We start from the raw sequence: 288,358 nt of genomic DNA on the forward strand, positions 1-288,358 counted from the left end.
AATGTAAAGTTGGCAAGTGAGAGAGAAGCAATATTGTTTGAAAAGGTTAGCTTTTTACTTTTTTGCAGATTTATGCCCTGTGGCTTCTATGCCCAGCATTTGTCTTGAGGTATCTTTACCACTTGGAAGAATTATGATACTCAGTAATTTCGATATGAGGTACGAATTCTACTTAGGGGTTGTAATTATGAAGGAAGAAGAGAAGCTATAGCAGTAGCAGATGGAAGAAAACATGGGAAGATTGATTATTTCTTTGACATATCTTCTTGTAGTGTAACATAAGCGTGTATAGGTTTTAAATTACTAATTAAATTGCATGCACACATTAACATAATAGGAATACAGCTACATAACCAAAGCAGACCTACAATTACTAGCCATATCCAGTGAAACCAAGAAAACCAGTTAGGCACCCTAAGCATTTGTGAAAACTTATCAATGATATGATGGATATTATCTAACTGAATCTGAATATTTTGAGAAAAATCAGACAAATTAAAACAACACATTCCTGGGAACTGTTCACATCCCATATGTTCTTTTAACAGTAGATAGTCTATATTCGCAAGATTTTGGAGTGCTGCAACTTGCACTTCTCCTAATTCTTGGTTGAGTTCCGACAGTACAGATCCAGTCAAATTTGTTGTTTTACTGTATGCACAGGCCAGCTTAGATATCTCCTTCTTCATTCCAATGGCAAGTCCAGGAACTGGTGGGATGAATGCAGCTACAACGGCAGCAGCGCCTGGATCTTTGTTGAAGTTTTTTGATGATCATCTTCTGGAATGACTCTTCCAGAGAATGTTGATGTTGGAAGTTCTTCTTCATATCGTATCTTAATTCGTTTTTCTGGGTAGCCAAATTAGGCTTTGATCCTCTGTGTAAACACAAACTAACCCTTTGCCCACACTTTGATATGCCCTTTATACCATTGTGAAGAACTTAGTGGAGAAGATCACACATTATTTTTGATTGTTATGTTTTCTTAAAATGCATTTAACCTACAAGAGTACAGTTGACACTTGATGAACACTGGTTCGAACTGTGAATGTCCACCTACACATGAATTTATTTCAATAAACATAGGGGAAAATTTTTTGGAGATTTGCAATAACTTGGAAAAATATTTTCTTTTCCGTAGCTTTAAGAATACAGTTTATAATACATATAACATACAAAACATGTTAATAAGACTGTTTATGTTAGTGGTAAGGCTTCTAGTCAGCTGTAGACAAGTTTGGAGAGAATCACACAAGTTATATACAGATTTTTCAACTGCATGGAGAAGGAGGGGGGTTTGGGGAGAGGTCAGTGCCCCCAAGCCTGGCATTGTTGAAGGGTCAATGCAGGGTTTTTTTCATGTTTTTTCTGGGATGGTAGGTTTTTTTGGTGGAGGGCATGTCTATCAAGTAAGTAACGCTTAAAAAAATTGTAGGCCAGTTGTCTTGTATACGTCCCACCATCTCGATTTGTCAGATTCAGGAATGGCTAGATAATTTGTGAGGCCCAGTCAAAGTGAAAATGAAGGGGCCTTTGTTCAGAAATTAGTCAGAATTCAAGACAGAGGCAGCAGAGCATCAAAACCAAGCATGGTCCCTTCTAAGGCTGGGACGTGTTTGCACAAGCCCTGGGCTCCTGCAGCTGGGCTGGGCCACGTTTTATCCTGATTTGGTCAAGGTTCAACACTGTTCCAAAACTACCTCATAGGTGATGTTGTGCACATCCCACCACCTCATTCATCAGGAGGAACACTCAGATTTGTTTATTCAATTCAGAAGAGGTTTTTTGATGGTGTTTTGATCAGTGCTCCTATTCTAACTGGTTTGATCTCATCTTCAGGAATACCTATCATTCTTAGGTTGAATTCTGAGGTCTTTTGTGTCAGTCATTTTTATCTTTCTTCTCATTTTAATCTTTCCCCCTTTATATTTGGAGGGCCTTATCAATTCATCCTGCAAGTTACTGACTCAGTTTTCAGCAGTGTTGATTTCCACTCTTTACTATTAGCTTCCAAAGGACAGGTCGATTCTACTATTATATTTTTAGTTTTCTATCAACCCTTTCTTACTGTTTCACTTCATTCATTTTTTTCTCAACCTGTTTTTCTTTACAAACTTTTTTCTTAGCAAATTGAGCCCTTTTTAAAAAATTATTTTTAGAGCCTCTATAAGATGTTAAAACATTTTGTAAATTTTTCTTTTGGTTTTAAAAATTGGTAGTTTTTAGAAATTAGAGATTTCAGAATGATGTCCCCTTTCCCTTATTCTGCAATATTTTTCAAAGACTCCATGTTGTCGTTGGGGAGGAAAAATTTTCCTTCTAACCTTCTAGGTTCTTTGCCTGATAATTAAATTGACATAAGACAGATGAACAAAAGAAAACCAAATATAATTTTATATGTGCAGAAGCCCCATAAAAATATGAGTCCTAAGCATCTTACTGCCCTGATAGACAGTGACTGCAATGGGGTATGGGGGGGCACTCGATAATATGGCTGAATGTAGTAACCACATTGTTTTCCATGTGAAACCTTCAAAAGAGTGTATAACAATAATACCTGAATAAAATAATTAATTAACTTAAATATATATATATACATACGAGTCTTAAGGGTCAGTAGGACAGCTGACAAATTATGTCCTTTGAAATAGGACAGGAGCCTGGGGTTCCAAAGGGAAGCTGGGTCATTAGATGTTTGTTCTGCTATATATATATATATGTCTTTCAGATAAAAGTTATCTTTGGTAATAGCTCTCTCTCTCTCTGAGTTAGGTCCCTATCTAAATTCTTTTAGACAGTTAAGGGAGAGTTTATAACTCAGTTACTAGTTTACTCAAGTAGACTGAAATAAGATCTTTGCCTAGTAACATTTCCTGGAGTTTTGACCCTAGATTATATCTAAATGTGAGTTTCTAGCCACTTTCCAAGAATTAACGGCCTAAGATTTGTCTTCTTATTGTCTTAATTTAAAAATATCTGTAGCAGCCAGATTCATTAAATATTTATCAAGTACTTTTCATTTATTCATTGTTATGTACCATTCAGGCATAATTCCTTTCTTACAACCTGAAAGAAAAGCAGGGACATTTCATACAGGATTATTTTGCATTTACAGTCAAGGTTAAAACAACACTTAAGGAAGAGCTGTGCTTTGCAAGTTTTTATTTCGCATTTCTACTTCTGTCTATCAAACGTATAGAAGATACTAAAATATTAACAGTGGAAGAAGAAAAGTAGATAGAGGAAGTTGGGGGTAGCTACTCCAGGATGTAGTCACTCACTACATTTAGGAAAAAGGTAGGAAAAGAGGTTTAGGGAAATTATGGGAAAAGAAGCACCACATCCCTTAAAAAAGGTAGAAAATGCTCCTGGCCCTAAGAGGACTCAAGAGTGCCTTTTTCAGCCTCTTTGGAGGGAAACATGGGGACAATAATGATGCCTGTCAGCAGGGTACAAGTTCATGTTTGTCATCTGTAGGAAATTAATAATAATAAACCACTTGATCAGCATTCAACTTGTAAAAGAGAACCTTCTCTCCTCATCTCTACCTCTCCTGCTGCAGTCAAGCCATTCCTGAATCGTGTGTCACTCTTAAACCACGGCCCTAATGCCAAGATGTGCCAGCAGCCTTACAGTCACTGACCAGTGGCAGCCCCTCTTTTGGACCCAATTTACAAACATGTGCAGTCTGGAAATTAGAATGGGCAGCAGCTTATACAGAGGGGGGGCAAGTGGAACAGAGGCTAGCAGAGGTACACAACTGTGTTATAAGCGATCCAACAAGCCCCACAGGCATCAAGCCCAAGCCCAGGGTTTCTGAGAAATGTCCATCCTTTCTCTGTCCTGCCGGAATTTGAACTCAATATGCTGATACCTATGGAACAAATGGTAAGTTGAACTACTGAAACAAGCTATGCACAATAATGGAGGAAAACACCACCTACACACTGTAGGGGCCAAGGGCAGGCTGCCCCGAAAAGTGTCACATTTTTGGCATATTGATTATTCTGAATTGAAAGTTACTTAGTTATTGAAAGAATACTCTGGACATCCTGTGCCCACAGTTACTCTGAAATCAGGAAATAAATTTCCCACGTGGAAGGTACCTCCCTGTACTAGGAGGTAAAGAGATATCCTTATCACCAGAGAGGGAATTCGGAGCTGAGAAGCCTACATAAAACTTGTTATTTTTATTAATTTACTGTTTATAATTCCTTACTAATTAAAGCTCCTGAACATACGTTTTCTGTGTCTTGTCAATTCTTCACAGATTTATTGTCTCTTTTTCTAAAAATTATAAAAACTGTTTCCCTTAGTTATTTCTTTGGGTCTCATTTTCATTGTTGGGCCTCTGTGCACATGTCCTTAAGCTCTGTTTTTTTCCTGCTGTTAATCTGTCTGTCAGTTTAATTCTTAAACCGGTTAGAAGAACCTTGAAAGGTAGAGGAATATTTTTCCTCCCCAACAGGACAATGATAGAAGAAAAAACAGAAAAGGAAAATGATTTACAGCAGTAACTATACAGAAGGGTAGTTGAATTGTAGTCTAAAATATTACCCTACACATTTTTCTTCCGTTAAATTCTTGTTTAATCTAGTAAATCTTCCCTGACTAATTTTATGCCAAGGGTCTAGAGTTTATTACTCAAGGAGAGAGAAAACAAAAATATTAAAAGGTGAAAGAGTAAAATTTGTGGCTTTTTGAACTTTTGAGTGGACAGAGACCATGGTCTTCAAAGCCTTTAAAATGTCAGATCTGGGAGAGCAAAATATTTTGAAATATTCAAAAGCTTGGCTTGGAAAATGGAAAGACACAGGTTGAAATAAAAGTGCACAAGATATATTCAAGAACAATTAGAATGAAGGTGTATAATAATGTTGAATTAGTTCTCACCTGAAGTACTAAAAAGTTTGAAGGGTTGATAAAAGAAGTACATGGTGGATTGGAACAAAGGCCAACATCATCTTCCTTTAGGCGATGAGTTGCCTCTTGATGGATGGGGCAGGGTGGGGTGGTTGGTAACAGAAATTCAACAGAGGTCTAGAATTATCAGAGCAGATAAGATTATTTTTAAACTGTCCAGAATACAGCCCATAAATTTGCAAGCCTTAAAAAGGAGTTACATGTCTCAGAGGCACCAAGTTGTAGAGTAGCCGCGACCGAGGGAGGTGTTTGGGAGATGAACTGAGGACAGGCTCTCTGATTGACACACATTCAATCAGAGGACCTCTGAGGCCCTACAGCCACATCCCAGGGCTCAGAGGGGTCTGAGGGTGAGCCAAGGACCCAACAGAACCCAAATCTGGATGAAATAGTCACCAAGAGTATCAGAAACTGCTGGCTGCCTACCAAAAATCTTATTTCTATGCTAACAGGTGACTTCCCAGCTGACAGCTGCATTTCCCAGGTTCCTTAACATATAATATAGGTATGGCAATATGTCCAGTTATTGTCAATGGAATGTGAGCAGAAGTGATTTAAAAGCAAGAGTGGTTCCCCCACACTCTATCCCCTTCTTCTGGCTGGAAGAAAAGCCTCCAAGGCCCTAGGTTCATGGCTCCTGCATACAGTTTGACAACCACCAGGAAGGAATTCACAAGGGGCACCTAGGATATATTCAACATGCACAGAAAATAGTACTATCAGCACACCATAGTGAACCGAAGAAGGTATTTAGGATACTACACAATTTTTAGGAAAACTTAGTAACATCCAGGACACTAGGCAATTACTATTACATTGTTTGGCCCTAACTACTTAATCAACAAAACTGTTAGATATTTCTTTCCATCTACAGACCCAAGAATATATAACTGGGACTGTAAGGGCACTACCAACCAAGAGATTTGGGGAACCTCTGCCTCAGGGAATGGTGGAACCACAAGATGAAAGGAAGCTGGGCTCCTAAATTTCCACTTGAAGGAAAGCCACCCAACCAATTAAGGACTCCCACACTGAACTGGTATATGAGCCATAAAGTTCGGTTGCATTAACTCTTTGAATGTTTGGAATTTATTTGTCAAGTAGCCAGCATTACCCTAATTAATACACAAAGTATATAAGAATCTAGATCCAAGACCAAAAGCCACAGATAAAGGACCAGAGAGAGAAACTACATCTCAGTAGAGGCCGCGCAAGCCAACAGGATGACTGTCAGAGTAGATGATGCCCCGTATCCAATATCAGGTCAATACCTAAGCCCCCTGAGACTAAGACCAACCTCAACGAAAGGGGGACAGATACCCAGCAGGTGAGGGTGCTAAGGATTTAGCCCAAATGACACTAACCTTAAATCTGGCTTTGTAAAATTTCTACCATCAGTGGATAAGTGAGTGCTAAGTTAATTATACCTTTTGGCAAAGGAACATTTTTACACTCCATTCATTTCATTCAGGAACTGCACAGTTTTGAAACCACCACATATATGTCACAGCAAGGATAAAGACAGAGGCCCCTGTATCTGTTTCTACAACTGAGTATTTAACTCTAGATTTGGGCCTGCATCCCAGCTGGCTGGAGTTCCTTGCCCACTGAGATGGGGGCCGGGGCCCCTGACAGGGCTGCCTAGGAGAGGTGACAGCACTTTCTCAATCCAGGCAGCAGGCACTCCCTGTGCTCCGCAGCCTGCTAATCCACTGGAGAGGCAGGCTCCTCACTCTAACCCACACTATCATCTAATTCTTGCCCATTTTTTTTTCAGATAAGCCCAATAAGGAGCAGGCAGCTATTTCAAATTCCAATTCAATGAAACTATTATTGTGGGTCTTCGTGGAAACATAGCCTCTCCCTTGCTCCCTGAAAAGTCTGAACCAGGAAAGTCTGGATTCATAAAAGACTAGTACGAGGAATAGGGTAATGGGGGTAAGTGCCCCAAACCACCACATGTCTACTCCAGAAGCAATAAAAGCATTTCAGTCAACATCTTCTTTGGTCCCCCACCCCTCAAGCTTAAAAATAGGGTTTTACTGCTCATTTCCCTCCCAGATACATAACCCTGTACAATTTTAAAAAGGCAAGAGTTACCATCATTGAATTTAGTGATTCTCAACTCAGGGCAATCTTTCCCCTTAGGAAATATCTGAAGATATTTTTGATAATCACACTTGGGTGGCTGGTTGGGGTGGTGGGGGATGATACCCAGCATCTAAGATAAAAGGCCAGGAGATGCATAGGACAACACCCTACGGCAAAGATTTATATGGTCCCGAATGTTCCAGTGCTGAGGTTACAGAACCCTGAGCCAAAGACTGTGTTTCTATGTAGAATTTGTTTCCCCCACTAGCAGGCCAACTCTGTGAGGGCAGGGACCTTGTCCATCCCGTTTCTGCTCTATGCCTGGAACATGGAAGTCAACAAACATTTGGTGACTAAATAAGAGGTGAATGAGTGCCTGGGAGTTCACACTAGGCATTCCTACATACATGATGGTGTCCCAATGCTTGGCTGCCTGGACTGAAAGCGTTAGTAAGGTGAAGCAGGGTGGTAGAGCATAGCATGACCGAAATATTTGGGGGATACCCTTCCTTGAATGTCCTAATGTAGTTCTCTTCCCCACATGGCACAATCAAAATGCTCATCATTTTCCTTCACTTTAATTTTTTAACTTGAAGACACATATGTAGTTTTTACAACGTCCTCAATTCCTCTGTTCATTAAAAGGTATCATCCAGGCGCTAGGATAGGTGCTGTCACCAAATGAAATTATGACATAGGATTATGTTTGACAGTTTGCAGAGATCTGATGTAATTGTTCTGTCTTCCTTGACAATTACAAATGTATTTCCCTTCTAGGAAAAGTGCCTCTTGCCTTCTCTTCCCATCTCCCCTTGACACCTCCGTTAAGCTTTGAAGAAAGACCAAGAGAGAGTGGGGTGCCTGCGCCCCCAGCTGTGTGGTGGCTTGTCCCTGTCCGGGGCTTGCTTACCGTACCTTCATAAGCATGGCTCCACTACACAATCATGACAACTTCTAAGTACCTGTTTCTGTGGCTTTGTCCCTTGTCGCCTGTGGTAGGGCTGCTCTTCACTGTCTTTACATCACTGGTACCTGGCACACAAGAGGGGTTCAGTAAATGCTTAATGAGCGAATAAAATGCCTACTTCACCTAGGGCACCCTTCGCCAACTTCACAATGTCCCCCGAGGCACAGTTTTGCCTACTTCACAACGGCGACTGACCCTGCACAGAAACGGGGACTGCCCAGGCGCTCAGGGGTGTATCTAGTTTCAGTCGCGTCTGAATCAGCCTCCCGCGGTGGCTCCAGCCAATGAAGAGAAAAGCGAAGGTCAGACGTCTCGGGCGATTCAAGTCCAACAGCCCGGGATGGCGGGGCGCCGGTTACTGAGGGTGAAGGCCGCCGCCAAGGCCTCTCCGGAGGGGCGCAGCGGCTGGGCGGCGTGAGGCAGGGCGTCCAGCGCACCGGCGCCCAGGGCGCCTCCTCCCCGGGGCCGTCCCTGGAGGCAGCTGGGGACCTTCCCGGCCCGGCCCGCGCGGCGCCGGAGGGCCAGGCAGGACCCGCCCAGCCCGCGGCCACGTGAGGCTCCCTCGCCCCTAAAAGCTGCGAGCCGGCCGGGCTCAGGAGAGCGGGAAGTTCGGGACTCCCCAGCCCGAGACGCGGCGCCCCGCTGCCGGCCCGGAGCTGCTCCCTCGGCCGCTGCCCCCGCCGGCGCGCCGCCCCGTCCAGCCGGGGAGGTCGCGGCCGCGCAGCCATGTCTCTCCGCCGGGCCGGACGCCCCGGGCCGCCCGCGTCGCTCCTGCCGCCGCTCCTGCTGCTTCTGGCCGCCGCCGCGCCGCCGAGCCGCGCAGGTGAGCCGTGCGCCCCGCCGCAGGTCCCCGGGGCCGCGCGCCGCCGCTCCCGCCCAGCGCGCTCGCCGCCGTCCGGCGCGCGGGGCGCTTCTGTAACTTAGAAAGTGTTGGCCGGAGTTCCCAGCCGACTCCGTTCGCTCCTGCACCGCCCTTGGCTGGCTGAGCCTCGGCTGGTCCTCGAAGCGCCTGCCAAAGGGCATCTAAATATATTCATTCTCATCATAGGGAGGAAGGACTCCAGGCTGCCGCTTCTTTTTTCTTAATTGATAATGACTTTGGTTTCGAATGATAAATGCAGCCAGGTTACTGTCCATTTTATGCCCGCTCGGCGGTGCGCTACGGGCTTTAGGTTTCTTCATACAGTGCCCACAATAATCCGAAATACGATTATTATCCCCATTCTACAGGTGAGCGAATTTGAAATTGAGAGATATTCGGTAATTTGCATAAAGATAATTTTGCAAATGAGGGCAGGGAGAAAAATTTGCAAGTAAAGGCAGAGCTGAAATGCCAAAGGGCATTTACCTAACTACCCCCCTCTCCGTAAGCAGGTTTTATGCCTATGAGAATTGATACTTATCTGCACCCCTCTGCCTCAAAAAAAAAAAAAAGCTTTGGGTTTGTCACTTTCATTCCCAATGAGTAAGAGCAAGATTAACTATGAAACTAAAAAATTTTCAAAAGTCGTAGTAAGAAGGATTAGGTTTATTTCGTAATACATTTTCTGTGATGATCTTGTGTAAGAAGAGGGTGGGGTCCAGGACAGCTTACCCCTTTCCAAGGAGGGACCAGATGCCAGGGTCTTAGCCTTCTCAGCTTGCCCACTGGCCACCCTGAAATACTTACAGTCTTTTAACCTGCCTGGGCTTCTAGGGTCAGAAGTAAATCAAGTCAGTACTTGATTTACTCCTAACTCCTGATTTACCTGCACATTCAGTTCCTTGCCTGGACTGTGGTGCTTAGTGCCACCTTTTAGCCCAAGGAGACTGTTCACTCAGACACACCTGGGGCCGGCTAGCGAGTGCTCCTGAAGGTGTTGGGAATGTTGGCCGAAACCTTTCTTGCTTATCTGGGCTTGTTCTCCCCTCTCCTCCCCTCCCCTCCGTTCTGGATTGTTGGGATTGTTTTAAATATGTCTGTGGATAGAGTGGGCAACCTGATTAGGAGGTGGAGGCATTGCTTTTCTGAAGATAGAGCACGGTTTATCCAAGAAGATACCGCCTGGCAAGAAACTGCTGCTTAAACTGAGTTCCCCTAGTAGTACGCCGCCAGCTGGGTGGGGGAGTCAAGGCGAGACTGAAGGCATTTTTGCTGGGAGTGGTCTTGACAGTACGATGCCCAGCCATCTAGAAAAGACTTACGGCAATGAAGAATGGCTGACTATGTCCAACACATACGATCTCTATCCCCTTAGTTCCGTCCCTTCTAACCTGTTTTCCAGCGTGGCTTTTTGGCTCTTTGTTTTACCCTTCTACGAAACTGCCGACAACCTGTGGGCAGAGAACATGGCCTTTGCTACCTCTCACTTTTCATGTTTTCTCTGAAGTGCCCAGCTCAGGACTCTTGAGCAAGTTCCCAATAAACACAACACTGGGCAATGCTCGCCAGTATTTAGCAAGTACCCAATGAATACTAAAAGGATTCCATTTTCATTCTCCTAGAGTGAAGTTTTATGTGCCCACTTGCACCTATTAATCCAAAAACAATTTAATTTTTAAAGGTTACTTTGTAGCTTCGTTTTTCCAGGAATTGGCAAACAAGTACACACACATCCTAGCCATAGCTTTCAAACTATGGACTTCAGACATATAACAGTGTTGCTATATTTTTCCAGACTGAAAAACCCTCTATTTTTAGGAAGTCTCGTGAAAGTTTCCTAAGCCGTGTGTATAGTGAAGACACATCATTAGGGAAGGAGATGAGTTGGCTGCCAAGAGACTTACCAGGTGGTATGTGCCTTGGTAAAACTGGTTCCAAATCTGGCCCTCATATTTGCAGGGCTAGATTCCAGAAATTTGTTCTTTCCAGTGTTCGAGAGTTGATCAGATACAATGAAGCTGATTCACCCCATATACACACAAGTCTATTCACCAAAATACTAATTATTAATTTTTAGCAACTAGATATTCAAGTTGCCTGCTCTTAGGCACACTCTTGAAATCAAATTCCAGGAGATAGATAATATCAGGCATTTTCAGGCTGGAAGCCTGTCTCATCTGTTTCCCGGGTAGGGCTGGACACGTCAGCCAGCCTGTGGGTCCCCTCCACTGGACAGTGCTTGCCAGGCATGTCTGGCCCCGGCTCTGAAACACTGCCTTTTCCGTGCCACCTGAGACTGACGGACTGGCTCTATAAACAGGCTAAGACCTTTATGGGGTTGTCGAGGTGCTTACTTTCCTGGCCCCTTAAGGTAACTTGGCAAACCTTCAGCTGAGGCCCATCTTAGTTGATACTTTAACTCTGAGAGCATTCTCATTTCCAAACGCGCTGGAGTGGCTGCCCTACATGCTCATTCTTTCTGTTCCATCCTACAATTTTTGAAAGTATTAGTATTAGGTAGTATATTTCCAAAATAAAAACCACGGAGCCAGATTGCCTGTGTTGGAATTGTGGCCAAATACTTAACTGTGTGACCTTTAGTCAGTTGTCTCTCTATGCCTCAGTCACCTCCCCTGTAAAGTAAGTATTAAAATGATGTCTGTCTCATAAGGTGGCTGTGAGGCACAGTGACTGGCATACAGTAGGGGCTGTAATTGAGTGGCCATTATTATTGGCTACTGGAGTTGCTTTTCTCTGGAAAGCCATCATGGATGTCTTGATAAGGCAACCAGGATGGCAGATGATCATCTCTGTGCCATGAAGTAATAACTTGTTATAAATTTTTCCTCAATCATGGCCCAACATTTCAGAGATTTACGGTGCACATGAGCACGTTAAAGCAGGTGTTTCAGAACAGTGTCCTAGGTCACTTTCCAGAAGTGATTCACATTTCCAGAAGGACCAGAAAATGAGGCCCATCTTAGTTGATACTTTAACTCTGAGAGCATTGTCCTAGGTCATTTTCCTGGGTTATAACTGATTGACTGAAATTACCTTGATTGTTTTTTTCCTAAATGGAATTTTATTAACCATGCCTGCTTTAGAATTTCCCAACTCTTTTCCATCTTTTTGAGCCTCACTAAGCCTTCCTACAGCTGATTCACATTGTCTTGGTGTTTCAGACCCAAAAGAATTCAGTGCACTCTCTGTATTAGTTTGCTTATAAAAATGTATACAAAATAAGTTCCAGAATAATTTTAGGAGAACACCCATTCATCTTTATTATTAAACTTCATTTCCTGGTCCTTCTGGAAATGTGAATCTGATAACAAAGATCAAAATCTTTCTCCAGAAGAAAATTAAAACAGATCCGCCTTCAGTCTTTCAATTGAAGTAGAACATTTGTTAAAACTTTTTCATAATGATTTACTTGTCATAATATGTAAGCAATGAATCATATGACCTCCACCTTGGAACTTTGCTCTGACATGCAGAACAGAAATTGTTTTCACACTACTTTAGGCTTTATCTTTACTTTTGTCACCTATTATCTTTTGGTGTGTTGGATTCTAAATTATAAAGCATTAGCTATTGCGAAGACAAAGGACTTAGCATCAAGAATGGAATGAATCTTAGAGGATTTTCAATATTTTAAGTTTTTTAAATGCATCTAAACTTCGTCTTTATTTTTTTTTTAGTGGAGTAGGTTCCAGTTGCTCCTACAACTTATATTGCAGTCTTTTGAAAATTTAGCTCTAACATGTAGCCAGGAAATTTATTAGTAATGTTATTATGTAGTTTCTTTGTACTACTGCAAAACAGGAATTTACTCAATGTGCTAAAAAATGAAACTAATAGAGGTAGTGAAATTATGAGGGAACTTTAGTCTGAAACTTGAAACTCTGTCTGTATAAATAATAGATATCATGTTATAATCTTCCAATGGGAAATTGTGAAAATCTCTTGATTGAAAGAGACAGGCTTGCTCTAAAATTTATCAGTTGGCCTTGCAAATGCAATTCTAGCCCAACATAACATAGTGCTGAGGTACTCAAACCAACCTTTGCAAATCTAAGATACCAAAATTCTAATTCACAATTAGGAATCAAGAATTAATACACTATAGACTTAATACAAATCTGTCTTCAAGTGTAACCTTCCCAGCTGGTGTGAAAGTTTGGGAGCCACATAATCAATTAAGCATTGTGGTAAGCCCAAGGAGTCCATACAATGAAATATGAGATGCCATCCCTGATTCTCCAGGAGCTTGTAGTTAAATCAGTAGACCAAACACAGAGTGGGCTAGATGAGGAGTGAGCTGAGAGTGCTAAGTCAGCACATGGCAAAGTTGACTTTCTGTTGCTAGGACTTTTGGCAACTCTGAAGAATAGGTACATTTCTTGGGAATGAAGAAAGGGATCATTCCAGATTCAAGAAACTCTGCAGCAGTTCTCTGCATTCGTGTTTCATTGCTTTGAAGCTGTTTTGTTTTTTTTTAAGTGATATCCCTTGCTACTTACCTGGTGTACCAGGCACATTATGCATCTCCCCTCACAGCCTCCCATCTGCCTTTTAGTCCAGCTTCCTGCAGGTGTAATCTGAGGAATCCCTTGCTTTCTACTTCAGAGTGTCTCTGAAACCGTAACTGTTAACACAGGGTGCATGCCCACCTGGGACAGGGATCGAACACTTCATAGGGAAACCTGTGTGGAGCGGGAGCAGGTGGGCACTTTCTTCCTCCTCCATCCCTCCTTGGAGAGCCCAGAAGGCACCCTTGAACTAGCTTTTCTTCCCTGTTTTACTCCACTTTTCCATCCCTGGTCCCTGGAAGCACTCCCTAAAATAATAATCCTTCAGCAAGAGTCCTGGACTCTGATTTCTATTGGGAATAAGAGCTGAACCATTCACCTACTTATGATTTTCTTGCCCAGAGATTGTTAATTTTTGAATCAGTTATTTTCTCAGTGACAGATGAGTCAGAGCAAGTTGAAAAATGATTTAAGAAAATTAGAGGTCAATTCATTGAGAGCCCTTCAATAAATGGAAGTGCAAAATGCCAAATGAACATTCAGGGGGCTTAGAGGGGAAAAACAATTCAAGGGTCAGATCAGCGAACCATCAGCTAAACTCAATATGACTAGATTAAGTTGCTGTCTTAATTTTTAACTGTTCACATTTTCACTCATTCTGTCTTTATTCTCGTTTCTTTCTTTTACTGTAACTTACTGAATATATTAGGCAAAATTTTATTGCTCAGGTTTGAAAACCACTTACTCTATCATAACAAGTCATTGTGTCTTCAGGTTCGGGGAAGGGGCCTACAGGATGGTTCGGTGGCCCAAGTGCTCCATGTGGTCTATCATAAATAAGGTGCTAGGAAAATTAGGTTCCAAATATGGGACAGAATGATTTAAACCATTTCTGATTATTTTACCATTTCTAAGACAGGGTTAGGACTTTTTTTTTCAACAGAAAACAATAAACTCAGAAAATATTCATCAGACTACACAAATAAAAGATATTTAATTTGAGTGTTTGGGTTTTTACATAGAAATAGAAAAATGATAGAGCTTTCTCTGTCTTTACTTATGGGAGAAAAACACTGTCTTTATTAAGTAACATTCCCTTTCCTTCAACAAATATTTATCAAGTGATTTTGATTTTGAGGATGTTGCTACTAAAAATGTTTAAATCTCATTTTTCTTTTCACAATGCCAGAGAAAATACCCACATGGAGCACTTGGGCCACCGAACCATCCTGTAGGCCCCTTCCCCGAACCTGAAGACACAATGACTTGTTATTTTAGACTAGCTTCTGTGAATGTTCTGATAAACACCACTTGCTTCTCAAACACAATTCACCTAGATGCATCACAAACATGTGCTAGATAGAGTGCTGCCCAGGTAGTGGTGAGCGGAAGGGGGCCCTGCCTTTGCAGAGCTAGTATAAAGGTAGGTTAGGGTCAGAATCACATACTGTTTTTCTATCTTTTCACTAGTATACTTTTCACACCATCCACCACCCAACACGGAAGTGTTTTTCAAAAATTAGAAAAATATAATGGTTAAAGTATTAAAGGATTTACGAAAATCAGAAACTAACATGGTACTGGGACAACCAGAGAGAGTTGATCCATGGCAAAAGCAATGAGGCATGGAGGACATCAGTTAGGGGTGGAGTGAGAAGCTCAGCTTCGGCTTATTTCTCAAAGCTCTTGCTAAATCAGTCCGCTTGTTAGCACACTTCAATGGTCAAATTCCCTCGAGAACTGGGTAAAGGTGTTTTTTTTTTTTTTCATGCATGGGGGCACACTAGTGTCAAAAAAAAGCACAGATTTGCAGAAGTTTATTATTTGTGGTCTGGAAACAAGATAGCAACAGCAGCCATGGAAACACAGCCCGGGCAGCTTAGATTGAGAGGAAGGCACAGCTTCTAGCAAACGGGCTGCTGAAATGGAAGGTGAGGGGAAGGAAGGCTAGGGGGCAAGATGAGAAATGCTAAATTTTCGAAAAGGAAACAGATAAAGTCGTGCCATATGGGTGGGGCTAGAAGGGAAGAGACTGACAAGGCTTACCCAGCTTCCTCCTTAGATGTTTTACAGTTCCTGTTTATGAGCCAGCCCCTGCTGCAGCGATTTGTGGCTACTTTTTTCCAGTCAGCCATCCCCTCTCATTTGCTACGAGACTCATTGGATGTGAAGGTAGAAAAAGAATGTGTGAGAAAAGCAGGGGAAGGGCCGAGGCCATGGCATGTGTGATTCCAAGTCAATGGAAAACATGTTGATTATATTTGGGAAGAGAAGTTTCTGGGAATGCTGCCCACAATTGTCAAATTATGGCAAACCAGCTTTATTAATAATTAGGCTATTGTTTGTCACCGGGAGTCTGTTGACAGTGTATTCTACACCTACCTATGTTTATTGACGTCATTACTCCCATTTAAACGTTTTTAAAGAAGGCACCATTATCGTCATGATTTTACGCAGAAGTAAACTAACTTTCTTGCCCAGGAGCATTCTTTAAGGGTCATAATCAGTATCAGCTTCTAAACCCTACCACGTCCCCGCCAATCAGCCAGCCCCCTAGGGCCAAGGTGCCATGATGCTCTAGTATTAAGATTATAGTCTTAGTACTATTCAATAGGCAATCTTTGTGTCAGAACAATAAAATGTTGAGTCAGTTTTGAATGCTGACATCAGATAACCCTACATAAATATTTAATCTAAACTTTCTAGTATCTTAACCACTAAAACTCAGTATGTCCACAACTAAACTTGTTATTGCCTCCCAGAGCTATTCCCCATCTGTTCACTCTCTTAGCAAATGATCTAACACCCACCCACTGAGTCTTAACCTAGAACCTGAGTCAGGCTGGCCTCCTCCCACCTCTTTGATGACCTGAATGTTAAGTTTGTCTTTAACCTGAGCAGCTGTGCAATGTTTCTTAGGCAGAGAAACAAATGCAATACATATCATTCCTTTCTCCATTTCTTTCTCCCCCCCCTTTTTTTTTCTCTTCCTAAGTCTCCCTTCCTTTTTTCACAAATATTTATTGCTTCTCTGTGTGGGTCAGGCACATGGTGCTGAATCTTTGGCCTCAAGGGGTTCATAGGCTAGGAGCAGGGGCAGACTGTATAAGGTGATACGAGCTAAAGAAGATATACGTACAAGTTACATTGAGCTTGTAGAGCAGCTCAGCCCCTGCAAACAGGGTCCTCCTTCCTGAGTCTTAAATAGCAATTTTGAGATTGCTAGGTGGTTACCAAGAGAAAAACTCTCAGGCAGAGGAAACAGCATATGTAGTCAGAAGGGTTGGGCCCAGTGATGGCAGGTGGGAAACTGATGTGTAATTGTTTCCAATCACAAATTGCATGATGGAGTGGTGGATGAAGCTGGATGGGTAGGTGGAAGCCAGATTATAAAGGCCAAGAGTATAAACTGAAGAATTTTATCGCAAGGAAACAAGCCATTGAAAGTTTTTGGTAGTCAGATAAACAAAGTAAGTTTTGCATTTTAGAAAGGTCACTCTGGCACAGTATGAAAAATGGATTAAAAGTCAGAGTGAGACAGGGACCATGGATGTAGTCAGAGTAGGGTGAGGGCCTCTGGAGGGGGCAGGGCGAGATATTTGCAGTCAGAACAATGTAACTACATGCAAGGAAACACCCCCTGCTAAAACTCTATATTAAACATTGAGCTCTAGAATTATTTTTCAGTGAAATCAGTTAATGTTCCCCAGATAAGGAAGAGTAGCACATGTTTTATTATGCTAACCATTTATAATCATGTGTAAGGTTCTCTTTAGCATACTAAAAGGCCCAGGCCTTTGTGTTACTATGTGCTATCTTTCTTCTTCAGATCTGATAAGTGATTTTGCATGCTGGGCAACTAATTTAGCAAGTAAGCCCAGGCATAAACAACACAGTAAAAGGCAGGAAGGATTCCACCTTAAAGATAAGATTGCATTTTAATACCCAAGAAGTTGTTAAGAAGTTAGAAATTCTTAACTTACTCTTTAGCAAACAATACCTCAGCCCACCTTGGGGGCTGAGCAGGTGGCCTTGTTTCCTGTGCCCCCAAGACCAAGATGCTGGTATCTCAGGGAGAAATCATCAGAGGAAGTTGCTTGTGTTAAGTTAATTCTAAATATTCAGAGACCACTTAACAAGTTCACACCCGTAAGTTTTTTCATGTTCTGAAAAATCGTCAGCTGCCTATAAAACCCCCTAGACAAGGCTCCACTACAGGCTCTCTTGTCCCCTCCTGGTGTGAGCCCAGAGCTTTATTCTCTCACTTTATTTCTAAATAAAAGCCTGTACCTTGCTCTCCTACCTTGACTTTGTGAAGCTCATTCTTCGGCTCCGCAAACAAGAACCCCGGCATCAAGAAGGACCTTGAAAAAAGCTTCCTTTTTAGTTAAGGCTGGTCGTGATACCTGAAGTAGCATAGAAATGTAGAGCTACAGTGAAATAAGCCAGGCGGAGATAGACAGGTACCAAATGATTTCCCTCATTTGTGGAGTGTAACAATGAAGCAAAACTGAAAGAATAAAACAGCATCAGACTCAGACTCCCAAGAAGGGACTAGCGGTTTACCAAAGGGGAAGGGTGGGGGAGGGAGGGAGGGGAGGGAGGGAGAAGGGGATTGAGGGGTATTATGATTAGTACATATGGGATAAGGGGGGATCATGGGGAAGACAGTGTGGCACAGAGAAGACAAGTAGTGACTCTGTGGCTCTTACTATGCAGATGGATGGACAGTGACTTCAATGGGGTGTGGGAGGGACCTGATAATACGGGTGAATGTAGTAACCAAATTGTTTTTCATGTGAAACCTTCATAAGATTGTATATCAATACTACCTTAATAAAAAAAATATAGAAACCAAAAAAAAAAAAAGAAATGTAGAGCTCAAGGGATGGTGATGGGGGAAAGATATTTAGGAGGTTTTGATTAAACATGAGCTATGTGAGGCGGGGAGGAAGTCTGAATGGCCTGGGGTTTCAGGCTGGAAGATCACAGAGAAAGCAGAAGGGGGAGGATGGGGTCGGGAGAGCATATGAGCTTTATTTTGGATATTTTGAATTTCTAGTACTTATGGAATCATCCAGAGGCGGTTAAGTGTGCTGTTGTGAATACAAGATAAAGAGAAGCCCATGGGAAGAATGAGGAAAAAGGCAGGCACGGGAGGAGCAGGTTCCGGAGAGAGCGTTGTCCCAGATGCACGGGAGGAAGGGGATTGAAGCATAACTGATCACCAGGGCCAAATGCTTTTGAAAGTTCATGTGACATTAGGATTCAAGGATTTCATTCGTGGCCCAAGCCAGAGAGGTGTGGGTGGCATGGGGGGAATGGGTGCCGGACTGCAGCAGGCCCAGGTGAGGAAGGTGGGGCGAAAAGCGTGTAGGAGCACCCCTCGTCCCAGTGGGAGAGGCCCGGGACTGCGCCAGGCCCAGCTGGCTTCCCAGCCCGGAGCATGGCCTCAGTGCGGATGCGCCGTAATGTCTGTAATGATTTCATGAAGGGAGGGGAGAGTCTGGCCAAAGCCAAATCCGGTCACAAGATGCAGACAGAGCTCCCGGGATGGGTTGACTGTTAGCTGTGGGACAGCAGGGCCTGTTAATACACTGAAGGTGGGCGAGCACTGCCGAGAGAGAGCGGTGGGATTCAGCAGTCAGAGAGACAGGAGGAGCCAGAGCTCCTGAAGAAAGTAGGGGCGCGGGGAACAGGACTGAGGTGGCCAGGAGAGGCGGGCCCAGGGCATGTGAGGGCGGGGCCCGGAATCATCAAGTGCTTCAGAGGGATTTTATGATTAGTGATGGTTTATATTTTTTCTGCAAAATAGGAAACAAATGTCAGGTGTGAAGCGTTAGGCAGGAGGGATGGGATAAGGAACCGCAGAAAATGGGAGCTTTAGCCCAGCTGCTGAGGGGAACGGAAGACAATGCTGACAGGGGCAAGAGCCCAGCCCTGGCTGAGTTCCGAGGTGGGTGAGACGCCCAGCTCTGGCCTTGCCTAGAATGCCGTCCCTCAGGAGGAAGCCCTGAGACCCACAACTTTGATGCTCCAACTACGCCCCCTGCCTTTGACCTAGTTTTGGTCTCTGGGCTCCTCCCCTTTGATTGGGACTCTAGTTACTCCTTGTAAGGACGACACATTAGAGTGGCAGATTTCCCAATTCTAATAGAATGAAACGCTTTAAAAACAAATTGTTGTTTCCTTGGGAAAACAATGAATGCATCAGCAAATCAGTTAAATGGCATCCAGTCATTATTCCCTTTTCTTTTCTTGCAGAAATGTATTATGCAACTGCATACTGGATGCCTGCTGAAAAGGCAGTACAAGTCAAAAACGTCCTGGACAGAAGTGGGGATGCCTATGGCTTTTATAATGACTCTGTGAAAACTACAGGCTGGGGCATCCTGGAGATCAGGGCGGGGTACGGGTCTCAGGAGCTGAGCAATAACATCATCATGTTTGTGGCCGGCTTTTTGGAGGGTTACCTCACTGCCCCGTAAGTACCTCAGTCATGATGGAGAACTACCAGCAACCCTTGTCCCTTTCTTTGTCCACCAGTGGCTCTTGACTTCCTGGATTTGTACACTAGAACCGAAAAATAGCCAGGGTCCTTCTCATGTGAGAGAAACATCATCAGAATTATATTTGTACCTATAATCAGTGCCCGCCTAGAAGGAACAAAGACCTTGATTGTGGCATTCTTCAGTTCTCATGACACTTTTTAAATCTGTCCTTCTCATGAAACTATTTTGACCGACAGATAAGCTATTTCGTCCTCCTAGGCATTTATTATCTGCTAGAAAGAAAAGGGGAGGTTGGAAGAACCACAGAACACAAAGTAATTAAACATAAAATGTAACAGCATTTCAGTAGTCTTAAAACAATGCTTCCGAGTGAGCAAAGATTTTAAATTGAAATTTTAATGTCTAATATTAATGTTCCTTCCAGTTCTATTGTTACTTGATTCTTGTGTCCTTGTCTTATAAAAATAGCAAGGCTGTAGTTAATAATAATGCCATCAGAACAGATCCTTTTCAGAGAAAAGCTCTTTAAGGAAGAGATAGTCTCAACTCATTTAATCAAGCCTCATCCTTTCTTTGATATAAAAAGTGTCTTGATGACTTGCCTTCTTTTATTCTGTGTGACCTCGATCGTCGAGTGCTCTTCAACCAAACCCTTTTGTGCACGGTTGCCGCCTTAGTCACAGTAAGAGCAATGCTGGTCTTAGCCTGTGTCCCCGGTGTTGGAGATTATACCAAATGTTAAATGGTTAGTTACTGGGCTCTGGCCGCCCAGCTTTATTTAAACTAGAAATTCTTGTTTTTGTTATACCAAGTTTTGTTACCCTACCATTTAAGTCCCCTAAAGAGTATACTAGATGGAGATGAATAAAGCTTTATAAGCTGTTTAAGATTCTAAAAATATGTTTAAAACTGTATTTATACATGTAAACTCTGAACTTTTCATCTACATCTTTGTCTGCTTATATATCCACTGGTTCTGACTGCATGATTTAAATGGAGTTGAAAGCGTGGAGAAGTAATTTGGACTTAAGTTGTGTGAATATAAACAGATGAACTTATAAGTGCTTATACATTAATGGGCTCTTCAGGGAAGCTCTTGATAGAAGAGAACAGATCTAATCTGAGACTGGTGAGGATAAGCAGGCCGTCCTTGGACACTGGCATCGTGCCAGAGAGTTTGACAGTCAGGGCTTCTAACGAGGGTAGCACTTCCAATATTCCTGTGTCTCATAACAGCATAAATTTTAACACCTCACTTTTGGGGGTGACTTTATCATTTCATCTTACTCTTAATATAAAGCATTGACCTGTCCTTGAGTACCTTTAACGATTTGACTGAGATAATCCATAGAAATATGGATTAATATGCATTCTATTATGAACTTTTACAATACTTCTGTATTAGAATAAAAATTAACTTTATTTCTTAAATCCACTTTCCTATAATTCACTAACTACTTTGTTTGCCTTTTCACTGCGTCCTTTCAAAGAAAATCCAACATGTATAAGTCTTCTAAGATTAAAACAAACAACTTCCTGCATATTGTGACTCATTTTGAGGATCTGGCAACTGAATCTTCCTTCCCTTGAGACCAGTAGTGGCAAGTGCTTGAGTGAGGGACAGGCGGCTTGGTAACCTCAGTCAGTACTGGATCCTTACAGAAAAGTCAGGAAACCCTTGACAGCAGAGAAAAGGGTGCTTTAATCATCAGTACTAGGGAAGTCCTGGAGGAAGCCATCGTAGTGGGCCAGAGCAGTCAAAGGAGGCTTGGTGGAAGGAGTGAGTTGTAGGTCTGGGGCCTGATAGATGAGAACCATTTGGCTTGGCTGGGGAGAGGGGGAAAACTTCTGGGTGGCAGGAAACAGAACAGAGTACGGAAAAAAAGCACTGAGTCTGAAATTCACATTGCATTTACAATGAGCAAGGAGTAGAGGCTCCACTGAACAAGCAGAGGACAAAAGGTTTAAAAAAAAGCCTGTATTGCAGAAGGCCTTGGATGGAGGCCCATTCAGGCAGTCGTTTTGTATTCCTAACTGTGACAGTTCTGCTCACGTGCTCAAGAATGGGCTTCCTGTCTTGGGCCTCAGTCCTGCAGACTTGGATTATCCCACTGGACAGGAGAAGATACTGGTGAACAGGAAGAGGCATGATAAAGACCTGAGGGGGCTGGTGGAAGAGAGGGGTCAGTATTTACATAAGAGGAATGAGAAGGAGAAAGAGAAAAAGCAGAGGGAAGGAGAGAAGGGGGGAGGGAGGGAGGGAAGGAGGGAGAGAGGGAGGGAGAGAAGGAAAGGAAAGGAAAGGAAGGAAGAAAGGAGAAGAATTACAGTGCAACTGTTTTCAGAAGGACACTTTAGAAGCTTCTTTTCAGGGGCTATCACTAATTGCATTACTGAAAAAAATCAAATAAGTAGGGGACTTTCTAAATCAGCATGCATTTAAAGGACTTGCTTTGCACCTACCTCTAAGCTCAGAATAGAGGGATGTGACCCATCATGCTTAAAGCAGCCCCCTGGCAAGGGGTTGGTGACCAGGGGGAGAGGGAAGAGGCTATGGCTGCCCCCTTCCTCTTCTGATCAGCCCAGGAGATGTAGGTTTGTTACACATTCTGATGCCCAGGAGCTAGTTTTGAAGGAAGGAGATCTGCCAAGTGGAGTAGGGAAGCTTGGCTCACAGTGAGAGTTCTGGCAAAGAGACAGAACAGAGGGGATTCTGGAAGGACTCATGGGATTGCGACTCCCAGACCAAAGGCCACTGTCGTAGGCATCAGTGCAGCTGCCCAGCCCATCGTAAGCTGTCCCATCTGAGCAGTGACAGGCAGTGTGGATCCCTCTGAGGAAAGGTACTTGGCATTCCCTGGAGTACAGCAGAAGGCTTAAAATGTCAACCATCTGGAAGCTGTGACTGTAGCCACAAACCAACAGAGGAGAAGGACTACACATCCCAGCCTAGGTTTTGTTTGTTTGTTTTCAGCTACACACAGGCAGTTGTCTGAGATGCAATCATGTCTTCATACATAAAACATCATTTTATCAACTTAAAACATACACTGCTGGGGACTGTTGCTTGTGTATACTTGCAAGGTGTGATCCCACATTCCAAGACACAGCCTTGGAACAAGGGCGTCTGAGCCTGGCTGAGGAGGTGAGTTTATGCCAGAGACTGAAAGAAAGAGCTGCCTTTTCTCATTTTCTCCTCAGCTTGCAAAGTCGCTCAGGCAGCTGCCAAGAACAGCGGGAAGTTCAGGGTGGCCACTTTTCCCTGCATTACCACCTTTAAAAATGGAGTGGTCTTCCTTATATTCTCCTTAACATTGCGGGGAGCAGGTGTGTGAGGCAATTGATATTATGGGATGCACAACTGAGATAATCAGATAAAGAGATGGTTTAACCACCTCAGAAGATATGATTTGTTCTTCCCAACCTATGAAATACTTGAGAGATCAAATGAAAACACCTGAAGAAGAAACCTCCAATCCACCATCATTTCTTTTGACATGTTCAGTAATTTGTTGTTACCTTGAACTTCTACATCACTTCCCAGATAACAACTGGGTCCTGGGCCCAGGCCTTTGTCCTTTATCATGAAGCTCCTGGCCATCTACCTGTGTGGTTCCTGTAGAGTTACTAATCATTTGCAGCCAGCAGCACATCCAGTGGGCCACTGCGGGGAGCAGGTGTTCCTAAAGATCCTCTAGATCTTTCCAGGAACTTCTCTCACTGTCTTTCTCTTCCTCGCACTCCCTTTCTCCCTCACTTTCCACTGTTCCTGCCCCTGCTCATCTCCTGAGGAGTCATTCGCTGCAGGATATTGACATTACCACACAAACATTCATTCCAGGTGGGCTCCCGAGCTATACTGATGCCCCCTCAGACTCTGATATCTGCTTCCTAGCAACTCCTGGAGCTGTGATTCCTGAGAACCAGTCTCTGCCTTTCCCATGTCCTCCTGTTGAGCTACTGTTCAACCTTCAAGTTCCACCTCAGATGCTATCTGCTTGATGGAGCTTTTTCTGATGTCATTCCTATTGAATTGGAGCTCCCTATCTTCTCATTCATCTTTATATTCCTCAGACGCCTGGCACAGTTCTTCTGCCCCCATCAATTACTTAGTTACATACTTCTTAGGCTTAATTGAATCCTCCTGTTGTTCCAGTTCTGTTAGAGATGAATCAGAAGTATGAGGTACACATTTCCATGTAATATGGTGTCTGGCAGCCTTAGCCAAAGGGTTCCTTCCTTCATTTTTTAACTCTATAAGTGACTTCCTAAGAGCTGCAAACTCAGACTGTCTGATGTCACTAATGATGTATAAGCTGATAGTCATAGATAGATTTTTAATAAAACGAATCATGATGCCTTTCTGGAAAGCATGGTGATGAGGCTGTGGAGACCCGGTCTGCTCTAGTATTGAATAAAGTGGCTGACCTCTTGGGTTGCAGAGGCAGCTAAGGAGATGACCTCCTCTGTTACCCAGTTTGAGTGAGTGAATTCAGTGTAATGGCCACTTATTACACTACTTTGTGCCAGGCTGTGTGGATGGAGAGGGAGGGAGGGGGGAAGCTACCTTCCTAGTACCTTCCTCAAAAAGGACTCCTTTTCAGTTAGTATGTTGACACAGTCACTAAAACTGTGATGAAAAGAGGCTCTAGCAAGATCATGACACCAGCAGAGAAAGGGGTCAAGGCGGTACAATGTTTGCCTTTGGCCTGCTGCCAAGGACACCTCAAGGATCTCCTCCATACTCCCAACCTGCTCCTTTTGATGTTAGAGACTAAAAATGCTTCTGGGTCAAGGCTGTGGGCAAAGCAAAGACACAGTCCCACCCTCAAAAGTATCAGATGACCTATAAATTGGTAATTATTTGAAACTTAACACAAACCACAAAATAGTTATAGAGATGGTGACGATGAAAATGACGATGATGACTAGCACTCATACAGCATTTTAAATGCGCAAGACACTGTTCAAAGCATTATATATGTTAAACTATTTAATTCACAACAATGCTATGAGGCATATATCATTATTATCCCCATATTACTGATGTGAAATGTGGGCACAGAGGTTAAGCAACAAGCTGAAAGTAATGGAGCTAGTAGGCAGGAACCAGGATTAGACACCAGGTTGTCTAGCTAGAGTTAGTGCGTGTGTGCACACATGCATACACAGGTGGATTAATCACTGGGAAGTATTGAAGGAGGCTGATCCAGTCTCAGTCCCAGGTAGTCAGAATGATTAGGAAAGAGTAGGAGACAGCACATGGCAAGTGCTAAATGATGTGATATTAACATAATGCAAAAAGGTTCAGGAAAAGTGGGTGTACATGTACCTTCATGATTCTTACATATGAATGCATGTGAGGGATGGAAACATGAGCAAAGTCTCAGCCAAGTTGGGGGACAACTTGCTGACTTTACATACCAGAGGAGCTGAAACTAAACCTAACATATCCATGATGTGAATACTAGTGTTAGCTCTGTTTGATAAGAATTTGGAAGCATGGAGAAGTTGGGAATCTCACTTATGGTCATATAGCTTAGAAGCAGTGGAGTCAAGCTTTGAACTCAGAATTCAAAGCCTCTACCCTTAACTGCTGTACTGTATTGCTCCACTGCACAAAACTGTGGGGTCCCAGGCCCAGGGATCAAAGAAGGGCCTCATCTGGACAAAACTGCACACGGACTGCATTCCTCAGAGACTGTGAACAGGGCAGGATCAGTCGAGGCCTCCACTTCTGATCTCAATAATCTCAACATGGAGGTTTCTCTTCCCCTGCTCTGAATGTCAGAATTGAAAAATCTGGCCCCTCTTTTCAAAACAAGGGAAAACTTTCAGTAATCTAACTCAGTTGTCTTCCTGTATCTCCATTGTTTTGTCTGCCATTGGGTAAACATCCTCAGCGGCTACTTCCAAGTCAAGATTAATGTCCCTATGTTTCAGGGCTTCTCAACCTAGGCACTGTTGGCATTTTGGGTTGCATTATTCTTTGTTGTGGGGGCTCCCTTGTGCATGCAGTATGTTTAGCAGCATCCTTGGCCTCTACTCACTGGATGCCAATTATAACTCCCCCCAGTTCCCTACAGCATGACAACCAAAATGTCTCCAGCCATTGCCAAATGCTTCCTGGAGGGGAAAATCACTCCAATTGAGAAACACAGCCCTATTCTGTAATAGACTGAAAAACTGAGGGGATCTGGAACTCGGTACAGGAGTGTCTGAGGATTTCTGCCCTGGGAAGATTCACTCTGGATTCAGTGAGGCTGAATAACAATAATGGAACATGGTGGGGTAAGAGGGTTTATACCAAGCTTATTCTCATGGTGGCAGGTTGAGTGCTGGAATCACATCTGCCTCCAAAAAGTCTGCAGTCCATCTCTGTCTCTGCCTCCAGAAAGAGTGTTGGGAGGAGCTCTTTATATAGTAACACTGACAATACTGGCTCATTACCGTCAGGTGTGTAGGCATTAGCCAACACAGTAAGCCAATTGCATCATCAAGTAGATTAGGGTCAGGTGTGGATCCTGGCCATGGTAACTTCCATTTTCCCTACAAGGAGCTAGGCAGGGTACAGTGATGGAGACTTTGGGTAAAAATATGACTTTTTTGTTTCCTCACCTAAGTGAGAATTGTAGGTCATTAGTCTACAAATAATTTATTGCAAAAAATAGAACATTTTTTAAATATAAATCATCTAAATGTTAAGAGCCCTTTCCTCCTGATTGCAGAAAATGCTACCTACTCATTTCTGTATAAACAAAATAATTTATCATTTAAACTGAGTCAATTCTGAATGTTCCACTCCTCTTCCAAACATTTTTTTCCCATAATTTTTGGCGTTACTGAGGCATCTTAGGGGGAAGGGAGATATTTATCAGTGGTGTGTCCCTCTCTGGCATCCAGCAAGTTGGAACAATCTCATTTACACTTTAGCTTGAGTAAGTCCCCATCTGACATCTGATGAAGTTCCATGTCTCCATGGTCTCCAGATGCATAATCAGTGCCACCTGAGGCTGTAGTATTTCCCACAAGTGTAAGTTCTCTTCCCGCAGCAGGTCCATCAGCTCCCAATGTCCACTTAACCCACCCTAGGCCATAAAAGAAAATGTTGACTGCTCCACAAAACTCACTAAGGTGTGCAGGGCTACTGCATTTGGCTCATGAACCGAGGAAGACCAGGCAGCCATCCCTACCTCCCTATACAATAATGGGATTGGAAACTATGGTGTGGCTGCCTCCTTGGGCAACTAAACCCAGTGCTCCAACTCACCTGGGGTTTCTGCATTCCATCCACCTGATGTATGAGGCCAGGGCAGAGGGTCTCTTCCTGTCACCCATATACCTATCTAGCTATATTGCTGTGTTCTCCCTCAGTTTTAGAAGTGGTGGAAAGGGGAAAGCAATCAACCCGATAGAATAGATGTGGCAACATAAAAGATACATTTAAAAAAGTTAAATGTGCTAATTCAATTTTTAAAATGTATTTACAAATAATTTGAAGGAAAAGTTCTCATGAAGTTGATGCCATTTAAGGACCGTAAAAAAAAAAGACTTTAAAGGATCTTAATGTTGCTTATCTCTCAGTAAAACTCTATTTCCATTTTATTGGTTTCAGTTCTGAAAACTACTAGATAAAGGATATCTGAAGTTCCAGAGTACAGGAAGCCAAATTCCCATTCTTGAAGTCTGTGTCACCTCGTGTTTACAGTGCTGACTTCCCGAGGTCAATTAAAATTATCCATAAAAATACAGAACTAGGACTTTAGCTAAACTTTCAATATAGAGGGTAAAGAGGCCAGAGGTTCAAAGTCTGACCCGCTTTGCAGTGCTGACTTCCCTAGGTCAACTTAATCATCAATAAAAAACCAGAACTAGGACTTTAGCTAAACTTTCAGTCCAGAGGGTACAACAGGCCCATGGTTTGACCCACTTTGCTCCAGACTTAAAGCAAATGATAAAATATATAGAAAGAGAGCATTGTAGTGATAGAGCTGGGCTCCAAAACAAGATTAAACATGTCCTGAAACAGAAATGGAAGAGAAAACAATGTGATGAAGTATGAATCTGCAGGTGTCTTAGCACAAAGCAGCCAGAGACAGACACCCCTGGCTGATGCGTGAAGGCCTCGGTGCTCTCAGTGAGCTAAGTCAAGGCTGGGAAGCTGAAATAACCTTGCTGTTTTGGGCTGTTCATAAAATAGGAAGCCACAGAGTAACTTCTGTTGATGTACATTGCAGTGTACAGATTAGTAAGAAACCATGAGCTTGAGGGAGGCTGGGTGGGGGAACAAGGATCAAATCATCCACATACTGGTTCAATTACAGATATATCTGGAATATTCCATAGGAAAGATGTCTCAGAAAGCCACCATACAAGACCTGATTTTCAGGGTGCACATGGAGGGGAAAAATGAGAGGAGAGAGAGAGCAATATGAGAATTTAAACAAGCAAATAAATAAAATGTCTGCACACTAAAGTTCCAGAATATACAAGAAAATTGAGTGCTAAGAAAATCAACATTAATATTGTGAACACACTCTAGTTTAGTTTTACAGAATGGTTTAATAAAGACTTTAAATGTGAAAGACACTCTAAGGTATAAAGGAAGTAAAACTTGAAGAATTTAGGAAACAAGGAGAAATAAGTCAGTTTAAAAGAACCTGCCTGAAATATTATAAATAGAAATTAGGGAAAATTTGAAAAATATATAAATAAATTGGGCAAACCCTGGACTGGACACAATCAGAAAAAAAATTCTGAATCAGAAATTAGTATTGAGGAATTTATATAATACATTGCCCAAAGAGATAAAGAACAAAAATAATGAGAAAGCTGTTAGTAGATAGAGCAGTTTGATTGAGAAACTCTGAAATGTCTATTAGCAATCCCAGTAAGCGACAGGAGGGAACTGCAGATAAACAGTAGTTGACAGGGTAATAGTTGAGAATTTATCAAAATCGAAAAAGACACGAGTCCTTAGTTTGAAAACATAGCTATTAAATTACTACAACACAGTGGGTGAAACTACAGACCAATGAAGATTAAAAAGAATAATCTTAAAAGTGATCAGAAACAAAAGACATTGACTACAAAGGGATATCGCTAGGCTGACAGCATACTTCTCAGCAGCAATAATGGAACCAGAAAATCTAAGGATAATAGCTTAAAATTCTCAAGAGAAAATAATTAGGACTTTATAACTATTTAAATCATCCAAGAGCAAGGACAAAATAAGGATATTTTCAGATATGCAAGTTAAATATTTTGCCACCCATGACATCTGTTGAACTATTATAGGATATATGCTAACAAGAATAGCAGGAAAAGTTTGGGATCCAAGGAGCAATAGTTAATACAAGAAACAGAGATTAATAGAATGTGATTGTAAAGTTAAAAAAAATAGAAAATTTTAAAATACAGATAATTTTTAAATTAAAAAGGTAAAACAATCTGAACAATAACAATAGGGGATGTCAACAGGAAGGTAAAACTTGCAAAAATATGTATCATGTTTGGTAGACAAAAGAAATACAAAATTCATTTAGACTTTATAAGAAAATACACAGTTAAGAATGCTTAAAGTTTTTAATGATGATTACTAAAAGAATAGAAATATTTTACATATTTGTCTTACATATTAAAAATTTTACATACTAAAAATCTTACAGCACTTAAATCAGCAGAAGGAAAAATGGATAATGTCAATGTTATCTAAACAAGGAGACAAAGGAATGGCAGATGGAAAACAGAAAAGATTATAGAAATAAATCCAAGCACATAAAAATCACAATAAATGTTAATGGATTATTTTTATCAATTAAAAATGTTTAATTGGGATTGAGGCCTGCACAGGTCCCAACCTGCCCAGAGCTCGGGGGTTGTTGTCTGCTTTACTAAGCAAAGGAGAGGGTCTGTCTGCTGGGAGGACAATGTTGTCTTCTCCTCTGAAAAACCCCCATACACAGTTGGCTTGACTATCTTCCAGAAATAAGAAGACAAGGATAGAGCACTCCCGAGCCTGGGCTTTCAGTTAATACAAATATAGAGAGAGTGGTTATAACCAGAAAGTCCAAACTGAGGTGTGGTTACCTCCAGAATTCATCACTCTAACCCCAGCCTGGGATTCCTCACAATCATAGAAGTGGATTTGTTAACAACAAAATAATAATAATACAGTTTAAAACATGTTTAATTGGTGAGATCTTGTTTAAGGGTTCAGACTTGCAAGTACATGACAGACAAGGAGGTCCTGGAGAGCTCACACACAATGGAGTGATAGTCAACAATACTGGAGTATAAACTTCAAAGTCACCGAGAGACTAGATCTTAATTGTTCCCACCACAAAAAAGAAATGGTAATTATGTGACAAGATAGAGGTGTTAGCTAAGGCTACAGTGGCAGTTATACTGCAGTACATAAATGTGTTGAATTATACATCCTTACATGTACATTATATACTGTAATTCACACAATGTTCTATGTCAATTATATCTCAATAAAAAAGTTTACTGTAGAGCATGAGACATATTTAATTTTTTTTAAGGAACCTGTAAAATAAAGAATCCCAAATAGCCAATAATCCTGAAGGGAATGGAAATGAAAACAATGAGAAACCATTTATAACTTCAAATTTTCACAAATTAAAAAGTCTGACCATGCCAAGTGTTGGTGAGGCCGTGGAGCAAGAAGTCTAATATGTAGCTGGTGGGAATATAAATTGGTACAGTCACCATGGAGAGCAATTTGGCAATATTTAGTAACTACAGATAATACAGAATATTCCCTCCAGCAATTCTACTTTTATGTATTATATATATATCCTAGATGAAGATGCAAATGTGTAAAAACAGTCATTTACAACAGTGTTTCAAGTTACATTGTAATAGTAAAAGTTAAAAAACCATTAAGTGCCTCTCATGGGAATTCATCCATGAATTCTTATATAGTCATATCATGGAATCAGTAGATGAAAGGAATAAAGCTGCAGATGGTAACAGATGTTTCTTTGAAAACTGTCATGTTGAGAGAAATAAAGTTAGAGTGGTAATATCTTATATTTTTTTCTGAAACAGAAATAATACATTATTTATAGTTAAATATACATAATAGTGATGGTATAAGAACATGCATAAGGGTAAAAAAATCACTAATTCAAGATTGTAGTTACCTCAGGAGAAGGGTGGGTAATTAGTATCAGGAAGGTGAACCCAGGGCTTCAACTCTGTGTAATGTTTCATTTCTTTTTAAAAATGAGTGGACATAGAAAAATATAATAACTTAATAAAGTGAGGTAGGGGGTGTTTGGGTATTTGCTATATTCTATGCTTCTCTAATATGTTGGAAATAGTTCCCAATCTTAAATTATGTGTTTGATTTATTAAAAAAATAGTAGGAAAGGTTTGCAGTAGGGGACATATTAGGCAAAAGATTGGGTGATTTACTGGGATGGAGAAATCCAAGAAGAAAAAGGAATGTAACAATTTTCATCTGTTGTTGCAGACACATGAATGACCACTTCGTTAACCTCTACCCACAGCTGATTACAAAATCGTCCATCATGGATAAAGTGCAGAAGTTTATGGAGTACGTATAATAATAGCCTTCCTCTTGTTATTGAGACTGCAGGGCCTGAATCTGTCATTTCCAACAGTGTTCGTTTGGCAATTTCTGTTTCTATCTCTTAGGACGCTGGGGTTGGCCTTAGGACACTGGGGTTGGCCTCGTAAGTAATGCTGAGCCTTTTGGGGTATAACATGAAAACTGGTTGCAGACAACATGTCCTCTAACTTAGCTCTTTCAAACATTAGGTTGAATAGCATATTATCAATTGCTTGACATCTAGAAAGAGACACCACCAGTGTAAGATAGACAGGGTTAGATCTCCAGATCGCTTCTACCTGGAAACGCCTCTCCTTGCAGGGACCCCTCCTTCTGTCTTTTCATGGACCTGGTGACTAATCTTAGCTGGAGTGTTACCTAATATCTAAAGCCAATTCTCAACAATCCCTGGGAATATTTCCATTTTAATAAAATTTTCTGAAGACTAATAATTCTCAATATTCAGAAAATTTGATTTGTGTTTGCGGGATTGCAGACTATGAGATTAATCTGGGGACAGAAGGACCCTAGGCTTGGCCCTCCAAATCTCACACTAAGCAACTTCTTCATCAAATAAGTCCTCCAAGTCATCAGTTCAAGATCTCTGGGCTAGGTCCTGTGAAGCAACGACATTGTATTCCAAGATTGATCTAGAGATAGCCTGAACACGTCAGAAAGAGCTTTCAGTATACCAAGTTACGTCATATTATTCCCTGTAAAATGCAGAGAACTGAAAGGAGAGGCAGGATGCAAGAACTGTATAAATATAAACAGGATGTGTTTGCTAAGCCTGCTCCAACAGAGGCATTGAGGCACTTAGCTAGCAACAGACTGAGACGGAAAAGCCAAAAACTACAGAAATGATCTGGCAGAACAGAAACATAAAACCACCCCATCCTTAGGAGTTTTTATTTGCTCCTATTTAACTTCACCACTTGTACATACAAAAATACAGTTTATCAATTTATCCTTACTGATTTAGTGAGACAATATTATTTTATATGACATGTATCTGAACAGTCCATCCTTGATTTTCTTAGGCCTCAGTGGCGCAGGTAGGTAAATATTGCACTTGTGTTTGAATTTGAGATAGAGCAAGGCGGAAGCTGTAAAGGAAGAGCCATCATCCTAAGAAATGTAAAATTTAGGATTTTCAAAGTGATTTGAATGTTACAGGATCCAGAATTTAAATTATACCAGCATAAGTATCTGAACATACAGTCTCTAAATGCCTGGGTTCAGTTTAGCTTTGCATGAGCAAGCATGGAGACTTCCACTGCTGATCTAATTTCTCTTTTAGGAAGCAAGACCAGTGGACCCGGAGTAACGTCAAATATCACAAAGATGATCCATTTTGGAGACATACAGGCTATGTTATGGCACAAATGGATGGGCTGTATGTAGGAGCAATGAAAAGGGCTACAGTAGAAAAGACAAAGGTAAGACTTTTAAGAAGCTACTCAGAATTGATACGGTGTGCCAACGATATTGAAAAGTATCCTTAACATTCCAGTTCAGCAGCGCATCAGATTAGGACTAGAGTATAAATTCTTTACACACAAACACATGTCTTATCTATCATATTGCTACCACCTGACTCATTGTCTGACACACAATTCAAGTTTAACATATGAGTAAACCAACTTGTTGGTATTTTCTCCATCTCTTTCATAATGCTGCACTCTGGAGTAGATTAAAGAGCTTGGTGAAAATGCACTGAGTGTTTCACCTAATAAAGCTAGCATTGTAGATGATACAGTTGTTAAGGCAAAATGTCTCAGTGTACAAGTGCTATGCTTCCCATTCTCCACAAAGTACACATGTACATACGCATATACATCATAATATTTTTTAGAAAGCATTACTGAATCATTGAAGATTCGAAGGTATTGTGTACTATACTTTCAAAAATTACAGAGATTTTGCTTCCTGATGGTATATACATACACACACACACACACTGGACATACATATATACATGTACACTGGGCAAAATACATGGGCAGTTCATATAACAGTGATATACAAAATTTTAATCACATAAGTTCAGCGTTGTTCATTAGAAATACAAATGAAAACCACACTGAGAAATACTTTCTCATTTGTCGATTTGGTAAAAATTCCAAAGTGTGGAAGCATACTCTGTTGGCAAGGCTGTGGGGGAAAAAGGCACTTTCCTAACATACCGGTGGGAATACAAAAGGCTATGGACAGATTGGAATTTGGTACCAAAATCATGTATACATTTACCCTTTGATCCAGCAATCCCACTTCTAGGATCCTCACAAAGGTTTACTGGCAAAAATACAATGTGGCATATGTGTAGGCCTATTCATTGCAGCTAATTTGTGATAGCAAAAGACTGAAAACAGCCAACTGTATAGAAGCCTGGCTGCATAAATGATGTAGGTATAGACAGGAATGAGCTAGACCTCATACACTTATAGAGTGACCTTCAGGATCTGTTAGTAAGTGTAAAAAAGTAAAGTGAAAACCAGTGTCTTGTTTGCTACTTTTTATCTAACATGGAAACAGGTAGATAGACAGATGATAGGTAAGGAAGTAGGTAGGTGGATTTTCTTATCTTTCCAAGAAGAAACAGTAATGAAGAATAAACCATAAACTTAAAAAAAAAAAAGCTTAAGAAATTAATTATGAGAAAGGAAGAAATAAGAGTGGAGGGGACGGGAATGAAAACTATATTTCTCCAAATGTACCTTTATACAATTTGACTTTGGAACCCTATAAATGCTGCTTCTAATTATGAAACAAAATTTAGTCACATAAAAGCACAACAATCCCTAAAATCTGAAAAACAGATTGACATAAAGCTATCTAATTGTATGTCAAGTTCATGGCATAACCACACAGAAAGCAGTTATTTCAAGTGACCTTAAGAGACAGTTACTACTGTGTATCCTTAGTGGGATAGTCCCAAGGACAAGAAGAACCACCAAAAAAGCAAAAATGAAAACAAAACAACCTTAAGCTGTATTTAGTAATCACTCTTTAGTAATGCTATTGATATTGTTATTTTGAAATTTGATAGATTTCGATAGATAAATATAGCAAGGTAAAATGAGTAAGTAGATATGTTGGATATCAAGATTTTCAGCTTAAGAAAAATCAGTGAAGTAAAGACCCTGTATTTTTTAAAGTTGTTATATAGGTAGGAAATAATTACTTCTGGCTTCTTTAAAAAAACTACTTATTTCTTTCCATTGTTCCCTGAAAAGGCCTAGAAGTAATGGCAATAATAGCAATGACCCAGTAGCACTGAGCCTTCCCTAAGACACTATGACTCAGGGTAGGCCACAGTGTCTTAAGCAAGACCCAAAAGTACTAGCCATGAATAAATAATAGATAAATTCAGCTAATTAAAATGAATTCCTTTTATCAGAAGACACTATATAGAGAGTAAAAAGATAAGCTATAAACCAAGAGAAAAAAATTGCAATACATTTAACTGACAAAGAATTTGCATCTAAAATACATAAAGAACATCAACAAATAAATTTTAAAAAAAGAATCAATGAACAAAATACATCAACAGGAGCAATGAGTGAAATACATCAACAAGAATTTCACATAAGAGGAAATACAAGTGACTCATAAATGTGAAAAGTGGTCAGTTTCAAGGAAATACATATTAAAATCTTAATGAGATGGTATTACACACCAGACTTGGGAAATCTCAACAATTGCTGGAGTTACTAAATTATTACAACCACTCTAGGGAAGATTGGGCATTACTTGAGGCATTTGAAGGTAATGCATATTCTACACCTTAGGAAATCAATCCAGAGATTAGAGCCACTCTTGCACATGGGTTCCATGTACATAAAAATTCACAGTATAATTATTTTGCTGTGGACTGGAAATATCCCAGATGTTCATATAAGTATATTGTGATACTATAAATTCATGGAATGGGATAACATATAGCAATGAAAATGAACTATTTCCACCCTATTAACATCAGTGTCAAAAAGTAATATTGAGCAAAAGAACGCATTTGTATGCATTCCATTTGTATACATTCCATTTGTATGAGTTCCATTTTTATGAATTCATAAGCAGGCGAATATAAAAATACATATTGTTTAGGGATTCATACATAGAGGTAAAATAATGGAAAAGTAGATAATGAACAACATCAAATTTAGCAAAGTGGTTGCTACAGGAGGGAAGGAGGTAGATGAGTTTAGAGACTTGCAAACTTAAATTGTGCATATACAGCTTTATTGTTTCATATGTATATACTTCTTAATTAAAAAAATAAAGGCAAATTACAAACTGAAAAAATGTTTACAATTCATATCAGAGACAATGAAATAATCTACTAAACTTAAAGAACTCTTAAATGTCATTAAGAAAAAGAATAAACTGAGCCACTCTGTCGTATACTTGAAACTAACATAAGATTGTATATCAATGATACTTCAATTTTTAAAAATTTTAATAAAAGAATAATCTGGAAGAAAAATAAAGCATATGAACAGTTCATACACACACACACACATAAAGCCAACCATTTTTAAACATACATTCAGTCATTTTCATAACAAAACAAAATGCCAATGTAAACTATAAGACTCATATTGGAAATAAAAATGTTCAATATGTTGTTGAGGCTCTAAGAGTATAATTTAAAGAAGCTCACTGAAGATAATTTGGCAATTACCTATTAAAATCAAAATCACTTCTAGGAATCTACCGTGTATAAAGACTCACACACATACAAAATGATGCGTCCAAGACTGATTGTAAAACTGGTATAATAGCAATAAAAGACTAGAAGCCACCTCAAAGTCCATCAGTAAAGTACAGCTGAGCAAAAAAGCTATGGTATAGAGGCCTTCAGATATGATCTGAGGGTCAGAAGGGAGCCATTTATCTCTGGCTAGAAAAAAGAGAAGTTAACAATGCAACTTTCTATTTATTGCTCACTGCAAAATAAATACCTTAAGTAACCTCTGTCTTTTAGGTATGTGGTTATTATCTCTGCTGAAACTACCTTAGATTTAATAAACTGTCCAGAAACATGAATTCCACCTTCATATAGATTCTTTTAGTGGAAGAAACACTGTTACAAAGATACAAACTGACTTTACATTGATGAAAATAAATTTAAAAAATATAATATAATGCATCCAGCCATTGGAATACAGTTTTAAAGAATGAGGATGAGTTTTATATCCAAGGTCTCCAAGATATTAAATTATAAGCAAAAAGAGAAAAAAATTAAGGTGAAGCATAGTGCACATAATACATTATCATTTGTGTAAAAAAATAAAGACACTTTAAAAGATTCAGAGAGAGACACAAGACACCAATAAAAGTGGTTAAACAGGAGATAGGGTGGGACCCGGGAAAATGGAGGATAGGAACAGGAGAATTTCCACTAGGCATCTGACTGTAATTTTTAAAATCTTGAATAATAAATATAAAACTTATTTGGAAAGCAAAACAATATTTCTGTACATGAATAATTGAGTTGTGTTTTTTGCTTTTGTTTTTGTGTTTTTGGTTAAAGTGTCATTTGTGTTTGTCTTCTCACCACCTCTGACCGAAAACCAGCTTGTCTGTAGATGCCTGGGCTCCTCTGGCTGCCTGAATCTTGCTGGAGCCTTGCTCTCCAGTTAGTGTGGAGTTCATTTCCAAGTCTGATCATGGCCTCGGGGTTAATACTGCAAAGTCACTTTGCCCCACAGTAAACACACAATCAAAATCAAAAGCACCTTTAGTTGTATATTTTGCTTGGAAAGTAGCGATTCTCAACTATGGGTGATTTCCCTCCAGAGGATATTTGGCAGTGCTTAGAGAGTTTTTGGTCATTAGAACTGGGAGAATGTCATTGCTGTCTAAAGGGGAGGGGCCAGGGATGCTGCTAAACACCCTACAGTCTGCCCCCAACTCCCCCTGAAAGAAGTATTTGGCTCAACATGTCACTAGTGCTGAGACTGAGAAAACCTGCTGTGGAGGAATGCAGACAGAATGTTCCGCTTTACTCTGAGCAAAAGCTGTAAAATTTTACTTTTACAAGAGTAAAATCCCAAATCTCTGGTTATCAGAACCTGCTGAAACATCTCTTTAAACTATAATGCAGTAACAATTATGTTGTAAGCTACCATAAAATACAGCACAGCTGTTAACATTAGGGCCCCTTCACAGAGGAATGAGTTCATGGAGCCCCGACAATAAGAAAAACAGAAAATGACGTCTGATTGTCGCCAATCAATTTTACAAGTGCAATCTGTCTTGTCCCAGCCCATGACCCTGTTCCAGATTCAGTTCCTGAATGCCGTGGGAGATCTGTTAGATCTGATTCCCTCATTTTCTCCTGCAAAACACACCAGCCTGAAGTTTTTGAAGAAATGGGATATGGGACATTGCTCCGCTCTTATCAAGGTGAGACACACACACAGCTGCGTGTTCTGGTCCACACAGACTTTTTCTGTATCACCCAAGTATGACAACATCTAATCCCTCCTGGTCATAGCTCCACATCAGCTCATAGTTCCTCTATCATAGTTAAGGATCTGAAGGACCTGAAGGAGGGAACTGGAAGTACATGATGTTACTGATGTTTCTTCCACCATTCCTCCCATGCTGTATGCACCTACCACTCCCACCTTCCAGAATCTTCCATGTTGGATATTTGAAGAACAGAGTCTGTTTTGTGTACATTGACCATTAATGTTGGACTCCTTGGCTGTGTTTTCCAGTAATGAATATAGCAATAAACACCCACATTGGCACAATCTCTGTTCACTTCCTGCACTTGTAGTCAGTTATCTGTATACCTGTGTGTCACTCACTACGATTCTGGCTATAGGTTCTTCCTGGATTTGAGAACATCTTTTTTGCTCACTCAAGCTGGTACACTTATGCAGCCATGCTCAGGATTTATAAACACTGGGACTTCAATATCACTGATAAAGACACCATCAGTCATCGCCTCTCTTTCAGCAGTTACCCAGGTAAATACATTTAAGGGACCTCTGAGTACTCTGAGTACTACTTCAGGCTGAAAGCTTGGAGATTCAGAGTAACTGGAATGGGAGAAGAAATGTTGAGTGGTTATTGTACGTTAATGAAAATTTATTTTCAGAATGCTTTTTGAAGAAATATAACTAAGAATGGCATAAACAAAGTTAATATAGATGCCAAAAATTGACTTCAAAAAATGCCAACTGAGTATTAAGCACAAAGCACTTTCTTCGGCTCTGCGGTGGAAGCAAAGAGGAGCGAGACAGATCCTGCTCTCGGTACCTCATTGAGGGCCTGTCCCTGTTTCTCTTATCCATCTCAGTATCCACAGCGCTTAACATGGTGTGGTGGGTGGCCCCTAATAGTTAATACATTTTTGCTGAATAAATGGATGAATGAATGTGTAAAGCTTACAAATCATAGCAAGATACATACAGTACAGGTAAGAATAATACTGTTACTGGGTACAGTGCATGCTGCAGAAGAAGTTTAAGAAACATCACATTTCAAGAGGGAGAAGTCACATCAGTGTTTTGGAGAAAAGAGGGGTTGACATTTGAGATGAACTGAATGATGACTGGAATTTGAACAGGTAGAGACAGATGGGAAGGACAGCCTCTGCAGAAGAGGGGTTGCAAACTCCTATGCCTAAAAAGATAGGCAGATGATGTAAATGAATAGGGGCGGGTGGTATAAGGAAATCAAAGTGGAAACAACTGTAGCAAACACATGGCCCCCTGAAGGGGGGCGGGCAGCTCATCTCCCACTGACTGTTGCCACTCAGCAAGGTGGAGATCAGTGTTGCCAGATCCTCCAACTTCTCTGACAGAAATAAGGATAGAAAAAAACAAAACCCACTGGGTAGACACTTTGGGCCACTTACCATATACCTGTAACTTCAGGAGGGTCATACCGACCATCTGTCATGGCTATCAACCTAGGTCAGAGTGTAACACCCTTCTGGTGCTACAGCGAGGGGCAATACTGACAGCGCCCCATCAAGAATGCTGACTGGGGGTAAAACTCAGTATTTTCTTTTATTGTGACCTGATCCTTCCTTGAGACCACTTTGATTTCATGTTTATTGTAGTTTGCTTAATTGTTTTTAGAATTGAGGAGGACTAGGAACCCCACTCTCTGAATTAGACTGTGCCTTCATTCTTGTGTACTCCTTTAGACTGAAATTTAAGGATGGTAAGACACAGACTGGTCAAATATTCATACTCTTCCTCTTATTTGTGCTGAAATGCAGCGCTCAGATGTTACCCACTGCTTTGAAGTCGCTGCAGAATGGGGTTTTGCACAGCCCTAACAATCCTGGATCCAAAGGTAGTGAGGGGGAAGGACTTGGAGGGGTTTCCTCTGAAATTTATAAATCTTTCCAGAATAGATACATAGATAATAGAGATTTTTAGAACAATTAAGCTGAGAGAAAACAAAGGACTTTTTTTTTTTACCCCAAGGTATTTTTACAAGAGCCAGTGAAACAATGTGATACATGTAAAACTGAAAGAATCTTATGTATATTACAAAGGATTGTTTGATTAAGGGATCAGTCACATGAATCTATTGGATATATCCAATAGATAGGGAGCTAGGCTTTGCCACGAACTTCATGTGTGCATTGTTGATCCCAGAACGAAGCTGAATGGCTTGATTTTCTCTGATGGAAGAGTGCCAAGGTAGATTGAGTGGATTAGGACTGTGGTGTTACTTTTGTATTTGAGAGGGCAGGACCTGAAGCGTCTGCATGATATGGAGGGTATTAAGAATTGCTGAGTCAGACTAGACAGATAAAGCCTGAAATACTCAGAATTTGTCTAAGGTACATGTGAAAGATCACAGTGACTGGGATGGTACAGATCCCATTATACTAAAGATGCAAATAACTAAAGATTTCATATGCACCTACCCGTATGTTTACATTGTGGCCTTCTGCCAAGCTCTGTAGAAGTTACCACCAAGAGGATTGTGATGGAAAACACTAAAATATGATGAAAAACACTAAAACTTCAAGACACGGTGACATTCTTTTGAGATTTCCGAAAAGGAAAACGGTAGGGCTTGGACAGCTGCTAAACTGTTCCTCAGCAATGAAATCCAGCTATTTTACTTTGGTGAGCCTCACTTTTATGATCTGTTAAAATGAGGCTAATGCTTCCTTCATAAAGTTATAAACATTGTGATTTATGTACGCATCTACAATTTCCTGTTAGATTGTTTTGCTAGGTGAAGTATGATGAAAAACCAGACTGTAACAAAATTTGCATTCCGGTGAAAAACAGAGACAAATAAAAAGTAATAATTAAAGTATGATTTCTGTAATAATAGGGAAGAGTAATTTGGGGATGTTGAGGCAGCTTCTAGGAGACAGTAAAATTGAAGTTGAGGCATGGACAAGAATAAACTAGCCGGGCCAGTGGGCGTAATGGGGTAGTCGAGTGTTGCCATGGAACAGACTGTGCGAAGACCTGTAGGAAAGAGAAAGTGAGGAGAAGGCCAGAGAGAGGGAGTCAAGGGTAATGCTAGACCATTAAAGTGACAGTTGGAAGTGACATTAATAGATTTGTATTTTAGAATTAGCTGGTCCATGAGAGGAGAAGAAGGCTACTGCCAGCACATGTAGAAGCCTGAGGCAATAATCCAGATGACTCAAAGCACATGACTTTTGCAGACGGTCAGTCAAAATATGGATGAAAGAATGATATCCACCCTCAAGAAGAAAACAAAAGATCAAAAATGGCTGCTGCATTACTGTGGCAAATATTGACTGTGCATTCCTCCTGTCCTAGCCAGAATCTTTGAGGGATAAGAACCTATTAAGAACTGTCAGAAGGGCACTCCCAAAATTGTAGTGCACTGCATCATAAGAGAATAGAAGGAATACTAGTAATTGTTGACAGTGCATTTGTCAGTATTACAAAAGGATTTGCTGCATCCGGCACACCCAGATTTATCTAAGCCAGTGCCGCACTCTGTTCATCAGAGCCTCAACTGACTCCATAAAAATGGAGGTGGTTATATCAAGGAAACAAATTAGTGTAATAATCCCATCCTAATCTAGAAAGGAGTTAAGGTGACTTGGTAGCTTAATAGGTTCAGTCTTTTGCAGACTGTTTTTAAAAACCAGAATAGGAATTTCTTCCACTCCTGTGGAAATTATTTTCCCTGAAGATGCCGGCATGAAGTGTCCTAGAGTCAGAAATGCACCACAAGTATGCCTGGTGCTGACGACCTCAGTGCCGCCCGTAGGCCCAGGCAAGTGGGCTTCTGGCTTTGAAGTGCTGTCCTCAGAATATCTTAAGTCCCCCTCCAGCACCAAGACCGCCAGGTTAGCAGTCCTGGGGCATCCTGTGTCCCTTGTGTGTCTGATTTAGGAAGCACCTTCCTAGAAATTTTAAAAATATCCTTCCAGTACCCAAGAGCTGCCAGGGTGGTAGAGCCATACAGGTGGGACCAAGCTCAGACATGGGTCCTGGTTCCTGTGTCTCTTCCCTTCTACCCCACATGGGTTCAGCAAGATGCCATGAGGAGCCTGGGACTGAAGCCTGTGGGGTGGTCCTGCTGAGCAGATGCTCTCTGAGAGAATTCACAGTGTATTTTTTGCATGATTGAGCTGACAGAATGTAGGTAATGTGATGTTTGGGGGTGACCCTCATGTTGCACACAGCAGGTGTTGAGGGCTTTAGGCTTCCAAAGGCCACACTTACCCCTGGGCTTACGCATGTACATTGGCATCTGCTTTCACCTCTGTTCTCATGGGTGTGCTCCATCCCTTCTGCAGTAGGGGAGGTGACAAGGGAACTTCACCCCATGCGCTCCACTGCCGGCCCTTGAGGCAGTTCCTTCACCCCTGCAGGCTCTGTACCAGGTGTCAGCAGGTGTTTGGGGAGAGCTGGGTCTGGCCCCTTTAAGGGCTTTTGAGAACCTTGCTTCCCAACACAGACAGGCCTTTGCAACAGATCTCGTGCCTCCAGTTGATGAGGTTCGTGCTCTCACGGGTCAGTCTTACACTGGATGGATAATCCTTGTGTGTTAGGACTGCTTTTGTGGCTCTGCCCACAGGCTTCTCAGCTATCCTGCCCTCAGGTGGGGGTGTATGGAAGGTAGGGCAGTAGTCATCATGGAGAGAGATTGCATTCTGCAATGGTTATAGCATAAGGAGTCCAAGGAAAGACAGACCCAGTTGTAAAATACATTGATACATATTTACACTATAAAATTCTGCGTGTAACTTAAATGACCTGAAAATGAAATATCATTCACTTTTTCCTTAACACCCTGGGTAAGACCTGCATTTGTGGCCAACACTAACATATCACAGTAACAATCTTTGAGAGAATCAGTAGAGGCCGATATTCACAGGTGGCCTGGTGGAAGTTGTAGTGAAGTAAATATGTTGGGAACTGCAGAGAAAAAGAAACACGTGTTGTTTCACTATGAGCAGGTAACAACGAGTTGTGGCTTTGTGAATAATAATAGTATTTACCTTTTCCTCCTGGGAGAGATAAAAAATCATTCAGGAACAGTGCATTTGTTAATAATACTAAGGTGGTACCTGGACACTAAACAATCTTCACAAGCACTGATTGGACAATAGACAAATACATTAGTATTTTTCTCTACCCGGTATTCTAAATCTGCATTGATAAATCACTATACCTCTCATGGGTCTGCGAATTTTGTAGAATACTTCTTAATCAAATTGTTTATATAGGCAGGGGCTCTACAAAAAATTAATTGCTTGAGGCTCTGGGAACTCTAAGGAAGGTGGCCTTGGATAACCTTGTTCTAGACCATTCCTTCCTGCACAAGGAGGATATTGAATAGCTATGATCTGATAAGATTAAGGAAGATAAAAGCCTTATACTAGCCCTACCCCAAGATACTCTATACAAAACCGACTATTGATTTTGACTATGCAGCCAGAACCAGGGAAGTAAGATACAGAGAGAAATCCTACAGGGAATGACAGCACTGGGCAGCCAGCCAGGACTACAGCAGGAAGACCTCAGGGGAAAGGTCTAGTGATTTCAATTGCATTGAATCTTAATCAATTCTGAGAAAACATGTCAATGATACAGTCTTCCAGTCAATGAATATTGTATATTTATTTAGGTCCTCTTCAATTTGAGCTATATTTTGTAGTTTTCCATATATATGGGTATTGAATATTCAGTTAGCATTGAATAAAATATTAATGTGTATTATAAATATATAATACATTTAATTAATTTGACTCTTTAAGTCTGGGGAAAGGAAATCCCAGGGCAAAATACATCTAAAAACTAAAATCCATCAAAGGGAGAAATAAAGCTTAAAATCCATTTATTGCTCATAAACAGCAGTCCTGGGCTATCTCTCTTTCCTGCTCCAGCAGAAGCAAAACCATCCCTCCCCTCCCCTCTCAGGTACAGATAAGCCCTTCTAACCCAGGTAATTACCCATTGATGTGGAGATGAACTTCTCTCCACCCCTGAGGAATGATGCAAATACACTAAAGCCATACTTCTTTCCACCTCTGAATGCCTATTGCTATGCAGATGTACTAAAGCCAGGCGAGATATTCTGGAAATACTGCAGTTTTACCCCCAGACTCTTAAATAATTTTTGATGTTGCTATAATCAGTACTGACTTTTCGTTCTTTTTTCCAGTTCTTCATTGCTTGTATATATACATTAATTCTACATAACGAATCACCGTGGTTTCTGTAGGTCAGGAATTTAGGTAGGGCACATGGAGATGGCTTGTCTCTACTGATTAGCTGAAGACCCAAAGACAGGCGGGCTGGAATCTCCAGTAGTGTAACTGAAGCTGGAAGATACACGTCCAAAGTGACTCACTTACGTAATAGCTGACAAGTGCTGGCATATTGGTTCCTCTCCACTTGAGCCTCTCCCAGGACTTCTCATATATCCATGACAGGGTGCTTGGCTTTCCCCAGAGCAAGTGATCCAAAAGAACCAGGCAGAAGCGACAATGCCCCTTACGACCTAGTCTCAGGAGTCATACAACAGTCACTTCCACCACATTCTATTCATTAGAAGTGTGTTAGGATCAGCCCACATTCAAGGAAAGAAAATTAGAATCTATCTTTTACAGGAAGAGTGTCAAAGAATTTGGGGAAACTTTAAAACCACCACAATATAAAAATATGGTTTTTTTTGTGTGTGTTTTTTAGTTTGTGTGTTTTTTAGTTTTTATCCTGAGAACTTTCTGACTTCATTTACCAGTTTTAGTAGCCTTTTTGCAGTTTCCTTGGGATTTTCCTTGGGATGACTAAGAGAGGAATGTTTATAATTTGTCCTTTTCTCATGTCCTTTCTAGAAATTTTGCATTATGTATTTTGATCCTATTATTAGGCATTTATATATTTGTAATTGTTATATATTCCTATTATATTGACTCACTTATCCTTATTAAAAGTCCCTCTGTGTCTCTAGTAAAACTCCTTGTCTTAAATCTGTAATGTCTTATACTAATAAAGTCACTGTAGTTTTCTTATGCTTACTGTTTGTATCTTGTACTTTTTATATCCATTTACTGCCAACCTATTTATGTCTTTGTGTTTAATGTATGTCTCTGTAGACCACAAGTATTTGGGTCTTTTTATTTTTATTTTTTATCAAGGCTGACAATTTCTACTATTGATGGGACTGTTTTATTAATTTACATTTAGTGTTAATATTTATGTATTTGAATTTAGGTCTGCCATGTTGCTATGTGGGTTTCTTTATGTAACCTCTGTTTTACTTCTCTTTTCCTTCTTTCCTGTCTTCTGTGTTGATAGAAATGTTTTGTTAGTATTCTAACAAGATATTCCATATTTTAGTGCCCCAGTTGACTTTCTATCTATACTTCTTTGCATTGTTTTTAGTGGTTGCAGTAAAGATTGTAATATGCATCTTTAACTTATCACAATTTACATAAATTAAATATTTAGTTATTATGATAAAAAAGAGGAATCTTTGCAATGGTAATAATCCGATTTAGTGTTCCCTATTCTTTTTGCTATTGTCATAAGTTACATCTTTATATGGTTGTAAACCCACCAATACAGTTTCATAATTTTATTTAAACATAATGTCTTTTAAAGAAATTAAAACTATATATATATATACACAAACATATATATACTATGTAATACTATATATATATATATATATATATATATATATATATATATAGTAACTAGTATATGTATATAACTCAACAAACCCCAAATAGAATAAATACAAAGAAAATCTGAGCTACCATATCACAAAGTCAAAGATAAAAATATGAATGCAGGGGGAACATGTATTTTATATCTATATTTTTTCTTCATATATAAATTACATATAAATATATTTAAATTTTAATATTTTATCTTTGGCTTTCTGGTATATATTCATCTTTGGCTATGTATTACACTAGCTCTGATTTTGTTTGTATTTATTCTCTTTGGGGTTTTGGGGGCTTATAAAATCTATAAATTAATGTTTCTCATCAAATTCAGGAATGCTTCAGGTGTTATAGCGTCAGATATTTCTCTCATACCCTTTCCCCTCTCCTCTGGGACTCTGGTTGCCTATATGTCAGGATGCATAATCTGATCCTATGGTTTTTGGGACTTCGTTCATTTTTATTCATTCTTTTTTTTCTTTCTAATCTTCAGATCGGATAATTTACATTGATCTACTTTGAGTTTACTGATTCTTCTGCCATCTCAAATTTGGTACTGAATCTGTCCAATGAAATTTTTATTTCACATATCATACTTTTCAGGTCTAGAATTTCCAGTTTGTCCTTTGTCTGTTTTCCATTTCTCTGTTAATATTCCTTCTGGTAACTTTTAAGCCTGTCTTTTCCTTTTCTGAGCAGTTTGAAGTTGAAGTCTTTGTCTCCTAAATCCAATATACAAGCCTATTTGGAGATAGTTTTGTGTGACTTTCTAAAAGTGTGGGTCATGTTTTCCTGCTTCTTTTCATGTCTACTTTTTGTTTGAAATTGGACATTGAATATAGTGCATTAGAGTGTCTCTAGAATTTGCTTTTCTGAGAATTGTTGGTGTTTTGTTACAGTAGGTAATTACTTGTACTCAGAGTTCAAAATGTATCTCCCTCACAGTATGCAGCAGCTGATATGTTTATTCAGTCTTTTTTTACTTCTAACTGCTTTTTCTTTCCAAACTTGTCTCCTGGAGATGGCCCGTACAGCCCCTGCAGAGTATAGTAAGGATTTGTGCAGAGGTTAACTCAGATTTTTAGAGCTAACTTTCTCAGTGGTTTGCTTATCCGAGGTCCCCTCTAAATTTCCATTTGTTCCTCTGGCTCTGAATTCTGCCCTTGGGCAGCCTGAGCAGTGAGTCGCCCGGAGCTGGGGAACAGCCTCTTTCAAAGTGGCAGCGAAGCTGCGTACCTCAGCAGGAAACGATTCTCTTACTAGAATGAATATCTCACTTCTTTCTGTTTTGACTCAGGGCTCACTGGCAACTCGCGCTCTTGCACAGTTAGCAGGTCAGCCAGGGAATCGGGCGGAGTCTGTGTTCAGAGTTTTGATCTCTGCTTTTCTGTAGTTCTCTCTTGTTCTCACAATTTCCCCCTCAAATTCTCAGGGGCTCTGCAGCCCTGAACTCTAACCTCTGCTGTCTTGAGTCATCGTGGGGGTGCCTCCGCCAAAGCTGGGGCTGGGGTCAGAGCGTCCACTCCGGCAAGGAGCCCACACACTCATATTCTCAACGGGAGCTGCCAGTGTTCAGTGTCTCCTGCCGTGGCTCATTTTCTAGTACCTTCACCTTGTTGTTTTAAATGATTTTATACAGTGTTCATCATTTCTATTTGTGGGAGAAATCATCCAGTTCCTTTGTGCTGCCGTTATTGGAGTAGCGACTCTAGTATGAACATTTTTATTGCTTTTTGATACCTTTTACCCAAATGCTTTCTATAGGATCAAAAGGTACCCCACATGCCCCTTTCGGAAGCCGTCGCCACCCTCAGGCCGCATAGGCATTCCCTGTTTTGAGCTTCCTTGGTAACTGGTGGGCTGTTTCTTCAGAGCCCACGTTTCATATTCAGACCTGGGTCCCCAGGGCCGGCACCGAGCCTTACACATGGTGATCACTGAATAAATATTTATGGAAGCAAGGAAGGAAAAAAAGAAAGTAGGAAGAGAAATGCAAAGGAAGGAGGCAGGCAGACAATTATGGAAGTGCCACGGACGTGGTGGGGACTGCAGAGGAGGGGGAGAGCGGTGTGCAAGGGGGGTGAGGGCTGCCCAAGAGATCTTCACGTCTGTCACGGCCTCATTGTTTCCCATCTGTTTCACTCTCCCTCTTTATACCCCTGATTTGAAAACAAGAGTCCAACTCGATCAGTAACTGTTATGATGGCGTTTCAGAGGAAACGTGTATGTTCAGCACACGGAGTTGGACCTTGAGGCTGATCCTTCACAGCCAACCTCATTATAAGTGACACAAATAGGACCTAGCCAGTTTTACGAGGATTAGGCAACACCCAAGTTTTAAGTAAGTTACTATAAACTTGTTCGTGTTCAACTTGTCACCGAAATAAAAGAGACAAACTAATTTGTTAGCTTCTACTTACGTGCCTGCCACTGTGATTGACACTAGGCCAAATATTTGATGTGTATGGTGTCACTTAATTTCCATGAAAACCTAACAGGGAGGGTATTGTTATCTGCATTTTTCAAATAAAGAAACAGGTTGAGAAAAGTTAAATAGCATACTCAAAAGTATACTTACTCGGGGGTCGGGGACTGGGTTCATTCAAACACAGTAGTCTACCAGCCACTGTTACTTGTTTTCCAGAAATGGTTCAGTTTGCATTTAAGTTAAATGGTTAAAACTGGAAGAGCCATGAACTCACAGGACCTCCTGGCATGCCAGGTGGGTGGAGCTCTTGCATGGGAACAAAAGTTGGAACCTAATCAGAGTGTTTTAATTGAGGGTTCCAGTAATGATGATCCCTATGAGGCTGCAGCTCCAAGCTTAATTATCTACAGGTGAGGTTCTGTGGGACGCACCGGGTGTGTTTCAGCAAGCACGCATGCGCTCCTGCCATGCAGTGCATTCAGAAATCCCGCCATCCCCCCCCCACCCCCCCAAGCGTATACCTCTTACACTTAAATTTTCTGTGGAGCTTGCTAAAAATGGAGATTCCAGTGTGCCATCCACTGAAATTCTAACTCAGTTGACCTCGGCTGGGGGATCTGTAACAAAGTAGCCTAGGTGATTCGAGTAGATGGGGTCCAAGCCCCACCACCCAGTGAGACGCTGGCAGCCCTCCTGGTCTCGGAAGCAAAGATTTATTTGCTCAACCTTTTCTTGTTTGAAATTAAAATACTTGCAAGTAGGTGCACAGGAAGATAAAAGAATAGCATCCAAACCCCAAGAAAATTTAGTCAAGTCTCCTTCATAATCTGCAGTTATTACTTGTCATAGGTTAAGAAATTGCCTCCTTAATTCATGTATGTTGTCAACACTTTTAATGTACTGTAATTACTTTATTAATTTTATGTTACCCCTTTTAGACATGTTGCTCACAAAGCTGAAATAGACACAACCTGCGAGTTGGTACATGCCAAGATTTGTCTTTTCCACCTTCAAAAAGTAGAACCAAGGGAGGAAAAAGAAAAAAAAGTGCAACTAGAGCACCTATTCCAAAAGATTACACACAGATTTTGTAGCATTTCTTTTCTGTTTTCCTGAATACTTTTCTTTTGTTCTTTGGCACCATCCAAGACCCTGCTGACTTTGGCCAGGCCACACCTGTCTTTTCTCTCTTAGCTCAAGAAGCTCCCTCCCTTCTATCTTTGCAGAAATCCCACTTTATTTTCCAGACTTGTCTTGAGTAACTGGTCATATAGTGATTTTCCCCAACTGCAGCCCGTTTACACATGCAGCTCCCCATGACTCAGTCCTCTCAGTCACTTCTGCTGTATTTGCTCCACTGTATGTGTAACTGTTGTTGCCATTTGCCTGACTACGTATCTGTTCCCACTGCTTTTGTCAGGCATCTGGTGCAGTGGAAAAGGCATGTGCTGAGAGTCAGTCTTAGATTTATTCCTGACAATGCTGCTTACTGGCTTTAAATTGCTAAATATGTTTTTAAAATAGTTCATCTAAGAGATCTTTTTGTGATCCTCAAATGGAGGTATCCGTCCTTATAAAGTGAAGTATCTGGTGTGCATAGGTGCATGGTAAATGCTGGTCAGCACGGTGTGTTCTTTCTTCCTTAGATTGAATGGTTATCTGCTGAGCAACTACTATGTGTCAACTCCTTTCCTTGGTGCTGGAGTGAACAGACAGAAACTAAGTCCCTTCCCTATAGATGTTACATACTATGCGATAGATGGAAAAGGAAACAGTAAACAAATAAATGACATAATCTGAAGTAAATAAGATAATTTATTATTGAAGAAAAAAGCAAATTTCATTTTGATGTGGAATACAGCAGGATATTGATTCAATATAAGCCCACCTTCTTTATTTTTACTCTATATTATCTTTAAAAGACCTGCTACTTCCTCTCTGTGGACCACTCTAAGATAGTCCAACTGGTGTGTGTGAACACCTAATAGGATGAATCCTCCACTTACCGCATTCCTACTGCAGGATTAGGTGGAAATGCGCTCAGTAAATACTTGATTGAAGAAGTCATTGGAAGGAGAACGGACATTTATTGGTAGCAGCTAGGATCCTGGCAGGAAGAGAAGCAGGTAAGAGCCATGCTGGAAGGTGGGAAGACCAAGCCCATCACTGAGTAGGCAAAATAAATGACTAGGATTTTGGGTCCTGGGATAACAGGGAGCCTGCAGCCTTCCCTTTCTCAGAGTGGGGAAGAAGATTCTCCTGCTGCAGACAGCAGCCTCAGGGCAGGGGTTCAGGTGGGACTCCGAGGCGAGCAGAGGTGGGCAGGTGGGGCAGTCAGGGCACGTGCCTTTACAAGCTCCTGATGGAATTCTGGTACAGTCTCTGGACTGGGAACCATTGCGTGGTGCTTGGGCTATAATATGTTTAATAAACATTTATTGAGTGATTATTAGATTGGCTTAGAGAAGTCAGCCAGCCCAGCACAGATTGGTGATTCTGTCCCTCTTCAGCAGTGAGAAGACGCTGAGCAGAAAGGCTGAGGATGGTGCAGTGTTGTTAATTTGCTTTTTCTTTCAAAAATAAAAGGAAAGAAAAGAGTTCCCAAAGTGTCATGTCCATCTGTGTCAACGTCAAATGGCAGTAAGACATTTCCAGACAAAATACACTGTCTAATTGGATTCCTGTTAATGGATCAGTTAGCTATTTCTGTGTAAAAAATAACTTCCAAAACCTTGTGGCTGGAAACAGTATGTGGTTATCATTGCTTTTGAGTCTCCAAATCAGCTGAGTGATTCTTTCTGGACCCCTCCGCCAGGCACATGCACACATACGTTGGCCATAGGCTGCTGACCTTGGGTGAACTTGCTTGCGTGTTTGGGGCTTGGCTGGCTAGAGGCTGGCCTTTCCTGAGGTTGCTTGTCTGCCCCCACATGGTCTCTGGTCTCTCATCCCTGAGACCACGCTAGGCTAAGCTTGTTTATGAGACAGTAACAGGGTTACAATAGAGCAGGCAGATGTGTGCAAGGTCTCTCAAGGCCCGGGCTCCAACCTGGCACGTTCTATTAGCTGAAGCAAGTTCCAAATCTAGCCCCAGTGTAAGAGGTGGGGAACAGACATCCTTGGATGGGAGAAGCTGCAAAGTCACTTGCCGAGGCTATGGACAGAGGGAGGGGTAAAGAAATGCAGCATAGCTACTTTTACAGTCATGAACTGTACTGCTGGCCCTGAGTTTTATGCTGTTTGCGTCCTTGGTCAGTGCTGACCCTACCCTTTGGAAGGAAGGAATGGTTTTTGTCTTTGGAGTCTTGGGACAGTGAATGCATGCAGTGTGCAAATGGACACATTTTAAATGCTGGGTAGGATAATAAGGGTAAGCTTTTCTGGGTTGTACTAAGTAGCAGGTCTCAATGGCATCGGAGGGTAGTGGTCACTGTTCATTTTCTGATTCAAAGTCTTGAAGTAGAATTTATTAACTGTAAGTGTTCCCTTTTATTTCTCAATTAAATTCATTAAGAAGCTTACTATGAAATGTTATTTGCAGGCTGGCTTTCATACTCAAGTGTTTCACTTTCTCCTGATCTAAAATAGTTTGCCTTCCAAAGCTGCTAATGACAGATAAGAGCAAGAATATAATTTTACACAAAGAATATTTGTTTCTCTTACATTGCAATGTTTTGGAACTTTGTCCCATGGGCCTTTTGTTTCTTTTCTTTTCTTTTTTAACTTAAACTCTGAACTATGGAATTGACCTTCTTGACTCATGGTTTTTGCAAGCCTCCTCTTTGTTGCAGAACTCTGGGTGCCCTGTATTTGTCCATCTTTAATAAACAGTCTTGCTCTTGAGTGAAAGAATACTCCTTACATGCTTGGATTAGTCATTCACTCACACGTAGTAAAGAATGCCTGCCCTCTTGTGTCCACAGAGGTTACTACAGCAAGGAAGGAATTAGCCGGTCACCACGCCACAGCTCCGGCATTCCACCCTATGGAGATTTTGTACAGGAAGCTTGCACAGGCTGCTAAGTATGGTTTTACAGTTTGAACACTGCCAAATGACCCCAGCTCAAGAGGTGAATGAATGGCTATTGAAGTCCATCCTGTGCTTTGCTTGTCAAGCCACGTGTCCTACGTCCAAGCTGTCTCCAAGAGGGGGTTATCCATCAAAATTTTGTTAAAGGGTTCCAGCCACTCTTCAAGCCTTATACTATCTGGAATGTGCAACCTTCTGTCATTTATCCAAACCACTGCATATGCTAATCACAGCCTGTGGAGGTTCACATAAGTTAGCTGGACACTGCCCTCATCTTTGACTTTCCTAGTCAAGAACTTATAAAAATTAAAATTAAAATTAAAATTAGATTCTTAGAGCTGAGTGATGTCACTTAGTCCCAGGTTATCAGAGAAGGGAATAAGGAACAGAGAGGCAAAATGAGAAGTGCCAAATTTGTTAGTTGCAATGCAGGGAACTAATAAAATACAGGCCTTCTGACCTCCAGTGCATGCTGGGAAGTCTTAGCTTTGGCGTCAGGTATACCAGTATTTGATCCCACCCCACCTATCCCTACCACGACTAAACTATAGCTTTTTTGTTGCATGAATGAATAACTAGCCAACTGTATTTTCTAATATTTCTTGGCCCTGCCACTCAAAACTTCCACTCTCCAACGCCACATTTGTTCCTTTGTGTATCTTTTCCCCTATTATTGCTCCACCTGTGACGCTCAGCGCTCTCTTCCTGGTCAGCGTTATTTATGCAAGCTTCCAGACTCTCTTCCGGCCGCTTCCTCCAAGAAGCTCTCCGCCACAGCCTTCATTAAGACAGAAGTGGAGAGGGCCGGGACGGTTGAGCATAGGTGTTCAAACTTAGCGGGAAGAGTACTGGATCAAGGGCCTGCATTCTGGCCCAGGTCTGCCAGGAGCTGGGCGTATGACCTTGGGAAGACGTCCTCACCTCTCCTAGCCTCATCTTGCTCGCACTGCTGTTGCTCCATGCGTGGTGGGCATAGTGCTGGGGAGCGAGTATTAGGTAGTTTGTGGACAAGTCGTTTTTTGCATGTTAGTAGGAATTATGTGTTTTTTGAAATAACAGAACCAAAACAAAAACATCAAACCCATGGTTCCTTGGATATTAATGTATGTGACAAGGCTCTATTTTAAGTTTGGAGAGAGTTAATTTAAGAAAAAGTTGGAAGCAAATAATAGTACAGGTAGTAATCAGAAATGGCAAAAATGATCGTGGATAAAAATAGTGGACATTTGGGAAGCACCAGAGGAGCTCATTCCCCAGGCCCCTCTGTCTCCCTGGGGCCCTTCTCGGGGGTGTTTCCACTGACAGCTTGTCTGTCACCATTAGCTGATGATGACTGTATATCCTCCCTGTTACAGCTGGGCCTGACATTCCCGATCTGTACCACTCATCACAGCAGAAGGCACAAAATAAGCCTTTGAAAAAGACATGTGGCTTCACTGACTTCAGTATGTTGCCTCCAACATTTATAAAATCATCGACCCGGAGTGTCAAGACCCTAGTTTAAATCCCATGTTCACTGCTATAAATGTAGATTTTTTCTATTAATAAAAATCATGTAGATTCATTATGTAAAATTTGGAAAATACGATAAAGTAGAAAGAGAAAAAAGGCACCCCATTCTTACTATCCCACAAGGAACCCAACTCGCATCCCCCTCAATTAAAAGCTCTGCACTATCCTAGCAAGTGGGAATCTGTTTCCGTTCATCATTTTGGAAAACTGGAATAATCTTGATTTAATGTATTTTTGACATTCCCAATCATAAAATCAAAAAATTTCAATGGAGGGTCTAGGCATGGAGGTCCACTGGCACCCTTATAACCACCTGTTGAGTTACTGCTGCTGACCTGGGTCAAAGCTGGCAGAGGCCACTGCAAATCAAGGGTACTTGTACCTGCTACTCTTTGTAAAATGCACTGTGTACATAAAACTGTACTAATAATGACGGTTCAGTATTCCAGTATACAGAAGATTATTTTTTTTAATTTTTTTTCCTGTAGGGTTTTTGGAGTCTCTGGATGACTTTTACATTCTTAGCAGCGGTTTGGTATTGCTGCAGACCACAAACAGCGTGTATAATAAGACCCTACTAGAGCTTGTGGTACCCCAGTCTCTCTTGGCCTGGCAAAGAGTTCGTGTAGCCAGTATGATGGCAGATAATGGCAGGCAGTGGGCAGAGATCTTTTCAAAATACAACTCTGGTAAGTGGCCCTGCAGCATAACTTTTAAGCATGTACTGATGTTCAGGTTTCCAGTTAGCCTGGGAAGCCACACCCATGCCCTGCTTCATGTCTCCCGATATTTCAGGCACCTATAACAATCAGTACATGATCCTGGACCTGAAGAGGGTGAAGCTGAACCAGAGCCTTGAAAATGGCACTCTGTACGTTGTGGAGCAGATTCCTACATTTGTAGAATATTCTGAACAAACTCACGTTCTGCGGAGAGGTACTTTGTTACTGCCGGAAGTCTGACGAGTATGCATGTGTGTGAATGCATGATGCAGTGTATGTGGTGGGAAAAAGTTGATGGGACCCCATTGCTAGCTAGTCTGGGAAAGAATGACCAGGTTCAGCACAACACGTATATGTGCACCTCCAGCTCTTCTGTAACAGTGCGTAGATGGGGACAAAGCCAGGCATTCATGATCTTATGACCTTTAGTTCAATTTAGCAAATATTTGTGGGAGGTCTACTCTGGAAAAACATGGATGCAGGTACAAAATCCCCAAGCTTCAGTCCAGTAAGGAAGCAGTGCACACAGAGCAGCCATTAGAACCCAGAAAGGTCAGTCCTCACGTCTGCTGCCCCAAGTGGGAATCCTGGTGGTGAATCCCAAGTGGGAGTCACTGTCAGGGGGGAAGGATGGGAGACAGTGGCAGAGCCAGAGTCCAGGTTTTGGAATCACACTGTATTGATTTGAGTCTGCTCCTCAAAATCTTGGGCAAGTTATCTACTCTCCAAGCTTCATTTTCTTTGTCTATAAAATGTGACCGGTCCACAATCACTTATTTTGCAATTTTGAAATCTTAAAACTAAACCCAAAAGCTGTTTGGCTTTGTTTCTTTTGTCCTAGCAAACTTGGTAAAGTAAGACCTTACCTGAACTCATTTGGTAGCAAACACTAACATGTACTGTCTGTTTACCATCTTTGTTTCCTCTCCTCCCAGGAGACGATTCATAGGTTAGGCTATAGAAATATCAGTATCTTTTGATTATGGGATGCTTCCCACAGAGACTGCAGTGTTATGCAGAACGGACGCACCCCATTGCTGTTCAAAAATCTGAAAATCCCAGAATTCTGAACACATCTGTGTCCCAAGAGATTTTGGATGTGCGAGTGTGGATTTTTAAAATTTCACAGGGCTATCGTGAGAGTTAATTGAGGTAATTCTTGTAAATTTTTTAATATACAGCTGCCACAAAGCAAGTACTATTATCTTATGTGGAACATAGTGCTTGGCACACACAATTAAGTCCTCACTGAATATTTGTTGAATAAATGGAAATGAAGATAATGTCTAAGTGGAAATTTAAAGGCTAAAAAGAGCTAAGCAATTCAACAAGGGGACAAGATCAAACAAGTGGAGGCATGAAAACTGGTGTGATTAAGAAACTCTCGGTTCAAGACAGCTAGAGGAAAGGCTACAGAGCAGATGGTGGGCACTGGGGAATGAATATTGGCCTTGTGTATCCTGCTAAACAGTGTGGCCTTTATTCTTCAGAAAATGGGAGTTTTTGAAAAGGGAGACTAGACTGGAAATCAGAAGGAAACGATTGCAAGGAACAGAACCAAGATAAGGTGTGGGCCGATGGATCGGGGCCAGGTTCTCAGTTTCCTAAGTACCCGTATTGCTTTTTGTGTGACACCTGGAGTGAGCCATCTCAGCAGGAATGGCTCACGCCAACTAAATGCATATAATGTGCATAAGACAGAATGAAGCTGTAAATGTCAATTTCCAAACAGATCAGATACTCCTAAGTAGTGGATCTGCCTCCTTTTCTTGTAGGAAATCCATGGGAGAAGTCAAACCATTAGGCAGTTACTCGGTGGGCGTGGCCCGTCAGGACCGAGGACTAGCGGGATGACCTTGGAGGCTGGGCCCCAGAGCCAGCAGAGTGAGAGCGTGCCCGCCAGGCGGGTGCTTGTTCGGGTGGACTGATTACCCAAGGCCTTTTCTTCTTCAGACGGCCACTGACTATAGAAGGGTTCTTTACAGTCTCATTCTGAGAGCCCATGAAAAAACTACCCGGAGACTAAAAAAAGCTGATACTGATCTGCCTGTCATTTCTTGTCTGTTTGTTCTGCCAGAGGAGGAGAGAGCAGAGAGTTAAACTTACTGAGTGTCTACTACATACTAGACACACTTCTGAGCCTTTTACTTAAATTGTCTTGTTTGATCTTTGTAACATACTCCCAGATAAATAGTACTGTTACCATTTTACTGTAAGAAACAAAAGGCTTAGAAATGTGATTTACCCACGTAAGTGATCACTAAAAACAATGTCCCAGGACCTCCTGGCACTTGGAATGCTGTGGTGTGCCGCGCCTCCAGCTGTGGTGTGTTGACAGAGCCCTGGGCGCTTTGTCCAGAGGGAGGCATTTGACCTCTCTGAACTTGTTTCTTCCTTCATATGGAGGGAAGGTGATACATCATCAGGTTGTTATGAGATCATACATGATAACTCTATTTTAAATGCTTTTGTATCTCATAAAGCTTTATGAAAATGTGAAGTATAAAGCAGCTATTTTTATTATTCATTCAAGCTGTTCACATCAAGAGAAATATGATTATAGTAGCTAACATTCACCTCATTCTTACCAAATATTAGTGTTGTAAGCACCCCACTGTTTGACCTCAATGCTCACGATAATGTTTACTAAGTACTGTCATTGTTCACATTTTATAGATGACAACATGGAGGCACAGAGAGGTTCATAATTGTCTAAGGTCACATACCTAATAAGGGTGGGCCCGGGCTTCAGATCCAGACAGTCTAACTCCGAAGTCTATACAACCTGGATATACTGTAATAAGTGTGATTTTAACTTCTGATTTTCAGTGTGCTCTGTGTCCCAGAATCAGCAAGGTTGAATGTCTTATTATATCTGGTCTCAATAGCCTCATGCCTGAGCAGGGGATCCTATAAAACAGTAAAAAAGGGAGAAAGGCAGACAAGGGCCAAGAGAATGTGGGGCGGATGGTACCCATCCCTGAATGGTGGAGATGCCTCTGTGTTGACTGTCCTATGGACAGTCAACCAGGACACTATCATCTGGGATGTTCCTGCAATGTTAATTCTACCAGATCTGTGTCACATGTTCGATGCTTAGTGGCTAGTGGGCTCTGTGGCCTTCACACACTGTGGAGCTTTGAATGAAGCTGAGCTTTTGTGAATGTTTAGAGTCAAAGGAGCTTACAGCCTGCCGGAACCCTAGTCACCTCCAGTCCTCTCACATTATGGACTCTCCCTTTCCCTCCCCCTGCTAAGAAAAGAAAGACAATGAGGTTAATGCCTAAGAGCAAGTGATTCAGCCCTAAGCCTGGCATGCAGGTTTTCTGATGCCTGGTCCTGTGTTCTGCTATCCATGATTAGCACTTGGCATATTCCTTGCAAGGGCCACGTTGGGAAACCTCCACTTGGCATTTCAGTAACCAAGTCCATGCAGATGAGTTCCCCACCACTTTGTGTTAGACAGTTCATTTTGCTCTAGATATGATAAGGTCATTTTCTGGCTAAGATGGCTTTATGAATTTTGGGTGAAAACCAAAGAATTCTGATGCTCTTCTTCCCCTGATGGAATTTAATCTACAGGTATACTGACACAGTCAATTTAAAAGGATTGGTTTGACTGCCAAGGTTCACATTCAAAGCTTTATTTTCTATATGATTTCATTTTGTCATTACAAACACCTGTGTGCTTGCAAAAGAAACTATCATTAATAACATTTCTTTTGTTCCCACTCCCTTCTGTCTCCCTCCTTGTCAATCCTACCTTCCCTTCCCTTCCAAATCAGGATATTGGCCCTCCTACAACATTCCTTTCCATGAAAAAATCTACAACTGGAGTGGCTATCCAATGTTAGTTCAGAAGCTGGGTATGGAATACTCTTACGATCTGGCTTCCCGAGCCAAAATCTTCCGGCGTGACCACGGGCGAGTGACTGATACGGCCTCCATGAAATACATCATGCGATACAACAGTACGTAGCATGTTTCTCAAGAATCGATCTTCAAAACTCCTTTTCTTCCCTATGGATAGAGTCCATTTAAGTTTATCTCTGTACTAGAAGGAATTATAAAAAGTTACTGAATTTTTAGTATTCAACTAATTCTATACATATTTTGTACTCAACAAATAGAATTTTGTCCTCCTTTTTGTAATATGACAGAGAAGAACCTACAGATTTTTAATGTAAAGAAATTACATGTAAAAAATAGGGGAAATAATCCAAACAGGGCCCTTTTATTACCCCTCACCCCAAACACACGTTTCCTTCCAAGGACACAAGCAGCTAATAAAACAAAAATTACTCATAAATACTTAATTTTTATTGATTAGTTTCAAAGTCAAATTTGCATATATTTTGTTGAAAAAAATTGATGCACATTTATCCTCTATTATCTCTATTTCATCTACTCTTCACTGTGCAAGGTTCTTGGAAGGCTGGGCCTGGGGCTGGGGACTTACAGTTGCCCTTTCTTAGTACAAACCAAAGGGGACTTCTGGGTCTGGGAGGAGGCCACTGGGGTATATGCTCTGCTTAGGCTCCCACAAGCCCAGGGAGCTTACCGTGGACAAGTGCATCTCAGAATAGCCAGTACTCACTCTTTGCCCCATGGCTGTTTCCTAGATTACAAGAAGGAACCTTACAGTAAGGGTGATCCCTGCAATACCATCTGCTGTCGTGAGGACCTGAACCCACTCAGCCCAAGTCCTGGAGGTTGCTATGACACAAAGGTAACATGCTGTTGGCTTTTGAATTCAATTTTCACCGGCACCTTGGCCCAATCAAAGATAAAGAAGTGGAGGGTTTTGTGGCATGAAGCACAATCGTGTCTCAACTCAATTCTGTTCAGCACTCAGCTTGTTCAGATTCCGGTGGTAGGTCCCAGTGTCTGACTTCAAGTCCCTGCTCTGCCACTTAATAGTACATCAGTAAATCTTGTAATGCTTCTGTTTACTCATCTGTAAAGTGGAGACAACAGTACTTGCCTCATAGGGTTGTTATGAAGAATAAACACTTAGTATCTATAAACTGCTAGTGGGTTATTTGTAAGTACCTGTAAGTACTGTAAGTACAGTAGGTCTAGAGCCTGAAGATGGGACTGAACTGCTGTATCTCATGATGTAACGGATGAGGAGTTGCCTTTCATGGATGAGTAAAGTGGTTCCTTGAGATGGAATCTGCTCCTGGTGAAGATGTTGTGAGGACAGCTGAGATGACAACAAAGGATTCAGAATATTACATAAACTTAGTTGATAAAGCAGCGGCAGGGTTTGAGAGGATTAACTACAATTTTGAAAGAAATCCACTGTGGTTAAAATGGTATCAAACAGCATCACATGCTACAGAGAAATCCTTCATGGAAGGAAGAATCAATAAATGTGGCAACCTTCATTGTTTAACAAATAACCACAGCCAACCAGACTTCAGCAGCCATCGACATTGAGCCAACACCCCCCCAAGCAAAAATTACTGAAAGCTCAGATGATGGTTAGCATTTTTAGCCCAAGTGTTTTTTTTTTTTTTGGTATCATTAATCTACAATTACATGAAGAACATTATGTTTACTATGCTCCCCCCTTCACAAAGTCCCCCCAACAAACCCCATTACAGTCACTGTCCCGCAGCGTAGTAAGATGCTGCAGAATCCCTACTGGTCTTCTGTGTTGCACAGCCCTCCCCACGCCACCCCTCCCCCACATTACACATGCTAATCGTAATGTGCCCTTTCTTTTTCCCCGCCCTTATCCCTCCCTTCCCACCCATCCTCCCCAGTCCCTTTCCCTTCGGTAACTGTTAGTCTATTCTTGGGTTCTGTGATTGTGCTTCTGTTTTGTTCCTTCAGTTTTTCTTTGTTCTTATACTCCACATATGAGTGAAATCATTTGGTACTTGTCTCTCTCCGCCTGGCTTATTTCACTGAGCGTAATATCCTCTAGCTCCATCCATGCTGTTGCAAATGGTAGGGTTTGTTTTCTTCTTACGGCTGAATAATATTCTATTGTGTATATGTATCACATCTTCTTTATCCATTTATCTACTAATGGACACTTAGGTTGCTTCCATTTCTTGGCTATTGTAAACAGTGCTGTGATAAACATAGGGGTGCATCTTTTTCAAACTAGCCCAAGTGTTTTTAACTAAGGTATGTACATTGTTTCTTTTTAACACACAATGCTATATAACACTTCATAGACTACAGTATAGTGTAAGTTTAAATTTTATATGCACTGAGTAACCAAAAAATTCATTTGACTAGCTTTATTACAGTATTTGCTTTAATGTGGTGGTCTGGAATTGAATGTGTGCTATCTCCAAAGTATTGCAAAGTATTTGCAAACATTCGATGAAGTGTGCAAAAAGTGATATATCCACTCCAGAATACACAGAGAATAACCTCTGCTGCCATGACTGGGAAAACCCAAGCCAAGCTTTCATCTAGCAAATATTACTTTCTTGTGCAGACAGGAGCCTGTTGATGTCTCAAAAAAAGTGTTGAAGAATATACTTTAAAAATCTTTTTTTTTTGAGCAATTTTAAATATGGGGAAAATCAGAAGTATGAGATATTTTCTTCTTTACTCTCTAAGGGTAAGATCTACTGCTACCTAGTGTTAAGTGCTTCTGAGAAGCATGGACCTCATTTTTTGATACTGAATTTCTTCTACTTTAAAGCTCATTACTTCCCTTATGAGAAGAAAACTTTTTTTTGAGGAATTAATGTATTCTAGGCACTTCTCCAAGTATTGGACCTCATTGATCCTCTTGACGACTCTTCTGTGAAGGGTTACTGGCCTTTTTTTATTACTGAACGTTTTTATTAGTATTATTGTCAAAGTAGCCTAATAACCCTACTTTCACAAATGAGAAAACTAAGTTACAAAGGAATTACTTTAAATTTTGGCCTGAGAATTCTGAATATGAGTAACCTGACTCCAGATCTCACACTTGCTATGCAAATTTAACACACTTCTAGTAATCAATTCACATTTGAATGCTGGATGGATACAGAACAGCATGCTGTGGAACCTTGAGATTTTCTTTTAAAGGAGGCTAATATATTGTGGCTTTGTAAAAAGAACAGAGAAAAAAGACAAGAAAAAAAAATTTAGTCGTTTTTCCAAATGGTTTTAACATGTCTGTCTCCTCTTTCCAGGTGGCAGATATATTCCTAGCATCCGAGCACACAGCCCACGCCATTAGTGGTCCCACAGTGCAAGGTGGCTTGCCTGTTTTTCACTGGAAACGTTTCAACAAAACTCTCCACAAGGGAATGCCAGAAGCCTACAACTTTGATTTTATTACTATGAAACCAACTTTGAAACCTGACATAAAATGAAGAAAGGAAATGAGGCAATAGAAGGCTACAAATATACCAAAGGCACTGTTTTAGCTGTTTTTCCATTCAGAATTAGTCTTAATAAAATATATTAAATTTGTTACTTTTGATTTTCCACTGTTTTGTTTTTGACAAGTATTCACTACAGGATGGAGCACACAGAAGAAACATCACATATGGTAAGAAACAATCCTAGGTTTCAGCACATGTTTACAGGGAAGAGGAAATGGCAGAAATTGCTCCCTTGCTAACCAAAATCCATACGTTCTCCTTTTTCACTGGCCGGAAGACATCTCTCAGGTTCCCTTAGGTAGTTGTGCGACATGACAGAGTTCTTGCCAAGGGAGTCTGAGTGCCACTTCCAGGCTTGGTCCCTAAGAACCTGTAATTCTCCATGGTCTTCACCAGCTCTAGGGTTGGATATACTTAGTAACAAAGCCCTAGGGGATGGTGTAGCTCCATTTTAAAAGGAACCTCTAATAGAAATGCACTTAAGATTTTTCTCAACATTAATAAATGTTAGCTGGGTCTTTGCAAGTTAGGCACACAATATAGCAGAACCTTAATGCTGTCTGCATTAAAAGCAGCATATCCAATCTGAAGCAACTCTGCAGAACTTTCCTTTCAAAGCTGGAGAACTGTATGTAGTTTGAGTGGTATATTGCCAAGTAGGTTAAATAAACCATATTTCAGTATAATGGGTGGTTCTTAACAAGGTGAGAGACTTCCAAAATAAAAACCCACAAGGGCTGAGAATAATCAGAATGAATCAGAGTACTCAGAATGTTAAAAACCCAGTAGTTTATTTCAAAGTATAAATTTCAGGCTTGCTGGACAAAATCCCACTACAGTTAACACTTATACAGACACCACTCTACTGTACATTTAAGAAAGAAAAAAACCCACAAAAACCTTCGAAACCTAATAAAAATAGGGCAACCTGCTATAGCCCAGTTTATATCAGACATTAGGAAGGTTTTACATTGTCTTTATTATTTACACTCAACAGCAATAAAGAAAAACCACGAAGCAAGTGTCCCACAAAGGATTTATTTTTATATTTAAATTTGAAATGGCTGATAAAATACTAAAGCCAGGATTCCCAAAAGGTGTTTGGTTGCCCAGTTACCTTATTTACAAATAAAACTTTTTAAAAAAGGGCAGCATTTAAATATAAATGATGGGTACTTAGCTGACTCTACAAATAAAAAAAATGAAAATTATTTAGCATGATAAAACTATTTGGAGAAGACAAAACGTGTTTGTACCATCCTACTCTCCCCACTGGCTGGCTCAAGGGGGAAAAGTTTTAGGAATTAGATCTAAGTCTTGCCACACTGACAAAACACCTCATGAGAATCTTGCCCCCCCCAACTTAAAAATGGCATGGGTCGGGGAGGGAGGGCATCATTTGCCCAGTAAATAGTAAGGCAGGCAGAATCAAACATTGCTTTTAGATAGACTTATTTGCCATAATCTAATACTGGGACACGTTTTTTCTGAAAATTAGAATGAAACAATTATTGGTCAATCACTAAATAAAATGACATCACAGGACACTCAAACAGCCCAGGAAGGAAAATGAGGGAGAACACTTGGAAGGTCTTCGCAGCACTCAACTGTGTTAAGATCGCAGTGTATGAAAGTGAGAGAGGAGGATACCACAGGCATTATTCTGTTAACCTTGTACAGTGCTGGAGAATTCGTGGAACAAGATAAATGCATATCATGCAACAGGAACACTCACCTTGCTCATAAAAATGATAGTTTGGAAAATATAAGTTAAAGAGCAAACAACAAAACCTAAGTTAATGCTTACCCAATGCAGTAAGAGAACTACGGTGCGGCCTGCCTACGAAGTTCTGTAGATATACTTAAGATCCCAAGCTCCTTGCTCCAGGTCAATTTTTTTCAATTAAACCTTTCGTTTATTATCCAGCAATAAGGGTGGGGAGAGTGTGGAACACCTCTGGGAGGCAAATGGTATCTTAATAACTATCCACTTTTCAAGGAAGAAAGCTCTACTCTTTGCATCTTTCATGAACTTCTACTGTTTTCAACAGTACACAGTATACTGCATGTTTTAAAAAGTGAGTCCAGAAAAGCGGATGGTTATCTCATAAAGCTGTTTACAACAGATGCTGTCTTTTTAATTTACAAGTTTACTGGCAAGAACATAATTTTCAAAAGAGGCTTGCTCAACACTTAAAATAGGCTGAAAATGACTCTGCCAATGTGCAAACTAGAGAGTAACAAACATCATTACTTTTGAGTGCCATATAAACATCCTACATTTTAAGTTCAAATATCAGAAGTTTCCAGGATTTCCAATAAGGCAATACTTACATACAAGTATTGTCAGGCTGAAAATGTAGGGCTAATCAAGCTTATTTGTAATACTTCTGTGAAAAGGCACCATGAAATAAAAAAGGTACCATGGAGTGTGAACTGGTACAAAAAGTCTGTCATCAGGGGCCACTTCGAGGTGAGCCTCCCTTTTCTCTCCCAAAAGAAAAGCCAAACAAAAAGCCAGAGCTCATCAACATTAAAATCTGCTGGAAATAAAAGCCTAGAGTTCAAGCCTTAGTTCCTTTCAGTAAATCCAATATAGCTGTTCTTTATAAATCCCATGGCAAGCTAATTTGAGACCATCTTAGACTTCTTCCTCAAATAATTACAATTTCTCTTTGTACCTTCCTTCCACCATCTGAAATGAAAGTTTTACCGTAACATAGTAAATCTATTCTTAGGGCTACTATTTAAGAATTGTTTTCCTTTGACAGAAAATACACAATATAGGCTAAAATAATAATTTCTTCCTACTGGGCTTTCTTCACCTGATTATGTAATGCTATGAAATGAAAGGTTAAAGAAAAGAAAACACAAAACGAGGATTAGTGAATTATAAATACGACTGTTCACCAAGGGAACCTTTTCTAGGCTGGTAGGTTATCACGTGACCATAAAAACCAGCCAAGAAAGAACAATTTCAAACATGGGCTTTCTATTCCGTAGACAGGAATGCTCTTGAACATATATAATCAACACTGCAACCATTGCAAATGTTATAAACAAACTGCAGTTTATACTGCAGGTTTAAACATATATACATGCAGATACAGACAGATGTTCATTTACATCTAGAAGATCATCAATTTCTCGTAAAATTTTCATTGGCATGACACTGGCAAATTCTTTACCATCATCATTAGTCCTAGAAGGAGTAACATCTACATAATTGGCTGGCAAATTTGACTCACAGAAACTTTAATTTTCAACATGGTCTTATTTTCTGAAAGTGAAAGGAAGGTTTTGGAGCATTCACATTTTGGCAATCTGTGGGCCTTCTTGAACATCAAACGTCACACCTAATGTGACAGTACACTGATCAATAAAGTCTCTGGAGAGTTGCTTTATAACTAGAATATTCCTACTACAAGCTATCAAAGTTGCAAACAAAGCAGCAGTAATAGAAGGGACGGCTCCCTCCTGTAATTCCAGGAAAAATGAATGAATGATTTATTTTGAGAAGGGAGGAGTATGAATTCAAATAGGGTATGTGAAGAGAACTTGAAAAACTATTACACAAACTCCATGAATTCTCAAAGTAGTCCCAACCACACTCTTGCCCCAAACTTACACGAGCTGTCCTGCCCTAAACTATCTAGAAACCTTTGCTTAGACCAGTAAAGCTGGCAAGCATTTTGAAAATTCATGAACTAAGCCGAACTTCATTAACTTTGAAGAGGAACAACCGAACTTTATTAACTTTGAAGAGGTATCTAACTGTTAAATACCATGACCCTAAAGGGTATGCTTTAAATTCTATATCCAAAGCTGACAATAGGGTAAATCAGACAAAACTTGGCACATCAAAACAAAGTTAAAAGCTTAAAACAAGAAGAATGATAAAGGACAAAGAGGAAATGGGAACTTTCCCTTTGATAGTTTAGCTCACTATTTTAAGAATTTCACTATTTACTTCCGTTGAGAGAATACTATGCTCTGGGTGATAAAGTGAACTAGAATTGCTTTCATAATCTCTAACAATGTGCAATATATATTTTTGGAGCAAAAATTTTCTTACCAATATGGTCTTCTCTTGGTCCACTTTACAGAGTTAATTTAAATTAACCAAAATTAAAAACACTCACATTCTTATGAGAAAATAGACAGTCAAATTTTGGAGTTAAATGTAAGTGATACCACTGATGGGAATAATACACAAAAGCCTTGGCTTAAAATTTACTTGAGGGGAGTGTGCTGTATTGGTGGAGATGACGGAGAAGTGAAGGGTGAAGGCTGAAACAAGAGACATATGGCCGTGTTAATTTTTGTAGTTAATCCTTTAAGGCACAAAATGAATGTAAAAGCCAGGCCAGGAAAGGAAGGGGCCACTGCAGAACTTTTTTGCTAAATAACAACGTATAAGAAAAGAAGAATAGATTCTTTTTTGTTTTCAAATTAACTTATTTTAAATTATTTAACCATTTTGCTTCTTTCTTTCTTTGGGTTTTGTTTAGATTAAGTTGAAATATTTAACTATGAACCTACAGATCCCTTAGAAGCAGAATCAAGCCAGTTACATAGCTCAGATCTTTGACCTTCTTACTTCATAATGGAAGAGAGGCAAACTTGAGAATGAAAATGGAAGATTCCACTGCAATTAATACATAAATAGGGAAAACACACACACAAATACCTACATATATTTCCCAGCCTTAAAACTAAAGCAAGGTGCACATTTACATTTCAAAACCTTGAAGCCAGGAAAAGATTCTTGCTTTATGGACTGTTTATTTTACTTCTGGTTATAAACAAATGTAGTGTATATACACATCTGTCCAAGAAATCTTGCACAATGTGGATTTTACAGTGGATATCATGCACAAGATTAAAAGAAGACCAAAAAAGTGGAACTTCTGAAAGAGGGAGAGATAAAGGCTCCAAGGTTTAACTGCTCTGGGAAGAAGAGATTACATCCGTTGACTGAGGATCACAGAAAGGTCCAAATCGTCCATAAATATCCTTGGCTCGTACTGCAAAATAGTACTTGCTGCCAGAGACAAACTGGGTGAGAGTGCATGCCATGGGCAAGGGAAGTGCCTTTACTTCTCCAATCTTTTTCCACTGCGAGGGCACAGTGGCGCTGGGCTCCTCATGGTAAGCATAGAGATGGTAGCTGTCGACAGTGGCACAGCTTCGATCCACCTCCAGGACACTCCACGACAGTACAATGCCATTTTGACTCTGAACTCGTGCTAACTTCAAGTGTGGCTTCTGAGGCAGAGATGTGTTGGCAGCTTCTGGGGGCAGACGCTGTGGTTGGGGGGCTTCTGGTAAGGGTGCTGGGTGCACAGGGCGTGGGGGCTCCTAACAAAAGAAGAATCATGTTGCTCAGTAATGATCACAGAAAAAACTGTTTCTGAATGCTAGAACTAAAACATCTTAGAAAGAGACCATTTTACGTCAAACACCACACTACAGTTGTCAAGTTCTATTTGGTGATTTATAACCAATCATGCTACAGTAATGGTTACCATGGTGCTGAGGTTACTTCTAGTATACATTTCTGGATCTAAAAAACCAGAGTTTTCTTTGGGGAAAGAAAAACCCTTTCTGAAGGAACATTATCTAGACAGAAACTGAAATAATCATCTACATCTAACAAAATAACTGTACCTTTTCTGTAATGCAGATTCTCACTTTAGTACAAGGTAACATTTTTACAGTATCATGTGTGGCAGTCTCTCAGATGAAATTTGAGCTCTCTACTTTCATTTTTTAGCTGTCCCATATAAAGACAGCACCACCTTATAATTAGGTCCATTTAATGATGAATGTATATTATATTATTGGTCAGTCTGCAGGAAAAGGGTGACACTTTATATTGGACCATGAAAGATAGGATTTGGAAATGCAGTCGTTGCGTACCTTTCTGCCAAAAGGTAAAGCACGAACAAAGGCATGGAGAAAGAAAAGTGAGGGGGTTTATGGGCAAACACAAGTATTAACTTTTACTTAGACACAGAGCATGTGAAGAAGAAAAGATGAATTTAGGAAGGTAGGTTAAGCCAGATGATGAAAAAGCATAAATATGAGGTATAGTAAGTCAAACTGACTTGTCTTAACACTGGATATATTGTCATTAAATCTGGATTTTAAGATTATAGGGTTAACAATTTTTGCAAAAAAGATTCAAGTGAGAGCTAGGCAACAGGGATATGAGTATGTTTCTTTTTCATTGCTCACTGACTTTAGATTGGAAGTCATGAGACAAGTCAGATTTCCTTAACTGAAATTCATTTACCAAAAAGGATGTTTTACTATGCATCTCATTAAATGGATAATATGCATACACTGTGGAGATCTGATGACATCTTTTTAAATCTCTATGCCTTCTCAAAGCTTAGTACCAGTAATGTGCACACAGTGAGAATTCAAAAAGGATATGCTGAATAATTTCAAGGAATGCAAATCTGCTGAAATTCATATGCCTAGGGGAAAAAATTCATATACACATCTAGAAGAGGTACACTCGACAGTTAAAAAGCTAAAATAAGTATAAAGTTAGAGGGAAAAAAATCAGATTTAAATAGATAAAACACTGAAAGTGAAGAAGTAGAAATCTGAATACTGGCCATGTTGCTGTTATTTCCTCTCTAAAATTATCTTTTTCTAAAATGACTTAATCACTCAAGTATTTACCACATAGCTAGCCAGATCTAACAGATGATGGCTGAAGCCATGAACTTGACTGGAGGGAACACAGGAATTTAAGGAGTCTGACAACAGCTTAAATGGCCTTAAATATCCCTTCTAATTCTTAACATTCTAGAATTCTGAAGCTGCTCATATTTCAAAAGTAGTTAAGTCAATTGAGCTATTATTTTGCTTTGTTTTGCCATTGCAATGGAGGTTTTTACTTAAGCTTTATAAATAAAATAATAGGGTATCAGGCATTTGCTTCAAAATAATCCAGTGTATATATGGGTTGGGGGAATAAGTGAGTGGCCCTATAGATGAAATAAAGACTGGCCATATGCTGGTAAATGCTGAAGATGAGTAATAGATATGTGGGGTTCCCAACACTATTTTACTTTTATAGATATATGAAATTCCCATTTAAAAACATGTTTTCGATTAATTAAAATGAAATTAAAAGAGAGCTCCTCCTATAAGACACAGTTTATTCTAAGACCACACACATGGAATCCTGTTTTTAAAAAAAGCTCAGATGGACCATCAAATTTGCAAAATATGATATAGTAAGAGATTTTTACCATGTATTTTGTTCGAAGGAAACTGGAATGAAATAAATTATTTGTAGCTGCAAATAACAGTAATGGTGTATTTGTGACACACCCTAAGGGCCTGCCTGCACTGTGAAAACATGCTGGGATCAGACAAGTCAAGTCTGAAAGTTGCTCTGCCTCTGGCACTAGCCTGGGTAATGACACTGAGTCTTTGTGGCACCATATCCTTTTCTATTAAAAGGAGAATAATAATCCTCATAAAGTTGTGGGGATTAAGTAAAATGGAAAGTTCTTAGCAGAGTGCCTGGTATAGTAAGTGCTCCAGGAATACTAATTTTTTTCACTGTAATAGGACAATAAAAATAATAGCTGCTAAGAGCACAGGCTCTGGAGCCGGAATGCAGCGTTGTTACAGGGTATGACTGGCTGGTTACTTAACCTCTCTGCACATGAGCTGCCATATGTATAATAAAGGATAAAAAAATGGGAGCAAGAGTCCATAGGTTTCCTGTATGACAGCAGCATGTATTAACAGTACCTAGCACATAGTAAGCACTCAATAAATGCTAGCCATTATTCTGTGCATTAAAACAGGATACTTTGCTTGGTATCTCCTCTCCTATCACAAAGCCAGCATTCCCACTTCCATCACATGCCAAAGCAAATCCTCTTATAATCTTGTCTCAGGATGTGACACTGTTTTAGAGGCTAAACCTAAGGAGAAATCTTTGGTTTTCTCTGTGACCTCTTATCAAATGAATTCCCAATACTACTGGATTATTAAAAACAAAGTGACGGCAGTATAGCAGTTAGAACTCATCTAAGGTTTTTAAGAATAAAGTTGTAACATGAAAACATACTTTTAAAAACACTCTTTTTAATACTCAAAACTAACTCTTTTTAACTTAACCATACCATGTACCATGAGTTAAAACTAGTCTCTTTCACTTCACACGCCCCAGCTGCGGCCTCCTCCACAGGGAACATCACGGCACGCAAACTCAGCACCTCTTGATGACCATCATCCCTAAGGACATTTGCTCATAATGGTATTATCTGTTTTCTTAAGTAAACTTCTGCTAGAAAAGAGAAGACTTGTCTTTTTGATATAACTGGTTTAAAGAAAAAATGCTAACGACAGTAGTGTTTGACAGTGTACAGCTGAGACCTCTGTACAGCCACGCAGCAGCACGTACGGTATGCACTTGCGGTGGGCGGTGATGCACTGTGAGCTGAGGTCCTGTGGATCCCAGGGTTAGTCCGTTGTTTACAACATATGTGGCTGTTTGAGGCACTCGAACTGTGACACCTACAAAAGGAAATTAATGGCTAAAATTAGAATTCTTTGCTAAATTTGGTAGAAGTTATTATTAAATACCTTAAGTCAGTAAAGTGGTATTTTTAACATTCAAAAGGAAAAATATTTCTGACCTAGAAGTCTACACTTAAAGTATCATCTGAGTATGAAGATGAACAAATTTTTATGTATGTTAAGTAACCACACACCTCCACACACACACACACTGAGAGAGAAAATCAAGAAAAAGAAGAACACTGGACTCAAGGAACAGGAGATCCAGCATAAGAGAGAAATAAATGAAATCCCTATCAAGAGGACTGTGAGCAGAATCTTGGAAGAGTGGATCGCAGCAGGCACACGTATAGAAGGCAGGCAGGCCATGAAGGGTAGTGTGACTCTAAAGACAAACTGAAGCTGTCTTCACAAATATCTCTGCTGTGTCATTTTTATAACTGGGACAGAAACACTGACTAAATTATTCTTGCCTTGCATTAAAGAGGTTCCTCACTTTCTCTCCATGCCCGGCTCATCAGCTGAGGATACCCATTTCACCCAAAAGAAAACTGTTTTGGCATACATCAGGGCAGAAGAATCAGAAAATTCAAAGCCACCTACTGCCCTGACCACATTTCTGCCACATATTCAGTACCTGGCCCACAATATAATTCTGCCAGGCACCCTGGCTGTGGTGAGCCCAGTTTCCCAGAACCCATTCATGATGCTGCTGACTGATTTCCCCAAAGAAAGCTAAAGCCAGACTGTGAATGACAGACTCTGCTTAGTTTATCTTCTCCCAGAAGACATAACCTACCAATGGCATTACTGCAGTTTCTTTATACAGCTTGATTTGTCCTTGCTATTACATTTTGCAAAACAAGTATTTTTAGTGATACCTTTATAGGCAGTAAAACCATACAGAAAAGCAGAAAATAGAGATGGTGGTTACCTCTGATAGAAGGATGCAATTAAGGGTGGGCATACGTAAGCTTATAGGATATTGATAAAACTTATTTCTTAGCTTGATGAACAGTTCATAGGTGGTTCCTTTTATTATTTTTCCTTAAACTTATATATACCTTTTATATAACCTTCTGTCTGTATATTTTACTACTAAAAAAAAAAATGAGGAAAACTAAAAATTTCCTTAACATTTTCTAGTCTTACTTCTCAGCCACCTTCCATACCTTTAAGATTCTCTCATAGGATGTTATCCTTTACCATTATTTCCATCATCTCTGCTAAATCACAAATGATCAATTCCACTTTAATTAAGCAAGATACATCTATCAGAGTGGAGTGTAGACTTATTGCAAATAGTGTGCTGTGACAGTACAGGGCATAAATTAAAATGGAGACAACACACGAAGCACAGATCATATGCATATGCAATTTTTCTGGTTAACTCTCCCAAGGGAAGAAAAATGAATAATAGTTTTAATATGATACTACAAGTGCTTTTTGCTAATTCTAACACTAATACAAGCCACCACAACTAAATGCTGAAGAACTACATGTAAATTGGGGCCATATACCAGAAAAGAGTCTCTTACTATTTTGGGGATTGACCTGCCGAACTGCAGGGGCCTGCATAACAGCTCCTCGCAGGGGAGCCTGAGCTGGCGGTGCTGGGAGAGTTGTATAAACCACTTGGTGGTTTGCAGGAGCTCTTGGTACAGGAAGTCTTGTGGTCACCTGAGTTACTGGACGATGTGTTACATTCACAGTAGTTGGAGCTAATGAAACAGAAAAATACATTAAGAATGCAGTAAGTTCTACGTTAAGTAAAGAATATTAACATAATTAACTGCACAAAAACAATTACCCATAGTGAAGAGAAAAAAGAGACAACAGAACAGTCTCCTTTTGTAATGTTGAAAGATAAGAATGACAGGGCCAACCAAAATTAATGAAATATTTACAATCCAAGCTTCAGAAGAAAAGAGCATCTCAACATGTCCAATGTCCTTCCCATTCTCTAATTTGACTAGATAACAAGGATATGAAGATAAAAAAAGGTTTTAGACCCTAGAGTATGATCTATTTAAAAGAGTATGACTTAGAAGAGCAAATTTTCCCTCTTCAGTTGTTAAACTGTTCATAGCAGAATGGGATTTTAGGCCCTCCAGGCCTACCAATGGGTGTAAATCCAAAAGAGTGACTGTGTATTACCACAATTTAAGAAACTGGCTGGTTATTGGAACTGATGTTTGTTTCATGTAAACCAAATCATCTCTTACTCAAAACAACAAAACATCCATTAAAATAGAAACTTTTTCCTTCTCTACTCAGGCATTCCTCCTAGCCTATATTCCAGAGAGCATTAATGCCTCAAGTGCCGTTAACATATATTTTATCCAAAAATGAATCAAAAATGTTCACTGACAGCACTGAACTATAATAATGATTTTAAGAATTAACAGTTTCTAGCTAGTAACTCCGAATTAGAATCACATTTTACAAATGACCATGTGTTAACTACATAAAAAAAACAGTAAATCTACTTTCTTATGGAAAAATAGGTTTTGTAATAAATTTGAGGCAAATGCTGGATATAACAAGATGAAGAGGTTTCTTTACAAAATACTCCTTAGTCCTTACATATCCTAATTTTCAGTGTGAGTCCTTAGAAAGCAGAAGGAAGTATATAAGAAGGAATCCTGTCATCTCTTCATTACTCATTCTGGTACCTATTCTGGATTGCACATCCAGCACATGCATCTGCAGAATATCTTCTTCTAAATTATCTGATTAAGTGACTGTCATTCTATATTTCACTGAATAAAATTCCATGTGAACTCAATGTTTTCCTTAATGAGAAGAATGCTTATATAAGTATTTTGCAGATAAATCTCTAAGCAATGGGCTATTTTATGAAGACAAAATTGTCTTGATTGGCTTCCAAACAGTTTAGGAAATACAGGCTACATCTTCAAAATATCTACTTACAGCTTCTTGAAAGGTAGCAAATAAAATATTAGTGTATCTCCTAAATAGTAATGTTAGGCCAGTTAAAACTAGCTCAACTGAAGAATTATTTAAAATTCTTACTTGATCAGTCACTTATAACTTCTTGATTAAAATCAGAATGAAGAAGTACACCCATCCTTTCCAGAGAAACTATATTCATTTCTGCTATTTACAGTGGCAGATAACAAAGACATATAGATTTTAAATCTTCTTTATAATCATTCTGTATCAATACTGCTCCTTAAGTGAGTCACAAAACTAAGTTATACTGCATTAAAAAAGACATGCCTTCAAAATAACAATGGGAATTACTCATAATTTTCTGTCTAATCTTTCCACCTGCTTCCATAGTTGTCTTTCATTGCAGGCAAAACTAAAACTGCAGTCCAATGGGTCAGCAAGTTTACCTGTAGGAAGTAAATGTATGGTTGTCTGAGACGGCCCGCTTGTTGGCACCCCAGAGGGCTGAAGAGGCAGCGCTGGCTGGATGGGTTGCAACTGTCGAGACACAGGTTGTGAAGAACCCATAGCTGATGCAGGAGTGTGACTTAGCTTTTTAGGATCTATTAGTTAAAAGTGAGACATTATGATTATTGATACAACAAAATCAGAAATACAGCATTTTCCTGTATTTGTGAATTTTACTTTAGCTTGCCGCTCAGTCACACTTACCACTAAGAAAATAATTTCTCTATTTTAATTATGTGTACTTTTGCCAATTTGCAAACCAAGTCAGGACCATAAATAATTCAGTTGGTTTTATCACATGTTCTAATTCACATTTACAGAAATGAAGTTTTATTATTTTATGAAGAATCCTACTTCTGAGCTCAATACAACAGCATGTCAATCAGAATAATTCCATTTTCTACATTAAAATATATCTATGTATCTATATTAAGGTCATTACCCTAAATAAAAACCTACAAATTGATTAGTTTTTCATTGGTTACCTTGAATTCCAATTACTTTACTGTTGTTTAAAGGTTCTTTTTGTTTGATAAGGCTGATGGTTGCTTATTTACACTATCCAGTCTTTAAATATATATAAAATGTCTAATCTCAAAATAGGTCTCCAATAACTTATGAAATAAATGTTAGCATCTCAGAAAAAGTCCTTAAAATTAAAATAGGTACCCAATACCATGGCATAATATAAAGAGTGTAAGCCAAAGTTCTTCTATCCAAAATGACTGACTTCTATCCTATGGAATTCTTCACTAAAATGTATAAAGTATAGGACTTCAGCAAATGGTACTTTAATTGGGTGCTTATGGAGAACAATGCACTTCAGAATGTGAGAATTTATGGCACACTCAGTGGTGGGGCAATGGAGAGAGACCCCATGAGGCAGTGGTGCTAGGAAGGCAGATGGCAAAAGCACTGAAAACAAACAGCTTACTTTTCTATTTAGAATCAATCCTACCTGTCTCCTCTCAAAAATAACCTGTATTTACTTCTCTCCTCTAGGGACTCAATATATGTAATTTATCTATAAAAAATAATAAAAACAATATAGATCATAAAATACGAAGTTTTTAAGAATGATCAGACTGGTACAAATTCAACCCAGCAAGTGATAGCCTATATCTTTCAATCTTACATCAGTTTTATAAAAAAGTCTACTTTACCTACACATAATCAACTGCATAGCTACTTAATTTTGTTTTCCTAAAACCACTGAACTATCTTGTTCTCCAAAGTACTTTTTACATCTTTGGTTTATTAAAAATTTAGTATCTTGAAGGTACTAATTAACTTAGCACCTGATCTTACTAGATTTTCCTCGTGAAAAAGTCACCAATTTATAGGTGTGCAATTATATAATTATTACCACATAGTTTTACAGATATGTCTGTGAACAGTTATTTTGTGCAGTCAAATAAGTTTGATTCTCATTCTTGGAGAATTACCTTATTTTTAGCATAGTAAAGGCTCAGAGAAGTCTGTATTAAGAAAAAAGACCCATGACTTTAACTCAGCATTTCCCAAGCATAATTAATCATGGAACTTTTTATTCCTAGAATATCTATTAGCACTGCAGAAGAATAACTGGTAGAATACTGGTTAACACTGATCCAGTATAATTGCCAAATACTGTAACTCAGAATAATGTTGAGGATTTTGGGTGCGCATGGTTTTTAACAATACTTTCAACTTTTATTTACATAACACTAAATAAAGGAAATTCAAGTAAGCAAATTATTAAATGCGTACATACTTAAAGGTCTACCATAAAACTCACTCATACACATGTAGAACAAACATTTAATTTAGAGTCAGAAGATGGGTTTGATTCCCAGATCCCTTACTGAATAGTACTCTCTGACTCTACCTCAAATCTAAAATGGGCACTACAGAATGTTTGCAAGGATCAGGTAAAATAACAGATACAAAAGGAGGTGCACCATAAGTTGAATATCCTCCTAACTGTTCTGTTGTTCTCTGTACCTTTTTCATATTCATTCAAGATTTGACCTCTTTTTTTTTATTCTAATCTAAAAAACTCATTCTAAAAGGGATTCAAATACACCATGCACAATGTTGTAGAGTTCTGTCTTCACCACGTATTATACTGGATTAAGGGGGAAAAATGGTATTAAAACATTCTGTGTATATACCTTGTGAAGCTCCATTCTCTTCATCATCCATTGTGAGATCAATGACACCACCTGAATCGTTACCTGTGGCTTTTCCACTCTGAAAAACAAAACATCTTCATTTTGCAAGGGAAACTCTATATGCAGACATAAAGGAAAAATGAAATGCCACTGATTGGCAAAGAAGATAATGAGTAACTGGTTCAATCTGGATTTCTAAATGGCTTTACCTGAAGAAATAACAGTTTGTCAGATAAATGAGCCCAGGATACTTATGAACTAAACACCTGCCATGTAAAAATTGAGTTCAAAATATTTTCACAAGAAATTCTGGAAGATCTTTGTTTTTTTTAAAGTAAGTTTTCAATTGCATACACCTATTAAAGTGATTAGGTGATTTAAATGATAAGTTTTGAAAATACAAATATTAATCATTTTCCAATATTTAAAATGTGGGGCAATCCTTCACTAAGTTACCATATTACTTCACAAAAACACCAAAGGTAACTTTAAAGCTTGAATTAGATTACATAAAACAGTATTTTTTATCCTAAGAAAATAGTAAGGTATGATAGGATACAGTGTGCTGTACTATTGGTTAACTGACATCTAATTTGATCAAAGTCAGCCCATTGTCCCAATTCATTAGAAATGTTAATTTAAAACAAGTTTTTAAAGCTATATAATAGCAACAAAAAAGAGAAGTCCAATATAGAAACTAAAGAATCAGGATTTACAAGTTCCAAAGACAGCTTATCTTTTAGCTACAGCACTTATTACCTAAATGAATTTATGTTAAAAGGTAATATCTTCGATTTCCAAAACTGGGATATGGAATCTGTTACGAAGATGAATCCAAATATATACACAAAGAGTTTAATACTAACTACATCCCACAGTAACTGTTTAATAAATACTAAACTTAATTACTTTATGATATACTTAGATTAATTCCAAATGATTAAGGTTTTCATCTGTAAAACCCAAGTTTTGTGTAATTAAATAAAAAACTAAACTGTTGTTAATTCTGGTCCAATCCAAAGATAAATGGTGTAACTCTAAATTTTAAAATTACTAACCTTTCTATAACGATTTCATAGAAAATGACTTATAACAAAACACGACATATCTGTCAAATGAGAAACTAACACACCTTTGAAGAACAAAATTTATTTGGTAAGACATATGTATAAAGCCTACTTTTCAAAATTCACTAAATTTGAAATTTATCAAAAACTACTAGACAAACATGCAAAGACCAGTAAAACAGAACCTAACTTGATAAAAGATTATCAATAGAAAATGACTCCAAGCAGAGCCAAATGTTGAATTCAACAAAGACTTCAAAAGCAGCTGTTAAAATATGCTCAAAGAATTAAAGAAAAATATATCAATGAATGTGTAAATGAACCTCAGAAGTAGAAACTGAAAGACAGAAACAAATTCATGGGCTGAAAAGTATGATTATAAAACTAAAATTAGCTAGGGAGATTCAAGAGCAGATTGTAGGTTGATCAATCAACCTATTAACTAGATCAACAGAAATTTTCCAAAAGAAAAACAGAAGAAAATACGAAGAGAACCAGAGACCTGTGCAATTAATAAGAAATATTTCAGCAAAATACTAAATGAGAGGGAAGGCGAGAATGGGGTAAAAAAGTTATTTGAACAAATAATAGCAAAAGCCCGCCCAAATTTGATGAAAGACATTAATCTGCAAATACAAGAGGTTCAATGAACCTCAAGCAGGATAAGCCAAATACATCCACTCCTACACACATCCTAGTCAAACTACTGTAAGTCAGTAATGAAGAGAAAAATCTTAAGAACAACCAAGGAGGGAGGGATTGGCTTAAAGATGGCAGTACGAGAGGTGAGACAGAAACCTCCCCCCAAAACCACATATAGTTAAGAAAATATGGCAAATACAGCTAATCCTGAAAGAGCAACAGGAAAGAAGGCTCTGATAGACTGCCTATACACACCTGGGGAACACAGCAGACCTCACTTGGAAAAGGGTCAAATACCAAAGCTGTGATGTGATGGGACACATGCTCTTCTCCTACCTCAGGTCACAGGAGGGAGGAAGAGAAACAGAGCATGGAGGGGTGGAGGCCTAGGACTGTTGAACACCCAGCCGTGGAGATCTGCTCTGGAAGCACGAACCTACATTTCATCATGCTCTGGAGATTAGTGGGGTTGAAAAGCTAAGACAGGCTGAATACTCAGACAGACTGAGATTCAAGCTGCTTGTGGAGAACAGGCACCCACAACCAGCCACCCTGGGACAAAAGAAAGGCAGGCAGTCTGAGAGACTTCCCAACAGTGAGAGGTCTGCTAAAGGTTGCACAGAGCTTGCTGCTCAGGAGAAAGGTCAGGTGGACAAAACTGTCCTAGGGCACTCATCCAAGCAGGTTGGGAACTTCCAGGAGCTTCAGGCGCTCCACCCCCCTGGCTGGCAATGCAGCTACAAGGCCCCCCACCACCGCAATACGTGGCCTAACGCTCCTTCCTCCCAGTTGGCACTAGCTTGCAAAATCGCTGGCCCCACCATTGCACCAGGCCAGCCAGAGGGTGGCCCAACCTACAGCAGCTACAAGTGCATAACATATAGAGGCTCCTCCCTGTATGCTCAGCCCACTGGCCCTGGCAGTGGAGGCAGACACTGCAGCCGGAAAGCAGGAAAGAGCTCTTTCCTCCCAAAAGGTACCAGCACTGCTCATCTGCGACTCCACCATCGCTCCAGGGTATGAGCAGCTCCAGAGAGTAGAGCTTTTGGGCACGATAAGGTATCACCTACAAATATGAAATGTCAAAGTAAACTGGTTCAAACCCAAATCCCAAAAACATCAGAAAGAGGGCTGAGTGAAACTGAACTCACCAAAATTCCTGAAAGAGATTTCAAAATAAAAATCATAAACATGCTCACGGAGCTACAGAAAAATACTCAAGACAGCAGGGAGGAATTCAAGAAAGAAATACAAATTTTGAAAAATATGGTATCTGATATGAATTATACAATGAAGGGATTTGAAAACAGATTAGATGAAGTATAGGAGACAGTAAATGAAATAGAAATTAGAGAACAGGAATACAAAGAAGCTGGGGCACAGAAAGAAAAAAGGATATCGAGGAATGAAAGAATGTTGAGAGAATAGTGTGACCAATCAAAAACAGAGCAATATTCGCATTACAGGGGGACCAGTAGAAGAAGAAGAGAGAAAAAGGAACAGAAAGTGTCTTTGAGGAGTTAACTGGTGAAAACTTCCCCAATTAGGGGAAGGAGACAGCCTCTGAGGCCACGGAGGTGCACAGATCTCCAACACAAGGGACCTAAGGAAGACAACACCAAGACACATAATAATTAAAATGCAAATATCAAGGACAACCACAGACTATTAAAAGCAGCCAGAGGGAGAAAAAAGATCACATACAAAAAAAACCCATCACATTAATCATCAGACCTCTCAAGAGAAACCTTACAGGCCAGAAGGGAGTGGCATGATGTATTTAATGCAATGAAACAGAAGGGCCTCCAACGCAGAATACACTAGCCAGCAAGATTGTCATTTAAACTGGAAGGAGGGATTAAACAATTCCCAGGTAAGCAAAAGTTGAAAAAATTTAGCTCCCACAAACCGTCTCTACAGTGTATTTTGGAGGGACTGCTATAGATGGAAGTGTTCCTAAGGCTAAATAGCTGTCACCAGAGAAAACTAAACCACAGTAAAGAAAGTACAAGATTTAATTATTAAGCAAATGCACAACTAAGCCAATTACTCCCAAAGTCAGTTAAGGGTACCCAAACACTACAGAATATGATACCTAATACATAAAGAACAGAGGAGGAAGACAGAGGAAAAAAAAAAAGAGCCTTTAGATTGTGTTTGTAATAGCATACAAAGTGAGCTAAGTAAGACTGTTAGTAAAGAAGTTACCCTTGAACCTTTGGTAACCATAAATCTAAAACCTGCAATGGCAGTAATCACGCTAAATGTAAATGGTCTGAATGCACCAATCAAAAGACACAGAGTCACTGGATGGATAAAAAAACAAGACCTGTGTCTATATGCTGGCTACAAGAGTCACACTTTAAACCCAAAGACATACACAGACAAAAAGTGAAGGGATGGAAAGAGATATTTTATGCAACAAATAGGGAGAAAAAAGCAGTAGTTGCAGTACTTGTATCAGACAAAATAGACATCAAAACAAAGAAAGTAACAAGGGACAAACAAGGACAACACATAATGATAGAGGGATCAGTCCAACAAGAGGATATAACCATTATAAATATATATGCACCCAACACAGGAGCACCTAAATATGTGAAACAAATACTAACAATTAAAGGGTGAAGTAGAATGCAATGCACACATTTTAAGAGACTTGAACACACCACTCACTACAAAGGACTTATCAACCAGACAAAAAATAAAAATAAGGAGACAGAGGCACTAAACAACACATTAGAACAGATGGTCTGAACAGACATCTACAGAACACTCCAACCAAAGGCAGCAGGATACACATTCTTCTCAAGTGCACATGCAACATTTTTAAGAATAGGTCATATACTAGGCCACAAAAAGAGCTACAGGATATTAAGGGAGGATTGAAATTGTACCAACCAGCTTCTCAGATCACAAAGGTATGAAATTAGAAATTAATTATGCAAAGAATACAAAAAAGCCCACAAACACATGGAGGCTTAACAACATGCTCCTAAATAATCAATGGATTAATAACCAAATAAAAACAGAGATCAAGCAATATATGGAGATGGCTGAAAACAATAACTCAAAGCTGTAAAACCTGTGGGATGCAATGAAGACCATACTAAGAAAGAAGTATATTGCACTACAGGTTTACCACAGGAAAGAAGAACAATCCCATATGAAGAGTCTAAACTCACAACTAATGAAAATGAAAAATGAAGAACAAATGAGGCCCAAAGTCAGTAGTAGAAGGAGGGACATAATAAAGATTAGAGTGGAAATTACTAAAATTGAGAAGAATAAAACAATAGAAAGATTCAATAAAACCAGGAGCTGTTTCTTTGAGAAAATAAACAAAATAGATAAATCCCTAGCAAGAGTTATTAAGAAAAAGAGTCTACACACATAAACAGAATCAGAAATGAGAAAGGAAAAATCACTACAGAAATTATAGAAATACAAAGAATTATTAGAGAATACTATGAAAAATTATATGCAAACAAGTTGGATAACCTAGAAGAAATGGACAAATTTCTAGAAAAGTACAACCTTCCAAGACTCACCCAGGAAGAAACAAAAATCTGAACAGACCAATTATGAGCAATGAAATTGAGCTGGTAATAAAACCTAACAAAAATCCATGGAGCAGATGGCTTCACTGCTGAATTTTATCAAACATTTAGTGAAGAGACCTAGTACCTATCCTCCTTAAAGTTTTACGAAAAAGTAGAAAAGGAGGGAATCCTTCTAAACTCATTCTGAAGCCAGCATCACTCTAATACCAAAAGCAGGCAAAAACACTGCAAAAAAAAAAAAAAAAAAAAAAAAAGGGAATTACACACTAAAAAGCCTGATGGACATAGATGCAAAAATACTCAACAAAATATTAACAAACTGAATTCAAAAGTACATCAAAAAGATCATCCATCATGATCAAATAGGATTTATTCCAGGGGGAAGGGGGAGCCAAGATGGCAGAGTGAGTAGAGTAGCCAAAATGTCCTCCTAAAACCATATATATTTTTGAAAATACAACAAATAAAACTATTCCAAAAAGAGAGACCAGAAGACACAGGACAACAGCAAGACTACATTCACACCTTTGAGAACAAAGTGCTTCGCAAAGGGGGTAAGATGCGAGCAGCGGCCTGATGGGACCTGAGCGTCCCTCCCCCCAGCTCCAGGCGTGAGGAGAGGAGTCAGAGCAGGGAGGGAGAGGGAGCCCAGGACTGCTGAACACCCAGCCCTGGCCATCCGCACCAGAGCAGACACAGTGCAGGGTGTGCTGGATGCTAGGGAAAAAGGACAGTAAGACCTGTGAGCAAATCCCCGCAGCTGGCGCCCCTGGGACAAAGAAAAGTGAGTGCTTTTTGAAAGTCTTAAAGGGACAGGGACCCCACAGCTGGGTGGAAGCATCCTGGGGCACTTAGCCCAGCAGCTCGAAATCCCAGGGAACTCTAGGCGCCCTAATCACCTGGGAGGCAGCGCAGCTTGGAGGCCCCTCATGGCGATAAACAGCCTCCTGCCTGTTTCCCCTTCCACGTAGCTCCGCCATATTGGAGCAGCAGACTGAGGCCAGCCACGCCCACAACAACCGCCGAGCTTAACTCTATAGCAACTGTGGAGCTTAACTCCAGAGCCCAGGGACAAGAATCAGAGGCCCCATCTGCGCGCAGCTGCCCAGCACAAGCCACTAGAGGTCGCTGTGCTCCCAGGAAAGGAAGGCGACAAACCAGCAAGAAGGGATGGGACGTTCTCCCAACCGACATACATGCCAGCTCTGCACAACTACCTCTATCGCCATGAAAAGGCAGAAGAATTTGATACAGACGAAAATCACAGAGTTAACACCTGAGGAGATAGACTTAAACAATCTTACTGAAAAAGAATTCAAAATAAAGGTCATAACCATGCTGATGGAGCTGCAGAGAAATATGCAACAGCTAAGCGATGACGTCCAGAGGGAGATTACAGAAATGAAACAATCTCTGCAAGGATTTATAAGCAGAATGGATAAGATGCAAGACGCCATTGATGGAATACAAACCAGAGAAAGAACAGGAATGCATAGAAGCTGATGCAGAAAGAGATAAAAGGATCTCAAAGAATGAAACAATATTAAGAGAACTGTGTGACCAATCCAAAAGGAAAACTATCCACATTACATGGGTACCAGAAGAATATAAAGAGGGATAGAAAGTGTCTTTGAAGAAATAATTGCTGAAAACTTCCTCAAACTGGGGGAGGAAATAGTCGCTCAGACCATGGAAGCACACAGAACACCCAACAGAAGAGACCCAAGAAGGACAACACCAAGACACATATTAATTAAAATGGCAAAGATCAACGACAAGGACACAGTTTTAAAGGTAGCTAGAGAGAAGAAAAAGGTCACCTACAAAGGAAAACCCATCAGGCTATCATCAGACTTCTCAACAGAAACCTTACAGGCCAGAAGAGAATGGCATGATATATTTAATGTAAGGAAACACAAGGGCTTTGAACCAAGAATACTGTATCCAGCATGATTATCATTTAAATATGAAGGAGGGATTAAACAATTCCCAGACAAGCAAAAGTTCAGGGAATTTGCCTCACACAAACCACCTCCACAGGGTATTTTAGAGGGACTGCTCTAGATGGGAGCACTCCTAAGACTAAATAGATGTCACCAGAGAAAATGAACTTACAGCAAAGAAAGCAGACCAACCAAATACTAACTAAAGGCAAAAAATAAAATCAACTAACCACAAAAGCAGTTAAAAGAAACACAAAAGAGCACAGAATAAAACAACCAACATATAAAGAATGGAGGAGGAGGAATAAGAAGGGGGAGAAATAAAGAATCACCAGACAGTGTTTATAACAGCTCAATAAGTGAGTTAAGTTAGACAATAAGATACTGAAGAAGCTAACCTTGAACTTTTGGTAACCACGAATCTAAAGCCTGCAATGGCAACATATCCTTCAATAATCACCCTAAATGTAAATGGACTGAATGCACCAATCAAAAGACACAGAGTAACAGAATGGATAAAAAAGCAAGACCCATCTATATGCTGCTTACAAGAAACTCACTTCAAACCCAAAGATATGCACAGACTAAAAGTCAAGGAATGGAAAAAGATATTTCATGCAAACAAGAGGGAGAAAAAAGCAGGTGTTGCAGTACTAGTATCAGACAAAATAGACTTCAAAACAAAGAAAGTAACAAGAGATAAAGAAGGACATTACATAATGATAAAGGGCTCAGTCTAATAAGAGGATAAAACCATTCTAAATATATATGCACCCAACATGGGAGCACCAGCATATGTGAAACAAATACTAACAGAACTAAAGGAGGAAATAGAAGGCAATGCACTCATTTTAGGAGACTTCAGCATGGTGAGAAAATAAGTAAGGACACGGAGGCACTGAACAACACACTAGAACAGATGGACCTAATAGACATCTACAGAACTCTACATCCAAAAGCAACAGGATACACATTCTTCTCAAGTGCACATGGAACATTCCCCAGAAGAGAACTCATACTAGGCCACAAAAAGAGCCTCAGTAAATTCCAAAAGATTGAAATTCTACCAACCAGCTTTTCAGACCATAAAGGTATAAACCTGGAAATAAATTGTACAAAGTAAGGAAAAAGGCTCACAAACACATGGAGGCTTAACAACATGCTCCTAAATAATCAATGGATCAATGAAAAAATTACAATAGAGATCAAGGAATATATGGAAACAAATGACAACAACACAAAGCCCCAACTTCTGTGGGATGCAGCGAAAGCAGTCTTAAGAGAAAAGTACATAGCAATCCAGGCATACTTAAAGAAGGAAGAACAATCCCAAATGAATAGTCTAATGTCACAATTATTGAAATTGGAAAAAGAAGAACAAATGAGGCCTAAAGTCAGCAGAAGGAGGAACATAATAAAGATTAGAGAAGAAATAAACAAAATTTTAGAAGAATAAAATAGAAAAAAATCAGTGAAACCAAGAACTGGTTTTTTGAGAAAATAAACAAATAGATAAGCCTCTAGCTAGATTTATTAAGAGAAAAAGAGAATCAACACACATCAACAGAATCAGAAATGAGAAAGGGAAAATCACGACAGACTCCACAGAAATTATTAGAGACTACTATGAAAACCTATATGCTAACAAGCTGGAAAACCTAGAAGAAATGGACAACATCCTAGAAAAATACAACTTTCCAAGACTGACCATGGAAGAAACACAAAATTTAAACAAACCAATTATAAGCAAAGAAACTGAAGCAGTAATAAAAAAAACTACGCAAGAACAAAACCCCCGAGTCAGATGGATTTACCGAGGAATTTTATCAGACATACAGAGAAGACATAATCCTCATTCTCCTTAAAGTTTTCCAAAAAAGACAAGAGGAGGGAATACTCCCAAACTCATTCTATGAAGCCAACATCACCCTAATACAAAAACCAGGCAAAGACCCCACCAAAAAAGAAAATTACAGACCAATATCCCTGATGAACGTAGATGCTACTCAACAAAATATTAGCAAACCAAATTAAAAAATACATAAAGAGGATCATACACCATGACCAAGTGGGATTCATCCCAGGGATGCAAGGATGGCACAACATTTGAAAATCCGTCAACATCATCCACCACATCAACAAAAAGAAGGACAAAAACCACATGATCATCTCCATAGATGCTGAAAAAGCATTCGACAAAATTCAACATCCATTCATGATAAAAACTCTCAACAAAATGGGTATAGAGGGCAAGTACCTCAACATAATAAAGGCCATATATGATCAACCCACAGCTAACATCATACTGAACAGCGAGAGGCTGAAAACTTTTCCTCTGAGATTGGGAACAAGACAGGGATGCCCACTCTCCCCAATGTTATTTAACATAGTACTGGAGGTCCTAGCCACGGCAATCAGACAAAACAAAGAAATGCAAGGAATCTAGATTGGTAAAGAAGAAGTTAAACTGTCACTATTTGCAGATGATATGATATTGTACATAAAAAACCCTAAAGACTCCACTCCTAAACTATGAAAACTGATATCGGAATATAGCAAAGTTGCAGGATACAAAATCAACACACAGAAATCTGTGGCTTTCCTATACACTAACAATGAACCAATAGAAAGAGAAATCAGGAAAACAATTCCATTCACAATTGTATCAAAAAGAATAAAATATCTAGGAATAAACCTAACCAAGGAAGTAAAAGACCTACACCCTGAAAACTATGAGACACTCTTAAGAGAAATTAAAGAGGACACTAACAAATGGAAACTCATCCCATGCTCTTGGCTAGGAAGAATTAATATCATCAAAATGGCTATCCTGCCCAAAGCAATATACAGATTTGATGCAATCCCTATAAAATTACCAACAACATTCTTCAATGAACTGGAACAAATAGTTCAAAAATTCATATGGAAACACCAAAGACCCCGAATAGCCAAAGCAATCCTGAGAAGGAGGAATAAAGTGGGGGGCATCTCACTCCCCAACTTGAAGCTCTACTACAAAACCACAGTAATCAAGTAAGCAAGACAATTTGGTACTGGCACAAGAACAGAGCAACAGACCAGTGGAACAGAAGAGAGACTCCAGACATTAACCCAAACATATATGGTCAGTTAATAATACATAAAGGAGCCATGGACATAAAATGGGGAAATGACAGTGTCTTCAACAGATGGTGCTGGCAAAACTGGACAGCTACATGTAAGAGAATGAAACTGGATCACTATCAAACTCCATACACAAAAGTAAATTCAAAATGGATCAAAGACCTGAATGTAATTCATGAAAACTATAAAACTCTTATAAAAAAACATAGGCAAAAATCTCTTGGACATAAACTTGAGTGATTTTTTCATGAACATATCTCCCTGGGCAAGGAAAACAGAGGCAAAAAATGAACAAGTGGGACTACATCAAGCTGAAAAGCTTCTGTACAGCAAAGGACACCATCAATAGAACAAAAAGGTACCCTACAGTATGGGAATATATTCTTATATGACAGATCCGATAAAGGCTTGACATCCAAAATATATAAAGAGCTCACGCACCTCAACAAACAAAAAGCAAATAATCCAATTAAAAAATGGGCAGAGGAGCTGAGCAGACAGTTCTCCAACGAAGAAATTCAGATGGCCAACAGACATATGAAAAGATGCTCCACATCGCTAGTCATCAGAGAAATGCAAATTAAAACCACAATGAGATATCACCTCACACCAGTAAGGATGGCCACCATCCAAAAGACAAACAACAACAAATGTTGCCAAGGTTGTAGAGAAAGGGGAACCCTCCTACACTGCTGGTGGGAATGTAAATTAGTTCAACCATTGTGGAAAACAGTATAAAGGTTCCTCAAAATGCTCAAAATAGACATACCATTTGAGCCAGGAATTCCACTTCTAGGAATTTACCCTAAGAATGCAGGAGCCCAGTTTGAAAAAGACAGATGCACCCTTATGTTTATTGCAGCACTATTTACAATAGCCAAGAAATGGAAGCAATCTAAGTGGCCATCAGTAGATGAATGGATAAAGAAGATGTGGTACACATATACAATGGAATATTATTCAGCCATAAGAAGACAACAAATCCTACCATTTGCAGCAACATGGATGGAGCTAGAGGGTATTATGCTCAGTGAAATAAGCCAGGTGGAGAAAGACAAATACCAAATGATTTCACTATGATTTCACTCATATGTGGAGTATAAGAACAAAGAAAAACTGAAGGAACAAAACAGTTGCAGAATCACAGAACCCAAGAATGGACTAATAGTTACCAAAGGGAAAGGAACTGCGGAGAATGGGAGGGTAGGGAGGGATAAGGGTTGGGAAGAAGAAAGGGGCTATTACGAATAGCATGTATAATGTTGGGGGGAGGAATGGGGAGGGATGTGCAACACAGAGAAAACAAGTAGTGATTCTACAACATCTTACTACACTGATGGACAGTGACTGTAATGGGGTTGGTTGGGGGACTTGGTGAAGGAGGGACCCTAGGAAACATTATGTTCTTCATGTAATTGTAGATTAATGATAACAAAATTAAAAAGAAAAAGATGGGCCAAGAGGAAACTACGTGTGCAGGTTGAACTTTTACAGTGTATGAAGGCAGGTAACTAGATTGTCAACTGTATAATCCAAGCAATTAGTTAGTATAATCAATGAGTATTACCCTAAGAGAATTACTAAGCAAAGAATTCTTGTCAAACATTAACAGAGAAGCTGTTTGAAAATCAGTAGACAACTGTAAAATACAGACTTAGAATAATTTTCACTGGATAAAGGAATACTGATGGAAATCAACTCTCTTGTGGGCTGTAATAACAATTCTATTTTGAAACAGAAGGAAACTTACCTGTGATGTGCTATCAGCTGCTTTCTTATTAACAGAAACATCTACTGTTTTGTTTGTCTGGTTTTCTGAGGAGTTCAAAAAAACAAAACCAAGTCAGAGTCATTTTTAAAAGCACCTAGAAAATGTGAAAGGTTGGGTTGCTCTTTATACAACAAATTATGTAATTTTCTCCAATTATATGTTTGTCAACATGTTCACATGGTAAAAAATTTACTGACAAGGCAAAAATGTAGTAAAGTTATTAGAAAAATAGTTATGAACAGTGATTGAGAAAATACACATGCATAATCTTAGTAGTTTGATCACAGATTTTTTTTACTCCATACACTGGAATTTGAATTGAGTTTGACACACACAGAAAATTTACTTCTATAACAGCATAGAAAATAAACCACCTATGTTTGTCTTCCTCAATTTCTAAAGACAAGTATAAATTTATCAAATGTCCTTAAGCATCTATTTTTCCTCCTTGGTAAGATACTGATAGTTTTCTAATGTTGAAATATCCCATCACTGTTTTCTGTAGATAAAAACCTTCTTCATCAAAATATGGCTTTTATTTGCAAATCTTAAGATACAGAGTAAAACATTTTAAAAAAATGGGCTACAAGTATATAAACCTGTACATTAAAGAGAAAATCAGGATAAACATCTACCTGTTAGAAGAGGTTTTTCCAGGGTAGGGAGGTAAAAAAGGAAGCCCTTTCAATTTCTCCTTGCCCTATCTGAATTATCAGTTATTTCTGTAGGAAGAATATATTTATATACTATGTGCTTTTGAAAAGTATCTTAAAAGTTTTTATTTATAATGCATTAGCATCTGTTGGGAAGTGTGAAGTTTCTGAAATACTACGTAATAAAAATCAATTCCAAGTTACTGATCCTACATGGTAGTGTATTAAAATACACTTATGACGTTACCAAAAATGCGTGATTTACTACCAAAGTAGTTTTATATAAAATGTCAGAATATTCATTTGGACTTGAAATACATTTTCATTTTCAAATCAAAACAAAAGGTAATGTCAGATGAAAAGTAGATAAGGGAGTGTCATTTTCATTTTCTGTTGAAATCATACAAAAAATTCCTTAAGATTAAGGAATGATTTTGACTGCTTAAACTTATATATATACATGTGTGTGTGTGTGTATATATATATATATATATATATATATACACACACACACACACACACAGACACACACATGCACATCACATACTATTTTTTTTAATAAGTGTAAGAGTTTTGTAATCCAGCATGATCTGTGACCTAACTGTCTCAGGCTACGAGTTAATCAGAACTGTAATAACATTTGTTATCTGTATTTTCAATTAATGTCCCCTGCCCCTTTATTACAGACTTCTTTTCTAATTCTTAATGTAACACTTTACAAATCACTGCATCTTTTTTGTTTTTTTTTGCTATAGTATCTACTCTAGAGGACTTCTGAAAACAAAGTTATAAATCAATGTATCAATCAATAAAACTTGCTAGAGTGAGAAATCAGAAATTATACCTCAAAATCTTTCTATCATTTGTGAAACATCTCTATCTTACCACTTTTAACCAACACTGTATTTTTTTTACCAGAGTCATAAAAGGGTGCCAATTAGTAGTGACCCTTAGTAGGGGCTGGGCAATTGAATGAAAATGAATCATGGAATGCAGACCTTTAAAATCATTTTCACACCACCTCTCTAAATCATGACAGGAGCCTCCTAATTTAATTGATCTTCCTTAACTCCATTTTTATCTCATCTAAACCACTCTCACTGTTCATGTCACACTTCTCACTGCTAACCTCCTTTAATGCTGTTTCCCATCATCTTTCCACTTTTGGATAATTGATAATGATCTTGTACCTTTCTAGATCTCCCATATCCTCTCACAAAAACTTGGATATCTTACCATTCATTAATCACATTTATGATTAATTATTCAAAAACCAAGTTCCCTATTTGATTTTGAGTTTGGTGAGAACAGGGACTATTTTGTACATTTCTGTGTGTGTCTGAATGATTTTAGAATACCTGCATTCTATGAATGAATGAAATTATTTATAACTTAAGCCCTAACAGACCCTTCAATAACACAGGGCTTAGAGGTACCAACCCTCCCCATGTAGTTCAAAACTGCATATTAAATTTTCACTTGCCAAAAACTTTACAAATTAGGCTACTGTTGATTGGAAACCTTATAAAATAAATATTCAATTAATACGTATTTTGTATGTTATATGTATTATATACTGTATTCTCACAATAAAGTAAGCTAGATGAAAGAAAATGTTTTGTTAAATGATCACAAATTTCCAAAAAATTTTCTGGAATGTTTATTGAAAAAAATCCACAGATTAAGTGGACCCATACAGTTCAACCTCATGTTATTCAAGGCTCAACTGTAGTGTCTAGGGCAATTTTTACTTTATTATAAACAGAAAATATTGACTTACTCTATAAAGACATACAGACTATAATAAAATATATATAAATGCATGCAGTACAGTTAGTGTATATTCTCATTAAGTCAGTAATACCTAAATAAATTTAGGACTTAAAAATTTTTTAACTATATAATTAATTAATCACATTAGGAATGTATTAAGTTTGGCTTCAACCTTTGCCTTCAGCCCAAATTTGCTATTTGGCTTCAGCTAGGTTTTGGGAAGCCTAAAATAGGTAAATGCCTATTTTAATGTCACCCCCTGAAATTATGCATGATCAAAGAACATTGCAGGATCTCATTCTAATTAACATTATGAACAATGTACAACAAAGCTTCCCATTCACATTTTTGGTTTATGTCTAATAATTTACTTTCAGGTGTAGGTAAGCATTCTAAACAGAATTGAAATGAAGAGCTTAATATTTACATATTAAAGTACATGTAAATGTGTTGAATAAATGTTAAAAAATAAAATTTTAAGTGTTTAAATATACGTTAGTACAGAAGTAGAATGATGTACGAATTGATAGTGATCATGAAAACTATTTTACATACAAAAATAATTAAGAACTGTCAAGTTCTTAAAATTAATACAAAACCGACTGACACTTATTGCAACTAATAGAATGCATCAACAAGTAACTTTGGGAAAAATGTACCCTTAGTGTCAATAAATGTTCATTAAGCATTTAAGAAAACAGAATAATAAAATTATAATTGTGATATTTGCAGAAGTCTTTAGGGTGCTAGCATTTCTGACATTAAACAAAATCTTTTAAGTTACTTCTTTCTTTTCAGGCCATGGTTTTCAGGAAAAATTCTGTATTTAAGAATATATCTGACCATGAATTAAAAACAATGTCAACTTAAGCTCACAAAGATTTCATAAAGAGGAAAATTTCATAAAGATGAAAAAAGTCCCAAACCCCTTAAAACAATGTCCATAATAAATCATCTTCCACCTGACATACTAAAAAATAAGAATTAAAAGAAAAAGAAATTAGAGAAAAATAAGGTGACCCCTCCCAAAATCTTAACTCATTTACTGACCTCAATTAAAAGTACCTTTTAGTGTTTCAAACATTAATTAAGAGTATCTAAGGAATGTGAAGACAGATAATGCTACGAAACATTATTACTGTACTATGCAAACATTTAAATTTTAAGTTCTAATATTAATAATTGCATTTTTATATAAAGCTTCAGATTTACTCATATCCCAGATTTAATTGTGCATGATATTCAGCTTTGGTCCAATATTAATTTGATCCACCACCCATTTACTCTTAGCAATTCTGTGCAATGCCATCACTCTTCTTCCCAAGAAAATACACTCGGAGGACAAGTATATGCTAATGGCTCCATGAGAGATTTTAGAAAACAAGGCTTGTATATCTCACTTATCAAAGTAATTTTATGCTTTAAAATTTGTTACTTATTTTCATGGTCACTTCCTATAACATTAAGACAGATACAGGAGCAATTTCATTATATCCATGATGTTTACCCCTTCTCGCTTGTCTTTCCAAAAGTGGGGAGAATAAGTTTAAGTCAGAAATGAAGAATAAGCAAGTTCAAGAACATACAAAATGTATGCTTTCTAAGAAAAAGGAAGAGAGTTTTACTAATTTTAAATACAAGTACAATCAAGTCCTCCATTTTGTTATACTTCGAAAATAGATACATGCAAACAATCATATAATAGGTCATATGGGAAAACATATAAGAGAAAACAAAGCAATTTATAGGTAAATTAGGGAAGAACCTATTTTTAAACTGTTCAAATGTGGAAGATGTGAGTGATGAATGCACAAAGGATTTTTCCAAATGAGTAGGGAAGATATGTGGTTTTTATATTCCTCTTATAAGCATTTATTATGTCAGTTAGATACTTTAAAATAAATGTTTTACTCAGATATTTCTAGGATCTGTATATAAAAATAATTCATGATGCTTGCTACAAAACTTAAATGAGAAGTTCACTCAGATTAGGAAAATTACTAAAAGAGATTTCTCAAATCTGTTTTTACAACATTTTTTAGGTAACTAAAAACTTACTTTTAATAAGGATTTTCTATTTACTCTGCTCTTCCAGTAATGACAGCCACTTCCACAAACACACACAAAAGTTCAATTATCTATGGGCCATTAACCTGCTTGCATTTCTGTTATTAAACCTACAGAGTGACTTACCAATTCTTGGGATAGTAGTGCTACTCTGTTCTGCAGGAGACGAAGTACTAAATGCAGAAATTGGAATTTTCATCTGTATAGGACCTCGATTACTTGATGAACTGTAGAGTCCTGATGGGCCTACTGCAGGTAAAGAAGTCCTTGTGGCTTGTACAATAGAGTGTGCTGTTGGAACAGCCTGTACAGCAAGTGTCGTTCCTAATGGTGCAGCACTGGCAGGAGAGTTCCTCTGAATACTAGGACTGGGTACAGAAGGAATGTTGTTTGGTTTAGTGGGGTTTGGCAAGGAAGGCAAGGATACTGGATTTTTGGTAAGTCCACTCACTGTAGGTGGGCTCTGTACAGAAATGAATTCAACGTTGCCAGATGGTTGATTAGTCACTAAAGTCCCTGGATGGCTCTGTAGGAGCTGAGGCTGGGAGGATACCGCAACAGGTACATGCAAAATCACTGGTAAAGGTTGTAAAGAGATTGTAGGTTGGGGATTTCCACTAGGCACCTGAGTAGTAGCAACTACCGTAGCGGTGTTGGGTGCAGGAAGAACTGATGTTGCTGTCAGAGAACCCGAAGTCACGGGAGTCTGCAATTTAGGTTGACTACTGACAACTGTTGGAGGAGTGACAAGACTGGTTGAAGATACTACAGAAAGAAAAAAGAAGTCTCAGTTTAAATAGCTATCTTCATTTATCATCGGGATAGTATAACACAATACAAATTTAATCAATTGTAGTAGATACAGTAAAATCTTTCACAGCGAAAATTTTTTCCAGATTTAAATGATTGGAAAATTTTTAGAATTAAATTTGTAGAAGCATTTTTGTATTTATGTTCAGTACTTAATGAATACAGAACACAATTTATGATTACTATGGAGGACTACTATCTCAGCATCAAAACAGTCTCTGAAAATTACTGTAATTACTTCAGCATAAGTAACTGGAAAAACAACTAAAAAATACAGAAAACTTGGTAAAATGGTGTAGATATTTCTGAAACCACTAAAACATTGTAAATGCCTAAGGACACTGGCAATATATAAACTCAAGAAATTAAAAATCTAGTTACAGCTCTATCTATTAGCGAGTAACAGGTGAACTTGGTCATGGTGTTTTGTTATTTGGATGACGTAAAACCACCATCTGTGGATCAAGTTTTATTTAAATGCCTGGGAGAGAACTAGTGAAGGTAGGCTGCCTCTACTGATTCTCTATTGGCATTACATGATGGGGAAAGGAGCAGAGTGAAGATGAGGGATGAATTAAGAAATAAGACAGCTGATATCAAAAACCAGAGAAAATCAGAATGCTGATCACTGGACTTTTATAAGTTTGATTTAATTATTTGTATTTATTCTCATTTGAACTGGTTTGATATTGATGACCAAGATTATTTCTCAATGATTTGTAGTCTTTTCAAAATCATAGGCACAGTAGAGGATCAATTCTCAAAGTGTCATCTGGGAGACACCTGGGGGTTACTGAGACCGTCTCAGCTTGGGACGTTTGCAATGCCAAAACTATTTTAATAACAGTAATGACATTATTTGACTTTTTTTACCAGTAGATACTTGTACTAATGGAGCAAAAGCAAGGTCAGGAAAACTTCTGGTGCCTCAGTACAAAAATCAAGGGAGTGGTACCAAACTATCACTGCATTCTTTACCACCACATGTGCACATTAAACAACGAACAGAATCAATTTTACTTATGAATATCCATGATGAAGCAGCAAAATCTCTTTGATTAATTTCAACCTGAGTGCAAGTCTTCTCAACATTGTGTGTGGAGAGGACGCACATGTACAGCATTTCTGCCGCATGTCAAAGCAGGATGGGTGATGCAAGGAAAAGTGCTTGCATGGTCATTTGAGCTACATTATATGCTGAGCATCATCCGTTTTCATGGAAGACTGTTCTGACTTAAAAACTGACTTACTATGGTATTTCATACTTGGGTATTTGGAAAATCTTTTCTTGAAAATAAGCCAAGTAAGTTATTCACTTCAAAGGAAATAACCAGCAGTCTATATTGACAGTAAGAAAATTCAAGTTTTAAAAACAATAATTAGCACTTTGGAAAAACTTGTATTTGCCACTGAGAACATGACAGCTTCCCAAATCTTTAAAGACATTTCTGAGAAGACTCAGTAGTGAAATAAATTAATGCAATTTTCTTAAAACAATTGATTAATGAGATGTATTAACATTCGGAAGACCTACATAATTCAGTATTTTCCAAATGTCAATGAATGATACCAGTAAAAGATCCAACCAAGTACAAGATAGGTGAGTGAATTTTAACAAAAATGTGAAAAAGTTCATTGGTAGGGTTTCATATTCCACTTTGCAACTAACCTTTAATAAACTGCCAGTTGAATGTGTCAAAGAAGAATATACAAAATTCTTGAAAAGGGTTAGCTCTTTTCCAACTATGTATTTGTATAAGACTGAAGTTTCTTCAAACATTCCAACCAAAAAAATTGCAACAGACAATGTAGAAACAGACAGGAGAGTCTAGCTATCTTTACCCATTTTAATGTTTTAAGTGAGGTATAAAGAGACTTTTAAAAACTTAAGGCAATAACACACTTTTCACTAATATTTTCAAGCTTGTAAAAAAGTTATTTTCATTAACATATGTTATTTGCATTACATAATATGGGTTTATTTTTCAGTGAAAAATGAACATTTAAACATTTTATGCTTTAATTTTTACTGTAGTAAATATCAATATAATCCACATATACAAAAGCTCTTTGGGGTTCTTAATACTTTCTTAAGATTACGGGGACCAGAAAGTTTGACAACCACTACAGTTCAGATTTGAATTTATATTTTCATGCATATTTGTAACCCTGATTTTTAAATAAAATTCTGTACTTAGAACTCAATTTTAGATCAATATACTGTTTCTTAGGATGTTTCAACCTCAAAAGAATGTAAGAAAAGAGAACCAAAGCCTTCAAATCCTAAGAAAATATATTTTGGTGTTTAAGAATATTACCTGTATTCACAGGGGTTTGAAAGGATGGCGGTGCACTCTCACTTACATTCCTTTTGGACTCCAGCATCTGTCTCACTGTGCTTGCATTTCTATGAAATATACATACACACAATAGTCAATGGATATGTCATGCTGGGGAATGTCAATTTATGTATAGAGAAAGCAGTAGTCCGTAAGAAAGAAAGGATGGGTAGGCACAGGTATTGTAGCACTACACTGCAGTGAATGCACTAAGGGAAAGCTGGCACACAGACTTTGGATGCTGGGGTCCATGGCATTATGGAAGAGTCTTCTTGTTCTATTCTAATGTTCTTAATACTTTTCCCTGAAAACTAAATGCAACTCCTAATATCTGCAGACCAATGCATTACTCCATTGCTTGCCTAAATGCTATTTCCTGTAAGTGCTAAAAGAAATCTGCAATGACCAAAAAAAGCCTTATAATCAGCAAAAACGACAGATGAACAATTACAGCAAAGTAAAAAAGAAGGAAATGTACTTAATCCAGTATACCAAAAATTTATCTCTACACAAATACATACACAGGAATACTTTACAAGATTTTTTTCGCAAAATAAAGAAAACCAGAACCTTGTTCTGTCATTTAAAAACATGGCAAATAGACTGCTCATGATTCTCACCTGTAGGGCACGTTGTTATTGCTGTTGACATCAACTGCAGACTTCCCTGGTGACATAGGCGGATTTGGTGGATTCTGAGGAAGAAAAGGTAAAATCCAATGCAAAAGGAATTTTTAAGCTTTGTCAACAAATTATCTGTTCCTTCTACAACAGTGGATAATACTACAAGTTGAGACAAGAATTTGAATCTTGGCATTGCTACTTGTTAGTTGTGCCTTAAGCAAAGTACTTAGTCTATTGAAATAACTGCTTACCATTAAGAAAGATGAATACAATAATTCCTATACTGGTTTTTTAAGATGAATAAATAAAAGAATATGAAAATGGTATCAATGCTGTAAGCATTTAATAAACATTAAGAATACAAATATAAAGAATAACTGGACACACTCATTCAATAAATATCTAGTGAATGCCAACTATTTACCAGGCATAGCAGGCACTGGATTACCATCAGAAACTCAATTAAAGAAGGTACATATTTATTCTTCTCCAGAAGTAGTTAGCTACCAATTAAATATCTTAGGTCACAAATAAAAATTCTCAAACCAAAATTATTTTTATGATTTTTGTTCAAAAAATAACTACTTACCACATGTGACTTATAACTTCATAAATAGATGTCTCAATTCTAAACTTAAGTATCAACTAATTTGAGCCCTTTTCCCAAAAAAAAAATAGAATTCTAGTATCTACAATGTTAATTACCATTATTTGTTCCTTTTATCATTAGTGATACTATTATCATTTATTTCTTAAATTGAAAAAAATAACTTGTCAAGATTTAATTAAGTATAACAATAATACATGTTAAACCAAAGGTTGTGAGTGCTTAGGGTCACCATATCATGCAGGTGCCACTAATCACTCTTCTTCTCTCAACAACAGATTCTGTTGTTTTTTTATACAAAAAAAGGATAATGTTAACTAACCAGTATAGCTTTGTACTAGGTTACATATGTTACGGAGACAAAAGAGACTTAGAATCACGTGCTCTAAAGGTGATCAAAATCTGACTAGACGCAAAGACATTTGAAACAAATGATAAAGCAAATTAAAGTAACAGTGTAGTGTCAATGGAAAAAGTTAAAAGAAGAGTTTTTGGGAAAACACATGCATATTTAAATAGATCAATGCATAATTAGTACACTCAAAACAGTTAAGATGAAGGCAAGTAACGTTTCAGGGAGAAAAACAGAAAAAGGAGTAAACACATAATAATCAATAAATATCACTGGCTTAGAACATGGTCTTAGTCATTAGATGAAGAATCTTAAACACTACAGTGTGGTGACATCAGCAAGATGGCAGAGTAGGAAGCCCCACACACTCCTGTCTTCACAGAGATAATGACTTAACACTATATGGACCAAATTTCCTTTCTGAGAATTCCAGAAGCCAGTTAAGACCCCAAGCCAAGAATAAGACCAATAAAACATATACTGTATAGGTAGAAAAGTCGGTTGCACTTACCCACAATACCTCATTCTCCTCCCAACACAATGAAGCACAATTAAGAAAACTCCCCACTAGTGGTTTCTCCTTCAGGAGGAAAGAGAAAAGTAGAACTTGCATGCAACTCTCTGGCTTTTCAGGGAACTGCCCAAGGAACTAACTGGCTTCTGTCTCACCTGACTTGGAGGACACAGCACACATTAAGTGTCTGGGGGCCAGATGAGAACAAAGGTGAGCCTGTCAGCACAGTACAGCACCAGAAAAATTAGAATAACACAGACAGACAGATACCAGGTGGTAGCTCCCAAGTAGACAGACAAACCTCTTCAAATGTCAGAGTACATAAACAGGCTCAGAGAATACACATCTCTAGAAAAGGTTTGAGAAGCCCCAGGGCATCTACCTGGGCTGACTACTGAAGGACTCCTCTGTACGAAGATATTCCAAAAAGACAGGGAGAGGAGGCTATTCATTCAAATGCCCAAATTTCAGCAAAAGAAAATTAGACATACAAAGAAACAGGTAAATATGGCTCAATCAAAGAAATTAATCTCTGGAAACTGATCTTAAAGAAACGGAGATCTACGAATTACTCAACAAAGAATTCTAAGTAACGGACATTAAGATACTCAATGAGATAAGAGAACACAGAAAGAAAACTGAATTAAATTAGAAAAATGATGTATGAAGAAAATGAAAATGTTACACAGACAAAAACTTTAAAATAGAATCAACAGAAATTATGGAGTTGAATAATACAATTAACTGAATTGAAAAATTTACCAGAAGGGATCAGTACCAGACTATATCAAGCAGAATAAAGAATCAGCAAACTTAAAGACAAGTCATTTGAAACTGTTGAGTTACATGGAGCAAAAAGAAAGAAAACAAGTGAAGAGAGCCCAAGGGATTTATGAGACACACTGAGTGTACCAATAAATGAATGAGGGAGTTACAGAATGAGAAGGGAGAGAAAATGGGCAGAAAGTCTACTCGAGTAACAGCCAAAAATTTCTCCCATTTGAGGAAGAATGCTAACATACTGAAAATTCTTGAACTTTCAAGGAACTCAAAAAACTTCAACAAGGAAAACTGAGAGACCTACACTGAGAAACACTATGATCAAGCTGTAAAAGGCACAGATAAACAATTTTGAAAGTAGCAAGAGAAAAGTGACCCATCAAATTCAACGTAGCTTCCTTAAGATTATCAGTGGTTGTCTCAGAAGAACTAGGGAGGCCACAAGGGAGTGGGAAGATATATTCGAGTGCTGAGAGAAAATAACTGCCAGCAAAACTTTCACAAATGAAGGTGAAGTTAAGACTTGGTCAGATAAAAACCTGAGGGAGTTCATCACCATTAGATCTACCACATAAGAAATTCTAAAAGGAGTCCTTCAAGTTGAAATGAAAGGACACCAGACAGCAACCTGAACACATATGAAAATATGAAATTGTCTGGTAAAGGTAAATACACAATCCTGTATTACTGTAAAGTTGTGGCATAAATCATATTAATTCTTATACAATTTAAGCATAAAAAGTAACTAAATCTATGTGAAAAGATAAATATAAAAAGATATAAGGTACAATAGCAAAACATAACATGGGGAGAGGTGTAAAGAGTAGAGATCTTCTGTGATTTAAGTTAAAGTGTTACCAGTTTAAAATAGTAACTTTAAGATAGTTTATACAATCCCCATGGCAACCGCAAAGAAATACCTATGGAAGATATACAAAAGGAAATGAGAAAGGAATAAAAGATAGTAACTACCAAAAAAACTCAACTATACACATAGGAAGTAAGAAAGGAGAAACAAAACAGCTCCAATACAAATAGAAAATAATGAAATGGCAATAATTCCCACCCTATGGCAATTACTTTTAATAAAAAATTGATTAAATTTCCCATAGGAAGACACAGATTGCTTCAATGGATTAAAAAACAGGATCCTGGGGGGGAGGAGCCAAGATGGCAGCATGAGTAGAGCAGTGGAAATCTCCTCTCAAAACTATATATATTTTTGAAAATACAACACATACAACTATTTCTAAAAGAGAGACAAGAAGATACAGTACAACAGCCAGGCTACATCTACACCTGCGAGAACCCAGCGCCTCACAAAGGCAGTAAGATACAAGCCACAGCCTGGAGGGACCCGAGGCCCCTCACCCCAGCTCCCTGGTGGGAGCAGAGGAGTCAGAGCGGGGAGGGAGAGGGAGCCCAGGACTGCTAAATACCCAGCCCAGGTCATCCACACTGGGAGCACAGACACACAGTGTGTGGTGTGCCGGATACCAGAGAAACGGAAGAGTAAAACCTGTGAGCAGGTACCCACAGCTGGCGCCCCAGTGACAAAAGAAAAGCGAGTGCTTTTTGAAAGTATTAAAGGGACAGGAGCCTCACAGCTGGATGGAAGCATCCCGACACACTCAGCCCAGAAGCTGGGAACTCCGGGCACCCTAATCCCCTGGGTGGCAGCACAGCTCTAAGGCCACTCATGGCAATAAACAGCCTCCCATCCGTTTGCACTCTGGTGCGGCTCCGCCACAGCGAAGCAGCTGCCAGAGACCAGCCACGCCCACAGCAGCCACACAGAGCATCCCCCAGGGATGCCTGGGCCAGATTCAGAGACCGCGATGGCACGCAGCTGTCCAGCACAAGCCGCTAGGGGTCGCTGTTCTTGCAGGAGAGGAAGGTGACAAGCAAGGAGGAAGGGACGTTTTTCTCCCAGTTAACACATGCACCAACTGCCCATGACTACCTCTATAGCCATGAAAAGGCATAAGAATTTGATCCAGACCAGAATCACACAGACATCCCGAGAGGAACGTGGGGAGATAGATTTAACCAATTTTCCTGAAAAAGAATTCAAAATAACGGTCATAACCATGCTGATGGAACTGTAGAGAAAAATGCAAGACCTAACAGATAAAGCTGGGAGAGAGAATACAGAAATAAAACAATCTCTGGAAGGACTTAAAAGCAGAATGGACGAGGTGCAAGAGGCCATTAAAGGAAAAGAAATCAGAGAACAGGAATGCAGAGAAGTTGACACAGAGATAGATAAAAGGATCTCCAGGAATGAAACAATATTAAGAGAACTGTGTGACCAATCAAAACAGAACAATATCCACATTATAGGGGTACCAGAAGAAGACAAGAGAGAAAAAGGGATAGAAAGTGTATTTGAAGAAGTAATTGCTGAAAACTTCCCCAAACTGGGTGAGGAGTCGCTCAGACCACAGAAGCACACAGAACTCCCAATAGAGGGAACCAAGGAGGACAACACCAAGACACATAATAATTAAAATGGCAAAGATCAAAGACAAGTAGAGTATGAAAGGCATCCAGAGAGAGAAAAAAGGTCACCTATAAAGGAAAACCCATCAGGCTATCATCAGACTTCTCAACAGAAACCTTACAGGCCAGAAGAGAATGGCATGATATATTTATTAAAGAGAAACAGAAGGCCTTGAACCAAGAATACTGTATCCAGCACGATTATCATTTAAATATGAAGGAGGGATTAAACAATTCCCAGACAAGCAAAAGTTCAGGGAATTTGCCTCACACAAACCACCTCCACAGGGTATTTTAGAGGGACTGCTCTAGATGGAAACACTCCTAAGAATAAATAGATGTCACCAGAGAAAATGAACTTACAGCAATGAAAGCAGACCAACCAAATACTAACTAAAGGCAAAAAATAAAATCAACTACCCACAAAAGCAGTTAAAGGAAACACAAAAGAGCACAGAATAAAACAACCAACATATAAAGAATGGAGGAGGAGGAATAAGAAGGGGGAGAAATAAAGAATCACCAGACAGTGTTTATAACAGCTCAATAAGTGAGTTAAGTTAGACAATAAGATACTGAAGAAGCTAACCTTAAACCTTTGGTAACCACAAATCTAAAGCCTGCAATGGCAACATATCCTTCAATAATCACCCTAAATGTAAATGGACTGAATGCACCAATCAAAAGACACAGAGTAAAATAATGGATAAAAAAGCAAGACCCATCTGTATGCTGCTTACAAGAGACTCACCTCAAACCCAAAGACGTGCACAGACTAAAAGTCAAGAGATGGAAAAAGGTACTTGGTGCAAAGAGAAGGGAGAAAAAAAGCAGGTGTTGCTGTACTAGTATCAGACAAAATAGACATCAAAATAAAGTAAGGAACAAGAGATAAAGAAGGACATTACATAATGATAAAGGGGTCAGTCCAACAAGAGGATATAACCATTATAAATATACATGCAACCAATACAGGAGCACCAAAATATTAAAGGAGGAAATAGAATGCAATGCATTCATTTTAGGTGACTTCAACACACCACTCACTCCAAAGGACAGATCCACCGGACAGAAAATAAGTAAGGACACAAAGGCAATGAACAACACACTAGAACAGAGGGACCTAATAGACATTTATAGAACTCTACACCCAAAAGCAGCAGGATACACATTCTTCTCAAGTGCACATGGATCATTTTCCAGAATATACCACATACTAGGCCACAAAAAGAGTCTCAGTAAATTCAAAAAGACTGAAATTCTACAACCAACTTCTTGGACCACAAAGGTATAAAACTAGAAATAAATTGTATAAAGAAAGCAAAAAGGCTCAAAAGCTCATGGAGGCTTAACAACATGCTCCTAAATAATCAATGGATCAACGACCAAATGAAAATAGAGATCAAGCAATATATGGAAACAAATGACAACAACACAAAGCCCCAACTTCTTTCTGCGGGACGCAGTGAAAGCAGTCTTAAGAGGAAAGTATATAGCAATCCAGCCATATTTAAAAAAGGAAGAACAATCCCAAATGAATAGTCTAAAATCACAATTATTGAAACTGGAAAAAGAAGAACAAATGAGGCCTAAAGTCGGCAGAAGGAGGGACATAATAAAGATCAGAGAAGAAATAAATAAAATTGAGAAGAATAAAACAATAGAAAAAAAAATCAATGAAACCAAGAGCTGGTTCTTTGAGAAAATAAAGAAAATAGATAAAACTCTAGCCAGACTTATTAAGAGAAACAGAGTATCAACACACATCAACAGAATCAGAAACGAGAAAGGAAAAATCACGATGGACCCCACAGAAATACAAAGATTAGAGACTACTATGAAAACCTATATGCTAACAAGCTGGAAAACCTAGAAGAAATGGACAACATCCTAGAAAAATACAACCTTACAAGACTGAACAAGGAAGAAAAAGAAAATCTAAACAGACCAATTACCAGCAATGAAATTGAAGTGGTAATTAAAAAACTACCCAAGAGCAAAACCCCTGGGCCAGATGGATTTACTGCAGAATTTTATCAGACATACAGAGAAGACATAATACCCTTTCTCCTTAAAGTTTTCCAAAAAATAGAAGAGGAGGGAATACTTCCAGATGGATTCTATGAAGCCAGCATCACCATAATACCAAAACCAGGCAAAGACCCCACAAAGAAAGAAAATTACAGACCAATATCCCTGAAGAACATAGATGCAAAAATACTCAACAAAATATTAGCAAACCAAATTAAAAAATACATAAAGAGGATCATACACCACGACCAAGTGGGATTCATCCCAGGGATGCAAGGATGGTACAACATTCGAAAATCCATCAACATCATCCACCACATCAACAAAAAGGACAAAAATCATATGATCATCTCTATAGATGCTGAAAAAGCATTCGACAAAATTCAACATCCATTTATGATAGAAACTCTCAACAAAATGGGCATAGAGGGCAAGTACCTCAACATAATAAAAGCCATTTATGATAAACCCACAGACAACATCATACTGAACAGCGGGAAGCTGAAAGCTTTTCCTCTAAGATTGGGAACAAGACAGGGATGCCCACTCTCCCCACTGTTATTCAACATACTACTGGAGGTCCTAGTCATGGCAATCAGACAAAACAAAGAAATACAAGGAATCTAGATTGGTAAAGAAGAAGTCAAACTGTCACTATTTGCAGATGATATCATATTGTACATAAAAACCTCTAAAGACTCCACTCCAAAACTACTAGAACTGATATCGGAATTCAGCAAAGTTAGAGGACACAGAATTAATACACATAAATCTGAGGCTTTCCTATAAACTAACAATGAACTAGCAGAAAGAGAAATCAGGAAAACAATTCCATCCACAATTGCATCAAAAAGAATAAAATACCTAGGAATAAACCTAACCAAGGAAGTGAAAGACCTATACCCTGAAAACTACAAGATACTCTTAAGAGAAATTAAAGAGGACACTAACAAATGGAAACTCATCCCATGCTCTTGATGAGGAAGAATTAATATCATCAAATAGGCCATTCTGCCCAAAGCAATCTACAGATTCAATGCAATCCCTATCAAATTACCAACAGCATTCTTCAATGAACTGGAACAGATAGTTCAAAAATTCATATGAATCCACCAAACACCCGGAATAGCCAAAGCAATCCTGAGAAGGAAGAAAAACTGTGGGGCATGTTGCTCTCCAACTTGAAGCTCTACTACAAAGCCACAGTAATCAAGGCAATTTGGTACTGGCACAAGAACAGAGCCACAGACCAGTGGAACAGAATAGAGACTCCAGACATTAACGCAAACATATGTGGTCGTTTAATATACGATAAAGAAGCCATGGACTTAAATAATGGGGAAATGACAGCCTCTTTAACAGATGGTGCTGGCAAAACTGGACAGGTATATGTAAGAGAATGAAACTGTATCATTGTCTAACCCTATACACAAAAGTAAATTCAAAATGGATCAAAGACCTGAATGTTAAGTCATGAAATGATAAAACTCTTAGAAAAACACATAGGCAAAAATCTCTTGGACATAAACATGAGCGACTTCTTCATTAACATATCTCCCTGGGTAAGGGAAACAAAAGCAAAAATGAGCAAGTGGGACTATATCAAGCTTGAAAGCTTCTGTACAGCAAGGACACCACCAATAGAACAAAAAGGCAGCCTACAGTATGGGAGAATATATTCATAAATGACAAATCCGATAAAGGGTTGACATCCAAAATATATAAAGAGTTCACGCACCTCAACAAACAAAAAGCAAATAATCCATTTAAAAAATGGGCAGAGGAGCTGAACAGTTCTCCAAAGAAGAAGTTCAGATGGCCAACATACATGAAAAGATGCTCCACATCGCTAGTCATCTGAGAAATGCAAATCAAAACCACAATGAGTTATCACTTAACACCAGTAAGGATCACCATCATCCAAAAGACAAACAACAACAAATGTTGGTGAGGTTGTGGAGAAAGGGAAACCCTTCTACACTGTTGGTGGGAATGTAAATTAGTTCAACCATTCTGGAAAGCAGTATGGAGGTTCCTCAAAAAGCTCAAAATAGAAATACCATTTGACTCAGGAATTTCACTTCTAGGAATTTACCATAAGAATACAGAGGCCCAGTTTGAAAAAGACAGTTTATCACAGCACTATTTACAATAGCCAAGAAATGGAAGCAACCTAAGGGTCCATCAGTTGATGAATGAAGATGTGTTACATATACATAATTGAATCTTATTCAGCCATAAGAAGAAAACAAATCCTACCATTTGCAACAACATGGATGGAGCTAGAGGGTATTATGCTCAGTGAAATTAGCCAAGCAGAAAAAGACAAGTACCAAATGATTTCACTCATATGTGGGGTATATGAACAAATAAAAAACTGAAGGAACCAAACTGCAGCAGAATCACAGAACCCAAGAATGGACTAACAGTTACCAAAGGAAAAGGGACTGGGAAGGATGGGTGGGAAGGGAGGGATAAGGTGGGGGAAGAAAGAAGGGGGCATTACGATTAGCATATATAATGTGGGGGGAGGCACGGTAGGGCTATGCAACACAGAGAAGACAAGTAGTGACTCTACAACATCTTACTATGCTGATGGACAGTGACTGTAATGGAGGTTGTGTAGGGGATTTGGTGAAGGGGGAAACCTAGTAAACATAATGTTCCTCATGTAATTGTAGATTAATGTTACCAAAATAAAAAAAATTAAAATACAACAACAAAAACAGGATCCTTCTCTATGCTGTCAACAGACACACTTTAGATCCTAAAGACAAAAATAGGATAAAAGTAAAAGGATGGAAAAAGGTATTCCATTCAAGCCTAACCAAAAGAGAGTAGAGGGTGGGGGCATACTGATATAAGACAGAAGATATTTGAAATAAAACTATCACAAGAGACAAAGAAGGATATTAAAGAATGATAATGGGGTCAAATGACCGGATACATCAGCCTATAGAATGGAAATATGATCCAGACCAAAAATAAGAGAACAGCAGAACTGAACAACCATAGAACAAATTGACCACACAGACATTTTTACCCAAAAGCAGAGAAATACACATTTTACTCAAGTGAACATGGAATATTCTCCAAGACAGTTCATATATTCAGGCTCAAAATAAGACTTAACAAATTTTAAAAAATGAAAGTTGTACCAAATATCTTCCCCAACTACTATGGAATGAAACTAGAAATCAACAGCAGAAGGATAATGTAGATGTCACAAATACATGGTAATTAAAAAAAATGTTTAAAACCCAATGTGTAAAAGAAATCACAAGGGATGTTAGAATACATCTTAAGACAAATGAAAATAAAACACAGTATGAAATTTACGCAGCAAAAGTAGTACTAAGACAGAAGTATGTATCAGTAAATGCTTACCAATATATTAAATGCTTAATTGAGAGCTTAAATCAACAACCCAACTTTACACCTCAAAGAACTAGGAAAAAAATAACTAAACTCAAAGTTAAAAGAAGGAAATAAAGATTAGCAGAAATAAGTGAAATAGAGATTATTAAATCAACAGAAAAAATCAATTAAATCAGTATTGACTGAAACTAAGTTGACATTTCAAAAAAATTAACACAATTGGCAAAACTACCTAGATAAGCTAAAAAAAAAGACAGAAAATAGAAATAAAATTATAAATGAAAGAAGAGGCATAACTGGTACCACAGGAGCAAAAAGGATGAGAGGCTACTATGAAAAAATTACAGATTGACAAATTTGATAACCTAAAGGAAAATGGATTAATTCCTAGAAAAATACAACCTACCAAGACTGAATCAAGAAGAAATTTAAAAAATGCGAACACATATAAACAAGCAGGGAGATGGAATCAGTAATCAAATAAAAAAAGTAAAGGACAAGATGGCTTCCCTGGAGAACTGTACCAGATATTCAAAGAATTAACAACAGTCCTCCTCAACTCTTCCAAAACACCAAATAGAATATTTCTAAATTCAGGTTATGAGGTCAACATTATCCTAATACCAAAGCCAAAGACTCCACAATAAAAGAAAACTACAGGCTAATATCCCTGATGAACACAGGTGCAAAAATCCTCAACAAAATACTAGCAAACCAAATTCACTAGCACATTAAAAGAATTACACAACATGCTGAAGTGCAATGTGTCCCTGGAATGCAAGGATAGATTGACATACAAAAATCATTCAACTTACACACTATGTTACACCATGAAAACGGAATAAGGGTGAGAAAAAATCGTAATCTTCTTAAACACTGAAGAAAAAACACTGACAAAAGCAAACACCATGTCATGGAAAAACACTCAACAAATCAGGAATGGAAGGAAATTACGTTAACATAGAAAAGATCATGTCAAAAACCCATAGCTAATATCATACCAGATGGAGAATAAAGAAAAGTTTTCCCTCTAAGATCAAGAACAAGGTAAGGCTGTCTACTCTCACCAACTTCTGTTTAACATTATACTGGAAAGGCCTCGCTAGAGTAATTAAGCAAGGAAAACAAACAAAAGTGGGCCAAATTAGAAAGAAATTAAATTTAATTATCTCTGTTCACAGATGACATGATCTTATATTGAGAAAACCCTCTAGAGTTTGCAAAACAAAAAATATTTCAGCTAATACATGAACTCAGCAATGTTGCAGGATAGAAAACACACAAAAATCAGTTATATCTGTATATACTACAAATGAATAACCTAAGAAGAAATTAGAAAAATAAGGCCTTTACAATATCAAAGAGAATAAAATATTTAGGTATAAATTTAATATTTAGCAGAAAACTTCTGTGGGCCACTAAGGCAAAAGACCTTTACAGGAAAAAACTAAACTGTAGAAATAAAAGACATAAATGGAAAGACAACACATGTGCATGGATTCAAAGATTTAATATTGCTAAAATGTCCACACTACCCAAAGTGACATAAAGTTTCAATGCAATCCCTATCAAAATCCCAATGTCATTTTTGCATAAGTAGGAAAAAAAAAAGCATCCTAAAATTCACATGTAATCTCAAGAGACCCTGAATTGCCAAAACATCCTTGAAAATGAACAAAATTCACTTTCATACCTCTTGATTTCCAAATGTATTACAAAACTACAGTAGTGTGATGCTGGCATAAAGATGTCCCATAGGCCAATAGAACAGAACAGAACAGAAAGCCCAGAAATAAACTCACATATATGTGGTCAAATGAGCTTTGGCAAGGGTGCCAAGGATACACAATGGGGAAAGGACAGTAAACAAACAGTATGAAAACCAGGAATTGAAATGAAAAATAATTAATTTAGAACATTAATACCATATACAAAAATTCAAAATGGATTAAAGACCTAACCTAAGACCTAAAACTATAAAACTCCTGGAATAAAAGAAAAAAAAAAACCTTCATGAAATTGGATTTGGCAATGATTTCCTGGTTATGATACCAAAATTACAGGCAACAACAGCAAAAATAGACAAGAAGATTACATCAAAATTAAATATTTCTGCACATAAAAGGAAACAATCAACAGAGTAAAAAGGAAAGCTATGGAATGGGAGTAAATAATTGCAAATCATGTATCTGAGAAGAGGTTAATATCCAGAATATATAAAGAACTCCTACAATTTAACTAAAAAACCAAGTAACCTGAAGGATCTCAAGGAGCTACCTGTTCACCAATGTTCACTATACCATTATTCATAAGAGCCAGAAGGTGAAAGTGGCCCAAATACCCATCAATAAATGAATGAATAAAAAAATGTGGTATATACATATGATGAAAATTATTTATTAGTCTTAATAAAGAAGGAAATCCTGTCACATGCTACAACAAAGATCAAACAGTCACCAAAGAACAAATACTTAATGGTTTCACTTACAAGATATCACGAATGATCAACATCATGGAACAAAAAGTAGAATGATGGCTGCCAAGGATTGATGGGAGGGGGAAATAGTCATTCTGTAGGTACAGAGTTTCAGTTTTGCAAGATGAGAAAGTTCTAGAGATCCTTACACAAAGTTAATATAATTAACAGTACTGGACAGTTAAAAATGGTCAATTTTATCTGTTTTTACCAGAATTAAAAATAATTTTTTAGATACAAAAAATTAAAATGTAGGATTTAGATTTAATCTACAATTTGACTAACAATCGAATTTTCCTAGGTAAGACATGAGAAATATCTTGACCTTTCTTTTATAATAACTAGAAAGGATGTTAAGTTAGAGATATCAGTCATAAGGCAATAAAATAGATTACATTATAAATATGGTCTTAATAGCAAACTGCCTAGAAGGGTTTTCTGCTCTTAGAAATTAAAACAGAAAATGTTTTAAGACAAACCTGAAAGGTGAGGTTTGATTTTAACTGATTAACATCAGAGGACCAAGGAGCAAATCTAAATTGAAGAAAAGCATTTGAAGTATTATTGTTTTTTTATTTATGTTTATTTGTTTTGATAAAGGGGAGAACCAAAGTTATAAACAATCTGTGTATCTTATTTTTAAAACCTAGCAAGACACAGATGTAAAATTACAGCAGATACCATAGCTAAAGGGAATTAGTAAATAAAAACCACCAAATTCTTGAAATGTCTCACATGAAGAAACTATTAGCAAGAATGAGTTGAAAGATACCCAAGTTTTGGAATTTAAAAGTAGCCTACCCTCAAACTAGTTAAGGAAGAACAAAATTTGAAAGGCTGAAGACCACCTTAACATTCTCTTCAAGCAACACATGCCCTAATTGTTCAAATTAACCTTTCCCAATCTTTAGGAATTTACACAGTATTTGTTCATTGTTTCCTTACTACTTGTAGCTCTCCAAACAAACCTTTCAAGAACTGTAATTATTTTCATCTTTATTCCTTAAAAATTTCTATATCCTTTGACTAAGTAAACAAGAAGTGGAAAGTAATTCTGAAAACAAATTTGACATGCACAAACAAACAGTGGAAGTATATGGTGGGTAGCATGTTGCTTAGTTCAGCACAACCATAAAAGGACAAAAGTGGAAAGAAACTGTACAAAACAACAGAAAAGTTTCATAGCCCAAGTTTGATTCAGACATAGCAAATTTTAAAGTTAATTGAAAGGTTTACACCAATTCTCTACTATAAGTAAAACAAAACAGCTCAGTTTTCACACTATGACAAACAACACCGAGAAAGTGGAGCTTAGAATATGAAAATTAATTACATAAATAAGAAGATTGTAATAAAAACTTTGGGTATGGCCAAATGAGGGTTTGGGGAGATTAGACTGTAGAACAAAGATAAAAATCAACAGTCGTTGCTTAAGAAAAGAGGGAAACTAGAACTTAAAAACCTAAATTAAAAACAACATAAAGATCAGGAACAGATTAGTAGTTGCCAGGGGACAGGGAGTATTTGGGAGGGGAGGAGCAGCCAAAATCTGAGACTATGAAAGGGCAGCATAAGGGAGCCCATTTACCATGAGGAATAATCCTGTTTCATGACTGTGGTGGGGTTTACATATCTCTGTACTTGGGATCAAACTGTATTAGAACTATATTTGTACACACATACACTCACAGGGAATTCATGTAAAAACTGGAGAAAACTGTTAAGGGCTATAAACTACTTAACAGAATTATACTGATTTCTTATGATATTGTACTGCAGTTATGTAAGATTTCACCACTGAGGGAGGCTGGGTGAATTGTAATCATTTCAATACAATTACATAATATTATATGCAATATATGTAGTAATGTATATTATAAGCATATATTTAATATATATAATTATACATATTGCATCCATAATTATTTCAAGATAAAAACTTTGAGATATGAAAATGAATCAATACAGCAAAATCATACAGGAATAATGTATTATTTTATTATTCTTGGCAATTACTATGTGCCAGAAATGGAGTTATCAGAGAAAAAAATGTAATTTGCTCAAATGGAAAAAAATCAAGAGGAAACAAAAGAAATTCAAGTAAATATACAGTGCTATATTAAAATAAATATATTACAGAATAACTTAGGAAACAACAAAAAGCAATCTAGGCTATAGACTAGAATTTATGCTGTGCTACAATGTTAGGACTCATCTACATGCGGGAAGAAAGGAAGAAGACAACAGGGTTACTCAAGACAATGCAATACTAAAATACTTTGGAGGAAATGAGTGACTAGACTAGGACACTGGCAAGAATGTAAAAAGAAAGAAACAGATCCCAAAAACATAACTTTAAAGATGGATAGGAAATAGAGTTCAAGAATGCCATAACATAAAGCAGATTAGTATAGTGTTGATAATATGAAAACGGCAATTGAGAATTAGAAAAGGGTTAATTAGTTCTACAGCTGCAGCTCCAGAAAAAATATACAGAAATGCACAGTATGAAAGCAAATTTCAGACTGTATAATAAAGGAAGAATTTTCTCCTAACTCAGCATTTCCTAAGATTACAATTTAGAGTTAAATAGTAATTATGCAAGAATAAAAATTCTTACTTCCTGTCTTTTCTTAAGATCTTCTTTGGCTGCTCCAAAGCGTTTGGTTAACCTGGCGATCTTGGCCTAGCAAAAAAAAACACAACCAAAAGTCAAGTGGCATTACAGTATTAAGAAGGAACCCATGCATGCATAGCAAGAAACCCACAGATAAAATCTTCTTCAGAAGACAGCAAAGAGCAAAGAAAATAAGGCAAGCTGATTATAAAATATATTATTTGAAAGATACAGAGAACCAAAATGAAAATTGAAATGACAGGTGGACTCAATATTAAAGAGATAAACACTCAATTTTAGAAGGATAGCTTCTTCCCTCCTAAAACCATCGATGCTTGCTCACAAACCAGGAGATTTCTAAATAGGAATGCTTGTGTTTTTTGTTTTTTTTAACAGTTATAAAAACACAATTTTCTCACTGAGAATTATGGAGTAAATGTATCTATAAATCATAAAAGATCCCTTGTCAATACTACTATGAATAATGCACAATGACAATGTACATATAGATGTATAATGAACTGAACCACAATTGATACACCCTTTCTTAGTTAAATGTTTCTCAATGTACTGCAATGGTCAAATAACATTGCAACGAATAATTTTGTTCTTTCAGATTATCTACTTAGGCACCAGAGGCAGAATTACTGAGAGCATATTTTTAAGGCTCTTGCTTTAAGTACACCTACATGTTTTCAGAAACACTTTGCCAATTTACACTTGCAATAGAACTGTGCATGAATGTTCATATAATACTTTCAAACATTTAATTTCATATTGTCAATCTTTAATAATCTGACAAAAATGTTACCTTGCAGAAGGGAGCGAAGATAGTGGCGTGAGTAGGGCAGCGGAAATCCCCTCCCAAAACCATATATATTTTTGAAAACACAGCAAATACAACTATTCCTAAAAGAGAGACCAGAAGATACAGTACAATAGCCAGGCTACATCTACATCTGCGAGAACTGAGTACCTCACGAAGTGGGTAAGATACAAGCTATGGCCTGGCAGGACAGGAGCGCCCCCCTACCCCAACCCATTGGCAGGAGGAAAGGACTCGGAGAGGAAAAGGAGTGGGAGCCTGTGACTGCTAAATACCCAGCCATAGTCATCTGCACTGGAGCACAGACACACATTTCGTGGTGTGCTGCATACTAGGGCAATGCAACAGTAAAACCTGCGAGGGGGTCTCTGCAGATGGTGCACCTGGGACAAAAACGAAAGTGAGTGCTTTTTGAAAGTCTTAAAGAGCCAGGGGCCTCACAGCTGGAAAGAAGAGTCTCAGCACACTCAGCCCAGAAGCTGGGAACCCAGGGGAAATTCAGGCACACCTGCCCTCTGGGAGGCAGTGCAGTTCTGAAGCCCCACACGGCAATAAACAGCCAGCGATCCATTCACCCTGCAGCACGACTCCACCATAGCAGGGGAGCAGCCTCAGAGCGGCCGTGCCCACAGCAACCACCATGAGCCCCTGCCGCAGCCACCCAGGCCAGACTCAAAAAGGCCACTCACTGTAACAGGGCTCGAAGGGTTGCCATTCTCACAGGAGAGTACAGGGGGCACCCCTGGCCCTTCCTGCAGGGCTCTGGGTTGCCACAATGGCTGCCCCACCCGTGGCAGCTCAGGAGATAAAATCAGAAGCTGCTCCGAGGAGGACAAGGTGACCAGCAAACACGAAGGGACTTTGTTCTCCCAGATATCACATGTGCCACCTTCCCACAACTACCTCTAAAACGACAAAAAGGCAGAAGAATTTGATCCAGGCCAGAATAAACCAGAAAACCCAAGAGCGGGAGCCTGGGGAGATAGATTTGACCAATCTTCCTGAAGAAGAATTCAAAATGAAGGTCATAACAATGCTGATGGACCTTCAAAGAAAAATGGAAGAGCTAAAGGATCAACTTACAAGGGAGAATACAGAAATAAAACAATCTCTGGAAGTACTTAAGAGCAGACTGCATGAGGTGCAAGAGGCTGTTAATGAAATAGAAATCACAGAACAGGAACACAAAGAAGCTGAGACAAAGAGAGAAAAAAGGATCTCCAGGAATGAAAGAATATTAAGAGAAATGTCTGACCAATCCCAACGGAACAATATTCATATTGTAGGGGTACCAGAAGAAGAAGAGAGAGAAGAAGGGATAGAAAGTGTATTTGAAGAAACTATTGCTGAAAACTTCCCCAAACTGGGGGAGGAAAGTCGCTCAGACCATGGAAGAACACAAAACTCCCAAGAGAAGGGAACCAAGGAGGACAACACCAAGACACATAATAATTAAAATGGCAAATATAAAGACAAGGACAGAGTATTACAGGCAGGCAGAAAGAGAAAAAAGGTCACCTACAAAGGAAAACCCATCAGGCTATCATCAGACTTCTCAACAGAAACCTTACAGGCCAGAAGAGAATGGCATGATATATTTAATACAATGAAACAGAAGGGCCTTGAACCATGGATACTGTATCCAGCACGATTCTCATTTAAATATGATGGAGGGATTAAACAATTCCCAGAAAAGCAATAGTTGAGGGAATTTGCCTGAAACAAACCAGCTCTACAGAATATTTTAAAGGGAATACTCTAGATGGAAGCACTAGATGTCAAAAGAGAAAATAAAATCACAACAAAGAAAGCCAACAAACCAACTACTAACTAAAAGCAAAAAATAAAATCAATTACTCTCAAAAGAAGTCAAAGGAAACAAAAGAGCACAGAATAAAACACCTGATATATAAAAAATGGAGAAGGAAGAATTAGGGAGAGAAATAAAGAATCATCAGACTCTTAACAATAGCTTAATTAACAAGTTAAGTTAGATGCTTACATAGTAAAGAAGATACCCTTTAATCTTTGTTAACAACAAATCTAAAGCCCAGAATGGCAATAATTACATATCTTTCAATAATCACCCTAAATGTAAGTGGAATTAATACACTACTCAAAAGACACAGAGTAACAGAAAGGATAAAAAAGGAAAACCCACCTATATGCTGCATACAAGAGACTCACATCAAATCAAAGACATACACAGAATAAAAGTCAAGGGATGGAAAAAGATATTTCATGCAAACAATAGGGAGAAAAAAGTAGGTGTTGCAGTACTAGTATCAGACAAAATAGACTTCAAAACAAAGAAAGTAACAAGAAATAAAGGACATTACATAATGGTAAAGGGGTCAGTCCAACAGGAAGATACAACCATTATAAAAATATATGCACCCAATACAGGAGCACCAACATATGTGAAACAAATACTAACAGAATTAAAGGAGGAAATAGAATGCAATGCATTCATTTTAGGAGACTTCAACACATTACTCACCCCAAAGCATAGATCCACAAGACAGAAAATAAGTAAGGACACAGAGGTACTGAACAACACACAAGAACACATAGAACTAATAGACATCTACAGACCTTTACACTCAAAAGCAGCAGGATACACATTCTTCTTAAGAGCACATGGAACATTTTCCAGAATAGACCACATACTAGGCCACAAAAAGAGCCTCAATAAATTCAAAAAGATTGAAATTCTACCAACCAACTTCTTGAACCACAAAGGTATAAAACTAGAAAAAAATTGTACAAAGAAACCAAAAAGGCTCACTAACACATGGAGGCTTAACAACATGCTCCTAAATAATCAATGGATCAATGACCAAATTAAAATAGAGATCAAGCAATATATGGAGACAAATGACAACAACACTACAAAATCCCCACTTCTGTGGCATGCAGCGAAAGCAGTTCTAAGAGGAAAGTATATAGCAATCCAGGTATATTTAAAAAAGGAAGAACAATCCCAAATGAACAATCTAAAGACACAATTATTGAAATTGGAAAAAGAAGAAAAAATGAGGCCCAAACTCAGCAGAAGGAGGGACATAATAAAGATCAGAGAAGAAATAAATAAAACTGAGAAAAATAGATAAAATCTATGAAACCAAGAGGTGTCTTTTGAGAAAATAAATAAAATAGATAAACCGCTAGCGAGACTTATTAAGAGAAACAGAATCAACACACATCAACAGAATGAGAAACGAAAAAAGAAAAATCATGATGGACCCACAGAAATACAAAGAATCATTAGAGAATAAGATGAGACTCTATATGCTAACAAGCTGCAAAAACTAGAAAAAATGGACAACTTCCTACAAAGATACAACCTTCCAAAACTGAACAAGGAAGAAACAGAAAATCTAAAGAGACCAATTACCAGCAATGAAATTGAAGTGACAATCAAATAACTACCCAAGAGAAACACCCCTGGGCCAGATGGATTTACTGCAGAATTTTATCAGACACACAGAGAAGACATACCCTTTCTCCTTAAAGTTTCCCAAAAAATAGAAGAGAAGGGAATCCTTCCAGATGGATTCTATGAAGCCACCATCCCCCTAATACCAAACCAGGCAAAGACCCTATGAAAAAAGAAAATGACAGAAAAATATCCCTGATGAATGTAGATGCAAAAATACTCAAACAAATATTAGTAATCCGAATTAAAAGATAGATGAAGAGGATCATACACCATGACTAAGTGGGATTCATCTCAGGGATGAAAGGATGGTACAACATTTGAAAATCCATCAACACATCCACATCAACAAAAAAAAAAGGACAAAGACCACATGATCATCTCCATAGACACTGAAAAAGCATTCGACAAAATTCAACATCCATTCATGATAAAAACTCTCAAAAAAATGGGTACAGAGGGCAAGTACCTCAACATAATAAAGGCCATTTATGATAAACATACAGCCAACATCATACTGAACAGCGAGAAGCTGAAAGCTTTTCCTATGAGATTGGGAACAAGACAGGGATGCCCACTCTCCCCAGTGTTATTCAACATAGTACTGGATGTCCTAGCCACAGCAATTAGACAAAACAAAGAAATACAAGCAATCCAAATTGGTAAGGAAGAAGTTAAATTGTCAATATTTGTAGATGACATGATATTGTACATAAAAAACCCTAAAGACTCCACACCAAAAATATTAGAATATCGGAATTCAGCAAAGTTGCAGGATACAAAACTAATACACAGAAATCTGCTGCTTTCCTAAACACTAACAATGAACTCGCAGAAAGAGAAATCAGGAAAACAATTCCATTCACAACTGCATCAAAAAGAATAAAATACCTATGAATAAACGTAACCAAGGAAATGAAAGACCTATACCCTTAAACTACAAGACACACTTAAGAGAAAATAAAGAGGACAATAACAAATGGAAAATCATCCCGTGCTCTTGGCTACGAAGAATTAATATTATCAAAATGGCCATCCTGCCTAAAGCAATCTAGATTCAATGCAATGCCTATCAAAATAACAACAGCATTCTTCAATGAACTAGAGCAAATCATTCTAAAATTCATATGGAACCACAAAAGACGTCAAACAGCCAAAGCAATGCTGAGAAGGAAGAATAAAGAGGAGGGGATGTCGCTCTCCAACTTGAAGCTCTACTACAAAGCCACAGTACTCAAGACATTTTCGTACTGGCACAAGAACAGACCCACAGACCAGTGAAACAGAATAGATACTCGAGACATTAACCCAAACATATATGGTCAATTAATACATGATAAAGGAGCCATGGACATACAATGGGGAAATGACAGTCTTGTCAACAGATGGTGTTGGCAAACCAGGACAGCTACATGTAAGAGAATGAAACTGGATCACTGTCTAACCCCTTAAACAAAGTAAATCTGAAATGGATCAAAGACCTGAATGTAAGTCATGAAACCATAACACTCTAAGAAAAAAACATAGGCAGAAAACTCTTAGACATAAACATGAGAAACTTCTTCACGAACATATCTCCCAGACAAGGGACATAAAAGCTAAACTGAACAAGTGGGACCCTATCAAGCTGAAAACCTTCTGTACAGCAAAGGACACCATTAATAGAACAAAAAGGTACCCTACAGTATGTTAGCATACATTCATAAAGGACAGATCCGATAAAGGTATGACATTCAAAATATATAAAGAGCTCATGCACCTCAACAAACAAAAAGGACATATCCAACAAAAAATGGGCAGAGGAGCTGAAGGGACACTTCTCCAAAAAGAAATTCAGATGGCCAAGAGACACATGAAAAGATGTTCCACATAGCTAGTCATCAGAGAAATGCAAATTAAAATCACAATGAGATATCACCTCACACCAGTAAGGATGGCCACCATCCAAAAGACAAACAACAACAAATGTTGGAGAGGTTGTGGAGGGAGGGCCACCTTCCTACACTGCTGGTGGGAATGAAAATTAGTTCAACCATTGTGGAAAACAGTATAGAGGTTCCTCAAAAAGCTCAAAATAGAATTACCATTTGACTCCGGAATTCCACTTCTAGGAATTTACCCTAAGAATGCAGCAGCCCAGTTTGAAAAAGACAGATGCACCCCTATGTTTATCGCATCATTATTTACAATAGCCAAGAAATGGAAGCAACCTAAGTGTCCATCAGTAGATGAATGGATAAAGAAGATGTGTTACATATACACAATGGAATATTATTCGGCCATAAGAAGAAAAGAAATCCTACCATTTGCAGCAACATGGATGGATCTAGAAGGTATTATGCTCAAGTGAAATAAGCCAGGTGGAAAAAGACAAGTGCCAAATGATTTCACTCATACGTAGAGTATAAGAACAAAGAAAAAACTGAAGGAACAAAACAGCAGCAGAAACACAGAACCCAAGAATGGACTAACAGTTACCAAAGGGAAAGGGACTGGGAAGGATGGCTGGGAAGGGAGAGATAAGGGGAGGGAAAAAGAAAGGGGGCATTACAATTAGTATGTATAATGTGTGTGTGATGGGGGGCAAGGGAAGGGCTGTGCAGCACAGAGAAGACAATTCGTGTTTCTACAGCATCATACTGCGCTAATTGACAGTGACTGTAATAGGGTTTCTTGGGGAGACTTGGTGATGGGGGAAGTCTCAAACATAATGTTCCTCATGTAATTGTAGATTAATAATACTAAAATTTAAAAAATAGTTACCTTTCTAGTGTTAAAACCTTTCAGTGTAATTATTTTATTAACCATTAGTACTCCTCATATAAACTGCCTGATCAGATATATTGCCCAAATACATGTTAACAGAAAATTTGAAAAATAAAGACAAAAAAGAAAAAAGGAGAGTGATCGTATCATCACAGGATTACTTTTGTTTGTATATCCTGTCTTTCAGTGAGTCATACATGTGATAATTGGTTTCTTTTTGTTGTTGCTGCTGTCACTTTATGTTCAGGAGAATTTTAGAATTTGTTGAGGAAAACTATTTTGAAATTTTAAAAACAATTCCATTTAAAAGACATTTTTTATTAATTCTGACATATGTGTATACACTCATGTAAACATCACCTAGATCAAGACTTCAAACATTCTCATTCTTTCCCCTACACCTATTTTATGAAACCCTTCACATACCTCCCATATGACAACTATCATTATGTTCTCTGTTTGAGTCTATTTTAGTTTAGTTTGTTTTCTAAATACAACATGTAAGAGTAATCATACAGTATTTGTCTTTCTCTGTCTGACTTTCTTCACTCAGCATAATACCCTCTGGATTCATCCATGTTGTCACCAATGGCAAGCTTTCATTCTTTTTTATGACTGAATAGTATTCCACTACAAACACAGTAGTGCATGTATCTTTTCAAATTAAGCGATTTTGTTTTCATCAGGTAAATTCCAGAATTGGATTTGCTGTTTCACATGTTATTTCTATTTTTAGTTTTTTGAGACACTTTCAGACTTATTTCCAATGGTTGTATCAATCAAAATCCTATCAGCAGTAAAAAGGAGCTGCCCTTTCTCCACATTCTTAATCAATAATTGTTATTTCTTGCCTTCTTGATAGTAACCATTTTGACTGATGTGAAGTGATACTGCACTGGTTTTTTGTTTTTTTTAGACTTAATTTACAATTACATGGGGAAAATTATGTTTACTAGACTCCCCCCTTCACCAACACCCCCCAACAAACCCCACTACAGTCACTGTCCATCAGCATAGTAAGATGCTGTAGAATCACTACTTGTCTTCCCTGTGATTTACAGCCTCCCCGTGCCTCAACCCAGATTATACATGTTAATCGTAATGGACCCCTTCTTCTCAGCCCCCTTATCTCTCCATTCCCACTATTCCTCCCCAGTCCTTTTCCCTTTGGTAACTGTTAGTCCATTCTTGGGTTCTGTGATTCTGCAACTGTTTTGTTCCTGCAGTTTTTTTCTTTGTTCTTATACTCCACATATGAGTGAAATCATTTGTTACTTGTCTTTTTCCGCCTGGCTTATTTCACTGAGCATAATACCTTCTAGTTCCATCCATGTTGCTGCAAATGGTAGGATCTGTTTTCTTCTTATGGCTGAATAATATTCCATTGTGTATATGTCTTCTTTATCCATTCATCTACTGATGGACACTTAGGTTGCTTCCATTTCTTGGCTATTGTAAATAGTGCTGCGATAAACATAGGGGTGCATCTGTCTTTTTCAAACTGGGCTGCTGCAACCTTAGGGTAAATTCCTAGGAGTGGAATTCCTGGGTCAAATGGTATTTCTATTTTGAGTTTTTTGAGGAACATCCATACTGCTTTCCACAATGGTTGAACTAATTTACATTCCCACCAGTAGTGTAGGAGGGTTCCCCTTTCTCCACATCCTTGCCAACATTTGTTGTTGTTTGTCTTTTGGATGGTGGAGATCCTTACTGGTGTGAGGAGATACCTCATTATGGCTTTAATTTGCATTTCTCTGATGACTAGCAATGTGAAGCATCTTTTCATGTGTCTGTTGGTCATCTGAACTTCTTCTTTGGAGAACTGCCTGTTCAGCTCCTCTGTGCATTTTCTAATTGGATTATTTGCTTTTAATTTGTTGAGGTGCATGAGGTCTTTATATATTTTGGATGTCAACCCTTTGTCGGATCTCATTTATGAATGTATTTTCCCATACTGTAGGATGCCTTTTCTGTAGTTGGTGTCCTTTGCTCTATAGAAGCTTTGATATAGACCCACTTGTTCATTTTTGCTTTTGTTTCCCTTGCCCAAGGAAATATATTCATGAAGAAGTCGCTCATGTTTATGTCCAAGAGATTTTTGCCTGTTTTTTCAAAGACTTTTCTGGTTTCATGACATACATTCAGGTCTTTGATCCATTTTCAAATTACTTTTGTGTATGGGATTAGACAATTACCCAGCTTCATTCTCTTACATATACCTGTCCAGTTTTGGTAGCACCATCTGTTAAAGAGGCTGTCATTTCCCCATTATAAGTCCATGGCTTCTTTACCGTATATTAAATGACCACATATGTTTGCATTAATGTCTGGAGTCTCTATTCTGTTCCACTGGTCTGTGGCTCTGTTCATGTGCCAGTACCAAATTGTCTTGATTACTGTGGCTTTGTAGTAGAGCTTCAAGTTGGAGAGCAACATCCCCCACACTTTTTCTTCCGTCTCAGCACTGCTTTGGCTATTTGGAGTCTTTTCTAGTTCCATATGAATTTTAGAATGCTTTGCTCTAGTTCATTGAAAAATGCTGTTGGTATTTTGATAGGGATTGCACTGAATCTGTAGATTGCTTTTGGCACGATGACAATATTAATTCTTCCTAGCCAAGAGTATGGGATGAGCTTCCATTTGTTATTGTCCTCTTCAATTTCTCTTAAGAGTGTCTTGTAGTTTTCAGGGTATAGGTTTTTCACTTCCTTGGTTAGGTTTATTCCTAGGTATTTTACTCCTTTTGATGCAATTGTGAAGTTAATTGTTTTACTGATTTCTTTTTCTGTTAATTAATTGTTAGTGTATAGGAAAGCCACAGATTTCTGTGTGTTTGTTTTGTATTCTCCAACATTGCTGAATTCTTATATTAGTTCTAGTAGTTGTGGGGTAGAGTCTTTAGGTTTTTTTATGTACAATATCATGTCATCTGCAAATAGTGACAGTTTGACTTCTTATTTACCAATCTGAATTCCTTATATTTCTTTGTTTTGTCTAATTGCCATAGCTAGGACCTCCAGTACTATGTTGAACATCAGTGGGGACAGTGGTCATCCCTGTCTTTCTCCTGATCTTAGAGAAAAAGCTTTCAGCTTCTCACTGTTAACTATGATGTTGGCTGTGGGTTTACTATGATGAGGTACTTGCCCTCTATACCCATTTTGTTGAGTTTTTGTCAGAATGGATGTTGAATTTTGTTGAGTGCTTTTCCAGCATCTATGGAGATGATTATGTGGTCTTTGTCCTTCTTTTTGTTAATGTGGTGGATGATGTTGATGGATTTTCGAGTGTTATACCATCCTTGCATCCCTGGGATGAATTCCACTTGGTTGTGGTGTATGATACTTTTGATATGTTTTTGAATTCAGTTTGCTAATATTTTGTTGAGTATTTTTGCATCTACGTTCATCAGGGATATTGGTCTGTAGTTTTCTTTTTTGGTGGGGTCTTTGCCTGGTTTTGGTATTAGGGTGATGTTGGCTTCATAGAATGAGTTTGGGAGTATTCTGTTCTGTTCTAATTTTTGGAAAACGTTAAGGAGAATGGGTATTATGTCTTCTCTGTATGTCTGATAAAATTCCGAGGTAAATCCATCTGGCCCAGGAGTTTTGTTCTTTGGTAGTTTTTTGATTACCGCTTCAAATTCATTGCTGGTTATTGGTCTGTTTAGATTTTGTTTCTTCTTTGTTCAGTCTTGGAAGGTTGTATCTTTCTAGGTAGTTTTCCATTTCTTCTAGGTTTTGCACCTGGTAAGCATATAGATTCTCATAGTGTTCTGATAATTCTTTGTATTTCTGTGGGGGTCTATCGTGATTTTTCCTTTCTAGTTTCTGATTCTGTTGATTCTCTTTTTCTATTAAGAAGTCTGGATAGGGGCTTCTCTACTTGGGTTATTTTCTCAAGGAAGCAGCACTTGGTTTCATTGATTTTTCTATTGTTTTATTGTTTTCAATTTTAGTTATTTCTACTCTGATCTTTATTATGTCCCTCCTGCTGACTTTGGGCCTCATTTGACCTTTTTCCAGTTTCAATAATTGTGACTTTTGACTATTCATTTGAGATTTTCTTCCTTCTTTAAGTATGCCTGGATTGCTATATACTTTCCTCTTAGAACTGCTTTCACGGCATCCCATAGAAGGTGGGGCTTTGTGTTGTTGTTGTCATTTGTTTCCATATATTGCTCAATCTCTATTTTAATTTGGTCATTGATCCATTGATTATTTAGGAGCATGTTGTTAAGCCTCCATGTGTTTGTGAGCCTTTATCCTTTCTTTGTATAATTTATTTCTAGTTTTATACCTTTGTGGTCCGAGAAGTTGGTTTGTAGAATTTCAATCTTTTTGAATTTACTAAGGCTCTTTTTGTGGCCTAGTATGTGGTCTATTCTGGAAAATATTCCATGTGCACTTGAGAAGAATGTGTATTCTGCTGCTTTTGGGTTTAGAGTTCTGTAGATGTCTATTATTTTGACCTGTTCTAGTGTGCTGTTCAGTACCTCTGTGTCCTTACTTAATTTCTGTCTGGTGGATCTGTCCTTTGGAGTGAGTGGTGTGTTGAAGTCTCCTAAAATGAATGCATTGCATTCTATTTCCTCCTTTAATTGTGTTAGTATTTGTTTCACATATGTTGGGACCCCTGTATTGGGTGAATATATATTTATAATGGTTATATCCTGTTCTAAGACTGACCCCCTTTATTATCATGTAATGTCCTTCTTTATCTCTTGTTACTTTTGTTTTGAAGTCTATTTTGTCTGATTCTAGTACTGCAACACCTGCTTTTTTCTCCCTATTGTTTGCATGAAATATCTTTTTTCCATTCCTTGACTTTTAGTCTGTGTCCTTGGGTATAAGGTGTGTCCCTTGAAAGCAGCATACAGATGGGTCTTGCTTTTTTATCCATTCTATTACGCTGACTTTTTTTATGTTTTTGTTATCATTAATCCAGAATTAGATGAAGAACAAAATGTTTACTAGGGTCACCCTTCACCACGTCCTCCCCAGAAACCCCATTACAGTCACTGTCCATCACCGTAGGAAGATGTTGTAGAATCACTACTTGCCTTCTCAGTGTTGCTCAGCCCTCCTCATGCTCCCCCCATTATACATGCTAATTGTAATAGCCACTTTCTTATTCCCTGCCCTTATCCCTCCCTTACCTTCCATTCTCCGCAGTTCCTTTCCATTTGGTAACTGTTAGTCCATTCTTGGGTTCTGTGTTTCTGCTGCTGTTTTGTTCCTTCAGTTTTTTCTTTGTTCTTATACTCTACGTATGAGTGAAATCATTTGGCACTTGTCTTTTTCCACCTGGCTTATTTCACTGAGCATAATACCTTCTAGATCCATCCATGTTGCTGCAAATGGTAGGATTTCTTTTCTTCTTATTGCTGAATAATATTCCACTGTGTATATGTAACACATCTTCTTTATCCATTCATCTACTGATGGACACTTACATTGCTTCCATTTCTTGGCTATTGTAAATAATGATGCAATAAACATAGGGGTGCATCTGTCTTTTTCAAACTGGGCTGCTGCACTCTTAGGGTAAATTCCTAGAAGTGGAATTCCGGGGTCAAATGGTAATTCTATTTTGAGCTTTTTGAGGAACCTCTATACTGTTTTCCACAATGGTTGAACTAATTTTCATTCCCACCAGCAGTGTAGGAGGGTGGCCCTCCCTCCACACCTCTCCAACATTTGTTGTTGTTTGTCTTTTGGATGGTGGCCATCCTTACTGGTGTGAGGTGATATCTCATTGTGGTTTTAATTTGCATTTCTCTGATGACTAGCGATGTGGAGCATCTTTTGATGTGTCTGTTGGCCATGTGAATTTCTTCTTTGGAGAGGTGTCCCTTCAGCTCCTCTGCCCATTTTTAATTGGATTATTTGCTTTTTGTTTGTTGAGGTGCATGAGTTCTTTATATATTTTGGATGTCAACCCTTTATCAGATCTGTCCTTTATGAATATATTCTCCCATACTGTAGTGTACCTTTTTGTTCTATTGATGTTGTCCTTTGCTGTACAGAAGCTTTTCAGCTTGATGTAGTCCCACTTGTTCCACTTGTTCATTTTTGCTTTTGTTTCCCTTGCCCGGGGAGATATGTTCAGGAAGAGGTCGCTCATGTATATGTCCAAGAGATTTTTGCCTATGTTTCTTTCTAACAGTTTTATGATTTCATGACTTACATTCAGGTCTTTGATCCATTTCAAATTTACTTTGTTTAAGGGGTTAGACAGTGATCCAGTTTCATTCTTTTACATGTAGCTGTCCAGTTTTGCCAGCACTGTCTGTTGATGACACTGTTTTTTCCCCATTGTATGTTCATGGCTCCTTTATCATGTGTTAATTGACTATGTATGTTTGGGTTGATATCTGGAGTCTGTATTCTGTTCCACTGGTCTGTGGGTCTGTTCTTTGGCCAGTATGAAATTGTCTTGATTACTCTGGCTTTGTAGTAGAGCTTCAAGTTGGAGAGTGACATCCCCCCACTTTATTCTTCCTTCTCAGGATTGCTTTGGCTACTCTGGGTCTTTTTTGGTTCCATGTGAATTTTAGAATGATTTGCTCAAGTTCATTGAAGAATGTTGTTGATAATTTGGTAGGGATTGCATTGAATCTGTATATTGTTTTGTGCAGGATGGCCATTTTGACGATATTAATTCTTCCTAGCCAAGAGCATGGGATGAGTTTCCATTTGTTATTGTCCTCTTTAATTTCTCTTAATAGTGTCTTATAGTTTTCAGGGTATAGGTCTTAACTCTGTGTCTTTTGATTGGTGCATTCAGTCCATTTACATTTAGGGTGATTACTGAAAGATGTGTACTTACTACCATTGCAGGCTTTAGATTTGCGGTTATCAAAGGTTCGTCGTAAGCTTCTTTACTATCTAACTGTGTAACTTATCTCCCATATTGAGTTATTATAAATACATTCTGATGATTCTTTATTTCTCTCCCTCCTTATTCCTCCTCCTGCATTCTTTATATGTTAGGTGTTTTAGTCTGTGCTCTTTTGTCTTTCCTTTGACTGCTTTTGTGGGTAGTTGATTTTAGTTTTTGCCTTTAGTATTTGTTTGGTGTGCTTTCTTTGCTATGATTTTATTCTCTCTGTTAACATCTATTTAGCTTAGGGGTGCTTCTATCTAGAGCAATCCCTCTAAAATACCCTGTAGAGGTGGTTTGTGTGAGGCAAATTCCCTCAACTTTTCCGTTTGGGAATTGTTCAATCCCTCCTTTATATTTAAATGATAATCATGCTGGATACAGTATTCTTGGTTCAAGGCCCTTCTGTTTCATTGCATTTAATATATCATGCCATTCTCTTCTGGCCTGTAAGGTTTCTATTGAGAAGTATGATGATACCCTGATGTTTTCCTTTGTAGGTGAGCTTTATTTTCTCTATGGCTGCCTTTAATACTCTGTCCTTGTCTTTGATCTTTTCCATTTTAATTATTATGTGTCTTGGTGTTGTCCTCCTTGGTTCCCTTCTGTTGGGAGTTCTGTGTTCTTCCGTGTTCTGAGTGACTATTTCCTCCCCCAGTTTGGGGAAATTTTCAGCAATAGTTTCTTCAAATACACATTATATTCCTTTTTCTCTCTTTTCTTCTTGTACCCATATAATGTGGATATTGTTCCATTTGGGTTGGTCACACAGTTCTCGTAATATTCTTTCATTCCTGGAGATCTTTTCATCTCTCTCTGCATCAGCTTCTCTGTGTTCCTATTCTCTCATTTGTATTCCATTGACGGCCTCTTGCATCTTGTCCATTCTGCTTTTACGTCCTTCCAGAGATTGTCTTATTTCTGTATTCTCCCTCCTTACTTTGTCTGTTAGCTCTTTCATTTTTCTCTACACTCCATCAGCATAGTTATGATCTTCATTTTGAATTCTTTCTCAGGAAGAATTGGTTAAATCTATCTCCCAGGTTCCTTCTCAGGTCTTTTCTGGACTATTTTGGACTGTATCAAATTCTTCTGCCTTTTCATGGCAATAAAGGCAGACATGGGGCAGTTGGCAAGTGTGTGCACTAGGAGAATAAAGTCCCTACTTGTTGGTGGTCCCCTTCCTTTCCTGTGAGAACGGCAGCCCCTAGCGGCTTGTGCTGGGCAGCTGTGCGCCAACGGGGTCTCTCAGACTGGCCTGGGCAGCTGTCGATGCAGCTCTGCAGGAATGCTGTGCGTGTGGCCGTCCTCATGCTGCTGCTCCACTATGGCAGGGCTGCGCCAGAGGAGGAATAGGTGGGTGGCTGTTTATTGCCATGAGGGGCCTCAGAGCTGCACTACCTCCCAGGGGGTTGGAGCACCTGAATTTCCCTGGGATTACCAGCTGCTGGGCTGTGTGTGCCGAGACTCTTCCATCCAGCTGTGGGGTCCCTGTCCCTTAAAGACTTTCAAAAAGCACTTGGTTTTCTTTTGTCCCAGGGGCTCTGGTTGTGGGGACCCGCTCACAGGTTTCACTCTTCCGTTTCCCTAATATCCAGCACACCACGCTGTGTGTCTGTGCTCCCAGTGCAGATGGCTAGGGCTGAGTATCTAGCAGTCCTGGGCTCCCACTCCCTCCCCGCTCCCACTCCTCTCCTCTCTTCCCACTGGGGAGCTGGGGTCGGGGGCACACTCAGGTCCCGCTGGGCAACGGCTTGTATCTTACCCCGTTTGTGAGGTGCTGGGTTCTCACAGATGTGGATGAAGCCTGGCTATTGTCCTGCATCTTCTGGTCTCTCTTTTAGGAATAGTTGTATTTGTTGTATTTTCAAAAATATATATGGTTTTGGTAGGAGATTTCCGCTGCCATCTTGTTTCCTTGGACCCCCTGCACTGTAGGTTTTAATTTACATTTCTCTGATGCTCGTGATGCTGAACACCTTTCCATGTGTCTGTTGTCCATTGGAATGTCTTCTTTGGAAAAATTACTATTCAGGTCCTCTGTCCAAATTCTAGTTGGATTATTTATTTGGTTTTTTGGCATTGTATTTTTATTTTTGAGACTCTTAAAACTAAATTTCTGAATGCATTCACAGGACCTCCCTCAGGAAGAGCTCTGCCAGAAATTACTTTTCTATAATACAAACACAACATAAAGAAAAAATGCTGTTTACTTTAAAAGTTTCTTTTAGAAAGCAGTTGCTTGTAAGGAGACTCCAAACCTTACAAAGTATTCAAGTCCAGTAATATGGCCTAAGCAATCAATCACCTATGATTCCCAAGAGGAAGATTTTCCTTCTGACTTAGTTTTTTATTCACAATACTAATAATACTGAAGGACCTACAGCATAATTTTATATTCTTACTATGGATTTGCCTCTGACTAAAATACTACAAGCAAAAGAAAAGTATATGGGCAAGTGTTTTTTGGAGCCTAACTTATGGAAGCATATCTTTTATTTTTTTTAGATAGACAACTGTCTAATGGGTATTTTGTAAGTTGCACAGTATGTACATCATTATAGTATTTTTTACTTAAAAATGAAAACAAATTTAAAAATCCTCTTTGTATGTTACATATACAGGGAAAGGTCTAGAAGGATAAAAACCAAAATTAAAAATAGTTACTTCTACAGGCTAGGATTGGCAGGCAGTGAGGGATAACACAAAGAGAAGGGGACTTTGCTTTCATATAATATACTTCCGTAGGGTTCAAATACTTTTTAAAAGAGAACTTTATCAATTAAAAAATGAAACTATTAGCAAAGAAAGAAAACCAAACTTTGGACACTGACTGATTGTCTTCTGACACTTAATATTATGAAAAAGAAATCCAAGAGAATCTTTTATAGTTTAAATCTTGGAGACTATAAAATTGTTTTTAATTATAATTCAAAATATCTGCCATAATGTGTCTAAGACTGGGCCTCTATTTTTGCAAGTATTCTGTTGGGATTCAGACACCCTGGGCCTTGTTTAGCAAACCAGGAATTTTTTGCTTATGTACCAAAGAACCTCTTAGGAAATAACTGTTTGAGAATGAGTTAATCATGCAAGTTTAGCCTAATAACAAAAATGCTAGTGAATATATAGACATATGGTGTCTATCACTCAAAACTGTCTCTTGGATTAGGCAGTGCAGATTTATGGTCAGGAGCGGGGAGTGGGATCCAGAACTGAAAGAAAAACATTAACATATTTTCAGTTAAAGCTACTTAAAATGGCATTTTATAAATTATAATCATAGGAATATTATATTCCAAGGGTGTTGACAGCTTTTTCATTCCCATAAAAATCCAGCTGAAATTGAATATTCTGAATTTGTATAGTAATTTGAGGAATAATGTCTTCCTATCTAGGAGCATGGTATATCACTGTTAACTCATGTTTTCTTTTACTGTCCCTTTTCTTCATCAAAGTTTTAAATTTTTCTTTAAAGGTTTATTCTTAAGTAATATTTATTTTTAAATATCAACCATATATGTTAACCTTTTCCTCATTATATTTTCTCATTATTGTTGATGGATAAAGCTAATAGGGTATGTTTTCCTTTTACTAAGTAGTTGCTAAATTTCCTGTTTTCAACAGTTTGCCAGGTTAATTCCACTGAATTCCCGTTTACTAATCATTACTCATTTTTTTCATCTTCATTTTATTGCCAGACCGCCAAAGTTGTAAACAGCAGGATAGATAATATGCATCCTTATTGCTTTTACAACCTTAATGGAAATATTGATCCACTATTAAATTTTAATGGAAAAATGATCCACTATTAAATATAATATTTTAACAAGTATTTGATAGTCCTTAGGTTCAAGGGACTTCAATTCTGTTTTTTTCCAAAAATGGCTGGTGAATTTTAGCATACATCCTTATTTGTATCTAATGTGCTGATCACACTATTTTACCCCTTTCTTCTATTAGTATAGTTGACCTTTGAACATGTAGACACTAGCGGCACAGACCACACCCCCATGTTAGAAATCCACACATAACTTGAGTCCCCAAAAAACATAACTGCTAATTGTCTACTGTTGACTAGAAGCCTTACCAATAACATAGTCAATTGACACAAATTTTGTGTATGTACTGTTTACATTTCTCTTGACTATGAAGGGTGCCATGTACAGTCTGTGTTTACATGTGTAAGTTTCGAGAAATGTTAACTTTTTATAATAGACTTGTGTACATTTTATGGTAGGAAATGATAAAATAGACTAGTATCTAAATATATGAATTCATGACACACCTAACTTTTAAATTTTTTGATATTTCTAGGTTATGCATGTCTTTTATGAGTTTTTGCAAATTATCCCAAATCTCCAAAAACTTCTCCAATATACTTACTGAAAACATTCCACACATAAGTGAACCCCTGCAGTTCAAACCTCTGTTTTTCAAGGGTAAACTGTATAATGGAATTTGTTTATACTCTACCAGCTTTGCATTCATGAAGGAAACCTATGTTGGGAAGTAAACTTGGCCTATATTTGTTCTTTTCTTATGCTACAAAATTCTACAGTTGGTTTTGTTTTATAAATGAGGCCTCATCTTTTCCTATACTCTGGAACAGTTTATATGAGATGTGAATTACCTGCCTTTAAAGATTTGTCAGAATTTACTGGCAGTTTATTCAACCTAGTGACTTCTTCAGAAATAGATCTTTGATTACAATTTTAAGAGAGTTCCTCATAATTTTAGTTTTCTCTCTTCCTTCCTACTTCCTTCTTATATGAAATCAATTTAATAGATGTATCATAGTATATAATAATGTTCTCTTAAAGAATCTCCTCTGGATTTTTGTATCCTTTTCTAATCCTTATTTAATTCATTTGTACTTACTCATTATTTTTAGTTTAGTTATTAACTCTGAAATCTTCTCAAAAGAATAAGCTTTTTTTTTCATTGCTCCATTTTCAAAAAGGGTTGGGTTGTTTTTCCTTTTTGTGGCTTTCTTTATTAACTCCCTCCTTCTTGGCAGTTAGTTTGCTAATGTTTTTTCCCAGCATAGGAGATGAACATACATGTTCTATTTTTGTGTTTGTTAGTAATGAATTTAAACTTACAAATTTCCCTTTTAATACTGCTCTGACTTTAACTTACAGGTTTTGATATGCAGGGCTTTAATTGCAGCTCTGATCAAAACATATTTTAAGGTAACTGCAAAGAGGAAGTAAAAATGGAATTACGTGTTGGGGGAGCTTTGGTTCAGGAGTGGTAGAAAAGGTAAATATTTGTTGTTAATTTGTAATTTTACTATACAGTTGATACCAAATCCATAAAAAATGATAATTTTGGCCTTTTAAGAATTTCTTAGAAATTACTACAATTCTAATCTTGACATTGCATCAAAGATATGCACATCTAAAAATTACACATCCTTTTTCTTAAAAAACTGTAAAAATCATGGGGAAAACTTGGGATTTACCTTATAATTTGCCATTTCTAAAAAAGTAAAAATACATAAAACTTTTTCATAATTCAGAAAGCAACCAACTCCCAAACTAATACAGGAAATTATTATATAACTAATTCTCCGTATGTTCTAATGTTAACCATTATTTTCAGCTCTTATAAAAATACCTGTTTAGTACACAAAAAGGAGTTAATAATTAAAGACAGGTTTTAATAAAGCATGTGGAAAAAGTCACTGAATGGTGAACCTGTATTAAAAACTTAAAAATGACTTTAAATAATCCTGAATCAGCCCATTTAAAAAATATACAAGAACAATTTTAAAAATCCATAAAAATCTTATTTCTTATACTAGAGAAATTTATACCTTAAAAATTTTAACAGAATATAGACTTTAATGAATTTTCTGCTAAAGGTAAATTCTACATTATTCAGTTCTATACTCTCATTAAATTTTTTAACTTATAGTAAATTTTTACACTATGGCAAAAGGATTACATGTCCTTAAGTCCATGTTTTTTTGTAACAGCAGTGTTAAAAGAGGCCACTAATATAAAATTAATGGTTATTTAATCCTTTAAGCAAAGTTTCTACACTAAGCCATATGTGATTAACATGTTTTCCAAAGTATTTTAACTTTGCAATTTAAAAAACTTATACTAAGTTTTGCCAAACTCAGATATAATATATATATATATATATGCAAATCAGGAAGATGTACTCATCTGTTATAGAAGGAAATATGGAAGCACTATATAAACACTGTAGCACTGTAGTATTTTTAAGTTTATTGTCAGTTGTAGTTAAAGAATAGTAAGTAATTTAACAAAGTATATAATTATTTGCTAAGTGTGAGGTATAATAGGCTCTAAATGCTGGCAAACATGAAAGTAATTATTATTTTAAATATCAGAACTGAGTGACATCAGTAAAAAGGCTGAGTAGGGAACAAGGATCAGTCTTTTTCTAATAGCAACTAATTAGCAGGCAAGAATTGTGAGAATCACCTATGCACAACTCTGGAATCTATTCAAAACCTTGCAACAGCTAGAGGAAAACTTAGGAAGAATAAAGCAGCTGATTTGCAGTTAAGAGAGCACTGTGGGGCACATTCATTGTTCCCCATACCCAGATGAGAAGCAGCTGCAAGGATGATGGCTGGGATGCCTGTTCCAGGTTGCCAGTGTCACCAGAAGCAGTATGGACCTTATTTTCACTAGCAACTCCCTCAAGGACCAACACAAAGCCTAGCCTTTTTTTCATCCAACTCACAATTCCCACAGTTAGGCAGCATCCCAGACAGCTTTTCCCAAAACGATTTAAAGGCACAGGCACTGACACAGACGCCTCAGGCAAAAGACAACAATTTGGATAAGCAATAAACAGAAAAGATGGGGAAGGAAAAGGTTGGGAAAGGTAACATATGGCAAAAACGCAGCTTTCAAAGCTCTTGGTAGTTTTGGGGAATTGAGAAGACTATGCAAATGTCCAGGACAGAATACAAACTAAGAAACACCCTAGAAAGATCCTAATGTTTCCCCTAAGACTGGCCTTGAGAGTCTATGGAAACAAGTACAGGATAAGGGAAGCTGGATAAGCCAGGTTATGTGTTTAGTGGCTATGTGCTCCACACAGCCAACCTGCAACAACTAGGAGAGGTACTTTTCCTTCTTGCTTTTGTCCTTTTTATGCTCTAAGCATTAAAGCAACTGTTAAAACAATTGACCACTAAACTAACAAAACAGATGTCAACAGCCACACACAAAAAACAACATACAGTTTTTAAACCAGTGTAGAAACGTCACCAAACAGCAAACAGCAACCACAGCATCAGCGACAGCAAACCTGGTTCCAAAGTGGCTGCATTTAATATTCAAAACACCCAGTTTCAATGAAAGTAAGTTGGGAGGTACATGAAAGAACCAAGAACATCCAGTCCATTCACAGGACAGACGGAATAGAAGGACAGCTCAGGCATTGGATTTCCTACACAAAGATTTTCAACAGATGGTTTTAAATTTGTCAAGAGTTAAGTAAAACAATGGACAAAGAACTTAAAAAAGAAAAAAACAGGAAAATGATGCCTCACTAAATAAAGGATTATCAATAAAATAATAGAAATGATATAAGAAAAATAAACAGTAATTCTGGAAATGAAAGTGTAATAACTGAGATAAAAAACTCACCAGAGAGGCTCAACAGTAGATATGAGCATGACAGTGATGTAAAGGAATAGAGTTTTGTATACTACTGAAAATAAGTATGTTAAGTGTAAATTGTCGAGTGGAGATGTTAAGTGTAGTCTTTAGAGTAACCACTAAGGGAAAAACTAAAAAATATATAGAAAGAAATAAGGGAGTCAAAATGATACAAAAAAATCAATTGCAAATGAAGGCAGTAATGGAGGAATTAGAAAAAGGCAAAATGTGGCATAGTAAATAATAAATCACAACCTAACCATATGCTACCTGCAAGACTTCATCAAAATTTAAAACTTTTGTGCATTAAAGGACATCAGGAAGTGAAAAGACAACTTACAGAATGGGAGAAAATATTTATACATCATATATCTTAAAGTTCTAAAATATGTAAGAACTCTCACAACTCAACAACAAAAAAAGCAAAAAACCAAATAAAAAATGGGCAAAGGACTTGAATATTTTTCTAAAGAACATAAACAAATGTTCAACAAATACATGAAAAGATGCTCAAAGTCATTAATCGTTAAAGAAATACAAATCAAAACCACAGTGGTATACCACTTCACACCCATGAGGATGTTATAACTGAAAATCAAAAACAGAAAATAACAAGTGTTGACAAGAATGTGGAGAAATGGAACCCTCACACATTGCCAGTGGGAATGTAAAGTGGTTAATGCTCTGGGAAACAGCTGAATGGCTTTTCATTAAGTTAAAGAATTACTGTATGACCCACAATTTCATGCCTAGGTGTATGTCCAGAAGATTTGAAAACAGGTACTTGTACATAAATGTTTATAGCAGCACTATTCACAACATCCAAAGATGGAAACAACCCAAACATTTATCAGTGGAAGAATACATAAACAAAATAGCATGTGTGTCCATAAAAAAACAAAATGGAGTAGGTCCATATATTGTAAGGACCCTGGCCAGGAGCTCTAGGGGGTAGTAGGATGGTCCCAGGCACAGGGCCAGGCAGGAGGCATGGCATGAGAGATGTAGTGAGTGACAGTGGTGGTTGCAATTTGTAGAGCAACCTCAGAGAGGGTGAGGGCCAGGCTTTCTTCTCCTTAAGAGAAATAAATCTATCAGACAGCCTGGGTGGGAGCAGCCAGGGTTCTGGAGACCCTGCTGTCTGCGCCACTTGATGTTGGCACCCTGAGGACTCCTACAACCTGGGGTTGGGTAGGCGGTATTGGTGTGAGATAGGAGTGGGCAGAGGGGATACTCCTACTGATGCAATTCTGTTCACATTTTTTCTAATAAACCAGAACTGGGTTTGCATACACACACAAAAGAAACATACACACACACATATACAACAGATATATAAACAAACATACATACCTATTATGTTACATATTATTTATATATACTATAGTTTTCTCCTTAATAATTACTCTGGGAACACACTTAGCATCTTAATATTCAACACCTATTTATTTTCAATAGCATAAAAGTATTTTCAATGGTATATGAATATAAATATTCTTAGCCATAAAAAGGAATATAGTACTGATATATGCTAAAAAGTGTATGAACCACAAAAATATGCTAAGATAAACAGGGCAGGCACAAAAGTTCACACATTGTATCATTTTCTTAATAGGTAATATGCAGAATAGGTAAATCAAAACAGAGACAAAAAGCAGATCAGTGGTTGCTCAAGGCTAAAGGGAGGGGGATGTGTTTTGCAATTAGAGATGATGGTTATACAACATTGTGAATGTATTAAATCCTACTAAACTGTAAACTTTAAACCAGTGATTTTGTTATGTGAATTTTACTTTCTCAAAAAATTAAATATGTGAACAACACAGAAAGAGACAGTAACTAAATCAGGCTTAGTACAATTTAAATGAATGTCATAGCAAGGGCAGATAACTGTGAGTGAGTGAATATGAGAGACAATATGAAGTTGAAAGCCTAAAGGAAAAATACTATGAACATTGATACTTTGCAGGATAGTGAAGCAACTGCTAGGTATTAGAAAAAGTAGATAAAAAACCAGGACATCCACATTAAAAATCCATATATGGATACTGGCTTAAAATGGTACACAAATGAGGAACCTGGACTATAAACAAAGGAGAATGAAACAAGCAGCATTTTAGGAAGAGGAGTACAATGCTTGGAAGGCCCAGGGAGGACTTAAAAAAGCAGCACCAGAGTAGACATGTAAAAGGTTGTTATTATAATCAAGGAATTCGGTATTAATGGCCTTGTGGGAAGTGAAAAGAAGGAAAAGGAAGACTTTTACAAGAAATAATAAAGTTGTAATTTGGCAATTCCCTAAATGTGTGAAATGACTGAAAGGAATTCTAAGAACTCAAAAACTATCAATAAGAGGAACAAAGGTAAGATATTCTGTGAAGATTTTTCTAAGAATTCAAGAATTGTAAAAGAAACAATTGGAAGAGGAATTCATTTCTGGAGAAGACTGCTTTGGTGTAGGAAAGATTCAGATTTTGAGACTACAAAAAAAAATCCAACTGCAAAGTCTTATTTAATGTTAAGACATCTGGATTTGCACCCTAAGTAAGAATATAGGAATTAAAACTCTCAGGGTTGGTTGGGAAATTCTCAAGATGGCGGCATGAGAAGGGTGGCGGAAATCTCCTTCCAAAACCATACAAACTTTGAAAATACAGTGAATACAACTATTCCTAAACAAGTGACCAGAAGATACAGTACACTGGCCAGGCTACATCTACATCTGTGAGAACTCAACATCTAATGAAAAGGGTATAACACAAAACTGTGACCCAGCAGGACCCGAGCAGTCCCCACAACCTAGCTCACCAGCAGGAGGAAAAAAATCAGACTGGGAAAGAGTGGAAGCATAGGACTGCTTAATAACCAGAACTTCAGGCACCCCAACGCTCTGGGTGCAAAGCAGCACCAAAGCCCCTCACAGCAATTAACAACGTGCCATTCATTCCCCCCCACCGGCAGTACAAGCAAACCAGGAAGCAGCCCCGCCTACAGCAACCACACAAATGCTTCAACCAGCACACAGCTAACCAGGCCAGACCCAGAGGCTGCCCCCCTGACCGCAGTCTACTGACACAGACAGCGGAGACCGGTACAGAGTCCAGAAGGCACAAAGGGTCTTTATTCTCAAGGAGAACACATGCTGCTCGTGTGCAAGCCCTGCCAGTGCCCTGGGGCATCCCAAGGGCCACCCCACCCACAGCAGCTCAGGGGATCAACCCAGAGGCTGCACCTGCACGGCCGAAAACCAAAGGCAAAGGAAGCCAGCGTGGAGTCTGGAAAGGACGTAGGAGCTCTGTTCTCATGATGAACACATGCTGATCACCTGCAACCACCACCAGTGCCCTAGGCCATCCCAAGGGCGGCTGAGCACACAGCTGCTAAGGGTATCAACCCAAAGGCTAGTCCCTGTGTGCAGTTGGGCAGCACAGACAGCGGAGACAGGCAAGGCGACCAGCAAGCAGGAAGGGACTTTGTTCTCCCAGCTGACACACGTGCCACTCACTGGCAATCACCTCCATCACCATGATAAAGCAGAAGAACCTTGTTCAGTCCAAAATCCCTCAAACCCCAGAGAGAGGACCTGGTGAGACCAAAATCACCATTCTTCCTGTAAAAGAATTCAAAATAAAAGTCATAGGCATGCTGATGGAGCTACAGAGAAATATGCAAGATCTAAGGGATGAATTCCGGAGGGAGATAACAGAAATAAATCAATGGAAGAATTTAAGAACAGACTGGATGAAGTAGAAGAGGCTGTTAATGGAATAGAAATCATAGAACATGAATACAGAGATGCTAAGGCAGAGAGAGATAAAAGGATCTCCAGGAATGAAAGAATATTAAGAGAACTGTATGACCAAACGAAATGGAACAATATTCGCATTATAGGGGTACCAGAAGAGGAAGACAGAGAAAAAGTCTTTGAAGAAATAATTATTGAAATTTTCCCCAAGCTGGGGAAAAAATAGTCTCTCAGAAGACCATGGAAGCCCACAGATCTCCCAACACAAAGGACCCAGGGAGGACAACACCAAAACATAATAATTAAAATGGCAAAGATCAAAGACAAGGACAGAGTATTAAAAACAGCCAGAGAGAGAAAAAAGATCACCTACAAAGGAAAACCCATCAGGCTATCATCACACTTCTCAGTAGAAACATTACAGGCCAAAAGAGAATGGCATCATATATTTAATGCAATGAAACAGAAGGGTCTCGAACCAAGAATACTGTATCAAGGAAGATTATCATTTAAATTTGAAGGAGGGATTAAACAATTCTCAGATAAGTAAAACTTGAAGGAATTTACCTCCCATAAACCATCTCTACAGTGTATTTCAAAGGGACAGCTCTAGATGGAAGGGCTCCTAAGGCTAAACAGAGAAATAAAACCAGAGAAAATAAAACCACAGCAAAGAAAGTAGACCAACCAAATACTAACTAAATGCATAATAAAATCAGCTATCCACAAAATCAGTCAAGGGATACACAAGAGTACAGAAAAAGAAGGGAGAGAAACAATCATCAGACTGCGTTTATAATAGCATAATAAGTGAGTTAAGATATACAGATACAAAAGAAGGTACGCTTGAACCTTTGGTAACCATGAATCCAAAGCCTATAATAAGTACATATCTGTCTATAATCATTCTAAAAATAAATGGACTGAATGCACCAATCAAAAGACACAGAGTAATAGAATGGATAAAAAACTGAGACCCATCTATATGCTGCCTACAAAGAAATACACAGACTAAAAGTCAAGGGATGGAAAAAGATATTTCATGCAAACAATAGGGAGAAAAAAGCAGGTGTTGCAGTACTTGTATCAGACAAAATAGACTTCAAAACAAAGAAAGTAACAAAAGAAGGACATCATATAATGATAACGGAGTCAGTCCAACAAGAGGCTATAACCATTGTAAATATCTATGCACCCAACACAGGAGCAACTACATATGTGAAACAAATATTAACAGAATTAAAGGAGGGGATAGAATGCAATGCATTCATTTTAGGAGACTTCAACACACCACTCACTCCAAAGGACAGATCAACCAGACAGAAAATAAGTAAGGAGACAGAGGCACTAAACACTCTAGAACAGATGGCTCTAACAGATATCTACAGTACTCTACACCCAAAAGCAGTAGGATACACATTCTTCTCAAGTGGACATAGAACATTTTCCAGAATAGACCACATACCAGGCCATAAAAAGAACCTCAGTAAATTCAAAAAGATTGAAATTCTACCAACCAACTTCTCAGACCACAGATGTAGAAAACTAGAAGTAAACCGTACAAAGATAACAAAACGGCTAACAAACACATGAAGGCTTAACAACATGCTCCTAATAATCAATGGATCAATGACCAAATTAAAACACAGATCAAGCAATATATGAAGACAAATGAAAACAACAGCAGAACACCCCAACTTCTGTGGGATGCAGCGAAGGCAGTTCTAAGAGAAAAGTATACAGCAATCCAGGCATATTTAAAGAAGGAAGAACAATTCCAAATGAACAGTCTAAATTCACAATTACTGAAACTGGAGAAAGAAGAACGAATGAGGCCCAAAGTCAGCAGGAGGTACATACTAAAAATAAGAGAAAAAAAATAAATAAAATTGAGAGAATAAAACAATAGAAAAAATTAATGAAACCAAGAGCTGGTTCTCTGAGTAAATAAATAACAGATAAACCCCTAGCCAGACTTATTAGCAGAAAAATAGAATCTACACACATAAACAGAATCAGAAATGAGAAAGGAAAAATCACTACAGACATACCAGGAATTATTAAAGAACACTATGAAAAGCTGTATATGATAAAACAAACTGGATAACCTAGAAGCAATGAACAACTTTCCAGAAAAATACAGCCTTCCAAGACTGACAAAGGAAGAAACAGAAAATCTAAACAGACCAATTACCAGCAACAAAACTGAATCGGTAATCAAAAAACTACCCAAGAACAAAACCCCCAAACCAGTCACCACTGAATTTTACCAGACACTTGGAGAAGACATAATACTCATTTCTCCTTAAAGTCTTCCAAAAAACAGAAGAGAAGGGAATACTCCCAAACTCAATCTATGAAGCCAGCATCACTCTAGTACCAAAACCAGACAAGACACCACAAGAAAACTACAGACCAATATCCCTGATGAACATAGATGCAAAAATACTCAACAAACCTTTAGCAAACCGAATTCAAAAATATATATAGAGGATCATACTCCATGATCAACTGGGATTCATCTCAGGGATGCAAGAATAGTACAACATTTGAAAATCCATCAACATCATCCACCGCATAAACAAAAAGAAGGACAAAAAACACATGATCATCTCCACAGACGCTGAAAAAGCATTCGAAGAAATTCAACATCCATTCATGATTAAAAACTCTCAACAAAATGGGTATAGAGGGCAAGTACCTCAACATAATAAAGGCCATAGTTAACAAATCCACAACCAACATTATACTTAACAATGAGGAGCTAAAAGCTTTTCCCCTAAGATCGGGAACAAAACAAGGATTCCCACTCTCACCACCTTCATTCAACATAGTACTGGAGGTCCTAGCCACAGCAATCAGACAACACAAAGAAATAAAAGGCATCCAGATTGGCAAGGAAGAAGTCAAACTGTCACTGTTTGCAGATGACATGATATTGTACATAAAAAACCCTAAAGAATCCACACCAAAAGTACTAGAATTAATATCTGAATCCAGTGAAGTTGCAGGATACAAAATTAATACAAAGAAATCTGTTGCATTCCTATACACTAACGATGAACTAGCAAAAAGAGAAATCAGGAAAACAATTCCATTCACAATTGCATCAAAAAGAATAAAATACCTAGGGATAAACGTAACCAAGGAAGTGAAAGACCTGTACTCTGAAAACTACAAGACACTCTTAAGAGAAATTAAAGACGACACTAACAAATGGAAATTCATCCTGTGCTCTTGGCTAGGAAGAATTAATATTGTCAAAATGGTCATCCTGCCTAAAGCAATTTACAGATTCAATGCAATCCCTATCAAAATACCAAAAGCATCCTTCAACGAACTGGAACAAATAGTTCTAAAATTCATATGGAACCACAGAAGACCCCGAATAGCCAAAGCAATCCTGAGAAGGAAGAATAAAGCAGGGTGAATCTTGCTTCCCAACTTCAAGTTCTACTTCAAAGCCACAGTAATCAAGAAAATTTGGTACTGGCACAAGAACAGACCCATAGACCAGTGGAACAGAATAGAAAGTCCTGATATTAACCCAAACATACATGGTCAATTAATATACAATAAAGGAGCTACGGACATACAATTGAGAAATGACAGCCTCTTCAACAGCTGGTGTTGGCAAAACTGGACAGCTACATGTAAGAGAATGAAACTGGATTATTGTCTAACCCCATATACAAAAGTAAACTCAAAATGGATCAAAGATCTGAATGCAAATCATGAAACCATAAAACTCTTAGAAAAAAACATAGGCAAAAATCTCTTGGACATAAACATGAGCAACTTCTTCATGAACATATCTCCCCGGGTAAGGGAAACAAAAGCAAAAATGAACAAGTGGAACTGTATCAAATTAAAAAGATTCTGTACAGCAAAGGACACCATCAGAGAACAAATAAGATAACCTACAATATGGGAGCATATATTCATAAATGACATATCTGATAAGGGGTTGATATCCAAAATATATAAAGAGCTCATGCACCTCAACAAACAAAAAGCAAATAATCCAATTAAAAAATGGGCAGAGATGAACAGACACTTCTCCAAAGAAATTCAGATGGCCAATAGACACATGAAAAGATGTCCCACATCACTAATCATCAGAGAAATGCAAATTAAAACCACAATGAGTTATTACCTCAAATCAGTTAGGATGGCCAACATCCAAAAGACAAACAACAAATGTTGGCAAGGATGTAGAGAAAGGGGAATCCTCCTACACTGCTGGTGGGAATATAAATTAGTTCAACCATTGTGGAAAGCAGTATGGAGGCTCCTCAAAAAACTCAAAATAGAAATACCATTTGACCCAGGAATTCCACTCCTAGGAATTTACCCTAAGAATGCAGGAGCCCTGTTTGAAAAAGACTATGCACCCCTATGTTTACTGCAGCACTATTTACAATAGCCAAGAAATGGAAGCAACCTAAGTGTCCATCAGTAGATGAATGGATAAAGAAGATGTAGTACATATACACAATGGAATATTATTCAGCTTTAAGAAGAAAACAAATCCTACCATTTGCAACAACATGGATGGAGTTACAGGGTATTATGCTCAGTGAAATAAGCCAGGCAGAGAAAGACAATTACCAAGTGATTTCACTCATCTGTGGAGTATAACAACAAAGCAAAAACTGAAGGAACAAAACAGTAGCAGACTCACAGAACCCAAGAATGGACTAACAGTTACCAAAGGGAAAGGTACTGGGGAGGATGGGTAGGAAAGGAGGGATAAGGGGGATAAAGGGGCATTACTATTAGCACACATGTGGGGGTGTGGCACGGAGAAGGCAGTATAGCACAGAGAAGACAAGTAGTGATTCTATAGTATCTTAGTACACTGATGGACAGTGACTGTAATGGGGTATGTGGTGGGGTCTTGATAATGGGGGAAGTCTAGTAACCATAATGTTGCACATGTTATTGTACCAAATTAATGATACCATTAATGATTTTTATTTTAATAAAATAAAATTCAATTTTGTACCAAACTAATGATACCATTAATGATACCAAAATAAAAAATAAAAGAAAAAAGTAAAAAAAAAAAATCGTTGCAGCCATGGAACTGATAAGAAACAATGAATAAATGTACTCTTTTAGATCGTAGAGCCAGACAAAACTACTGAACTCTGCTATAGTATTACAGAAGCACCAAAGACAACATGTAAAGGAATGAGCACAGCTGTGTTCCAATTAAAGTTTTTTATAGACCCTGAAAAACAAAATTATCAGACATTTTCAAGTTCTCATTCAAAACTCCCAATCGTACTAGTAAAATAGTTTAACAATTAGACAATGCTATCACTACATAAAAGACCTGCTAACAGTAAGAAACAGAACTAGTGTTGTCCTAAATGGTGCATTACAAAATTACTACAAAGACCTTCATATTTAGTAAAGTCTCACTTCAGACAAAATTAGCATGTAAAACCAAGAAAATAACTTTAACACTGAGAAATATAATACATAAATTCTAGTTACATTTGACTGCAATCTGCTTTATAACTGGGAAATGGTAACTTCTTTTCATGGGCTACCTTTCCCTCATTTATAAAATAAGGCTCTATAAGCGGTTTTCAACTCAGTATCTTGAACTATGTTCCTATTTCAGATAGCCTAACAGAAAGCACACATTTGCTTATGACAGGATATACCGAAAAAAATTTCCAGTTTCTTAGTCTTTGAATAAAATGGATTATTACAGAATTTTATCATGTGCTCATTTCAGCTGATTACAAGTTCAGCTGTATGTTTGCATAGCTATATTTAATAAAAATTAAAAAGTTGTAATTATTAACAAACATAGATCAACACAGAAAGATCCAAGGCAGGAAGTAGATTAACATAAATAGTATTACTTGCAGCAAATACTATTTAATACTTATGACATAACACAATGTCAGTCTTTATTCAATGACCAAAAAATATTTAAGGAGCATTAAGTTAGATAATTTCTAGGCTCTAACTGTTACGAGTTGAAATGTGTATCTCAAAAGTTCACTTACTGAACTCTGAACCAGAGTATCTCAGAATGTTATTTTACTTGGAAAGAGGGTCACTGCAGAGGTGCTCAGTTAAGGTGAAGTCATATGGGAGTAGGGCAGGCCCCAATCCACTATGACTGGAATCCTTGTCAAAAGGAGAAATCAGGGCACATACAGAAATACCTACAACATAATGTGATGAAGCAAGAGATCAGGGGGATGGTTCCACAAGGCAAGGAACACCAAAGACTGTCAGTAAACCACGAGAAGTTAGAGGAGACACAAGAACAGACTCTTCCTCACAGCCCTCAGAAATAACCAATCCTGCCAGTGTGTTGCCACCAGAATCCTGAGACAATGTTTCTGCTGTTCAAGCCACCCAGTTTATGGTACATGTTTTATGGCAACTGTAGCAATCTAAAGGAGGCTCCTTTTACTTCTAATAAGTAGTTAATTGTACTTTAAAGTCAACTTTGAAGACGTATAGCAGAAAATAAAAATGATGACACATGGGTATATACTTCAAGTCTATATACAAACCTGTAGTTCAGTAAGAACTGTTTTATGCTTCTTGTTACATTCAATCTTTTCCACTCGTGTTTTCAATTCTGCCAAAGTCTTATCAAATACATGACACTGTAGAGAACATATTTTTTCTTCCAGCAACCAGCGTATAACCTGAAGAAATATATATTCCTTTGTTTACAGCAAAGAAGGCATTTTAACAGGCAGCAAACAGTAAACATTTTTAAGTACTAGTAAGACAGTACAAATGTATTAACTAGCTTAATGAAAAAGCATGTTGGCATCAGTAACACAATGCTATCTGCTGAAAGCTTCCACTTCAACATATACACTATCTACCACAAGAGAATACAGTAAAACAGAAAATTTCCAGGGGGTGAAATTTTTTAAGTAATTTGAAATTCAAGTATTAATCTTTTCTTCCTACATCCTCTATCATGATTTAAAAGAAACCAGTTAAAGAAAAGGACCAGTTTTTTAAATTTCTAATCTGCTGATGATACCTCGTGAAACACTAAGTATGTCACTGGACTATGATATTTCTATAGACCATTTCTAAATGTCTGCTCACAATTTATGTATTTATCTCATTATGGACTCATAACAAATAGGACACATGGTACATGTCTAGGGACCATACTTGAGTAACACTGTTCTAGAGGAGTAAACTCCCAGAACACAGTTCTCAAAATTCTTTCACATAAGCTATTTTCATATTTCAGCTTTATGAGAATGGCTAAATAAGCATTAGTATCTCCATATGATAAATAAGAAACTCGGAGACAAAAAGCCAGTTTTTTTACTCCCTCACTATTCCTTTTTCTAGTATGGATATGTATACTGTATCTTATTAGAACAACATTCGTTTAAAATCTAGATTACTTATAATTTCATCATTAAATCTCTAAGACCTTGAAAAATTAATTTCACTTGCATTTGGTATTCCTGTCTTAAAAAGGCATTTGTCATAAGCATTTTGAGTACATTTTGAAAAATATATTAATTACTGCATATTTTCAGTATTTCTCTCCCTAGTTTAACAGTTATAGGGGGAAGTTTCCTAAGTCTGTACTTGCTTTCCCTAGTTCTTCTAAAGACTTGTTTCTACCTTTTTTAATACTAAGTCTAAGTATATAACAAAGATTTTTAAATGTAGGAACTTATAACCATGAAAACTTGCTTATTATAAAGATTAAAATGTTAATATATAAAACTAATGTTTCTACTAGAATAAATTTCAATATAGAAGAAAAAAATCTGAAAACTGATAAGATTTTTCACTAGCAACTATCATCATATCTCTCTCTTCCATTTTGATAATTACTACCATGTTAAAAAAAATATAGCTTTAAGAGTCAGAAGGAATTAAAAAATTAAGAACAATAAGCTCAACCACTTTCTTTCTATAAAAAACCTCAATGTCAGTAAAATGCAGAATAATGTCAAAAACCTAGAAGAATAAAAATGGTACTTTTTTTGACTAAATATGTTTTTTTAACATATAATCTCTAACACCTTTTGTAGCTTCTGGTTAATATCTCCTTTGGCTGTAATCTTTACTTGAAATTCTGCCTCATATTCTTCTTCCATGTATCGACGGCGTTTGGACTGTACATTGTCCATGTCCTCTGATTTAGAACGTTTTCTTCTGGAAAATTCACCTAAGAATAAAAAGCATGATGGTCTGGTCAGTCAGGTGTCTTTATTATAGACATTAATGCCTAGTCTCCACATCCTCATAGAAATATTATTTCTAGCTACCATAATAGCACTGTCAGTCATAAGAATTGTTTTTGAGACCAGAAAAGTAGGAAGGTAGCTTTTAGTTTTAAACTTGAAATGATTTTCAATATGCTAAATAAGAACTTCCTAATAGCTAAGCAATGTACAATGTGAACACACAACATTCTTTCCTTGAAACCTTCATAGTAAGATGGAATATGAATATGAATAAAATATGAATATTAGATGAGAAGAAATCAAATACATTCCCTTTGCTAAACTTTATAGTACACATGAATCCTCTGACAAAATACAGATTTCATTCTCATGTCATATATTTCTAACAACTGTACAAAGCTTTAATTATTTAATTCTTCCTTCTGAGTAAATGTTTTCCTCAGTAAATTTAGGAAAAATTATTAATCATCAGCCTTAGGAAAATAACAGAATAATAGTTATTCTTAACATAAATCCTAATGATTTCACATATATAAAAATTAAGTTAATGAAAGTAAATTTGGCAAAGAATAGATATTCAAAGATCTTAGAAAATTCTTATTTCAAATACTGGTAACATTCATGAAATCTAAGCAAATTTTTTCTGATTTCAATATGTAGTAAGTATAAGAATAATAACATTTCTACACATATTAAAAGGCAAATGTCCTTACGTGACCACATTTATTCCCTCTCCACTTCACTCTATATTCATATCTATGTGCCTATTTTTTAAATCCAGTTCTATCCACAACTTCTCTTATAATCATACCTAATATAATCATACATGGAGAACAGCATGACAGGGAGTTTCAGAATCCAGGTTTCCTGACTTCTAGTTCAATGACATTCCTATACACTGAATAGCACTCAGTCCCATCACTTCCCCTTCCCATGAAGCTTAAGAACCTTAAACAGACATGAGCCACATACTTCCATTCACTTACATCACCCCAGACAAAATTCTTACAGCCATGCTCTAAACATAAATCTAAAACAATTTCTCTTAAACATTCAGACAGTACCTTATGAAATACTAAGTTTAAATCTTTCTTGTGGAACTGAAAGAATAGATAAATAAATAAATATTTATATAGTATATAAAATAACACTTTCAAAAATCCTTGGGTGAGCCATCAATGCAATGATTTCTGTGGCTTACATCAACTATACAATTTTACAATTAGATCACGGATAGGAAAATATATTCCACAGCCTTAAAAGAAGAAACAATGAATTACAGTTTTTTAAACTAGTTTAGGTGTTTTGCAAATGCTTACTTTTCTCAGGTCTTTCATCATGAACTGCTTGCTCTTCTTTAGGTTTGTGGTCCTTTTCATTTCTTTCTTCTTCTGCTGTAACAAAATTGAAAAAGGAAATATTACTTCCATTAGAATTAGTAACAGCTCATATCTATACAACTGCATTATAACAACAAGTAAAATCCCAGGGGTCGACCAGAAATGGCCTTTGGTCAATCAATCTGTATCTTCTTAGGTAACTTATAATCACTAAATGCAGAGAACGATTATGTTTGTATTTCTATTTTTTCCTTATATCACTGCAACTGGCTTCTCAAAGGCTTCAATAAAGAATGCTCTCTTTCATCATATACTGCAACCAAAATCAGTATTCACAAGGTATATAGCAATATATGAAGATTTTGACATGACATTTCTTCTCCAAACACCAGGTTTTTTAAATCTCCACAGCACTGATGGCAGGAGTCAAAGTTAAAAAATTTAGATGACCTTTTAGATGAAAATAGGCAGACACCAGGATTATTGATAAGCCTATTAAAGCTCCTACAAATATATTTTTATATTAAAATAAAACTGTAAAGCTATAAAACCTGACTATAGTAAAAATAAAAAATCTTACAAGTACATAAAGATTACTAAAACTATTTTTAAGCCTCAAAATAAGTATTAGAAAATTAACTTTCCATTTACCACCTTATGTTCATTTGAAATCCTTCAACACCTCATCCCTCAACCCCTTTCAATGAAATGAAAATACATTTTGCTCCCTTGTAGACTACAAACTCATTACAAAGCATTTTTTCCCCTACATATGGTTTTCTAAATCCTCCTGATTTTAATACTGAAGGTGGTAACTCCTGAGTTTCCAACTTCCCAGAGTCACAAAAACAGAGTAATTGGGTTGCTTGAGATGAAGGGTTACATAGTCTTTGTTTGGCAAATCGTCATAGCACCGAAAGAATAAAATTAGCCATGGTCTAATTAGGGTAACTGTAAGCCAGATAACCCAGAATGCAGCAGAGCAAACTGGCCTGGTTTTGTCTGCCTATTTTATGCATGTATTAATTCCCTCTCCTCTTACAGATAGGTCAAGCTTAGCTTGACATTCCTTCATTCTACTCAAAAACCTCTTCCTACCACCCAATTCCCATTTTCCAGATATGCTTAGAAGACATGATCAGCTTTTCAACACTCAACACTTAGGTCAAAATACTCATTGGGATTTTAGAATAGACACAAACAATTTTTAATGGAAAGAATTTGGGATAAGAAAAATGGGATAGGAGAAGTTCTACAGAAGGGAGCAAGGCACTCTATTTAATTATTTTGTTCACAAAGCCTCTAGAGAATCTGAGGTAGACCTCCTTCAACCTAAAATAACAATTGAAGGCCCATGCACACAGACATTTTAATATAATTTCAAGTAGCTACTGGGACTCCTGAAGCTCATCCAAATACTTAGGAGACTGTCTTTTTTAAAATGTCTTCATTCACAGGTAATTTCTGCTATAATTCCTCTGGTCTTCAATACAGCCTTCATTACAAGTCAGCATGTCACCACATACGGTTCTGTGTACAGTATTCTTTCAACCAGAGCAGACAGTAAGCTCACCAACAGCAGGTACTAGCTCTTGTATTTTTGGTAACCCTAAAAACTTTGGGAAAGAGCTAAGAAAAAGTACATGTTTAGTATCTATTTGATGACTGCTATGTTTTAAAATTCCATTAAATAAAGGTAGAAAAGCTGTGTTGTCGAGGATTAGAAGATAGCATTTACACAAGGGAGTTAGTTCTCATTTTCAGAATTACACTATATAGAACCTTATTCCAAAGAAATATTAGCAAAGCTATTGCCTTAGATAAGGGGTTGCAAACATTTTGTAAACAGCCAAAAACTAAGTAGTTCCAGTCTTGTGGGTCACATGGCCTCTGATGCCACTACTTAATTGTCTTCGTGGTGAGAATCAATGATAAGCAATATGTACTATGGAAACAAACAGATTGGGCTATGTTCCAATAAAACTTTACTGACAAAAACAGGGCCTACAGGTCACAGTTTGTTGATCCTATGTGTTAAATTACTGGCTTTATGAGAATATTTAAAAGAAAACAAAAAATTCCTCAGATTAAAGACATATATACATTAGAAAAATGGACAAAGGAGATGAAAGGCTATTTAGAGATAAGGAAACACAAATGACCAATAAACATACAAAGATTCTCAACTTCACAAGACCTATCAGAAAAATATAATGTGACTTTTGCAGAAATTTTTAGGTTTTATGTAACTAATATAAAGTTCAAATTTTATCTTCCACAGTGAATTTTTATGCCCCCCTTTAAAGCAAAACTTGTGGGGGGGGAATGTTGCATTTTATTGTCTCCAATTCTTCAATTCTCTCTGAAATCCAATTTCAAATAGGCTTTTAAATCCACTGCCCCTTGTCCAGGTCACAAATGATCTCCAAGTCATTAAATATTGCTCTTTCATCTTAACTTGAACAAACAGCAGCATTTGATAGAGCTGAGTTCATTATGCCTTCATCCATGAAACAGCCTTTACCTTTACTTGACTACTAAGACAACATCTCCTGTTTTTCTTTCTTCCCAAAGCACTGCTCCTTGCTTGGTCTCCTTTGCTGGTTCTTCCTCATCTCAACCTCTGAACACTGGAATGCCAAGAGCTCAGTTCTTGAATCTCCTCTCATCTCCATTTATACCCACTTGAGGTAATTTCATTTTATCACAGTCAATTTCAATAAGCATCTATAAGCCATCTCTTCTTAAATTTTTCTGGACAGTCCAACCCTCTGTTCTGAAATCTAGACATGTATCTATTGGGCAAAAACAGTAATTTGAAACTGATCTTCCTTTTTACATTCCTCTCTCCAAAATATGCTTCAGATTCATCTTCCTCAAAGAAAAATCTGCAACTTCATGTTAATGTAAAACATTAAGAGGTTCTACAAATAAAAGCCAAATATATAAAAAATAAATGAATGTAAGTGGGGTAAGAATTTTGGCTGAACATAATAAATACAGACAAGAAATATAAATAAATCTTAAATGACTGAACAATTCTATCTGATAGCAATTCTATCAGTATTAACCTAAAGCAAAAGTAGACAGAAACCTTGAATTCTATGCCTGTGCAATTATCCTCCTTAGTACTTATGTTCATCTTATTTATCTTCAAGATCCAAAGAACAGGTAAAAACAAATCAACCACTGACATATTTTTAATCTGAAATGAAATATGAAAGGAAACTATGTCAGAATTTAATGTCAAATCTGGTCTACTCTAAAACAGATTTTCCTCCTCAAAAATATTAATAGCAATGTCTGAAAAAGCAAATGTAGGAGAGCTCTGCCTCCTATTTTTCCATAGGAAACAGAATGAGAAAGGCCAAAAAGGAGGAAAAAACAGAGAATGCACTATCCCCAAAACTAAGAGTATCAAGAGGGAAGGTGTATTGTAAGACACCATACAAGTGGGAGAGAATAAAAATCAAAATAATGATGCCCTTCAATTTAACAGCATGAACATCAATACCACTTTCATTGAGAAAATTAAGAGGCAAGACTGACAAGGTGAAAATCAAATTCAATTAAGTTAACAAGTAAAGAAGATGAGAAGAAAGGGCGCTAGCTTTGTTGACATAACTTGCAGAATAGCTCTGAGAGTGAAGAAAGGAACAGTAGTTACAGGAAGGGATGGAGAATGCATGTAAGGTATCACTAATGTGTACATCCTCCTCTAGTGTTGCTTGAACTTTCCTAGAGAGAAATCTTTACTTTTCTAGCCTTCTTAAACAGAATATGATTTTAATCATTTAGTGAATATCAGTTATTATATGTTATGCAATAATATGATAGTGTCTTCAGGCTTACTAAGGTGTATCTCCAACACTTTTTTAAGGTCTTCTACTACTGTAAAATTACAGCTTTCTGTTTGTTTTCTGATATTTTTCATTATGTTTTGTTGTTCATACTCATACGGCTATATTTAAAAAAGACCTGCTAAAGAAGTGCCTGAAATGATAGAGGTTTATGCTTTCTTATTTGTACAGTACATAAATGTTAGTCAATAGATAGAAAGAGCCAGACTTCAATACTTCAGCTTATATTGTTCTGAAAACATTAAAAATTAGTCAAGAATAAAGAATCTGATCAAAGTTAATACCTCAGAAGGTACACAGAAACAAATATGACATGTAACAAGTTTTTGCCACCATATACACAAAACAGAGTATAGCTTAAGAACCAGTGAACAAACTGTTTCAACTCATAGTACACAAGATTTCCTTGCAGGAGAGGAACAGAAAATAAAAGTTTAGCTACAAACTATCATAAAACTTACTCTGCTCTATCTAATAGCATACAATCACATAAAAGTCTCAAGTAAATACCCAAAGATAAACCTAACTTTGAATCTTCAAAACATGGATAGCTTAATATTCATCTATCTGCACTTAATAGTATTATGTGTGAGAGATGATCTCCAAACTGACATAATCTCTAAGACTGACAGAAAGGTAAAATATATAAACTCTTTAAATAAAAATGAAATTTGCTATGACTCTCTATGGAGACTACCAACAGGGTTCTTAAAGGATATGGCCCAATACTACTCTCTGTGTAAGTACTTACTGAGTGAATGACTTTGCCCAAACATTGTTACCTGTTTTCTTTCCAAAATGTAAATTTCATCATGTCATTTTCCTTTACTGGAAATCATTTCCCAGTGAATGATTAGAATGCTATTAGAATGCTGGAGCATTATAACCACGGTCCTCCATAATATACTTCTCTTACATAACAAGTTATTAATTTACTCCACAAATATTTACTAAGCCTTCCTTGTGAGCTGGCATTATTTTGGCCTGATGATGATAGCAGTGAAGATGTAAAAAGACACTGGATTCTAGATCTATTCTGAAGGTAGGGCCATTAGGATTTCCTGATTGATTAGATATGGGTTTTGAAAGAAAAAAATAAGAATGGTTCTAAGTGTTTGGCCTGAGCAAATAGGATGGAACTGCAATGAAGAGCGATTCTCTTCATTAAACCCTACTGTTTACACAGATAGTGAAAGTAAAGCACTTTCCTGAATACTTCTATGATCTCACAAAGTCACCGTCTTCTCAATACCTAGAATACCAATCCAACATTATTACTGTATTCACAGCCTTGCATTTAATGGCTTGCAATTTAATTCTTGTCTTTATTCTGAGGGCAAGTACTAAAGTTTACTTTTAAATCCTCAAAACGAAGACTAGTCTGGCCTGTCTCTCTATGCAGGCTTAAGAAATGAATGCTCACAACTTCTTCCTGAACGCATCTCCTTGAGCAAAGGAAACAAAAGCAAAAATGAACTCATGGGACTACATCAAACTAAAAAGTTTCTGTACAGCAAACGACACCATCAACTGTACAAAAAGGCATCATACAGTATGGGGGAATATATTTGTAAATAACATATCTGACAAGGGGTTAACATCCAAAATATATAAAGAATTTACATGCCTCAAGACCCAAAAAGCAAATAACCTGATTAACAAATAGGCAGAGGATATGAAGACAGTTCTCCAAAGAAATTCGGATGGCCAACAGACACATGAAAAGAGGCTCATCATCACTAATCATCAGGGAAATATGAATTAAAACCACAATGAGATATTACCTCACACCAGTAAGGATGGCCAGCATCAAAAAGACTAAGAACAACAAATGCTGGCAAGTATGTGGAGAAAGGGGAACCCTCCTACACTGCTGGTGGGAATGTAAGCCAGTTCAACCATTGTGGAAAGCAATATGAAGGTTCCTCAAAACACTAAAAATAGAAATACTATTTGACCTGGGAATCCCACTCCTTGGAATTTACCCAAAGAATACAACTTCTCAGATTCAAAAAGACATATGCACCCCTATGTTTATCGCAGCACTTTATACAATAGCCAAGATATGGAAACGACCTAAGTGTCCATCAGTAGATGAATGGATAAAGAAGATGTGGTACATATACACAATGGAATACTATTCGGCCATAAGAAACAAATTCTATCATTTTCAACAACATGGATGGAGCTGGAGGACATTATGCTCAGTGAAATAAGCCAGGTGGAGAAAGACAAATGCCAAATGATTTCCCTCATTTGTAGAGTATAACAATGAAGCAAAACTGAAGGAACAAAATAGCAGCAGACTCAGAGACTCTAAGAATGAACTAGTGGTTACCAAAGGGGAGAGTGGGGAGGGTGGGTGGGGAGGGAGGGAAAAGGGTTTGAGGGGTATTATGTTTAGTACACATGGTGTGGGTGATCACGGGGAGAACAGTGTAGCACAGAGAAGGCACACAGTGGATCTCTGGCATCTCACTACACTGATGGACAGTGACTGCACTGGGGTATGGGTGGGGACTTAACAATATGGGTAAATGTAGTAACCACATTGTTTTTTCATGTGAAACCTTCATAAGAGTGTATATCAATCATACCTTAATAAAAATAAATTTTAAAAATTTAAAAAAAAGGAAATGAATGCTCACTCTTTGGAAATGAAGTTATCTTTTACTAAGAAAAAAAACATCCATCTCCAAGAGCTGGTATGATACACTGAGGGAAAAAACCCTGTCTCCTAGGCCTGCCTTTTTTTCCCTTTGAACAAACTAGAAACCAGATCCTGTATTTCATGCTACAAAGTCACAGAGCTCTAAGGCTTAGAGAATGATACAATGGGAACATAATGATATTCAAGCCAGTCTGAAAGGAACTGAGAACGTTTCTTATCTCTGTTTCTTAGACTACAAATGTAAGAATGATATTTGAGTCTGACCACGAAAGCAAAATAGGATTTTTCTTATTCTCTCCTCTTTTATTCTAGGAATAATAAAAGAGATGGGAGAAGATATATGTTGAACAAATCATTAGTTTATAAAACTTTTATGTAAGGGTTTGGAATTAATCTAAAAATAGGGATCTAATCAAAGAGAGGAACACAATCAAGTAAAAGAAACAGGTTACAGAAAGGTCTTTCAGAAGATGAAGGGGAAGATAATGTTGGGTAGTTCCAAATAAATGGATGAAGTCTTTATCAACTAGGTTTCTGGCTTCAAGCAATGGTGGTGCCATTCTCCCAGCAAAGAATATTAAAAGAATCAGACTGCAAAGGCAAATTAATTGTAAAATGTGATCTGTTACATTTGAAGCAAATAAATTAAACAAACAGGCTTTTAGATTCAGAGTTATTTAGTTACTAATAGCAAGAACAACTGCTAGGACTTTGATCGGTTATGTACTGAGTTGAAATTGTTATCTCATAGTATTATTTTGGTCTATCTTACTCTGTTTCTTAGACTACAAGACCCTTAAAGGGCAAGGAGTATATTTTTTACTTATTTTTATCTTCCTCAGCACTTCACATAATGTTGCTCACAGAGTGTATACTTCGTAATTCTAAGTTATCCAAAGGTAAGATTTGAAGTTAAGACATCATTCTAGTCACCATCATTCTCCATTTTCTCTGCAACTAAAAGAAATGTAAAACTTTATATGAATGACTATTAAAGTTCATTAAAGCTAATCAAAATCTTTAAAATTTAAGTAATATGCTAACCTGGAAAATATGTCTCATTTGGGGATGTAACTTCAGACTCATCTTTTTCACCGGAAATATCCTCTTCATCAGAGAGGACCAAAAAGGCTTCTTTGGGCAAACTCTCACTACTTTCTTGTTTAGATGGTGAACCAAAAGAACCTTCCATCTTCTCCTCCAAATCTGGATTTGTCTCATCAATTGGAAGGAGAGAAGTTTTAGAAAAGCAAGTAAGTTCATCTTCAGCAGGTGCAAGCTTTTCCAAAATAGGAATGATTTCATCTGTCTCCATAGAATCTGTATTTTCTAAGATACCCTCACTTTTGTCATCTTTTATAACTTTTTCACTAATGGTTTCTGTAAAGTCTGCAGAATTTTCATCTTCTTTCTTTTCACTTTGGTCAATTTCCATACTGCTAGATATAGCCTCCTCTCTAAGGGCAGGTTCTGTGACAGTATTTTCCTCTACCTTCTTATGATTTTCAGGAGGCATATCTGAACAAATAATTTTGTCACCTGTTTCTGGAGTTTCTTCATCAGCATCGATATTACTATCAACCTTATTTTTGTCATCAGACTTTGCATCATCCCCATTTGTTTCAAGTTCATCACCTTTATTGCTATTAGGCTCTGTACTGTCAGTTTTAGGAACTGATTCACAAACTGGTAGAGAACTTGGTTCAAAAGTGGAATCAAAGGCTGATTCAGAAGTTGGCTCATCAGAAGTCAGTTCATCTGACACTGGATTATCAGGAGTCACATCACCAGAGGCCAGAGCTCCAGAGGCCAGATCACCAGAGGCTGGATCACCAGAGGCTGGAACACTGGAGACTGGTTCATCAGGTACCAGTTCAGTAGAGACCAGTTCACCAGAGCATGGTTCAGAAACTGTTTTGCCAGAAACCAGTTCATCAGTGTCCAGTTCACCAGAGACTGGTTCACCAGAGATGGGATCACCAGAGACAGGATCACCAGAGGTGAGATCACCAGAGATAGGATCACCAGAGGTGAGATCACTAGGGACAGAATCACCAGAGGTGATATCACTAGAGACAGGATCACCAGAGGTTAATACTTCAGAAGCCACATCTTCAGAAGCCAAATCACCAGAGGTCAGATCTCCAGTAGCCAGATCACCAGAAGCTTGTTCAGCAGTCACTCTGGAGACTAGTTCAGGAGTTGCATTATTAGAAGACAAAGGTCCACACTTTAAATCATCACCGTGCTTGTTTTTTACATTTACATTTAAGGAACAGGGTGTTTCTTTCCATTCTGATTTACTTTTTTCAGGGTCAAAACAAAGCTCTTCAATACCATTCACCTCTTCCTTGTCATTAATATAATCAGTATTTTCCAAAGGTGAGGTTGGGTCCAAGTCTCCATTTTCATGGTTGCCATTTAATAGCTTGACATCAGTTTTCAACAGCTCTTCTTTGACCTTGTACACTGCTTCAAGCTGTTGACGATCACTCACTCTCATTGTTTTTCGAGCCTTAAAGACTTTTCTCTGGGGTTCTTCTATACTATCCATTTTGAATCTTTAAAAAGAGAAAGAGAGATTAATAATTGAATAAAAGCCACTTAATTATAGACTTACTGCAAACTGCTGATCTTATAAGAAACACTTCATGTAATTTTGAAATAATGACATGTAGAAAGCATAATAATCCTTGCTATATTAATTTTTGTATTCGTTAGACTTATGTGATATAAAATTGATAACAAGTATAATCTATAGAAGATCAATTACAAAGAAATATTAGAAAAAAAGTGACTAGTTAGTTTCTAGTTTTCATTCTCAGTAATATAATGGAGTCAGAGTCTGGAGGAGATACATAAGCATAAAAAAAGTAAATGAAGTGGAAAAGTAAATGGAGAGAGAAAAATGAAAGTGTAAGAGACAGAAAGCAGTAGGGGAATGAGGAAGAGGTATAGAGATAAAGAAAAAAGGAGAATTAAGGAACACAAAAGGAAAGATTATATTTGCAACCAGACATATCTAGATTAACAGAAATGTAAACATATTAACACAAGATTACCATCAAGAAAGTGAAAAGACTACTCACACGGAAGTCATTTCATAAGTCATATTTATAAGTCATAAATTTGCAGACAGTGTTTGTTGAGACTTCCATATAAAAAATGTAAAATGCTTTTACAACTAAGTAACAACAAAAATAACCCAATTTAAATATAAGCAAAGGACCTGAGTAGACATTTCCTTCATAGTTATATAGACAATAGACAATAAGCAATAAACATGAAAAGATGCCTAACATTAGTCATCACAGAATATAAATCAAAAAATCAAAATCACTACAATATAACCCTTCCACACCCACGTGACTATAATTAAAGATAATGACTGTTGGCAAGGATGCAGGCAAACTGGAACCTTCACACAATGCTGGTATTTACAATACCACACAAGGTGGTATTGTAAAATGGTGCAGCTGCTTTAGAAACTGTCAGTTCTTCAACATATTAAAGATCAACCATTAATTTTCTATCTTTCCTCTTTTGTAATATATACATGTAAAAGCTATCAATTTCCCTCCAAGCACTGCTTTAGCTGCATCTCATATTTTGATGTCATGTTTTCATTGTCATTGTTAAAATATTTTGTAATTTCCATTATGATTTCTTCTTTCATCTGTTACTTACAAGTATGTTTCTCAAAAAGGTAATAAAACATTGTGACATGTGAAGCTCATTCAAAAAATCTACCTTTGATTTCATGTTCAAAAATTAAGCAGTGTAGATTATGAATGAATCATAAAGAATTATAGCTTTATTTCAGACCAAACCAAGGTGTCCACTTGATAAAAATAAGTTAGAGCCCTAGAGCCCAATACCTCAGAATATGACCTTATTTGGATAAGGTATTTGCAGAGGTAATCAAGTGAAAATAAGGTCATTAGTACCTAATTCAATATGATGATGTCCTTAGAAAAAGGGGAACATCTGACACTGACATACACACAGGGAGAACATCACTGGAAAACTGGGGTTAGGCTAAGACACAAGACACAGGAGAGAGGTCTGGAGCAGATCCTTCCTTGGCTTCTTCAAAGGCAACATGGCTTTGAAACACCTTGATTTCAAACTTCCAGGAGAGCCTCCACAGCTGTGAGACAATAAATCCCTGCTATTTGAGGGCAAAAAAAAAAAAACATTCAAGCTATCTGATTCACCACATAAACATAATAGAGGGTGAAAATAAAACAAAAGATCATCAGAACAGATACAGAATATTCATTCAACAAAATTAAACACTGACTCATAATTAAAAATCTCCAAAACCTAAAATTAGAAAACTATTCATATCTAATAAGGGTTATCTATAAAGAAAACTACAGATATCATACTTAATTGAAGTAAGATCAGAACCAAGGCAAGGATGCTCTTTATCACCATTCCTTTGTTAACATTTGGCTAGAGCAGTTAAGGCAAGGAGTAGGATTTGGTTCTAGAGAAACACAATGTCATCAGTCTATAATGGAATAAAACAAAAAGTCCCTTAAGGATTAAGATGTACAGGGAGGAAGAATATTGCTTTTACATTGCATAGCACTTACCATCACTACTATCAGCAGGAACGATGGTAGGATATACCTGCATTAGCTGGAATAGATTAAAAAAAAAAAAAGCCACTGACACCTGGGAATTTATCTGAGAGTCACAGCTAAGCCTCAATGTTATTATAAACTGATGATGCTTACAGCTAACTAAGCCCTATTGTTCTTTGAACATAAAGCACCTCAACAATCAAATTACACAAGGTCACTGTGCAATCCACAAAATACTGAACTCTCCTTTTATGACTAAATGAATGATGGTTACTTCTTTATCATTTTATCGAATGGAGGCTTAATCCTCACTCACTGCAGGTTGTCTTCCTTACAGATAAGAATGAGATTCCCAAATATAGAATTGTCCCCATTTTCTGACAGCACCCTACCCAGAATGAGGCTCTGCTTCCTCCAAGCTTCCCCCAAATAACCTAGCCTATACTATAACCAAATCTATACTAGATTTTTTCTTAATATCCTTTTACTGATGTACCCTCACAGTTTCCCCTAGTGAGCATTCTCCCTCACTCCAACAAATAACAAACCCAATTTGTTCAGATGCAGGTGTGTTCCTGGTATACCACTGGTTCCTTTGTCTGAAAGGCATACAACACTGGCCCAGCCTATTAGTTGGAGACCAATATAGCTTGAGAACCCACCACTTTGTAACAGTACCTCTAGATTATGGCACATTCTACATTCCTTCTCTCACTTTAAGCTAACTACTTATATTTCTTTGTCTTCCTAGACTTAATTTATAGAACTGAGTGAAACTAGAAAAATTACCTTTCAATTGAACAGAAACGTCAATGCAAAAATTATCATAGGCACTATTTTAAGGGTAATTAGTCTAAAATTTAAACTTCAAGTTTATTTTCCCACCATCTTTTCCAAACCCCTTCTAACTAAAAATTTTCCTGCAAAGAAGATACAATGAAAACTTTTTAGTCACTCTTCCCTGTTGACTCCGAACATACAAAATTATTACATTTATAACTTAAGGAGTATGGTGACTGTTTAAATATTTTCAAATACTTAACTGCAATTCTTTTGGACTTTGAGCTCATAATATCCACATTTCTCAGCTGTTATATGGCTAGCTGGCAGTTACTGCCAGTCATAAAAAGCAAACATTTCTCTAAAAAGAAGTACATTTTTATAATTTTTAGTAAGTCCACTACGAGCATGAATTCTGCAGACAGAAACATGGATTTGCATTCCAGCACTCCCATGTACTTACTGTGTGATACAGGGCAAGCTGACGAACATTACGACGTTTAGTTTTAGCTATATTACAAGAGGAGAATCAGTACCTGACACGGAAGTTGTGGTGATTATTAAATGAGATTCTACACAGTAAGGACTTAGAATGTAGTGAGCATTCAATAAAGTTATCATAATTGCCTATGTATATTCAGAATGTTTTAAGTCATAATCAAATTTCTCTTACTTTTATTTTGCTATTTTGCATGTTGATTAGAAAATCCAACACGCAAACATCACATTTGCCATCACCATACATTTAATAGAGATAAATATAATCCAAGCAAGCTGGTTTTATCAACAAAATGCCATTCAATTCAGTTAATAATAAAGTACTATTCAAAGAATTACAGAATAACTACCATCTATACCCACAAGGGAGCACACTACAGCCATTCTTTCACGGGTTCTAAGTATAATGAAAAGCAGACAAAGCAATAAGGAAGCAGCATGAACAACCAGTTCAAACTAGTTCGGCCATATCTGTGCAAACCAATCAGCAGTAAGTTTTTAAAAATCTATTTTGCATAAGCAAAGTATATTTAAGGAAGATACACATTAGAAAAGGGTGTGTTACCTGTAAACAAGTATCCATGGCTACACTGCCAAAACAAAACATTTCTAAGGATCACTTTAAATACCATCATCTGGAACTAAGATGTCACTCACAAAACAATTCTACAAAAGAAATATACTCTTTTAGATGGCAACACTAGAATCATGAATCTCTAACATGACTGCAACTCGTTTTCACATGGAAAAGCATTTAGATTTCACAGTAGAAAATGTCTGCCATATCTTGTAAAATGTGAATTACTTTCTCCTGAAAATATTTTTTTCAGGACGGCAGTAAAAAAAAAATGTTTTCACTAAATCTTACCATTAATATTCAGATTTAAGAACTCTGGGAAATACCATAACCAATAAAATCTTTTTCTACAGCATTAACAAGGGTTTCATCTTTACCAAAGGAATTTATTCTTAAAGAACCAAGAAAGGTGTGTTACCTGCAAAAAAGTTTCTATGACTTAGAAATTTTTTACAGATTTTAAGTAAATTATTTTTAAGGAAAGCCCAATGAGCCTCTTATTTTTTCAGTGAGAACATCACTTTCTCCTCTGCTTCGTCCCCCTCCACCCACTCCTTTCACTCTTCTTTCTAGCAGAGATCAGAACTAGGAAACAACAAACGGAAGTATTACCAAAAGCTGTAATGTCTCAGCCTACAATCTGCCTGCTGAAAAAGCTCAAGAATTTAAGTGGCTGTTCAAGAGCTGCTCACAAACTCAGCCAATCAGTAGCCAGCATTCTGATTCCTGCCCAGCAACAGGAGACAGACAATAAGGTTAGAGGAAACATAGTCAAAACCTGGATCCGTAACACTTTAGTGAGGTTCTTTGTCTGATGTAAGTAACCTAGAACATAATGGCATAAAATCCTAAATTCATATAATATGCATTAAGTATACCACAAAAACAAATAAGATTTACACTTTTAAATTTAAATTTGTCTTCCTTTCAATGTCCATGAATGTTGGGGAATGAGTTAAACATGGACAATACGTAACAAGAACACACCTTTCTACGCAATGGGTTAAAATCTGCAAATTCAAATATAAATTTCTTTTAAAAAAAATCTATAGTCCTCAACATTCATAAAACATCTATAACTAAAAATCCAGCAAAACCTTAAATCCAAGTAACAAGATTATTTTCATACCCACCTATCACTATTGTTACAAGATTTCCAAAACTTAATAGTACGTAGACCTAAAGGTTTACTGTAAATGGCATTATAAGGTGTTTTTGTTGTCTACTGCACTGAACTTAGTTTGATTCATAATGAAATTAAAATGTGATTGTTGACAACCTATATTAAGTGTTGTAAGTACAATGACTACAGCTTTTTCTCCTTACCTACCCCAGCAAGTTACAAAAAGGTTATATGAGCACTCCCCTTTTGAAGCCATAAACCAAATGTGTGAATCACACAGTAAATAGTCATGTCAACTGAAGGGTAATTTTTCTTATATTACATCATCCTACAGTCCTTTAAACGTAAAATTTTAAAAATAGGAAATCTGTCATCAGAACATATTTTTTTTCAAATTCACTACCTATCAGATTATCTTAGTAAACAAGTTTTAAACATAAACCTCATATTTTTCTCCTTCACAGATTAAATCTTGCAATTTTTCAAACATACCCAAGAGGGAGCTTGCTGCAGCCATACTCTTAGTTTATATAATCTCCCCATAGGAAAAATAAATCAGCAGCTGCTTCAATGCTTCGTCCTGTGAGAGAACTGAAATTCGCTCCCTGATTGGCTCAAAGCCGTAGTTGGCTAAAACCAATCAGATATCAGCGTCATGAACCTTGCCCAGCAACAAGGGAAGCAGATGAGGGCAAGTGCTCTACCAAGAATCCAGGCTGTGTGAAAATAAAGGTGAACGATGAAAAATGTAAACACATTCTAATATACTCCCAGATTCTTTGTTTGAATAACAGCCCTACAGTAGGGCTTTTCTGATTAAACAAACAAGGTCCGTACCACTGCTTTCCAAAAACAGCCTTAACTAACAGAACAATAGGAAGCACCAGGATTGGGTCAAACGCACTTAGACAAACACTAAGTTAATTCAAAATTATGGATACCTGATGCATACTTAAAAATAAAACTTAGCAAAGACTTGCAAAATGTTAATTAAGCAAAGTTATTTAAACATGTGACACTTCACCTTTGACACAGGTACTCCAATTACACATTCATGGTGTTGACATTTTATATAACATTCTAAAAAATGGGTGCTGAAAATAACTTTATTCAAATTTGAGTTTCCATTAAATGGCTTAAATAAATATTAGTCAATAGGCCCGCTTAATAATAACCTACTCTTTAAATAATTTCTTTATGGTGATGATTTCCAGTCTCTTCAGAAATTCAACTCTGCTCCAGGAATCTTTAAGAACCCCATTCTCAGCTGAGAACTGCATGATTTTATTTTGCACTCCTAAACTTTGAGAATTTTGGAATAACCCTGAAAATAAAATCATAAAGGATAATCAGTGTGTTCACAATAAATGTTAATAATCTACTTTACTGCATATTAATGAAACTGATAAATCTGATAATGCAATGGTTCATCTTCTTTAATACTTATCTACTCAAATTTAGTACATGAATCTTCCAAATTTTTGTCTTAAATGCTGGATATCGTGTCATCTGTTTGTTAATAATTATTTTTCTAAAACTTTAGCAAAACATAATCACTACTTCTGTTTAAAATCCCATAAAGATTTTCATCATGTTTCCATTTTCTCTTGCTTCCTTAAGTTCTCTCTCCAGTCACTCACAAAGCACTGGGATTTTTACTTAAGTATCCTGTGTCACCCGTATAGTTTACAATTCCTCACTCTTATGATATAGTTCTCTCAATTGCATAAAACCACTGTCAATAGCTAAAACCACTGAAATATGTTGTATAATAATCACATAGCCAATAAAGTAATTAGTAATCATAGTATTTGACACCTCAACAAATAACTCTTTTTGCCTGTCAAGTTGCTGATATTAGCTGGGGTATCAAAATGTGGAACAGAGTATCCCCTAAATAAGTTTTAAAATGTAACAACAAAGGAAATAGGGAGTATGGTTCACCAACAATTCCTTGGACAAAGCAGGAGCAAACCATGCCCTTGAAATTTTGGTGACATCAAAACCAGTATGATCACTACAGTCTAACCTGTTACATTCACTGCTATGTTTTAGGAAATTCCAGGGTAGTCTGTATGAAAAAATGCAAGAGATCTTAAAACCATTTCTCTAAGTGTATTTTGGCGATCATTCTGTTATATGGGCAAATTAAAACTAACTGACTTGATCCAACAAATTAAATTTTAGAATGTATTTATCAAATCACACTCTAATTAGAAAATTAGCCAGTTATCCACCAGGGCCCTACCCACTAGCTTGTCCCACTTACTGAACTCCATTACTATCTATACAGACAAGGAGTAAAATTACAGAGAGCTAGTACTAATTCCTCAGAAATTTAAGCCACCTGTCCAAATGTATTTTTCACACTTTGCTTGGGTGAATTAAAACACCCAGAATAATTTATGAGAAGCTGAAAGATGTAAACTCTTCAAATGCAAGGGGATAGCTTACTTTGCTTACTGACCCCACCTAAGAAGCAAGAGTGGAGAATTTAGTTTCCATATCAGTCAGCTTTCACTAGATAATAATAGCTCTAGGTCAAAGGCTGAAGGAGTAGGCCCCCTCAACCACTGCTGAACCTAGGCCTTGTGGCAGAGAGAAAAGACCATCACAGTAACAGACCCATACAATACATAATGGGTTTTAAAGCCTCTTTGTAGACAAAGGATACATCACTTTCCCAATCAACTGGCTAAAACCCAAGTTAGACTTTAAGTAGGTGAGGAAGTAAAAAGCTGCCATGGGGTAATACTGCATGTCACATGGCAAAAGGCAGGTATATAATCTTACAGGAAGAGAATAATAATGAATATATAATATTACAGTGATAATCACAATATCATATAAACACTTTTAAAAAGCTTATTATAAGAAAGATTTCTAAAGCAACAAAACCGGGTCTACTCTAGGTTCTAACATTAGTGTAACAGTCAGCATAGGATAAATCACTCTCTCTAGATATCAGGTGGTTCAACTATAAAACTGAGGTTAGACAAGATGCTCACTAAGTTCCATTCTAGCTCAAATTTTATACTATTCTACTAGTGTCTAACTATACTGATACTCTTATAAAATTCATTTTTCATTATGAAAACTGTGAACATACAGTATGACATAAAGTCTGATAAAATACCCATGTGTGTACCCTTCAGCCAAACAGGAAACAAAACAAATAAAAAATACAGCCCTCTCCATATCACTACCAGATAGTGTGCTCCTCTTTCCCCATCCCCAACTCCTTAACACAGATAAGTGTAATACTGAGTTTTATATTTATTATACCAAGGCATAATAAATTCCCCTTTTAATTAACTGTTATAAATTCTATATTATAATTTATATTATAAATTCCCCTTTTAATTAACTAAACAACACACTTTCTGGTGTCAGAAAAAGGAATTGACACTTACCAAGGGTCAATTATATGTCAGTCTATACCAAGGCATAATCTTTTCTCGTTTAAGCAATAATTTAAATAAATCCACATTTACCTATGATCTGAATTAATATATCAATAAGCATGTTGCTATATGGATGATAATTTTAACTTGGTTAATAAGTCAAGTTAAACTAATTCAGCACAAACTTGTTTTCATGAGCACAGGCTCCCTTCTTAAGCATTCTTTTAAATTCTGTTACCATGGGTTGTTTTATCAGAATGGTTAACAAACTATATGGTATTTGTCAGTTTTCTTCTCTATCTCTGTGAAAACAGAGAAGTCATTTAATAAAATTGGTAAGGCCTATCCATCCAGTAAATGAGGTCTGACAGTAGAATCTTAATTTCACCAGCCTGTATTTCATATATTAGCTTTAAAAGTATTGCCAGCAGGTTCCTACATATTCAATTATCTTTTAAGAAGTAACATATCTATAAGTCATCTTAACAAGTAACAGAACTCAACTCCACAAACTAGAAGGGAATTTCCTCGAACTGAAATTCCACAGCTAACATCATACTTTACGTAACAGCAAAAGACAGAAAGATTTTGCCCTAAGATCAGGAACAAGACAAAATGTTTCCTCTTAACCCTTCTAGTCAGTTTTGACTAGAGGTCTGAGCCAGAGCAATGAGTAAAGAAAATGAAATAAAGGTCACCCAACCTGAAAAGAAAAGGCTAAAACTATTTGCATATGATAGTCTTACACTTGAAAATTATAAAGAATCCACTAAAAAATTATTAGAGCCAGTAAATAAGTTTAGAAGGCTACAAGACATAAGATCAATATACTAAAATTCTATTGTATTTCTATATAATTACAATTTCAAAAGTGAAAGAAAACAATTCCATTCACAATGACATCAAAATGACAAATTTAACAAAAAGAAATACAAAACTTAATATGTGCTTAAGAAATTTAAATTCTTAAATAAACAGAAAAATACTGCACACTATTGGATTAAAAGTCTTAATATTAAATGTCAATACTCCCAAAATTGATTTACTGACTCAAAGCAATGCCTATCAAAATCCCAGTTATCTTCTCTGCAGAAATTGGTAAGCTGTCCTACAATTCATACAGAAATCCAAGGGATCCAAAACAGCCAAAGCAATCTTGAAAAAAAAACCCAACACTGAGGAATCACACTTTGCATTTTCAAAACTTACTACAAAGTTAAAGTAATCCTGATAGTGTGGTACTACTAGCAAAATGACAGACATATAAAGCAATGGAGTAGAAATGTCAGTTGAGAAAGAAACCCTTATATTTATGGTCAGTTGATTTTCAACAAAGATGCCAAGACCACTTAATGGTAAAAGGGTAGTATTTTCAACAAATACTGCAGGACAACTGGATAGTCATATGCAAAGGAATGAATTTGGACCTCTCATAAGCTAACTCCAAATGTATCAAAGACCTAAATTTAAGAGTTAAAACTTCTAAATCATAAAAAAAAAGTTTAGATATAAATCTAAGTGACCTTAGAATAGGCAATGTTCCCTTACATATGGACCTAAAGAGAAGCAACAAAAGAAAAGGATAGATGACCTGGACTTCATCAAAATTAAAAAGTTTTGTGCTTCAAGGGTACCACCAAGAAAGTAAAACATCTCACACAATGGGTGAAAATACTTACAAAGAAGGATGTACCTAATAAGAGACTTTATAAAATAAAAATATATAAAAACTGTTACAACTCAAAAAAGTGTTAAATGAGCAAAGGATTTGAACAGGTATTTCTCCAAAGATAAGCCAATAAACAGTAAACATGAAAAGATACTCAATAGTATTAGTCATCAGAGAAATATAAAATATCAAAACCACAATGAAATAACCTCACACACCTCCAGAATGGCTTTAATCAAAAGGACAGAAACTAACAAGCATTAAAAAGGTTGCAGAGAAACTAGAAACCTCACACAATAGTGGTGGGATTATAAAATGTTACCAGCTGTTTGGAAAACATTCTGGCATTTCCTCAACAGGTTAAACATAGAGTTGTCATAAAACATGACAATTCCACTCCTAGGTATATATTCTAAAGAAATAAAAATGTATGTCCATACAAAAACTCATACACATACGTTCCCAGAAGTACTATTCATAACAGCCATAACCACCCTAATGCCTAGTAATAAATGAATTGTGGCATATCCATACAATGAAATATCTGGCCATTAAAAAGGAATGACATACTGATGTTACAACATGGAAGAATCTTGAAAACATACTTAGTAAAAAACAAGCCTGTCACAAAAAGGCACATATTCATGATTCTGTTTATCCAAAATGTTCAGAAAAGAAAAACTATAAAGACAACACAAATTAGTAGGTGCCTAGTGTTGAGGACAAAATGAGGACTGGCTGCTAAAGGGTACACAGACTTTCTTTATGGGATAATAAAAATGTTCTAAAATTAATTGTAGTAATGCTGCTCAACTCTGTGACTATTTTAAAATCCACTGAGTTTTACATTGTAAATAGATGCATTGTATGGCATGTGAATTATATCTCAATAAACCAGTTATTTAAAACAAAAATAGTAGAACTGAATATTTTGTTTTTCATTTGTTTTTTTCACCTAACCTCCCTTTACTGGGTCACAATTTCAACATGGACCCAAAAAAAATACTAAGAGAACTGAATGTTGGAACATACTTTAGGGAGTTTACATTTCTAGGCCAAGAAGTATACTGGTGATGAAAGGTAATACGTGTAAAGTAACAGCTGCCTTGTTCTCTATGTGCTCCTCTTAGATAAGCCAGGTACTCTTTTTTGCCGCCCTAAATGGAACATAATTCTAAAGTATGCTTACTCACAGGATGATAATGGGCATGAAATAACCATATAAAGAACATTCTATCATCAAAAAAAAAGAAAAACCCAACACTGAGGAATCACACTTTGCATTTTCAAAACTTACTACGAAGTTATAGTAATCCTGCATATAGAAAATGCAATTAACTATCTTTTACCATTAGGACCAGAAAGTCTTAAATGAAACAGCAGCAATCTCTTCTTTCATAAACTGGTACTTTATCTAAAAGGCCTTATATGTAATTAATAGTGATAACTTTACTTTAAAATGAGGTATACTTACTAAACGTTCAGGAGCTACATAAGGCTTTGTCACATTTTATCAATATTGTCTTTATTCATCACGATGTGTCAATACCTTAAGTGTATTTTTAGAATTATTATAAATAGACTTTAATATCTGTGTTTATATATTCTTTAATGAAACACTTTGGCACATCTCATCATGTATCTACTATAAGATTAATACATTTTAACTATCTAAAGATTTGTTGTCAGAAAACATCTTAAGATATGCTGATATCATCATGATGTGCCTCAGAGGTCATTTAACAAAAGAACAAAAAATAAGTATTCTGGTATGACATTATTAAGCATAGTCTCTGGCACATAATATACACTTAGTAAATACTGGCTAAAAGAACAATGTGTTATATATGTAATTAATGTCTAAAATAACTTTCAAATGAAAAACCTAAATTATTCCTTTAGGAGGCAAAGGTAATAATCTATAATATTTTTGAAAGAATTATAAACTAACATATTGGCATGTTCACATACAGCAAGTTTATATACAGAGGATAGCCCTTCTTTGGGGAGTCAGGGTATTTATTAACAAAAAGTAACAATATACACCAACTTGCACATAATGCTGCCTCTGAGAGAGTGCAATATATAGCACCATTAAAATTAATCAGATGTGACACAAGAAAGGCATCTTTCAAGCCTTATAAAATGTTTACTTTGATTTCATATTTTAAAAAATACCATTTTGAAAGAAATCTACTTTTGCTTATTACTATATAATGATGAAAATCTTCTTTAAAAAAAGTAAACATACCCCAAAGGGAGCCCCCTGCAGCCATCTTATCAGTTCTCTCACAGCAACAGAAACTGAAATACAATTTGCATAGTCACTGTGGTTGGCTAAAGCAATCAGGTTCATGTAACCAATCAGAAAGCTAGAAATTGGGCAACCATAAGAAGAGAAATTTTAAACCTGCCTGGCAACAGCCTAAAAATAGAAACAATATGCTAGTATGAATCCCAGAATAGCTGTGAATATAAGAACAAGACTACCAGTAAAAACACTTTATTTTCATAGGGAAAAAGATGTGTCTTGCATTTTGTCATCTAAAATACTAACTTGGCACCTTTTCTTATTAGGTGGCAATTAAAGAAAAATGAAAGCTAAGCCAAATATATGAGCCACTTTCAAGTTACATGCCATTGTCCATATTATTTTACTTATATATGTAAATGTGTTTATGTGTGTGTGTACACATATATTTTAGCATTTTTCTTTCTTTCAGGAGAATAATGAGAAACTTTAATTACAGTTATAGTACATTTAAAGCTTTATAAAACCCTTCACAATCTGAACAGCACTGCATTTTTTTCTAGCACATTTCCACTGTAATTATTTGGGAATTTGAATTATGGGTAAAAGATTGTTTACTAAGTATTAAAAATACAAAGATTAGATAATTTATCAAAGTAGATCTCTTGATAGGGTGGAGAGTATGTCTTACTCATTTTTAATACAAATTTGTTCCAACACACAGTAATGTCTTCCACACAGTAGGCATTCAGTAATTTTCCCAATCAAGTTAAAATAATTCCTGTCAATGAGGAAAACAAATTCTTACTGCTCATGTCAAGTAAAAGTTAAACATGTAAAAATATAATGTGTATAATACTGTTATTTTAGATTTTTCTATTTTGTCTTAGTGGGGTAATGTTAAAGTTAACAGTGTTGACATTTCTTATTGTTACCCAGATAACAGAATGTATTTTCATCATTTTAACTTTTCAACCTAATAATGCTTAATATGTATGCTTCTTTGTAAATACAACTTTACTCTGGAGAAGATTTTAATTCCTAAAAATAGCAAACAATACACAGTCTAATGTAATAACTATGAAGATTATGGGCCAGTAAGAAATGACCAAATCCAAAAAATAAGGGGGGGGGGGGATTAAATAAGAATTTAAATTATAGTTGTTGAAATGAAAGGCTGGCTAAACAGTCAAGTCATGTTAAGACAAAAGATATTTATCAAAGTACATATTCTATGTATTTCTTACATTAAACCCTCCATCAATGTGTTTTAATGAAATGGTAAACTAATTTTAAAATATTTCTCTATGGTCAATATCTGTTATCAAAATTGCAAAATGAATTTATATATTCAATACTAGGAAAGTCTAAAAATTTAATTATGAGAATTACATTATAAATATTATATTATTTTAATATAATAAAAATATGTTAATCACAAATAAAGCTTAGAAGCTTTAAACATATGGGAACAGGCAACAGTTTTAAGTAACAAAAAAAGCTCCAGTGAAATATGGAAAAAATCAGAAAAGAAATTCATTGAGCAACATACCTTTTTAATCTAAACATTTAAGGATAGCTAGATTTTAAAATAAAATTTAACCAAGCTTTTAAAAACACAAATATTGTTATTATAAACATTGGCCTGGATGAAATGCAACTTAGCTTATTGTCTTATTTACCTTTCTTAATGTTGTATTCATATGTGACTTGGCCATCCAGAATCTAACTACAATTATATTCACATGTGTAAGGTAACTTATATCTTCTATGTACAGAGATTTTGTTTACTTTCTCTGAACATACTTTACTCATCACAAAGGAAAGCAGAGTGAATTAGCCTATAAGTTACAATTAGTGGGGGAGAATATTTCAAATGGGTCAAATACTGATAATATGCATGCTTCTTTGTAAATACAAATTTACTCCGGAGTAGATTTTAATTCCTAAAGATGGCAAACAATACACAGGGAAAAAACAAAACTGGGAAAAATTATTTTATAATTCTAGATATGTAAGTCAGTATCACTTTAAATATAAATCTTGGCACTTCATATTTTCTTATTATTTAAAGCAGCTGTAATACTTAAATATTTTTTTACCTATGCAGTCCAGTTTTATTTCAAGACAGAAAAAGCAGGATATCTGTAGAACACTGTTCAGAGTAGTCACACATCTTATCACATACTAATTTGAATCTTGGGGTAGCTGAATAATCCACAGTACTTTAGTGTTAACAATTAATACAGCAACTAAAATGCCCTGGAGAAGTTCATATAGTTCTAGAAACTTTACTGTCCATTTCTCATCTCACTTCCCCCAAACCTGGATTTCCCCTCTCAATAACCCACTAGAGTTTAAAATGTCAGCTGAGAGTCAGATGTTCTCTGGCCCCAGCCTATGTTTAGAGAAGCCTCATTTTAATACTAACCGTAACTAAACAAAAGGAACCCTAATCTTCTTTCCTATTCCATACAAAACTGAAATTCTCCCCTGGAGCAAAGCAATATTGCTAGTCCATTATCCCTCCTTGCATACCTAATTAGACTTATATTTACCATAATTTTTTCAGCTAATCCTACTTATAAACCTACATCTTTCTTCAGTTATAACTTAAGAAAAAAAGTTATGGTTTTGATAGCAAGATGTCTCCTAGACATACAACTCAGAAGGGATCAGTACTTCCCAGGAACAAAGTAAGAAAAATTACATTCCCATTCTAAAATTTTCCTGGCAAACAATGCGCAAGAATACAATTTTATGAAATTCCTTCTAGCAAATGTCCCTAAGAAGCTTAGTTTCACACATGTTGGGATGTCAGAAGCTATTACTTTAAGTTTATGATTTATTTTAAGAAAATATAGAGTTCATTTATCCAAACCAATAGAGTTCCTTTTCATCTTTTAGAACTGAAAAAATCTGCAGAGCTCTGCACAAAAAACACTGAACTTTTGGAAGCTCTCAACCTCTGTGCTCCTAACAATCTTACCAAATAAGCCAAAATTCTCTAACCATTCTGTAAACATACTGATAACAAGAAATGCACAAAGATCTCATGTTCCTCTTCTGTCTCTAAACCTGTTCACGTTAGTTGTGCTTGTTTCTGAATTCAGTTGTACATTTTTATTATAAATTACAGAATACAATGAAATTTTATATAAACTGATGAAATATGAGTGCAAAAAAAAAAGAGCTGGTAGGTATACATCAGTAAGAGGGACTGACAGAAAAAACAGTTTGAGGGGAGGGGTTGGTGTACGCAAATCATTTAACATCTTTAGGTCTAAAGTTTTCCATCTGAAATAAATGGAAATTAAATTAGAAGAATAAATGGATCCTTTACGTTTTAATTCTTAAATAAAATTTTAATAAATTCCACTCTAAAATGCATTGCTATACTGAGGAATGTTAAAGACACGTTGGTTTATTCATGTATTAAGTATTTCTCAAATGCCTACATAGTCACTATTATAGGACAATTTTTAAGACACTCTAAAGAAACAATGTGATTAAAAACACAGCCCAACATTAAAGTGTTATTGCATGTAGATTTTTATGTAAATATGGAAGAGAAATATAGGCAGTAATACAATGTATGGACATCTTCTACATGGATGACCACAAAAATTAAAAGTTCTCTATTTTCCATTAACTGCCATCTCTCCAATACAGGCTGTTTAATCTTAATAATAAAAAACATGCTTTCAATTGAGTAATCATAAACAAGACCTCTGCAGAGCCCTTATTGTTTTCCTCAATAGGGTTAGTCCCATTTTTATGAGCCAGATTTCTGAAAACTGACTCTGCTTTAATAACTAAAATTCAAATGGGGCAGGAAGAGGAGAGTATGCTTTTCTTTCCACTCTCAATTTCAATTGCACTTCTGCTCATAAACCTATTTATAATTCAGTTATATCCACAAGACTTCACAAGTAGTTGCTAAGCAACAGGAACATGCTGAGTTCAGGCCTATTGGAAATCTGGCTCTCTGCCACATGGAAGTAAGTATTTAACTGAGCCTAGAGCCTCCAGAATTCAAAAAAGAAGGAAAGAAGAAGGAAAAAATTCCAAAGAAATACAATGATAGATGCAATAAACCACCAACCTCTTTTCAAGGGTTCATAAATACAGATTAAGGGCCTTATTTTAATACTTACAAATAGTCATGATATTTCTCTCCTAAAATTTTATCATCTTTTTAATGTTGAAATAAAGAGTGAAGCTATTCTCCTGGAGTAGAGAAGAAATATGATTAGCATGTCACTGTTAATGGTGCAACTGATACAATAAATACATTATGCAAAGAATAGTTCCTTTGAGACAACAGAAAAGGAGTCTGTGGGAAATGACTGAGACTTTCTATGTTGGATCTTAAAAATGAGAGAAAAAAACTATGCATTTTCTTCAAATTCCTTTGTCCCCATATACCTAGTTAAATACTAAAAGAAGAGATAAATTATCTACCATAAACTGCACTATTTTTCAATTTTAAACACCTCTAAACAATGAAAAAATTAAGCACATTCAGAAATTTATTAACAATCGAAAATGGTTAGAAAAATTGTCACTCTTCCACAGAACTGGAAAAGACATTGAATATGTTTCAATATTCATTCATTGATAAAAGAAAAATTAAGAACATAAAGTTTGCTCTTTAAGCTGATAAAGGCTACTGCAAACCAACAGGAAACTTCATATTTAGTGGTAAAACACTATAGGTATTTCCATTAAAGGAAAAACCAAAAAGTACTATACTATATTCAATATCATTCTAGAAATCCTGACCAAAACAGTAAGAGCTCAAACACAGTCAGGAGATATATAATGAAGAAAACATTTAATTCAGAATAGCAATAAAAAGTTATCTAGAAACATTAGCATATAAGAAAAATTCAGATATATGAAAATATGTAAAATATTAAAGCTATATTGGATATTAGATTCAATGTACAAAAATACCACTTCATGGATAAAATTTATTAAAAGTAATTCTATCAAAACACCACCTAGATACTTTTCTATCACGACAAACTTAAAAGTTAATATGTAAGGGGGGAAAAATGGCAAAAATAGGAAGACAATTAAAAAACCGAAAGTAGTAAGAAATGAAGCTTGCCCTTTCAGATTTGAGAACATATGACAAAGGATAATTATTACCATAAGTATAAAAACATGACTGCCATAAACTATCTAAAAGACAGACATAAGCAATAAAAGACTATGACAAAGAAAGCATCACAAGTTAACAGGGAATAGGTGGATTTTGAAATAAATGGTTCAAATGGATCAAAATAGCAATTGAGCGTATGAGTACAACAGCAAACAGAATATGTACTTTAAAGGCACATGAAATACTACAAGCAACCACAAATTTTGAGAAATACTTGGAAATAAAAAGCATAGTTACATGGGATTCATATCCAAAATGAAAAGGAACATCAATTAGTGAACAAAAGGACAAACAATTCAAAAGAAAAAGAAAGAAACATAAACAGGTAATTCATAAAACAACACATGGAAGAAAAGATGTTCAACTTCACTAAAAGAGAATGACAAAAAAAAGGAAATAAACTTTAAAGATGGTATATAGTTTGGTGAGCAATAATGTACAGGAGTTAGTCTCATACAGTGTTGGTAGAAGACTTCATGGTCATAACCATTTTTAAGGACAAATAGACAGGACCTGTGGATTACTTTGACCCACCAAAAACACTCTGAGATATCTACCTTAAGACAAAGTAACATGATGCATCAAGATACCTACTATTGTACTGTAATAGCAAAACAGAATAAAAACAAAAAGACTAAAACAAACAAATTTCACACCCACCAGCAAGAGAATAGTTTAAAAAGATACTGGAACATCCACACTAAATAAGACTAAGAAGTTAAGAAGAATGTGGTAGACCTCTTTCATGGATGTGAATATTAAGTACACAAGAATTAACAGCTGCAAAACTCTTAGTACCTGTAGTCCAAATGCTGGAGCCAGACATACTTTTTTGAATACTGGTATTATCATTTCCTAGTTAATGTTACCTGTGTAAGATATTTATCCTCTCCTTACCTCATCCATGAAACTGAGACTATACTAATGCCCACCCTCATAAAAATGTTACAGAAATGAAGTGAGATAAATAGAAAGCACTAGGATGTATAAAAAGTCAATAAATGTGTCCAGTTTTCATGCCATTATATTTTAAAACATAAAAAAAAATGTATTTCTAAATATGCACATATATATATATATATGCATACAACTGGTATTTTAAAGTCTGGAAGGATAAATGCCAAACTATCCGCAGTAGTTCATCTGGGGAGAGACAAAGGACTTAAACACAAACTTTCCCTTAGCTTGATATGGCAGTTTCAATTTTCACAACAAAAATTTATGTAATTTGGATCTCAACAGTTAAGCTAATTTGATTTTCCCAAATCTCTTATGTGCTACTGCTAAGTCAGGTCAGCAGTGACATTTATAAATGTGGATAGAGTTGTGACCTGCACAGACACTAAGCTCCAGAAGAGATAGGGAAGGGAGGTTACCATCCAAAAGACAAATTCCCAGCATATCCCATGATCAGCAAGTACCACTTCCCCACCCCTCACAATCACTTGAGTGAATATACACCCAAAGAAAAATAGGAAATCTCAAATACAAAGAGTACAATCAAGAAATACATATACACATGTATATATACAGTATACATGTATTAAATAACAAACCCCACAAAAAACTACCTAATTAGCTAATTGAACAGATTATTTTAAAATAGTATATTAAATATCCTCAAAGTGCATGTGATGCTATTTCACCCATGAGATCAGCAGATATAAAACGAAATCAGTCTGAAATCTTAGAAATTTAAAATATGAGCTGCATGGTCTCAGGTGAAATGACCTAGTTAAGACCAGATGTTCTCTCAAAATATCATACAAAGGAAAATGAGAAAAGCTAAGAGACATGAGGGACATACTTTCACTGAAGAGGAATTTTAGAATATGACTTTTACTGAAGAATAACTTTCACTGGATAGTTTTAGAAAAAAAGAACTAAGAAAGGAGAAGAAAAAAAAATTCAGAAAGTTAAGAAAAAATGTTTTCCACAGAAAAGACCTACAATTACCAAAAGAGACTAAATTAAAACAAGCAAATACAAATTTTTCCTTTTAGCACCTAGACATATTGTGTTAAGATTTCAGAAAACCATTATGAGGAAAATGCTAATAACTTACAGAGAGTAAAAAAATCATGTAACTACAAAGGAGTAAGAATTAAACTGACATCAGACTTGTCATCACCAATAACTGAATGCTATAGTAAACAATATCCTCAAAGTTCAGGAGGAAAGTTATTTTTAGTCTATAATTCTACTACCAGAAAAACTAGCAGTCAACAAGAATAAAGAAATAAAGATTAAATATTTCTGAACAAAGTCTGAGGAAACAGACTCTTGCTAAAATAATCACATAATGATATACTGCAGGCAAAAGATAGCTAAAGACCCTGAGAAAGAACTCAGATAAAGGGACAGCAACGGTCAAAAAAACAAATAAAACTCATGGGCAGGCTGAAATAATTGGAAATTTATCATCCTTGAAATAAATATTCTGGCCTTAAAGTCCAGATAATTACAAGATGGGATTTAACAGACTTACAGGTTTTAAAATGTAGAGCAAAACTTTAAAAAACTATCAGTCTAAAATTAACAGGTTTCAAACTGGGTAAAATGACAAAAATATCATCACTTATGTAACATAAACAAGAGGATACCATAAAATAAAATAGGATAGAAAGGCTAAAAATAAAGCAGTGGAAATGATACACTAGGCAAATGCTAGTGAAAAAAAGTAAGTATACACATAAAACCTGTATGTAACATATAAAAAAGAATTTAAGTTGAAAATCAAATAATGGGACAAAAAAAGATACTGATGAAAAGTATAATCCACTAAATTACATTGCTTCAAATCACATAAAAAACAGGTTTAAGAAATGAAACAAGATACTAATAAAATGCAGTCAGTGATAAATATACCTTTCTAAAATCTAAAATGAACAAAACAGAATATAAAAGTTGCATTTCTCAACACGTTAGAGAAACAAATATAATTGTATATCTAACAGATTCAGAATATGTATTTTTATGAACACATCTAACATACATTAATGTTGACCATGTACATAGTGACAAAAGAAATAATAAATTCAAAGACACACACAATAAAAGAAAAAGCACAAAAGGCCACATTCTCTGACCATAAGTTGAACAACTAAGTGAGAGGAAAAATATATCCTTATAAATTAAAAAAGGAATCTTTTGGATTAAGGAGGAAATCAGTGGTGAATAACAAAATCAACAGAATACAACCTAGGAAATTCAACTACAATGATATTCAGAGAAAAACTGATAGTCTTAAAGGCATATATTAATAATAAAACACTCATTTGAAAATGCTAATAAAGGAGGAAAGGTATAAGCCCAAAGCAAGGAATTACAACAAGGAGAAAAACACAATAAACAATATTAGAAATTATGAAGGAGACATAACTACAACTATAAGGAATACATTTGATTCAAATATTCAAGTATATTAAAGTTATCAATGGAATATATGAAAAAGACTGAGGGATTTTAACTTATTGCTAACTCAATACAATTCAACAGTGCAAGGTAGCTGCCAAAAAAGTCAATGCCATGTTAAACTGCCAGAGAAGTAAAAACAAAGGGGATGTTTTTAGTATCACCCTTAGTTTTGAATATCCTAGATAAAGAAGGACTCTTAAAAACAACAGAACAAAACAAGAGGATGACCAGGCTGAAGAATGACCCAGAACAACATATTGTATGAGGAGTGGTTGGGAAAATAGAAGCTGTTTAGGATAGAAAACACAAAAGAATTTTAGTGGCTTTCTTTAAACAGTACAGATCTGTCATGTACAACAGATAAAGAGAGAAACAGGCACAAAGGTAGAGGTGGAGAAACAAAAACAATGAAAAGCCAATTCTATCTCAAAATCAACAAATGTTCATTTTTTCAGATGTCCAATAAAAGAAAGAATCACCTTATGAAATTAGAGATTCCCTTCTTCTAGAGACGTTAGAGCAAAAACTAGATAATTACCTGTCGGAATACCAAATAGTAGATTCCTGTGCAAAGTGTAAGGTTAGAACTACTCAGGTCCATTTCACTTTGAAGAGTCTGTGTAATTCTACATTGTTTGCCAAACAAATTTTACTGCCTAAGGGGAACACAAAAGCCAAAAAAACAAAATTTTTGGATCATTCACATTCAACTTCAATAGTTTCAAAGATTACACATCTTATTCTTTGTCTTAGGAGCTTCCTTTTTTACATCTATATATTGTTAAATATTCCTGTGATCTACTTTCCCTTATCTACTTTTGCTATGACCCCACCTCAAATAGCATTCAATAAATTCCTCTGTTTTGGTCTGACAACTCCTTCCTTGCCTCTTTACCTGCCAGTCAGTTTGTCTCAACTATCTTTTCAACCCAACAGTCTCCTAAACAATTGTTCAAGATAAGGCCGAAAACTTCATTTTAGATATGTGTATGCTCCACACCAAGGGGAGGCATGACCAACTGCCTTTCAGAATCTAGAGAAATGTTAAGTCCCATATACTACTAACATGTTATGTTGCATAAGACCTTGAAGTTTTAGAGGGAGACCAACAGCACAGAACTGCCTAATGTACCATCTCCTTCTTTGTCTAGTTCTCTAAGCTAGCCTCACTACCACTCTTCATTTCACTCTACTTACTCACCTACCCACACTCACCTCCTCCAAAATAGTATAAAAATCAATAATGTATTTTATCACTGGCCATACTGATACTGATAGAAACACGAACTTGCATTTCTTTATAAACATAAATCTTTTCTTTACAGTAATGGTTATATGTTCATTTTACATTAAATATTTGTTTTTACTTCAATGATATTTTGTTTTTCTGTAATTTCCAGACATACAAAAAAGAATAATGTAACAAATGCCTGGGCACCCTTCACCTGGCTTAATAAATAAAATATTAGATCCAATGGAATTTCTAGTTTATATATTCCTTTTAGTTTCAGACTCTTACATTCACTTTGTTAAGATGGTGATAAATTTAATTATGTAGAAATGGAAAGGGTAAGGGTAGAATTGGAAAACTTGACCCTACTTTACATATAAATATACATTATCTAATGTATGTCAATGAGCCATTTATGAAAACATAAAATCTGATTTTGATGAATTCAAAGTGGTACATTTACACTAAGCTTCATGGTTTAGTAAGGTTATAAAATGTTCTCTGCTCTATGTACCAGTTGGTGTCACTACATCCAAGAACACGGTAACAGGATTATAATGAAGAGATCTAAAACTGACTTCTGTGTAGTATGGACATAGTCTATGCATGAGCAGTGTTCACATATGAAGCCCACTGTTAACTCATTTCAATTCAAATCTGAAGAAAATTAGAAAACATGAAAATAATATTTTTTAAAAGAACAGGTCCAAAAATAGCATTCAAAAATCTACTAAAAATTAGTAGTATACAATCCACCATTCCTGGTATTACTAAAGCTAAAACCAAATAAAAATAATTCTCAATGATGAGAGATATAAGGCTGGAGGGCAAGGGGAATTGGGAGGAGTGTCACAGAAAAATGACCTGAATCTCTTACCTGTGGACAGCTTGACATTTTGTGAAAAGGGCTTCCTCTTCTGTAAACCACTGTACTTAGTTCATTTGTATAAACATTAAAAGGTAATGTAGACTTCTAGATCAGCATTCTTGAGACTAAATTGCTTGTATGAGTTATTCATTAAAAAACAGGATATAGTAGATTGGCTACATATTAAAATCCTTTCAGACAGTGGCTCACATCTGTTGTGTAGCTTGTGCAGTAAACATCCCATTAACCGCAAAAGTCAAAAACAATAGACAGTATGTCAATGAAGCTTACAGAACACACAAAGTGTATCTTCCAAAGAACTGTTGCACATGAAGATGCCTAGAATCATAATTCTTTTGTACTGATTTCTGTGCTGCCAACTATTAGGTCTGCAGCAACTGTGTGCAGTTAGGTACCTCCCACATATTATCCAATAGTATTAATAGGCACAAATCTATAAAAGCAGAACTAAAAGCTTAAAAAGGCTTGTAGCGTCTTACTATTCCACATATTCATTGTCAATTGTGGAAGTCTCAGCACTCCTATTGTAATGTATCGACTCTGTTCTTTCAGTCCAAAAGGCTGAATTCTTATACATTCCAAACAGAAAATCCATGACATATATTATTTGCTGCCCTAGCACAGCCAGACTGCAGTTACAGCTAGCTGGCACAAGTAAGAACACTTTACATAAAGCAGTCTTTATTTCATGACCAAACTAAAGGAGAATAGTGCTGAGTAAACCCTCCCCCATTCATTCCCCAATAGGTACTGACTGGTTCTAGAATGTATCTAGTTATCTATTACTAATATGATTCAAATTCAGATATGAGAAAATCAACTTACAATTTTTATGTAACTGAAATTCTTACCCTCACACCTTGCCAAAAATATTTTTAACACCCAGAGATATTCAAAATTTTCAGTTTATTTATGGCATAGATAAATGATTACATGAATCTAATAATTGCATTTTTAACAATCATTAAAAATACAAATTATAATTCACATTAGCAAAAGCTGTCCTCACTCTACAGGTACCTTTCTAATCTTGTTAACTAATCACTTAAATAGTAAGTGATCATTAAACAGATTTGCTTAGAACCATATTCCTTTATGTTTCACCATATAATAAGAGTTGACACATATCACTATTATGACAGTTAAATAATTCAAACATATTTACTGCTAGTTAGTAAAGCATGTGCTCCATATCAAACTCAGGCATGTTAAATTACAAGTACATACACAAGAACACATTTTGCCAATAGCACATTCTTTTTGAACCTAAATCATTCATGCATTGTTTTAATTGGCCATATGAAACTGGGCAAGAGCTGAGTCATTATCTATGAAGTTTTTTTGTTTTAAAGTTATCATCAGCTGTCTTAAAACATTGTTCTTAAATTATCCCTATTACACAATAAAGATAATGGGGCTCTAAAATGGGAGAATGATAAAGTTACATATATTAACAGAAATTGGTAGACTTCTAGTATGTGGATAATCCTAAGTATTGCCTAAGTTTTCTTTGATAAATAATAGATTTCTTCAAACAGCTATTATTCTCTTTTGGGATCTGTGCTCCACCAGCAGCAGACGAAGGAACAGAGACAGATACATATATAATACAATACAATACAATACAATACAGTACAATACAATACAATACAATACAATACAATATAATATAATATAATATAATAAAATAACATAACATAACAATATAACATAATATAATATAATATAATATAACATAACATAATATAATTTCACATAGCATTCACTGTATAAGTAACACTTGGCTATGGATCATAAAATCTCAAAGTTGGGAATCTAAGTATTATATTCCTTTCTGCTTTGTAAGATGCATCCTCCCTCTCTTCTCTCTTCCTACTTTATACAACTACTTTTCAACTAAAAGCACTTGCAGATCAAGGGACTTAGAGTCATTTAGCCCATCATAAAATATAAGTAAAGAACAAGTATTTAGACACAATTTTTAAAAGCCTATAATGAGTTAAACAATTACCTGACAATGTATTAATCATAAACTCAAATTCTATGCAACCGCTTACTGAAGTGCCAACAATGTTAGTTATTAAGGTAGCTCAGCACTTCTCAAATAACAGTAAAAAGCAGTGTTTTATTTCCAATCCATCACAGATCAATACTTCTATGAAATACAATGAAAACGAATTACTTGAAAAAGAGACAGTATCTACAATATAAGCCTCAATTATTATATAAGCCTCCAACTGACATAAAAGGACCTTATTGGACTGATGGAAACATTTCCAGACACTCTCAATCTTAGTTCTTACCTCCTACAGGACCAGGAACAACAGATGACCACATTTGAGTAGTGCTCACCTACCTACTGACTATCTACTCTACCCTATGCCCAGCATTCTCAATCCCTCAGTATTTGAACCTCTCAGATTTATGGTCGATTTATGGTCTGTCTTCCCATTTCTCCTGCACCACTGTAAACTCCCTGAGGGCAAGGATCTTATATACCAACCATCAAAACAGTGTTAGGCAAATAGGAGTATAATATATATTTGTAACGTTTGTTGAATCCACTGACCAATTCACAGTCCATTTTTTTCCTCTTTATTATGCTGACTTAGCACAATTAAGAATTCTTGTCCCCTTTGGGCTTTTTAGAGTCTTCACTTTGAGATTTAAACACCTTGTTTTCTGGCATTTTTACTTTAAATCAGCCAGGCCTCTCACAACCCCCTCTTCCTCTAAAGATCCTTTTCTAAATTACCCAGCTGCTGAGATTTCTCCTCAATTCCATAATAACTGAAAAAAGACTCAGGAATTCCACTTCTAGGAATTTACCCTAAGAATGCAGCAGCCAAGTTTGAAAAAGACAGATGCACCCTTATGTTTATCACAGCACTATTTACAATAGCCAAGAAATGGAAGCAACCTAAGTGTAATGGATAAAGAAGATGTGGTACATGTACACAATGGAATATTATTCAGCCATAAGAAGAAAACAAATCATACCATTTGCAACAACATGGATGGAGCTAGAGGGTATTATGCTCAGTGAAATAAGCCAGGAGGAAAAAGACAAGTACCAAATGATTTCACTCATATGTGGAGCATAAGAACAAAGAAAAACTGAAGGAACAAAATAGCAGCAGACTCACAGAACCCAAGAATGGACTAACAGTTACCAAAGGGAAAGGGACTGGGGAGGATGGGTGGGAAGGGATGTATAAGGGTGGGGAAAAAGAAAGGGGGCATTACAATTAGCATGTGTAGTGGGTGGGGTACACAGGGAGGGCTGTACAGCGCAGAGAAGACAAGTAGTGATTCTGTGGCATCTTGCTATGCTGACGGATGGTGACTGTGGTGGGGTTTGTTGGGGGGGCTTGGTGAAGGAGGGAGCCTAGTAAACATAATGTTCTTCATGTAACTGTAGATTAATGATATCAAAATAAAAAAAAGAAAAGAAAGAAAAAGAAACAGGAGAAGAAAATTGTGCTGGAGAGAACCTTATGAGGAAAAAGCAACCAATATTTACTAATACTTAATTTGTGCCACACACTGCACTAAATGCTTTATATTTATCATGCTCACTTAAATCCTAGTATCTACTCTGGTAGATTTTATCCCCATCTTAAAGATAACTGAGGTTCTAAAAATAAACTAGCCTCATCCCATAAAAAATAATGCACAAGACTTACTGCATACTTCCTATAAACAAGCATTGTACTAAACAAGTAGTACAAACTTTGAACACCATATATACTATATTATAAACTTCTAACTAGTGAATGGAAAAACATGAATTCACCTTGACTGTTGACTCCAAAGTTCACATTCTTCCCAACTCCTTATCTAATCCAACCACCTCCCTTATATTTAAGGGTCAAGGAATGGCATTAAGGGCTTAAATAATTTACCCAGGAACTATACGATTACTTAACAGCAGTACCAGAACAAAAATAACCATTTCTGACTTCCGAACTAGCATATTCCACTATGCATGCCATGATACTTCTATGTCAGCAAAGGAAAGCACCAGGTCAGATGGCTCTCCTGGGCAGTTACGCCTGGTTTACTTCAGAGAAACGAAGATAGAAGCCTAAGGCAGATGCAGAATCAACTCCTCAGATTTCTCTCTGTAGTTAAACTCCCTCTTGGACTAAACTCCAAGATTCAAAGAGTCAATAAGCACTGTTTTCATCATTTCCATGTTTCTGCATTAAGGACTAGTAACAGACTGTTACAAATTACTGAGAATTCTCTGTGACAGTTCTAACCTGAGCAATTAAAAAAAAATCCCTTATCTGAATATTCTTCAAACTTTCTCCCAAATCACTCTCTTTGGAGAGTGTCAGTTAGAAAGCAGGGGAGTCAGTTTCTTGTGCAAAAAATTAACTGCTTTTTCAATTTGCACTAAGTTTTCTAACTCAAAAGCCACTTTCCAAAGAAGAACATCCTTTTAACACTTCCCTAGAGTTAACCAATGTTATGATATTAACTGAATGCTAAGAAGCTGGGCTTTCACTTTGGAAAATGTGGAATTCAAATTCACATCAGATCATGATTATAAACCACAGTGTTTCATGGATCATCAAGATAGTCTTCACATAGCAGAGATGGCAAATGTTATGTCATAATGTCCTCTGAAATTATCTAATCTAGTACAGTTAAGAAAATTTTTTCTTTTCTTACTCATCTTAAATGCTAAAACTTTAGCTCAACCAGTTTAAGCAAAAATCTTCTAAAAATGTATTTCAGATACCTCTTCAGTAAACTGCATATCTTGAATATAATTTGACTTTTCTTTATTTAATATATCATTAAGAACTAAGAACATCAAGTAGATAGTGATAGCTTTAACACAGTGAAAACATTGGAGAATTATTTTCACATTAGAAGACTTAAAGTACTTATTTGTTTCCAATTAGTATTTCTTTTATCTCTTCACTTTGAATCAATTGTCACTTTTTGCTGATGTCATTGGCTCTCCTTCAATCAGCCATCATGGTGTTCTAATACAAAAATTAGGACAATGCTAAAAGTTAACAAAGGTGCCATATCTTCTAAAGAATAAACTGACTTCACATATGCTGTCTCTACCAAGTGAAGTAAGCTAGAATTTACTTATGTTTATTTACATCCTGGTTAGAAGCTGTATTTTTAGATACTAAAGGTTGCCAACAATCTGTTCAATAAGAAGGACACGGATTTCCAAGGAACAGCCTACAGGGGCCCAGCAGGTAATATGAATCAATGAAGAGAACTAGATATGCACAGGAGTAGGCTTATGGAAAGGGGAAAGCAGCTATTCAACTGAAGATTATTTTTCTCAAGCATAAATGCACTTCTAGCACTGCCCAATTTATATTTGCCAAAAGATGATTCATCCAAATTTTTAGGTTAAAATCTGACAGCATTAAATGTTAACAGCTAGAGAAAAAGCTAAAGGATAAAATAAGTCCTTTAGCTGCCAGTTTGTGGCCTCTGAAAAAGAACTGCACTGTTTTCAAAATTCTCATCTGTACTGAAACAGAAAATCCTAGGCCCTGAGTTCAAGTCATCTCTTCAGAGAAATTATTACCTCACTGCACATTTGGAGGACTCGGTCAGACTAGAACTGAAGCATTTCTCCAACTCTAATTCTGTAATGCCAACATTCCATACTGGCTTTACTTGAACACATCTGCACTATCCATATATAGCAAAGGCTAACTTATTTATGTAACAGAGCAGGGCCAGTAGTACAAACAAAAATGTATCATATTAACAAGTACATATATTGATGTTAGCTAGAACTTTTTTTTGAGGATAGTTATATGAGAAATTTCCCATACTTTTAAAACACACCATATTCCCTGATCTAATCAATTTGATAAAGTATATGACATCTGAGAGGCAAAGAAACTGAAAAGTATTAAAATATTACTGGAAAATTAGCATGCCAGACATTTATGCAGTATTTCATGGCTCCATTCAGAAACACTGTGCAAACTGATCCTCAGCATATCTTTGGCACACAGATAGTTTTTCCCTACTTATTAGATGGGGGGAAAAGAATCAGAAAATGGAATGAGCTGACCAATATGTTAAAAAGGTAGCAAAAACAAAATCCAAATTTACATTTGAACTCTTGTCAATATTCTTTCCACTACTTCAACATTTCCCTTAATGGTATATCCTAATGAATAGCTTATGAAAAAGAGCAATCAAGTGAGGACAAGAAATGACAAAATAATAACATAAAACCTCAATTATCCAGCTACTGGCTTTATTATACCCTCAATCATTCAGCATAATAGCCAACCTGGAATTCATCCTAGAAAATCTGAACTGTCACCAGTCCCAAAAATAATAATCCCAGTGAAGGCCTGTTTATGCTTATAGTTGCAAAAATGCAACATGGCAGTGAAAAAATTAGCAATAATATCCTGGGTACCAGAGTATTGGTGTTTCTCTTCTGTAAGTAATAATCAGTGGAGTCATCTTGTGGAGGGTGGAGATAAATTTTATAGTCCACAACAGAAGGCAAAAAAAGAGTAGATCATTAAAATTTCCCTGAGGTTCTACTATGAGGATCAACATAAATTGATCAGTAATTTCAACCTACCCAATTTTTCTCCAGCATTCCCTCAAACGAAGTAGCTGGCTTGCTTGTATGAAATTTTGAAATACAGTGAGTGGTTCATACAACTGAGTATGATTAAGGTCATAGCACATTCACTTTCCTATATCTTACTCGCTCCAGGGCACAACTTACTGAACGGCATGATGGATAGAATATCTCACACATATTGTTTTTCCTTCTTTTTCTCTTTTAAGAGCAAGCTCAAATTACTGAATTTACATGAAATAATGTGAATATTTTGAGACCACTACATCATACAAAATAGTCCCAACAACTTTACAAAATAACAAATTAATGAAGTGAGATAAAAATACTAAAGCTATTAATAAAACGGAGCTAGTGATCCCAAATATATTTTAGGCCACTGAACAAATGAACACTAAGTTAGGAAAAACAACAATTTTATTTTAAAAAACACAAAAAAACCTAAGAACAAGTATAAACAGTTTTGTGGCAAGGCAGCAATTTTAAACTCTTGTATCATGTAAATGCAGATCTTATACTGTACCTTCATGAAAATCAAAAAAGAACATAAAGAATGTATGTTTTTAAGAATACTTTTCAAACTGAATTTCACAGTACCCTCATGCCTGGAGTTCTACAAATAAAGAGACCTAGATACTGACACTAATATAAGATTATAATGGTTATATATGATCTGGCTTCAAAATTTGTTTTGATCACAACAGCCTAATTGTTCTTATTTTATTAAATAAACTTAAAATATGTAAATATTATAAATTTAATTATAAAATAAGTACACAATAAAATACCAAACGGACCCCTTTTATATACCGAGGTCCTTCATAAGAATTTAATGTGCAAAAGAGTTGCTGTTTCTTAAAAATTGTATTTAGAAAATTCAAAACTTATTGCTCTATGTCATATTAGGGGTATATTAATAATACTCTATTGACAAAGCTAGAGAAATATACTATACTACTTGGAAAGAAATGTAGTAAGCACTGTGAATTAAACACTGGTGCTTAAAGTATAACTGTTCTGCTGTCTGAAATATCATGGGAGTAAGAATTCCATTCTCCTGCATTTCTGGGTTACTATGGACTTACCATATCTCAATAAATGCTTTTACTTCAGAACAATGTTATGAAACCTTTGGGAAAACTTCAAAACTAAGTAAACAAAATCACTGAGTTATATTACTTTTAAGTGTAACAGGTTTAATCTAAGACCAAAGTGAACATCAACAATTAATATCAATTAATTAATATGATTATTTACTTCAGCTCTGTTGCATTAGAATACATTAGCTAAAGACGTATCCAGACCTAGATGTCAACTTATTTCTGAATTCAACATCTTAATCTCAATCAATTTAAGCAAAAAGTGATTAGGATAAAAAAGTTAGCACCATTAAAAATGTGAAAAGAATTGGATGGCCAGGAGGAGGCAACATAATGAGAAGAATTGGAACTCATGTACAGAAAAAGTCTAACAAGTGTAAAAAAATTTTCTTCCTGTAACTATGATCTATATCAAGAAAATTAACATTCTTCCCTGAAAGCCACCAAACAGTATCTCTAAAACACACACACAAAACCAGAAAAATCTCAACCTTTGTAAAAAAACAGGGCTTATTTATGGCTTCTTTTGAGAAAATCTATTCAGACAATATACTGTTCTTAATTTCTACAAATAAATATCAAGCAAACTAAAATATCCAATACAAAAGGAATATTAAGTTAATTAGAGCCAGAAAAGCACTACTGTAGTGATCAACACTTTGGCAACTGACAGAACATAAGATGGTGAGAAATTACAGGAATTTAACCTTTGACCTCACCACCCTATAAACTGTTTCCATAATAGAAGCTTAAAGGTTCTACCAGCAAACATTTCAACTACTTAGCAAGCAAGCTCTAAGATCACTTTCCTTTATAATCTAAAAACTCAGAAAAAATTCAAATGTTTTTTAATTAAAATGTTCAAAGATAAGAGTAATTGGCACTTACCTCTGGTCCTGACGCATTTGACAAGGCTGTTCACTGGCATAGTTGCTGCCTAAGCAGCTACAAAGACTATGTTAGCAGCCATTTTGAGACAGCTGCACTGTCTCAGTTGCACTAAAGTGTAATTAAGATGGCTGCAATGTACACTCCAGAACTCAGTGAAAACTCAGCTATGTATCAAACAAAGCCCCTCCCACTTTGTCAGCCTGCAGGAAACTGAACACAGACAACAGCTAATGCATACACTGCAACAAACAATGCAGCTACTCAGGACACAGAAAAAAGAGAAGGCAGCAAGCCAGTTTTGTAACATAATGCCTGTGAATCCTGACTTGCAGTACAGACTTTTGAGCACACCCAGATCCCAGACAGCTTGAAGTCCATGCCACATATTAGCAGTTACAGAGATAGAGCCAAATCACACACAGCAAACATCAGGGAATTCGTCTGAAAGAAAGCCTCCATTGCAGTCCAGAAAAAAAAAAGTCAAACTCTGCTCAAGGCCCTTTTTTTTTTTCATCTTTTATAGTACTTTTATCATGAAAAGAGTGCCAATTTTTATAATTTCTGGAAAATTAAGCTGTTTAAATCGATTGTCAATTTCCATTTATAGAAAGCTAATTAAAGATTTTTCACACAAAATCTAAGCTCCACAGTATTCAAATCTAGCAATCAAATTTTTTACTCTTGACAATAATTGTAAATAACTACTGGTAAGGACTAGAGTCATTAGAGATAGTACACCAAGAAGCTCATTTTGAGTAATCTGCCATAAAGATAAAAACAATTTATTTTCTTCTATAGTCCAGGCGATCACAAAGACATCTCCAGGTGAGTGTTTGATCCCAGGGCAAATTAAATTTTCATGCCCTGCCATAGATCCCCCAATACTTTTGATACTGTTGAAAAGCAAATAAAAATAAAGAATGTAGATACCCCTGAGGAAAAAACATAGAACAAAAGGGTATATTAAAACAAATTTGAGAGTGATCCCAACAAATTTGTCTTGGCAATAACCTAGCCATCAAGAGAAGGAAAAAAAATCACAGAAAGAACCTGTTTGCTTGATAGCTCACATCAGACAGGAAATACACCTTTTCCTGTCTCTTCCTTGGTTTACCTTCCTAAAATTTAGCTGCCCTGTTATCTTGTCTCTAACTACCAAAAGATGTAGGTATTCATTAAAATTTATTGAGGGCATAGGGGAATGGTAGGAGTGTACCTAAAGGAAGATGGACCCCATACGCTGATGATTGTTCAACTTGAGTGATGGGCCCACAGAATTCATTATTTTGTTCCATTTTTGTATATATTTGAAATTTCCCATTAAAAAAAACTCACTTTTAAAAGGTCCTTATTTATTCTCCATGAAGCAAACTGGATAATATATGTAAAAACTGCTTTAACTACTGCATCAGAAAAAAAAAAAGTTATACTGCATCCAAGCCACACTAATTCTTCAAAAATATAACTGATTCCTCTAAGAGTGGTTCAAATCTATATTATTAAAAATGAAAGGAGGTTAAACTGGGAAAGATTCCAACAGGATAGACATTACTGTACCACTGGAATGTGACTATGGTTAATGGGTGGACAAAAAACCAAAACATTCAGATCAGAGCTGTCTGATGGGCAGCTTGATATTCAGGAAGCAGATTCTTTCGGAAATCTGTTCCACAAAGATTTAAACTATGTAACACACCCTCACATGTAAGATGACTTTACCACCCTACTCCCTTTAAAGCCTCTGTTATCTTGCAAAATGCCTTTCCAGTTTAAACCCTCGCTACTTTTTTCTCAGTTTAAGCTTTCCTGGGCAGGCTAAGTTGCGGACTACTACTACTACTGCTACTACTACTACTAAGAGCTACTTTTCACCCAATTTAAATTTCAAAATAAGAGACAGCTACTACAGTCATTTTACTACTAATTTACTAGATTTTCCATATTACCCTAAGGCACATAAATTGAATCAATAAATACACTGATTGTCTAATTCATGCATAGTGATTTAGAAGAGAAAATAGTAAGAGTTACATTAATATAGATGAAGCCTTCAAATAAGATTTACATACATTATTCCAATTAATTCTCACACTAACCCTACAAGGTAGGCTTTATCTCTAATTCCTGATTGAGGAAACAGGATCAGAGATTAAATAACTTCATAAAACTGCTAAGAACTGAAATACACCCTAGTCTACTTTCAGTCCAAGCCCATGGGGCTTTGTCCATCCCTCCCACATTCGTTCTGTTTCTATGAGTCATGGAAACAGTTAAGCAAAACAGTCAGGCTGTTATTGAGACAACTGGTGCCACACTGCCAACACTTTTCACTCTCTATACCAAAGAAACTATCCTAGTTCACTTGATAAATGATATTCATGATTCAACCTAAATTATTATCACTAACAATCCTTTCCCTACTCTTCTCCTATCTTACTCTGCCCATTCCCCAAATCAGGCATAATTGCTCAAGGTCTTTTATGCATCATCATCAATACTTACATTTCATTACTTTTATGTTTACATATGAATTCATACAGGACAGAAATTACACCTTAATTTTTTCCATTCACTTCCATTGCTCAATAGATGGTGAATTGCAAGTAATTCCCAGTGTTTTCATTTCTACCAAAAAATCTCAAAAAATTCTGTATATTTAACAACCTTCATTTTTAGTATCTCAACTTTACTTTCCAAGAAAAGTCAACTAGTAAGTCAACTAAAATTTTAGTCTTGGCCTAAAAATAATCCTCTGCAGTTACATACCCAAGATGGAAAAATACCTTCTTCTGTAGAACACTTTTCAGTTTTCAGAGTGTTTTTATATAGGTAGTACACAGGAGCTATCTTGGGCTTAGAACAGTTGAACTCTGAAGGAAGTTTATATAAAATTATGGAACTTAAGTATATTACTTACTTTTAATTTTTTAAAAATTTGCTAAGGAAAAATTTAGCTTGATTATATGTCATAAATTATAAGAAATCTGTTTCAAATAAGATCAGTCCTAATAAACACAGTCATTGTTTATTTGTAAAAGCAAACACATCTGGAAACAATTTCTAATGTTAGTAAACATTTCCATGATTATACAATAGTTTGTCTCTTCCTAAATAAAAACTAGCCCCTTTCACATAATTTTATCATTTTGTCCCTACAATGATCATGTAAAATAACAGTGAAATAATCTCAAATTTTTAATGAGTAGTTAATGTCATCATTTGCCAGGGGTCACACAGCAGTAATAAAAAAATAAGTAGAAGAGAAGTAAACATAGTTAACTACTATAGTTTTTACATATCATATATCACACTATAAGGAAACTTTACATATGCAAAATATTGAAAATTCCATAGACCCTAAATAAAATGTTTCACTGTATTGGATAGAAAGTGAATCTACTTTTCATTTACTTAGTTATTTAATACACTTTAATCACACAAGTATTATAACATTATGTACATTAAAAGGGAAAACAGTATTACAAGGGTATTAAGATGATAAACTGAAAATACATAATTTCACTTCTTCAAATGCTACAAACTACAATAAAGGTAGTTTTTGAAAGCATAAACCCACATGAACAGGGAGAAAAGTAAGAGACAGGAACTATAAAGATTTTGAGAGCTGGAAAATAAGCAGGACCACTGATAACTTGGCAGTTGCCGAAACACCATATTCCAAGCTACACTGGGGACAAGTTTAGGAGCCAATTTGATTTACATGGAAGCAAATCTGAAAGACATAGGAACTAGAAGAATTAGGCAAATTGGAATGATGGGAGCAAACAGTTTATAATAGTACAACTAAAAAAGGAATAGTAGTGAAAGCTGTTTGTGAAGCAGTAAGATACTCTACATGCCCTCACCATATTCCACTGAGTACCTGCTGTCTTCATCCTGGTAAATGCATGAAAACAATATCAAGATAAAAATGATAGTAACAAGCCAAAAAGGATTGACTGCTGACCCTGGAAACCCCCAGTCCTCTTTTTCCATTAATCTCCCAAAATGCTGGCAGTCTGGCTCTTATAATACTCCATGTATGAAAACGGAAAATTGTTCTCTGGAGGTATCTACCAAGCAGAAGACCTAAGACCTTAAGATCTTGGGAGCTGTCCAAAAATAGCCAACCAAGATCAGCCTATAGTGAAATTCAAAACTGATAAATTTACATCTTTTTATCAACTGTTCAATTCTCTACAACATATTACACAGTCAGGCTAGGAACAAGAAGGTAACCAAGAGAAGTCTAATAGGGAAGACAAAAAAAAAAACAACAAACAATGAAAACAAACAAAAACCCCACACACAAAGCAGTAGACTGTCAAAGAAAACTTCAAAAATCATTAAAATTCAGGAACATGATTTTATATATATGTGAAATCTAAAAAACAAAACAAGCAAAACTGAAACCAACTTATAAACAGAACAGACTGGTAGTTACCTCAGGAGACAGGGTTGGAGGGATGGGTGAAATATGTGAAGGGGGAAAAAAAATGAGTATCTTGAACAAGGCAGTAGTTACATGAATAAATACATGTCAAAATTCATCAAGCTATACACTAAGATTAGTGAATTTTATTTTATGTACCTCAAAAGAAAAAAATTAATAACCACAGGTAAGAAAAGATACTCATTCATGTGTCGAGAATGGAATACTACAGGCAAGGAATGAAAAAATAAAAATTTAAGAACATAATTTAAAAAAATGAAAAAATAAACCAGTAAAAGGACTGGATGATAAAGTTGAAGAAATCTACCCGAGCAAAGTTGTAAATAGAAAAATTTAAGAAAATTGGAGCACCAATCCAAAAATTTGCACTGTAATGACAGAATGGCAGAAGAAAGATATCACCAATGAAATCAGTTAAGAAAAATTGACTGAAAGGCAAGAGTTGCCAAACTGAAAGGGCCCAGTGAATGCCAGCAACCAATGATAAACAGATTCACATCAAGGAACGACAGTGAAATTTCAGAACACTGGAGACAAGTAACAGATTCTACAAGCTTCCACTGAGGGGAAAATCAGAAATAAGAATGGCTTCAGATTTCTCAGCAACAGATGCAAGAAGATAATAGAGCAGTGCCTTTAAAATTCTTAAGAAAAATGTTTTCCAACCTACATTTCGATACCTAGCCAAACTATCAATCAAGCATATAAAATATAGAATAACAATTTTCAGACACATGTGGTCTAAAAAAAATGTACCTTCCATATGCTCTTTCTCAAACAGCCACTAGAGAATATGGCTTTCTCCTCCAATGACACAATTTTTTTTAAAGGGGGGGGTACAAAGCACATGGAAAACAAGGGTACTACACAGAAGAGGAATAAAGGAAATCCCCACATGGTGAATAAAATTCTGATGACAGTGGTGTACCAAAAGTAGAGAGCGACTAGGCCAGACTGTAGTACTGAGACTCACTCACTCAAGAAAAATAAATCATGATCCTTGCTGCCACTGTACCTGAGGAAAAAAATGTATCTTCTAAATAAACATCTAAAAGTCCTTGGAAAAAGACCATACCAAATCATCTTAGCTATTACATGGAAGAGACTCTTGGATACCAGCATTCCAGTAAAGTTGGTATTATCTTCATGATTCTGTTAGTCCAGTACAGACAACTTTGTGTAAGTAGATTGCTTAACCCTAGATCAGTAAACCAAGAATTACCTAGTACTAAAGGAACTAATTTAATTGTGGTTAGTATTTTATTTTTAATCATCATATGGGAAAAACACTTTCTTCTTTATCTTTAACCCTCAATTTAAGAAGATACTTTGTATAAAGACAATTTAAATAATCTCTTGATCTAAAACCCTCCAATTCCAAGGAAATTATATCTTGTGAAAGATCTTAATATAGATTATAGGTTAATAAACCACCCAAACATTTTAAGAACAATTCTGTAGAAAAATACTGAATATGTTGCTTGGCCTCATCTAAAAAGTTAGAACAATGATTAAATATTATATAAAATATAATTGGTCTCTCTACTTTTTGTGAGTTTATGCTATTTCAAAAAAAATCTCTTTTCCTTTCTACCAGGATGAAATTGGACAAATCAAATTTGTAACCATGACCACAGAGAAAAGTGACATATAAAAACAAATCTTTTAATTAGGCATGACACGCACCTCAAATGTAGAAATGATGCCTCTTAAGTCTTCACAGAAAATCAGTTTAGTATATCTTCTATAACTTGGATTCCAGCTTTAACAGGAATAAAGACTATCACTTTCTGACAAAGAACATTGACAAATGTGGGAATTTCAAAGAACCACTGTACTGTACAGTTTTAAGTACTGCAGATGAAAACTCACTAAGATAAATTAGATGGTTCTGCTTGCTCATCTTGAAATCAAGCAGATAATTATACTTTACAAAATATGGCAGACAGAATTCTTCAACCTAGTATGAAATGAGTATCATTTTGTTAATCAAACAATAGAAAAGGCTTTTATATTAATGAACACTTCATTACACCTATGTAAATACAGCAAAAATAAAATGAAGATAAAGCAAAATAAAATAGAGAATCAGAAGATCACTAAACAAATTTATATGGTCAAATCTGTGCCTCAGAGGATAAGAACTTGGCCACAGGAAGACTTATAGAAGAAACCTGACACTGTTTTGCCCCAATTTTGGGTAAGTATATCCACCAAAGCTCCATAGAGGGTAAGAAAAGGGGGAGGGAGCATTTTGCACAGTGAATTAAAAAGAAAAAACGAGACAATTCTATATGGATTTAGGCCCTAAAGTAAATGACTTCATCCCTAACTTTGGCAATGATGTTTGTCTGAAGAAATTTGATAAACTTTGAAGATAAATAAATAACAGGAGGAAATAAATGGCTGCTTTTTCACCATGAAGAGGCTTACCATAAACTTGGTGAATTTAGGAATCTTGTGGGGATTTTACTCTTTAAGTACTTTTTTAAAATTAAATAGGTTCTAAAGCTAACTCCCTCACAAAACACTGCAAATAAACTGCTTTTCTAAATGCTTATTTTTCCCACTTGTGAGTGGTATTATCAAACTTATTTTACTAAGTTACTTCTTAAATGAATTTAAATTCTAGCTCCAATAATCAAAAATATTTTCATTTTCTATATATCTCCTTACACTGCAGGGCTCCTTATAGCTATACATAGCTGCCTCTTAGTAAATATTCATGCCTAATTGATTAATGAATTGATTGAAGCCAGAGAAGAAAAATACGTCAGAACAAATGCTAAGCATTTTATTTTTCTTATCTCATCAAACTTTCACAACAACCATACCAGGTTAGTGGTATGCCCATTTTATATTAAGGTATTCCCTAACACAAACTGTACCTAATAAGGTACAGCTGGGAGACTCACTGCTGAGGTCCCAGTACAAAGTTATTGTTCTTCCCACTGCACTGTATTACTGACCGGTTTTAGGAAAATCTTTCACCTTTTTGTTGTTCTTTCTTTCTTCATTTATGTATTTTTATCTTACAACTTTTAAATCACTTAAAATAAGTTTGATAAGGACAGAATTACACAAACTTAAAACAAATAATTGTATCAGTCCATCTTCTCATCAAACCCTTGTTAATCTGCATATATGTGTTCTTCAGAGTTATATTTCAAGAACTTCTCATTAATAGGTAAGCAACGTTGTTTCCTTATTTTCTTAATTTTCTTCTATTTCTTAATGAGATTAAGGAATTATTTTCGGAGCTGTCTTATTATTTATAATTTTTCATATGCAAAGTGCCTGTCAAATTTTTTGACAATTTATCCAGTGGATGCGTCAGTAAATTACATGTTCAATTATTCAAAAATTCAAGTTTGGACACCTGTGAATAATGAGTCAAATGAAAGAAACTAGAGTATCTTTCTCCCTTTTTTTGCACCTCCACCTAAAACAAAGGATTTCTATTCTTTCAATAAGCAAATTATTTGTAAATGACTATTAAAATAAGCACTGAGAAAGCAATCTTAGATTTTTAATAGTGGTCCTCTATTTAATCAGAAGGGGTTTTTCTTTTAACATAGCATTTGTCAGATATGTCAGTTAGATACAATTCCTAACTGTGGGAAGTTTATAAAGTCTACACAAAAAAAACACAAGCATGAAAGTAGAAAGGAATAAATGCCTTTAAAAGAGATACAAAGCAAAGCAAAGTAAAATGAGAAATTAGAGAATTTCCAGCTAAGAATAATAAATCCTTTATTAGGCATATATTACACAGGCACTATGAAAATGATTCTCATAAAAATCAAGGATTTATATCATAGAGCTAGAGTTTTCCTAATGTACTATCTTCTTTTCAGTCTCTGAGATTTTGAACACCCTATTTATTGTTTTTACTAAGAATATCCTTCTAATTCATCCCTTAAAATACAACTCCTATTTCAAACAATATGGCTTCTCTCTCACTTACCAACTTTACATTTCCCTGTATGGCCCCGGAAGATGACTGGTTAGCCAGAGACAGGTAAGATTCCTCAAGGGAGGAAAAACCTAAGACAGGCACAGTCACAGGGGGGCCATCAGGTGAGAAATTGGGGATCAACAGAGGTGAGGCTTAGAACCTCAGCCCCCTGTTTTGAGAGAAATCTTCTGCATCCGTGGATGTTTTATTGCCCTTGTCTAGCTTGGATTAACACATAGTCTACAGGCACACACCTGATCATCTACATTTGCTCTCTTACAACACTAAACTATGTTTTCTACCTTTATCTTGCATCTACCTACCACTTCAGCATTTTATTAAAAAAATAATAACTAATAATAAAGGGAGAAATGTGGGATTCACATATAAATCAAGTATAAAAATCAAACAAATATTCATATTTGACATGATTGTTTATAGTTCATAATGAGTGATCAAAACCGAAAGTTTCTGTGATGAATGCCCTTGTACTGTTCACCATGTAAGAACTTATTCACTATGTAAGAATTTGTTCATGTAAGAACTTGTTCGTTATGCTTCAGAAGATTGGAGACTTGACGAGAATTAGGCTTGGGGTGGATTAATGATTGTGCATTGAGCATTGACTCCCCTATACAGAATTTTATTGTTGTTAACAACCATTTGATCAATAAATATGAGAGATGCCCTCTCAATAAATAAATAAATAAATGAATGAATGAATGAATGAATGAATGAATGAATAAATCAATCCTCAACTGCCTATAAAACCCCTAGACAACGCACCACACAGGCTCCCTTGTCACCTCCTGGTGTGAGCCAGGAGCTCTGTCCTCTCACTGTATCTCTCAATAAAAGGCTCTCCTTGGCTCTCCTACAAAAAAAAAAAAAAAAAATCTTAATAAAGTCCTTCAATGGTCTACTATGTGAAAATAATGTATATAATTATAGACATAGCTTATTGTATTTCAATGTGTGCATATACAAAATGTATATGAATAAGTTTTATTGGGCAATGAATCTCAACACCAATGGAATCAGAGTGTTCACCGAATTGCCAGCATTGTATCAGACCTATTATTCTTACCTGACATTACTGCAATATAACAGACCATAATGACATGTGATTACATTCCATTTCATTATTGCTTTGTAGCAAATTGTTCTCACCAATAAGTTATAAAATGCAGAGATGATTGCAGTACAAACATGAAGACATCTATTCCCCTTTTTGTGTGTAAGAGTGTTCAGAAATGTGTTAACAGCATAGACCTGGCCTCACTACTAGCCCATCTTGAAATAATTGTATCACAAATTAAGAACTCATTTATTTTACAAACTAGATAAAAGCACATTTCTAAGCTAATAAAAAAATTTTTAAATGCATTTTAGCTATTTTATCTGTAAAGACTGACCAAAAATGTAAAACATTGACTGGAAATACAAGTTTATATCCCATGAGAATTATTTGAGTATTGTGAGCAAATAAGCAATTAACCCTGAATACTAATTTCATATACACTTACTTTGTTTTAATAGGATTCAATGTATTTAAGGTGGAGGATTATACTCTGCAATATCAACAAGCTATTTCAAAATCATATATTTTTTCCCCTATTCTTTTTGACAAATATCTCCTGGTAGTGAGGAAGTGCAACGGTGTTGATTTATGTGTTTCATTTCTTTAATATTTTTATTTTCCCATGATTACCATAAGGTTATGATAATATATATATCCATACATAAAAAAAAAAAATACAACTCCTACAAGATTTCCTTGATCTCACCCACAACAGAGTCCCACTTTCTGTACCTTACACAAATATTTATTGTTTAACTTAATGTCTACAGAAAGTTACTTCAATTACTTATTAATTAGGTTTTACCCCTATGCAAAGAATTTATGACCATAATTTTTTTTACCTGTGTGCATTGCAAGGCCCTCAAAAAATCACATTTTCCACCTTGAAAATATGTATTTTATGCATACGGCTATAAATGAAAAAAAAAGCTGGGTAATACAAACATAAACTAAACTTTGAGATTAAAACAAGCAATTCAAATAATTGGCACAGTTTACCTACAGTGCTTCATCATTTTAAGGCCAGTTAACTGGCAAAGTTCAAAAATATTACACTGTTTTAAAACTTAAATTAAAATTCCAATTCTTGCAAACTAATTATAAATTATAACTGGATCTAACTCTTAAACCAGAAAACAAGTTTTAAATTCCAAATTATAAATTACTGAAAAACCACTTTTCCAGCTTCTTTTGTAGCACAAAATGCTAGTTGTTTTCTCATATCCATTTCTTTCCTTTTATAAAATTCTCTAGTTTTATCTAAGAACATGGTTGTCCAGCTACATACTAAATTTCCCAGCCTTCCTTTCCCAACTACTCTGTTCCAATGACTAAATTCTCACCCACAGAACATCAAAGTGGAATGTCCCACTTAGAGATCACGCTCTCAAAAGAATGTATGCACTTCCATTGCCCTTTCTCCCTTGGCTCTGGCTGGTGAAACCATGGAGTAGTGTCAGTCAAGTTCAACACTGAAACCTTGTTCAACACATGGAAAACAAATGTTAAGTCAAAGCCACCTATAAACCCTCAACAGTCTTCCTATGTTTTGTCATGAGAGAAATAAACATCATCATCCTTGAACAGTAGCTATATCACAACTCAGAGCAGTTTATCCTTCAGTCCAATTAGATCCTGACATTTACCACCTAAAATGAAATAAAATTTCAAAGATAGTGTCTTTTCTTTTCCATGTCTCATTTCCTCGAGACATTTCCCCTAATAATGGTAACAGGGTCAATATACTCCAAACTCCAAAGCCTCAGTTGAGAATGAGCTGAAGTAAAGCCATTCAACATTGTTTCACAAAACTCTTTTTCTCCTGCTCCTCAAAACAGTAGATTCTCTTCCCACCTTCTAGGTTTACCTTCTACAAAATATCTTTGAAAATTATTAAGTCAAGGGAAGACTTTTTTCACAGTTCTTGTCAGATTTGAGACTCACTATTCCAAGGTACAATTCAAATTTCTTATTAGAATTGAGTGCCACAGAGTGCTGGACATGTAATTCCTAAGTACCCACCAAGACAACACTTCCCTAAAGTCGCAAATAACAAAGAAAGGAAAAAGGATTATGTAGTAAGTCCTTATGACACTACTTCCTCACATCACCATCATGCAAAGGGGGACCCCATCCAAACTAAGGTATATGGCTAGTTATTCCTAGTTATTAGATAAAAATTGTAAACATTTCAATAGTATTCTGAGCAATAAAAATGCAGACATAACTGGGTATTTCTAATAATCTAGTTAGTAGGTGATCTTCATTTCCTGGAATTTCATGTTCATATAGGTCCAATTGTAAACACTCTCAGGAAGGCACCATCAATTGTACCCTTAGGCCTACCACACTTTTTGGAAGGTGGCCAAGAGATGCCTGAGTCATTCTCCTAGACTCAAAAATCCAAGTGATTGAAATTCAAAACAAAACATTCACATTGTATAAACAAGCACTAGCACCCTGGGCAATAGTGCCTAGGACTTTAAAAAATGAAAATGCTGTCCGGCACTCATAATCCGCCATCTCCAATAGAAAATGGTTTCCACAATGCAACTTGAAGCAATACAAACAGTGTTTAATTTTGTGTAATTCACTTTTCTGTTTTGAACAAAATAAAATGACCAGAGAAACCATTGATACACTCTGTAGATTTCAGAACCATCTCAGAAAGAACACTGCAAAAGTAATTATTTTAAAGTCTTGGGCTCTCTAAAAAACAAAACAAGGGTCAAATGGTCAAGAATTTTAAAAGAGAAGCTCCATTAATGGATAGTTTCTAGATACCCTAAGGAACTGAAAAGACCATGACTACCCAACTACTTGATGCTATTTTTGCAATCTACTGTTTAAATAATGTTAAAACATCACCTAATTTTAATCTATATATCCCCCACAATTCTTAGATATTCAAATGAAGAAACTTTTATCATCAAACTTCCTCCTACATGTGACTCTCTTGAAAACCTAGGTATGCCAATGCATAAATCTCCCATAAAGCTCAAAACTTGAGAACATTCAATAGAAATCTTTCTAAACTAGATCGTACTTATTTGCCTTCTTGAACAAGTTAAACATAGACTAAGTATTCTCTATGACTCAGAATCATTAATAAGATCAATTACCATAATTAACATGCTATAAATACTGATTTGGCTCTAGTAATATTGATTGCCAAAATGAATAACCTCAAAGCTAAGTTTTTAAATTCTTGCTAACACTTGAAATCTGACTCCTCTTCATTATCAAGAGGCTGAGCCATCAATTCTTGCCCCTATCCACATGCATTTCCCTAGTAGCACTTCTGACTCTAATTTGCTACTTCTTTTATAGTCTGAAAAATAAAAGTATCATAATTTGTCAGAACTAGGAAAAGTCCTCAGGTAAGGGGAAAGGTCTCACACAAAACATGCAAACTTCTGTAATTTGTTTGGTTTGAAAAAGACCCAAAGACAGGAATTTTTTATTAAAAAAAAACAAACAAGAAAAGGCAATAATACCTTAACATCTTACTTCTTACCTATTTCCTAGATTTATTTTCATGAAGCCACTAATATTTTACCATTTGAATTCTATCTTCACTTTCTTGATTTTGTCTATTCAGGCCTCCATCGACTTTCTCAAGTTTAGTTTATAAATAAAGTTTGGCAATAATCTGACTTTCTCATACCCATTATGAAAATGATTTTTTAAAGAAAAGTATAACTACAACTGAAATAAATCATTATCAATCATTACTCTTCACTGCAATCAACACAAACATATTATAATTAGGGAAACATCCTTAATTGAGAAAAAACTTAATGCTATCAAAGAGACAAAGATTTTTACCTTTATTATAGTACTAGGATCCATCCTGGCCAGAAAATGAATTAGTTACCTTTTCAAAATTCCTCCATTAAAAAAATAGTCTATGTTAAACAGAAAAAGAAAAATTTTAGTTTCAAATCTATTGTAGAACACTTTATGTTGGCAACCCATTCTTTCCATTTCTAACTTCATACTTGCACTATTTTCAAGTCATCATATTCTAATGCAGATTAAAAATAGAAATGTAGTCCTATATTCTCTACCGACTCATTCTTATTAACATTTTACCAGCACTAAGAAACCAGTAAAATAACGTATATGGAAAAGTAACGGATATCACAAATTTTCCCCGAGTACCTGCAAACAGTACATTTTAGTGGAATTTACAGGAAGTGTACCATGCTCATTAATAAAGAAAAACAAAACAGTATAAATATGTAAACTCATCCCAATTTTGGTTTAATGAAATTCTAAACAAAACTTCAAGTAGTTGGCTTTTAAAAAATTTAACCTAGTGAACCTAAAGTCCATCTGCAAAAACAAGGAAGACTAGCTAAGAAAACTTGAAATGGAATTTTAAGTATTGCCCCTCCACACATTAATTTAGTTTATAACACTAAAGTAATAAAACTATTCCATATGAATAAGGACCAGATACAATGGTTGTCAACCTACTTTTAGATTTTGCATTACATATTCCTGTAAGCAGCTGATGAAAACAAAACTGTGACTTCCCCCAGAAAAATACACATATGCAAATTAAACAATGCAGTATTGCTATATGAATAAGACCTAGATATGGTGGTTGTTAACCTTTTAAGTTTTATATTACAGTCCTATGAGAAGCTGATGAAAACTCTTTCCTCAGAAAAATGCATATATATATATATATACACAAGGAATCTATGGAACTCTTTAAGCCTACTCTATGAAAACACCAAAGGCCAATGGCCTTAACTTAAATATCATTAGTAAATGAAACAGAAAGAGAACAAACCTAGTTTAATCAAAAGCAGCAACTCAAAGTAATAAGAGATGGATCACCAATACAGAATTCTAAGGAAGCCAGATTATTTGGAAAACATGAAAACCAGCAACCCATCTTTACAGTATGTCAAAATAAATTCCATGTAAATTAAACATATTTTTTCAATTACTAACATACCTAGAAAAAAATAAACAAAATAGATGGGAATTTATTTCATTTCATAACAGGTAATATTTTCTAGGCAGAGAAGTCTTCGGAAGAAATACAAATGAAAAAAGCAGTGCATTTGACTGTATAAAAATGTAAAACTGACTATATAAAACTAAGTGATTTAAAAAGTAATAAACTAAAAAACCTGCAAGAAATATGAAAACCAAAGGGCTAATATCCACAAATAGCTGTTACAAATAAGAAAAGTATTAACATCCACCTACAAAAACCCACAGAAAACCTTCAAACAGCTAATTCACAAAAAAATGAGAAAATTGTATATAAATATTACAGTGTTCAGCCTCACTGATCCAAAAAGAGTTAATGAGTTACTATTTTTCAACCACCAAACTGATGTCGGTATGGGAAATGCCTTTCAAAAAAAACTAAGCTTTTATCAATTTTGTAAATTACTTTAATAGCCCTTTGAAACAGTAATTGCAAAGAAACAAGAGATGCCGATAATGAGTCATGTACAAGGATGTTCACTGTAGCATTGTTTAAAATAGAGAAATGGACAATAAAATGATCAAGAAAGGTTTAATAAGTCACAGTACAATCGTTAGAGATTAATAGTATCATGTAGACATTTAAAAACGTACTTGAAGAAAATCTGACAATTTGGGATCTTCTTGCAATATTATCTAACCATTAAAGTTCAACACATTCCAAATGTACTAGAGTGAATAAGTAAATTTAAATAAACTTATCATATAGTCAAATCATACTTTAAAGAAGTATGGTTTATGGCTTAATCATTCAAACCTTTTTTCTAAACTAAGTGTTATGTTTAAAATTTACAAAACTATTAAGATTTTAAGTTACTCCAGTAACTCAGTACTCATTCTTAGAGTAACGTAGTCTTAATATTTATATATGTCCATGTGTGGCATCATAACGGTCACACTAAAATTTCAAAACGCGCTTGTTATTGACTGAGTACCAAGGAACAAATAGTGCATGTTCAGACAACTCATAAATCTTAGTTTTAAGTTTATAAAACCGCATTTGCTTGTCTAACAAATAGAACAGCAAAATTGCCCTGCCAATAAATATCTACATTGTACTTTATGTTCTTCAGTGCTTTCAAGTACCTCTTAAAATCTTCAACATTAACCTGAGAGGCAATCAATTGTATATTCAAATGAAAACATAAGCTTAACTACATAAACCAAAATATTTCACTTTTCTGGAAGTACAAGTATACTATGTCCTAAGAACAAAGTTTTTCCTTAACCTAAGTATGTATATGTTTGTACATACACATTATGTACACACAGATAAATAAAATACAACATATTTCCAACTCTAAAAAACCTGAAATAGTGTTTTAGGGAATGGGATAGCTATGTGCTGAGTAACCACCCCAAAAGCATAAAAGGGAAGAAATTACACAATTGCCCTTAGTACATTTCTATGTATAAAACTTCAGAGGTCTAGAAATTATATCACTGACAAACTTTTCTGTTGAGAGAAAAGAATTTTTCCTATCACTTCATTCTAATACGTGATGTCATTTCTTAAAATTCCACCAACAAAACTATTCATTCCAATTACATCTACTTAATGCTAACGGTACTTAGTTTGAGCACTAAAAACGTCCCTAAATCAAGATTACAATGCAATAGCCACTTCTTAATTTGACAGTTACTGATTTAAACTTACATAACCAACCAAGAAACCAATTGCTGTACATACAAACCACAGATGAAGTTAATGACAACCATTCACAAGTTTTTAGCCCAGTAAGAAATAATTTGCCCAATGGTAGAACTGTATCAAATCCTATTAAACTTCTCCCAGGGATGTTATATAAGGCTTTATTTTGAACTTAAGTAATCAGTGTCATACTTATTACTACCTTCCTAAAGAAACTGAAGACAGGACACACTTAAAATGTAAATAAATCAAAACACAACAATTGTATCTCATATACATGTATATGGGGCAGTTTTTTTTTAATCGATTTTTTTTTAATTGATAGTTCACCTGACTTCCTCAATAAGGCTTCAATCTAGTTGGGAGTTCTTTGCAAAATTCTTCATCAGAAAAATTTACCAAGTGTTATATTCTACATATCGTTAACAAACAAAATGCTAAGAAAAATAATTTAAAAGAGTGACAAAACTGATCTAACTGAAGCAGTAATAGAGATCAGACTCGGAAAAAAAATGTACAAAATAAAATGCAAGTATAATCAGAAGCAGAAAAACTGACTAGAATTCAAACTTTACTGATTTAGGATTTAAAAAAAAATAAATAACCAAGAACTGATATTTCGTTTTAACATTACATCTATGTTCTCCTTTATTTCCAGATCTCAAATTGTATCTATTCTGTAAACATTCCACAATAACTGGTAAAAATGGGGTTAAAAACCTGTTTGCAAATATGCAATACAAATAAATGCACTTCCCGTGATACCACCAGGTGCTGATCTAAATTTATCTCCCTAAATATAAACTTAAATCCAGCAATACCCTAGAAGTGAAATTAAAATCGAGAACCAGAAGCGACAACGATTGCCATAAAATTAAGTCCACAGCTTCTCAAGAGAATCGGAGAAAAGTTAAGAGTTGAAATTTTAAGTTAGTACTGGAATACAACGTAACAGAAACGGTTTCCTTGAAAAATGTGGGAATTTTAGGTTACCAAAACGAAACCCCTTCAGAATGAGAAAAATTAAATCTAGAACCCAAATGGCGTCCAACGAGAACATTAGATCTTGAAAATGAATATTGCGCTTGCGCAGCCACCGCCCCGCCAGCTGCACAACTGCAGCTAGAGCCCGACTCCGCACGATCACGTGCTCCCATGCAGCGCCCGCCCGCAGCCCCGCAACCGCGCAGGCGCAAACACGACTCCCGCAGCCGCCATAATGCGGTCTTCACTCCTCAGAAATACAATAGTGATTTTTTAAAATGTGGTTGTTAACAGCCCCTAGGAACCACATATACCTTTTTGGGGGGAAGATGAGGGAGGGGGAACCAAGTTCCTTTCTTGTAGCGCCGTTCCGCGCAGCCTTCCTCAACAGTGCCGCCTCAGTCTCGCGCGCTTCAGTCGCCGCGCTGCCTCTGCCGCTGCCGCCGCCTCCGCAGATTCAAAAACAAACCCGCTTCTCCTTTGCACGCGCCGGGGCCGTTATGCAAATTGTGTAGGCGGGGCTCCGTGGTCGTAACGTTGACCCCGCCCGCTGTCCTATCAGCCAATAGGCTCACGGACTGGCCATTCCCCATGCAAATCTCCTGGTTTTTTATTTGAATGAGGGAAATTGGCCCCGCCTCCTGCTTGAGGAAAGAGGAGGAAGTCCGAGGTGGCGGCGCTGCGCCTTTCGGTTGCAGTGTGAGGTGTGTTTGTGAGTGGAGTTTCGCTACACCAGTGCGTAGCACTTTGTGAGCGCCCCCTATGAGCTTGAGGAAAAAGGAAGGAAGAAAGTATCTGAAAGTTAAGGAGCTGAGGGAAAAGTTTGCGAAAAAAGGCTGGAGTGTGTTCGTTTGTATTTCACTTGTATCAAACATTAACTATGTATACTTTAAACTGTATTTAGTAATAAGGGAGTGGCGAAAACATCTTTTCTTTCAGTTCTGTGCCAGAGCATGCACTTTCAATTAGATTCTTCCACAGGAAGTTGTATCCCTGTTATTCAATTTTATACTGGGCGCCAAATCTTGACGAAGTCCACCGGATCTAGAGGAAAAGGTGCTGCTCTAGTTGTTGGAAGACCTGGGCTCATGTCCAAGGACTCCTGCTTTTTTGCCTAGTCCTTAGACTATGTGTATTACAGTTTTCTCATCTCTAAAATGGTGATAATGCCTGTAGTTCAAATTGGTTAACAGAGCCAAATGCTGCTTTTTGATGTAATTTTATGTTAAATTAATCTATTCATTCAGTATCTTTTAGCAGTCGCTGTGTTCCAGAGCTAGATTTAGGAACCCGTCCTCAAGAAATCTGTATGACAGTGGAGGAGACAGAAAAGTAAACAGAAAATTTTTGTAAGTAAAAAAAATTGTGCAGGATGGTTAATACTAATTTTTATAACTTGTGCCTTTAGTTAAAATACTGGGTGCCTCTGAGTGAATCAGCTAATCCACACTTGTTGAAGAATCAGTATCAGTAATGCCTTCCTAGAAGACGCAATCTCTAACATGAGAACTGATTTGATATATTTCTTGCTTAAAGACAGGACTTTGTTGTAAGAGCAATGTGAAATCACTTAAAAAGTTTTAAATCATGAAGTAGCACAAATTAGGTTTGCATTGCTTAATTGCTAAGCTTTATAAAGTACTTAGCACAAAGCATAGTACATAGATGCTCAGTTAATGACAGACTCATAACAAATTGTGTATTATAATTTATTTAGCACATAGGTATTCAATTATAAGATAGATGTTCAGTAAATTATAAATACTAGTATCAATATTAAAAGTTCCACTCTATAATAATAAGAGAACTGGAATTGGAATAGTAGAGTCTATTAGGTTTCTCTTTGTGTGTTTTCTATAAACAAATAAAAAGGAATCATTTTTATGACTGTTAACTCTCAATTATGTAGGCTAATAGCAAAGGGAAAAATAATTCAGCATTAGCTTACCAATTACCATTTTTCTTAGCTATGCCCATATTCTAGACTTGCCTCCCTAAGACTAGAGTTTTATTTGTATATGAACCTCCCAAATATCCTCAGCCACGTTTACAGTCCCTTTAGCCGTTCTGCTGGTATCTAACCATTCAGAGTTTGATTCAGTAAGTACAGTATTTATTGTGTAGTCACACACTCTCTAGGCACTCAAGATGCCCAGGAGAAATGATACTGCCTCTGAAGGGAAAAGAGGCATATATATATATATACATACAGATAAGCATTATGAGAACATTACTATTGTGGAGGTATCAACTAAGTATAAAAGAAATATAAAACAAAAGAACATAAAACTTCCTCATATGGGAAATTTCACAGAAGAGGTAATACTTGACCTGACTCATAATGTAGAACTTAAAGTGGCTGTCAGAAATAGGTATAGAAGGAAGAGAATTCAAGTTAGATAAAACAGAAGTGCAAAGACACTGAAGAATGAAAAAGGCATGTTTCAACTTTGAGGTAGGATAATATTCAAAATATCTGTCAATCTCTGTGGCACTGGCACTGACCAATAAAATGGAAGCAGGCTTGAAGACTCCCTTTGTCAAATGTTAATCCTTTAGTTGTTGCAGAGAGATTCAAAGGTTCTTCAGCTGAGAAAAGAGACCGACTGAGTGGTAGGAGGAGAATTCAGGGGTAGGTTAGTTACTTACCAATCAGTACAAAAGTATTTCCATATGTTTATCTACAATTATGGCCTTATTTATAGACAGGCTGCATAGTCTAGGAAAAATATAACGCTGGAGTAAGATCACGGAACTCACAGAAAAAAAAATTCAAAAAGCAAAAAACTTAAATAATAAACATTAATAAATGAATTTCTGTTGTATCAGTTGAGTAGCATTTGAACAAAGAAAAGAGAACTTTCGAAAAACTGCATAAACTTGAAGTTTCTAAGTACTTTAAGAGACAGTGTGATGTAGTGCTTACAAAAATGGTCTTCTTACCGGAATTGGAATCTTACCCCCTATTTCTTATTTACTACACAGTTTTAAACTTCTCTATGTAAACGGATACTGAAATACAAAATGGGGAGATGATGAAAAATACCTCCTATCTGGTAAACTTTTTATGCAGATTAAATTCTGTTAAAACACTTTGAACAATACTATTTATATAAATATATAAAGAGTTCATGCACATCAACAAATAAAAAGCAAATAATCCAGTTAAAAAATGAGCAGAGGAGCTGAACAGACACTTCTCCAAAGAAGAAATTCAAATGGCCAACAGGCACATGAAAAGATGCTCCACATCGCTAATTATCAGGGAAATGCAAATTAAAACCACAATGAGATATCACCTCACACCAGTTAGGATGGCCAACATCCAAAAGACAAACAACAAATGTTAGCAAGGTTGTGGAGAAAGGGAAACCCTCCTACGCTGCTGATGGGAATATAAACTAGTTCAATCATTCTGGAAAGCAGTATGGAGGTTCCTCAAAAACTAAAAATAGAAATACCATTTGACCCAGAAATTCCACTCCTAGGAATTTACACTAAGAATTCAGCAGCCCAATTTGAAAAAGACATATACACCCCTATGTTTATCACAGCACTATTTACAATAGCCAATAAATGGAAACAACCTAGGTGTCCATCAGTAGATGAATGGATAAAGAAGATGTGGTACATATACACAATGGAATATTATTCAGCCATGAGAAGAAAACAAATCCTACCATGTGCAAAAACATGGATGGAACTAGAGGATATTATGCTCAGTGGAACAAGCCAGGAGGAAAAAGACAAGCACCAAATGATTTCACTCATCTGTGGAGTATAAGAACAAAGAAAAAATTGAAGGAACAAAACAGCAGCAGACTCACAGAACCCAAGAATGCACTAACAGTTACCAAAGGGAAAGGGACTGGGGAGGATGGGTGGGAAGGGAGGGATAAGGGGGGAAAAAGGGGCATTATGATTAGCACACAAAATGTAGTGGGGGGCACAGGGAAGGCAGTACAACACAGAGAAGACAAGTAGTGATTCTATAACATCTTACTACACTGATGGACAGTGACTGTGATGGGGTATGTGGTGGGGACTTGATAATGGGGGGAGTCTAGAAACTATAATGTTGCTCATGTAATTGTACATTAATGATACCAAAATAAAAAAAAATACTGGTTAAATAGGTATTTATTCCATTCATAAATGGTAGCTAATAGTAATCAAAATAGTAATAGTACTTGTCAGAGTAGTAATAGTGCACACATAGCTCAGCTTTAACAGTTTCTACTTGCTCATCTTATATTACCATTAAGAAAGAATATGAGTTAAATGCAACCTGATAATTTTTATTATTGTCCTCCAATTCAGAGAGAAGCTTACTGAGGTGTTAAGTAGACAAACCTGGGAAAACTCAAGAAACAACTCTTGTGACCAGGAAGTGAAAATAAAATTTTACTTCTGTGTTCACACACTGTATATCCTCTCCCCTTGAGAGTGGGCAGAACCCATGACTTGCTTCTGGCCAATAGAATATGGCAAAGGTGAATGAATTTTGCAGATATAATTAAAGTGACAAATAGATTGATTTTGAGTTAGCCAAAACAGATTATTTTAGGTGGACCTGACTTAGTCTAGAAAAAGCCTTTTAAAAAAGGAACTGGAAAGACCTGAATGTAAGTCATGAAACCATAAAACTCTTAGAAAAAAACATAGGCAAAAATCTCTTGGACATAAACATGAGCAACTTCTTCATGAACATATCTCCCCTGGCAAGGGAAACAAAAGCAAAAATGAACAAGTGGGACTATATCAAGCTGAAAAGCTTCTGTACAGCAAAAGACACCACCAATAGAACAAAAAGGTATCCTACAGTATGGGAGAATATATTCATAAATGACAGATCTCATAAAGGGTTGACATCCAAAATATATAAAGAGCTCACACACCTCAAAAATGGGCACAGGATCTGAACAGACACTTCTCCAAAGAAGAAATTCAAATGGCCAACAGGCACATGAACAGATGCTCCACATTGCTAGTCATCAGAGAAATGCAAATTAAAACCACAATGAGAAATCACCTCACACCAGTAAGAATAGCCACCATCCAAAAGACAAACAACAAATGTTGACAAGGTTGGGGAGAAAGAGAAACCTTCCTACACTGCTGGTAGGAATGTAAATTAGTTCAACCATTGTGGAAAGCAGTATGGAGGTTCCTCAAAAAACTAAAAATAAAAATACCATTTGACCCAGGAATCCCACTTCTAGGAATTTACCCTAAGAATGCAGCAGCCCAATTGGAAAAAGACAGATACCCCCCTATGTTTATCACAACACTATTTACAATAGCCAAGAAATGGAAGCAACCTAAGTGTCCATCAGTAGATGAATAGATCAAGAAGATGTGGTACATATACACAATGGAATGTTATTCAGCCATAAGAAGAAAACAAATCCTACCATTTACAACAGCATGGATGGAGCTAGAGGGTATTATGCTCAGTGAAATAAGCCAGGTGGAGAAAGACAAATACCAAATGATTTCACTCATCTGTGGAGTATAAGAACAAAGAAAAAAAACTGAAGGAAAAAAACAGCAGCAGACTCACAGAACCCAGGAATGGACTAACAGTTACCAAAGGGAAAAGGACTGGGGAGGACAGGTGGGAAGGGAGGGATAAGGGTGGGGGGAAATGGGCATTACTATTAGCAGACATATGTAGGGGGTGGGCACAGGGAGGGTGGTACAACCCAGAGAAGACAAGCAGTGATTCTACAGCATCTTACTACACTAATGGACAGTGACTGTAATGGGGTATGTGGGGGGGACTTGGTGATGGGGGGAGTCTAGTAAACATAATGTTCCTTATGTAATTGTAGTTTAATGATACCAAAATTTAAAAAATTTAAATAAATAAATAAATAAATAAAAAGGAACTGGGCCTTCCCTGAGGTCAGAGATTCTCTTTACTGACTTGATGAAGTAAGCAGCCAGGTTGAAGAAGCCCACATGGAAAGTTACTAGTGGCCTAAAGAATCTGTAGGGAACCTCTAGGACCTGAGGGTGGGCTTCAGCAAACAGCCAGCAAAAAAGCCAGGACCCTCCATCATATAGCCATATGGAAATAAATTCTACCAACAAACCAATAAGCTTGGAAGCAGATTCTTTAACAATCAGGCTCTCAAATAAAAATACATCCCAAATGACACCTTAATTATACTTTGTGAGACTCAGCACAGGATCAATCTGAGACCCAAATTCCTGACCCAGAGAAACAGGTAAGTGTGTGTTGTTTTAAGTTACTAGATTTGCGGTAATTTGTTATTTAGCAACAGAAAACTATTACAGGAAGTTATCATAGAAAGGAAGGGGTATGGTGTGAGGGATCACGGGGGAAACAGTGTAGCACAGAGAAGGCAAATAGTGAATCTATGGCATCTTACTACACTGATGGACAGTGACTGCATTGGGGTATGGGTGGGGACTTGATAATATGGGTAAATTTAGTAACCACGTTGTTTTTTCATGTGAAACCTTCATAAGAGTGTATATCAATAATACCTTAATAAAAAATTAAAAAACAATAAGGAAGGGGTATTTAAACCATCTTTCAAGGTAGCTGTATGACCTAAATGAATGCAGTGGGTCTTATTAGAACATATTTAATAATATTAATATTTTATATGTAAAATATATACTGTTTTATTTAAATTAATTTTATTTAATAAGGTTAATATTTTGTATATATAATATATTTTATATATATAATATTTTTGTATAATTTAATATTTAATAATATAAAAAGGATAGAGCCAGTACTGCAATTATACCTGGGTAAGAAGGGCCTCTGTCCTGGTTCCCATATTTTAGAGGGCCCCTCATATCATAATCATACACATACACATTTAAAAGAACACACAGATGCCTTTGTTATTCAGAATCTGTTGGCACTACTGACTTATAACTTACCAATAATGGGAACTGTGACTGTAAACATCTGCTCTCCTAATATAATACAAGTCCTCAAGGGAATACTTCCCCATATTTCTTGCTCTGCATCTTCAAAACAAAATACAACCATCAGAATTCTGTAAAGGTCAGTGGATTGAGACACACACATTGTTTCAGAGTATGGAAAGGTTTTAGCAGTAAAATTAATTAGGTAGTAATTTAACTTCTCAGATCCTTCTTCTCTATTACTAGATTCAATAGATTTTTACATAAAAGACTCTTTTGCCAGTAGTGTCAAGCCTCCATTTTCTTGCTTTTTTGCATGTTCTAGTCTGTGGTTCTGCGGGTACTTAGAACTTATTGCAGTATTCCCAAAATTTGCACATAGTTTCTGGAGAAAATTTTGAAATATTAAATAATCCATATTACTTTTATATTTGTATACCATACAGGTAGATGATGCAACATAAATTATATTTAATTTTTAAATTACCAACTAAATTACAATGAGTTCTAGAATTATAAGTGATTTCATTTTAATAAAAATATTTCATTCCTGAACAATCAATGGATCAAATGAAATAAAAAGAATACCTTGAGACAAATGAAAATGGGAATACAATATACCAAAACTTACAGAATGCAAAAATGGCTATTCTAAAAAGAAAGTTCATAGCAATACATTCCTATACCAAGAAACAAAAATCTCAACCAACCTTAATTTACACCACATGGAATTAGATAAAGATAAACAAATGGAGCTCAAAGTTAGCAGAAGGAAGAAAATAAAGATCAGAGCAAAAATAAATGGAACAGAGACTAAAGACAATGGAAAAGATCAGTGAAATTAAGAGCTGGTTATTTGTATAAACAAAATTGATAAACCTTTTGCTGGACTCACTAAGAAAAAGAAAAGGACTTAAAACCAGCAATGGAAGAAGAGATGTTATAACTAATACCACAGAAATACAAAGTATCAGAAGACAATACTATGAACAATCATACACCAACAAACCTAGAATAACAAACCTTGTATAAGAGAGAACAGATGAAGTTCTAGAAACATAACTTACCAAGACTGAAACTTGAGGAAATAGAAAATCTGAAGTCACCACATTCAGTGGTGAATTCTACCAAATATTTAAAGATGAGTTAATATCAGTCCATATAAAATGTTGCAATAAATATAAGGAATACTTCCAAACTCATTTTACAAAGCCAGAATTACCCTGATATAAAAACCAGACAAGGACACCACAAGAAAAGAAAATCACAGGCCAATATCCTTGATGAGTATTGACGCAAAAACTCTCAACAAAATATTAACAAACTGGATTCAACAAAAAAGATCATACCCCATGGTCAAATGCAAGAATGGTTCGACATCCACAAATCAATCAATGCAATACACCAATTTAACAAAGGGTAAAAATCATATGATCATCTCAATAGACACAGAAAAAGGCACTTGATAAAATTCAACATCCATTTATTATTAAAATTCTCAACAAAATGGGTATAGAAGGAATATCTCAACATAATAAAGGCTATATGACAAGCCCACAGTTAACATTATCCTCAATGTAAGAAACTGAAAGCTTTTCCTCTAAGATCCAGAATAATACAAGGAAGCCCACTCTTGCCACTTGTATTCAACATGGTATTAGAAGTCCTAGACAGAGCAACTAGGCAAGCAAAAGAAATTAAAGGCATCCAAATCAGAAAGAAGTAAAATGGTCACTATTTGCAGATGACATATTATATATAGAAAATCCTAAAGATTTCACAAAAAACTATAATAAATGAATTCAATAAAGTTGCAGGATATAAGTGAATATACAAAAATATGTTGTATTTCTGTATACTAATAACAAACTCTCAGAGCATTGCCTCAAAAAGAATAAAATACCTAGGAATAAATTTAACCAAAGACATGAAAGATTTATACACTGACAACGATAAGACATTGACAAATCACGGGGAAGGCAGTATAGTATAGCATGGAAAAGACAAGTAGCGACTCTTTAGCATCTTACTACACTGATGGATAATGACTGCAGTGGGGTGTGTCAGGGGGATTTGATAATATGGGTGAATGTAGTAACCACAGGTTGTTCATGTGAAACCTTCATAAGATTGTATATCAATGATACCTTAGTAAAAAATTAAAAGGCATTGACAAAATAAGTTGAAGAAGACACAAATAAATGGACATATATTCCATGCTTATGTACTGGAAGAATTAATATTGTTAAAATGTTCATACTACCCAAAGTGATCAACAAATTCAGTGCAATCCCTATCAAAATTCCAACAGCATTTTTTACAGGCATAGAACAAACAATCCTAAAATTTGTATGGAACCACAAATAGCCAAAACACACACACACACACACACACACAGCCAAAGCAATCTTTAGGAGGAAGAAAAAACAGAAGGTATCAGGTGCCCTGATTTCAAACTATATTACAAAGCTATAGTAATCAAAACAGTGTGGTATCAGCAAAAAAACTGACATATAGATCAATAAACAGAATAAAGAGACCAGAAGTAAATCCTTGTGTAAATCCATGTATATATGATCAACTAATTTATGACAATAGGGCTGAGAATATACAATGGGTAAAAGACAATCTCTTCAAGAAATGGTGCTGGGAAATCTGGACAGCCACATACCAAGGAATGAAACTGGACCACTGTCTTACACGATAACCATAAAGTTAACTTAAAACAAATTATGGATTTGACCATAAGACCTAGAACCATTAGACTGCTAGAAGAAATCATAGGCAATAAGCTTCTTGACATCAGTCATGGTGATAATTTTCTGGATTTGACACCAAAAAAAATGCAAACTTAAAAAACTTCTGCACAGCAAAGGACACACCATCAATCTAATGAAAAGGCATCCTATAGAATGGGAGAAAATATCTGCAAATCATATATCTTAAGGCATCAATATCCAAAATATATAAACTCATACAATTCAATAACAAAAAGGTAAATACAATCCAATTAAAAATGACAGAGGGTCAAGAAAGACATACAGGTGGCTAACAGGTACATGAAATGGTGCTAAACATCTCTAATCATCAGGGAAATGCAAATCAAAACCACAGTGAAATATTACCTCACACCTGTCAGAATGGCTGTTATCTAAAAGACAAGAAATAGCAACTGGTGAAAAGGGTGTGAGGAAAAGAAAATGATTGTGCACTGCTGGTGAGAATGTAAATTGGTGCAACCTCTATGGAAAACAGTATAGAGGTTCCTCAAAAAATTAAATCTGCTTCTGGGTGGGGATGGGTGAATGGGTGAAGGAGGCCAAAAGGCACAAATTCTCATTATAAAATTAATATGTTATGACATGTAATGTACAGCATGATGACTATAGTCAATAATACTGTATTGTATATTTAAAAGTTGCTGATAGAGTAAGTTTTTAAATTTCTCATCACAAAAAACACTGTAATTATGCGTGGTGATGGATGTTAACTATACTTAGTGTTCATTTCATGATAATATTTATAAATGTTGAATCATTACATTATATACTTAAAGCTAATATAACATTATATGTCAATTGTATCTCAACTTTTTTAAATTAAAAAACATCTGTGCATCAAAGAGCAATATCAAGAGAATAAAAAAAGAACCCACCTAATAGGTCAAAATCTTTGCAAATTTGAATTAATATTCAGAACATATAAAGAATACCTACAACTCAGTAACAACCACAACAACAAAACCCAATTTGAAAATGGGCAAAGGACTTGGACACATCTCCAGAAGAGATATACAGATGGCCAATAAGCACATGAAAAGATGCTCACTACCATTAATCACTAGGAAAATCAAAACCACAATGACATACCACATCACCCCAATTAGGAGAACTATTATCAAAAATAAGCAAATAAAAGAAAATAAGTGTTGACAAGAATGTGAAGAAATTGGAACTCTCATGCATTGCCTGTGGGAATGTAAAATGATATAGCCTTTATGGGAAATAGTTTGTAATTTCTTCAAAAAGCTAAACAGAACAATTATAAGATCCAGCAATCTCATTCCCAGAGTACATACCTCAAATGACAACAGGGACTCAAAGTGATAATTTTATGCCAATGTTCATAGTAGATTTAGTCACAAGAGCCAAAAGGTGGAAAAAAACTCAAATGTCCATCAATAGGTGAGTAAATAAAACATGGTACATACATGCAATGGAATATTACTGACCCATAAAAAGAAATGAAACTGTGATATATGCTACAATGTGGATGAACCTTGAAAACATGTGAAGTAAAATAAACCAGACAGATGATTCACTTATATGAAGTACCTAAACTACACAAATTCATGGAGAAAGAAAGTAGAATAAAAGTTACTAGGGGCCTGGGGACATGGGGAATGGAGAATTATTGTTTAATGAATACAGAGTTCCTCTTTTGGGATGAGGAAAATGTTATGGAAGTGGAGTATGGTTGCACAAATTTCTAGATGTACTAAATGTAACTGAATTGTACTTTTTAATTTGATTAACATAGTAAATTTTATGTTATATATATTTTCCTATGATTTAGAAAAGAACAGAGAACAAGAACAAGATCTTAAATATTATAATTATGATCACCAAAATTTTTAAAATTAAACTTTTTTGGGAATGTTATCAAATTCAAGAAAGACAAGAGTAGAAAAAAAAGAAAAATAATTCTGAAAAAGAGAATCAATCCAGGAGTTCTAGCACCCGGCTAATATTTCAAAAAAGAGAGAAAAGATCCAAGAGAGGGGAGGGAAATTTCAAGATATATGAAAAGAGAATTTTCCAGAACTGAAGTATACAAGAGCCCAAATTCAAAGGATACACTGATACTCAACATGAAACACAAGACATACATGTAGGCCATTTACTTTGAAGTTTCAAGATCTTGGGAATAGGGGAAAGATCCTAAAAGTTTATGCCAGGGTGAGTATAGGGAGATAATAGGATGTGTGTGTGTGTGTGTGTGTGTGTGTGTGTGTGTGTGTGTGTGTGTGTGTAATCAAAAATACGATATTAGACTTCTCAATTATAATATTGAAAGCTAGAAGAAATTTTGAAGTATGACCAAGTTTCTGAGTGAAACTAATTCTTAACATTTAATCTTATGACTTAACTATGAAACAAATATGAAGCTAGAATAGAGACTTTCAGACATGCATAATTTTAAAACATTACTTCTCATATACAATTTCACGGGAATCTTAAGGATGCCATCTACCAAAATGAGCTATTAACCAAAAAGAAGAAAATGGGTTCCAGTAAAGACCTCCCAATATAACAGAGAGATAAAGAAAATTTGGAGGATGAGTAAGAAAGAAAAGAACAAGTCATGATGTTAGTAAGACAGGAGACTGTTTGAGAGACATCTCCAGAGGGAAATAATAGAAATATTAGATAGTCTGATATGGTAGATAGTGAAAAACTACCTTCAGAGGATGCTTTAAGACAATCCTCAATAAAAAGAATAGCAAACAAATGGAAAACAGAGTTGCTATCCATAAGAAAAATTAATTTAGAGAAGAGAAGTATAATCATAGGGCACTACTGTCTCAACAGCAAATAATATTTACCTGGGCTTAATAATGTATATACTAGATGTTAAATTCATAATGCTTTAGCTATATTGAGAGAATAAGGGAAGGGTATTTTGGAGGAGTGGGGTATAAGTAAGTTGAATCCTCATACATAGGGTGAATATACAGATACTGATATATGAATGTTACTTAGAAATATGTAGCCAAATAACAGAAAAATAGAGCTTCAAAATTTTAAGTGGTTGTTTTCGAGAAAGGGGTATAATAGGGAGGGGAGGGATAGTACAGTACTATTTCTTAGTATGAGACTTTTAGCACTGTTAGATTTTTTAAAAACTACGTGCATATATTAGGTAAAAGTAAAAATGAATAATTTCAGTAACTAATTTTAGCAAATAAAAGGATAAATCTGATAAAACAAAAGAGCCAACTGTTAAATATTCAACCATCAACAAATACAAAGCTCCTATAATCACTAGTAGAATGACAGCACTGCACAAAATCATATATCAGATGCCTTTTGGTTGGAGGAATTTCTTAAAGCAGAAGCTTTCTAGTTCTTTCCTTTCATACATTATAAGTCATTTCATACTTTTATAAGCAATGTTCTTTCTCATGTTTTAGGCTGAAGAATATAGAATAATTGGGTAAGGTATAAAATATCTGGAATAAAATTGTAGAGTCCAAATGTTCATAGCACCAAAATGGCCTCAGTAAAAGAGCTATGTCAAAATGGCACCAAAGCATTTTATACATAATTTTCATATCCTAGTTCTCATCCAATTTTTATTGATAAAATCACTTTTGGAACACTAATTGCAAATTTAAAAAAATGAATCTCTCTAATTTCCTTTTGGAGAATTACAGTATTTTCAGTTATGGTACAAATTAAAAATTGACAATACAGTTTTGTATGAAACACTGTGGTAAATGAAAGAGACTGCTCATGGTCTAGGGAGAACAAAGATAAGTGGGGCTCCATCTTCCTGCACTGATAAGCCAAGTGAGTCATTGTATCTGCACACCTGCAATCTACCTATATATGATACATCAATTAACCATCTTAGCCATCATTTTACCTTGGTACATCAGTTGGGAAACTAGTCTACAAAACTCAAATTAATATTTTTTCTAAGAAAAGGAAGGTCTGTGTTCAAAGTTTGTGGGTGAAGAAAGGAAAAAACTATAGAAAAAGAACATGGTTTTTTGGAATGTTAGATATATATATATACATTCAGCAAGGAAGAAGTTTTAGAAAGGGGAAGGAACAAAGAAAACACTTATCTACATATTAGCCCTATATTGGGTGCTTTTAAAAGTTATAACTAATAATACATAGTAAATATTATTCCTAATTTAAAACAATGACTATTCACTTTCCAAAGTAAAATAATCTTAAGCTTAAGAGTGGTAATTTGAATCTGTCTTTATGACTAGTTCACAGTGGCTCCTTAAAGCTCTGATTTAATCTGAACATCATTGTGTCCCACCTGTTAAAACATGTTAAAATAATTAGATTTTAGAAATAGAATATGGCTGGGAGAGCAATAAGAGACAGGTTCAGATTGTTTTTGCAGAACAGTGCACAGGAAGACTCATATGATCAAAATAAACTGTAATAGAGATGAAAAATGCCTTAAATGAGCTCATCAGTAGACTCAACACAGGTGAGCAAAGAATCAATAAACTTGAAGAAAGGTCAACAGAAATTACCCAAGCTAAAATGCAAAAAGAAAAGAATAAAATAAAAACAGGACAGAATATACCAGAGATGTGAGATAATATCAAATGATCTGACATATACATAATTAGAATCCAAGAAGAAGAAACAAAATGGTAGAGTAGTTGAATAAATAATAGCAAAATTTTTCTGAAATTAATAATAGTCACAGATTCAAGAACCTCAGAGAACACCAAGTAGGATAAATATAAAAAATCCCATATTTTGGGCATATTATAATCAAATAGCTGCAAACCAAAGACAAAAATCTTGAAGGCATCCAGAGAAAAAGATACCTATAGAGGGACATTATTAGAATTATATATAAGGCACATTAGAATTATAATACAAGTCTCACAAAAGCTATGCAAGCAAGAAGACAATCAAGTAACATCTTTCAAGTGCTGAAAGAAAAAAATCAATCCATAATTCTATACCCAACAAAAGTATCCTTAAATATGAAGAAACAAAAATATTCTCTGACAAATCAAAACTGAGAGAATTAATTACTGGTAGATGCAAGAAATGCTTAAGAAAGTTCTTTGGAGAAAATATTATGTAGGTCACAGACATAGATCAACATGAAGGAAGGGTGTAAAAAATAGAATAAATGAAGGGAAAATATTTTTAATTGCTCTAAAAGACAACAGTGTTTAAAGCAAAAGGGCATTCTTCCATTCCATTAGGACAGTTGTTCTAGGTGATGGTGACATGGTAAGACTAGTGAATTCTATGAGATGAGCATAAGACCACACTTGATTTGCTGTAAAATTAGTTCTGTGTTGGAAGCAATGTTCTTTGTAATACTGTGATTAAGGTATTCTGTAAGTCCATGGGTTGTGGTGGTTTGGGCAGAAACATTACAGGCAAGAAAGGTAAATATGCTTCCAAAGGAAAAATCTATTTCAGTGAGAATAAAGTGTATACTTTGAAAAATGGAATTGATCTAATAGAACAAATCTGCTATTGAGGTTAGCTTATCCTCCAGAGAATGGTCCTAAGTCAGTGGGTTTTTTTGGTTTCTGCTGTTGTAGCTTAGGTTCATTGTAGTGATTTTGGTCAGTGGAAATCTATGCTGTTAAGGTCATGCATAACCTCCATCCCTGCCTACATGACCACTTTGTGCAAAAGCCTATTTGGTAATGATGGGGATTGAAGAAAAATGATGCCTCATATCTATAGAGTGGGTCATCTTTTCCACCTTATTGCAAATATCCTCCTTTGTCACTATTGCTCTTTGGTGATATTCACATTGGACATGAATGTCTCCACACTCTGTGCTCATTTGGAGAGGTCTATCTACATAAATCTACATTAGACCACTGTATCACCAATCTTCCAAATCTGTAATTTGTCCCTGACCATCCAGCCAATGTCAGCAAATTTCCATGAATCAATATAGATCCATATTTCTGGCCAACACTGGTGCAAATATGGTAGACAGATAAATGTACCATTTGAAATTCTTCCAAATGAGAGGATTTCCCTTTACCAGTGTTCTTCACATCCACTGCACAGTGGGGCTATAGTATTGCAGCCATCCAGTTTCAGGTGGAGGCAGAATATAATTCAGAATTATCTTTAAACCAAACTCAAATTTTTCTTAGCTGTAGGAATTCCCAATGCATTCATAGGTACAAGTTTAGAGAGAGGAGGCAATGTAACAGAAGGAGCCAGATTCATACAACTTACTTCTTTCTATAGGAATTCTCAGGGGAAATCTATGTTGATGATGGAATGCTGTTGTGCATACTTAATTTTATGGTTTGATAAATCCCACATGATAGGAAGCTTAGGTCACATAGTAATTTGGTCAAGCTGTCTGTCCATATTAGGACCAGTAGTGGGACAGAAGACATTTCTCAAAAGGACAGTAGTCATCTACAAAAGATTGCAAAACTTTGCTTCGAAATCCTATAGGAGCCTCCCAAAGGCTCCATACAGTATCTTTATCGACCAAAGATAGCACAAGCACAGTCATATCTGCTGGGCTATATAGCCCAAATGGCAGAGCAGATTGCACAGCAGCCTATATCTGATGCTGAGATTCCTCCAGGATCTACACCAAACTGGCAGCCTTTTGAGTTACCCAATAAATGGATCAAAGTAGTATTACAACTATAGTTTATGTTACCACTAAAATCCAAAGAGGCCAAATAGGCACCATTGTCTCTTTCTTACTGATAAGAGGGATCATATGTAATAACTTGTCCCTTTATTTTGGAAGGTGTACTGCACCCTGGATCAATGAGCCCTATAAGGCAACCAACTCAAGAAAGTTCATTACTTGTTCTTCAGACAAGAGAAGACTAATTTATGCAGATAAAACACAAAAGTATATTTCAAAGGCAAAAGATGCTTGTCAAAATTTGGCTCCTTAGTTTCACTGGACCCTTCCCTATGTTCCCACCCCAATTCTCTCCTCCAAATGTCCTAAAATTAATGAGACCGTGTGATCTAATAAATTCAGTTTTCATTGTAACTTAGCCATGCATGTGATTAGACTTTGGGCTTGAACAGAAATCTTGACATTCTGCAGCTAAAAAACATAAGTATTTATTTTAGGGAAGTCACAGAAGCCATCTGGTTCTTTACCTGGATCTGAAGTTAGGAATTTAAAGCTCTGAACTCATTCTTTTCTTTCTTCAAGTTCTACAGTGCACTGAGAAGCAAGATGCATAGGCTATTTTTTTTCCTCTAAGATAATCTATGGCACAGCTTTGTCTATAGGTACTTGATTGCTGGTGACCCTGCATTATAATTTAAGTAACTATTTTGCCATTCCATGTGATGGGATACCATTTTACTACTGACAACAGTAGTAATTAATGACAAGTGTCATTAATCCTAAATTTGGGCAGCTCAGAGATCAGTTCTAAAGTCCCATCATCATGTTTCTGTTCCCCTGGAATAATTTCCAGTATCAACTAATTGTATCAGCTAGGGTTTAGTAAGAGAAGTGGAGACCCTAATGGAATCTTATGGAATAAGAAATTTATTACAGGATTTAAATTTTCTACACCTGTAGGAGCTGGGGAAGTAACCCAGGGAGGCTAGTTGTAAGAACAGAGGAGTCACCAACTAAATCTGAAAAGTCAAGCATATGTAGCTACCTAAATGGTATGGAAAAGGAAAGCTATCGCCACTGTGTAGTTATTGCTTCTGTGAGTCCAAAACAAGTGTTGTTGCTTATCAACAGTTTTGGAAGATGGGAAGACAAGCTGGAGGTTAATTAAAGGAGAGTGAGGACAATCTGGAACTTGCTAAGCACCTCTTTGTTCGTCACCACATCTGACTAGAATGATTTTTAGAGAATAATGGCCAGTACTTCATTTCAGCCTTCTGAAGTACATTTCAAAAGATATTAATAAAACGATACCTACAATTAAAATATTTTGGCAGCATGTTTAGTTATAATATACAAGATAAAGAAAAACCCTATGAATTTTAACTGAGAATGGGGTTAAGAGAGTATTTATACATGGGTAGGTATTTGATGGGTATGTGAAGAAGGGAGATGTATGCTATATTTGAAGAAAAAACTCACATTGGCATCAGACTTCTCCTCTGTTATATTAGGTACCAAATACTCAATGAAACAATATCAGAAGATTTTTGAGGGGGAAAAGTTGGGACATTAGAGTTTATGTTTAAGTTGTCTTCCATATAGAAAAGTAGTAAGTTTATTCATGGATACTCAAAGGTTCAGAATATATATGATGTATCTACCCTTTTAGAAAAGCTACTAATAGCTATAGACCAATTAACCTAAGAGATTAACCAAAATTAATCCTTGCAAAATTAGGAAGTTTCAAATTAATTAGAAAGACTTGTTTAAAAGTACAATTGATAGATGCAACACATAACTCCCAACAAGAATTCTGAGAATAATAATTCAAGAAGCCATACCAGATTGACTTTACCACAATAATGATCTTGCAAGAATGCAAAAATATGGATGCCTCAAAATAAATGGAATTTGGAAAAAATTTAAAAGCAAGCCATCTCATTATGAATATTAGTTTCCCTTAGGATCTGGCAAAAAAGTGTTTCTTAGGTAACCTTACCCTCAACCAAAGTATATACTTAATTTCAGATCTCAATTACATTATAAAACATTTACAAACTATCTAGTCTAGTCCCAGGACAACTTCTGTAAGAAAATACATCGAAATAATGATATAGCTTTATTGAAATGATAACCTTTTGGTTGATTTTTGTCTTTTTCTATGTGGGATTCTTTTCTAAATTGTCTCTCATTAACTTTTATAAATTTGTTAATTATATGAATTCTGCTTCCAGGTAGTGTGTAGTCAGCCTCACAATGCTTTGTCTCAGAGTCCTGCTACACACATGGGTATGTCATACACACAGGAGAGAACCCCAAATCTCACCCTCAAGATGTTTGAAATTTGTGGTGAACACAGTCCAAACCCAACACACCACAATGCCTGACTGGATCAAAGTAATGTCTCTTATTCTAACTTCCTGACAATGGAAAAGAAATGCACTTTCTGGGAAAAAAATATTTCACTTCCCATAAGTTTAGGATGTACAATCTTCAACATATAAAAAAAATTATAAGACATGCAAAAGTGAAGGAAAATATAACTTATAATCAAGAGAAAATATAGCCATTAGAAACAGACCGACAGGGTGACCCAGCACTGGAATTGACAGACAAGGACTCTTTTTTGAAAGAATATATTTTTGTATTGACTCAGCTGATACCAGAAATAAGGAAGCACTTCACTGGTGAGCTATGTTTCTAAGTCATTTAAATCTTGACTATTTTTAATGGACATCAGATCCCAGGGAGCTAATACTGCATTTCACAATTTCTGAGCATTGATCAATGTTCTTTTTAATTCTGTAGAATTTCTTCACATATTCAGAATGCCTTAAGAGTTCCACAGAATCTTCATCTGATTGATTACCAAAAGCTGTAAGCTATGCTGTTGTGAGAGACTTTTTATTAAACAGAGCATGAGCAAGAGACAAGGACTTTTAAGTTACTATTATGAATGTATTGAGGAAAAGATACATAAAACAGATGAAAATATATTTAAACAATAAAAATAAATCTCTAAAAAAACAGACATTCTATAGTTGAACAATGTAATAACTGAAATTAAGAATTCATTGCATAGACTTAACAGCAAACTGGACATAGGATATAATATCAGTTAATATTAGTTTCCCTTAGGACCTGGAAAAACCAATATATATTATCCAAACTGAAGTACAGGGTAAAGAAGAAAAAAAAAAAAGGGAGACTGAGGGGAGGAAAAGGAAAAGAGAGCAATTGAGATCATTTTTGAAAATTCTTTGCCATTATCTCTTCAAATGTTTCTTCTGCCGCATATTCTTTCTTCTGTCCTTCTAGAAAACCATTTAGAAGCATGAGACTTTTCATTGTGCTAATATTTCTCTTACATTTCTCTTTTCTATATTTTCCATTTCGTTATACTCTTTTCTATAGTTTCTCTGTCCTGGGAGAGTAGCTGTCTGCCTAAATCCTATAATATCAACCTCTTGTTTTGTATCCAGAAATATAGAATTCCATCAGGGTAAAAACATAGAGGATGATTAACCTATAACAATATCCTCTATCATGTCCCTCAGATGTTGCACTTTAACCTAAGAACAATAGAAAGCTATGTAAGCAGAAGAGTGACAAGATTAGATTTACATTTTAAAATTAACACTAATATTTTACAACCTCTAATTAAATAATTCAGGGAATGATCATCAATGGCTTCTAAATGTACTAGGTTCAGTTCTCCAACTGTTTGTTCTCAGGAATGCTTCACATTTTTAAATATTATTGGGGACCCAAAGAGGTTTTTTTTTTAATAGGGGTTATATCTCTGAATATTTGTAATGCTAGAAATGAAAACAAAAATTTTAAACACAAGAATGTCATATAGTCTCTGAAAAATTCTGCTATATGCTTATGAGAAAAGGCAAATAATATCTTTTACTAGTTTGAAATATTTATGGCCTTGCAGACTCCCTGAAGAGTTTTCAGAGATTGCCAGGGGTCATGGCATACAGTTTGAAAATTATGGTATTAGCTGAAAGATTGTTTGGAAATTTGATGATGAATGCACTCAGCTAGCAACACCTGAACTCAAAGCCAATCTTGCCCACACAAAAAGAAAAACATTTGATTCATGATACAGTACAATATGAAGTATACAGCATCATCTCTGAAACATTCTTGTCAAAGAAAATTAAACCTCAACTTAATCAAATCTCTAGATTTAACGAATTTACAGGAAATATAAGGAATAAAAGAGCATGTTGTCAAATATAGCAAAATTAATAATTTAGGAAATTTTACCTGACAAACGAACTTTTTGAACAAACAGCGAGAAGAGAAAAGGGGAGGTAAGGATTGTAGACTTTTAAAAAAACATTATGAACACACAAACCAAAAGAAATGTATGGGTCCTGTTTGGATCCTATTTGAAGCAAACTGACTTTGTAACTTTTTGTTTTATTAAGTTGGTGCAGCTACTAAGGAAACAGTATGGAGGGTCCTCATAAAATTAAAAATAGAACTACTGTGTGATTCAGCAATTCCACTTCTGGGTATTTCCCCAAAGAAAATGAAAACACTAACTTGAAAAGATATATGTGTCCTGACCTGCAGGACTATCAACGGGGGTCGACGACCTAGAGGAGAGAATGAAGGGGCAAGAGACACAAAGAATGGACAGCAAGACAGGATGTCTGATCAAGCTGACCAATTTTATTTTTCTCAGGCTCAATTTATATAGGCTGTGACGAAAATATATGTAAAGATGTGATTGGTCTTCAGTTGGCGCCGGCGGGAACCGAGGACCCAGAAGAGAAGCAGGAAGTTCACCATCTTGTGGGTGGGGGCCCTTGGGAAGGAGGTTTAAGGGTGGGGCTTTCCCCTGGGGCAGAGGGTGTTTCTTGATTAACAAGATGTTGGCAATATTAATAGGCCAGTGGAAAGAACAGAAAAGCACAGGTTGCTAGGTAACTTAACCACTAGTTCTGGCGTAGGAGTTTGCTAAATGCATTTCTTGGTAATAGGGGAAAACTTGTTTCTAACGCGTGGATGGATTCATTGTTTCTGATTTTACAGGAGAGACTTTACTCAAAGGTTGCTGTTGTCTTAAGGCTTTCATAACTGAGCCTGCCTAAAGGCCCACAGGTTTGCTCCCAACATATATGCACCTCCATGTTCATTGCAGCATTATTTAAAGTAGTCAAGATATGGAAGCAACCTAAATATCCATTGATAAATGAATGGACTAAAAAATTGTGGTGTATATATACAATGGAATATTATACAACCATAAAAAATAGTTAAATTTTGCCACTTGCAACAACATGGATGGACCTAGAGGGTATTATGCTCAATGAAGTAAGTCAGACAGACAAAGACAGATACTGCATGATCTCACTTATGTGGGGTCTAAAAAACAAAATACAAAAAAAAAGAAATCCAAGCTCATAGATACAGAGGACAGATTGGTGGTTGTTGGGGGTTGGAGTGTGGGTAAAATGTGTGATAGGGGTCAAAAAGAATAAAGTTGTGGTTAAAAAATAAGTAAGTCATAGGGATATAATGTACATTATGGTAACTATAGTTGATAATACTGTAAAGCATATTTGAAAGTTGCTAAGAGAGTAGATCTTAAAAAAAATCTCATCACAGGAAAATAATTTTTTATGTATGTATGGTGACAAATGTTAACTAGATTTATTGTGATCATTTTGTAATATATACAAATATAAAATCATTATGTTGCACACCTGAAACTTACATAATGTTATATGTCATTTACACCTCAATAAAAAAAATAAAAATAGACACTTTCAAAAAAAAGTGACAGGAAAATTTGAATAGTGATTTAATATTTGTTGATATAGAGACAGGGTATCACATCTATGATTTGAGTTAAGATAATCTAATGGAGTAAAGAAAAGGACAGGGCAATATATAAGACAAAAATAGCCAGGTGGTAATAATTTTTGAAGTCTGGTGATGAAATCCATGGGATTTCATTATACTATTTTTACCATTCTCCCTACTTTGGTATATGTTTAAAATTTTCCATAATAAAATGTAAAAACAACCAAGATTGTTTAAGGATTTAGATTAAGTAATTCTAAGATAAATAAAGGGAAATTAACAATATCTAAACAGAACTAACAATTTCGAAAAAAAATAGCAGAAAAGGAGACTGCTTTCCCAGATATTAAGATATACTACAAAGCCAGTGTAATAAAAATAGTGTTATACAGGCATAGAAACAGACTGATAAATCCATAGGTTAAAATAAAAAGCTCAGAAACAGATCCTTGAATAAAAGAGAACTTGATAATAAAATTAAAATTGCATCATGACTCACTTTGGGGGGAAGGAAACATTTTAATTAAAATATATTTTTTATGAAAATGACTCATTTTAAAGATAAAAAGTTAAATCATTATCTGTGAATCTGAACCAGTATCTGTAATAATACAAATACTGTATGATGTCACTTATGTGTATAATCTATGTAAGCTATACTTATAAAAACAAAGTATAATGGTGGTTGTCAGAGACAGGGGTGGAAAAAATGGAAGATGTTGGTCAAAGGGTACAAACTTCCAGTTAGAAGATAAATAAGGAGGATCTAATGCACAGCATTGTGATTATAGTTAACAATAGCATATTATATACTTGAAAGTTGCTGAGAGAGTATATCTTAATGTTTTCACCACATGCACACACAAAAAGGGAATTATGTCACATGATAGAGGTGCTAGCTAAAGCTATGGTGGTAATCATTTTGAAAAATATGAGTACATTGAATCAATACATTGTACATCTTAAACAATGTTATATGTTAACTGTACCTCAGTAGAGCTGAAAATAAAATCTTATGTCATTAAAAAAAATCATGATCATTAGAATACCTAAGTGTGTAGAGCAAAACTATCAGGATAATTAAAGAAATGTTGGAGAAAGATTATATGATAATTAGGAGATGTTGACAGGAAGAGAGAATTCTTAAGACCCTTGAAAAAATACATTTTGAAGGGAGAAAATGATGGATTTTTTAATATCAAAATTACATCAACAAAGGATACTACAGAAAAAGATCTTGGGCACATGGATAAAGTGTTTATCAGTGACTGAAATTGATAAGGGATTAATATTTAGAATACACAAGAAACTTCTAGTAATCAATGAGAACCTGACAGAAACCCCAATGGGAAAATGGGTTAAGGATGTGAACACAAAGGAGAAATGCTCCAAATCACTAAAAATCAGAAAAATACAAATTTAAAAAATGGAAAATCTGAATAAACCACAAAATTCTAAACCCAGATGGTATCACTGATTAACTGTATTACACTTAAGGAAGAAACAATACCAATATTACACAAATTCTATCATAAAACAGAGAAAGAAGGGACCCTTTCAATTTATTTTATGGGGCCAGAATAACCTTAGTTCCAAAACCTGCTGAAGACATTGCAAAAAAAAAAAAAAATTACAGACAAATTAAAGAATGTAGACAGAAAAAATCCTTAGAAAAATTACTGAATCTAATCTAGCAATATATAAAATGGTCAATAATATGTAGCAATATATGATATGGGTAGTATGACCAAGTAGGATAAATAAATATATTTTCTGCAACAATCACGCAAACAAACAAAAAATGAGGGAGAGACATGGTATTATTTTACATTTTTGCAAATCTCTTGACTATCTGGCTTAATCAACAAGAGATGGAATCTCACATCTGCTTCTACATTTAACCTGTTGTGATACAACATTTCATGTAGTCTCTGGATAACAAGTCCATCTGTGAGAGAATAAGAGTGAAAAAGGCAAATAAAATCTTAATTTTATTAAGAAAATTGTTTAAGCCTCATGGAACCCCTGAAAGAGTCTCAGGAAAGTCCACTGGTCCCCAGACCACACTTTGTGAACTGTTACCAGATCTAAGTAATAGCAGTTTTAGTGGAAAGTGGAAAAGAGGAGTAACTAGAAATAAAATGCTTAAGTGGATTGTATGTAACACTTGGGGATTTTTCTTATCAGTATTTAAAATCAGTTGGCAAAAGGGAGAGGGAAATGTTATGAGTGGTAACTGGAAGGTAGGTATGGTCAGAGGAGGCTTTTTTGCTTGTCTTTTTAAAGATAGGAAAATGCTGAAGAGAAGGATCCAGTATAAAGCAAGAAGCTGAAAATCCAGGAGATAGGAAATACTGGGATCACAATTCCTGAGCAGAAGGATGGCAGGAAGAATTGGAACAAGAGTAAGAACTGCCTTTGATAGGAAAAGGGATACCTCTTCTCAGGCCAGAACTAGGGCGAGGCAAGCAAGAGCCCTGGTGTACAAAATTTAAGTATGCACTCACTCTTAGGGTCATGCAGATTCAAGACCAGCAAGGTCAACTGCATTTTTATTGGAGTTAAACAGAGATTACAAGCCAATGAAAAAAAAAGAAGCAATACCTCACATAGCTACATATATCCGCTTGGAAGTCTGGCAATTCTTTTTTTTCTCTAAATATTCCAAAAATGGAGGAAAAAGGAAAATAACATAGACAGTGCTTATAGCCTAATTTCTTAGAGTCTTGACTAACATTATCAGTACATATTGATTAGTTAATGAAAAACTTTATGTATTTACTTATTTCTGTAAAGCTTTGTAAGGTGTTTTAATATGATAAAAGGATGCAAACATTTTTTCAATGTGATGAATGTATCTGTTGCTTTTTAAGAAACATTTTTATTTAAGTATAGTTGCTTTTTTTTTTATCTGGCTCTTAACCAAATAATTAGAGGATGGCTGTAATTAGCAAAATAGCCCTTCAATCACTATACCTTATATCAGTTATCTGGAGAGAAGGAAAGTAAAATAAGATAAAGAAAAGTTGCCAGCTGGCATAAAACCATTAATACTAAGACCAAGTTAGAGTTTAAAATAGATTATACATGAGACTTTATCAGCATTCAGATGTACCAAATATAAAGAAAGTGGCATGTATATGGATTTTCATTTTATTTCATGAACTATATACCTGTATAAGATATGTCACTGTGTATAAAAAGATGAGTAACTCAATCACTTGATGCACTTAGAACTGAGGTGCTAGATTACTTAAAGAAAAAGGCTTTGAGAACTAAAAGGTAACAAGAGATATAAAGTGCTTCATAAAAGAGCAATTAAGGTTAAAATACTAGGTTTCAAGGTACTGGAATGAAATTCTGTGGGTCTAATGGAAGGGATAGTTTCAAGTGATTTCTCTGTAATTGTTAGTCTAACTTTTATTTAACTCATTTCCTATTTATATGTCACTTCAATTAGTACTTGTGTACAGAAGTGAGTAAGGCATTTGTTTTGGGTGTACTCTCATGAGCAGAGGTTGATCCAACCGCAGCTTTGTGTGCATAGCCAGCTAACACAGTATACTATCTTAGTGATGCATAGCAAGCCACCGAGGAAAAGTAGAGTGCAAGATGTCTATACTTCACAAGTTCTTCTTTTTGGCTCTGTTTGGCCCAAACTCTGTCTTGACAGTGCTTAATGTAAAGTTCTCCCCAGAAGCTATGCAAACAAACAAATATACATACGTACAATAACATGGGCCAAAATTTCTGGCTTCACTACATTCTGTGCAAGTCTGCAATAGCTTCTCCATCTGGAAATTCTGATAACAATGTAACTCTGCCCATGTCTCTGTAATTTAAAACCTTAAAATCCTTCTTTTTAGCTTTTTACTTCATGCTATCTTCTCGCTTCCCACCCCCTCCCTATATTTTCTGTAGCGTTTATTTCTCAGGAATTAAACATACATTTTTAACTCAGCTGTTATTTTTATTAGCACTTTTTGCTACTGCTTTTGTTAAAGTGTTGCATAAGATTTGAGTGTTTTTGGTGCATAATTTAGCAAAGTGAGAAGCTTTTCAAGAATGGATATATATAGTTAGAGCAGAAATCTGAGTATAGCGTTAGTGAGGCAGTAAGGACTAATCTAGAGCTTCCCGGTCCAGTTTTAGTTACGTCTATCTTTGAAGAGTTCTGTGATGCTACATACATATGACACTCTTTCCCGCTACATGAAAACAGTCCTGTTGGTGTCAATTAGAAGTGAAACATAATATCACTACTATATATAACAAAGAAGTGCCCTAGGACCAGGACACAGTCATCTAGGGCCTGCAATGTACAGATGATCAGAAATGCACATTTCTAACTAGAGATAAGGTTTCTGAACAAAATTTAGGTATCCCTTATTATTATAGTATAATCACACCCGATAGGAAGGGAAGTTTTAACAAAATTTCATGTGTTGAACTTGACTGAATTGGAGAACAGGAATCCAATCCAGTGGGCTCCTGATAACATTTCATAAAACGAGGTACAAAAGACTAGAAGAACTTTTGTCAAATTTCTTAAGACTTGTGACTTGACAATGTTTGTAGTTTTACTCACCTTGTTTTTCTTTCAGACTGGCTATAAAGTCCTTACTATATTCAATTTACTGAGGGTTTCCAGTGAGCCTAGCACTGTGCTAGGTATTTTAAGTATATTGTGTCATGTAATTTTCACAATAGGTAGGTACTAATAGGGGGATATCCACCCTAGACTACTAAATCTAAATCTCTTTACTGATTGGCAATCTTCTCTATATTTCAAATTCCATAGTGCAAATTACAAAGGAAACTAGTATGTTTGTCTCAGATATTTACAACCACTTGTACAGGTAACTTTACAGGTCATAAACCAGCTTCCCTTGAATCATGTACCTACCCTGATCTCATCAGTAATACTGGTATGCAATTCAGAGGAGCTTCCCTGAGCAGGACTTGAGTTAAAAGAGGACAGAGGGTGTGGCAGCCAATATGACTTTATGTCCAATATATTTTACTTTCTGGGTGTAATGCATGAAATATCTCCTTATAATTCCAAAGATGAATTAGTGGAAAAGTATAAATATATTCAAACTGTCCTTAACAGGCAGGAATAACTACTCTACCCCAAAGTGATATTAAGGTGCTTAATAGGAGAAAAAATTTCCCCTACCCCTGCAAAAGAGAGATTCATTTCCTGATCCCCAGAACCTGTTAATACTACTTACATAGCTAAAGAGTGAATATTACCTTGTATGGCAAAAGATGTGACTAACCTTTAGATCTTCATAGGAAGAGTTTATCCTGGAGTATCTGGGTGGGTCCTAAATACAATCATATGTATCCTTATAAGAGGGAGGCAGAGGGAAATTGGAAAGACATACAGAGGAGAAGGCAATGTGAAGACAAAGCTCAGAGTGAAGTGGCCACCAGCCAAGGAATGCTAAGGGATGGCAGGCAGCCACCAGAAGCTAAAAGAGGCAAGCAATCAATTCTCTCCCAGAGCCTCACCTTGATTTTGCACTTCTGGTCTCCACAGCTGAGAGAATAAATGTATGTTGTTTTAAGCCACCAAAGTTGTGATGATTTGTTATGGCTGACCACACAAACTAACAAAAGGAATAACTTTCAAAGTTGTTTTTTTTCCCTTCAGCTCAAAAATCTCCAGGTATTTCATGTTAGCCTTTTAATTCCTTTGGGGACCTATCCAGGTTTTTATTCCTTGCCATTTATTAGTCTTCAGACTAATTATAAATTTAAATGGCACACACGTTCCCTGTGATCAGTAGTTTCCAAATATTAATGACATAAGAATACCCAAAGAGGCTTATTGCTACAGATTCCTGTTACCCACTGTAGACCTTCTGGTAGGACTTAAGAAACTAAAATTTTGACATGTAGCTCAAATCATTTCAAGGGGCTTTGGACCACATTTTGGAAACCAGTTATTTAAAGTAGTGGAGGAAACATGAAACAGTGCATCAAGCAGAGTTAGGTTTAGCTATGAGTGACAGAATATCAAAAGTACTGACTTTTCAAAGAAATTAATTTTTCTTACACATACAAAATAATCAGAGGTGGACAATCCAGGGCTGTCACAGCCATCCATTACGTAAAGAACTCAGGCTGCTTCTAAATTGTTTCTCCTTTTCTCCTACTGCTACTCCATTCTCAGCATGGACCTTTCACCTCATGGGTCCAAGATGGCTGCTTGAGTGCCAGTCATTATGTCCACATTTGTCTTGTGGGAAACTACTTTGATGCAACAAGTAGCCTCTTAAATACACTGCCATGCAAGCTATCACAGAGGTCATGGAACAAAAGGCCTGCCAACCAAAAAGATGCTTGAATTCTGTAGTTTATTAAATACAGTTTAAACATAGAATGAAAAGGAAAGAGAGATGGGATAACAAGTTAACACACTTAGGATAGGATGCAAGTGGGGTAGAAGGACCACACTACCTAAATACTGGGTTACACAATGTTCATAAATCCTCTCTTTCTCTCTGCCACATCAGTCTTCCTCTTCTATGGTGTGATTATGAGGAGCAGAGCTGGGATTTGAGCAAGGGAGCTTGGCAGACAGAAGATGTCTGGAATTAACACACTCATTTATTCTATCAGCAACAGCCAAGGGGGAGTATGCCTAGTGACAATTGTAGCTCCCTTACTAGCCTGCTGAACAACTCTGGGTGTTATCTGTGTTTGCAGAGCTGAGCATATATGAGGCCAGAATGGGCCTATAATGAATATCACTACTGAGTAGCTGTATTAGTTTCCTATTGCTGTGTAACAAATTGCCACAAATTTGGCAGCTTAAAATAATACCCATTTACTAGTCATAGTTCTTTAGGTTAGCAGTCTGGCACTGCTTGACTAGGTTCTCCACTCAAGGTATCGCAAGAGGGACATGAAGGTTTAGCTGGGCTGCGATCTTTCTGAGGTTCTGTGGAAAAATCTACCTCCAAAGTCATTGTTCTTAACAGAACTCAGTTCCTTGAAGCTTCAGAACTGAGGTCCCCATTTCTTCACTGGCTGTCAGCAAGAGGCTGCTCACATTCCTTGCTTTGTGGCCCCTCCATCTTTGAGGTAGTGATGGCTTGTCAACAACTCTTGCTTTGAGTCTCTGGCTGCCTCTCATCTCTAGACCCAGATTTAAGAGTCTCTTGTAGTTAGGTCAGGCACCCCTGCTTAGTCTCCCTATTTTCAAGTTAACTAGTTTGAAGCTTAAACATGTCTGCAAAAATCCCTTCACAACAACGCCTAAATTAGTGTTTGATGAATAACTAAGGAAAGATGTGAATGTAGTAGAGGCTGGAAATTTGGTGAGCCACTTTACAGTTCTGTCTACCATAGTTGCTGTCTGGGGGATGGCATAGCTGGCAGCCTAGAGATGTAGCTGTACTTGGACTTGATCTTTCCATCACTTTCTACCTGTAAATAGCATTCTCATTTGTACTGCACTCCATTTATATATAACTTCAACACATCTTACAAGTTACTAAATTACTCAAAATCTATATTTAACACATTTTATGATTTCTGCTTATGTCTCACAGGCTACTTGCTTATGCACTACCTATAGTTAGCACAGGCTCTGAGTTTCACCCATATCTCATAAGTTACTAATATAGGCTTAATACTTATGGGTTTCAAATATTTCATATGTTTGTCTTAATCAATCCAACAAATACTCATTATTTCAGTCAGCAAGAAAAAGAAGGAAGTGAAAATAGTATGTCCTCCCCACACCCACTTAAAACTTTCACAAATGATATTTCTGCTTATTATTCCACTAGTCAGAACTTAGTCACATGGACATACCTATCTTAAAAAGAGATAAGGGAAAGCAGTCTTTATTTTGAGTCGTCATGTGCCTAGATAAAACTGGGTGTTCTGTTACAGAGGAAGAGGAGAGAAAGAGATGGTGGGGGACAACTAATAATTTCTAGTACAGTTGTGAAAAACAAAATAGTAATAATAATAAATTCAATGTAGAGACTGTGGCTAAAGCTTGTATGTCTGCAACTGGTCATGAGACAGTAGCTAGTCGTTATGATTTATGACTTACTGCTCCCTTTACCTAGGCTGGGTTTCTAACCTTCTGGAAGCATTTAAGCCTGTACAGTCTCCACCCTTCTCTCTCCTCCCTTGCCTAATCATCAGACCTGCAGTTCTGAGGGGGATGAATCATTTGTGATCCTGCCCGCACATGTCTCTCCTACTCGGGTACCTCTAGGTAATGGTAAAAAGTAATCCCAGGAGTCCTCTAGGATTCTTCCTGAACTCTTTATTTCTCCTTTACAGTCATGATCCATCATCCGTCACTACCTCTTCTTCCTCTTTGGTAAAAGAGCCTGAAATAGCCAGTTGGCAGATTCTAATCCAAACTTAATTTCACTATTACTACATCCCATCTTTTCCTTGTTTACTAGGATTTGAGAGCTGAAAAGTTCATGGTTATTATTCCACTGGTCAGAACTTAGTCACATGGACATACCTATCTTCAAAAGTTCAGGAAACAAAAATTCTGCAAGTGTGGGTTATTAGCTGTGGTCACGAACAGTGCCACTCTCAAGTACACTGCTAGTTTCCTAGAATCTTATTCCTTTAGGATGGAAAGTATCATTGTTGGTCACTGGTAGAGAACATATATCACATTCTGCAAGATAGGACTCTAATTTTTCAAAATGAGGCTCCCAATCTGATACCCTGGTTGGCTTTGTCATTAAAATATTCCACTTTATTTTAAGGCCAACTTGCAGACATGAGAAAGTATGATACCAATAAATAGTTTGGGCTTCAGCCTCATTTCTTTTTCTAAGAAGAATTGTCTGAGACTATGAGGTTGGAATGTCATAGTGGCGCCTAATGCATCCAGTAAGTTTATAAATGGTGATATATAACCATCATGGAAGTAAATATGCAACCAGAGGGAGTGTGGGTAGGAATAAATCATTGTATACCACATGTCAGGAAGAGCCTGGTGTAGGTGACCTACAATCAGATAGACAGCTTTCCCCTTAAAGTATGGATAGGCTGTCTATTTTTCTCTTCCTTGTCAATGATCACTGTGGCTTGCCGATTAGAACTTTAGCAGTGCTAGCAGATGGGTGAGCCCTGGCAAAGAAAAGTCCACGTGATAAACTCATGATGGCCTCCTTCACTGCCACCACTGCTGCTTTGCTCATGAGTCCACTGAGTGAGAGCAAGGCCAGGGATGACTGAAAACCATGGGTCGTATCATCCAATTAATCAGCCATCATGCTTTCAGAAAGGACTATCTTAAACCTCAGGATGAGTTCAGAATCTGATTGGGCCAACTGTTCATCAAATTCATATTAGAGTTCCAACTCTCATATGATATCTGATATCCCATATTCTGACCAATGGTATTAGTGATGTTCTGGGTCCTAAGGACTTATGTTGGGGCATAGTCAGTATTAAACAGTACACAAAAAGTTCTTCTAATTGCATCCTCCCAATGCACTTTTCTTTTAACCTCAGCCACTGCTGTGCCTGGACCACTACCACCATTTTATTTTTTTAATACTTGCCACTTGGACCAGGCCAACCCCAAATCTTCCCAATACTATAGTTATCAATAATCCTATTTTGGCTTCTGCCTCCACACCAGTTGGTACGGAAGACCAGCTTTCATTCCCTATCTCAAAATGTGTTTTAAGGACCACAGGCATAAGAATTCCCTGGGAGGTCTGGGCATAAGTATAGACCCCTGAGCTAATCTCAGTTCTATAGGATCAGAGTGTCTGAGTACAAAGCCAGGAATTTTCATTTTAACAAATTTCTTAGTTATGTCTTATATAAAGTAAGAGCCACTGCCTGAATGGCCCTCTTTTATTAATTGATTCCTAATGGCTAAAGAGATGGGTAAATAATTGAACCCTGAGTGATGAAGTTGGTGGGTGGGAAAGAACCAGTATAATATTTCTTCTTGCAGAAGACTTTTTGTTTCTTTTCAACATAAAGCCAGGTAAAGAAAGTAGGCAAAAAGGGTTAATGTACTTACCAAGATCACAGAGCGAGAAGGAGCTATGCTGCCCTCTTAGTCACTATTCTGTGCTGAAAGACGCAGGATCTTGGGGTAGACCAGAGAATAAATACCTCAAAGCGTATAACTAAGTTGTAATTGAGTGGAACAGCCAAAAGCAAGTCTTGCACATGATACAGGCATAAAAGTAAGTATAAAAATTATTCATATTTATTCGTGGGGAGGCATGGAATATGGGGGTTATATTAGAACATGATTTTCTTCGAACTCCGTTTCTCCATTTTTTAGAAGTTCAACTAAAAATGTTCTCATTGACGAAACATGAGTATTCATCTGCTTAAAGGGAAATGAATGGTGTTAGAATGCTTGCTTTTGGTAAAAAATTAAAGGAAAATTCTCAGTGAAAATAGTTTTAGATGACTTGTAGGCTCCACCTGGCTTCGGATCCCAGCAATCTGCAAAAATGTGGCATAAGTAAGAAATACATGAAGTCTAGAGAAGAAATACATTTGAACCATTTTTTTATACTTTACTCATTGTTTTTCCTGTTAAGAAAAATTACCAAAACTTGGAACTAAAGCGAAAGGATGATTGCATGTCCTTTCAATGTTGTATTTCATCGTGTTAACAGGATCTCTCTCATTCTACAATTATTTAATTACTATGGTTTAGGACTGTGAAGATACATATCACCCCATATTTTTTCTTTTTTTTGGGCAGAGATGCAAATAAAATGATTATCTATAGAGAAAATACATCTTAGGTTATAGTATTATTGACCAGTGGGATTATAACCACTCTTGTCTCAAACTTAACACATTTATTTCAGTATGTCTTTCCTGATAATTTATTATATAGTATTTAATTTCTCTAATTCTGCTTTAAATCTCCTTTATAGTTCTATTATATTCCTCATTAATGAAATAAAGTGTTGATGATGTCACAGTATGCATGTTTGAGTCATTTTTAACTTTTTTAAATAAAATTATACTTGGACAGTTATGACATCCACCTAGATGCCTAAGGGGACTCACCCACTAGAGCCAGTGAAACTACCTTGTTTAAGAAGTGAACCTCTTATGGGTTACTTAAGGCATTTCTGTTTTTGATCTCCAGATTGAATTCTGAGCAGCAATATAATTTTACCTTCCTTGACTCTCCTGTATCTCCTTCTTTTTTCTTTTTACCCAACTCTGTGTTTTATTTTTGGTTCTGGTTCTTAGCCAAGTTTGGTTCCAGTTCTGGTTAGCACAAGGCTGATAAATTATCTCCCTTTGGTAGCAGCCATGATTAGAAATCTGGTTTTAAGATCTGACCATTTTGTGATCTCCACTGACTTGGGGGAAATTTATTCCCTGTTGAATGGGATATGGCAGATAATTTGGTTTATTAATTTTTTTTCTCACTTTTCTAATGACTTGTGAATTCAAATGAATTAAACAAGTATTTTGTGTCTACTGGAAAGAATTGTCTTTGGATATCTGAACTGGTGATTTTTTTGTGTTCTGGGGTTACTTTTTATCTATGGTTATAGAATTGAATCTGCAAGCTCTCAGTATGTCTTTGTATCTGTAACTAAAAACAATTTATATGTTCCATTGCATGAGTGTGAAATAATATCCAACCTTTGAAACATATTAATGAATTTGATTTTGATGTCTCTACAGTTAAAAGAGCTTCAATGTAGTTGGTTTATAGAGACTAAAAAAAGCTTTCCATCTATAAAGAAACACAAGAATTCTAGGGGAAAACCTCTGAATTTCTAATATTTCAAATGTGGTAGACATTTTTTTAAGGCAAATTCTTTTTTTAAAAAATTCATTTTATTATCATTAATCTACAATTACATGAAGAACATTATGGTTACCAGATTCCCCCCTTCACCAAGTCCCCCCAACAAACCCTATTACAGTCACTGTTCATCAGCATAGTAAGATGCTGTAGACTCACTACTTGTCTTCTCTGTGTTGCACATCCCTCCCTATGCCCTCCCCACATTATACATGCTAATCGTAAGGCCCCCTTTCTTTTTCCCTGCCCTTATCCCTCCCTTCCCACCCCTCCTGCCCAGTCCCTTTCCCTTTGGTAACCATTAGTCCATTCTTGGGTTCTGTGATTCTGCTGCTATTTTGTTCCTTCAATTTTTTCTTTGTTCTTATACTCCACATATGAGTGAAATCATTTGGTACTTATCTTTCTCTGCCTGGCTTATTTCACTGAGCATAATACCCTCTAGCTCCAACCATGTTGTTGCAAATGGTAGGATCTATTTTTTTCTTATGGCTGAGTAATATTCCATTGTGTATATGTACCACATCTTCTTTATCCATTTAGCTACTGATGGACATTTAGGTTGCTTCCATTTCTTGGCTATTGTAAATAGTGTTAAGATAAACATAGGGGTACACCTAGACTTTTAAGATGAGACAAATCTCATAAAAACTCCTAGCTCAGAGGCATTTTTATATAAGAATCCAAGTTCATGGAACTATGGTGAATCCTTGGATGCATGGGACTAGTTTGATAGTTTGGGTTTTAAAAGAATTGTATGTCTTCTTGATTAATCAGTGGAGAGTGTAAGCATTTAAGATTATGTAATATGTGAAGTTATGTATTCAACTAAATTGAATTGTAATTCTGACAAACTTTTTCACGTCAACAGTAATTGTGTTCAATGGCATGTCAACTTAAACAAACCTCTTAAACTTAAGACACTAATATTAGTTAATTAAGGGTTCACATTTCATTACCTGAATAATTTCTAAATATGATAAAATACTGATGCATTGGTCATTAAATATTATATATACATATACATATACATATACATATATATACACTTCTGCTTCTTATGTTTATGTTATTAAACAGCTAGAGCATTCATTTTGCCACTTTAAGAAGTGTTAAAATGATGTGTGCATGTGGTTAGGAGGGTCATCATAGATATGCTTCACTGATGTGCTAAAATGCTGACATATGACAGATATCAATACCCTAACCTCCTGGTTCTCTCTGTGAAATAGTGTTAATTTGTTTAAAATGTATATGCAACATGGATAATTAAGACTACATGTAGTTCTTTCTTTAAACAGTTCTAACATGCATAAATTTCAGTTACTGTATTTTATTTTACTATGTGTATCATTTTATAGTTCTAGTTACTGTAAAATAATAGAAAAAATATATTGGTCTCTGCCCGCCTGCCACGGAGCTCCTGAAACCCTTGTAATTTCCTGATTGATGGAGTATCTTTGTCTTTTGTTCTAATGAGGTAACTGTAGGGGGGTTCCTATGGCTCCTGGTTGAGGGCTGGTCACTGGAAAGACCAAATCATGATTAGAAACTTGGAATTTTCAGCCCCACCCCCCATTCTCTTAAGCCTGGCGAAACACTGAAAATGGAGCCATGATTGATCATGCCTGTGTGGTGAAGCTTCAGTAGTATGGAGTTCATACTGTGTGATGAAGCTTCAGTAGTATGGGGTTCAGAAGACTTCAAGGTTGGTGAACACATTCACTAGCCAGGAGGGTCACATACCTCAATGCTGTGGGGACAGAAGCTCCTGTTCCTCCTGGTTTATATAACTTTTCACCTGGCTGTTCATCTGTATCTTCCTCGTAAACTTTAATAAACTGGTAAACGTGATGTGGGTAAAATTGAAATATTTCCAGAATCTCTCACCTAGCCTTAGTGCATCTCCATATGAATAGGCATTTCTAAGGTGTAGAGAGGGCAGGTGAGAGCATATGTGAACCAGAGAGGTTGAGTGGGGTCTCTCTTCTTCTGCAGATAAGAGAGATGTGGCACAACTGCTTGTAAGAAATAAATGGGTTTCTCCCACTTTATTTCTCACTTTGACTGATTTAGCTTTCAAAGGTATTTTGCCCTGGGATTTTTCACCCTGAAGTTACATCTGGTGGTAGTCGGCCGGACCTCTGAACCTGAAATCTGTCTACATGGGTGCAACCCTTGGGCAGGCTGCCTCTAGAGATGATGTGGAGGCCCCAGTGGCTGCAGTGGTAGAGGGTGCAGCTTCACTATGGAGTCCCCTATTTGAGGGGTTTCCAACTGGGGAGCCCCTAGTGGGGAATTGGTCTAGGGTGAAGCGCCTCCTAGAGAGATGGAGCCATCCCCAAAATTGGGGAAGGGTGGATACACTGGAAGCCACAGAATTAGCCCCCCTGAGAGATAGAAGACTGTTTAGAGGCCCTGAGTGTCCGTATAGCAGCTGGGATTATAGGATATCTTTTCCTCAAGATAGTGGAAAGTGTCATTGAGGAGAGAGATACTCAAGGAGGTTATCAAGGAGTTATCAAGGAGAGAGAGAGCGACTTCAGCAGGACAGAGACACACTTCAGCATCACTTGGAGGAGCTGGGCCATGACCTACAGGATGCCCTTAAGAAAGGGAGACAGTTATTGAGAAGATGGGTCATGCTCCTGGAAGATGCATTAGCAGTGAGGAAGGAGGCAGTCAGAGAATCTGCACTGCAGGAGGCGTGGGGGAGGGGGAGGAAAGAGTGGTGCCTGTACCCCAAAGATGGTAGAGGAGATGTTGGGAGATGATGAGGAGGTGTAGCTGAGGGCTGATCTGTTGCCCCAGGCCACCGCCGGAGGCACCAGCCCCTCCCATCTTAAAAACCCGACCAGTTGTTATTAAGAAAGTAAAAAGGCAACAAAGACAGGCTCCTCAGGGGGAGGAGTCGCCCCCTCCCCAGGCTGTGGAGCACTCCATGCTCTGCCCCTACACCCAGGATGAGCTTGTTGATGAGAGTGTCTAGTACCAGCAGAAGCCATTAGAACCTCTGCCTACATGGCTTCTGTGTCTCTGGGATATGGGGGTGGAAAACATTGTTATGTTGGGCTCTGAAATGGGTAGACTGGCCACCCTGATGACTCACCCTTCCCTCCAGCAGTGGTTGCAAAGTGCCCATCACACCTGAGGGAATCCGCTGCTTCTGGATTGGCTGACAGCAGCCACCAGGGCAGTTTGGCCTCATCAGGGTGATTTACCGTATTTACCCACTAGCTGGGAAACATATGCAGAGCTCCAGCAGGTGTTACAGGAGCTGGGCATGAAAAATATCATCGATAATATGGACCCCCAGGGCCGTGATGAGGAGTTGTTCACCATAGGAATGAGAAATCTGGTGTTACATACAGATCCCCCATCTCTCTTTGGGTCCTTAGTGACTATTCTTGCCCCCCACATAGGGCAACCCATAAGTGAGGCTACTTGTACTTTAGCAGATCTGGGGGAGGTTGAAACAATAAGTGCCTGGAAGGAAGTACGGGCTACAATTGAAAAGAGAGGTGCAAAAGGCCCCGTGAAGGTCTTGAGGAACCAGATGTAGGGTGATTTGATAAAGGACAGGGTAGAGAAAGAAAAACTTGATGGGCAGCCCAATAGGATCTTGTTAGAACTGTGGGAGCAATTAAAGCCAGAGCAGTAGTTTCAGCTGCTGAGGTCCGGGATACAGAAGCCAGAGGCAAAGCCCCTGTCTGGCATGTGTCCCTGCAAGACTTCCTGTGGAACAGTACTCAGGCTCCGCCTGGGCTGTCACCCCCACAGGACAAATGGGCATTATGGTTAGACTGAGGGGAGAGTCAAGACCCCCTCCTTGGGGGACATGGTGGGGACCAGAGGCTACATGTAAAATAAATAGATCATTGGTCCCCTGTGAATGTACAATGTATCCTGGCACTGGTGGACACAGCAGCTGAATGATCTCTTATTTATGGCAACACTGAGCATTTTCTTGGGGCCACTGCTGTGATAGATGGCTATGGGGGTTAGAGTGAAGCTAGAGTGAAGTGCAGTTAGAAGTGCAGTTAGAATGAAGAAAGCCCAAATCCTATTGGGGATAGGGCGTTTACCCCCAAAGGAGTATACTGGGTACATTTCTCCCATCCCTGAATATATTTTGGAGGTACGTATCCTGCAGGGCGTATGGTTACAGACCACTGCAGGTGAGTTCAGACTGAGGGTACGTGTGGTAAAGGCAGTTCTGAGAGGACATGCTAAGCACCCACCTGTAGCTAAGCACTACACCTGTACCTTGGTGAGTGACAAATACTAAGCAGTATAAATTGCTTGGAGGGGGCACAAGGAAATTAGAGAAACTCTATGGAATTTGAAGGAGGTGGGCATCATAAAGCCCACTCATAGTCCTCTTAATGTCTTAGTGTGGCCAGTGAAAAAGCCAGATGACTCCTGGCATATGACCATGGACTACAGGGAATTGAATAAAACCGCACCCCTTTTGTATGCTGCTGTCCCCTCTATAGAAGCCCTTATGGACACACTCAGTCATGAACTAGAGAAATATCATTATGTTGTGGACTTTGCTAATGCCTTCTTCTATATTGACATAGCACAGGAAAGCCAGGAACAGTTTGCCTTCTCATGGGAAGGCCAGCAGTGGACATTCACTGTCCTTCCACAGGGATACCTCCATAGTCCTACCATTTGTCATGGACTTGTAGCCCAGGACTTGGCCACGTGGAAGAAACCGCAAACAGCGTGGCTGTATCACTACATTGATGATATTATTCTCATGTCTGATTCTCTTGCAGATTTAGAAGAGGCAGTTCCTAGACTGCTGCAATATCTAAAAGAGAAAGGTTTTCATGGCATACTGATATCCTTCTGATATGGGCAGAGGCCCAATATAGTCTATTTGCCACCTGACAAGGGGTATCAGCCCCTTTCTGTTGTCCCATGCTGCTGTGGGACTCAGTGTAAGTTCCTCTTAGAGCACACAAGGTGCTCCCTCCGGGCTCTGCTGGCTTCTTCAAAGGTCAATGGCAAACCCTACTGACGGGCTACAGCCCACATTGTCTTTTGCCCCACGTGCAACAACCACTGGTGTAGCCATTGGGCCACATCAGAGGCAGGCTTTCCTTCTAGCCAGCGCACCTGGGCCAGTGTGTCTGCTTCATCATTCCCTGAGGATGCCAAAGACAAATGGCCAGTCACATAACATACACTAACAGTCTTAGTGTGACAACTCTTGCCCCCAAAGGGGCAGGTGACCAACCATCCAGTTGACATGGTAACATGTCGATAGCCACAGGGTCAAGCCCCAGTAGACGGCCCAGCTGTCAGTGCAGACAACCAGCACCCCTAGTACTAAAGAGAAGAGGCTGAAATTATTAAAACAGACATTTAGAGGAGAGGTCCTATGGAGCTAAAATCTAGACTTCTGTGTAAGAGGTGCTAAGAGGGGACCAGGCAGTTTGCGCTTGTGTCTCTGAGGGTATTGGAGGCACATTAAAACTCATTCTATTACTGTTGGAAAAACTGCAGACTAAATTCAATTGCTGCTACAAGTAGGAACTGTGGCTGCCAGGGTGAAGAGGCATTGCTGGGGTGATACTCACAGGAGCCACAAGCAGACAGGAAGCAGACAGGAAGAGGGAAGTCCTTTCTTCTTCCTTTAGCCTTGCAGTCTCCCTCTAACATCCTCTATTAACAGAGCCTAAAGTGGAGCCATTTGGGAAAGCAGAAATGTTTGAAGCTCCCTAGCTTTAGCATCACAAAGCAAAATAGAGAAGTGTGAGTCTGGAGCTAGAAGACAGTAACTTAATAACTGGTATACTATTCTTGGAGCAATAGTGGCAGAGAAATATAATCTGGTATTCAAGGTAATGGGATGTGTTTAATTTATCAAGGAACATTGATAATAGTTTTGTCCTAATGTCTCTGGTTGATCAAGAATGTAAAAGGATATCTAATGATGAAACTTAAATGTTTACCAAAAAAATGTAAATAATATGCAGAATGTGAACTTTATTTGATAGGGTTTTCTAAAACAGGCAATATCTGAAAAGAAGGAATGAGTCAAAACCAGTAACAAATATATTTTAGAAAAGTTCTGCAAAGTGTGCTCAGTTTTGATGGACTTATTCATAAACCCAAAAGTTTTAAAGGAGCTTGTTAATCATTTCCTGGCAAATATTAATGAAAAGTAGAATTTGGTTTTCCTTCTTATTAAAATGACAAAGCTTAGTCTTGGCAGATTTAGAAGTAGTAAAATGTTATTTAAGTAAAAAAAACTAATTGTGCTAAAATACACATAAAATTTACCACCTTAACCATTTTTAAGTATATAGTCCAGTAGTGCTAAATATATTCACATTTTTGTGCGAGCAATCTCCAGAATTTTTATGTTATGCAAAACTGAAACTCTATACCCATTTAAAAAATGCCCCATCTCCCCACTCCATGCTTCCTTGGCAACTACCATTCTAGTTGTTTCTATGAGTTTGACTACTCTAGATACCTAGTATAACTGAAATCATATAGTATTTGTCTTTTTGTGATGTGCCTATTTCTCTTAGCATACTGTTGTTCTTAAGGTTCATCCATGTTGCAGTGTGTCAGAATTCCCTTCCTATTTCACTGTATGTTCATATCACATTTTGTTTATCAGTTTCTCAATGGATGAACATTTAGGTTGCTCTACTTTTTGGCTATTGTGAATAATGCTGCTATGAACATGGGTGTAAAAATACCTCTTCCAGAACCTGCTTTCAATTCTTTTGGATATATACCCACAAGCTGTATTTCTGAATCACAGGGTAACTCTATTTTTATTTTTGAGGAACCACCATACTGTTTTCTGTAGTGCCTGTAGCATTTTACATTTCCACCAACAGTACGCACAAGAGTTCCAATTCTCCACATCCTTACCAAGACTAGTCATTTTCTGTTTTTCTGTTTCTTTGTTTTGATAGCAACCATCCTAAGGGGTATAAGGTAGTATCTCAGTGGTTTTCATTTTTTCATTTGCATTTCTCTAATGATTGGAGAATGTTGAGCATTTTTTAATATTATTGTTGGCCATTTATCTATCTTCTTTGGAGAAATAATCTATTCAAGTCCACTGCCTATTTTTAAATTGGATTATTGATTTTGCTGTTGAGTTGTAAGAGTTCTTAATATATTCTGGATACTTGCCCTTTATAAGATATATGATTTGCAAGTATTTTCTCCCTTTCCATTGGTTGCCTTTTCATTCTGTTAATTGCTTCCTTTGTGCACAGAAGGTCTAAATTTTGATGTAGTCCAAATTATGTTTTCTTTTGTTGTCTGTGCTTTTGGTGTATATCCATGAAATTATTGCCAAATCCAACATGAAGCTTTCCCTCCATATTTGCTTCTAAGAGTTTTATAGTTTTAGCTCTCAGATCATTGATCCTTTGAAAGTTAATTTTTGTGTATTATGTAAGGTAAGGGTCCAACTTCATTCTTTTGCATGTGGATGCCCAGTTTTCCCAGAACGATTCGTCGAAAAGACTATCCTTTCACTATTGAATGGCTTGGCATCCTTGTCAAAAATCATTTGAACATACATGAGGGGGCTTATTTCTGGTCCTTCATGTATTCCATTTGTCTGTATGTCTGTCTTTATGCCAGTGACACACTGCTTTGTTTACTATAGCTTTGCAATAAATTTCAAAATCAGGAAATACGGGTTCTCCAACTTTGTTCTTCTTTTTCAATATTGTTTTGGCTATTTGAGGCCCCTTGAAATGCCATGTGAATTTTAGAATGCATTTTTCTATTTCTTCAAAAATGAAGTGTTATTTTTAACCTTCTTCTCAGGTAGAAGAGATTTGTTATCTTACCAAAATAGTATTCTGTGCTTTGTGCTATATTTAATTTTTAGTGTCTCACTTCTGAAAAAGCTAAGGTTCCTTAAAAATTGTGTAACCTTCTGCTATGTTTATTTTAAATTCACTTACTGACCCTTTGATAAATAGGCAGCCAAGCTGTAATCATTCATTGTTCTAAGGCACATATGCTCCTATCTTAATCAAGTGACCACATGTCCTCTGAGAGTTTTTAAATTTTATTTCCTTCCAAGATTAGAGCCTAAATCCAGGGGAAAGCACTCAAGATGTCTACTACATTTACAGTGTAGGGGTTTCCCAGAAAGCCCCTTAGCAATCACAGTTTGTTTTTATAAGAGAAAGCTAAAAATGAAGTTTGTTTGGTATGCCGTATATTTTGTAATTATTTTAGCACTAATTTAAGAGATTCATATGAAGAACTTCCCAATAATGCAGAAGTGTAACTTTCTCTTGATTAATTTTATACTTTAAAATTTTTAGATAAAAATTCTATATATTTAAGGTGTACATGTTTTGATATATGTAATAAAATGATTATAGCAGCAATCTAATTAACATATCTATCTCCTTACATAATTATGTGTGTGTGTGCATGTGTGTAAAGAATACCTGAGATCTATTTTCTTAGCAAAGTTCAAGTATACAATTCAGTATTATTAACTATAGCCACCAGCTGGTACATTATATCTCTAGAACTAATTTATCCTATCTAACTAAAACTTTGAATGTTTGACCAGCATCTTCCCATTTCTCCCAACTCCCTACCCCTGCTAACCACTGTTCTACTCTCTGCTTCTATGAATTTAACTTTTTTTGGATTTTATATATAAGTGGGAGCATGCAGCATTTTTCTTTCTGTGTCTGGTTTATTTCTGTATCTTAGTGTAATGTCCTGCATGTTCATCCATACTGTCACAATACTGTTGAAATAGCAGGATTTCTTTCTTTTTAAAGGCTGAATAGTAGTCCATTGTATGTGTGTGTGTATAAAAATTTCTTTATTCATTCATCCGTTGACTAAAATGTACATTGTTTCCATATGTTAGCTAATGTAAATAATGCTTCATTGAACATGGGAGCACAAATATCTCTGTGGGATACTGATTTCATTTCCTTTATATACAAATACACTTATATCATTTATATATACTCAGAAGAAAAATTGCTGAATCATATGGTAGTTATATTCCTTATTTTTTTCAGGAACTTCCATACTGTGTTCCATAATGGCTGTACCAATTTACACTCCTCCCAACAGCATACAAGTTTTTGCTTTTCTCCACATCCTTGCCAACCCTCATTATCTTTTTGTTATCATTGTGGTTTTCATTTGCATTTTGCTGATGAATAGTGATGTTCAGCACCTTTCCCTTGATTAATCTTGGAATAAAATATTATTAATATGAATGTTTTTCAGATACCATGTACACTTTATCTAGAAAAAAGATTTGTCAGTGATCTTACTACCCTAATATATTCTTATCTTCAGGAAAATTGATCCATTTTTAATTAAATTGTTATTTATCCTATAAAAATTTATTTTATAAAAAATTTTATTCTCCATCTGATATTATTGGCTAGTATTATTAATTAATCAGAGCCATTCATGTGGTTTCTGCTTTCTTTTCATGCTTGCCTAAGGGCTTTATCATATGTAATAAGTACAAATTGGGTCTTCAGCAATGGACAGTCTCAGAGCCTCATGAAAAGGACTATACCAGACACTCCATTAATACTGCAATGAAAAACTCGTCAGTACAGTCTTTTGAGCTGGCATTTCTTTTATACACTGTCAGACAGGACCAGAGGACTGAACTGTGATTTCCATATTGTTTTTAGATCAGAAGCTATGATTTTGTGAAAACCTACTAACCCCAGATCCTAGGGAACAAGATCTCCATAGAACTGAATGAACTGATGAGAAAAACCTAGTGTAGACCAACAGTCCTAAACTCAGAACGTTATGACAGCTAGTTGGGAGCCCACACACGGGCCTTAGGACTGCTCAGGCCTGGGACCCTGTCTCAGTCACAGCCCATTTTCTCCTTTCTTCCTTGCTCTGTAGGCTGTCTCACCTTCAGATGTTGCCATCCCTCCCTTTTTATGTCCAACACTAAAGACAAACCTATGGCAGGGATTTTCCTTTTGAGGAGTTTTGTTGTAAATCACTACCAGGAACTAAATTAGCATAAAAAACCATGAGAGAGAAAAACGAAGCTGTTATTTTCTTACAGTAGACTAGTTTCTGATTTAGTAAATGACAAGCAGGAAACACTTTAGGATTTTTCTTCTGTCTACCTTTACTTTTCCAATGGCTGGGAAGAGGGTAACACTCATACCCTCTTACCCTACATTTAGATGAAAATGAGATCTGAAGGAAATATCCTGATGCAAGAGTACATGTCACTTTGGTACAAGTGGCAATCTGCATTTTTTAAAACTCTTAGAACTTTTCCTTGCCCAGGCAGAATCCTTTTGTAAAATGGAGACCAATATAATCTTAAATGAGTGAGTTGGTTGCCTCCTGTTGGAAGAGTGGAAGAAAAATCTCAGTTACAGTTGAATTTTGAAGTATAAGATTTGAAAACATAAAAAAAATTTTTTTTAATTAAGAGGAGCTAAAGAATGCTGACTTTGAAGATTTTGCCCAGTAATATGAGAATTTAGTTTAAGAAGTTCACAAACTGAGTTAGGTTGGGTTCTGAATGCGGAACCAGAAGAGCAGTTCCCTTTTGGAACAAAAGGGTTTCCTTGGGTTGGAGTCCAAAAAGACCTTGTTCTGCTGTGATGAAAAAAATTATTCTGGCATTAAATTAGGAGCAATACCAGATAGTCCAGCAACATGCAAACAATGTTCTGTGTGACTGCAGTAAAGTAAATTTAGTGATTCAAGACTGCAACGTATCTACCAGGAAAACTGGCTTGAATCATGAACTAGGTGAAGCTTATGTTGGTATCTTTCTCTTTCAAATTTCTTTATTATCCATCATCTTTTATTTTCCAAGTCCTTCTTAGTTAGCTAGTTTCTAGTAATGATATTTCATTTATGAATAATTTAAAAGTGGATTCTTAAACACCAAAACGCTAAGGAAGTCAAGGAGAGACTAGTGGCGGATTTCAGGCAACATGGCAACCTCCTGGAGAGATCGCTTTATCTGAATGCATCGTAACCTAATGTGTGAGTGATCCCTTTCTGCTTCTTATTTCTATTTAGGTATGCCTCCTCGCTGCTACACATCTTCAATTGCTATTGACCCACTGCTTAAGTTACTGACATTTTGTTAAGTTTCTCTTTTGCTCTCTTCTCTTGCAAAGGAAATATGACAGAATCTATCATCAGTTATTTATACCTTGACTGAAGCCTATTTACATTATTCTGCCACTCCCAGATTTAATTGCATTTATCTTTTACTTTCGATATCTTCACCTAACAGACCTGGACACCTAGCCTTTGACCCTGTTGCAGACTTGAGGGGCAAAATTATCCTAATTCATGTCAAACAAAAGCTAGATGCTCTAATCCTAAAAGGAGACCTGATGTACTCAGCAGAGGCAGCTGGACCCCAGAATCTTCAGATGGGCTCCAGTGCACAGTAGATCACTTCCAACCAGCTGAGTGCTTATACAACTGATAAACCCAGGAATGAGTGGCCAATGATATTAGCCCAAGAATTTGCTTTGTTAATATGGGAAGATATAGTTTATGAGCTTTTAACTTCAAAGACTACCCCATTTTTCCTCCCTCAAGCCTCATTTCCAAGAGCCTACCTGGAGTGTCCAATCCAAGTGTGATCCCTCTTGGCATGCTTTTTCACTAAGCTCTCAATCTTTGGTGTCTAACTTTTTTTTTTCTCTTAAACTTATGTGAAATAAATGGCTTTATCTCTTTTCAAAGGAATTTCAGGTGTGAAGAGGCAGAGAAGAATAAGGAGTGGAAGGAAGGGGCCCTCTCATGGCCCCTGAATTTTTAATTGTCTGAACCCTGTGATTGTACCCAGTTAAGAATCACTAAATCATTCTGTTTTACTATTAGTAAGAATTTAGTCAAATTTAACAGGCTGTTATTTGTGTTGTTAAAGCATATTAATTTTTATTTGCTCTCTAAATAGGAAATCGTAATACAGAATATATTTATTCATATTGCACATATCCTCAGAGGTACAATACATAAGAAAGTGATCTGTGCTTTGCTTTCATTCTATAACACTCATGAAATATATTAGTAACATAAACTTAAGAAAGTATAGAAAGCATTGATTTTATTCCAAAATCACACTCCAGTTTTCTTTATGTATACAGTTTGTACCCTAAGATTTCTTCAAGTTGTAGTGAAGTGGCTTCATACGTAAAATATCAGCCAAGTTTTTTGTGTTGGTAATGACAATAGAAAAATATTAAGCGAAAGGTTAGGTTTCACTTCTTTATAGTCAGCATAAAAGATTATTCATTGAAGGTAGGGGAAGCTATGCATATGTGGTACATGGGAATTCTCTGTACTTTCCACCCACTTTTGCTGTAAACCTAAATCTGCTTTAAAAAAAAAGTGTTAAAAAAATTACCCCAGTAGGAGTAAAGGTAGACACGTGTGTAAAGTCTTCCCTGGGCCACATTTTGATGCAATAATAGTTAACATTTATTGAGTTTCTAACTCTCCGATAGACACTGTGCTATCTGATTCACATGCCATAGTCAAGACTGCTACTTGTCACCAGATGTCTGTTTTTGTCTTCCTCTTGGTAATAAAACTCTTTAGTTTCTAGCTGCCCTTACAGGTAGGTATGCCAAGTAACTAAATTGCTACCCACAGGACACGAGTAGAACTGGCGAGGACATTTTTTGAGCAGTGTATCCAAAGGGAGAGAGCATACCTTTTTTGCCCCCTTGGTAATTCAGCTGTGTCCCCACTGAAAGCATGCCTTTCAGCTAGCTGCTGCCATTGAATTAACTTCTAATCATTAAGCGTAAGCAAAAGTAGCATCATGTTCTCTTCTGGGAAATTGTCTTTAAAAAAAGGAGGCATGGTCTTCTTCATACCTTTCTCCTTTCTACTAGTGAGAAGCTTCAGATTTTTTAAAAGGTTTTGAGAATAAAGAGCCATAGATAGAAGAACCAGTGCTTGAGGACTGGCACTGCTTTCAGGCCCTGCTCCATTTACTTCCAACATAATATACATGAAAGAGAAAGAACTTCCATCTGATTGAACTATCTATTGTTGTTAGATTCTGTGTTTTGAGCTAAATGGATTCCCAATAGACAAAGGATTATATACATGGAAATGAGGTATTGCACCTAACAAAAACTGAAAATATGGTATGACACACTGGACTAGAAATTGGCAGCTGGTGGTATAGACTCAATGTTACAGGCTGATCATTTGGCAACAAACATTTTCCCGATTTAGCTTGAAAAGGAGACCATGTGCTCACTGAGCCTGTAGCTTTAGAGGAAATGATAGAAAAGATTAGTGATTTTTGTGTGTATTGGCTGTTCTTTACATTTTTAGCAAAGCCTTACAGTCTAGCAGGCAGTGTAGAAGCAGAGGTGGGAGGGACTATAGCTTTGCTAAATCTGAGGCCTCCAATCTAAGACAATAATTGGGCCTTTGCAGGGATGATAAAGGCAACTGCTCTGCACCCTAAACTGAACGAGTTATAAGCAGTGGCTAAAAACCTGCAGCTTAAGCAAGAGATAAAACTAGTGCCTCATCATCAAAAAGCATCAACTGGCTGGCAAAGAGTAGATTAAAGGTTCTTTCTTCCTACCAAAGTCTGTTTTAAGTGACTTCACAGTAGCTCCATTAAACTGAGAGATAAATGATGCGCAGAATACTACAACCAATAAATAAAAGACCAATCTTCAAGTTTAATAAAAAACCCCAGATGTCTGGATAAGATCTTTGAGCTCTTTGGCTGCGATTGTAAGAAGAGAGACTTGACTGAAAGAAAATAAAATGTAGTTCCTATTTGAAATAATTATATTGTCTGCATGAGGAAACTTCTGATAGAGCAAAGGTAGAGACTATGAGGACTATATTAGTCTTTTAGCGCTGCCATAACAAAATAACCACTGACTGGGTGGCTTAAACAACAGAAATGTATTTCCTCACCTTTCTGGAAGTTAGACACCCAGAATCAAGGTGTTAGCAGGTTTGCCTTCTCCTGAGGCATCTCTTCTCAGAGTGCAGAGAGCCACCTTCTCAGTGTTCTCACATGGCCCTTCTTCTGGGGTCTCTCCCTGTTTTCTTTTAAGGACACCATCATAAAAGATTAGGGCATCACCCTTCTGACCTCATTTTATCTCATCATTTCCTTAAAGGCCTTATCTCCAAATACAGTCACATTGGGGGTTTGGGACTTTAGCACATGAATTTTGGGGGAGACACAGGTCAGTCCATGACAGGAACAGTAAATGAAGGAGTTCATCACAGACAGCACAACCAAGGTAGGCTCGTCAAGGAACTCCAGTTCCAGGCCAGTGAGGCTTTGTAATTCCTGCCCAGCAGGGTTTGATAACTTCTGAGGACTAATGCCAGTGAGTGTTGTGTGAAAGTTTCCTGTTTTCCCCTTATCCAGTTGAAATTTTAATTAAGGTTATCCTAGTCTTGTTTCACCATTATATATTGAGTATGAGTGATGGGGTAGAACAAACAACTTTTAGATTATGGGTTTCTGGGCTGTAAGCAGCTACATGTTACCATTTTGGAGATGTCTGAATATCACCCAGGTTTTGGGCTTTGGGCTTAATGTGGTAACCAGACGACATTTTGGAGTTATGTCTCAGAGAGCTGGGGTCTCCGTGTGGAAACAAGGAACAGACTGTGTCAAAGACAGCTATTTGTCCCCCGATACCTGCTTTCTTCCTCTTTTAAGTTTTAGCTGGATATAAGATTTCCTGAAATAAGGACTATATTTCCCAGCATCCCTTGCAGCTGTGTGACTTTTTCCAGGAAGTGTTTTAAAAAGAATGGACAAACCCTACTTTACTTTTTTGTCCTCCCTGCTGACTAGGATGAAGACATGAATTTTGGAGCTTCATTACCCATCTTAGACTGTGGAGTAAGGCTGCCTTCTGTGGATAGCAATGCAAAAAGATTTAAAGAGCTAGACTCCTGTCACTGTGGAATGACTACCTCTGGGCTTCTTTCACATGAGACAGAAATAAACTAAACTTTTAAATAATTAAAATTTTATTTGGGGTATGCTGGATTGCTCTGTTGTCAATTTGGCTAATCTGGGAGGTGTATTTCCCAGAATCCCCTTCCCTGAATGATTCCACATTAGAGTTCACCTCAAGAGGAATTTGTTCATGATTTTGAGATAGGTAGAAAAAAAATAGAGAGACCAGTCCAACCCCACATAGCTAAGTCCTGACAGATGCCTGTGACTTGGACCACTGGCTCTGTAAGGCTCCAACACATCTTGACTTTCATGACCACCTATTGTTTTAACAAGTGTTATCACCACGGGTTTAGAGACCTCTTGGTCAGATCATAAATGGACCAGACACAAACAACTTGTGACATGTGTTCTATAGTTACCTTTTCCTCATTATAATACTAAATTTCTTATCCCTAGGTGGAGATTTTATATGCTAATGCTACATGAGATGACACTACAACATACAGGTATGTATGTAATCCAGTTACATATGTGCTAATTGAAACCCTCCCTACTCATGCTGGGTAACCTAAGAACCAATGAATAAACATTTTTGCTCCCCAAAATAGGAGCCACCCTGATTCTTCTCAGGGCTGACTCTTGAATAGCCCACCTTCGTCTGTCAAGGAGTTTCTGTTTCCTCACGTCTCTAAGAACGTGCACTGCATGCTTGCATACTCCTAAGTCTCAGCATTAAATTCTTTTAATACTCCAAGCCAAGGACCGAGGACTCTCTTTTAGTGTCTGCCAGTAACAGTTTGAGAGGCAGAAGTGAAATGGTAGCTTTCTCTCTGAAGGTCTTCATTGATCTACCTGTTGGTGATGAGGACATTTCAAGGTGGTCAGTGGGTCCAGCTTGCCTGCTCTCCTCTGCTCTACACCAGGTTCTTCCTCCCAGCTGCTAGCCCTGCTGATCAACAAGAGCCACAGGCCCACCACCAGACATGTGATGGATATGCACCCAGGGGACTACAGTGTAGCTACAGAGAGGCACAGCTTCCTAGAGAGCGCTCAGTGAGCTCCCCATTCAGTTTCACTTTGGCTGATGGATGTGCTTGGCTTCTCAGACTTCCTTGAAAGCTTCAACTTGTCTACCCATCCCAGGGCTTCAGGACAATTAGTGACTATTCCTCCAACTTCCCCTTCCTGATACTTACCTCCTCAGCTCTTCCCACAGTCTAATAACATGTGTAATGACTCTATTCCTTCACCCAATCCTGACTGACATTAGGTTTTAAGCCATTTATAGACAACCTTTGTCCCAAAGGAGTCACATCCATTATCCCTATCTTTCTAAAAACCATAAGAAGGTGGCACTGTTATCTCCATTTTTACAGGTGTGGAAACAGGTTTACAGAAGTAATATTCTCAATGTCATGCAGCAAGCAGGCGGCGAAGCCAAGTCTGTAAGCCAGTGTACCTCCTAGAGCTTAACCACTACACCTTAATACATATGCGCCTATTGTCCATGAGTTCTACTCTGATTCTCATTCCTTCTTGCTTTGGTGTTTTATGTTGAAAGTCGATCATGCTACCTGATCAAGAAACCATGAGCAACAATCAATAAGACTGCCAATATGTCACAAGGGTTTAATAGTAGCTTGGAAAAGAATCAGTTTTACTGAACATCTGTTTGTCTTTTCCACTTCAGCAACCCCAAAGTAAAACATATGATTAGGTAAAGAGCCACTCCAGGCAAGGACTAGAGTCCATTTTTAGCGTTTTGTTTTAATACTGAAAAGCTGAGGAAAGATTAATCACACCCTTGACATACTGCCTACTGAAGTAGATACTTTAGGTTAAGCTGCCACAATCAGTACCTGTGTGTGTGAGTGTCTGAAAAGAGGCATGAATTCTCATAATGTTTATTAAATAATCCTGAATTCGAGTTTCAAAACAACTTAACTCTTTAAAGAAGACACATTTGAAAATCGACACATTTGCATACATTATGACTCTTTGGTGTAACATTTTAGTATGTATTTCCTAAGAACATTGACATGCTTTTATATAACCACTGTACAGTTATCCAATTCAGACATTTAATCTTGCATATTTTCTATGAATCATATTCTGATTTTGTCCCAATAATGTCCTTTATGGTACTTTTTTTTTCTTTGAGGATGAGGTCCAGGATCATAGATCATATTTAGTTGTCTTCTATCATTAGTCTTCTTCCACCTGGAAAAATTCCTTGGTCTTTGTTTGCTTTTTATTCATAGATATTTTTGAAAAGTCCTTTCTATTTTATAGAATGTTTATCAATTTGGGTTTTTCTGATGTCCCTCATGATTTGACTCAGGTTATTCATTTCTGACCGAAAAATTTAAAAGCAATGAGTCCTTCTCAGGGTCTCAGATCTGGTGGGAACATGATCTAATATTTGATTTTGTTTTTATTGTTTTCCATTGTGGCACATATAATTTTTCTCCCTGAAGTCAGCCATAATCAATTCTCAAAGAACAAAAGAAGTCTGAATCTGATATTGGGGTGTAAATGAAAATGAAGTCAGACCTGTGGTACATTTTTAGGATCTGCTATATATACATACCCACATGGAAGGGAGAAAGCAGGTAAGTAGGCAACATGGAGAGTCGCTATGAAGTACTTTAGAATTATTTTAGATTTCAGTACTTTATAGGGAGCTGGGACCTCATTTTCTTTGCCAACGTGGAAGATACTCTCAGGACCATGCTTATATCCCCACCACACTTACTGCTTCTGTACAGGCAGATGGTGTCCTATTGCTAGCACATGACTCTGCCTGAGGATTTTCTCTCGTCAGGTGCAGAGTAGGTTCTAAACAGTAGGGAATTAATGCCCTAGCTAATAACTGATAAGAATTGGAGGGTAAATACCCCAACCTCCTCTACCCTTTGTGTGACAACTCCCAGAGGCTCCCAGCATGAATGAGCCTCAGTTGCCCCAGTGGTAACTTGCTAAGTAATGTAATTGGTCTAGGCTTCCTGCCTTCCCTGTCTTACTTCTCTGATCCCATGTCAATGCTTCCTAGGATCACCCCTCAAACTATTTGCGCAGAAATCTTTTGCTTAGGTTCTGTTTCTACAGAATCTGCCCTAAGCACAATTATAGAGCTATCCCAAAATAACTGGGTAAAATTCTCCATTTTATCAAGCTTCAAATTCTGCTGATTAGAGATGCAGATAGGGCATCAGGTATTTGGAAGTTCAAATACACCTTGCAGAATTAAAAAGTGGCCTATCATTTTTTTTTCATGTCTTAGGGAAAATTAGTTGGTTGCATTGCTTTCCTCTTATTAATATTCAACCTGGCCTCAGTATCACTCAGGAGAATCATTAACCATCATGAAGTAAGTAAACTCCTGCCTCCTCATTCTGGAGCAGGCTTCCTACAGCTGTCTATGTCAGGAGTATGATCTCAACTCTACATCTGCAATTTGGAACTGAAAGACTGACTCTACAAATGGACAACGGCCAGACCATATATAAAAATAGAACTCTAACCCATGAAGGGGATCAGAACATGCCACCTAAAATATGCCATTCCAACATATTGATAATTTTGAGCTAAAGGCAATTGAGAAACAGCAGATGCAGAAGGGACTCTCTCCCCTCTCCCTTTCTGCCTAAAAGCAGGGCATATATTCCACATGAGAAAGGTGCCCTCCTGGTACCAGGTAGAAGAGAACATTATCACCAGAGACAGAGAATTGATTCCAAGATGAGCCTGCACAAACAGATCTTACTAAAATAACCTTTATCTTCCATTAGTTTCCCCCATGTATTTCCTAGTCAGTTTCCTGCAATTCACTGTCCATAGAAGCCCAAACCCCTTTCCTTCGTCTAGTCATTTCACCACAATTTATAGCCCTTGGTTAAAACAGTGTATCAGTCTCTGAATGTAACCACTTCTTTGGGGTTTTTCACTTCATATCTATGAAGCTCCTCGGGCCATGTAAAAACATAACATCAAATAAAATTTGTATTTCTCCCCTTAATTGGTCTTTTGTCAGATTAATCCTCAGGGCCCAGTCACTGAACCCAAGAGGGGAGAGGAAAAAATTTTTCCTCCCCTACACCCACAACCTAAAGCATCCTGCCCAGGAAACTGATCTATTCTTTACAATAACAGCTCAGAAAGCCTACATGCTCTAAGTCAGACATATAGGAGGTTAGACTACTATCTCTAGTGTTAGTCCAGGAAACCAAAGAATAACCCCTGTGACAACCAGCCCCAAATGGCCAAGACTTGGTTAATAACTGACAGCTTCCCTAATTTTTGTACCCACTGCCAACTTAGGACCTACCAAAATAAGCCATATTTGTACCCCTAAAAAATCACACAGCATGCCCCACTTGAAGTTAGCCCCATACAATTTCCCTCTGCCAACAACCTTTATTCAGGGCACATTTGAAGCCTTCCCTTTTTCCACTATGAAGCTTTCCCAGTCTTTTGCATGCCTTTGAGTCTTTGCCAAAACAGAAGTGATGATGGCTGACTCCCTTGCTATAGCAAGGTCTGAATAAATAACCTCTGTTTATTCTCACTTTGGGGGTCTTTGTTTATTTCCACAGAGTGTCCACCATGGTAACTTTCTATTTGGGGTTAGTATTTGAAACCTTATCTTATTTTCTCCATATATACTGTCTTAATATAAATAGTATGCTGTTTTAGAATTCCAAATTGTGAGTAAAATTGAAATATTTCCAGAATCTTTTGCCTGGCTTTAGTGTATCTCCATAACAATAGGTAATTACAAGGGCAAGCGATGGGATATCTGGACCGGAGAGGTTGGGTGGGGTCTCTTCTGCTGCAGGTGGGTTGCCAGAGACATGGGACAACTGCTTGTAAGAAATAAGTGGGTTTCTCCCACTTTATTTCTCCCTTTGAGTGATTTCGATTTCAAAGGTATTTTGCCCCAGGATTTTCCCCCTACACAAACACATGATGCTTTTCTTCCCCGGATAAGACTGCACTTTGTTTTAATCTCATTGAGATAGAAATTTTGGAATACCAAGAGAAAAAGGGCATAGGATCTCACATGTCCTTTTGTCTCTATCAAATTCACTCATAAAAACAATATTTAGGTATTAGAACTGCTTTCATCCCTTACCCTTTGCCTATAGGTGGGAAACATCAATCATCTAAAATTGCCTAGTCCCCTAACACAGTCCTGCACCCACAGTGTCTTTGAGGGCCGAATACTCTTGAGTGGCTGCCTGCTTTACTATTGAGTCTCTCAGAGAACCTTCCCAGGGAGGTGAGGTCAGTCAGTCTAGTTACTTAGTGCCAATGCAAGGAGACTGAAAGACAAGAGGGGAGGAGATGTGGCCCTCTTTTTCCAGTTTTAAATAGCAGCTGGAACAATAAAGACTGCATCCAGGATAAAAAAAATGGAGGTGGCAATGGCATTGGTGGCAGAGGCAACAGTAATAGCCATGTCTGGGGCAGAGAAAGTTAGAGTGACTCCAGCAGATGCCCAGGCCTGCAGGCTTTTGGGCTGCAGTTCAGGCAGCTGAGCTCCAGTAATGGAGGCCTCGGCTGCACACATCCTTGGTCCCTGCTCGATGATTCTGTTCCCTTAACCTAAGAATGGTAGGTCATCATCACTCATTGAAGAGCCTTCTGTTCTCCAAACTTCCCAACAAACTAAACCAATTCCTTTATTTAAATCTCCTCTGGTTGAAATAACTAGATTGGTTTTTCATTTTCCTAATGGAATAATGAATAGTAAAGATCCTCCGTGGTGACATCCAGTTTAGAATTCCATTCATAGTAAAATCTCAGTGTATCTTTGTTTTGCTCTATTTGGGGTATAAAGGAGCAGTTTCTGTTTTATCTCTTTGAGAAGGTATTTGTCTTAAAGAAATTGCCTCAGGCAGTTGATTTGCATAGATTATTCATTCTCTCAGCGCAGAATACAAATATATTCCAAGAAAGGACTCTGTGACCTTGAGTTACTTTGCTTAAGATTAATAGTCCTGATATTTTATACTCTTTACTTATAACTTAAAAAATATAAACAATAAAATAGTAAGTATATTAAAAAAAGTAATTATATGGTCAGGCCTGTTCCCCATGTGGAGATCTTCCAGAATATCCCCATAAGGCAGGTTTTTCCCACTTAGGTCTGAGGTATAATGAAGGGTTGGGAAGATGAATTAACATCTGTCATTCTCAAATACAAATTTCGCTCTATATGAAGCCCAGTTATGCACTGGTATGGAAGCATTGGGTTTGTTTGTTTTTTAAAATACTTTGGCAATAAGAGCTGCTGCCCTAAGCCCCTGAGTCTCTTCTCATCCTTGAGCCCTGACTGTCCTGGCCCTTTCTCTGGAACTTCCCAGATCTTCCTAAGGTCAAGCAACTAAAGGGTTAATGGCCACACTTCAGAACTGTAACCAGTGTCCTTTCTAATTGGTTGACGTCCATGCCAGTCACTATTGGGCGGGGGCTCTGGCAGCCTTTGTTTAACCTACATCTACAAGGCCCTGCCTTGGTGAGAGTTGAAGCCCAGTGAGGAAGAAAGGGCCTGGGATGCCTATGGTGCTGACACTCAAGTGTTAAGAGCCTTAGGGCCAACTTAAGGATGTGGATGTTCTGTTGATGGTCCTACTGAGTAACCCTTCCATGACTGCTTATGGGAGCTGCAGTCTTTGTAGAAGTTTGGCTCTGAGCAAAACAAGGAGAAAAATGCAGCTGGACAGGTCATAGTAGGGGCAAATGTAGCCATGGCTAGATAGAGCTTTGTACTGTCGGCATTGCAGACACATCCAAAACAGGAAGGAGGATTCAGGAAAAGACAGGCACTTAGGGGCATCTTGCAGCCAAAAGTGACCTGAGGTTTAGGTACCACTTTTCAATATCCTTGTTAACATTTCACCTCCATTTACTGTGATGAATTCATCAAAGCTCACTGGGGGTATTTATCCAAAGAAAATAAAAAGACTAACTCAAAAAGATATATGTGCCCCTGAGATAAGGAAGCAGCAGGGAACAACCACTGCCGAGTTAGAGCAGAATGTGGGCACCTGGAAAAGGACAAAAATCTTACTAAGGCTTCAGGAACCTAAAGAAAAAACAGGGTACTTGAGGTTGAAACAATGTATAGAGAAGCTCCCCCCACACCCCTACCCTGCCCCCACAACCCAGTGATATGGAACAGCTTGCTGACCATAAGTCTGGGGTAAGCATATTAATTTAAAATAAGTAACTTTCAATGAGATTGGTTAAAACATAACTAGCATTCTAGCTGAACCTATAGAAAACAGACAGCTTCCATGGCAACAGGCATAAAACCCTAGACCCCAAGACCCCATGTGGCAGCCTTGCCCCTCCCTGCACCTGTGGGGAGTTCCGTATTTTCTTTATCTTGAATAAAGCTTTCTCTGTAAATTTCCTAAATTGCTCCTTCACGAAATTCATTCTTTGACTCCCCAAACAAGAACTCTGGTATCACCCCCATGTTCACTGTAGCATTATTTACAAAACGCAACATATGGAAGCAATCAAAGTGTCCATCAGGATGAATGGATAAAGAAGATCTCTCTCTCCCCACCCCCACACACATGGAATATTATTCAGCCATAAAAAAGAAAGAAATCTTGCCATTTTTAGCAACATGAATGGATCTAGAGGGCACTATGCTAAGTCAAATAAGTTAGACAGAGAAAGACAAATATCATATTATTTTCACTTCTATGTGGGAACCAAAACACAAAACCCAACAACAACAAAAGAATAGAAACAAACACAGAGAACAACCTGGTGAATCCTGGGGAAGGAGATTGTTAGACGAAGCAGGGGAAGGGGATTAAAAGGTACAAACTTCTAGTTATGAAAAATAGGACATGGGGATATGACACAGACAATATAGTAAATAATATGTAACAACTTTATATGGCAACAGATGGTAGGTAGATTTATTGTAATCACTTTGTAAAGTGTACAAATGTTGAATCACTCTGTTCTACAACTGAAATTAATATTATATGCCAACTACATTTCAATTTTAAAAAGTCACTGAATGCCCATTGCCCAAGGACATTAACATTAATTTTATTAATAAGAATATTAATACTCATGTAATATTTTCTTTGTGTCAGGTTCAATTCCAAAAATATATTAACTCTTTTAAGAAATCATCATCAACCATATTCTACAAATGCAAAAATTGAGGTGCAGAAAATTAGTTAAAATGTATCTGGCAAGCCAGCAATCAAACCCAAGCACATGAGCACATAAAAATTGTCACCTTTCATCTTACCCGAAAGATGATCTTTGTGTTATTTTTAAACAGCATTTTCTGTTTGATTGTTGACAATAATATGCATATTGATTGTATAAAAATCAAATTATGAAAGTTTTTACTAGAAAAATTTTGAATGGAATTGCTTTTAGTTCTGAGCAAACTGAGAAATCAGCATCATGAATAACACTGCTGGTGTTAAAACAAATTGAAAACTGTTTGAATTACAAGCCACTTAATGACTATCAATTCAATTGAAATACTGTTGGAAAGGTTTTATGCAGTTCTTTCCATGAAATTGTGACTCATACTGGAGCATCATTAGCTAGTGAGAGCTACATTGAAAGATAACAGCAAATATCTGTAAAAAACAAATTATTTGGAAATTATTAGAATAATTTGAAGAACAAATTGCACGAAGCTTTTAGCATATGGTAAGCAGTTCTATATACATGCATACATATCAACATATATAATTGAATAAACAGTTTTATGCATGTATGTACATAACTTTTACAATTTAGAAACGAAGGAAAATATTTTTTAAATTTCTACATTTTTATATTGATATGTAGGTTAATTTACAATATATACTGATGATCAAAAATTCTGATTATCAGCCCCAGCTATAAATATCAGTCAACCCATTTCAGGCTGAAATGGTAAGGAAAGGAACTTATTTTTTTCTCATGTAACTAGTAGTACAGGGTAGACTGCAGGCTTTATAATGTCATCAAGGTCCATTCCCTATCTGTTTGGCTTTCCTCAGGGTGAGGGCACCCTTAGGCTGGAGCCACGCATAATCCCAATATGGTCACAATTGAAGGCAAATTCTGGTGCACTAAGACCCCCATCTCTTAAGATCCAATCACCACCGACCAGATGGTCACCCAACCCTTAAGATCCAGTCAATCACCAAAGCAGAACACACCCTACCCCTACTCCTTAAAAACGCGCTTCCTCACCCATGAGGTGCTGCTCCCTCTCTCTGGGGGCAGCCATTTTCTCTTTCAGGTAATAAAATCTCGTGCGTGGGCCTGTGTCTTCTGAGTCGTTCTGGGGTAAGGAGGGTCGCGGCAAGATACCCTTTCAACAATACTGCTTGCTGTCACATCTGTGTTGGTGTAAAATATGACCACAAATTCTTTAATACTCCTCCTTACAAAAGTGGAGTCTAATTCCCCTCCACTGAAATGTGGGCTGTATTTAGTGGTTCACTTTTAATGAACAGAATGTGGTGGAAATGACAATGTGTTACTACTGAAATTACAACACAAAGGCATTATGGTTTCTTTCTTACACATTCTCTTGGATCACTCACCCTGGGAAAGCCAGTTACCACGTCCTGAGGACACTCAATCAATCCTATGGAAAGGTCCACATGACAAGTAACTGAAGCCTCCTGCCAAGAGCCAGCCAAGAACTGAGGCCTCTGCCAACAGCCGTATGAGGGAGCCGGCTTGGAAGTAACTCCTCTAGCCCCAGTCAAGCCTTCAGATGACTGCAGCCCCAGCAAATGTCTCAACAGCAACCTTATGAGAGACCCTGAACCACTCTCAGCTAAGCTGCTCCTGAATTCCGGACACAGAAACTGTGGAATAATAAATATTTGTTGAGATAATAAATATAAATTATATACCAGATGACTAGTGAAATATCTATATAGGACAAGAACTAGGGGAGGAAGGAAGCAGCACTTTTCTTTGCCTCTTTTTTCTTTTGGGAAAGGTTTCTGAGGCTCTCCAGCAGACTTCTTTTTACATTTCACTGGACAGACTCGGGTCGCATTCCAGTTTCTTAATCAGTGACTAAGAAGAGATTATTGCCATAATTGGCTTACACTTAACAACGTCTATCCCCTGGAGCCAGAGCTGGAGTTGGAGTCCGCTTCTTTGAAACAGAAGACTGTATAATGGATGGTGACTTCTGTTGGGAAGGAAGTAGGTTAGAAGAATGGATATTGAGATGATTCAATCAATATAGTCCGGACCATGCTACGGAACCAATACCCGCGTAACACAACCAAAAGTTCACCTCTCTCTCACCTTACCTGTCCACTGTGGTTTGGCAAGGTGACTGAAAGAGGTTTCAGCTCAACATCTGATTCTACAGTCTCTCTACAGGTAGGAGGGGAAAGTGGTAAATAGTTTACTGGGTTATGAAGCTTTGTCCTGGAAGTGACACATACCACCTCTTTTCCTATCTTACTGACCAAAATGAGTATACCTAATCCAAAGAGGTCAGGTAAAGCAATCTCATGCTGTGACCAGAAACTGGAGACAAAAATATTGGTGAACATCACTGACGAGTTACCAGCAGGAGAAAAGCAGTCTGCAAAACCTGCTTGTTGAGCAACCAGAAATGGACTTGTAGTATGAAAACAGACTTCCCGCACTCTACCCTACTCCAAACAGTAAGAAATCTCTCTTCCTGTCCTTGTCTTTAAGAGTTTAAGTGGTTAAACAGATCAGATGTTAGGCTCATGACTCAGGGAAAGATCCTAGTCTAATTGCTGGTGCTACATCTTAGTTTAGCATGTGTGAACAGGTCTTAGGCTATTTGAAAATTTCAGTGAAAACAATATTGACTCAGCATTAGGTATTTAATCACATTCCAATATCAGGTCCAATAACATGTGACTTACTACTAACCCTAAAGTTATAAATAACGTTGACATTTTAAAGTGCTGCAGTGTTGAAATATGCAGGTCAATAAATAGCTCACCTTTTCTCAGAATTCTTCAATGCTTGTGGAGTGGCTATTATTCTAATAGGATCATGTAAGCCTCCTAGCCACGGAGAAGATAATTCCACCACTAGGCTAGTCCTACCGTTTCAGTCCTGTAAAGCTTCGGAGGTTCCCTACTTTGCCTTTGCCTTTGCCTTTTGACTTTTTTATGTCTGCCTGATAGTTGACCTATTGTTAAATCTGGAACTACAACTCAGTTTTTCTGACTCCTATTTCTGGTATCGTTCTAGCTAACTCCATCTCATTTTTTAGCTCTTTCCAAGAAACTAACCCACTATCTCACTGCTCCACCCAACCTTGATCTGTTCTTACTCAAGTATGTCTCTCCTGTCTTTTTCCACAGCACATCTTGTTCCTATCATGATAAAGCATATACTATACCACTCGGCAATAGCTGATTTCCTGGGTATCTTCTTTCACAGCCTGTAAGCTCTTTGAAAGTTAAGTTCCATGTTTTACGTGATTTTAAAAATTCACAGGTCTAGTGTAATGAAGGGTAACCATAGTACCTGATTGTTAGGAAGTGATCAGTGAAGGTTAGATGAATATTGAGTGTTGTAAGGATCAAATTCTAGGGAGAGAGATTATATATGTCCCTAGGAATTTTCAATAATGTAAGCAGATCTTTAAAAAATTCACCATAAAGATTCATTGTTTTCACTTTCAAAAACAGCATAAGCTAACAATACCTATTGAAACATGAAAGTGTGGGAAGGACAACAAATTTAGGCCTTCATGGGAGATCAACAGTTCATCCTTATAAGGGTGATACCGGTAGTGGTTCTCAACTTTGTTGGGGGGAGATGACACTTCATATCATTAAGTAATCTTATGGCAATAGAATCTCTAGGGATTGGTTAGAAAATATAGTTTGAAGAAGCCCCTTAGGCAATTCCTATATATTCACCCCAGGATTTTCCTTCCTCCTTCATCACTGCACAAAGGGACTTGATGTTAAGTCATCACCCAGTTTTGGTCTTGGAGATTTTATGATGGAATGGGCTCCCCGGATACCCTGATTCCGGGAGCAGAGCTTTAATTACCACGAGAGAGCTGAGCTCTTACTCTTTTGGGTTCATGTAACTGCTAAAAAATTACATTATTTATAGGTGTGGGCATTTATGGAAGATTCTTTGTTATTAAGCTTATAGTAACTGCCTTTGTTCTTGGTCTTGCTGATAGGGATTGACAACCGCCGCCCTGCTGGCATCTTGGGCAAGTCATACCCTGGCTCAGCACACAGTGTAGTCCGGCTGTAGGTCACCCACCGTGGAGGGGTGCTGTCACCAGTCCGCACACTGTCTTCTTGCAGCCCTCTTAGCCGGAGTTGCAATCTCTGTGGAGTGGAGACTTGCAGGGGTGGGGCTGGAATGTCTTCCGCGTTCCTCCTCCCCCCTCTTCCCACTCCTCCCCCATCCCCTTTTACTCTTCTCGCTGCCCTTCTCCCTTCGCCTCCTACGCCCCCACACCCCTGCCCCTCCCCTCCAGGAAGCGGGTGCAGGTGCAGGGGAGGGGCCAGTGGCCGAAAGCACAGAGTGGGAGGACCCGCGTCCAGGGAACTCTGGTAGCTCCCTGGCCCCTGAGCACGTGGGCACGGACCCCCTTCACAGTACCTGTAGGGTTATCATAAAATAGACAATAGGCCGGGCCGGTTTCTCAAAGCCCTGGTGTTTTAATTAGTTTTACACAGAGCAAGACCATTCATGCTTACTAATATCTCATCTGTAAAATGGGGATAAAATAAAAATTAAACAATCTAAAAATAGGATTGTGTAACAAATCTGTGTAACAAAACTGTGTTCATTTCCTGTGAATAGTGGAGAGGAACTAAGTATCTATGCTTTGTTGATTTTATTTCAGCCAAATACAAAGACAGACCCTACACAACAAATGTTTTCCTTTGTCCTGGGCCTTGTAAGAGTCATTTCTCTACAAAGAAAGAATCCCTTTTATGCAAAGAAAGAATCCCTTTTGTGCATTCCCTGGCCCGACTGGCCGTGGGGATTATGAAGAGAGCGCTCTCTCGAGCTGTTCTCCTGGTTAGAGACATTGTTCTGGAAAGCAGGCTGTGTTGCCATGGCTACGGTTCCCCAGCGGCCTCGCCCTGCCCCTTCCCACCCCGCCTCCTGTGCTGCCTGCTAGTACAAGGGCAGTCCTGGCTGCAAATATTCCTCCCGTTCAGCACGGAAATGGCAGGGAAATTCCATACTGTATTTCCCAGATGGCCTCTGAAGCCCAGAGACAGGAAAAAAAAAAAAAAAAAAAAAATTCCCTGTCAGGCAGTCCTGAATTGTCCTTGAAAACACAACCCTTAGATTGAAAGCTTGTTGAAGGCAGGAACCATGTTCTCATTGCTGAAACGATTCCTCCCCTCTCGCTATTATCACCTTCCTCCGTAGCCCAAAGTAGGACCACACTTAGTAGGATCCGGAAAAGGGTGTATAACTGTCTGCCAGTGAGGTGGCGGTTTAGCAGTTAAGTAAGAGCCTGGATTCTGGAGCCCAAATCTTAGCCTACCATGTAAATAGATGAGATACCTGATTTTTCCAAGCTTCATTTTCCTCATCCCTAAAATGGGGACCGTAATAGCCAACTCAGAGATGTACGGTGGGTATTGAATGAGATAATTTAATTATGTGAAACACTTGGCACTGTGCCTGGCTTATAGCGAGCTCTTAGTATTATGATTACTGTTGTCACCTCTTCAGTAGTCTCCTGCGTGTTCATGTGGTGAGAAACATTGTCTCTTACTAAAAATCAAACCAAAAAACCTTCTAGCGGAGTCTATAGCAGCTCAGGTCTAACAGTTAATGAATATAGAAGTGCTGTATAAGTCCTTATTTCTGTAGTAAATGTCAAATAGAACATGTTAGTAACAAATTTCACTTATGGTAGGCTGTCCTACATAAATAAGGCAAAGTGGGTGTATTCCAATTGTCCACCTATATATATCTAGGGTAAAACGACTAAAATAGCACCGTGACATTGTTCAGCTTGATCGGCTCTCTTTCCCTCCCCTCCCCCAATCTCTAAGGGGATTTCTGAAACGCAGGGACCTGGCTGTAATTGAGTGTGAGTGTGTGTGTGAGGTCTATAAACTCCACAGGGATTCCCCAAGGCCTCCCCACACCAGGGCTGCTTTCCAAGGCACAGAAGCCCTGGAGTCTGGAGGCACTTACCTGGTGCCTCTGGAAGAATCTAAACATCTTCAGACACTCAGGAGAGAGGGGAATTTGGCACCTCCCTGCCCCCAGGTTTGCTCTTCTCCCCTTTATTACCCATGCAGGCCCCGACTTGGTTCAGAATTCATAGGGAGGATTTGGAATTTGGGCGGGGGGAGGGGGTGTGTGGATCAGGAGATGTAACTGGTCCGGGAAGGTTGAGCGGAACCTGGCCGCAGGATGTGCACACCCTCCACAGCTGCGGACCACAGCGCAAACTAAGCTTCTCAGAGGAGCCACTTCGGTGGGACTGATCAGATGTCAGGAGGTTCTGGCACCTGGGGGAGGGGAGGTGAGGACAGGATTATCATTCACTGTTACCCAATACTGCTGTGTCTCTTGGTTGAGAAGGTATGTACAGCTTGTATGTATTTTAGGACACGAATGAAATAAGCATGTTAACAAGGTTGAGCACATTTTCTGTCATTAATGCATAGGGCTAAAAAAGCCTGGAAATTACAAATACAACTGCCAATTGTATGTAGGGCACTCCCACAACACCTGTGTGCGGGTGTATTTTGAGGTTGTGCGAAAATGCAGGAAAGGTGCAGAAAGGGGGTGTGAACTGCAGGGTGTGAAGTGCTGTTCCCTCTCCTTCAGATCCTCTCACACATTACCCCCTCTCCCCTAACACACACATTAAACTACCCAAGACACATAGTCCTCCCCTCCCCCAATACCGCAGCCAGCTTTCTCTGAAAACTGATACCCTGAGGCCCTTTTCCCTTACCAGCCACAATTAGGGGCAGTGAGAGAGAAAACGCGGACTGGATCATGGCTGGAGGTAGGGCTCCGTAATTTTTCCTTCTGTAACAGGCCACCGTTCCGGCTCCAGGCCTTATATTTTATCTGACTTGACGACTCCAGGAAACAGCTTTAGGCTCCTGCAAGTCCAGGCCAAATCCACTTCTTTCTGCAAAGTCCATTTTGCATTTTCTATTTTACCCTAGTCAAGTCTCAGCCGAGGCTGTTGTTCTCAATCCAGCTCAGAAACTGGCTCAAACTGCCCTGAACTGGATTTGGTGGCTGTTGAGACACAGTTTCTGCCTCTTTGTTAGGGCGGATCCGGCCTCATTCGCTGTTCAGTTTCCCTCCCTCCTGTTTTCCCAGAGTCACCAACAGCAATTCCCCTCCCCCTGCCTCTCCAGTTTGGCATTTTTTTACTCTTCCCTGGGCCAAGGCCCCATGAAGTAGATTAAATTCTTAAATAAAATAGTGGATTTAGGTTGTAAACCTCCAGCTTTTATTACATTAACTATTTAGTTGTGCTTTTCTCAAATTTGTTATCTAACCAATTGACATGGTGCCCTTAAAATCTTGGCTTTCATTCTAACCTAGAAATATCTTAAATTTTCACTCTGGAGGGAAATAACTTCAAATTTCACATCAAAGGTTGAATGGCATTGGTGCAGTACATTGTTAATTTCCGTTTTTTAACTATATTTAAATTAAAATAATTTATTCATTGCTGAGCAATGACAAAACATAGTATGTGTAGAATTTTTAAACAGTCACCCGTAGTGGCTGGCTGTTGTAACTGCGCGATTCCTAGAGAAAGAACTTAAGAATTGAGATGGTTTTGGTTTCGAACATGTAATTTTAACCCTGGGTCAGACTGTGTGAATTGTTTAGTGAAGAAGGCTGTTTGGTGAATGCGCGGGAATCATTCCTAACATGATACAGGTGGAGGCAAAAACTAGGCATGTGACGGAAAAAGGATAGAATAGGGCTTGGCTTTTGTAAGTTCTCTGAATATAAAATATAAGTATTTCTTGTGTTTTGGAACTAGACAAGGGATAGTTATACAACGTGGATGTACTACATGCCACTAAGTTGTACATTTTTAAATGGTTACTTTTATGTTATGTGAATTTTACCTCAATTTTTAAAAGGTAAGCCTATCTATCTAGAATTTTTCATTTTCTTTTAGTGTTTGAAAAATCAAGAGACACTTGGAGAATAAGCATCCATAATCTGGGAGTGGCTCCATTTGGTGCTTGACGATTTACTAGTCTCCCTCTGCTGGCCAAAGCATGCAACATGTCAAGATGTGGAAAGGCCTTGTAAGTCTCGAATAATATGTCGAAGCACAAACACCAGGCTGCTTTCTTAAGAATCGTCCTCAATGCCTTGTTTCACATGCATTTTGTCTTACTCCTGTGCGTGGTACTGGGTCATTTTACTGAAGAAGGGTCACAGATGTCTTCTATGTTGTTTCAAGGGATGAATTATAAGGGTTTAAAATTTACCCCTAAATCTCAAAGCAGAGTCAAAAATGTCATTTCTCCTAGGCTATAAATCAGAGTTCAGTTGCTCATTTAAATGTTTAATTTCACATAGTTACAGGCTGGGAGTGGGGTGGGGGGAGTGGGATGGAGCCATTATGACAATAGGTCTGGAAAAGCTATTTTAATATTTGAGAGGGGAGGGGCTGGCTTTGTCCAGTGACTCTGTACTCTGAGAAAGATTTGAATTTGGATTAGGTAATCTTTGAAATGTATGGGAATCCAATTGGCTGTTCTTATAAGATGACAAATCTTAAGTAATTATTGTGGGAAGACATGCTATATGTTGTATTGTAGGTCAAGTAATCTAGATCAGCCTTTTCATTGTTAGGACAACTCTGCTTTAGGGTCTTCACACATTTTGTTTCACATGCTTGAAATGCTTCTGGCTCCCCAGCTCCTCCTACTCACTGGTTGAGGCTTGCCTTATATAGCACCACCTCAGAGAAGCCTTCCTAAACACTTGGTCAAAAGTAGATTACTATTCCCTGTTTTTGACATCCTCTTTTTTTTTCTGTTATAATAATACCACCATAATTTAGAATTACACATATTTGTTTTCTTGTGTAATCTCTTTCTCCATCACTAGCTTTCTAAATCCCCTAAGGGGGATGTCTATCTGATCAGAACTGTATAACCAACCTTTTGAATAGTACCTGGAAAGAAAATGAACAACGAATAAATATTCATTGATCAGAAAGTCCAAATACTGTATCTCTAGCCCTGGTCCACTACTTTGTGGATTCTTCTTTCATACCTTGCAGCATTTTCAAGACTTAGCCTGTGTCATTTTTCTCTTGTGAACTCTCAGCAACTACTGATTTATTTTAGGGTTTTCTTCCCATAATGTGAGAGCTACTGAGTGGAATGGAATCTCCACAGTTTCTTGAATTTTATACCTCTAAAAAAAAGAAACAGACTAATCCTTAGTTCTTACAGTCTGTTTTCTCATCTGTACTTGGTGAGATAGGGTTCCCCTGGGTTTTGATTTCTGAATATGTTGTCCACACACTACTCTCCTCCCCTTCCATCAAGTCTTCCCTACCACAAGGGAGAAAGGGCCTACCACTTTCTTCTTCAAAAAAGTCTCCTCCTGTACAGAGACAGACTCCTCCATGCAAAGATTTAAATTCCCTGGAATTTCAAGTAGGCAATTTGCATCTCTGAGAACCTTCAGACTAGATGACAGTCATTTCATTGGACTTCAGCCCAACACAAGAGAAATCCCTTTGGGGCATTTCTTTATTTAGGCAAATTAGCTATTGTTAAACTGTTTGTAAAGCTGTACTAGGGGTTGGAGGACTTTTGTGCCATGTGGCTTTATTCTATATTTGTTGAATAGTTTTGACTGACTGGTTGTGTGACTGGTAGAATTTGCCTATCTGCCTACAAAATGCTGTGACTTTCACTCCTTTTAACTGGTATAGGGTAAGAGCTAAGAGATTAAAGATGGAAGTCAGAAAAGTTTACAGGTCTGAGGTCTTGGTTTTGTTTTGCATTCATTTTGTATTTGCATCTACAAAAAGGGGGTGTCCATTTTACAGTTGTAATAATCATTATAATAGCATTTATAGAGCAATTGCTTTATACCAGTTACTGTTCTATCTAGATATAATACTGTTATATATTAATATCTGAAAACATATAAATACACACACACACACACACACACACACACAGAGGCAAATGCTCATTTAATCCCAGCTACCCTTAGGGGTAGGTTCCATTGTTCCTATTTTACTGCTGCAAACATGGATGCACAGAGAGGTTAGGTAACTCACCCAAGGTAACACAGCCTGTTACTTGTGCAAGAAAACAGAATACATACACAAACCCAGCCTGTTTGGGTTCTGAGTCTATGCTTTTAAAACCCTAGCCCCATTTACCTGGCACAAGATGAATGTTGCTAAATGTTAGTTTCTTATCTTCTCCTTTATTTTCATGAAAACAGTCTTCGTAATGATTGCATCTTAATAGAAAAACCATAGAAATTTAGAATCAACACAATTCCCTGCTTTTTCAGCTAAGGAAATGTAAGTCCAAAAAGCTTAAACCATTTATGTAGTGTGGCTGGATGACAGTAGATCTTAGCTCTTGACTAATCCACGAGACAATAATGGTTCTCCATATTAATGTGTTCTATCTATCAACTTCCTCTTACCATTTTTTAGAAAAAAAGAAAAAAAATTCTTTTTAAGAATCTCACTCTTACCCACCTGGTTTATTGCAATTAAATAGCATAGCTGCACTAGCAGAGACTTAACCTAATGGAAAGTGCTGCTTCTCTGCCAGAGCACATGAACGGAGGAAGCTAGAGTTTGCCACTGGCAAAACCAGGAGAGGGGAACATTAGTCAGGGCTCCTTTATTCTTACTCACTGTTTTCCCTCTTGATCCCTGCTTGCTTCTGGCTCGTGCTCTCTGTTCCCTTCCCTGAAATGTGGGTATTGGGCTATGGCAGGTGTCCACCCTAATAAAAATTCAACCGTGAACCAGTGGTAGGAGTAGTAAACTCGGGTGTCTGTAGCTGCCTAATCTCCATCCCCCCATGAGAACAGTGGAGAAAGCCTTGAATTCCTGTTTTCATTGTATCATTATCTCAATACATGCTTTTGTATAATTTAGTTAACTTGCTAGCCATAATTTTTTCACCTTTATATGAAAGATTATCTTTCCTATTGTTTTCTCACAAGGAATTTTGGCTTGGCTATGAGGAAGTACTGTGACAAAGTTCAAGAAATTGAAGCATATTGCTTTATTTTGTTTGACTTTAAATAATTCTACAAAGTACCATACATATGTCTGAAGTTGCAGAAATGCAACATAGCTTTACAATCTTTGAACAGCACTCTTCTAAAAGGCTACAGTATATAGTGTTATGCTGTAAAGACAGAGAATGTAAATGTCAAAGGAAATTTAAGCTTTTACAATCAAAGAAGAAGAAATTGAGTTCTTCTCTTCTTCCCCCTTTCCCTCTCCCTTCTCTTCTTCCTCCTCCTTCTCCTTCATCTTCCTCTTCGCGTTTTACTTTGAATTGGATCTTGGAGAACTGAACAGAGCAATCAAGAGAGCTTTTGGGTCGACTACTTGATGAATGATGAGTAATAGTGAGAAGTTTGAAAATAGAGGCTAGATCCAGACAGTGGAAGTTCCTAATTTTAACAATCCTTTGAAACAAAATTTTTTTAGAAATGAGGTTCTGCAGTGTGCCAGGCTTTTTGTTTGTGTGTTTCTTTTTGCACATGCTATATAGTATAATCATCACACACAACTTGAAAGATGGGAAAACTGAGTCTTAGGAAGCTTGCCTGAGTGCTCTCAGAGGAGGCACAATTCCTTACTAGGAATTAGAGTCTACAAAGAGAGACAGAAAGAGACCTAAGATTGTAACTCATTGTTCTAAGGGCTGTTATAGAGATAGGTTCAAACTACGGTGTGTTGCAATGCAGGGAATGATTATCTCGGATGAGGAGCTGAGAAGCCAGAAGGAGAGAGGCCATCCTGAGGTAGATTCAACAGACGTGTTCCTAGAGCTGGGTATTGGGAGAGAAATAGGAATTTGTGCTAATTTCAAGGTGGGAGGAGCATGTGGGTCAGAGAGAATAGAATATTAAAGACAGAGAGATCTGAAATCGAATGCTGTTCTTGGGGAACATGGGAAACCGTATGAATGGAGCTCAGAGTAAAAGGCGAGAGCAGTGGGAAGTGAGGCTGGAGCCCATGTGGGCAGATCACCAAGGGTCTGAGGTGAACTTATTCCCCTAGGCCTGGGGTTTTCAGAAGAGCACTCCTAAAAAATAGACATTTGTAGATTTCCAATACACTGATTACAAAAGCACTGAAGCATCCCTGCAGCACCAGAGGTTTGATGAACAAAGTGTTATGACTATGGTAGGCAAAGTGGAGCCACTGAAGAGTCAGTCCTAGGTTTGCCCAGGACGGAGGGGGAGTCCCTGGATAAGGAACTTCAGTTTTAAAAGCTGCATGAGGTGGTCACTCTAGTTTCAGGCAGGAATATAACATCTAACACAGAAGTGCCTCTAGTAGCAGCTTGGAGGATGGAATGGGAAAGCGAAGGGAAAAAATGCAAAGGACCTAACAGTCACTGAATAATATTTTGTTCTCGGCAGTGCTCCATGCCCTCCTGGAAATATAGCCAGGCATTGTTTATCTTATTTTAGTAGCAGAGAAACCGAAACTCAGAAAGTTACATTTGTCCAAGGTCATGCTGCAGTAAGTGGCACTGCGGGGATTTGGATCCAGGTCTGTTTGAATCCTGTGCTCTGAGCCCTGTTCATTACATGCAAGGAGAGGTCCCTGGAGGCAGAGAGAGACCACTTGCAACTGTAAAATGATAGGGCAAATGAAAATGTAGGGGAAGAAGAGGGGAAACAGGATAGTGGTGAGTGTCTACATTTAGGGAAGGGAAAAGTGAAAGGAGCCAGGGGTACAGTGTGAGCAGAGAAAATGGAAAAGGTGATTTCATGTAGGAAAGGGTGGTCCCGAGTGTGAAATGTGAATGAAGAGTGTGGAAAGATCACTGGAATTGGTGTTAGGAGGTTGTTAAGGAATTGTCTCAGTCAGAAGCCACTTTGGACTGAATGGCTTTGTACTGTCGAATGGGCCAGGCTGCACTCCGTATCTCAGACTTGCTTTCCCTGTAGGTTCCCCTTTAAGGATGGGCCACAGAGATATTAACGTGAAAGATTTTAGTGGCTGAAGAGACACATGGCCATTTTGTTTTTATTTTCAGATGATGGGAGCGGGTGCTTTTGTGGCTCAGGTAACTTGTATCTTAGCTGCTGGCTCACCTCACTGTTGGGGGGTGGGAGGGGAGGGGGGAGCAGCAGCCAGGCCTGCACCTGCTCCACCTTCCCCCCCATGCTCCTTCTGCTTCTCTGACTCCTGGGCCACTCGTGTGTCTAATGTGTGATGAAGAGTACCTGCTTCTCCCGCTGGACACACGCGTCGCCAGGTTTGAAAGCCCTGAGAACTGGCAGGGATTCTGGTTTGTGCTTGTGGGCTCCACCTTGTCCTTGTTCACCCTCGCTTTATACCGTCTTCTCTTTCCAATTGCTTGACCTCCAGTCGTCACACACTAGCATCAGGCACAAAGCCAACTACCTTACAGAGACTTGTTTATCCAGCTCTCACGTATAGAGAGGATCCATATTTTGTGTGTGTATATGTGTCATATATACGAACATATATACATACCTTTCGTGGTGGTTCTACTTCTTTGGTTGAACTCTGACTAATTACAGTCAGAGATGTGAAAAAGGAGGTAGTGAGTAGAAATGACTCTCTGGGAAAGTGTGGTAGTCATTCAGTAAATAACTGCTGAGCCCCCGTTGTGTGCTTGTGCTTGATTCAGAGAACGTAACAAACAAAAGAGCTGTGGATAGGAGACTATAGTCTAGAAGGAATGGCAGATGATTAAAAGGTAAACAAATACATATGACAAATGATACGAATGCTCTGAAGACAAAAAAAAAACAAACAAGCTCCTTACCCCCAACAAATGACAAAATACTAAATCCACAAAGGGATATATTGTTTAGACTGGGGGATTGGAAGCATTTTCTGCAACGTGATGTTTCAGTGCAAATCTGAAGGATAAGTGGGATAAGTAGTGCTTAAGATGATCTTTTAGGGAAAAGAAATAGTGTATGTCAACCCTGAGGTAGAAAAGAGTCCCAGGTGTTCAGGGAAAAGTATAAGACTCCTGAGCAGCTGGAGTCTGGTGAGTAAAAGAGTGATTTGAGGCAAGATGGGAGAAGAAAGCTTTGTGGTCAGTCAAGAATTCTGGAATTTATCCGAAGAGAAATGCAAAGCCATTTTTAGTAGTTAGGATTCTCTAGTTGTAAGGCACAGAAGTATAAATCAAAGCAGCTTAAGAGAAAAATGGATGTTTATTGGCTCACATACTAAATTGCAGGAAGTATAGGAGTGGAGGTGGCTATAAGGTGCAATAGAACAAAGGATATTAAGATAATCAAAACTCTTGTTTTCAGCTTCATATGTCTACTATATTTCTATAATTAGATTTTTAATGAGGCTGGATGCATGAATCACATCTTCATGGTTTTCCCCTTAATTAGTGTACAACATTGTCCTTACTGTATCTAACAGCTCTGAGTTATAAGCAGATTACTCTGACTGTGGAAATAAGAGCAGCAGTTAACTGCAGCTTCTTACTTCTTTACAATGTATCTCTTTTTTCCCCAAAGAATTCTCCAAATTTTGGAAACAGCATAATTATGTCACATTCCTCATATCTGGATAGTAAAGTACAATTTTATACCAGACTTTCTGATTCTTTGCCCTCTGATACTACAATCTCACTTTACTTTGTGATACAAAATTCTACTAAATACAGAGTCTGCATGGGAGTAAGTTTAAACAAGTTTTTTAAGAAATTAGTTCTGAGGATTTTAATGTTGTTAGAAACTACAGCTACAGGAGTTTTTGTAGGGTCAGAAATGCACTGAATGAATGCATTAGATAAATACATAGAATGGCAAAACACAAGCTTGAGATTATACTGTTTTTATCTGCCCTTTCCTATTGGTCTTTTCTTCTGAGAAACAAAATCGGAGCCACCTCACATTAGCAGCATTGACAAGAATGTAACAAGAACAAGGTATTCCCCCTGGATTGGGAGCTTTACCTAATAACTGTATTAATCAAAAGTCTTTTTAGTTTAAGTATCAGAAACTCCTCAAACTGACTTAAAGAGAGTCCATTGGTTAATATAGCTGAAAAGTGCAGGGGTAGAACTGCTTCAGGCACAGCTGGGTTTTTTATCTGAAATTACTTCACTGGGACTCACATTCTCTGTACAACTCATGGCTCTGCTTTCCTTCTCGTGGCTGTATTCTGCAGCAGGTCATTTCTGTGTGATGGCCCCTTGCAGCTCATCTCTAGATTTACATTCTAACAGCTTAACCAACCACGGCAGCAGGAGGACTTTACTTTCCACATGGTTATAGCAAAATTCCAGTCCAGACATATCTCAAAACTCAGACTGATTGTGATCTGGGGGTGGCACATATACTGGGCAGACTTAAGCCAAGTGCCCGTTGTGTTGCTACGACTGGAAGCAGAGGCAGCCTCACTTGAAGTACATGCACTGAAAGTGGGGACTGGGGGATGCAGTCTAGACAGGCAATAAGAACCAGTCAGCCCCCTGGCTGCTCAACATCATGTATGTCCTAGTTCTCTCATTTCACATAATGCAACCATTCATATCAACACAAAACAAACTGTCCTCTCCAAGGGACAACGACTCAAATTGTCATTTAGTAACCTATTCAGCTCAAAGTTCACAACATGTAGATGTTATAGATTCCTCTTCTTTGGACTTAGAGGTAACTTCTCATGATTTTGGAATCTATAGCTAAATAAGATATCTGACCATCCTGACACATACATCTACCACACAGTTATGACAGCAAAATAGGACTGCCGTAATTAAAAACTACCATTTTGTAAGGAGAAGAAAGGGAGAGAACATATAATGGCCACTGGGCTATGCATATGTAACATTCTGATACGCACCATCCAGAGAAATCCTTGCCCTTACAGTGGCATGTGTTTCTGGTTGATTAACCTGTCATGGGCTCTGCTATCTGAAAAGTCTTCCCTTCTCTCTTGCCTTATGTGACCACAGCTGAGGTGGTCATTAGGGAAGATTCCTTTTTTTAGCCATCAGATTCCTTTAGGGAAAGTTTGGGGGACTTGAATATTAATTGCCTTAGGGGGTTGACACCACAGGGTTTTGTTTGCCAGGCCTAGGGTTTCTGAGGCAATACAATTCCCCTTTTTTTTTTTTCTATTCACATTACCTGAGCTTGTGACTAAAACCAGAATTCTTTTTTCTTCTTTCTTAGAAACAACCACTGAGCTTGGTTAGAAACAAACATCTAATACTTTGTATCTTCTTGGCCTCTCTCATGGCCCTGAGCTAATCAATTCCTTCTTTTCTAGCTACATTCCTGTGACTGGCTTTTTACAATTTGAACAATTGTCCCCTTTGTCAGACAGGGAATGAGTAACAGGAATTGACTGGGAGTGATAGGTGGTATCAGAATCCTGGCTTGTTAGCATTAGCTTCAGCTTGGAGTATAGAATTTGGATATTCTAATCCTGGAAGGCCATGACTGTCTGACTCTCAGCCATCTTGGATTATTAACTAGAGGAAAAGCTGTCTTTTCTTTCCTATTTTTAGACAAGCCAGCTTCAAACAAAGCTTGGCTCTTTCTTGTTGAACCTTACCAAAAAGTAAATATTCCAACATATGAATTTTCTATCAAGTCCTCTGAAATATTTTCTATCAGGTTCTAAACATTCAGCCTTATGTTTGATACATGGAGAGTTCTAAGATAAAATAGGCAGTAATTGAACCAGTTACTTCCCTATCACAAAGCAAGAACTGATCATCGTTACAGTGAATGGGGAAATTCTTAACTACCCTGCACCTTACCTCAAGTAGCCAATTCCACATTTTAGGGTTTGTTATTTTTAATACCATATTCCTGATACCATTTGAAGCAATTTTGCCCCATTATGAGTCAAAAGTCCAACTGAAATTGTATTACACAAAAAAGGGTAATATACTGACTCCTGTAAGTGGAAAGTCCAAGGATAGCATTTGTCTTAGTCTTCTAAGCTACCATAATGGAGTACTGAAGAATGGGAAGCTTAAAAAACAGAAATTTATTCTCACAGTCTGGAGTCTGGAAGTCCAAGATCACAGTGTCAGAGATTTGGTTTCTCCTGAGGCCTCTCTCCTTGGCTGGCAGATGGTCATCTTGCTGTGTCCTCACATGGGCTTTTCTTTGTGCACTTGCATCCCTTGTGTCTTTTCCTCTTCTTAAAAAGACACCAGTTACAAAGACGGGAGAAAAGATGGTGGTATGAGTAATGAGGCAGAAATCTCCTCCCCAAACCACATATGTTTTGAAAATACAGCAAATAGAACTATTCCTAAAAGAGTGACCAGAAGTAACAGTACAACAGCCAGTCTACATCTGGGAGAAGTCAACATCTCATGGAAAAAGGTGAGGTAAAGAGCTGAAACCCAGCAGAACCCAAGCACTCCCCCGACCCCAGCTCACCAGCAGGAGGAAAAGAATCAGAGTGGGGAGGGAGTGGAAGCACCGGACTGCTAAATACCCAGCCCTAGAAATATACCCCAGGAGAACAGACACACACTGCATGGTGCTCTGGAGATTAGAGGGGCTGGAAAGCAAAGTCTGAGACTAAGACTGCGAACAGATTCCCACAACCGGCTGCCCTGGGACAAAAGAAAAGCAGGTGCTTTAAGAGCCCTCTCAACAGTCAGAGGGCTGCTAAAGGGGCAAGAATTTAGGAAAAGGAACAGGTGGACAAAACCGTCCTGGCACACTCCTGGGAACTTTCAGGAGCTTCAGGCACCCTATTCCCCTGGTTGGCAACGCATCCCCCAGGCCTCTCACCGCAATAAATATCCTGCTGCTCCGTCCTCCCCACCAGCACCTATGCACAAACCAGATGTCCCAGCTATTGCTGCAGAACAGCAGGAGGGAAGCCTTGCCTACAGCAATTACACAGCTTAATGCAGAATCTTTTCCCTGTGTGTGGTTGACCTGCACAGGCAGTGGAGATGGGCGCTGAGACTGGGAGCCATTAAGGGGCTTTGTTATCTCAGTGCAACCCATGCCACTCGCCTGCGATGTGCACCATCATCCTAGGCCATCCTGAGGGCCACCCCACCCATGGCAGTTTAGGGGATTAACCCACAGGCCACACCCTGCACCTGGTTAACTGGCACAGACAGCAGAGACAGGCACAGCAATTGGCAAGCAGGAAGGGACTTTGTCCTCCCAGCTTACACCCGTGCCAATCGCCTGAGACCATTCCCATCACTCCAGGACTTGTTCAATAGAAAATCCCCCAAGCACCAGAAAGAGGGCTTGGTGAGACTGAAATCACCAATCTACCTGAAAAAGAATTGAAAATAGTTGTCATAAGCATGCTAATGGAAGTACAGAAAAATGTTCAAGAGCTAAGGGATGAATTCAGGAGGGAGACAACTGAAATGAAACAAACAATGGAGGGGTTTAAAAGCAGATTAAGTGAGGTAGAAGAGGCAGAGAATGAAAGAGAAATCAAAGAACAGGAATGCAGAGAAGCTGAGGCAGAGAGAGAAAAAAGGATCTCTAAGAATGAAAGACTATTAAGAAAACTGACCAATACAAGCAGAACAATCTTTGGATTATAGGGGTACCAGAATAAGAAGAGAGAGAAAAAGGGACAGAAAGTGCCTTTGAAGAAATAATTGCTGAAAACTTCCCCAATCTGGGGAAGGAAATAATCTCTCAGGCCATGGAGGCACACAGATCTCTGAACACAAGGGACCCAAGGAAGACAACATGAAGACATATAATAAATAAAATGGCAAAGATCAAGGATAAAGACAGACTTTTAAAAGCAGCCAGAGAGAGAAAAAAGATCACATATAAAGAAAAACCCATTAGATTATCATCAGATTTCTCAACAGAAACCTTACAGGCCAGAAGAGAGTGGCATGATATATTCAATGCAATGAAACAGAAGGGCCTTGAACCAAGAATACTCCACTAAGTAAGATTATCATTTAAATTTGAAGGAGGGATTAAACAATTCCCACATAAGCAAAAAGTGAGGGAATTTAACCCCACACACACCATCTCTACAGTATATTTTAAAGGGACTGCTCTAGACGGAAGTGTGCCTAGGACTAAATAGCTGTTACCAGAGGATATTAAACCACAGCAAAGGAAGTAGACCAACTAAATACTAACCAAATGCAAAATTAAATCAGCTACCCACAAAGTCAGTCAAGGGATGCACAGAGAGTACAAAATATGACACCTAACATATAAAGAGTGGAGGAGGAAGAAAAAGAAGGGAAAGAAAAATGAATCATCAGACTATGTTTATAATAGCGTAATAATTGAGTTAAGGTAGATGGCTAGATACTAAAGAAGCTTCTCTTGAACCTTTGGTAACAACAAATCCAAAGCCTGCAATGGCAATAAGTATGTATCTATTGATAATCACCCTAAATGTAAATGGACTGAATGCACCAATCAAAAGACACAGAGTTACAGAATGGACAAAAAAGCAAGACCCATCTATATGCTGCCTGCAAGAGACTCACTTCAAACACAAAGACATACACAGACTAAAAGTCAAGGGATGGAAAAAGATATTTCATCCAAACAATAGGGTGAAAAAAGCAGGTGTTGTCATACTTGTATCAGACAAAATAAACTTCAAAACAAAAAGTCAAAGAGACAAAGAAGAACATTACATAATGATAAAGGGGTTAGTCCAACAAGAGGATATAACCATTATAAATACCCACACACCCAACATAGGAGCACCTACATATGTAAAAAAAGTACTAACAGAATTAAACAGGGGAATAGAATGCAATGCATTCATTTTAGGAGACTTCAACACAACACTCACTCCAAAGGACTGATCAGCCAGACAGAAAATAAGTAAGGGGACAGAGGCACTGAACAACACTCTAGAACAGATGAACCTAAGAGACATTTACAGAACTCTACACCCAAAAGCAACAGGATACACATTCTTCTCAAGTGCACATGGAACATTTTCCAGAATAGACCACATAGTAGGCCTCAGCAAATTCAAAAAGTTTGAAATTGTACCAACCAAGTTCTCAGATCACAAAAGTATGAAACTAGAAATAAATTGTACAAAGAAAACAAAAAGGCTAACAAACACATGGAGGCTTAACAACATGCTCCTAAATAATCAATGGATCAATGACCAAATTAAAACAGAGATCAAGCAATATATGGAAACAAATAAAAACAACAGCACAATGCCCCAACTTCTGTGGGATGCAGCAAAGGCAGTTCTAAGAGGAAAGTACATAGCAATCCAGGCCTATTTAAAGAAGGAAAAATAATCCCAAATAACAGTCTAAATTCACAATTATTGAAACTGGAAAAAGAAGAACAAATGAAGCCCAAAGTTAGTAGAAGGAGATACATAATAAAGATGAGAGAAGAAATAAATAAAATTGAGAAGAATACACCAATAGAAAAGGAAATGAAACCAAAACCTGGTTCTTTGGGAAAACAAACAAAGTAGATAAACCCCTAGCCCTAGCCAGACTTATCAAGAAAAAAAAAAGAATCTACACACATAAAGAGAATAAGAAATAAGAAAGGAAAAATCACTATGGACACCACAGAAATACAAAAAATTATTAGAGAATACTATGAAAAATTATATGCTAACAAACTGAATGACCTAGAAAATACAACCTTCCAAGACTGACCCAAGAAGAAACAGAGAATCTGAACAGACCAATTGCCAGCAGTGAAATTGAATCAGTAATCAAAAAACTGCCCAAGAACAAAACTCCTGTACCAGATGGCTTCACCACTGAATTTTATCAGACATTAAGAGAAGACATAATACCCATTATCCTTATTTTTCCAAAATATAGAACAGGACAGAATTAACTTCCAAACTCATTCTATGAAGCCAGCATCACTCTAATACCAAAACCAGGCAAAGACAACCCCCCACAAAAAAACTACAGACCAATATCCTTGATGAACATAGATGCAAAAATACTCAACAAAATATTAGCAAACCGAATTCAGAAATACATCTAGAGCATCATACATCATGATCAAGTGGGATTCATCCCAGGGACACAAGAATGGTACAACATTCGAAAATCCATCAACATCATCCACTATATCAATAAAAAGGACAAAAATCACATGATCATCTCCACAGATGCTGAAAAAGCATTCAACAAAATTCAAATCCATTCATGATAAAAACTCTCAACAAAAGGGGTATAGAGAGCAAGTACCTCAACATAATAAAGGCCACATATGACAAACCCACAGCCAACATCATACTTAACAGTGAAAAGCTGAAATCCTTTCCTCTAAGATCAGGAACAAGACAAGGATGCCCACTCTCACCGATTTTATTCAGTATAGTACTGAGTGTCTTGGCCACAGCAATCTGACAACACAGGGAGATGGAGGGCATCCAGATTGGTAAGGAAGAATTTGGACGGTCGCTGTTTGCAGATGACATGATATATTACATAAAAACCCTAAAGAATCCACTCTAAAACTGCTAGAACTAATATCTGAATTCAGCAAAGTTGCAGAATGCAGAATTAATACACAGAAATCTGTTGCATTCCTGTACAGTGGCAATGAACTGGCAGAGGGAGAAGTTGGGAGGGCAATTCCATTCACAGTTGCATCAAAAATAATGTAATATCTGGGATGGGTCTAACCAAGGATATGAAAGACCTATGACCTGAAAACTACAAGACACTCTTGAGAAAAATTACAGAGGACTAGTAAATGGAAATTCACCCATGCTCTTGGGTAGGAGGAATTGGTGTTGTCAGAATGGCCATCCTGCCTAAAGCAATGTATAGATTTGGTGCAATCCCTATCAGAGTACTGACAGCATTCTTCGGCAAACTGGAGTAAATGGTTCTAGAATTCATATGGAACCACAAAAGACCCCGAATGGCCAGGACAGTCCTGAGAGGGAAGAGTAGGGCAGGGAGGATTGCTTCAGGCTCTACTGCAAAGCCACAGTAATCAAGACAGTTTGGTGCTGGCACAAGAATAGATCCATGGAGCAGTGGAACAGATTAGAAGTTCCAGATATTAACCCAAGCATATATGGTTGGTTGATGTACAATAGAGGAGCCATGGATATGCAGTGGGGAAATGACAGCCCTCTTCAATGACTGGTGTTGGCAGGACTGGACAGTTACATGTAGGGGAATGAAGCTGAATTACTATCTAACTTCATACACAAAAATGGACTTGAGGTGGATTGAGGACCTGAATGTGGGTCATGAAACCATGAAACTCTTGGAGGAAGGCATAGGGAAAACTATCTTGGATGTAGACATGGGGAACATTTTCATGAACTTATCTTCCCGGGCAAGGGAAACAGTAGCAAAGATGAACAATTGGGACTATATAAACTGGAAGGCTTCTTTGCAGCAAAGGACAGCATCAGTAGAACAGGAAGGCATCCTACAGTATGGGAAAATATATTCATAAATGACATATCTAATAAGGGGTTGACATCCAAAATATATAAAGAGCTCACATGCCTCCACAACTATAAAGCAAATAACCAGATTAAAGAACATGGGCGGAGGATCTGAACAGACACTTCTCCAAAGAAGAAATTCAAATGGCCAGTGGGCACATGGGAAGATGCTCCACATCGCTAATCATCAGAGAAATGTAAATTGGAACCATGGTGAGATATCACCTCACACCACCTAGGATGGCCAACATCCAAAAGACACAACAACAAATGCTGGTGAAGATGTGGAAAAAGGGGAACCTTCCTACACTGCTGGTGGGAATGTAAATTAGTTCAACCATTGTGGAAAGCAGTATGGAGGTTCCTCAAAAAACTAAAAATAGAAATACCATTTGACCCAAGAATTCCACTCCTAGGAATTTACCCTAAGAATACAGGATCCCTGATTCAAAAAGACATATGCACCCCTATGTTTATCACAGCACTATTTACAATAGCCAAGAAATGGAGGTGGCTTGGGTGTCCATCAGTGGATGAATGGATAAATAAGATGTGGTGCCTGTACACAGTAGAATATTATTCAACCATAAGGAGAAGAAAAATCCTACCATTTGCAGTGGCATGGATGAAGCTGGAGGGTACTATGCTCAGTGGGGTAAGCCAGGTGCAGAAAGACAAGTACCAAGTGATTTCACTCATCTGTGGAGTATGACAGCAGGGCAGGAGCTGAAGGAACAAAACAGCAGCAGACTCACAATACCCAAGAATGGACTAACAGTTACCAAAGGGAAAGGGACTGGGGAGGGTAGGTGGGAAGGGAGGGGGAAGGGTTATAAGGGGCCTTATGATTACCACACATAATGTAGGTGGGGGGGCGCAGGGAAGGCAGTATAGCACAGAGAAGACAGTAGTGACTCTATAGCATCTTGCTATGCTGATGGACAGTGACTGTAATGGGGTATGTGGTGGGGACTTGATAATGCGAGTACTCGAGTAACCACAGTGTTGCCCATGTGATTGTATATCAATGATACCTTAATAAAAAATTAAAAAACCCACCAGTTACATTTGATTAGGGTCCATCCTTATGACCTCATTTAACCTTAAGCACCCTTTAAAGGCCCTATCTCTGCATATAGTCACATTGGGGGGTAAGGCTTCAACATAAGAATATTGGTGATACATGATTTAGTCTATAACAGTACTATTTCCACATGCATTTGGATTGAGGGCCAAATGAGGCCTTCAGGATTCTCTAATTCTTATTTATCTTCTCTGCTGGTTTTCTGTTCAAGAAGGTCTTCACGTGCTGTCCCTTTGACAACTCCACATTAGGCTCTTATGATTTAATAACTCCCAGGGAAAGATATTTTTTTCATAGTGAGTCCAGTAAAAAGTTCTGTGGTTGGCTCCTGTTGGCCATAAATGGGACATCCTAGATGCAATGGAACAATCACTAGAGCCAGGGTAATAGGATATGTCGACTGTCTATCCTGTATCATGTGCCTACCCCTAGATCCACGATGGGGGTCAAGTGCCTCAACTTGAACCACAGGAACTCAGAGTAGGAAATAAGGTGTTTCTCTGAAGGAAAATTAAGATGGTATTGTCAAGAGACCGGGGAACAGATGATGGCAGGCAAAATTCAATGAATACTGCTCTATGACATCTACGTTTGCTTCTAATGTCAATGTTATGGCCTAATTCTGAGACACTGAATATTTTGAACCATGCTGATCCATTGTTTTATAGGACAGTGCTAGCATTATTTGTAAAGCCCAGAGCCTTTGTATAATCTTTGGAATGTTCAAGGAAACATGTAATTAATTTTGAAGTGGAGAAGTGTACTGAAGTGACTTCCTCTACTAAAAATGCTAAATTGGACCCTCAGAGGCACCATGTGCCAGCTGCTATCTTAAGAAATACAAAGCTAACTTCACTGTAAAGGATTCTTCTTCTGAGAGAATGGTTAGATGGTCCTCTGCTGGTAATCATAAAAATAGAATCCTATAAACATACGAATAGCCACCTAAATAGAACAGTGATCTTCACATAAGGAGGAAAGCACGATGAATTTATTTATTTATTAGGATATACTGATGTCAGTATCTTCTATATTCAGAGATAGTCTATTGATAATTATTTCTCTGTTTTTCTGAAAAATCTCTGTGCTCTTTTGTACAGGTTAGTGTTAATCTGTTATTTTCTTTTTCAGCTCCAGTTTCTGGTTACAAATTCTGTGGATATTTGCTGTTTTACTTTTCTGTTTTGCAAAACTGTCTCCCATTACATGATGCTTTTATTTTCTTACTCTTCATAGCAGTATCACCAATGTTCATCAAAATCCAGGAACTCTTTTTACCACTTATGTTATCCCTGGGGCAAGTTATTAGCTAGAGGTGGAACGTTCCAAGGACTATAGGTCATATAGAAGATCCTACATTCTGGCAAATGTTTATAAATGTAGGATGCTCTACTTTCTGTCCTCTGATGTGAGCTGTTAGTTTCAGGCAATGTCTCCTTTTCCTTAGATGTGAATTTAATTTCTAATTTTCTCATTCATTTATGCGTGGTTACTGCCTTCTCTTCTCTATATGACCAAGGATAAGAGGTATGTCTCTTCAGCAAAATGTATTGCATCAAGAAATGCACCTAATTAAATTTTAGGGCAATAATTAACCATATTTGGGGGACTTTTTTCCTCTATTTTCTTTCTCCATCTATACTGACTAACAAGATGGTTAACTTCAACTGGCCAGAAATGATATTTGGCATGGGAGCACTTTAAATAATACTTTGTCTAGAATGTGTGAACAGAGAAAACGCATAATAATACTATTAATAATGTTCCCCTCTGGGGATTGAGACTAGAGGTAAGGGTGGCCTGGAAAGTTGATGATATCTTATACATTAAAAAGTAAAACTCTCAGATAAAAGTATAATTCATCACAGAAGGACACACATTTTAAGTATACAGAACAATGATTTGATGAATTTTCACAAAAGGAACGCATCCTTAGACCACCCCCATGAAGTAGAATAGTAACAGCATCCCAAGGTCCTCTTGTCCTTCTCCCAGTCATTCTCTCTTGTCCCCAAAGGTAAACAACTATCCTGAATATTAAACGTATAGATTAATTTTCCTATTTGGGAACTTGATGTGAATTTTATTCCTCATTTCTGGTATTTTTCACTCAGCATTCTATTTGTGAGAATAGATGTATTTTGTGGTATGTACTCACATATTCACTATAGTTTTGCATTGTGACCACAATTTGTGTTTTGTTTCCAGTTTTTATAAGCAATGCTCCTAGGAACAGTTTTCATCATTTTATCTTATAAATTTCTATACAAATTATTTTTTCTAAAGCCATGGTCATGTCTTAATTAAAACAAAATAAACAATACTTGGAGAGGGTTGCTCCATATCCTTCATAAGTCTTAGCCTTTTGACTGTTTATTCTTCATATACTTTCCCAATTTCTCTTTTTTCTCCACTTCCTAAATGTGTTTAAACTTTAAGGTTGAACTTATCCTGTGTTGTTTTTCTTTTTCTATACCAGCTTCTGTAGAGAATTATTTAATATGAGGGCTTCTCATGTTACTTCCATATAGATTATTTAAATCAATGTCTCTTCTCCCATACCACTCTAACACTCATTTATTAGTCCTTAAGACTTACATTTTATTTTAGTCACTTCTTTCCTTTATTTTACACTATTTTAAGCACTAACCCTATAGCTTTATACCTGGCTTAATTGAAAGGCAAAATTTTTTAATGCAAAAGTCCTTGTCCATATAAACAATTTGAGTTACCCAAAACCAGCATGTCCACCTTATTCTGGCAGCTCAGTCTTGCAGGATCCCACATAATAATGCTACTTCTGCCAGGTAGCTTTATGGAATTGAGCTGGCCATGGGCACAGCTATTGGACCCCCAGAGTAATCCCATAGACGTGAATCCAAGAACTCTGTTAGATATCTGGGCACCTTCCTTTGGGGAGGGAAAGAGGGGGAGACATGAAAGGTAGGTTTCTTCCCTGAATGGGGAAATGAGAAGGGGGGTACTCTAACCTTGGCTGGTCCCAGGCACTGTACAGGGACTTGGATAAATTTGAGAAGGCACTTCAAAGTATAGAAGGGAGGCCTTGAGGCATCGGATCAGGCAAAGAGCTCTACTTGCTGGGTTCAAAAGGCAGTACTGGTCTTCCCATTATCTACAGGGTAAAGTCCAACCTTCTTTGTTTAACAAATGTTTTAAATCCTCCACAATCTCCATAATTCTCTACAGGTGTAGAGGAAGGACCTTGATTCAGTGGTATGTTGGAGCAAGTTCTCACTGGCTCCCAAGAGCCAGCTGTGGGGTTTGCTTTCCTATTCCATGTTCAATGATGTCACATTAGTAGCTTGAAATTTTCCAGGGGCTTATTGGTGATGCTACAAATCATGTTTTTTTATTTTGGTTTTTGAGAGTGTAAGTCTGGGGAAAGGATATTCCAGGGCAAAATACCTCTAAAACCCAAAATCAGTCAAAGGGAGAAATAAAATTTAAGACCCATTTATTGCTTACAAACTGAAGTCCAGCCCATATCTCTCTGCTGCTCCAGCAGCAGCAAAACTGGCCCTCCCCTCTCCTCTCAGGTACAGATAAGCCCTCCAGTTGCCCAGGTAATTACCCAC

At 37.2% G+C, this 288,358-nt stretch overlaps 2 protein-coding genes and 2 long non-coding RNA genes across 10 annotated transcripts; 2 read left to right on the forward strand and 2 right to left on the reverse strand.

Annotated features, from left to right (window-relative positions):
• Positions 1–5,994: 5,994 nt before the first annotated feature.
• On the reverse strand, positions 5,995–8,374 carry LOC118973318 (uncharacterized). The gene is made up of 2 exons (XR_005062587.2): positions 8,177–8,374; positions 5,995–8,046 (listed from the first exon to the last, which is right to left on the reverse strand). It is a non-coding gene; the product is annotated as an uncharacterized lncRNA (long non-coding RNA).
• A 190-nt stretch (positions 8,375–8,564) lies between these two features.
• PLBD1 (phospholipase B domain containing 1) lies at positions 8,565–61,770 on the forward strand. Of its 2 annotated transcripts, XM_037023063.2 has the most exons (11): positions 8,565–8,804; positions 19,637–19,856; positions 31,385–31,468; positions 32,784–32,922; positions 37,754–37,894; positions 38,322–38,466; positions 54,100–54,300; positions 54,407–54,547; positions 58,119–58,304; positions 58,956–59,062; positions 61,485–61,770. In XM_037023063.2, the coding sequence occupies exons 1-11, from the start codon at positions 8,708–8,710 to the stop codon at positions 61,665–61,667; spliced, it is 1,644 nt and encodes a 547-aa protein (XP_036878958.1). In that variant the 5' UTR covers positions 8,565–8,707; the 3' UTR covers positions 61,668–61,770. The 2 variants fall into 2 exon arrangements, with proteins under 2 accessions (XP_036878958.1, XP_073078465.1); XM_073222364.1 differs by lacking the exon at positions 19,637–19,856 and having other exon boundaries at positions 8,660–8,804.
• Positions 61,771–62,451: 681 nt separating this feature from the next.
• ATF7IP (activating transcription factor 7 interacting protein) lies at positions 62,452–204,643 on the reverse strand. 6 transcript variants are annotated; one of them, XM_073222360.1, is made up of 16 exons: positions 204,487–204,629; positions 157,444–157,489; positions 153,887–155,403; positions 146,291–146,365; positions 144,807–144,952; positions 143,307–143,444; positions 111,446–111,511; positions 96,183–96,256; positions 95,542–95,630; positions 92,540–93,178; positions 87,900–87,964; positions 75,812–75,890; positions 73,598–73,753; positions 71,774–71,956; positions 70,120–70,232; positions 62,452–67,040 (listed from the first exon to the last, which is right to left on the reverse strand). In XM_073222360.1, the coding sequence occupies exons 3-16, from the start codon at positions 155,394–155,396 to the stop codon at positions 66,621–66,623; spliced, it is 3,753 nt and encodes a 1,250-aa protein (XP_073078461.1). In that variant the 5' UTR covers positions 155,397–155,403; positions 157,444–157,489; positions 204,487–204,629; the 3' UTR covers positions 62,452–66,620. The 6 variants fall into 6 exon arrangements, with proteins under 6 accessions (XP_073078461.1, XP_073078460.1, XP_073078459.1 ...); XM_073222359.1 differs by lacking the exon at positions 157,444–157,489 and having other exon boundaries at positions 204,487–204,643; XM_073222358.1 differs by lacking the exons at positions 157,444–157,489; positions 204,487–204,629 and adding an exon at positions 187,030–190,333.
• Positions 204,644–204,777: 134 nt separating this feature from the next.
• LOC140846369 (uncharacterized) lies at positions 204,778–220,821 on the forward strand. Its single transcript, XR_012125403.1, has 3 exons — positions 204,778–204,876; positions 205,420–205,521; positions 220,601–220,821. It is a non-coding gene; the product is annotated as an uncharacterized lncRNA (long non-coding RNA).
• The last annotated feature ends 67,537 nt before the right edge of the window (positions 220,822–288,358 follow it).

This window comes from Manis javanica, chromosome 15, assembly GCF_040802235.1.
Source record: "Manis javanica isolate MJ-LG chromosome 15, MJ_LKY, whole genome shotgun sequence".
Lineage (NCBI taxonomy): Eukaryota > Metazoa > Chordata > Mammalia > Pholidota > Manidae > Manis > Manis javanica.

Coding starts and splice junctions, on each gene's coding strand:
- PLBD1 (XM_037023063.2), top strand. CDS start 8,708: ATGTCTCTCCGCCGGGCCGGACGCCCCGGGCCGCCCGCGTCGCTCCTG. Junction 8,805..19,636: donor CGCGCCGCCGAGCCGCGCAG/GTGAGCCGTGCG, acceptor CTTTTCTTGCAG/AAATGTATTATGCAACTGCA. Junction 54,301..54,406: donor CTTTTCAAAATACAACTCTG/GTAAGTGGCCCT, acceptor CCGATATTTCAG/GCACCTATAACAATCAGTAC.
- ATF7IP (XM_073222358.1), bottom strand. Junction 93,179..95,541: donor TCAAACCCCTGTGAATACAG/GTAATATTCTTA, acceptor TTCTTTCTGTAG/TATCTTCAACCAGTCTTGTC. Junction 87,965..92,539: donor CACTACTATCCCAAGAATTG/GTAAGTCACTCT, acceptor TGAACTCCTCAG/AAAACCAGACAAACAAAACA.